General features: G+C 41.3%; 2 protein-coding genes and 2 long non-coding RNA genes across 4 annotated transcripts; 2 read left to right on the forward strand and 2 right to left on the reverse strand.

Annotated features, from left to right (window-relative positions):
- Positions 1-646: 646 nt before the first annotated feature.
- Positions 647-1,664, reverse strand: LOC126356072 (uncharacterized). The gene is made up of 2 exons (XR_007565574.1): positions 1,592-1,664; positions 647-1,185 (listed from the first exon to the last, which is right to left on the reverse strand). It is a non-coding gene; the product is annotated as an uncharacterized LOC126356072 (long non-coding RNA).
- Positions 1,665-21,918: 20,254 nt separating this feature from the next.
- LOC126356070 (glucose-fructose oxidoreductase domain-containing protein 1) lies at positions 21,919-28,858 on the forward strand. Its single transcript, XM_050006773.1, has 2 exons — positions 21,919-23,218; positions 28,587-28,858. Exons 1-2 carry the CDS (start codon positions 22,118-22,120, stop codon positions 28,608-28,610), a joined length of 1,125 nt encoding a protein of 374 aa, XP_049862730.1. The 5' UTR covers positions 21,919-22,117; the 3' UTR covers positions 28,611-28,858.
- A 9,588-nt stretch (positions 28,859-38,446) lies between these two features.
- On the reverse strand, positions 38,447-179,676 carry LOC126356068 (probable tyrosyl-DNA phosphodiesterase). The gene is made up of 11 exons (XM_050006767.1): positions 179,342-179,676; positions 173,159-173,269; positions 160,819-160,953; positions 150,690-151,275; positions 131,105-131,227; positions 112,415-112,510; positions 85,648-85,818; positions 83,522-83,774; positions 77,368-77,483; positions 39,810-40,029; positions 38,447-38,752 (listed from the first exon to the last, which is right to left on the reverse strand). The coding sequence occupies exons 1-11, from the start codon at positions 179,382-179,384 to the stop codon at positions 38,609-38,611; spliced, it is 1,998 nt and encodes a 665-aa protein (XP_049862724.1). The 5' UTR covers positions 179,385-179,676; the 3' UTR covers positions 38,447-38,608.
- A 300-nt stretch (positions 179,677-179,976) lies between these two features.
- On the forward strand, positions 179,977-180,908 carry LOC126356073 (uncharacterized). The gene is made up of 3 exons (XR_007565575.1): positions 179,977-180,259; positions 180,414-180,524; positions 180,703-180,908. It is a non-coding gene; the product is annotated as an uncharacterized LOC126356073 (long non-coding RNA).
- The last annotated feature ends 107,450 nt before the right edge of the window (positions 180,909-288,358 follow it).

Genomic DNA, 288,358 nt, shown 5'->3' on the forward strand with positions numbered 1-288,358 from the left:
TTGTGTATGTGAGTTTCATGCCATATACAGATCTGCAGTATTCTAATATATATGTTAAAGACATGAATGTGGAGCTTAACAAAACAAACACATTCAGCTAGTGAGATTCATCAAATCCAGTTTCCATCAGAATGTATGCTTCTTGTCCATGTCTCACACCCTTACAGTCAAACACCACCAATATGCTGCAGGAAAGTTTGAAAAATACAAATAGGATTTCTGTAGTGCAAGTTCTCCCTCTTGGAAACCCATAAAACTGGGAGTAACTGAAGCTTCTGAATGGCTTCACCAAGTCTCAGACAAACCTTGACAATGGGTTATGCTATGGATCAGTCTGTCACAACCTACTGTCCCAAAAATTAATATAGATATAAAATACATATTGTGAGTTGTGTTCTATTTCTATTTGTATTCATATGCCTTATAATCACTGTTATAGGACGATGTCGGCTAGCTGCATTGGTCAGTACAATTGGCCCTCAAATTTGTCACAAACATTAAAATCTGTATCATGCAAAATGTGATGTTGATTTCAAATGAGGGGGAGGGGACTGTTTTCAAGCTGCCACAATTATATAACTTTAGCTTTGTGCATACAGTGTTCACTATGAAGGGAAAAGTACAAGGAAAGAAACCACTACACACATCCAAGTTAATATTCCTTTAATTACTATGATGACAGCTTCAGTTTACTGCTATTTTACACAAAACACTTCTGAAAACTCTACTTTTCTTCCAAACATGATAGGGAAATTATGCTGAGGTTTGGGTCATCTGATACACTTGACTGCAATTAGTTTCCCAAACATAATAGTTCCGTATTCCTTATTTAATGAAACGTCTTACAGTCACAACCTGAGTATGTCTAATGCACTGCTGGCAATTCCTTCATTAACTTCGATGAAACTGATATTTTGAATAGTATGATATAATGCAACCTATGGAAGTAAAATAAAATTTAATCTTACAGAAATATTATGACTACCCACTCAACTTCGAAATGACTAAGAATTACAAATAAAACATACGAATACAAGTTTTGTGTTAAATACGCCGTTTCACATTTTATTAGTTGACTGCTACAGACAAATACAGGTACTTTTCAATGCCATCTTTTGTTTGGTATTTTACTTCATTGCGTTTCACTTCCGATCAGCAGTCAGAACCGCCTCAAGACATACCGAACTGCAATAAACAAATAAATTATAAGTTGTAGTAGCTACATCAAGTGACGAATTAAATTTTTGGTGTACCAAGAAAGATATCACTGAGTACATGTAGATATAATGTAAGTGGCACAGATCAGTTTGCACTATCCCACAAAATTTAATCAATATATATTTAAAACAAGTACAAGACGCCATCAAGAACTATACACTGTCATAAACGCCCTACACGCATTTCGACACGAAGAATCGATTCCGGGAAAAAAATTAAATTGTATAGCTTACGCCCTCTTATAAAAACAACCCAAATAAAGAAAGCGGCGACGTTTTCTATTACTGCTTCTTTAGCTTTCTTTTTTTCTTCTGGTGATACCTCTCCAGGAACATGAATCATCCGAAACATGATAAAATAGTAATATACGTACACAAAATCAAATTTGCCACGCAAATTTGTATTACCAAAATATATCGAAGTTTAGCCTTCGACCATAGAATACTGTTAGTAAATCGCCAAAGATAAACTAATTGAGAAAGATGTCAAATTGAAATGATTAGATACAAATTTACAAAATGCAACGAACAGTTTACTATAGTCAGCTTGTTTCTGAAAGGTTATTATTTTTATCACGCCAAACATATATGGGACGCACGTCCAAGAAAAGAATTTCTTCTGAGTGCTGAATTTTGTTGCAGTTATTTGAGGTGTTCGGGTAACAATGAGAATTTGCACAACACGTAAAGCAGGCTTTATCAAATAATCGCGACTTATATCTCTGTCGACATCCTTTCACATCGGAAGCGCTAAGTTTTCGAATTTTTTATGAGCTAATCTATTTCTTGGCATGACTGAGGAGGCCTAATGGTTACGATCTGAACGACCCCACAGCACATTTTATTTAAAACAATTGGAAAGGTGTAGGATAGTAATAGATCATGTGCAGAGTAGAACTAACGATGAAATAACATCCAACTGATAGTGTTTAGCAAATATAGGTGAAAACTAAATTATCCCTGAATATAGTGAATAAACACTTATTTGAGTTAAGGCCAACTCACACAAGACGTTAACGAACCGTCACGTAACGTAAGATTGGTTTCACGCTGGACGTCACGTCATTTCGCTGAAGCCCAGTACCAAAGAGTGCAAATGAAATTCTGAGATACCACCTGTGATACAAAAAGTCGGAGTAAAGTATCGTTATTGACAAACTAACAAGGTAAAAGTTATTAAAGGCCAAAACAAACTTCATAATGTGTGATAACATTTAAAATAATCGACATTCATTTGATAGCGAAAATATGCACAAAAAGTTCAACAAGGGGTGCTACTAAGATTAACAGGCCCCTACTGCACTACCCCAAATTATGCTTTGTTAGTAATTCTAGAAATATCTCCACTGGATTCAGAAATTACGAAAAGGGGAGGCTTGTACTGGCTAACGAGTAGTAATCAAATGGAAGTGCGAAGGGTGCTTGGCCAATTAAAAAAAGGTATAAAAGATCGCATATTATAAATTGTGGCAGAATGAATGGGAGACTTCAAGGACAGGCAGATGAACGTACGAATTTATCCTTAACATCAGGGATAGATTAAAAATAAGATTTCTTAACGCATCGCTCCACCCATTGCTACACTGATGTTCTAGGGGTAACGTTTTTGATTATTAATGAAAATGTCTTCAGTTTCAGGTTCGAAACCTACCACCACTTAAACTTTCATTAATAATCAGCGTTGGCGACCGAAGACTCCTGGCATAAAAAGCCACCCTTATCCTGCCGTGGGCCTTGTTGAAGGGGTGGAGAAGTGGACAGGGGCTCAGGGCACTCTCTTGTCCTTGGGGTGCTAAACTGCCCCTAAAGGCGGAAGAATCAGCAATATCAATGGCATGAGGATTCAGAAGGCAATGGAAATCACTGCATTAAAGACACATAATGCATCTTAACAGGACATGTGGCCTGTAATTGAAAGAGTGTCATGATGATCTCTCCACTGGAAAAAGATTCCAGAATAGACCCCTATTCGGATCTCTAGGAGGGGACTGTGAAGGAGGAGGTGACAACGAGAAAAAGATTGAATAATCAACGAAAGGATAGACTTCTACGAGTTGGGGAATGGAATGTCAGAAGCTTGTATATGGTAGGGAAGCTGGAAAACATGAAAAGCAAAATGCAAAGGTTCAAAATTGGTATTGTAGGGGTCAGTGAAGTGAAATCGAAAGAAGACAAGGATTTCTGGTCAAATAAGTATAGAGTAATGTCAACAGAAGCAGAAAATGGTACAATGGCAGTAGGATTTGTTATGAATAGAACAGTTCAGAGATGGGTTCTTCTTGTCAGAATCAACATCAAAGCAACGCCGACAACGATAGTCCAGGAATACATACTGACATCACAAGCTGAAGGTGAAGAGATAGAGAAAGTGTATGAGAATATTTAAAGAGTGACACAGTGCATAAAGGGAGATAAAAATCTAATAGTCATACAGGGCTGCAATGCAGTTGTAGGGGGAGGAGTAGAAAAGAAGGTTACAGGAGAAGATATGCTTGGAACAATAAATGAAAGAGGAGAAAGACGAATTGAGTTCTGTAATACATTTCTATTAATAATAGCGAATACTCTGTTCAAGAACCCCAAAAAGAGGAGGTACACTAAGAAACGACCAGGTGATATTATGAGATTTCAGTTGGATTACGTAATGGTCAGAGAGCATTTCCGAAATTAGATATTGGATTTTGAGGTGTACCTAGGAGCAGATATAGATTCAAATCACAATGTAGTAGTGATGAACTGTAGGCTGAAGTTCAAGAGATTAGTCAGGAAAAACAATGAGCAAAGAAGTGGGATACAGAAGTACTAAGGAATCATGAGATACACTTGAAGTTCTCTAAGGCTATAGATGCGGCAATAAGGAATAGCTCAGTAGCCAGGACAGTTGAAAAGGAATGGGCATCTCTGAAAAGGGCAATCACAAAAGTTGGAAAGAAAAACATAGGTACAAAGAAGGTAACTTCAAAGAAACCATGGGTAACAGAAGAAATACTTCAGTTGATCGATGAAAGAAGGAAGAACAATAATGTTCAGGGGAGTTCAGGAATACAGAGATACACATCGTTGAGGAACGAAACAAATAGGAAGTGCAGGGAAGCTAAGGCAAAATGACTGCATGAAAAATGTGAAGAAATCGAAAAATACATCATTGTCGGAAGGACTGACTCAGCATACAGAAAAGTCAAAACAAATTTTGGTGACATTAAAAGCAAGGGTGGTAATATTAAGAGTGCAATGGGAGTTCCACTGTTAAATGCATAGGAGAGAGTGGATAGGTGGAAAGAGTACATTAAATGGGGCAAAATTTGTCTGATGTATTAGAAGAAGAAACAAGTCTCGATTTAGAAGAGGTAGAGGATCCAGTATTAGAATCAGAAATTAAGAGTGGTTTGGAAGATTTAAGATAAAATAAGGCAGAAGGAATAGATAACATTCCAAAAGAATTGCTGAAATCATTGGGGGAAGGGACAACAAAACGACTTCTCACGTTGGTGTGTAGAATGTATGAGTCCAGTACCATCTCACTTTCAGAAAAATATCATCCACATAATTCTGAAAACTGCAAGTGCTGACAAATGCGAGAATTATCGCACAATCAGCTTAACAACTCATACATCTAAGTTACTGACAAGATTAATATACAGAACAATGGAAAAGTAAACTGAGGATATCCTACATGACAATCAATTTGGCTTTAGAAAAGGTAAATACACCAGAGACGTTTTCTGATGTTGCAGTTGATAAGGGAATCAAGATAAAGAAAAATCAAGGATTTGTGTATGTGAAAAAAGTGTTCAACAATGTAAAATGGTGCAAGATGTTCGAAATTCTGAGAAAAATAGTGTAGGCTATAGGGAGAGACAGGTAATATACAATATGTACAAGAGCCAAGAGGGAATAATAAAAGTGGATGACAAAGAATGAAGCACTCGGATTAAAAGGGGTGTGGGACAGGGATGTAGCATTTTGCCCTTACTGGTCAAGCTGTACATTGAAGCAGTAATGATGGAAATAAAAGAAAGGTTCAGGAGTAGAATTAAAATTTAAGGTGAAAGGATATCAATGATACTATTCGCTGATGACATTGCTATTCTGAGTGAATGTGAAGAAGAATTGCATGATATGCTGAATGGAATGAACAATCTAGTGAGTACAGGGTATGTATTGAGAGTAAATCAAAGAAAGACGAGAAATAGCAGAAATAGAACAGCGAGAAACTTAACATCAGGACTGACGGTCACAAAGTAGATGAATTCTGCTACCTTTGCTGCTTAGTAACCAATGATGGGCAGAGCAAGAAGGACATCAAAAGTAGGCTAGCCCTGTCGAAAATGCCATTCCTGGCCAAGGGAAGTCTACTAGTGTCAAACATTGGCCTTAATTTGAGGAAGAAATTTGTGAGACTGTACATCTAGAGTACAGCATTGTGTGGTAGTGAAACATGGACTGTGTGGAAACCAGAACAGAAGAGAATTGAAGAATTTGAGATGTTGTGCTCAGGCGAATGTTGAAAATTAGGTGGACTGATAAGGTAAGGAATGTGGAGGTTCTGTGTAGAATCGGAGAGTAAAGGAATATGTGTAAAGGACTGACAAGGAGAGGGAAAAAAATGATAGGACACTTATTAAGATATCAGGCAATAACTTCCATGGTACTAGAGGGAGCTCTAGAGGGCATAAATGTTGAGGAAGATGGAGAGTGGAATACATCCAGCAACTAATTGAGGACACAGATTGCAAATTTTACTATGAGATGGAGAGGTTGGCATAGGATAGGAATTTGTGGTGGGTCCCATAAAACCAGTCAGAAGACAGTTGATCCAAAAAAAAGGAAGATCCCTGAAGTGGATTGATACATTACTTGACTGGCCATGGCCCTTATGCCACATATCTATACAAAGTCAGAATACAGATGAATGATAGACGCATCTTCAGAACTGACTGCATTGTAGGTTGCACAATTCCAAGAGTCCACACTTGCTGAGTATGAACTGAGAGAGGGTCACAGCTACCAGCCAGAGTCCCATGTCCTTCACTTAGCAAACAAAGGCCATAAACTCAACCTGCTGGTAGATCTGGAAATTAAGAAACATCTTAAATGACCAGACACAGCTAAAATTCACACAATCCTCTTTATTTTTCATTACTTCCCACTCTGTCTGTTCCTACATACTACCACCTTTTCCTGTATTCATTGAATTCTTTAATTTTATTGAAATTGCCTATGTAATCCACATAGACTGAATTTTCAATTGTTAAAGCTGCCTTTTAAGTGGTACTTTTATTACTTTGCATGTTTAATATCTCTTGCAGTTGTCTCATCGAATATTGATTTTATTTTACTTGCTTCATTTATTTAACGCAAAGAGTTACATATGTTTGAGTATAAAGTTTATGTTTTTTTTTCTTTTTGCTCCTTTAGAATATGTGAATTGTTGAAATCTGTTAATTTTTAATATTCAGTACTACCACAATTTCAAAGATTGCATTTATTTATGTTCCCTCACACTCCTCCATTTTCCTGCATTTATTCATTTCTGCTTATCTTACTGATATGCTTAAGTTCCTTATATAATGTGTAGCTACATTGATAATTGTTTCTTCTTTTAATTGGTTGGTTTGTCACTCTCCAAGTTTTAAACTGTTACGTAGACTTGTTGTTCCTGTTTTGTGTTAAAATTTTTGTTTCCTATTTACTCCGTTTTTATTTATTTACTGTTCAACTTTTTACTTTTGTGCTACCTTCATACTGTCAAAGATGTTCTTTACTGTCCATTACTGCTTCAATCTAGATGTGTAACTTCTCTTCCAATGTTGTTTAGAAACATTGTAACTTGTTTGGTGACAGTAGTCAGTAAATATCTGAAGATGGGCTTGTAAGCCAAAAACCAGTTAACACAATGAAAGTAGTACTGTAAAACAAAACAAAACTAGCGCTTTTCATTTATTAAAAAAATATACATACAAACACATCAATCAACGTTTATAAGGGAAGAAATAGAGTTCATTTACCTTGCACATTATGTATTTATTTCTTACATAACTAATAAACTACCAGCAACTTCGACGTTTATTGCGATTGGTCCTACGAGATAACAGCATACCACAATACGACTACCTGTAAGAGTAGGCTTCCCTATGTAACAAGATATTACATTCACCCACGTTGGAAAATAATTCTGAAAATGAACAGACAAAATCATCTCTCATACAAAATAGATGGCCAAATAGCTTTCCAGTCAACACAGATGCCCCTCAAGACATCAGAAGCTACAGGCTATACATTACAAGCCCCACTAATAAACCCTATTGGGACATTTGCAGTACCTAATGAAGTATCCAATTACACAGTGAAATGTTTTGTCATGATATGACAGCAAGTGTGAACGGACTTTGGACTCCCTGTAGTGTTAGTTACATACATACAAATACTGCAGTCAGAGAGACATATTAACAATATCTGTAGTGGCCACCAATGGAATAAGGAAAGAATTTCCTTGTGTTTTAATTTTAACAGACTCAAATAGTACTCTCCAGATAATAGAAAATTCATATCAGAAGGCGCCCATGCATGTATGGATTATGTACAGAAAACAATGAGTCTGCTTCATACTGCAAGAAAAGATGATAGTGATGTAAACTTCTTGTGGATCAAAGAACATACAGGCATTTTAGGAAATGAAGTAGCTGACAGATGTGGTAAAGAAAGTACAACCGAAGGTTATTTCAGGGAGCTAGACTTCCTTTTAGTGATTTTATGCAGAAAATACACCACCACTCAGAGGAAGAATGGAACAACAGATGTACACTCACCCACAGAAGCATGAAAGATTCTATACTGACATTCAAACCGAACAACTGGAAATACCTTGGTTTAACAAAATCAGAACGAACAAATGGAACTAGAGATCCTTAGTAAGAGTATGATTAGGACATGGATATTATCTCAGTCACCTTATAACTATAATGTCATGAGTTCCCCAATGTTCAGCCAAGACAGTGAAGAGGAAGCTGTCTTTAATCATGTCATTTTAGCATGCTCCAACTACCGATGACAGCAAACGAAATTATATCTAAAGCTGAGCTAGCTGAAGATTCGTTTGCTGACATCCAGTAGAATGTTATTAGGTATGAAAGATATGCAGATTTATCACCTATTTGGAGTATATCTCAGAGACTCAGACATCAATATTTAGTTGCATTTGACCAGAATGGTTATATGTGTATTTGTACATCACATTAATGTATAACTTCGGTTTAGTTATAGAAAACTATATCAGAATATGTAATCTGTAAATCTTATGACATATAAACAAAAATAGATGATTAATAACTGGTTATCAGATAAAAACAAACAAATAAATAACTAATAATGCCATAAAACTGAATTTTTGTCTTACATCAGAACTGACATTTTTACTGTAATGTTCCTGAATGAAAATTCTTTGTGCATTAGTTCTGTTATTGTAAAACGTAAATACTTTTTCGCTTTCAGATATCTAGCATTCCTTATGGAAGAACGCTCAATGGAAAATTTGGAATTTGCCATGAAAACAAAGCAAAATAATAAAATAAAGGTTCAAAAGACACATAGGCACAAAATCCACTACCACAACATGAGTAAACGCATTGAAAATAGATTAACCTCAGATGTTACTAGACGACAACACCCCATAAAACTTTCTTCTCCAGAAAAATGTGAAGTGGCACGGTGGCCCGTTGACAGCATGTATGAACGCCGCCATTTGAAATGTATTGTGGAATGTTTTCACGTGATGTGACATGGCAGCAAGAATCAACTGGCACTTAGTGTCCCTTCAGTGTCAATAACACAAAAAAAAATGTATCTGAGTACTATTGGACTTAACTTCTGAGGTCATCAGTACCCTAGAACGTAGAACTACTTAAACCTAACTAACCTAAGAACATCACACACACTCATACCCAAGGCAGGATTCGAAACTGCAACCATAGCGGTCGCGCGGTTTCAGGCTGCGCTTAGAACCGCTCGACCACTCAGGTCGGCTCAGTAACACACACACAAATACTGCAGTCCCTAACGACCAATGGCGCAACATTTACAAAGCAAACACATTATTTGGAAATTCAATTCCGAGTCTGTCTTCTACATTAAAGATATGCACAATAATAGGAAACACAGAACTCTATAGGATATGTGTTTAAAGGTCAGTTAATTGGTTGTCATGTCACGGCACTGTCACATCACAGTGCATTCACACTGTCCATCATATCAAGTCAGGTCACGTCATGTCACTTTGCTTAGCCCAATTCTGAACTGTGAAAGTGAGGTTTTAAGCTACCATACATCGAAGAGGTACACAGTCAACGTAGAGAGGCTACTTATCATGACCATGCGTTGACAGTGCTGTGGGTGGGTGACTATTAATTTCACTTCGCCCAACTCGCGTGTGACGTAATTGTGATGAGTACATGCAGAATCCAAGAAGATTAGGAGGTTAACTGCTTCGCTCTATCAAAGATGGCAGAAGCCATGCATCGCCTTTTCGGTTTCTGTGATCAGTAGCAATTCCACCAGATGAGTTAAAGGTGGAACTTATTAAATCTTCAATTGCTTTATTGATGCAAATAACATTCCCAAACTCGATGAAGACAGCCTACAGATGCCAGATTGTGAGCGAGTATGTGCATTAGTGTATTTTCACATGTCCAACATCCAGAAACAACACAGTGTTGCTATAGTTCACTTTTCATATCAAAACTTGAAATAAAACGATGTGGATGCTAATATAAATGTTCGTTAGTGGGAGAAAGAAAGGTTTCATCCTGATTTATTTGCTATGAGACATCATAGAGATCAACAGTCACAACATAATGTATAGTCAACTTTTCATTAAGTCACTGTGCCCATAATGGGTACAGAATTGACATTTCTCACCTGACACATATTTTCCACTCATTTTAAAATTTGCGCAGTATATTGTTCGCAGTATTGGAGTATATTCTACATATGTTGTCTGTCAAGTAAAGCAAGATGAAGACAATATACTGCTTGGAAGAATTTTTGTAGTGGTATGTTATGCAGTTCAGTTTCTAAGAGCAGTACTGTTGTGTTCTGCTTCAAACACACATACAAGTCAACAAAACAAACAGTGAATTAAATAACAGTCAAATAAGGTAACACTTTATTGAAGCCAAAAATGTACCTTCCTTTAACTCTCTTCTGCTATTGTTGTGTGAACATACTTGGAATTAATTATGCAAATAAAAGACTTACTGATCAAATATACAATGTACCTTCCTTTAACTCTCTTCTGGTATTGTTGTGTGAACATACTTGGAATTAATTATGCAAATATAAGACTTACTGATCAAATATACAAGAGGCAGTATGCACACTGAACTGCATTAAAATACAATTCTGCAGATAATTTACTCTGAATGTTTTCTGTAGTCACGACGAATACATGCCGTTGAGGGCACTCAACACTCTGTACATGTAAGACTGAATTAGGCTCGCCTGGGCGACAACACTATCCCGTGGAGGCGGAAGAGGAACTTTGACGCATGACTGTACTCAAGACGGAAATGCAGGCACAGCCCGCAGACACAACAGAATAGGACCGGCCGCACTTGGAAGAATGTGATGTAGTGGCAGTGCCATATAACTGTGGGAGGCATGGCTTACTGCTTCTTCCTGATCAGCGCCCAGTGATGCTACTTGGCTGTGCAGCATCTCAGCAGTGACTGACAGTTGATTTGCTGCAGTCCATTACCGGCAACACCAGTATATAGACTATGTTCTGTGTGCCAGGGCAGACTGCATTGCTTACACACATTCTTATTAACCACGACCTAAGTTTTTAGCATTGTGATGAGCATCAAAACTGCATTCATAACACAGAAACAAGTAATTCTGGTGATAACGAAAAAATGGCAAAAGTGCTCAACACCATGGTAATCTTTCATGTGACAGACATTTTGACTTCCTTTTGAATGTAATTTAAAGAAAAATATCGACAACTATGTTAAAAATAACACAATACATAGGCCTACATGAGGAAAAACTATACACACTTTCAATGGAAAGAACTTAGACATAACAGCAACTTAACACTGTTGCCAAATAAATATAGATTTTTACGTAATTTTTTTCCTTGGTGTTTACAAGGCCACTGTAATGAATATTTGTATTAAATATCCAACTCATTTTATTTATAGTTATGGCGAAACATATACCATGACAGTGTACTGTTTTCAGACATCAGAGTCATTAAAATAAATACACTAGAGCACATATTCACTTTGTAGTCCAGTTTCTACAGGGAGTTAAGATATTCCCATTCCCCCCCATGAAACATGGACCTTGCCGTTGGTGGGGAGGCTTGCGTGCCTCAGCGATACAGATGGCCGTACCGTAGGTGCAACCACAACGGAAGGGTATCTGTTGAGAGGCCAGACAAACATGTGGTTCCTGAAGAGGGGCAGCAGCGTTTTCAGTAGTTGCAGGGGCAACAGTCTGGATGATTGACTGATCTGGCCTTGCAACATTAACCAAAACAGCCTTGCTGTGCTGGTACTGCGAAAGGCTGAAAGCAAGGGGAAACTACAGCCGTAATTTTTCCCAAGGACATGCATCTTTACTGTATGATTAAATGATGATGACGACCTCTTGGGTAAAATATTCCGGAGGTAAAATAGTCCCCCATTCGGAGCTCCGGGCGGGGACTACTCAGGAGGATGTCGTTATCAGGAGAAAGAAAACTGGCGTTCTACGAATCGGAGCGTGGAATGTCAGATCCCTTAATCGGGCAGGTAGGTTAGAAAATTTAAAAATGGAAATGGATAGGATATAGTGAGAATTAGTAAAGTTCGGTGGCAGGAGGAACAAGATTTTTGGTCAGGTGAATACAGGGTTATAAATACAAAATCAAATAGGGGTAATGCAGGAGTAGGTTTAATAATGAATAAAAAAATAGGAGTGCGGGTAAGCTACTACAAACAGCGTAGTGAACGCATTATTGTGGCCAAGATAGACACAAAGCCCATGCCTACTACAGTAGTACAAGTTTATATGCCAACTAGCTCCGCAGATGATGATGAAATTGATGAAATGTATGATGAGATAAAAGAAATTATTCAGGTAGTGAAGGGAGACGAAAATTTAATAGTCATGAGTGACTGGAATTCGTCAGTAGGAAAAGGGAGAGAAGGAAACATAGTAGGTGATTATGGATTGGGGCTAAGAAATGAAAGAGGAAGCCGTCTGGTAGAATTTTGCACAGAGCGTATCTTAATCATAGCTAACGCTTGGTTCAAGAATCATAAAAGAAGGTTGTATACATGGAAGAATCCTGGAGATACTAAAAGGTATCAGATAGATTATATAATGGTAAGACAGATTTAGGAATCAGGTTTTAAATTGTAGGACATTTCCAGCGGCATATGTGGACTCTGACCACAATCTATTGGTTATGACCTGTAAGTTAAAACTGAAGAAACTGCAAAAGGTGGGAATTTAAGGACATGGGATCTGGATAAGCTGAAAGAACCAGAGGTTGTACAGAGTTTCAAGAAGAGCATAAGGGAACAATTGGCAGCAATGGGGGAAAGAAACACAGTAGAAGAAGAATGGATAGCTCTGAGGGATGAAGTAGTGAAGGCAGCAGAGGATCAAGTAGGTAAAAAGACGAGGGCTGCAAGAAATCCTTGGGTAACAGAAGAAATATTGAATTTAATTGATGAAAGGAGAAAATATAAAAATGCAGTAAATGAAGCAGGCAAAAAGGAATACAAACGTCTCAAAAATGAGATTGACAGGAAGTGCAAAATGTCTAAGCAGGGATGGCTAGAGGACAAATGTAAGGATGTAGAGGCTTATCTCACTAGGGGTAAGATAGATACTGCCTACAGGAAAATTAAAGAGACCTTTGGAGAGAAGAGAACCACGTGTATGAATATCAAGATCTCAGATGTCAACCCAGTTCTAAGCAAAGATGGGAAGGCAGAAAGGTGGAAGGAGTGTATAGAAGGTTTATACAAGGGCGATGTACTTGAGGACAATATTATGGAAATGGAAGAGGATGTAGATGAAGACGAAATGGGAGGTAATATACTGTGTGAAGAGTTTGACAGAGCACTGAAAGACCTGAGTCGAAACAAGGCCCCCGGAGTAGACAACATTCCATTAGAACTACTGACGGCCTTGGGAGAGCCAGTTATGACAACATTCTACCAGCTGGTGAGCAAGATGTATGAGACAGGTGAAATACCCTCAGACTTCAAGAAGAATACAATAATTCCAATGCCAAAGAAAGCAGGTGCTGACAAATGTGAGAATTACCGAACTATCAGTTTAATAAGTCACAGCTGCAAGATACTAACGCGAATTCTTTACAGACGAATGGAAAAACTGGTAGATGCGGACCTCGGGGAGGATCAGTTTGGATTCCGTAGAAATGTTGGAACACGTGAGGCAATACTGACCTTACGACTTACCTTAGAAGAAAGATTAAGAAAAGGCAAACCTACGTTTCAAATTCTGAAGGTGGCAGGGGTAAAATACAGGGAGCGAAAGGCTATTTACAATTGTTACAGAAACCAGATGGCAGTTATTAGAGTCGAGGGGCATGAAAGGGAAGCAGTGGTTGGGAAAGGAGTGAGACAGGGTTGTAGCCTCTCCCCGATGTTATTCAATCTGTATATTGAGCAAGCAGTAAAGGAAACAAAAGAAAAATTTGGAGTAGGTATTAAAATTCATGGAGAAGAAGTAAAAATTTTGAGGTTCACCGATGACATTGTAATTCTGTCAGAGACGGCAAAGGACTTGGAAGAGCAGTTGAACGGAATGGACAGTGTCTTGAAAGGAGGATATAAGATGAACATCAACAAAAGCAAAACGAGGATAATCGAATGTAGTCAAATTAAATTGGGTGATGCTGAGGGAATTAGATTAGGAAATGAGACACTTAAAGTAGTAAAGGAGTTTTGCTATTTAGGAAGTAAAATAACTGATGATGGTCGAAGTAGAGAGGATATAAAATGTAGACTGGCAATGGCAAGGAAAGCGTTTCTGAAGAAGAGAAATTTGTTAACATCGAATATAGATTTATGTATCAGGAAGTCGTTTCTGAAAGTATTTGTTTGGAGTGTAGCCATGTATGGAAGTGAAACATGGACGATAACTAGTCTGGACAAGAAGAGAATAGAAGCTTTCGAAATGTGGTGCTACAGAAGAATGCTGAAGATTAGATGAGTAGATCACGTAACTAATGAGGAGGTATTGAATAGGATTGGGGAGAAGAGAAGTTTGTGGCACAATTTGACTAGAAGAAGGGATTGGTTGGTGGGACATGCTTTGCGGCATCAAGGGATCACAAATTTAGCATTGGAGGTCAGCGTGGAGGGTAAAAATCGTAGAGGGAGACCAAGAGATGAATACACTAAGCAGATTCAGAAGGATGTAGATTGCAGTAGGTACTGGGAGATGAAGCAGCTTGCACAGGATAGAGTAGCATGGAGAGCTGCATCAAACCAGTCTCAGGGCTGAAGACTACAACAACAACAACAAGGAACTCATATCCAGAAACATCATCCAATGATGCTACAGAGTGTCAGAGTTAAAAGGCGACAACACCTGTCGATGTACGTATATACAGGGTGATCCCGTAATGATGTTACATACTTTCAAGGATCATATCAGTCTGAGGTAAGAGTCTCTGGTTCAGAAACAAACAAGTCGAAATTCACACTCGAAAATCATTCTGATATTTCTAACAGTGGAATATATGTACCAGTACTGTTGCTGCTAAGAAAGGGTTATGCAACTTTCAGAAGTGGGAGCATGGACTGAACAAGAAAAAATGTCTGGTAAACATGGGCTCTAAAGTGCATACCTTAAGAGCTATAAGCGCTCATTCAATAGCAGCTATGTGTTTCACACAAGAGAAGATGAACAGGTGCTTATATATCCTCTGGTATGTACTTTAGAGGGCAAATTACGAGACACGTTTTGTTGTTTTGGTCCATACTACCACCTCTGAAAGTTGCATACCCTACATTCTTAGTAACAACAGTACTGGTACATACACTCCTGGAAATTGAAATAAGAACACTGTGAATTCATTGTCCCAGGAAGGGGAAACTTTATTGACACATTCCTGGGGTCAGATACATCACATGATCACACTGACAGAACCACAGGCACATAGACAAAGGCAACAGAGTATGCACAATGTCGGCACTAGTACAGTGTATATCCACCTTTCGCAGCAATGCAGGCTGCTATTCTCCCATGGAGACGATCATAGAGATGCTGGATGTAGTCCTGTGGAATGGCTTGCCATGCCATTTCCACCTGGCGCCTCAGTTGGACCAGCGTTCGTGCTGGATGTGCAGACCGCGTGAGAAGACGCTTCATCCAGTCCCAAACATGCTCAATGGGGAACAGATCCGGAGATCTTGCTGGCCAGGGTAGTTGACTCACACCTTCTAGAGCACGTTGGGTGGCACGGGATACATGCGGACGTGCATTGTCCTGTTGGAACAGCAAGTTCCCTTGCCAGTCTAGGAATGGTAGAACGATAGGTTTGATGACGGTTTGGATGTACCGTGCACTATTCAGTGTCCCCCTCGACGATCACCATAGGTGTACGGCCAGTGTAGGAGATGCCGGGTGTTGGCCCTGTGTGCCTCGGTCGTATGCAGTCCTGATTGTGGCGCTCACCTGCACGGCGCCAAACACGCATATGACCATCATTGGCACCAAGGCAGAAGCGACTCTCATCGCTGAAGACTACACGTCTCCATTCGTCCCTCCATTCACGCCTGTCGCGACACCACTGGAGGCGGGCTGCACGATGTTGGGGCGTGAGCGGAAGACGGCCTAACGGTGTGCGGGACCGTAGCCCAGCTTCATGGAGACGGTTGCGAATGGTCCTCGCCGATACCCCAGGAGCAACAGTGTCCCTAATTTGCTGGGAAGTGGCGGTGCGGTCCCCTACGGCACTGCGTAGGATCCTACGGTCTTGGCGTGCATCCGTGCGTCGCTGCGGTCCGGTCCCAGGTCGACGGGCACGTGCACCTTCCGCCGACCACTGGCGACAACATCGATGTACTGTGGAGACCTCACGCCCCACGTGTTGAGCAATTCGGCGGTACGTCCACCCGGCCTCCCGCATGCCCACTATACGCCCTCGCTCAAAGTCCGTCAACTGCACATACGGTTCATGTCCACGCTGTCGCGGCATGCTACCAGTGTTAAAGACTGCGATGGAGCTCCGTATGCCACGGCAAACTGGCTGACACTGACGGCGGCGGTGCACAAATGCTGCGCAGCTAGCGCCATTCGACGGCCATCACCGCGGTTCCTGGTGTGTCCGCTGTGCCGTGCGTGTGATCATTGCTTGTACAGCCCTCTCGCAGTGTCCGGAGCAAGTATGGTGGGTCTGACACACCGGTGTCAATGTGTTCTTTTTTCCATTTCCAGGAGTGTATATTCCACTATCAGAGGGATCAGAATGGTTTTCACTTGTAGCTTTTGATGCGTTAGTTTCTGAACCAGGGAACCTTACCTCGAATTGATGCATTTAGTCATCTCCAGCATCTTTGAAAGTTTGTAGCATTATCACAAGCGCCATCACTTATAACTTTGAAGCACATTCGAATCTTTGGATGATGTTTCTGGACTTGGGTTCCGATTCAGAATATTATGAACTCATTTCCCTCCACAAGTCCTACAAATTTGTGATTGGAATTTCCGAACACCCTGCAGAAATCACACTACGAAAGAAGTATGTGCTCTAGCCTATTTATTTTTGTGAGACCAACATCTGAAAACAACACATTGTCACATTATGTTTTTCGCCATAACTATAACTATAAATAAAAACACTGCAGCCTTGCCGCAGTGGATACACCGGTTCCCTTGAGATCAAATTAAGTGCCGTCAGGCGTGGTCGGCGCTGGGATGGGAGACCATCCAGGCCGGCATGTGCTGTTGCCATTTTTTGGGATGCGCTCAGTCTCGTGATGCCAATTGAGGAGCTACTCGACCGAATAGTAGAGGCTTCGGTCAAGAATACCATCGTAACGACCGGGAAAGCAGTGTGATGACCCCACGCCCCTCCTATCTGCAACCTCCACTGAGGATGACATGGCGGTCGGATGGTTCCAGTATGCCACTCGTGGCCTAAAGATGGAGTGAGTGTATATTTAATACATATAATCATTACAAAGGCCTTGTAAACACCAAGGAACACAATTTAGTAAAAACCTGGGTACCCATACGGCAGCCATCACACATGCCCCGGCAACTCAATGAAGACTCGTAGCTTGCATTGACAGTTGCTATGACTACTATTATGTTGCTGATAGACACACTTAAGTATGTTGGCTTTCAGATAAAATACTTTCCTGGATATCATTCTAAACATTCATGGTGGTGTCTGTTTGTACTATATCGTGTCTCCCTACCACTTTCGCGCAACGACGCTCTGAGCGTGTTTTTTAGGGAATTACTTAGTTTGAACCTGGGACCTGTTGCTGGTAAGGAGACGCCAGACCACACATGACATGTAGAATTCAGAAGAGTTCAGTGAGACTAGCGATGATATAACCAAATACTAAATTATCTCAGCGTCAGCTCCACTGCACTCCCTGTAAAAGAATCTTAATACTAATTAAATTTAGTGGAAAGGGTTCAAGGCTTTCCTATTTTTAGTTAGCTGGTAAAATAACGTCGAAAAAGCAGTTAAGTTTACCATTGGAAATTTATTCTAATCACAAAACATCGTTTATAAATTGCACTATTGATATAAGGAAATGTTTTAATACAGGATGGTAAAAACCAACTGCGTTCAACAAAAATGTGAACGAATATTCCCTGAATGGGTTTCCAAGTTCTACAATCGATCGAAGGATGACCTATGCCATATCACATCTATAATCTAGGTTAAATTTAAGTTTCACAAAGGAAAAAAACTATCAAAATGGTCTACAGTGACCCTCAATTATCTTTAATTACCTATCTAACTTGTCGTAAATTACAGTGGCTGATGTGGCTTCTCAATAACTATAGAAAAGAAAAATCATCGCGTTTCAGATCTTTACTTCAAGTGGCAAATGTGAACACCATGAGTTTTAATTAACGATCGACACTAGTATTACGCAAAAAAGGGGGTGTAACAGATGAGACTTCTGTAGTTCTGAGTGAAGCCTTATGCGCTCAAAAATGCGGCATCGCGTGCGTTCATTACCTTGTCGGTGTTTAGGCAGCGTCAGGGCGGCAGCGGCCGGCGCAGCAGCCATCCAGCTCGCCGTCTCGGAACCAACTCTCCTCTTAACTTCCTTACTACAATTTACCGAAGTTGGTTTAAAAAAACTATCTGGCTATGTTTTCATCTGACCAATCAGGGTCTCAATGTTAACCTTAAGCTCCGCCTACAAAAATTCTGTCTATCCAATGAGAAACGTTATACTTTTCGTGGTGGGGCAATGTTTTTTAAAGTTTGCAACGTAACAGAGACGCTAAAAAGTCTCACGCTAAAACGTGCGGGTGGTGTGGTCTTTTTAGCGTTATCGTGAGATCTATACTGTTCTTCTGGAGGGCTCTATCTTTTAACATGGGCTGGAGGATTGTCCTAATGTAACAGACACGCGAAAAAGTCTCACGCTAAAACTTGCGGGTGGTAGTGGCCCTTTTTATGTTATCGTAAGATCTATACTGCTTTTCCGGAGGGCTCTAGCTTTTAACATGGGCTGGGGGTTGTCCTTGACATACCTGAGACGCGAAAAAGCCCCACGCTAAAACGTGCGGGTTGTATAGTCGTACAGGTAGGCTCGCGGCGTAGATGCCCAGCCCCTCCCTTATCGTAGGGCCTTCTAGCTTAACACGGTTCTGCTCTCGGCTTCTGTCCTCGTTTCTCCCCTCGGAACTGCATCTGCCTCACGGTGGGAAGGTACGACATGCATTTAGGCATTCTTGTGTTAGTCTGTGGTATTTCATTTGCTCACTCGTTACTCGTATTACTTTGGTTAATTTAATGTCACGATTTATCCGGAGCTATGTGACATACTACTGGATTTGCTTATCATATCAGGGTGTTCATGTAAGGTGTTGGATTTGCCTGACACCTTACATCATTTATGAACGACATAGTTTGTTGCTTGACAGAAGCCCACACATTTTATTCAGTAAAATGATGACGCTTTAAGTTTTAACACAGACTGGACAGTCATAATCTATTATGGTTTCTATCAGTTGAGGAGGACTGGAGCTTTGCCTAGCTGTTCCTACTGTTACTCTGCAGAATTTTGTAATAATTCCCTATACTATATGAGAAAGCTTTTATATACAGCAGAAGATACAACTTCAAAGTTGCGACACAGGTTGCGTGGGACTCTTAATCGACTTAAAAGTAAAAACAGGCACACTGGAACATTGGACTTTTCATTAAGTTTTATGTTTTAATAGTTTTCACAACTGTATTTAAACACCTATTGTCCCATATGAATTGTCGCTAGTTGCTTTGCTCGACATATTTTATGAATCCTCAGCTTTGTCCAAGGCCCATAGGAAACAAATATGCCAATGAAAAGGTATTCACTGAAGTTTTTCGTGTGTTATCGAGAGTTTGCATGTGTTTTGGTGCAGAATTACGAATTATTATACAGGTTTGAAATAATAACTCGCTCTATGCTGTGAGTCATGAGACCTGCAGGATCATATGCCATGATACATGCCACAGCGCCTGTACATCTCATTTTCCCCACCTCATGCACACATGATAGCAATTTGACGTTACATACAGTATCAAAGACTACAGGAGTGGCTATCTACTTTCGTGATCTTTTAATGTGAACCTCTCTCACACATGGCATACATTTTGCACTGTGCTTTTGTATCACTTATTTCGTTTTGCTTTTCTTTGTTCTCATTTCGTCGTGACTGAGTATTAGAACATAATGAAAGAGGGTGTTAAGGATTTCAGCATTGGATATAAAGACCAATTTTGCGACATTTCCTTAAAGGAGTAGGCTGTTGAGACCCTTTTCACTAGGCTGAAATGTGTCAGGAGGTTGGAATTGTTCTGTAAAACTATCCTGATTTAGGTTTTTTGTACATATAATCGTGTTCATTAACATAAATCAACAGCATAAGGTTATTTTTCAGGAACTGGCCTGTAATTGGAAACAGTGGGTAGCCATTGCTGTTTCAAACGACCAGCGCACTGAGGATCTCTCGAAAACATTTCGGTATTAATGATATACTTAAATGAAAGCATTATTGCCTGGAAATGAAGTGTTCTATAAGAACTAGAGCCTTAGTCTTCCTTTATACATTATAGATAGTTGAGACTAAGTTATCTCTTAATTCTTTTTCAAATGTGTCAGTCGTTCCCGTTCTTTTTATTTTTGGCGTAGTTTGTGTCACCAGATGATCGGCATATTTTGAATACTTACCCGCATTTTCACATTTCATGCCTAGTTTGTAAATTATTGACGGTTCACTGCCAAGAGATGTGTATAACATAGAATATTGCACAACATACTTATGTGAAATTAATAAGGATGTCCCATACATATCTTTTAGAAATGTGAAGATGAAAAAAAATTGATAATGGCAGGACTGACCTCCGCTACTTTACACTTCATAACTTCATACTCATAACCACTACATCACAATGAACTTTCGCAATTGAAAATTTTGTTCTATAACTTAGATCTCATGATATCTTTAACCGCTGATAATTCACATGACTATTATTATAACAAATTGTATGAAGAACGACTTGTTTTTATAAATCTTTACTGTGCCATTGCCACGAATGGCATAGTTTCATAGTATACAAATTACGATGCGAAAACTATCAACTAAAGTATTCAGAATGGCATCTCCTAAGCACCTCACATCAGATGCTAATGGAAATCGACACAAGTTCCTATGTTATTCGATCATTGCTTATGATGTCATAATGAACTAAGTTTTGTGAACAGTAGGTTAACCGAGGTTTGTTTGAGCAGCTGCCATAGGGCTATAAGAATCATTCAAATGAAAACAAGACACATGGAAAACAGCTAAGTTAACTGTTTTTAATTGCAAAAATATTTGCCATGACTGTTAACAGGTTTATCCCACTGTGAGACAAGACAGTCAATGCTTTCTACCCAGATAGGGTAAGCGAATTGACGTAATGTGACGTGACAGACGGCGTGAATATACCCTGGCGTAACAGACAGTGAGTTAAATACATGAATGAAAGAATCAAATAACTTCAAAGGAAGTCATGGAGATTCCTTTGGAAAGGGCATAATCAAATATCTGCTCTGTTCCGTTGTACCCGACCCAAGCTAGGCCATGTAATGACCACAATGTTCATGGGGGCATTAAATGTTAACATTTCTTCAATTAATCAGTTCATTTCTTAGACGTGTTTTTTCTCAGTTGATGGAAAACATTCGCTGTTTCTGTTTATTCTTAATTTTCTCCCGTTGGTAGTTGGTGAAGCTTCGTAGATACTCATTTCGAAAATTTTGGGGAAATACGAGGTTAGCGTATAAGAATGTTACGTCATTTGTTGAAGTTGGACTTCGTGGTTTATATAAATTGTAAAATCTGGTCAAATACTTTCTGATTATTATCAGATTAATAAATCACTATCAAATTCATACAAGAAGAAATATTTTTTAATGTTTCATTGCTGAACAGTTGCTCGTACTTTGTTTTTACGCGAACTATGTTACTTAGAATCTCTGAGATGTTTGTTTATTGACTTGTTCATGATCTGTCAAAGTGTTAATTGTTTAGTTCGGGAAGTTACGATTGTGAGTGCAAGAAGAATCCTGCCATAAATACAGTAAAACATGAGTCCGTCAATGTTTCGCGCAACTTGAGAGGAAGACTGATGAAGTGTACTTGCTTGGAAGATGTTGCCCGGTATTGGAGTATTTGGAACGGGTAACGTTGTGCGAGTTATTGTTCCATTTTTGAGAGAAAAGGGCTTCAAGATAGAAGCAATATGGGGTCGAACACTCACTGCTGCTGAAGAAGTATCTAAGGAACTTGAGATACCGTTTTACACTAACAAAATCGATGATGTGCTGCTGCGAAAGGACGTTGATCTTATATTTATTATGTGTTCACCAAACCTTCATGCACAGATTGCTGTTAAAGCTCTGGGTATTGGGAAACATGTGCTATGTGACAAACCAACCGGGCTATGTCAGAGCGAAGCATTGAAGATGGTACGAGCAGCACAGTATTATCCGTCGCTTATTTCCATTGTTAACCACAGCTTAAGATTTCTTCCCGCATTTTCCCAGATGAAGAGAGCTATTGCTGATGGGTACCTAGGCAGTGAGAATGAAATAACCGTCTGCGACGTACGTGTGCAGATGGGAAGCCTTCTTCACGATGGTTATGATTGGTTATGTGATGATACAATGGGTGGAGGTATATTAACTCTTGTGGGTAGCCACGTAATTGACCTTGTGTCTCATCTGACTGGTCAGAGGGCTTCACGTGTCCATGGCCTTGTTCGAACTTTCACGAAGAACACAGATTATGTGCGTGGCATAAGGCAGATTTCAAGTCCAGACTTCTGTGCCTTTCAGATGGAGATGAGTGGTGGCACACTTGTCACTGCAACACTTAACAATCATCTTCCAGGAACGTTTAGCCAGGAAGTTTTAGTCTGTGGGCGTGAAGGACATTTAATGGTGCGTGGTGGAGACTTGTATGGGTACAAATCTGGTGCAGCTAAGGAAGAAGTCATATATTTGGACGTGGAAGATTTGCAGCGTGGAGGATCTATTAATGCTGCTGCAATAAGTGTGATTCCACGGCCATACATGAAAGGATTATTTAAGATGATTAGTGCTCTTAGAGAAGCATTTCTGCCTGTTGAAGACAAGAGTGGATGGGTGAAGGAACCCGTTGCACTGGCAGCAACATTTGAAGATGGTTTGTATGTGCAAGCGGTCATAGATGCGCTACGGAAATCTAGCGCAAACCGTGAATGGGTAAAGGTGAATGTTATTACAGAGGAACCAGATCCAAACCCGCTATTGAGTGCTGCTGTGCGGCGTAGTGCCATATCCATGTGACATACAGATAACCTGCTGTAAAATAACTTCAGTACTAATGTCTGCTTAGCTAACAGGTTGTGCTATCCTTTGTTCAGTCAGTATTAGATGAGATGTGTCCACTTGATGGAGTATTGTGATAGATTAGTGTTGCTGTAGATGATGCTTTGTCATTAATTACAAGGTTGTGATGAACTTCTCACAGACACTGCACCTCAGTACTTAATTGTGATTTTGTAAATTATTTTTATATTGTGTTTTAGAGAAGTTCTGTGCAGCTACACTAACTATCTGCATGCTGAATATAGAAATAAACTAAACCAGGGTTGACTTTACAGTATTTTTTCCTCCTTTTTAATGGTCACCAGTCTTTGGGTCTAGAGTAAACCATTTCCTGTGGAAGAAGAAGATCAGTAATTTAACGTAACTGGGAGTGTCCCCTCTTCTCACATTTTTAATAATAACCACCATACAGTATTAAAGATCTCATATCAGTTAATCTTGTTTAATACATGTAGTACTGAACTACCTGGAACCAATAGAATGTAGTATTGATTTAATGCAACTGAGAAACATTATGGCACTGTTGATACCTGGGTAGAATAAGGTGCAAGTGAGAGAATCAACTAACCAAATGCAAGGATTAGCAGCAGATTGTTTTAAAGTCTTAACAGTGTGAGTGATTATTAGAACTAGAGACAGAGATAATTAATGAAATGTGATAACTGATACAGATGAGAGTGAAAGAAAAATAAAAAGTGTTTATGATGTTGAAATTGCATTCGGTTAATGGAGACTAACTTTCATTTTGTAGAGCAGTCATATTGTTGCCTTGAATTACATGAATTAAGTAGCTTGTAGTTCATCAGCTGCATTACCTTCAACTGACATTTGACATTCGCAATACCTTGGACATTTTATTGTATGGTAACCATTCAGTCATTACTTTTGGATAATGCAACTTTTATTGCTAGTCTCTGTTGATCCACCATGGATAGGGGACATTGGCTGGTTAAGTAATTGCCAATTTCAATGAAACTCTTCAACAGCCATGTAACTGAGATGTTATTCTATTTTGTTTTGAGGGCTACCATTTTCGGCATTCCGCTGTGCCACCTTCAGGCCCCATATGCATCATTCCAAGTAGCAGTAACATCATGTAGTGATACAAAGCCCTGGACACTATGAATTCAGTCATTTCAGTAGTGCTTCATTTGAAGACTTCCTATCAAGCCTTCGACTGAAGCACAAGTAAAATGATCGAATTCATGACATCGAGGGTTTTATGGCACTATATGACATTATTGTTTATTTGGAGTAATGCATATGGGGCCTGAAGATGGCATAGTGGAATGGCGAAACTGGTAGCCTTCAAAATAAAATAAAATCTCAGTCACATGGCTGTTGCAGAGTTTCATTATACTAAAAAATTTTTGCTATTGGTCATATTTTTATTTTGAGATGCAGCAGCTATATTTCATGGTTGTGACACTGTATCTTAATTTTACAAGAGAAAGTTAAGCAGTAAAAACTTAAATTGTAATTCATTGCAATGTGTATTGTGCAAATCTTTGGTACTGTATGTAGGAAGGACAGATGGAACCAGATCTTTAACTTATGTGCAGTTTATGTACGAGTGATATGTTAGTAATTAGTGACATTACACATTACTTGTGTGTTCCATAGACTAGATGTTATGGTAGTGTTCTCGCTTCCCATTCACGGGGCCCCGGGTTCAATTCCTGGCGGGGTCAGGAATTTTTCCTGCCTCGAGATGACTGGGTGTTGTGTCGTCTGCATTGTCATCATTTGTCCCCATTTTGGTCAGAGGAAGGCAATGGCAAACCACCTCCTCTAGGACCTTGCCGAGTATGGCGGTGTGGGTCTCCAGCACCTTCCCCTGTTCTCCTTGGAGTATGGGACCTCACCATCATCATCATTGGGTAAAGATATCACATGGAGCTTAGTTTTGATTGTCCAATGGTTGACTCACATTGTTCGTTGCATGCTCTTCTTTACAGATTGTTTGATCTGACCTTCTCTGCTGCAGCATGCCCATCTTAAAGACGAAGATTTATGATGGTATTTTGTTGTCCATTGGCCCTGCACGCCTTTGCATTCTTTTACAGAATAGAATTCTCTTTTGTTGGACCACTTAACTGGAGGGGGTGGGATGGATTATGCAAATTATATCAGATTCATTGTACCTAAAGAAGATGCCTTTCTTTAGGCCAAATCCACAGTTTCTACTCCTTTTTTTTTTTGCCTCTGTCGATTACTTCTCATAAACATAAAGTCCATTGTATCCGTGGCATAAGGGTGATATGGACTCCCACATATTCTCTTTTGATGTTCATTATTTACTGCAGTATCAGTATAACCTACAGTTTGTGTTTAAAAGAGCTATTGTAATATCAGGTATTTAAATACTGTACCAGCAGTGTAAAATGATTTAACATGAACAGTCTGTAGATGGAAATTTTGGGCCATATTTTCATCTCAAATTTAAATTTCTTATAAAATATTGTGTAATGCAAATGTATTACAAATATCTGTCAGAGATAATTACTAAATAATCAGAATGAGATTGTATTATGTAAATTTCCTTACCCATTTATGGTCACACAAAGGTTTGCAACAAAATTAAAAGCATGTTAATTGCCCAAGAGAGTTCAACAGCAGATGACAATTTCCAACTGTGATGATATAGTAATTTCATGGAGTTCAGCAACTATCTCACTTCCAAATGCAGACAACAATTGTACAGGTCTACACAACAATATAATTTGATACTGACATCTTGAATCATGACAGGATCAGAGTTATGGGGAACTATGATTAATTGGAAGGAAAACATGCATTGATGCATATCATAATTTACTGTGTTATATGAGTAAACATTAGTGGTCACAGAGTTGACACGCACAGTTTGAGCATAGGAACTATTTTTGTTGTTCATGGTGTTTAATAATTGTTTTGTGATGGCCTTTCTTCAACAGTTCATTAGCATCACAAGTTCATCCAGTACTAATAATGTTTTGTACAGAGTGTAATAGCTGTTGGTAGTGTCATCATGCAAGGGTGTTCATACCTGGGAGCCAGGCTTCCCACCTCATGTTATACATTGCTGAACTGTGTGCGTTTTGTGCATGCATCAGATATGTGGTAACAAGACTGCACTACTCATAGGTAGTGCCCTTGATGGTGAACCTGTTGTTGTTTGGTGGGTTTTGACATGTTGCGGCCTCAGGCATATCCTGTTATTTTCACTAATGGCAGATTGTGGAAAAGTCTGACTTACATACATTACCCAAACCTGTAGCCACTATCAGGGTTCAGGTGGGCATCTCTGTGGATTCTTGAATAATGGGGGCCCTAAGCTGTGTTGCTGAAACCAAAATTATTGTTGAATCATATTCCAGTGAATGTCTGATAGACATCAGTGCTCAGGAAAAGTAGACTTGATTTGATGTGGGATGGCAAACATCATTAGCTGAGATAGCACTTGCAATTGGATAATGCATGGAGTCAAGTCATTTTCACAATATGCTCTCAGTGAAGATAACAAAATGTGCTCAAAACCATTGTGTGCTGCAAGCTGTCAAACAGCTGTGATTTGCATTATCACCATTGATGGTACTCCCTATGGGTAGCATTACAGCTCACTAATAAATCATGTAAGGTGGGCAGCCTGTATGAGTGACTGATGTCCAGTGGTAATTTTGTGTTAGGATGTAGATGATGACTGATCCCAGTCCCAAAACATCTAAAAATAAAATTATGATGATGAATCACCATGACCAATAAAATCTTAGTTGCAGTTGAAGACTTAGTTAATGAAAGAAAAATGAAAATTACATGTATGTTTCAGTGGTACACAGTGTAGCATAGAATAAAACTGCAAAGTGTAACAGTGGCAAACAGAGCAAATTAGCTCATGTGGGGTTTTGGGAACTTGAAACATTTTCTTCAGTTGCCTTTGAAATATCTTTCCATTTTACTTCTGTATGTATACAGCTGTTTTGTTCTTAATGTATTTGTGGCATTTATTGCTCACATTTAATGATCTGATCTTTATGGAAAGAGGAGGTAAATTTGTTTTTGTTGTCATAATTTTCTCTTATTTTTTCGTAATTAAGTAAACAATTTGCAGCCCTTTGCTAGAAGCATAAGAAAACATATTACTTTAATTTATTTATGTGTTTGCATTAACCCTGTTGGAGAGTGACATCACAGGGCATGTTATTAACTTCACCCTGTGCATTACTGCTGAAGGGAGACATGGGGCAAGGAAGTGCCATTTTCCCTACACAGTACTGGCAACTTAACTCAGACAGTGACATTTGCATTTTGTTCTTTGTATGGACCAACTATCATTTTAAAAGTGACCTGCAGATATAACAAACATGTAAATATTTAATGTATAGCTGAAATTTTACAGTACTCACATAAAGCACTATTAAGCAACATACAGAAATTAATGATAAAGACACCAAGGCTGCTATTGCACCTTTGCGTAGTGTAATCACAAGGGCTCAGAATACTCACATCATATACACTTTGTTTCTTGAAGATTTTGTGATGTATGTTAGCTATGACCTAGGGATCCCAGACTTACAAAGATTAAGTCAATCCAAGGCATTGTCAACAGTGACATAATGTTTTTATTAACAGCAACTGAGAAGAGATGCACAATTGCCAAATGTAGTTTTTGTTTGTATAGTGTGATCATAATTTTATTTTCATGGAAGTTTCAGTTAACAAACTTTTATTTGACTGTGACTAACATTAAACTGTTTTGAGCCTGTAGTTGATTTAACTTTAGAAAACTGATTAAAAACTATGTAAACTGTTTTGTTAAGTCACCTTTCTGTTTGAAAATACCTGTCATCTAGACTTTGTACAGTGTTGTTTAGCTTTTATGCAATACTTAAGTCAGTATAATTCTCCGAAGTAGTTGCGACTGTATAAAATAGAGGAACCACACACATTGCCCAAGTATGATACCTGAACCCAGCAAAATTTAAAGTTTCTGAATGATACTTATTAGGGTAGCCTACTACTGAGAAGAAATGTCTTTCTCATGCTTTCTAGATATTTCATTGAAATTATTGCAGATGCCTTGGTTTGACCTACATCTGTATTTCAGCATACTTTGAGTTGTCCTTATCTCCTTATACATTTACTAAACATTTGTATAGTACACATTAATTTTGCAGTTATTACAAGTATTTCAGATTCAGTTAGAAATCTCATAAGCTATAACTCCTTGTATCTGATGAAACAAATATGTGTTTTTTATGTGTTACAGGTTACAGTGCCAAACATTTCTTAAGAAGTACAAAAAAGAACTACATTTTGCTGAGTTATTACTGAATTTGATTTCACCTTCTTTTTTCTCACCCTGTATTGTATTCTGTGCTTCTAAACATAGTTGAAGTTGAAAGAAATTTATGATTTTTTGCCTGTGATGAGAATGACTGCCATTTGTGTAAGGATGTTGTCTATAATGATGAACATTTGGACAGGGTTGTGAAAAATACCTTTGTTAATAAACATAGCGAAAATAAATGCAAGAAAATACTTTTCTTTGTGTATTGAACACCTGAGCACTGACAAATGTTTAAAATTTGATAGCAGATAAGAGCAATGTTTTCCCTTGGCCTCTGCACACACTATAATAATTTAAGAAGTTGGATATTTGAACAGTGCCTTGTAAAAATGCACTGTTTCCATGATTCTTTGATTGCCCTTATATGTGCTTAGCTGTACCAGAAGTGCTATATCTACAACATACAATAAAAAGTCACAGAATGCAAGTTGAGCAAAATTGTACATAACTTGTGACTGTTTTGGTCAGTTAGAATATGCTGTGTTTAGGTAAAAAGCTCTATGTGCTGACACACAGTTCAAAAACTTGGAATATATTAGTGATTAATCTTGGTGTTGTCTCATTGTCAATTTGTAGTGTGTATTAGTCACACTCAGTAAGGCTGGCTGGCTCTCTCTCTTTTAAATAGCAGAAAATGGTAATGGATGTCCAAGTCATGATGATGATATAAAATGATTCATTTTTTTGCAGTATAAAAAGTATGCAAACATAATTTCTGTTTTCCTGATTGAAATCTCGTGTTCCACTCTGCAACATAATATTATCTATGTGTACTTTTTGTTCCATCGACTCGTAGTGAGGAGATTGTCAAGAATGTGGACCTTGTGAAAACAATTACATACAGTTAATTTTTACATTGAAAAGATATGCTAATGTACCTTCTATAGACATCAAATGAAATATTTCACATGGATGTGGGAAAGTAAAGGAAATCTTTAATGTATTTTATTTAAAAGGTAATACAAACTTCTCACCAAAGCTGTAAATGTTCAGTAAGCTGAGGTGCATATAATAATTCTTAGACTGTTGTAGTCATACAACATCAAACAGAAAAATCTGTTACAACAACTGTTTATATTGAATAAGTGGATGCCAAACCCAGTGAGGGCATCCTGTCTTGAGTTGGTTGCTTCACGTATGTTACAGGTAGTGACTCATTCTCTCGCAAGCGTATTGGACAACAAAAATAATCAGTACTGGAAAATATAAACTCGATAGATAAATAATCTATTCATCAAGCAGCAGCATGAAAACACATGAAAGTTAAGGAAATGTGCAAGCTTTCAGAGCCATGGTCTCCTCTGTCTGTCATCTGGATGAAGAAAAAGGACTGGTGAGGTTTAGGAATAGAACAATTACAAAGTTGCCAGAATCCCAGGTCAGAGAGGTGTTAATGGCAGGAGCATAGGATCTGGCCAGGCTATTTTTGAGATTGGGGGAATGACAAAAAGTTATTGTGGGTGTGGTGGACAGAATGGACCTCATTTCAGGGCATGATTTTAGGAAGTCATAACCTTGTTGAAGTGGCTGATTAATACATTACAGATTAGGATAGTAATGAGTGACTAGAAGTATATTCCCTAGTTCTTTTTAGAGGGATAAGCAGTACCAGGATTGGCTGCGGCAGGGAAATCTCCTTTTGAACTAGGATAGTGTGGTTATTACATCCAGTGAAGGCTGAGATGAGAATGGTGGTGTGTTACTGCAAAGGGTCTGCATCTGAAAAAAATACATTTGCCTAGAATACTAAGGCTGATGGGAAGGGACGTTTGACATGGAGAGTACTGTTGCTTGTTAGTGGGTTTCGTGTTAACTGAAGGTATAGCTGACCTTTGGTGAGAATGTCAGCATAGGACCATGTGAAATTTAATTGGGAGAATATATGTAGAGATTCCATTTTTTTTAACAGGTGACCTTGCCCAAGTTCATATGGTAAAGATGTGAGCAATGTATCAAAATCAAACCTGGGGTTGAAGGCTAATGGGTCCCCCCTCTAAGTGACCCATGAAAAGGCTGGTAAAGGAAAGAGCCATTCTGGTTCCCGTGACTGTCCCCCCAGTTTGTTTGTATGTCTACGCCTCAAAGGTAAGACATTTGTTCGTAAATATAAAGTTACATGCTACACAAATTGGAGTGGCATACATTAAACCAAAGACTTTTTCATTACAGCTGGACCTTCTCATGAAATTTGAATCATCAACTTTGTCCTCATAATGCAAAAATATTTTGTTGGCACCAACCTACAGAGGAAGAAATGATCATCATCATAGAATGGGGGAAATCAGAGCTCATATGAAAAGATTTGAGTGTTCATTTTTCCCGTGCACTGATTGAGAGTGGAGTGGGAGAGAAGTAACTTGAAAGTGGTTTGATGAACCCTCTGCCAGGCAGTTAATTGTGAATTGCACAGTAATAATGTAAATATAGATGTTGATTAAGGTAAGCAAGAAGGACATCATAGTTTGGAATCAGATGGATGGTGGTTGAGGTAATGTTCAGCAGCAGACAGGTGATGTACGTGAATAAAATTGGTATAGAGAGAGGTGGTATAATGGTGACAAGCAAGCTGTGTGGTGAGAGTGGGCTGGGCAAGGATTTAAGACCATCTAGGAAATGGTGGGTTTCTTTAATATACGAGGGTAGTCTTGGTACTGGAGGTTGCTGGTGTTGATCAACCAAGGCAAATGTACTTTCAGTTGGTGCTTTGAAGCCAGGAACTATGGGACAACCAGGGTGATTGTGTTTGTGGGCTGTAGGAAGAAAAGAGGTGGGAGTGTATGGTTTTGGTGGGATAGGAAGTTCTGTGGACTGAGGTGTTAATCCTAGTTAGGGGCCCGAGCTTTAAGGACAGACTGCAGGTCAGTTTGTATCACAGAGATGGGATCTTAATGGCAGATGCAGTATGTAAAGTATCAGAAAGCTGGTGTAGACCCTTGTTTACGTACTCCCATCGGCCAAGTACCGCAGTGATAGATCCCTTGTCTGGTAGGAGGATGATGATGGAGTCATCAATTTTAGGGAATGAAGAGCCTGGAGTTCTACAGAGGACAGGTTACGATTGTGTAGGTCCCTACAATATGATCCTAACCTGTTCTCTGAGGTTTTCAAATCTCATCCGGTGCAGTCCCCAACCATCAGTCTTTCCACAGTATTTCCTCAGAGCAACTTTCCGACATCTTTAGGTGGTTTAACCTTGCTGGTGGCTAGGTACGATTGACAGTATCCGCACGCGGGACACCCCATTTCTAGAACGCGCGTAAAGATTGCGCAAGTGCAGAAATCACACATGCGCAATGATATGCATCATATTCATACGCCCTCTGCCAAAAATCGTAGAGTGGCTCTCCTGCTGAAAATTGCAGAGTGGCTCTCCTCCGCTGCACTGTACTGTAATATGTGTTTACTAACAGTGCAACCAGAAGTTACACTCTAAAAACTGTACTAGACCAATGTTATCACGGATCTGTTATCGAAAAATCTTAATTTCTGGTCATGATTTAATAGCAGCCAATGCAGGGTTCCAAGCTATGCTCAGTTGAAATCCCACATCCCTGTTGATGAGATTATTGGCTGTATGGATATTTATTGCTTCCTTAATGATACAATCCCAGAAAGATGATGCCGGGGATAAAACTTCCGTCTTTTCATAAATCATGCCATGGCCTGTATTGAGACAGTGTTCCACAATTGCCGACTCCTCCTGTTGATGAAGGCGTGTATGACACTGGTGTTCATCACAGCGTCCTTGTATTGTGCGATGTGCCTGGCCTATACATGCTGCCCCACATTGACAATGAATCTTGTACACAGCACATTTCCTCAGGCCAAGATCATCCTTAACCTATCCCAACAGGTTTCTCTGTTTTGCTTATGGTTGAAAGACAGACTTAATGTCGTATCTTCTGAGGACTCTTCCGATTCTTGATGACATGGTGCCAAAATACGGCAAAAAGGCCAAAGTGATAGGTGTCTTCATATCTTCATTCTGCTCAATAGATTGAACTCACTGGAGTCTGAATGTATTACATATCTGTCTCTCAGAATAACCATTCTGTTGGAACACTGTCTTCAAATGTTGTATTTCACTTGACAGGTTTTCAGGATCAGATTCCACTTGTTCTCTAAAAACTAACTTACATTGTGCAGAATAATGGCAGCTTGTGGCCTGCACGTCTGTATGCAATGGCTTGCAGTAGACGCTGTGTCCCAAGGTTACATCTGCTTTTCTTTGTACCAAAACATCATTGTTTGTGAAGTTTATATTTGGATTGAGTGAATTCAGATGCTGAAGAAACGTAGGTTGGGTATCAAGTTCATATGGTCACACCACAAACGTATCATCCACATACTGCAGGAAACAAGAGGGACTGAGAGTGAGAACTTGCTTTTTCTTCAAAGTCCACAGTAAAATAATAATTGTCCTCAACAGGAGACATAGGGCTTCCCATTATGATGCTGTCCACTTGTTCAAAATATTGGTCATGAAATAAGTTTGAATGTGGCACCATCTATCTGCAAATCATTGCGCATGCATGATATCCGCACCTGCACATTCTAGAAATGGGGTATCGACATGTGGATACCGTCAGTTGTGCTTAGCGATCAGCAAGGTTGAACCACCTGAAGATGCCAGACAGTTGCTCTGAGGAAATATTATGGAATTTGCGCCATGTCACCCGGCGGCAAACCCATGAAAACTATTTACAACATATCTGCTGGGAAAGCTTGAAGAGTCACAATCAGTCTTTCCTTCTCACCTTGCCTATAAAGTCTCCCCAGACCTGAGATCCTGGGCAGATTTTCTGTAACTGTACCCATTTCCTAAACTTCGCCAGACCTTTACCGTCATCCCTCTTCCTTCCTCTTCAACCCTTTTGCCAGAAGCAACAGCCACTGGCTTTCAAACTTTCGTGTGTTTTCCCCCTGCCACTGCTTGGTGAGTAATTTTTTTTTTAATCAGTCCAATGATATAATATGGACATTCATATTTTCGAATATAAATAAGTTGGTAATTAGGTTTTGCAGTGATATGTAGTATCAGGAATTTCAAATATGGAACTGATGTCGTTATGTTTATTTCTGAGTACCTCTTGGTAATGGAATGTCAACTGCGTGTAAAGGTGCAAGAATTAGCAATCAACAGGGTGGCATCAAAGGCAATTGAAACTATAGAATTTAAAATACAAAATGGTTTCCATCCAGTCTTGCAGTCTCCTAATAGATTCGTGACCATTTCATTCACAGACAAAGGTCTTAGTCTCCCCTCATCCTCAGAATAGGTGGCTCCTCCATCAACATGGCGTCTGACTACACCTCCCCTCCTGTATAAATCTACCTAGCCTATCCTTATTTCCTTTCAGAGGATGGAGCTAACAGTTTATTTATGAAAGGAGCTATAAAAAGAATAGTGAGATATGAGAGAAAAGTGAACAGTTTGCATTTTGGCAAAAAAGTCTCTCTCTCGAGCAGTTCCATTCTCTTGATAGAAGAATATTTTTCTTTTGTCACAGGTTTTGATCCAGGAGGTTTGTGTAGCATTTGGCATTTATATTTTTCATAATTGAATAAGTAAGAAAATTTCTAATGTGAAGTACCCTAGGTGTTGATACCACATCAGAAACTTTGAAATGTTGTAGAGGTCATAATGGTGATGCTGGGCTGTTCCTTATGTATGTGTATGATGAGTCAATTCACAAGGACCAGCAGTCATTGATGAGGGCACAAGAAGTGAATATCTTTCACAGGAAAAGTGGACTAAAATGTGAGAGATGAACATATCCCTTGCAGTACCCCAATGCCCCTTCTCTTCCCGCATAACAAGAAAAGTGATTTAATCAACATTGCTTGCATCTTATTTATACCATTCTGAAATATTTGTCAATTTCTGCTAATGAATAGCTATGTTTGTGCAGTATGTGCTCTTTGTATTTGGGTGTTAGGAGTAACATAATACAAAAAAAGTATCAAATTTTGCTGTCACTATATTCAAAATATCCTGGAGAATTAATACAACACTTTTACTTCGCCCACACCCATCTCAAGCCAAAAGAGGACTACTAATTGAAAAACCTGTTAGTTCAGTCTTTTTTGTACAACAATTGATTGTTTTCTGTGGAAACTTGGCCAGTTAACATCCAGTTTCATAAATACTTCATAACAATAACACAGAGTTCATCTGTTTAATCTTAGATTTTTTTTAATTTACGTATTTCTTACCTAGTCTTCTACATAAAGAGTTACTGCTATTACACACTTCTTTCGACAATGTATTTACCATGTCCATGACTCACAATGCACCCATTATTGAACTTCTTTATTTACATAAAATATTCCATAGCATCTGACTCTTTACAGAAAGTGGTGATGTTTATCAGAAAGAAAGGGGGCTTTGTTCATCTACAAAACAAAATAATTCTGATTTCTTCATGTATCTTATTAGACATAATCATTCACCCAGATGCTCTATACAATTAATTTTTTGTGATATAATTGAATTTTTTGCTAGAAATGACAATTCATATACATTTCATTCATTACTCTTTGTTTAGACTCATGCTTCCAACATCTTTTCATTCTTTTTGTGCTTAGAAACTATGCTATTCAATACAGTGTGTTCACTTCGCGAGTAGTATGCACAAAAAGTTCCAGCTGCTTTAGGAAACAATTTGGCATTTTTGTAAACCTGTCAAGAAATCAGTAGCTTACATCAACTATTGTCAAATTCTACTGTTATCCGTATTTTAGAATATGTACTGTTGAATCATATATTATGACTGTCTTCTGGAAACCAAATTAACCATTGTTTGCAGTGCATGTGGCAGTATGAGTGACTCAAATCTGACTGCTGATAAACCTCAACAGGTATCAGGAGCTATTCTATCTGCAGCACTTCCCACGTCTATTAAAGTGTGTGTGACAGAATTATTAAAGAATGCTATGATTGGTATGTTACCATAGAAAGTCAACTGGGTTACGATATTGGGACCAGAGAAATACTTGCCAATGGCTGCGAATGGTCTGCAGGTAGCTGAACATAACCATTTCCAGTCAATGATTGGTTCAGTTGGTGCAGAGGACTCAGTCAACTCCATGTAAACACAGCTCATCAGCTTGCACAGTGTCTTGTTGGCAGTTTGGGTCCATGGGATCTGTGCCACATTCTAACCCTGCCATCAGCTCTTACCAACTGAAATTGGGACTCATCTGACCAGCAGTTGGTTTTCCAGTCTTCTAGGGTCCAACTGATGTGGTCACGAGACGAGGAGAATTGGTGCAAGCGATATTGTGCTGTTAGCGACCATGTCTTAAATCCTTTGCTAAGCTTTTTCTTGCTTACATGCTTAAAGGCAAATATTTAACATATTAACTCGTTTGTAAAGTACTCAGACACTTGTAGCTGTTTTATACGTGGGGTTCGGGATTTATTGCTAGACGCTACAGCAGGTCATTTAGTTGTTTACATGGAATGACACTTCTAAAAGTCGGAAATATAACATGATCACAGTCTCTTTATATTGAAGGGACATAAAATACACAGAATGTTTGTGGTATTATAGCATGTCAGTTACTGCCAAAATGAGGGTAAATTGTATTGTAATCCAAACTGTCACTGTTGATGAATTTTGGGTTCACTATTATTTAGCCCAAAACAAAAACAAACCAGAGTTACCTTTGAAGGGGAAAACGTTCTTAGTCAACAGATGGCGTCACATTTGTGGTCTTGTACTACATTCTAACAAGAAAACCGTAACCCCTACTATAAGATCTTCAAAAAACTTCATAGCTCCATCCACTGGAAGTGAAAATGACACGACACCAAATGAGTGTTTCTATCGCTCATCACATTGCACTCTTTCCTGCTGTTAACTAGACAAATGAGGTGCTTTAAATTTTTAAATAGGAAAAATGTTCAAACATCATCAATACAATATTGTCCTTTCACAAAGTGATTGCCATCTGTTTGGTCTTTTTAATCATTGCTTCTTGGACAAACATTTTTCCAGTGACACAGCTGTATAAAGAGAAACCTGACTGATTATCATGCCAGTCCGAAGAGTTTTATGCTGCTTGTTTTCAGGACATGATTAACTAGACAGATTCTTAAAATACAGGAAAAGTAATTTGAAAGATACATTTCTCAACAAAGCTTTCTTATTCTTCAAAATTCTGTATCCATTTGTATCTCAGTACTTTCATTTTTGTACTTGCTATGTCACTTCAGTATATTTCAACCACTCAAAAATAAAATTTGATGAACACATCTTTTTCTGAACATTTCCGTATTTTTGAGCTGCTGATTACAAAAGTGGAACTACCATGTGTGAACAGTGTGGTACTGCTTAGCACAATACCTTAAATGCAATGAGAGCTTATCTCCATGCCCAGCGTATTTGCAAATTCAGCCACTACTGTTACTGGAAAAACGTATCTGTGAAAAACAGATGCTCTCGCTACAGGAGAGACACTTGTCTTATTAAAGATTCTGTATTGCAAAAATTAAGTGATGTTGAGAAAGATCTCCACAAATATTAAATATAATACTTTCTGTCAAATCTAACTGAATATTTCTATCTTGCTTGCATGTTTGTTTTAATTTAAACTAAATGAACTGTTGTCACTTATTTTCTTGCACTGTATTATGTCAACTAATGAATATTTCTTGATACCTTCTTGTATACTTTAAATACGATTTCAATTTTACTTAAACCTTCATCTGAAGATGTTTTTGTCATTTATTTGAAATACTGAAAATAAATTGTTAGCAAATATATGAAAACTTATTTAAACATCTCAGTCTTATTAAAATGAAGCAGTGATGAAACAAAGTTATATCTCCGGTTACCTTAAATTTTCTTGTACAGGACATAAGAGCTACATATGGTGTTCTTCAGCAACCTAACAGGTACTGAATAAACTGGTTACTCAAGTTCCGCTCTACGTAAATGTTCTGGCATTTGCTTTTTAAGTTATAAGGGTACCTTTTGCAGTATCCTTATCCTGTGGTTGGTTAGGTTCTTCTTGGCATGCAGATATGACAACAAACTTATGTTCATCTTCATCATCAGCAGCAGCCTGTTCAATCACTTGTCTTGTGGCCTCTTTGAGTCAGTGTGCGTCTCAAATCTCTGTTACATGAATTTAAATTCTGAAATGTTACTGTGGATAACTTCTGCCATTTAATTTGGATGCACCAAATCAACACAAAATAAAAAAAACAAACTGATTTCCTAGTTGCATTTGCACAGTGGCACAAAGTAAGGCAGCAATACATTGTTCAGCCTTCCTGTCCTCAAATTACAACTGTTTAGTGGTCTTTAAGGGGGACTGTAATATACTGAAACTGTACAGAACACCAGTAGTGCATAAAATGCAACAATATACCTATGGGTTAAGCAGGAGATAAAATCCATGTTATTCAGTTAGTTTACTACAATGTTGGTGAGATATGCACTGGTGGTTCCAAGCCAGAGCAAAGACGACTGCAAAGACAATGAACAGCTTGATGTTGTCGAGTTAAGATTCTGTGCAATTCTATGAAATACACTAATTGTTATGGCTAGAAACAGGATGACACTCACTCGCTACTATATGCAGTTATCTTGTATAAGTGCCATCTGACCTCAAGACAGGAATCAGACTACTCCCATTCATGTGTAGCATTCTTAAATTCTGTAGCTGTTAGAAATTTTTTAGGATCACAGAACACCATAATGCAAAAACATTAAATTTTATAAAAGTTACCCCTTAATCTACAATAAGAATACTAATGTAAAAATGCCTAACATATTAACCCAAGATCTTTATTAGTGTTCTTGAAAATTACATATTGGACATTTCTTTTATGAAATTAATGTTTTAATGTTCTTTACAACTGTGCTTCACATAAAGGCACTAATACAAAATGTGACAATACATTAGTGCTTGACACAAAATATTACATATTAAAATTTAACAGTCATATATTCAGTAACCCATGGTTTATCTCTTTCGCCATATGGTGTAGGTGGAACATCGAATGGTAGAGGAAATGAAGGTGCTGAACTATTCCCCAGTGTATTACCAACACGAAACTCTGACTTCCCAATCTGTAAAGTAAATATCAGAATGTTAGAAAGATACAATAAGAAAAAAAAGGATAGTGACAGTACATCTGAAGATACACTACTCATATATTTATTAGTGGGATGCAGAACTGTTCTGAGCCTTTCAATTGTGAAACTATCTTTTAAATTCCTTTTGTATTATTTTTCTTTTATGCACAAGATATATGACATGTCAAGTTGAAAAACAGAAAATGGAAGTAAAAAATGAAAGTGCTTCCCACATTAAATTTAAAGTAGTTGCACTTACTTAAATAACACAGCACAGTAATCTAGATGTTAGTAGATGGTTAGTGTATACAAAGGAAATAATATTCATGTCATCAAATTTTGGAACAGTTCTTGCTTTTGGAACTATGTAAAATGCTAGCTGGCAAAAATTGTGCTGGCTTGTGATCTTTAAATTTCACGATCAATTGTTTACTGGCCCACTCAAGCATGTGCGTACGCACGCACGCACGCACGCACGCACGCACGCACGCACACACACACACACACACACACACACACACACGTATTACTCACATGTACAGATGCCAAAGCAAAAAAACAATACAGATTGGGGGGGGGGGACTGGATGCAGAGGGCAAACTTTTGTGATATGAATCCAGCCCTCTTTCACATATTTATTTTGTAGCATATTTCCGTGAGAAGCAGATAATCTGCAGTTGTTCTCAAAACTTTCCTCAAAAATATGAGCTGTATGGAGCTACACTAAGACACAAGTGGATCACCAGTACTCACCGTCAGGGGCAATAATACAGCATTGCTAATGGACATATTAAAAGTAAAAAATATCTATTCCTAGCATTTGAAACTTATTAGTTCCTCCCTCTTGCAGGCAAGAGGGACAAGATGCTAAATAATGAATTACTAGTTTGGAAGCTAGGAATAATTTTTTTTTACCTTGGAATATGTACTCCTAAGGTAAACACTGGGGAGCTGTTTGTGTGTGTGTGTGTGTGTGTGTGTGTGTGTGTGTGTGTGGGAGGGGGCAGGGAGGAGGGGTTGTAAGAAACGAAAGAGGTGATTCAGCACTAACCAGTAATTGTGGCAGGAACAGTACACCCAGTTCATAGGACATAATGTAGTGCCCAGAACCAGATGTCTTTCCTTTGCTGGCCATACCCCAAGCTGCTTTTGACAAGTTGGCACTGCTCAAATGAAACCAGGCTAGGCTGGTCCAGTCTGGTGATGCTCGGCCATATGTCTTGATATGTGGCATAGCCTCTGAACGATAGCGGCTGTCACTCTTCCACTCACTGTACAGATTGAAAACAAATTTCAGTATTCCTGCTGGCAGACATGTTAGTAAAAAAGACATTGTACAAAACAGCACGACTACTGTTACCAAGTGTGTTTATTCCACAGGTAAAATAGTACATAGAATGTTGTGCGAAGGTGCCAGATAGCTACTGGTGAGATCTACATGCAGGGCCTCCACATTTGCAGTTCTGTGGTGTCTCCATAGCAAAACTACATTCAGTACATGAAAATACTCTTTTTGCTTACACGAGTTCACATTTGCAGCTGTTACTAAAACTATAAAATAAGTAATTCATATGGGAACTGAAAATGTCTCACTTTCATTTTTAGTAAACAACCACTTTAGTAAACAATATGATATTAATTATATCGCACATACAATTTATACGGTCGTTCTTTCATTACTTATTACTAATAAGTCTTCAAGAGCCCACAAATGTTAAAACACTTTTGTATTTAGCAGAAGTCTAAATTTCCGATGCATACTACTTAGTTATTAGTCAATCTGCAACTCCACTAAAGGATCAGTCCAAAAATTTGAACATAAATATACAAAAATTTGAACATAAATATACAATTTATTCTTCTCTTAATATGCAGCAACTCTGTCCTGGACCAAGTTCAACATTTAAGTGATAAAATGAACACCATTACGAAAACATTAATTTAGTTGACTTTATTGTCCATCAGATGTTTGGGTCATAGAAATTCCTTGGAGCAGTGTACAGCATGGTGGTCTCTACACTATTACTTGTAATGATGTAAGGCACGGCTTCACTGCTCTTATTGCCGCATGAAGTTCAAAAGGAATACCTCAGACTGACAAACAGAGCAACAGCATGTGATCTAAAGTAACACTGATCCGAAATAAAGACAATTTTAGTTCTCGAGAATATGATATCATCTAACTTCCAGCCAAATTCCCACTAACACAAAATTCATCATGCTTGTTCATTTATACACAAGTACAGATCAGAAGTTTCCAACTAACTTTAACCAAAATGATTATGAATAAAACCATGGAAAATTTCGTACCCTCTCAAGTCATTTATATTAACTAAACTTATGTATCATCATGAAATGCTCTTGTGTATAGCACCTGCACCAAAATGCTGTTAATTCAAGAATATTTTGTATGCATTGTTATTTCTGTATATATTAAGTTCTTTTAGAAATTTTCTTATTATAATAAATATATATCTAACATCATTGACTACTGAAACATTTGTAAAAGATTATGAAAATGTATGACATAAATGTTTGTTTATTTTCATTAAAATGCTGGCACTGAGACTACATGTAATCAGAGGTATAATCGTTAATGATAGACAACACAAACACAAATACAAACTTACTCACATGAAAGAATATAAATCTTAACGTGAATAGATTATGTTAATGATGCTGTAAATTTAAATCAAAACTGATGAAGTACATTTTATTTTTGGAAAGACTCAATGACTTGGGAGTAACACCTCTTTGATGTATCTTCTTTGGTGTAATGCTTCCAACAATACAAGTTGTAAGTTACACTTCATGTCGTTTGAATGTCCTAAAGAAGTACTACATGAATGTTCGACTAGACAACTACGCAAAAAAAAAAAAAAAAAAAAAAAAAAAAAAAAAAAAAAAAAAAAAGACTACTGATGGACCATCAAGATAAGTAGAAAAAATGTTCAATTTAAAGTAAAATCCATTTCTGTCCACAGATAATCTTATGTCTTTTCACCGTATGAACAAAACCGAATATAAACCAGATCACACAGGAATTTAGTGAGGTTTGCAAAGTATACTAACAATTCTAATCAACATACTGACTGCCATGAGGCTGCTGGTGGCCACATGACTGTCAATGTGTTAAAGAAAGAGTGAATGCACAAAGACAGAAATTCTGTTTGGAAAAGCTTTTGTAACATATCAGATTTAAAGATTTGATAAAACTGCTTACTTCATAAAAAATTTTAACTTTTTCAATGAAGTTCAATATTATTTTAGCAATTCTGGGGAAGACATATACAGCAGATTGAACTGCACCAAATTTCATTCCCAATTCAATGTTGGTAAGAACCACCATGTGTTGGATTTTGAAATACATTCAGTTTGTACATAAACAGTAACTTCAAATTGTAAAAAGCATGTGGCTTTTTGTGCAGTGGAAGAGTAGAGAACAGCCAAACAGAGTTGTAGGAAAAAGCAGAGCTTCGAGTTTTCTACATCAACAACCGTACTCTCTGCAAACAACTGTGAAATGCATAACATTGTGCCAGTTATTAGTTCCCCCCCCCCCCCCCCCCCCCCCCCCCCCCCCCGATTCCATTCATGTGTTTTTCCCGAGGGCATACAGCTATACTGGATGATACAGTTACCTGTAATGAAGAACTGTCTTGAAAAGTATATCAGGCAACAGATAAGGGAAGGATTGGGTTGATTATGTGGATTATTGTTCACAATCAAGCTTCACAACCAGTTACAAACAACTCGCATTAGCGTGTTTCTCGCTAATTTACATGTTTTCTTCAGCAATTTTACCCAATAAAACTGCCACCAAAAGCTCCACACAAATAGCTAGTACTTATTTCACAACTACTGGTGACGTAGCTGCACTGTCGGGTCTCCACCACATTCAGCAGCACTTCCAACTTGATCGGGTGCAAAAGGCAGTGCTCTTGTCTGACTGAAGTTACAAGCGTGGCTGCCTGGTCAATGTCATTTCATCTTGCACTGACCAAAGAGACTCTGCTACCATACATGTCAAGTTGCCTTTGGTTGAGTAGGCCCCCTGTCTTTTGATGGAACTGACTGGAAATTCTAATGCTCTGCAGGCACCAGTGGAATGGCGCCATGTTGATCACATCATATCCTCTCACATCTTAAACATCTCACTGGTCAGGGATTTCCTTGGGTAGGTCTAAGAAAAAATCAGATTTGCCATTCAACGATGTAATTACAATTATGACAAAAATAATCACGGACTAGTGAACAGTTCCAGTAATGCACACTATTTAACAACATTGCTGAAAGGCTCCCCCCCCTCCCTCTCTTTTCACAACTATCTCAACTCAAAATAAGAAGGATTAAGGCACAAGAAGACTAAAATCGAAAAGGTAGTATATGAATTAACAGTCAAAAGTCCCTTCTTTAAATATGAAAAGGTCTCCAAGTACATCAGAAACTACCATTCAGTTCATAAAGGTACATAATTCTGCTAATGTGAGGAAAACAAGTGCAACATACATTTAGTACACATTATAAATAAAATGGCCCCCCATGAACCATGGACCTTGCCATTGGTGGGGTGGATTGCATGCCTCAGCGATACAGATAGCTGTACTGTAGGTGCAACCACAACGGAGGGGTATCTATTGAGAGGCCAGACAAACGTGTGGTTCCTGAAGAAGGGCAGCAGCCTTTTCAGTAGTTGCAGGGGCAACATTCTGGACGATTGACTGATCTGGCCTTATAACACTAACCAAAACAGCCTTGCTGTGCTGGTACAGCAAACGGCTGAAAGTAAGGGGAAACTACAGCCGTAATTTTTCCCAAGGCCATGCAGCTTTACTGTATGGTTAAATGATGATGGTGTCCTCTTGGGTAAGATATTCCAGAGATAAAATAGTCCCCCATTCGGATCTCCAGCGCGGACTACTCAAGAGGACGTCATTATCAAGAGAAAGACTGACATTCTATGGATCGGAGCGTGGAATGTCAGACCACTTAATCGGGCAGGTAGGTTAGAAAATTTAAAAAAGGAAATGGATTGGTTAAAGTTAGATATAGTGGGAATTAGTGAAGTTCGGAGGCAAGAGGAAGAAGACTTTTGGTCAGGTGAATACAGGGTTATAAATACAAAATCAAATAGGGGTAATGCAAGAGTAGGTTTAATAATGAATAAAAAAATAGGAGCAAGGGTAAGCTACTACAAACAGCTCAGTGAAAGCATTATTGTGGCCAAGATAGACACGAAGCCAACACCTACCACACTAGTACAAGTTTATATGCCAACTAGCTCTGCAGATGGCGAAGAAATAGATGAAATGTATGAGGAGATAAAAGAAATTATTCAGGTAGTGAAGGGAGACAAAAGTTTAATAGTCATGGGTGACTGGAATTCGAAAGTAGGAAAAGGGAGAGAAGGAAACATAGTAGGTGAATATGGGTGGGGCTAAGAAATGAAAGAGGAAGCCACCTGGTAGAATTTTGCGCAGAGCATAACTTAATCATAGCGAACACTTGGTTCAAGAATCATAAAAGAAGGTTGTATACATGGAAGAAGCCTGGAGATACTAAAATGTATCAGATAGATTATATAATGGTAAGACAGAGATTTATGAACCAGGTTTTAAGTTGTAAAACATTTCCAGGTGCAGATGTGGACTCTGAACATAATCTATTGGTTATGAAATGTAGATTAAAACTGAAGAAACTGTAAAAAGGTGGGAATTTAGGGTGATGGGACTGGATAAACTGACTAAACAAGAGGTTGTCCAGAGTTTCAGGGAGATCATAAGGGAACAATTGACAGGAAAGGGGGAAAGAAATACAGTAGAAGAAGAATGGGTGGCTTTGAGGGATGAATGGTGAAGGCAGCAGAGGATCAAATTGGTAAAAAGATGAGGGCTAGTAGAAAGCCTTTGGTAACAGTAGGAATATTGAATTTAATTGATGAAAGGAGAAAATATAAAAAATGCAGTAAATGAAGCAGGCAAAAAGGAATACAAACGTCTCAAAAATGAGATTGACAGGAAGTGCAAAATGTCTAAGCAGGGATGGCTAGAGGACAAATGTAAGGATGTAGAGGCTTATCTCACTAGGGGTAAGATAGGTACTGCCTACAGGAAAATTAAAGAGACCTTTGGAGAGAAGAGAACTACGTGTATGAATATCAAGAGCCCAGATGTCAACCCAGTTCTAAGCAAAGATGGGAAGGCAGAAAGGTGGAAGGAGTATATAGAAGGTTTATACAAGGGCGATGTACTTGAGGACAATATTATGGAAATGGAAGAGGATGTAGATGAAGACGAAATGGGAGGTAATATACTGTGTGAAGAGTTTGACAGAGCACTGAAAGACCTGAGTCAAAACAAGGCCCCCGGAGTAGACAACATTGCATTAGAATTACTGACAGGCTTGGGAGAGCCAGTCCTGACAAAACTCTACCATCTGGTGAGCAATATGCATGAGACAGGCGAAATACCCACAGACATTAAGAAGAATATAATAATTCCAATCCCAAAGAAAGCAGGTGTTGACAGATGTGAAAATTACCGAACTATCAGTTTAATAAGTCATAGCTGCAAAATACTAACGCGAATTCCTTACAGGTGAATGGAGAAACTGGTAGATGCGGACCTTGGGGAGGATCAGTTTGGATTCCATAGAAATGTTGGAACACGTGAGGTAATACTGACCTTACGACTTATCTTAGAAGAAAGATTAAGAAAAGGGAAACCTATGTTTCTAGCATTTGTAGACTTGAAGAAAGCTTTTGACAATGTTGACTGGAATACTCTCTTTCAAATTCTGAAGGCGGCAGGGGTAAAGTACAGGGAGTTAAAGGCAGTCATAAGAGTCTAGGGGCATGAAAGGGAAGCAGTGGTTGGGCAGGGAGTGAGACAGGGTTTGTAGCCTCTCCCCGATGTTATTCAATCTATATATTGAGCAAGCAGTAAAGGAATCAAAAGAAAAATTCGGAGTAGGTATTATAATTCATGGAGAAGAAGTAAAAACTTTCAGGTTCGCCGATGACATTGTAATTCTGTCACAGACAGCAAAGGACCTGGAAGAGCAGTTGAACAGAATGGACAGTGTCTTGAAAGGAGGATGTAAGATGAACATCAACAAAAGCAAAATGAGGATAATGGAATGTAGTCAAATTAAATCGGGTGATGATGAGGGAATTAGATTATGAAATGAGACACTTAAAGTAGTAAAGGAGTTTTGCTATTTAGGAAGTAAAATAACTGACGATGGTCGAAGTAGAGAGGATATAAAATGTAGACTGGCAATGACAAGGAAAGCGTTGCTGAAGAAGAGAAATTTGTTAACATCGAGTATAGACTTATGTATCAGGAAGTCGTTTATGAAAGTGTTTGTATGGAGTGTAGCCATGTATGGAAGTGAAATGTGGACGATAAATAGTTTAGACAAGAAGAGAATAGAAGCTTTCAAAATGTGATGCTACAGAAGAATGCTGAAGATTAGATGGGTAGATCACATAACTAATGAAGAGGTATTGAATAGAATTGGGGAGAAGAGGAGCTTGTGGCACAACTTGACTAGAAGAAGGGATCGGTTGGTAGGACAAGTTCTGAGACATCGAGGGATCACCAATTTAGTTTTGGAGGGCAGCGTGGAGGGTAAAAATCGTAGAGGGAGACCAAGAGATGAATATACTAAGCAGATTCAGAAGGATGTAGGCTGCAGTAGATACTGGGAGATGAAGAAGCTTGCACATGATAGATTAGGATGGAGAGCTGCATCAAACCAGTCTCAGGACTGAATACCACAACAACAACAACAACAACAACAACAACATGGAACACATGATGTACGTTTGCTTAAACACATCTGTGTATATTGTAATTAATCTGATCTTGTCTCATATTCCCTACAGGACTGATATGTAGGGGCTGTTTCTAGATTTATCACTGAAAATTGACCTTTCATACTAAACAAGTGGACTTCCACAGAACAGTTTGTATCTCTCTTCAAATGTTTGCCATTTTAGTTTTTTCTGCTTCCCCATGACATTCTCCCATGAGTCAAACAGAACTGTGACCATACATACCACCCTTCTTTGTATACATATGATACTGCCTGTTAGAGCTATTTGGTATAGGCCCCACACCATTGAGCTATATTCTGAGATGGGTTGCAGAAGTGTTTTGTCAGTATTTCCTTTACATACTACTATTCCTTTACAGGCTACTATTCCTTTACAGGCTACTATTCTACCAATTATCCGAAATCTGCTGTGTGCTTTACCTATGACTGAGGCCACATGATCATTCCATTACATATCCCTGCAATTTGTAACAACCATGTATTTGTACGAGTCGACCGATTCCATCTACAACTCATTGACACTGTAGTGTTAGGATATCCCATTTTCTGTTTTGTGAAGTTCAAAATTTTAAATTTTTGAATGTTTATAGTAAGTTGCCAATCTTTGCAGCTATTTACTATCTTATTGCGGTGTGATGGACACAACACCGTTCTCTTAGTGCCAGCATGGCATTTGAATTTCCTGGTGGTTGGGTTGAGCGACACTTCTGCGCCAGATGTATGGCTTGCTTGATTGAAGGCAGCAGGGGACACACACTACAGTGGCAGGGTCTCTTGGACCAGGGCTAGATGGAATGACATCGACCAGGCAGCCAGTCGTAATTGCAGCTGGGTGAGCTGGGTGAGAGCACTGTCTTTGCCAGCTGATCAAGTTGGAAGTGCTATTAAATGAGGCAGTTCCCTGACAACACAGCTATGTCATCAATAGTTGTGAAATGACCACTAGCTACTTGTGTGGGGGTTTCAGGGACAGTTTTCTTATCAGGATAGAGTTGCTGAAGGTAGATCTGTATGTTATTCAAAAGCATGCCAATGTGTGTGTCATTTGTGTAAAAAAAAAAAAAAAAAAAAAAAAAAAAAAAAAAAAAAAAAAAAAAAAAAAATTTGTTATAAAACTTGTTTTTATTTGGGCTTTGGTGCCTGATAATTATGGTGGATTTTTTTTCTAATGACTATTAGGAAAGATAACATACATTATCAACCCAGTGCTTCCACTTGCCTGTGGCTACAATGGGTTATTATTAATTAGTAGTCAAATTGTAGCTAGAAATTTTGGAATGCTTATACTTGTCGAAATTTGGTTATTTCAGGATTGGTGAAAAGAGAGTACCTGGAGTGAGCGACTTCAGAAAGAATGAAATAGAATACGAGCTTGGAATTACGGCTTGCAACGGCTGGCATCCATGAATTCTGTCAGTATTTGTACAAGGAATTGGTACCACCCAATGCACTGCAGGAATTAGTGCAGGAACCCAAACCACAGCAGAGCATGTGTGGAGTATCAGATGCACCAAGGTTGTAAATAATATTCTCGAAGGGATTGGTCCAGATGATAGGTTGAGGTTGTTGCTTGTGTCGATACTACATTCATTTGAATACTTACAAAGTATGCTACGGCAGGTTGAGGCCACTCATGAGGATAAAAAGCGAGACTGGGATGTGTGAATTGAAGATGTCACGAGAGGCACGAAAGGCTTTATAAGAGCAATATAACACCAATTAGGTGTTTTAGCTGTAGGAGCCTTGACAGTTATAAGTGTGATTATCCTGGTTTCCAGCCAAGCAACCCATGAAAATTCTGACTCACTAAGTGTGAGGAATAGAGGCAAGATTAGAGTGGGCAAACCAGTGATATGTAACCAGACATTTGCTTCTTCTACTGTTCCTTTCCATTTACATATCTTTGCATAAATGAGGAAACAGGTCATGCTCGACATGACACACAGAGCTCATTATCATTAATTGGCAAAGAATGGCAACACAAGTACAGATCAGACTGTCAATTTCCCTCATGGAAGACTCGACTCAGGAATTGCACGGCGGTCAAGTCTGTTAAACTAAGCTTGCTGGGAGAATTCATAGTTCAGCTGCAGCTCCAGTGATTCCCGGTTCTGACTTTATCCAACATACAGGCCATGAGAGAGGCAAACAAAAGCACGACAATTTTAGCCACTTAGCTCCCCAGAAGGCCATGCAATTGTGCCATGTATGTCAGTCATGTCCAGATGTGCTTACTGATGAATAAGGGGTCACTTAATTTGGTGGTTACAATGTTGAGCTTACTGATAATAATCTGGTCAGATAAATACTGGCAGACTTTCCCTTCCAAGGATGAAACAACTCAAATTAGTCAATGATGAAATGCTTCAGGACGGTATTATTAGACCATTCCATTCTCCATACTCTTCATCCATTTTATTTGGTTTCTAAATGGGATGCGGGAATTTGATCTGTCTTAGATTATTGTGCAGTGAACAAAAAGATAATTTCCCAGTCCATTTTATAGCCCAATTTACCTTCTTGCTTCTCTGTTTTGTAAGTCTAAATTCTTCACTGCCAGAGATCTCAAATAGGCCTATTGTCAAATTTTAGAGTTTGAAGATGCCATTCCAGTTACAACATTTGCTACTCATAGGAATCCAAATGAACGGTACAGTGTTTTGTTAGGTTTCTCAACTGAAGCAGCAGTCTTGTCCTAGGTTCGATAGTATTTTTCAGATATCAAATTTAAGTTCAATGACTTGGTTACCTTCAATGAAAATTTCACCATGTTGATGTCCTGCCCCAATTGAGAAGACAGGACTCATGGTTGGGCCTTCTAAGGTAAAATTTATACAGTCACTAATGTCATTTTTGGGACACACAGTTTCTCCCCAGGGTATTTATGTTTATCAAAGGCACACCAGGCTATCTGCATCTGTCCACTAGCTATGGGAAGGTTCATCAGAACGATTTTTTTTTAAGCTCGTATCTAACTTTGCTCAAACTGCAAGCCCATTGGATGACTTAAAAAAAGAAGACAAAAGGGGGTTCTTCCCAGTAAACTACCTTTGAGGACCTCGAACCATTTTAGCAACAGCACCCACAATGGTGACTCCCGACTTATCAAAGAAATTGATAGTTCAAACTGATGCATATATGTTCGGTACAGCAGCAGTTACTTCACAGAAACATGTATCAAGGGCATGCCCAATAGGTGATGTCTCTAGCGAACTATTAACATTAGAAGCTAAAACTCAGCTCATAAACTGGAAGCTTGGGCATGATTTCCACACTTGAGAAGTTTTGTATATATCTGCAGCATCATCCATTTACTCTTGAATCAGATGCCCTGGCCCTTTGTTGGATGTTAAGGAAGACTGAGGCGGATGGAACACACTGAGATGGGCAATCAGCATCTCCACGAACCAATTTAGAGTATGTTTCATACAAGTGGTTGATAATGTTATTGCTAACAGTTGTAGTCATATTTTGCGAAAGATGACAGTGAACAACCTAGAGGGACAGACATCTAAAGGAAATTGTCAGCTCGAATACATTAGTGCAGTATTCATCCATCTTCCCATGTTGTTTAGGCACTGCTAAACATCAAGATACTAACATTGGCTTAAGGGAAATTAAAAAGAAGGTAAAGGATGGATAATGTGTTAAGTGCTATTATTAGGTTGGTGCAAAAGTTTGTAATGTTTTTGTTTTGCACGTAGGTATTCCTGTTTGCTACAGGTTTGTTTATTGAATGTGTTTTTGAGTTCCTTTTGGCTATTTGAGTTTACATACTGTCATTTGGAGATGGTGAATAGAGCTGTGGATGCCAGAAAATGGAGTGACAAATGGACAAATTGGAACATTGCCGATATATTCTTCTGTTTGACTTGAACAGAGGGGTGACACAGGCAGAGGCAGCCAGACACATTTACACTGTCCATGGGGATAATGCCATAGGACAGATCGTGGTGAGAAAATGGTTTTCTCGTTTTAAGGAGGACTGTTTCGACATTAGTGACTCTCCACAATCAGAAAGCCCTTCGGGGTCTGATAAAGATCATTTGAACACATTAAGCAATAATGATCCATGTCAGTGTACTTGAAAACTGGCAAATGTGATGAACTGTGATCATTCAGGTATGTGGGTACCATATGCTCTAAGGCAAAATCAGAAAAATTGACAGGTGCATCTTCGTCATCAACTGGATCTTGAATAACAGTGACCATTCTGATCCTGTATTGTTACTGGTGATGAGAAATGGTGTCTGTAGGCTAACACAATGAAAAGAAAGGAATAACTGAGTCCACCTCCCCACACAAAGGCCAGCACGCATCGGCAAAAGATAATCTTATGCACCTGCTGTACAGCAATGGTGAAATGTACTATGAATCGATTCGCCGAAGGGTAACCATCACTGCTGACAGTTACTGTCAACGGCTAAGACACAATACAAGAACACAGACCAGGAAGACTGAAGAAGTGATGCTACTCCACAATAGCTCCTGTCCACATTCTGCTAGACTGAAAAAAATGCTATACAGGGGTTGGGTTGGGAAGTAATTCCACGCCCACTTTATTCACTTGATCTTGTGCCCTCCAATTTTCACCTTTTCTGACCAATTGAATGATCTTCAAGGAAATTCCTTTCCACATGAAAATGTGCTCCGAACATGGCTTTACGAGTTCTTCACCTCAAAACCACAATTTCAACAGTCATGAAATCAAAAAGTTACCTCAGCATTGCAAGACTGTTGTAAATAATTAAGGAGAATGAGTTATTGATGACTAAAGTCTCTGTTTTGTGTATCTGTCTTGTTTATTAAACTTACAGAAAAACACTATGAACTTATGCACCAACCCAATATTTAAACAGAAATTTTCTTCGTTGCCCAGTCAGAGAGAGCAACCAGAGTACGATAGTTTTGCCCGCAGAACCAGTACCCCTTATACATGAACATTACCATGAGTCAGTCATTTGGAGATATTTAAAACCCAGACCAAGATTCTGAGAGATTTTTCCTGGCAAAGGATGGATAAGGAGATCGAGCAGTGGGTCCAGTCTTGTAAGGTCTGTAGAATTATTGTAAGGTCTGTAGAATTAGCAGACCAATGAGTATCCAGTGGTGATTATTAGCTCTCGAACTTGTGACACCATCCATGGAAAGGTTACATGTATATTATGAACACGCCTTCTACAGAAATAGATTCATATTTGTGTGTGTAGATGCCTTTACACACACTTATTGGTTGTTTGTGGCACACAATCCTACTGTACAAGGGACCACTTGTATAGCTGCCAGTGCTTGTTTGGTACCTCTTGGCACTGCCAGTATAATGCCATAGCTTTTACATCCAGATTATTTTGAGATTTCTGTTTTGAAGAGTATTGCACATACTACTACAACACCATATTATCCCACCCCTTTCTTCATGGAATGAATTAACAGCAATTTTCACTTTGCCCTCATAGCCTACTGCCACCAAGACATTCCCAGTGGGATCAGTTCATTAATTGGTCTGCCCTTGCTTTGTTCCTGCTTTATATGAATACTACAAGCTAATGCCTACCAGCCCTATAAGTTGATCAGTCAACCTTTGTCCGAAGCAATCAATGCAGCACAAATTTGCAATAATTGGAAGTTGGCAAGGGCTAATACAAAGTTACAAAACGATAGAAAAGTCAAGGGCTAAAAAAATCTTGGATGACAAGGCCTGAATACACAGCTTCCAGGCAGTGAGTAAAAAAAGGGGAGGGGGAGTCCAGATTCAATCAAAAAGTCAGGACTTTTGCTGGTATGGATTCCAATTAATTTTGTGTACAATTGCAACTTAATTATTAAGACATTAATTCTTCTTCTAAATGACTTTATTAAGGAGATAAACAAAAGGAGGGCAGTTGAAACGGTGCAGATATATATATGAATAGTGCTGTTATTTGGTTTTCTAATGCTTTAATTTTTTCTCTTTTTTTTTCTTTCACAATTTTATTTATGTTCTTGTGGTCTTCAGTCGTGAGATTGGTTTAATGCAGCTCTCCATGCTACTCTATCCTGTGCAAGCTTTTTCATCCCCCAGTACTTACTGCAACCTACATCCTCCTGAATCTGCTTAGTGTATTCATCTCTTGGTCTCCCTCTACGATTTTTACCCTCCACGCTGCCCTCCAATACTAAATTGGTGATCCCTTGATGCCTCAGAACATTTCCTACCAACCGATCCCTTCTTCTAGTCAAGTTGTACCACAAACTCCTCATCTCCCCAGTTTTATTCTATACCTCCTCATTAGTTATGCGATCTACCCTTCTAATCTTCAGCATTCTTCTGTAGCACCACATTTCGAAAGCGTCTATTCTCTTCTTGTCCAAACTATTTATCATCCATGTTTCACTTCCATTCATGGCTACACTCCATACAAATAATTTCAGAAATGACTTCCTGACAATTAAATCTATACTTGATGTAAACGCTTTCCTTGCCACTGCCAATCTACATTTTATATCCTCTCTACTTCATCCATCATCAGTTATTTTGCTCCCCAAATAGCAAAACTCCTATATTTCTTTACATGTCTCATTTCATAATCTAATTCCCTCAGCATCGCCCTACTTAATTCGACTACAATCCATTATCCTAGTTTTGCTTTTGTTGATGTTCATCTTATATTCTCCTTTCAAAACAGAGTCCATTCCGTTCAACTGCTCTTCCAAGTCCTTTGCTGTCTCTGACATAATTACAATGTCAAACCTCAAACTTTTTATTTCTTCTCCATGGATTTTAATACCTACTCTGAATTTTTCTTTTGTTTCCTTTACTGCTTTCTCAATATACAGATTGAATAACATTGGGGAGAGGCTACAACCCTGTCTCACTCTCTTCCCAACCACTGCTTCTCATATAATGTTCTGATGTTGGTTAGCTTTGGTTGTGTTGACACTTATTCTGTGTGTGGTATCTTCCTTGTTTCTCCTGTATGAACCGAGGTATTAAATTTGCTTGCACATTTTTTCTTCCTTGCATTTGTGCCTTGAGAATGGCAGGGTGTGCTCCTGTCAAAATATCAGCGGTGTCCGACGACCTCACCCGGCAGCAAACCCGTAAGTTTTTTGAACAATCAATTCGCCGGGAAAAGTTAAGGTCTCTACAGGGAGGAAATGTATCATTGCCTGCGGAGGTTGGATAAACTTCGCAGCAGTAGAGTAAGGTTAGAATGTGCATTATCGTTTTTATTGAAGTGTCGAAATCCTAGTGTGGTTCCAACATTTGCTAAGTTTGTGCATCATATTAATTCTCCTGCCGCCAATTGCATCAAGCAATGTGCTGGTTTAGCTCTTGTTTGTGAAAGGATCCACTATACTCGCCGTCAATTAGATTTTGTTTCTAAGGAATTATTTCAGCTTCATTTAATGATGGTGTTTAATGTTTCTGAATTTTCTTGCGATTGAGTGGACAGTGCCTCTTGGTTGCAGTCTGACTGGGAATTTATATCTGTAACTGCTTGTCATTAGGCAAAGTTTGAACGTTTCCTTGGCTCAGTGTCCAATTCTAATTCTCGGCGTTCAGTGATCAATCTCACGGAGAAAACGTTTGACGGCGCATCTTTGTCTGTGCTGGGGAAAGGTTTGAACTTCGCACCAACGCCTAAGAGTTTGCCAGTCGTTGATTTCATTAGTTCTATCGAACAGGCTGTTTATAAACTACCTTCCGAGGCTGTGAAAGAGGTTAGCAGGGAAGCATGTCGTGTATTCACTGGGGCCTATCCAATCAAGTGTAACATTACAGCAGCTGAGGTGGCTGCTTTACGTTCACTTAGAATGGATTCTGATATTGGTATTTTACCTGCAGACAAGGGTAACGCCACCGTTTTGTTGAACAAGCACGATTACATTCAAAAGATGGAGTGTCTACTTTCTGATTCGACGTGTTGCAAAATCGGTGCTGACCCTACTAAGAGTGTTGAGAGAAAGACAAATAGCCTCATGAAGAAAAGTTCTCTGTCACAGGAGACTATCAAGAGTATTAATTCTTACTGTGCTGTACCACCTAGATTATATGGCCTCCTTAAGGTCCATAAAGAGGCTGTAGGTTGAGGCATATTGTTTCTAATATTGGTGCTCCAACATATCGTGCAGCTAAACATCTTGCTAGTTTGTTGAGCCCACTAGTAGGTAGAAGTGAACACCACATTAAGAACTCTGCAGATTTCTTACGTCGATTGCAGAGGGATTGCGTTTGATATTTTAGTCAGTTTTGATGTGGTTTCTCTTTTCACTCGTGTTCCTCTCTCTGATTCGTTGCAGCTAATTGAGTATTTCTTCTCTATGGATTTTAATACCTACTCTGAATTTTTCTTTTGTTTCCTTTACTGCTTTCTCACTATACAGGTTGAATAACATTGGGGAGAGGCTACAACCCTGTCTCACTCCCTTCCCAACCACTGCTTCCCATATAATGTTCTGATGTTGGTTAGCTTTGGTTGTGTTGACACTTATCCTGTGTGTGGTATCTTCCTTGTTTCTCCTGTATCAACTGAGGTATTAAATTTGCTTACACATTTTTTCTTCCTTGCATTTGTCCCTTGAGAATGGCAGGATGTGCTCCTGTTGCTCCTGTGCTCCTGTTGAAATATCGGCGGTGTCTGACGTCACCTGGCAGCAAACCCGTAGGTTATTTGAACATTCGATTCGCCGGGAATATCGGCGGTGTCTGACGACGTCACCTGGCAGCAAACCCGTAGGTTATTTGAACATTCGATTCGCCGGGAAAAGTTAAGGTCCCACTTTACAACCTTACATTTGTCCTCTAGCCATCCCTGCTTAGCCATTTTGCTCTTCCTGTCGATCTCATTTTTGAGACATTTATATTCCTTTTTGCCTGCTTCATTTACTGCATTTTTATATTTTCTCCTTACATCAATTAAATTAAATATTTCTTTTGTTACCCAAGGATTTTTACTAGCCCTCGTCTTTTAACTACTTGATCCTCTGCTGCCTTCACTACTTCATCCCTCAGAGCTACCCAGTCTTCTTCTACTGTATTTCTTTCCCGCATTCCTGTCAATTGTTCCATTATGCTCTCCCTGAAACTCTGTACAACCTCTGGTTTAGTCAGTTTATCCAGGTCCCATCTCCTTAAATTCCCACCTTCTTGCAGTTTCTTCAGTTTTAACCTACAGTTCATAACCAATAGAGTGTGGTCAGAGTCCACATCTGCCCCTGGAAATGTTTTACAATTTAAAACCTGGTTCATAAATCTCTGTCTTACCATTATATAATCTCTCACATACCTTCTAGTATCTCGAGGCTTCTTCCATGTATACAACCTTCTTTCATGATTCTTGAACCAAGTGTTAGCCATGATTAAGTTATGCTCTGTGCAAAATTCTACCAGGAGGTTTCCTCTTTCATTTCTTCCCCCCAATCCATATTCATCTACTCGTTTCCTTCTCTCCCTTTTCATACTGTCAAATTACAGTAACCAATGACTATTAAATTTTCATCTCAGTTCACTATCTGAATAATTTCTTTTATCTCATCATACATTTCTTCAATTTCTCCTATTTTTTTATTCATTATTAAACCTACTCTTGCATTACCCCTATTTGATTTTGTATTTATAACCCTGTATTCACCTGACCAAAAGTCTTCTTCCTCTTGCCACCGAACTTCACTAATTCCCACTATATCTAACTTTAACCAATCCATTTCCTTTTTTAAATTTTCTAACCTACCTGCCTGATTAAGTGATCTGACATTCCACGCTCCGATCCATAGAATGTCAGTCTTTCTCTTGATAACGACGTCCTCTTGAGTAGTACCCGCCCGGAGATCCAAATGGGGGACTATTTTACCTCCAGAATATTTTACCCAAGAGGACACCATCATTTAACCATACAGTAAAGCTGCATGGCCTTGGGAAAAATTACGGCTGTAGTTTCCCCTTACTTTCAGCCGTTTGCTGTACCAGCACAGCAAGGCTGTTTTGGTTAGTGTTATAAGGCCAGATCAGTCAATCGTCCAGAATGTTGCCCCTGCAACTACTGAAAAGGCTGCTGTCCCTCTTCAGGAACCACATGTTTTTCTGGCCTCTCAACAGATACCCCTCCGTTGTGATTGCACCTACGGTACGGCTATCTGTATCGCTGAGGCATGCAAGCCACCCCACCAATGGCAAGGTCCATGGTTCATAGGGGAATTTTATTTATAATGTGTAGTAAATGTATGTTGTACATGTTTTCCTCACATGAGCAGAATTACGTACCTTTATGAACTGAATGGTAGTTTCTGATGTACTTGGAGACCTTTTCATATTTAAAGAAGGGACTTTTGACTGTTAATTCATATACTACATTTTCGATTTTAGTCTTCTTAGGCCTTAATCTTTCTTATTTTGAGTTGAGATAGTTGTGAAAAGAGAAGGAGGGGGAGGGGGGGAGCCTTTCAGCAATGTTGGTTGGTTTGTGGGATTAAAGGGACCATACTATTATATTCATCGGTCCCTTGTTCCAAGAAAAAGAACTAAAACCTCCTAAAGAGAAGAAAAACGAACATCAGGAAAGACAGCAGACGACACAGGACAAGAAATACTCAGACAAAGAACAGACAAAACAAAGTAAAACCACACAGTGTGGCAGTGGTTGGCCGACCATAGGGATAAAAAAGGAAAAGCCAACCACCGAGAACACATTAAAAACTCAGTTTAAAATCGTAGGCCAAAGGCCAGAATCAACACAATACAATAAAATGAAACAGAAACACTCAGATTAAACGTTAAAAACCCTCTGACCGAATAAAATGTAAAACTAAGTCAGCCATAGCAGAGTCATCTGTTAAAAGCACAGGGAGCGTGTCAGGCAGTGCGAACGACTGCCTGAGCACAGCTAAAAGTGGACAGTCCAATAAAATGTGGACCACTGTCAAAACGGAGCCACAGCGACATAAAGGTGGGTCCTCACGTCGCAATAGGTGGCCGTGCGTCAGCCATGTGTGCCCAATGCGCAGCCGGCAGAGGACAACAGACTCCTTGCGAGAGGCCCGGAAGGAGGAGCACCACACACCGGTAGCCTCCTTGATGGCCCGAAGTTTGTTTCATGAAGGCAGGGCGCGCCATTCAGTGTCGCAAAGGTCCAGAATTTTGCTGCGTAGGAACACTCGCAAATCTGTCTCGGGAGGCCAATGTCCAGAGATGGTGTACTGGTGGCCTCTTTCGCCAGGCGGTCAACATTCTCATTGCCGGGTATCCCAACATGGCCTGGGGTCCACACGAAGACCACAGAGCGGCCGCAACGCGCAAGAGTATGCAGGGACTCCTGGATAGCCATCACCAAACGAGAACGAGGGAAACACTGGTCGAGAGCTCGTAAACCGCTCAGGGAATCGCTACAGATAACGAAGGAATCACCTGAGCAGGAGCGGATATACTCTAGGGCACGAAAGATGGCGACCAGCTCTGAAGTGTAAACACTGCAGCCAGCCGGCAATGAACGTTATTCAGAATGGTCCCCTAGAGTTAGTGCATAACCGACTAGACCAACAACCATCGAACCATCGGTGTAGACAACGCCAGAGCCCTGATACGTGGCCAGGATGAAATAAAAGCGGCGCCGGAAGGCCTCCGGAGGGACAGAGTCCTTCGGGTTCTGTGCTAAGTCGAGCCGAAGGCAAGGGCGAGGCACACACCACGGGGGTGTACGCAGAAGTGCCTAGAAAAGAGGTGGAACAGGGAAACACCCAAGCCCGCAGAGAAGCTGTTTGACACGTACGGCGATTGGACAACCCGACCAGGGCCGACGTTCTGGCAGATGGACGACTAACTGCGGGAGCAGGACACGATAATTTGGATGCCCGGGCAAGCTAAAAACATGGGCAGCATAAGCAGCCACTAATTGTTGGCGTCGTAACCACAGTGGAGGGACACTTGCCTCCACAAGTATGCTGTCCACAGGGCTGGTCCGGAAGGCACCAGTGGCGAGGCGTATCCAGCTGTGGAGGATTGGATCCAACAGCTGTAACGCAGATGGGGATGCTGAGCCATAAGCCAGACTCCCATAGTCCAGACGGGACTGGATTAACGCCTGGTAAAGCCGTAGGAGAGTAGATCGGTCGGCGCCCCACCTGGTGTGGCTCAGGCATTGCAGAGCATTTAGATGCCGCCAACACGCCTGTTTAAGCTGCCGGATATGAGGCAGCCAAGTCAACCGGGCATCAAAAACCACCCCCAAAAACCTATGTGACTCCACCACTGTAAGAAGCTCACCGTCGAGATAAAGCTGCGGCTCCGGGTAAACAGTGCGTCGCCGGCAGAAATGCATAACGCAGGTCTTGGGTGCCGAAAACTGAAAACCATGAGCTACAACCCAAGACTGCGCCTTGCGGATTGCGCCCTGTAGCTGACATTCAGCAGCTGCAATGCCAATAGAGCTGTAATAAAGGCAGAAGTCGTCAGCATACAGGGAAGCGGAGACAGAATTTCCCACGGCCGCAGCGAGCCCGTTAATGGCTATTAAAAACAGACAGACACTTAGAACAGAACCTGTGGCACACCGTTCTCCTGGACTTGGGAGGAACTATATGAGGCCGCGACGTGCACATGGAAGGTACAATACGACAGAAAATTGTGGATATAGATCGGCAGAGGGCCCCGAAGACCCCATCCATGAAGCGTAGAAAGGATGTGATGACGCCATGTCATATCATACACCTTCCGCATGTCGAAAAAGACAGCGACCAGATGCTGACGGCGGGCAAAGGCAGTACGGATGGCTGACTCCACGCTCACCAGATTGTCGGCGGCGGAGCGGCCTTTACAGAACCCACCCTGAGACGGAGCCAGAAGGCCCCGAGACTCCAGTACCCAATTCAAGCGCCGGCTCACCATCCGTTCAAGCAACTTGCAAAGAACGTTGGTGAGGCTAATGGGACGGTAGCTGTCCACCTCCTAAGGGTTCTTCCCCGGTTTCAGAAAGGGGACAACAAGACTTTCCCGCCATTGCGACGGAAACTCACCCTCGACCCAAATGCGGTTGTAAAGGTCGAGGAGGCGTCGCTGGCAGTCCACTGAAAGGTGTTTCAGCATCTGAGAGTGGATGCTATCTGGCCCAGGAGCAGTATCAGGACAAGCGGCGAGGGCACTGCGAAATTCCCACTCACTGAATGGAACATTGTACAATTCAGGATGGTGGGTGCGAAAAGAAAGACTCCGACATGCTATCCGCTCTTTAATGGAGTGGCAGCCCAAAGGGTAGTTGGCAGAAGCGGAATTCAGGGTGAAATGCTCTGCCAAGCGGTTTGCAATGACGTCGGAGTCAGTACAAACTGCTCCATTCAGTGAGAGCACAGGGACGCTGACAGGGGTCCGATAGCCATAGAGGCGTCGAATCTTGGCCCAGACCTGCGATGGAGTGACATGGAGGCCAATGGTGGACACGTACCGCTCCCAGCACTCCTGCTTGCGTTGGCGGATAATGCGGCGGGCTCGCGCACGTAGCTGTTTGAAGGCGATAAGGTGTTCAATTGACGGATGTCGCTTGTGACGCTGGAGCATCCGCCGGCGAGCTTTATCGCTTCAGTGATCTCAGGCGACCACCAAGGCACAGTCCGCCGCCGAGGGGACCCAGAAAACGGGCAATGGCAGATTCGGCTTCAGTAACGATGCCGGTGGTGACCGATTGAACCACTGCATCAATGTCATCGTTAGAGAGAGGCTCAATAGCGGCAGTGGGGGAGAACAAGTCCCAGTCAGCCGTATTCAGAGCCCATCTGCTAGGGCGCCCACAAGATTGACGCTGTGGCAGTGACAGAAAGATCGGAAAGTAGTCACTACCACACAGGTCGTCATGCACTCTCCATTGGACAGACAGTAAGAGGCTAGGGCTACAGATGGAAAGGTCAATGGCGGAGTATGTGCCATGCACCACACTGAAGTGTGTGAAGGCACCATCATTTAATATCGAGAAATCGAGCTGCGCCAATAAATGCTCAACGATGGCGCCTCGATCTGTTGCCACTGACCCACCCCACAGATGGTTATGGGCGTTAAAGTTGCCCAGTAACAAGAAAGGTGGCGGCAATGGGGCTATCAGAGCAGCCAGGACATGCTGCGCGACATCACCATCTGGTGGAAGGTAAAAACTGCACACGGTAACAGCCTGTGGCGTCCACACCTGAACAGCGACAGCCTCTAAAGGTGTTTGGAGAGGGACAGACTCGCTGTGAAGAGAGTTCAGGACATATATGCAGACGCCACCCGACACCCTTTCATAAGCTGCCCGGTTCTTATTATAACCCCGATAGCCACAGAGGGTGGGGGTTCGCATTGCCGGAAACCAAGTTTCCTGCAAAGCAATGCAGAGGAAAGGGTGAAGGCTGATAAGTTGGCGGAGCTCAGCTAGGTGGTGGAAGAAACCGCTGCAGTTCCACTGGAGGATAGTGTTGTCCATGGCTGAGAAATGCGTGACGGGACAGGGAAGGCAGATTACGCCACTGGGTCACCTGCTGCCTCCGATTGAGCACCTATGATAGTGCCTTCCATGGCGTCTGAGGGACCGGCGAGATCGAGGTCCTCAGCAGACACCAGAATCTCCACCTCATCCTCAGACGCAGAGCTGGAAGGTTGCGGTGGGATGGCTGCCACTGCGAGTTCCTTGGGCTGAGAGCTCTTCTTCTTGGGTTTCTCACGCCGCTCCTTGGGTCGCACTGGCTGGGAGGGCTTCACCGATTCAGTCTCTGGGACGGAGGAGGACCGTGAAGCCCTGCGACGAGCTGATTGTGGGCACTTACGCCACTGTCGGTCGTCAGCCTTCTCGCTGGCGGAAACCTGGGAAGGGAGGCATCCAAGGGACCCCTTGCAAGCATGAGAAGCCGAAGTAGTTGGACACTTCTCCGGCTTAGAAGAGGGGACGGACGTCCCCGATGGGTGGGATGGTGCTGTTCCTGAGGTAGAAGGGCGCAGGAGCAACCACTGGCGAGGGGGCAGGAGGAGTTGTACTACTCGTCGACCTGGTCACAATTTGAGAAACAGATTGGGCTAGCACAGGTGTTGTAGCAGCCGCGTAGGAAGATGTCATTCTCTAAGGAGGCAGTCTGTCGTATTTCCTTTTGGCCTCAGTATAGGTCAGTCGGTCCAGGGTCTTGTATTCCCTGATTTTACACTCTTTCTGGAAAATTCAGCAGTCTGGCGAGCAAGGTGAATGGTGCTCCCCACAGCTGACACAGATGGGAGGCGGGGCAAATGGAGTATTGGGATGTGATGGGCGTCCGCAATCTCGACATGTGAGGCCGGAAGTGCAGTGAGAAGACATATGGCAGAACTTCCAGCACTTAAAGCACCGCATCGGGGGAGGGATATAGGGCTTAACGTCACATCGGTAGACCATCACCTTGACCTTTTCCGGTAATGTATCCCCTTTGAAGGCCAAGATGTAGGCACCGGTAGCAATTTGATTTTCCTTCGGACCCCAATGGACGCGCCGGATGAAATGTACACCTCGGCGCTCTAAATTGGCACGCAGCTCTTCATCAGACTGCAAAAGAAGATCCCTATGGTAAATAACTCCCTGGACCATATTTAAACTCTTATGGGGTGTGATCGTAATGGCAACATCCCCCAACTTGTCACAAGCGAGTAACCGTCGTAACTGGGCAGAGGATGCCGTTTGCATCAGGAATGACCCAGAGTGCATTTTTGACAAGCCCTCCACCTCCCCAAACTTGTCCTCTAAATGCTAGACGAAGAACTGAGGCTTTGTGGAGAGAAAAGACTCCCCATCAACCCTCGTACAAACTAAGAAGCGGGGCGAATAACTGCTACTGCCATCCTGAGACTTACGTTCCTCCCACGGTGTGGCCAGGGAGGGGAACGTTTTCGGATCGTACTTCTGAGCATTAAACTGAGCCCGAGAACACTTAGAGACTGCCGGCGGCTGGCCACCAGCAAGAGACGATGTACCATGCTTCATTGCGGGTCATCCGCTCTGATGCCACCTACTCCGACCAAGGGCCCTCCCCACGGGCACCACCCAGCAACGGCTAGAGCCATCTGGCAGGATGGCCGTTGCCGGGAGTCCCGATACCCTAGGAGGATAAGCATCTACTCCTTGGCATACGTGTGGAATTAACGGCGCAGGCATCAGTAGAGCAATCCCTTTGTTGTCAGGGGGCTACAACCAACAGGGTACATGGCGGCCCCACCACAACGGACTGGCTACCGTGCTGGATGTTAGGTAACATGTGGTCCATGGTTGCTGTTGGTGCAGAAAGAGGCACTGCACAGTGCAAGGTGTAATCTGCACACAGAAACAGAGTCATGCCCAAGAGATAGAGAGCGGACAGGACTGCAATTCAATGGTGTATAAGCTGGCGAAAGGTATGATCGCATGATGGACACAATGTACCAAGTAAGGCGCCCTTCCCCAATCGGCTCACTCTTCGGAAAATTTTGAGAGATGGAGGTCAACAGGGGACCATCAAATAAGGCCAAAAAGTTTGAGACTCCTTTTAGTCGCCTCTTAGGACATGCAGGAATACCGCGGGCCTATTCTAACCCCCGAACCCGCAGGGGGATTCAGCAATGTTGTTAAATAGTGTGCATTACTGGAACTGTTCACTAGTCCGTGATTATTTTTGTCATAATTGTAATTACATCGTTGAATGGCAAAACTGATTTTTTCTTAGACCTACCCAAAGAAATCCCTGACCAGTGAGATGTTTAAGATGTGAGAGGATATGATGTGATCAACATGGCGCCATTCCACTGGTGCCTGCAGAGGATTAGAATTTCCAGGCAGCTCCATCAAAAGACAGGGGGGCTACTCAACCAAAGGCAGCTTGGCATGTGTGGTAGCAGAGTCTCTTTGGTCAGTGCAAGATGAAATGATGTTGACCAGGCAGCCAAGCTTGTAACTTCAGTCAGACAAGAGCACTGCCTTTTGCACCCGATCAAGTTGGAAGTGGTCCTGAATGTGGGTGGAGTCTTGACACTACAGCTACGTCACCAGTAGTTGTGAAATAAGTACTAGCTATTTGCGTGGTGCTTTTGGTGGCAGTTTTATTGGGTAAAATTTCTGAAGAAAACATGTAAATTAGTTAGAAACATGGGCCATGATCCATGAACTTATGGCGGCTCATGGCCCATCGAACATAGGCCAGTGTGAGGTGGAGCGTACACCAGTAAGCACTGTCCGTTCATCTAGTTTCTTAACACTCAACTGTTTCTAGTTATATTAGTTGTCTTTTGTACTCTGGTTATCATTCTTGCTACAACTGCCTCAAGATCACTGACACCAAACCCAATGAGGACATCCTCAAAGAGGTCAGGTCTATTTGTTATTATATTTTATATGTTTTCACCATGAGTGAAATTCTGACCAACCAGTTCTAGGTAGTTTTCACAGAAGGCATCTATATCTGGATCAGAATAACAAAGTGATTGACAGTTACTTGCTTACAGGACAGCTACCACAGCAACAACCAATCAAGGCAGGAGTTTGGTAGCATCTTCTATTCTGTCCACCACTGTCACATCACTTTGCTACATTAGGTGCCATTTGCCACAGTCAGTTGCAGACGACACTTTTCTGACTAGTGATGTAAAACAGTGATTCTTTTCCATATTTTGCACTGTTTCTCAGTGTGGTGTGTTTTCTGTACAACAGAACGCCCTAAACTGGCTGCGAAAGTGCTCAGAAAAGTGATGAGACTATAACCATCAGGCAAAGCAAACCAACATTACACATTAAAAGCAGCATGTGAAAGTATGCAGAACAGAAATGCTCAGCCATTTCTGCTGTAGCCATATTATCTGAGCAGAGATATGTGAACTGGTAACATACCTCCCAGCTCAAATGTCTATCACTTTTATTTTGATCAAGATATAGTAATGTTTTGCAGGATGTCTCTGAAGTACGCCACTAACAAAACGGCAATTATTGCAACAGATTGTTGGATGATTAATTTCTCCTCTGGCAACTGCAGTACAACTAGGGAACTTAATGATTCTAGACTGTACAGAACAGAATCTATTCAAGGAAATGTATACAAGGAGCCAAGGCTGCTGAACTGGACAGCCAACAGCCAGATTCATATGGGGTCCCAAATGGTAATGTAGACAACATAATGCAGTGACAGTCAGAGATGTTGTCTTGCGAGGGCACAAAATAGCAGTGGGGCATATACTTAAGTAAATTTTACCAAATATTGATGCAGGAGCTGATACAATTGCAGTAACTCTTTAAAATGTGTGCCACAAACTATTAAACTGGAGAAAGAGATCATGAACTGTGAAGTATGAATAACGAATGGTAGGTCAGTAATGTGCACACTGAATTGGTGTGGCAAAGTGAGAATAATGAATATCCTGACCAAGAACGATTTTTTGTGATTTCGACATTAATTGCAGCACACCTTGCTGTGAACATATGTGCTGAGGACAACGCACATCTTGTTTCACAATGTCAGTTGTTACAAATTGGTTCTACACTGATCTTAAGTAGTACCACAATGTAAGTATAATTGGTTCAAGATGTTGAAACTGTATTTCATTTTTCTTGCCACTAACACTACTTGGACATTGTCCAAAACGTACTGGCAATGAAAGGTAGGAATTCCAAGTGACACCACCTGCTGTCACTAACGACACTGAGCTGTGAAATCCTGCTAAATGACTGTTCAGTTCCCAGTGAGATCTACTGAGGGAATTAGCTTCTGGAGGAGAACTAGGATTTAGCATCCACAACTACAGATACTTTAACAAACCAGAAATTCACTGACAGTTCATTAATTAAAGCCATTTGCTATTAGTACTGCTACTTGTGAAAGATCTTGACTGCTGGGGTACTTTGTTTTTAGTGTGTTGTATAATACACTGTCCAGTAACATTAAAATGACCACCTGTCAAAGGCCTGAATATTTTGTGATGTGGACAGCTACGAGATATGCAGGAAGAGTGTCAATGAGGTTCTGGAAGGTACCAACAGGGATGTGGAACCATGCCAACTCCATTGCTCTGCCCAGCTGTGCTAAGTTTCTTGGTTGACAATCCTTTGCACATACAGCCTGATCAAGGTGATACCACAGACTCTTGACTGGTTTAAACCTGGGAGGTTATGTTGCCCGGCATGTATGGTAAACTTATACTGGTGCTCTTCAAATCAAGCATATACACTCCAAGCTGAGTGACACGTTGCACTGTCTTTTTGGAAGATGCTGTCATCCCAAGTAAAAACAAACTTCATATAGGACAGATGCATACTTTTGTTGGCCCACTGTCTATTGCAGAATGAACAGATCATCCACAGAATGCCACAAAAACATTCCCCAGACTATAACACTCCCTACTCTGGCCTGGAATCTTCCGAGAATTGTTACAAGGTGTTGTGTTTCAGACGTTTCGCACACTGTTCATGTCAACAGCCATCTGTCATCTGAAAAGGCCACCTGTCATCACTCAGAGAACGTCCAGTTGCAGTAATGGAATGAAAATTCCAGCCTCTGTTGCCAATAAACAGCAGTTGCCTCTGTTGCTAATAAACAGCAGTTGACATGGGTGAAGGAACCACATGGATGCTGAGGTCCATACGCAGCAATATTCATTGAATAGTCACTGAGGAGACACTTATGGTAGCCCCTCAGTTCATCTGGGCAGTATGTTGCCCAACAGTTACACACATATTTGCTGAACATGTCTTCATAGCCGTCATTCACACTTGTCATCTATGGCGCACAATGCATCAAAGTTGCCTCAGCACTGGTTTTGCATAGCACCATTTTACCATGAACGGTATACTTCAACGACGGCAACTGAACAGTTTACAAACTTAGCCATTTAGGAAATGCTTCCATCCTTGGCCATTTTGGACATCTGACGAATCGCTCCATATTCACATCGTTAGTGCTGCCACCTGCCGTCCGTGACTGTTTATTGCATGATGATGTTGAACATAGGTGGTGGTCACATTAATGTGAACAGTCCATGTAGTTTTACATATGTGGGTACAAAAATTCTGAGTTTGAGAATTGATACTTCCGGCCTTATGGACAATAAAGGTGAGTACAAGCTTATGGTGAAGTGTGGTGACAATGCTGTTCATGTACAGCAGATTATTAGGTTTTAAATAGTCAAATAATCCTCGAGAGTCTGTCTTGCTTGCAGGCTGTGTGAATAGGACAGGGAAAGACGACGTGGACAATGCTTGGCTGTGTAAAAGGGGAAATGGTGGCTCATGGAGAGACAGTGAAGGTCAACCATGAAACAGCAGGGGAGCTACCAACAGGACCAGCCTGGCAAGTTGGCCAGATGGCAGACGTGCTCTCCTACTCATGCAAAGTGTAAAAGGGAATTAGCTCAAGTGAACACCAAATGACTAATTGATTGATTCAGTTTATAGCATTTCCCAGTTAGTTCACAACAAAATGCACAGCAGATTAAGAAATCTAATTGGACAGAGCATTGGTCTCTCAGATGAATTTTATTTTCATCAAATGGAGTCAGATTTGCTAGAGACTAATTATACCGCAACTGCGGGGGACATCACTTACCCTTTTTTGAGAACAATGTTCAGATTATGAGCTTCATTGAAACTATGGGCAAAGCTGGTCTTTTTAACCTCCTCTGCCGATTGCTGGAATGATCCAAGTATGAGTCAGAGCCCAGAAAACAGGCATTGCCTGTACTAACAGGCTGCATGATCTGCAGTTGGTGAAACACTGTACCCTCAATAGCTGCCACAAGAGCCTCTTCAACATTATGAATGAAACCCACAAGCATATATACTGAGTGCAAAAAGTGTTCACTCCCAATTTTTGCTGCCATTTCCCTAAGGGCTACCATATTTCACCGCACATTTGAATTGCCAATGGTTAATAGATCCCTACCCTTTTGTGTTTGACTTCCCTTGACGTGGGGCATGGCACATTTCCCAACAGGTGAAATGAATCTCAGTGGTTCAGTTTTACTTTCTGGTGGGGCTAGTTGGTTAGGAGGATTAGTGTACCACCCTGGAGCCTCCTTCCTCTCTGTCTCCCTTGTAGTGGGTGCTTAGATCTACCAGCAACAAGTAGAGAAAACAGGATCCAAAGGAGAAGGTAGTATACCCAGATAAGAATCACAAAGTGACTGACATCTTGCTGTTAACAGGGCTGCTACCATAGCAACAGACAATCAGGGAAAAAAAAAAAAAAAAAAAGGGGGGGGGGGGGTTCAAATGGCTCTGAGCACTATGGGACTTAACTTCTGAGGTCATCAGTCCCCTACAACTTAGAACTACTCTAATCTAAGCCACACTTTTTTTTCCGGTTTTTGTAATCCAAAAAACCGCCTGCAGCTTAGAATCGAGTGCAAAGCAAGCGGAAGCTCTGAAAAATGTTGGTAGGTGCCGCCACATCTAACTTCTGCCCATCGAATATATATGTAACGCTACTCAGGCATGCTTTGTAGGCATGAAGATAAATACTGGCGCCAAAACCTCTGCGTCAGTAAATAAATTTAAAAAAAGGTGGAAGATGAGCCTTTTTTCTCCGCCCCGAGTTTCGACCACTGCATTTTCATACCAACTTTGTTGTATGGGAGCGAAAGCTGGGTGGATTCAGGTTACCTTATCAACAAGGCTGAGGTTATGGATATGAAAGTAGCTACGATGATTGCAGGTACTAGTAGATGGGAACAATGGCAGGAGGGTGTCCACAACAAGGAAATCAAAGAAAACCTGGGAATGAACTCTATAGATATAGCAGTCAGGGCGAACAGGCTTAGATGGTGGGGTCATGTTACACGCATGGGAGAAGCAAGGTTACCCAAGAGATTCATGGGTCCAGCAGTAGAGGGTAGGAGGAGTCGGGGCAGACCAAGGAGAAGGTACCTGGATTCGGTTAAGAATGATTTTGAAGTAATAGGTTTAACATCAGAAGAGGCACCAATGTCAGCACTGAATAGGGGATCGTGGAGGAATTTTATAAGGGGGCTATGCTCCAGACTGAACGCTGAAAGGCATAATCAGTCTTAAATGATGATGATGATCCAATGAAGTAAATACAATTTCCGTAGTGTTCATCTTCGAATGTAGTAGAATTTCAATGTACTACGAAAATCCGACTGGTAAGACTGTTTGGGATGTTTGTCAATGTGGCCAACACTACATTCTGAATTTTTTCCTTCTTGTGACAAGATGTGGTTGCTAATAGGAACCTGATGAAATGTGAATCACATGCAGTATTCTCTTCACCCTAAGAATAATACGAATATAAACATTTTGCCATGTATTCTTTCGTGTTTGCTGCTATCTCATTTGAATCTTGTCTGCCTAATAAACTACGAAACTAGAGAGACAACAGCAAACATGGAAGAATATACGTATCGTGTCATGTTTATATTTGAATTATTCTTATGCCTAATAGTGATACAGTCAGAAATGAAGCACGGCAACTGACTAGATTTTTAAATCTAAGATGACTAATTTATGTGCAGAACTTGATGTACTAAAGAAGCGGCTGCAAAGATTTTCAAACGGAGAAAATTTTTTGCCTAACTCTCTTTCAGAACATGTTCTATCATACAGTGTCTATTATTTGGTTCTTGTTGATCATTATCAAAGAAATCAGCAGTGTAAGTAACAACAAATAGCAGTTGCTTGCCATTGTTTCGCTCATGAGACGATTCCTCTTTTCTTTTCTTTTTTTTTAAAAAAACTTGTAAGCGGCGGTAGCGCGCACAAAAGCAAGCCATGCTGCGAGCGACGACAGGCTGTAAACACGCACAGGCTGTAAACACGACACAGTACAGTAAATCATTGTCAGCTTAGAGTGACGTAAACACCTATAACAAAGAAAATGGCACTTATCAGATCAAAGCAAAATAAGCAATCGATTCAAACAAGATGATGTATGTGAAAAAGGAAGGGTACCCGTATAAATACGGAAGGAGCGCCTGATGCATAGCAATGGCTACCTGGTAAAGCTTAACTGCTAAGCCTACGACTCGAACCAAACTACTGTAGCGGTATCATCATTCATTCGACCTAAATTGTGTCTCATATTACAATGGACCAACCTTGTTTCAATTTGGAGGTGCAGCCTAAAACTTTTCTCTCCCCTTGAATTTTGAGTCTCAAATTTCAGGTGCGGCTTAGATTTGGGAATTTTTTTTCCTTTATTTCGAGTCTCATTTTTCAGGTGCGGCTTAGATTCGAGTAAATACAGTATTTAAACCTAACTAACCTAAGGACATCACAAACATCCATGCCTGAGGCAGGATTCGAACCTGTGACCGTAGTGGTCATGCAGTTCCAGACTGTAGCGCCTAGAACCGCTCGACCACTCCGGCCGGCGAATATTTTGAGAAGGAGAGAGACAATAGTGCAACTCTATTGTCTCTAACAAAGTTAGCTGAAAGAACTACAAGTGCTCTGAAGATACATAAAAATAGTTGTCAAAGATTCTAAAGAGACTATGCAAAAGGGGAAGAACCTGGTTCATCGAAACTATGGACACCCAGTAAAAAAGAAAAAAACTTCCTCCACGGCCAAGGTCGCTAATGCACGTTTCTGCAATGGTGGTCAACCCTGGCGTACGGCTGTTATTGTTATTGTTGTTGTTGTCGGTGGTGGTGGTAGTGGTAGTAGTGGTGGTGGTGGTGGTGGTGGTGGTGGTGGGGGGGGGGGGGGGGGGGGGAAATCAGTGCCAGTAATTGGTCAGCTAGTGGAGAAGAGGTGGTGGTGTAAAGTTCTTGATAACTAGACTTTGCAGAGAGATCTGGTATTTGAGGTAGGACATTTGTGCAGTGTCTCATGAAATGAGGGCTTGCGACAACTGCTGATGGTGATCCATCCATTGGATGGGGACATTAACCTTGATGGTTGATGGCCCCCTTACTGCTATTCGTGGCCCACCACCGCCACCATACAATACAAACGTTACACCACACACACACACTGTGTTATCAATAGCTACAATACCACAACGTAGGTCCACTCTGCTATGTTGGCACTACAAGAGACACCGACGACAGCACCCTCTAGCCGGTGCTGTCGAGGTCTACGAGCTCTGCAACTGCTTCAGCCATTTCATCAGGTGCTGCCAGCCAGGACACTTCGCTTCAACTTCCCACCACCTTGCAAGTTATGTAATGTGTTTGCATATGTTTATCCACTAGTAAAGGCGTTTTAACTGCATTTGCACTACCGAGAGATTAGTACTTTTTCCTGTTCCCGGCCCACGTGCCGCCTCCCAGGTGGGATACAAAAAAAAAAAAGAGAGAGAGAGAGAGAGAGAGAGAGAGAGAGAGAGAGAGAGAGAGAGAGAGAGAGAGAGAAAAAGAAACCCACCCACCCACCCACACACACACACACACACTACATACACATGTAGTATTGCAAATATTGTAGGGCAGCATGTTGTAAACAAATAAATAAAAAAAGTAAATCTGGCCAAAAGAGGACAGAACCACTAGTAACAAACTTGTACTCTTTTCAACAAGATGCTGTTCGCCGCCAAATATAGGGATATTACAAGCAAAAAGAACATTCAACTGTAAAAAAGGACTGCATTACTCTTCAGAAGACACAGTTATTCAGTGTTTGAAGACACTGCGTGGCTTAACACACCCTGGATAAATGCCGGTCATTCTGCCATGAAAGACAGGACAGATCATAGCATATGTGGAAGCTCTGCTGTTCCCGTGGAGTAAGGCACAAGAATTATTGTCTTGCAAGCTGGAACTGCATTTGGTTTCATACCAAACTGTCTCCTTGTTTGCAAATCAAGGAAAATAAGTGACTACCATGAGGAGATGTAACACAATAGATTTCTGAAGTGGTTCAAGGGACAGCTATTGGAAAACTTAAATCAGCTGTCTGTCATTGTAATGAATAATGCGCTATACCTCATAATTATTAAAGGTAGAGCTACCACAAAAAAAGCATTGTTGAATAGCTGAAATGCCACAATGTGAAAATTCAGAACAACTTATGTAAGGTGGAGCTCATGGTAAAAAAGGCCACAGTTTCAATAGTATGTAGTGGACGAGGTAGCTAAAGAATATGGCCACAGGGTTCTTAGGTTTCCCCCATACCACTGTTGCTTCAATGCCATCCAAATGGTTTGTGCACGGATTAAACACTATGTGACAACAAATAACAAAAGCCTCACTGTGGAAGAAATTCAAGGACTGTAAAGAGGAATAATGAAAAGTGAATTTAGTGTAGAAAGTAACACTGAAAATATAATTATTTCCTTGGGGAATATCAGTGACTCTTCCACGGACCAGAGCACAGATAATGACAAGTGTCGACGAAGAAAGTGATTCTGAACTAAGTGGCATTTACCTTTTGCGATAATTCGTCTATATTTTTGTGGTCATGTTTCATATTTTGGACTGAATTTTGTGTACCGCTTATTGAGAAATAATCCTCTGTACAAGTATTATACTCTACATCCACACTACAGTCATTGGTAAGTATTCAGGTGCCGGCTGCTGTGGCTGAACGGTTCTAGGTGCTTCAGTCCGGAACCGCACTGCTGCTACGGTTGCAGGTTCGAATCCTGCCTTGGGCATGGATGTGTGTGATGTCCTTAGGTTAGTTAGGTTTGACTAGTTCTAAGTCTAGGGGACTGATGACCTCATATGTTAAGTCCCATAGTGCTTAGAGCCATTTGAAGTATTCAAGCAGTTCATATTATTTTAATGTTGTTAGTTATTGTACTTATATGAACGATTCAGATCCATTTTAGCACCCGTCTTTTATTGAATATGGCAAATGAACATGATTAGTTCTGATTATTGTAGAAGAAAGTGTGATTCATGTTGATATATACAAATAATAGGAACACTATCATTTTACAGACAGGAGTGTGTTTGTTAAGCTACAAGGATATTCGAGTAAGGAACTAACAGCTGTTGCCGTTACAGCCATACTGTGCATGCACACACCGGTGAACCAGCATCGCTCCCTTCCACAGTCAATTATACTTTGCTGTAAATGACTTTGTTATTCTGATCCAGGTATAACTTATCCACCGCCCGGGAACAGAACACACAGTGAAGCTGCATCTGCAGCTGGAGCAATATTTTACAGAACAGTACACAAATAATTTTAAACTATGCTTGCCAATTCTCTTTTAATTAATGGGCCTGATATGCCACAAGGAATAATAAATCATGATACATATAAGGTCTTGACACACTCAATGAAAGATTATACAAAAATGACGTAAATGGTAAAATATCAGAATCTACAATTTTGAATTACCAGAATGAGATTTTCATTCTGCAGAAGAGCGTGTGATGATATGAAACTTACCAGCAGATTAAAAATGTGTGCTGGACCGAGACTCGAACTCGGGGCCTTTGCCTTTCGTGGGCAAGTGCTCTACCAACTGAGCTACCCAAGCACAATTCATGCCCTGTCCTCACAGCTTTACTTCAGCCAGTACCTCATCTCCTACCTTCCAAACTATTCTGGAAACATCCCCCAGGCTTTGGCTAAGCCATGTCTCCGCAATATCCTTTCTTTCAGGAGTGCTAGTTCTGCAAGGTTCGCAGGAGAGATTCCGTTAAGTTTGGAAGGTATGCGACGAGGTACTGGCAGAAGTAAAGCTGCGAGGACGGGGCATGAGTCTTGCTTGGGTAGCTCCGTTGGTAGAACACTTGCCCATGAAAGGCAAAGGTCCCGAGTTCGAGTCTCAGTCCTGCACACAGTTTTAATCTGCCAGGAAGTTTCAATTTTGAATTTGATCTATCTGGCACAAACGGTCTCAACACAGGAACATTCGGTAGTCAGATAATGTTTGTAAATAAATGTGCAAAATGATTGGAATTCTCAATTGTAGAAACAAGTATGTGTCTCAAATTGAGATGGTAGTAATGGATGATGATGATGAGTTGTCACACCAATGTTAGGGGGATGGGTGAAGCTATCAAACTGGATATTTTGCAGTTGCAAACCTTTACGCAGTGGATGCCCAGTGAATGTTCCCACAGAGCTGTCTTGTCTATTATCAGGATGCTACACTAGTTAATGTAGACTTGATAAAGAATGAGCACCCACAAAGTAGACACTACGTCCTAGTAATATTTGTGCCCAGTATTTTTGTGTTCTGTACTCAAAATTAGTTTGCTGCTGGTATTGACAACCACAATATAATGATAACCAAACACTGGCCTTACAATGTTGCTCTTTTTTTGAAAGATATAATATAGCTGCTCTTGGTTACGAAACAGTCTTTTCATAAATTGTTTCCCAAACAATTATACAAACTAAAATAAAAAAAAAAACAATGGCTTGGAGATATATATTCAATGAATTGTTGTTGTGATCTTCAGTCCTGAGACTGGTTTGATGCAGCTCTCCATGCTACTCTATCCTGTGCAAGCTGCTTCATCTCCCAATATGTACTGCAGCCTACGTCCTTCTGAATCTGTTTAGTGTATTCATCTCTTGGTCTCCCTCTACGATTTTTACCCTCCAAGCTGCCCTCCAATACTAAATTGGCGATCCCTTGATGCCTCAGAATGTGTCCTACCAACCGATCCCTTCTTCTTGTCAAGTTGTGCCACGAAATCCTCATCTCCCCAATCCTATTCAATACTTCCTCATTAGTTACATGATCTACCCATTCATTTAATCTTCAGCATTCTTCTGTAGCACCACATTTCGAAAGCTTCTATTCTCTTCTTGTCTAAACTATTTATTGCACATGTTTCACTTCCATACATGGCTACACTCCATACAAATACTTTCAGAAACGACTTCCTGACACTTAAATCTATACTTAATGTTAACAAATTTCTCTTCTTCAGAAACACTTTTCTTGCCACTGCTAATCCACATTTTATATCCTCTCTACTTCAGCAATCATCAGTTACTTTGTTCCCCAAATAGCAAAACTCCTTTACTACTATTTCCTAATCTAATTCCCTCAGCATCACCCAATTTAATTTGACTATATTCCATTATCCTCACTTTGCTTTTGTTGATGTTCATCTTATATCCTCCTTTCAAGACACTGTCCATTCCGCTCAACTGCTCTTCCAAATCCTTTGCCGTCTCTGACAGAATTACAATGTCATCGGCAAACCTTAAAGTTTTTATTTCTTCTCCATGGATTTTAATACCTACTCCGAATTTTTCTTTTGTTTCCTTTATTGCTTGCTCAATATACAGATTGAATAGCATCGGGGAGAGGCTACAACCCTGTCTCACTCCCTTCCCAACCACTGTGTCCCTTTCGTGTCCCTCGACTCTTATAACTGCTATCTGGTTTCTGTACAAGTTGCAAATAGCCTTTTGTTCCCTGTATTTTTCCCCTGCCACCTTCAGAATTTGAAAGAAAATATTCCAGTCAACATTGTCAAAAGCTTTCTCCAAGTCTACAAATGCTAGAAACATAGGTTTGCCTTTCCTTAATCTTGCTTCGAAGATAAGTTGTAGGGTCAGTATTGCCTCACGTGTTCCCATATTTTTACAGAATCCAAACTGATCTTCCCCAAGGTCAGCTTCTACCAGTTTTTCCATTCGTCTGTACAGAATTCGTGTTAGTATTTTGCAGCCGTGACTTATTAAACTGATAGTTCGGTAATTTTCACATCTGTCAACGTCTGCTTTCTTTGGGATTGGAATTATTATATTCTTCTTGAAGTCTGAGGGTATTTCGCCTGTCTCATACATCTTATTCACCAGATGGTAGAGTTTTGTCAGGACTGGATCTCCCAAGGCTGTCAGTAGTTCTAATGGAATGTTGTCTACTCCCAGGGCTCTGTTTCGACTTAGGTCTTTCAGTGTTCTGTCAAACTCTTCATGCAGTATCGTATCTCCCATTTCATCATCATCTTCTTCCATTTCCATAATATTGTCCTCAAGAATATCCCATTGCATAGGCCCTCTATATACTCATTCCACCTTTCTGCTTTCCCTTCTTTGGTTAGTACTGGGTTTCCACTTGAGCCCTTGATATTCATACAAGTAGTTCTCTTTTCTCCAAAGATCTCTTTAATTTTCCTGTAGCAGTATCTATCTTACCCTCAGTGAGATAAGCCTCTACAGCCTTACATTTCTCATCTAGCTATGCGTGCTTAGCCATTTTGCACTTCCTGTCAATATTATTTTTGAGATGTTTATATTCCTTTTTGCCTGCTTCATTTACTGCATTTTTACATTTTCTACTTACATCTATTAAATTCAGTACTTCTTCTGTCACTGAACGATTTCTACTAGCCCTCGTCTTTTTACCTACTAGATCCTCTGCCGCCTTCACCACTTCATCTCTCAAAGCTACCCATTCTTGTTCTATTGTATTTCTTTCCCCCATTCTCGTCAATTGTTACTTTATGCTCTTCCTGAAACTCTCTACAACCTCTGGTTCTTTCAGTTTATCCAGGTCCAATCTCCTCAAATTCCCACCTTTTTGCAGTTTCTTCAGTTTTAATCTACAACTCATAACCAATAGATTGTGGTCAGAGTCCACATCTGCCCCAGGAGATGTCTAACAGTTTAAAACCTGGTTTCTAAATCTCTGTCTTACCGTTATATAATCTATCTGAAACCTGTTAGTATCTCCAGGATTCTTCCATGTATACAACCTCCTTTTATGATTCTTAACCAAGTGTTAGCTATGATTAAGGTGTGCTCTGTGCAAAATTCTACCAGGCGGCTTCCTCTTTCATTTCTTACCCCCAATCCATATTCACCTACTACATTTCCTTCTCTCCCTTTTCATACTGTCAAATTACAGTAACCAATGACTATTAAATTTTCATCTCCCTTCAGTCTCTGAATAATTTCTTTTATGTCATCATACATTTCTTCAATTTCTTCGTCATCTGCAGAGCTAATTGGCATGAATTGATAATATTCAAAATGTGATCCACCACAAACACTTTTTCCAGTCTTCAAACGATCCCCATAAAGCAGCAACTACAAGGGTGTTCAAGCAACCTTTGAAAGCCTCTTGTACTTCTTCAATTGTCTTCAAATGACTTTTCAGGCTACTTCTACATCTTACAGATCATAACATAAGCAGGTTAGTTTATAACCGAGTTTGATGGCACAATGCTGCTAGGGTGTACACTTCATCTACTCTTGATGTAAGCACTAAACACACTTTCAGTTCACAAATGATCTACACATTGTAGTGGCTTTGGGGCAATTTAACCAAGTTCTCTAACCCATGTGAGATCCCCACACCGTTGGTACCACCCTTAAATACCCCTTCCCTACAGTCAAAAATTCAGTCCCAATAGGAACTGCATATGCACTGTAGTGCAAAGATAACAATGTATGCAGCATTTGGGTTGCACTACACACCTCCTTATTCGTATGTGAGCTTGGTAAGTTGTAACAGGAATATGCACACACAAGTAAATATAGTTAAATATATTAAAAAATAGCAACTTTTGTTAAGTGTAAGGATTTAAATGACTTCTGTCAATGATTTAAAACTAAGGAATTGAATAATTGTTTGCACACATTTCCAATACAATGTAAAAACTCAAACAATCAAGTAATTTACAAGAATTCACACACATTTAATCTGGTGCTTATCAACCTCACATTGCAGTTCAAGTTTAAAATTTACTAATGCTAGAACAATTTGATCTGATGAAATCATTCCAGTCTGAATAAGTAACAGTATTTAGTCCTGCAACTGGCAAATGTACATCAGTAAATAATGCAGTTACTTCTCCTCCAGTTTCTTGCACCACAATAAAAAGTATATATTTTGCATTTGTGCCTCTGACAACAGCTATTCAGTAAATAAAGTTTTAAACGAACAAGAAAAATTAAATCATAATAAAGTAAACTTACTGTAGGTATCCTGTAAACCAAGCCTGCTTCCCATGAGTTCTTATGGAATATGGTAGACAGTCACCACCCAAAAGGCCATGTATACTTTGGGCCACATTACGAAAACAGGGATAGATCTGCAAGAAAATTTTATGGCTATTATATTGGCAACGACACACAATTTAAGAAGACAATTGGCACTATTTACTGTACTAGCCATCTATACAAACATTCTACAAATTAGTCAGGGGTGAATAAATAAAACTAGATATAAAGGAAACTAAATGAGATATTTTAGGTAACATAATGCTTTTCATATTCCACCTGAGATGTTATAGAATCAATCTTTCCAGCAACTGAATGCAATATAAATGCAAAACCTACACAAATGTCACAATTATCTGTAAACCATTTAGCAGAAACTGTCACATACAATTGAGGTGAGACCTAACCAACTGACACTGAACCTTGTTACATAAATGTAGAAGAGGGTTAGAGTTTCAATATCTCATTGATATAGCCCCTAGAGAGGTGTCACAAAATCAGTTGTTCAAGGGAGTTTATCCGAAGTGATGACTTGGGAAAAGAAAAAGAAAAGAAAACTCCGAAGTGATGACTTGGGAAAAGAAAAAGAAAAGAAAACAACAACACCCTACAGAAAGGATATCAGATGGAAATTAAAATGTCATCTCTTTTGAATGAGATTCCAGTGTCTAACGAACCTTCTATCATATTCCATGTATCCCACAGCAAGGAGTCTCTAAAATGTGATATGAAGTCAATTTCATTTAACTAGAAAACAACAGAATGATGAAGTTATGAAATATTATAATATTATGTTGCTAATATGATAAATTATTACTTTAAAGATCCTCTCTGCAGATAGTCTCGAGCTGGGAAAAACAATTTAGCCAGCATAAAGTTATTTATTTGTATCTTAAAAGCCACTGCACTACAAGACATTTAATATGCTTGAAAGTTGGTGAATACATGCTTATAAAATTATGACACAGATTTACTGGCCAGTACTTCAAGAAAAAATGTCAGTACTGGTGTATACAGTTACATGGCATGGCAGCTGCGAATCCTCAATGAAGGATGTTCAGCCGCCTGGTGGAGACTTTCAATTAGATGCCACTTCGGTGGCCTGGGTGCCCCTAATCTACCCCACTAATCCTACCGGGGAAAGGAACGTACAGTTTAGCATGGAATCTGAAACATGCATCATTCTTGGCATATTTTCACATAACTGAGAAGTGAAGGTTAAGGTAAACACAAACAGAAAAATTTCAAACTCTGACCAGCATTTTATCCTGTGACTTTCAGTTTTTAGGCATGTGCTTTACCTTTAGATCACCAGGCTCTTTTGTCAGTGATTCCGATAGAAATGTATAAAAGTACATACACTACTGTAGCTTTTGGAAATAATAGTTCCTTTCTCACGTATAAGAGAGGGAGAGCTCGAAGAAAGGAAAAAGGTAGGTCACACAGATTCTGGATTGAGAGGGATCCAACTGTTGTGAGGATGAGAGGAGAACAAGATGTTCACCAATGTAATTGATCCCTTTCTGTAATTATGTTAGACCCTTTAACTTTCTATAGAAATTGTGTTTGGTCCTAGTATTATAAATAATTCTGTGCATTATATTTCATGTTAAAGGTGAAAGACATTAACAAGGATATACAGGTATACCATGGAACAGTTGTCAAAATACCAACCTTTTTAAAGAAATCACAATAGGATTTTCCAGTATTAAGCCCAGGTATTAATACTGAATGACTTTATAATATTGATCGTACATATACTACCACACTAGCATATACCAACAGCATTGTATTCAACAAGAAAAGTGAGATGCAGCAGCAGTAAACTATTTCTGATAGAAGTCTCACTTTGTCTTGAATCAGCAGTTTATAACCAGACTAAAGCAAAATAAAAAACGAGCAGCCTGAAGCAACACTGTTACTAATATCATATTCTATTCCATACTATACAGATTTTATAATGCTTAGACCTATGACTAATTGCCTTAAACTGAAATTTCAGTGCTGTGAACTTACTTGACTAGCATGATGGCTATCAACCAGGTGACATTGACTGCTAAATTGTTTGCCTACAGGGAGCTTTGCATGTGTTTTATTGATAGCTACAGTAGCAATTTCTTTGTAAGATTCTTTGAGTGCTATCTGTGCTGGCCAATCAGGTGACCTGCCTGTGTCTGATTGATAACCTGCAAGGACGACCACGCTAGAGAAATACTCAGTTAGAACTTAATGTGACATTCCATTTAATTACCATGGAGGGCTTCACAGTAGAATAAAGAAATCACTACTGACCTGGTGGTCTGTACAGGAAAAAACTATGCTTATACGCCATAACAATTCCCAATTATTATAATGAACATTTGCATCAGAAGCAGACATTTCGCCATCACAACTTGTCCCACACTTTACTACACATGATGTCTTCAGCAAACAACAGCTAGCCAATAGCTATATGTACCGAGCAAACTTTCTCCATGTAGTATGGACATTACTGCATTTAGTTATAATGCAATCCTATCATTGTACATCCCCCCCCCCCCCCCCCCCCCCCCCCCCAATGAACCATGGACCTTGCCGTTGGTGGGGAGGCTTGCATGCCTCAGCAATACAGATAGCTGTACTGTAGGTGCAACCACAACGGAGGGGTATCTGTTGAGAGGCCAGACAAACGTGTGGTTCCTGAAGAGGGGCAGCAGCCTTTTCAGTAGTTGCAGGGGCAACAGTCTGGATGATTGACTGATCTGGCCTTGCAACATTAATCAAAACAGCCTTGCTGTGCTGGTACTGCGAACGGCTGAAAGCAAGGGGAAACTACAGCCGTAATTTTTCTCGAGGACGTGCAGCTTTACTGTATGATTAAATGATGGCGTCATCTTGGGTAAAATATTCCGGAGGTAAAATAGTCCCCCATTCGGATCTCCGGGCAGGGACTACTCAGGAGGATGTCGTTATTAGAAGAAAGAAAACTGGTGTTCTACGGATCGGAGTGTGGAATGTCAGATCCCTTAATCGGGCAGGTAGGTTAGAAAATTTAAAAAGGGAAATGGATAGGATATAGTGGGAATTAGTGAAGTTCGTTGGCAGGAGGAACAAGACTTTTGGTCAGGTGAATACAGGGTTATAAATACAAAATCAAATAGGGGTAATGCAGGAGTAGGTTTAATAATGAATAAAAAATAGGAGTGCGGGTAAGCTACTACAAACAGCATAGTGAACGCATTATTGTGGCCAAGATAGACACAAAGCCCATGGCTACTACAGTAGTAAAGTTTATATGCCAACTAGCTCTGCAGATGATGAAGAAATTGATGAAATGTATGATGAGATAAAAGAAATTATTCAGGTGGTGAAGGGAGACGAAAGTTTAATAGTCATGGGTGACTGGAATTCGTTAGAAGGAAAAGGGAGAGATGGAAACATAGTGGGTGAATATGGATTGGGGCTAAGAAATGAAAGAGGAAGCCGTCTGGTAGAATTTTGCACACAGCACACCTTAATCATAGCTAACACTTGGTTCAAGAATCATAAAAGAAGACTGTATACATGGAAGAATCCTGGAGATACTAAAAGGTAGTAAATTGTAGGACACTTCCAGGGGCAGATGTGGACTCTGATCACAATCTATTGGTTATGAGCTGTAGATTAAAACTGAAGAAACTGCAAAAAGGTGGGAATTTAAGGACATGGGATGTGGACAAGCTGAAAGAATCAGAGGTTGTACAGAGTTTCAAGGAGAGCATAAGGGAACAACTGACAGGAACGGAGGAAAGAAACACAGTAGAAGAAGAATGGGTAGCTCTGAGGGATGAAGTAGAGAAGGCAGCAGAGGATCAAGTAGGTAAAAAGACGAGGGCTGCTACAAATCCTTGGGTAACAGAAGAAATATTGAATTTAATTGATGAAAGGAGAAAATATAAAAATGCAGTAAATGAAGCAGGCAAAAAGGAATACAGACGTCTCAAAAATGAGATCGACACGAAGTGCAAAATGGCTAAGCAGGGATGGCTAGAGGACAAATGTAAGGATATAGAAGCTTATCTCACTAGGGGGTAAGATAGATACTGCCTACAGCAAAAGAGAGAAGAGAACCACTTGTATGAATATCAAGAGCTCAGATGTCAACCCAGTTCTAAGCAAAGAAGGGAAAGCAGAAAGTTGGAAGGAGTATTTAGAGGGTTTATACAAGGGCGATGTACTTGAGGACAATATTATGGAAATGGAAGAGGATGTAGATGAAGACGAAATGGGAGGTAAGATACTGCGTGAAGAGTTTGACAGAGCACTGAAAGACCTGAGTCGAAACAAGGCTCCGGGAGTAGACAACATTCCGTTAGAACTACTGACGGCCTTGGGAGAGCCAGTCATGACAAAACTCTACCAGCTGGTGAGCAAGATGTATGAGACAGGCGAAATACCCTCAGACTTCAAGAAGAATATAATAATTCCAATCCCAAAGAAAGCAGGTGCTGACAGATGTGAAAATTACCGAACTATCAGTTTAATAAGTCACAGCTGCAAAATACTAACACGGATTCTTTACAGATGAATGGAAAAACTGGTAGATGCGGACCTCCGGGGGGATCAGTTTGGATTCCATAGAAATGTTGGAACAGGTGAGGCAATACTGACGTTACGACTTATCTTAGAAGAAAGATTAAGAAAAGGGAAACCTATGTTTCTAGCATTTGTAGACTTAGAGAAAGCTTTTGACAATGTTGACTGAAATACTCTCTTTCAAATTCTGAAGGCGGCAGGGGTAAAGTACAGGGAGCAAAAGGCTATTTGCAATTTGTACAGAAACCAGATGGCAGTCATAAGAGTCGAGGGGCATGAAAGGGAAGCAGTGGTTGGGCAGGGAGTGAGACAGGGTTGTAGCCTCTCCTCGATGCTATTCAATCTGTATATTGAGCAAGCAGTAAAGGAAACAAAAGAAAAATTCGGAGTAGGTATTAAAATTCATGGAGAAGAAGTAAAAACTTTGAGGTTCGCCGATGACATTGTAATTCTGTCAGAGACAGCAATGGACCTGGAAGAGCAGTTGAACGGAATGGACAGTGTCTTGAAAGGAGGATGTAAGATGAACATCAACAAAAGCAAAATGTGGATAATGGAATGTAGTCAAATTAAATCGGGTGATGCTGAGGGAATTAGATTAGGAAATGAGACACTTAAAGTAGTAAAGGAGTTTTGCTACTTAGGAAGTAAAATAACTGACGATGGTCGAAGTAGAGAGGATATAAAATGTAGACTGGCAATGGCAAGGAAAACGTTTCCGAAGAAGAGAAATTTGTTAACATCGAGTATAGATTTATGTATCAGGAAGTCGTTTCTGAAAGTATTTGTATGGAGTGTAGCCATGTATGGAAGTGAAACATGGACAATAACTAGTTTGGACAAGAAGAGAATAGAAGCTTTCGAAATGTGGTGTTACAGAAGAATGCTGAAGATAAGGTGGATAGATCACGTAACTAATGAGGAGGTATTGACTAGAATTGGGGAAAAGAGAAGTTTGTGGCACAACTTGACTAGAAGAAGGGATCGGTTGGAAGGACATGTTTTGAGGCATCAAGGGAACACAAATTTAACATTGGAGGGCAGCGTGGAGGGTAAAAATCGTAGAGGGAGACTAAGAGATGAATACACTAAGCAGATTCAGAAGGATGCAGGTTGCAGTAGGTACTGAGAGATGAAGAAGCTTGCACAGGACAGAGTAGCATGGAGAGCTGCATCAAACCAGTCTCAGGACTGAAGACCACAACAACAACAACAACAACATTGTACATGTGACAATGATACATGTATAATTTCATCTTGGAAGATGGTATGCCATTCTGCATTTGTTTGCCTGTTGTCTATGTTTTGTCTTTAGAGATGTTCACATTTAATTACTGGGGAAAAAACAAAGTATTTTACATTCATTAAAAAAGGGAACAATTTTCATAGAATAGTTGTTCTGATGAGGTATTTGAATCGACAACAGCTTCCAAAAAAGCAAATGCATATAGATAAATATTATTACTGGAATTAGAGAAATAAATGGACATGCAAGCAAATTAAAGTAGCACATAAAGGAGCATACATTTTTATGGGAAAGGTGGCAGGAAACAATATCTATAACTTAACAACTTACCACTTTCACTGGTGGCTGCTGTGAGAGGGGCTGCTTGTTGACGGACTGAGCAAGACTAGCTCGAAATTCTCCACACATCCAAGAATCTGGAGTTGCGCCTAAGCTGCCAATAGAGGAACACTGGAAGAATAGAGGCCACGATGTATTTGGAACCTCAGCAAAGCGCTTAAGGTGGGCTGCCATTCGACGGTGACCCCATCTATCTACATCTGCTCCACGATGTGTCCCTGGCACGGAACCCACAAGACAAACTCTGTAAAACAAGATGTTGATAAGAAACAGGATTATTTTTCTGTTGATACTTTGATGTTGATCTAAATGTAAGACAGCGAGTCCTAATTGGGGGAGGAGGGGAACGATTCTCAGTGGAAAGACTTTATTCCATATGCAGTTCTGTGCACGAATTTTCAGTGGTGGTGGTGTGTAAATCATAGACAGTTCGAAGGATTCCTGAATGATCAGCACTGTTTGTTCGCTAAGTCGGGGAAAAATTCTTGACATTTTCTTTGGCATTCTTGAAGAAGTATCTCTTTCTCGATATGAAAGGGGAAGAAATGCATTGTCTCAAAAATCTAAAATGGACACGAGACCTATCATTCTTAGCTGACATAATTATGCGCCTAAATAATGTAAATCTGTTATTGCAGGGCCACCAGTAGCTAACATTTGACATGCAAGACGAAATAAGAGCATTCATGGAAAAGTTATGTTTGTTTGAGAGGCAGATGAGTGATGGTATTTTAGCATTCTTCAATCGTAGAGCTTCTTTAAAACTAGTGGAAGGTACCAGTTTTGGCTATTATTAAGCCGAGATAAAGCAGCTCATCATGTCTTTTGAAACAAGATTCTGAGAGCCAGCCATTTTTGAAACGGAAACGAAATTGTTCAAGCAATCCTTTCTCGGTCAGACCGAATGATTTGACATCATCACTCCAGTTGAAAGTTACTGAGCTGCAAAATTCAACTTTGTTGAAAGACAGATACTACAACATGCTGAATTTGTCATTACAGTGAAAAAACAATTCCTAAGCTCCACAAAAACATCGCACAGATCATGTGCATGTTTAGATCGATGTAGTCTTGTGAGTATCTTTTCTCATACAATGAAAAGAATAAAAACCAAGGAATAAACTTTTCTTCAGGATGCGACAATGAAGGCCACCCCCCTGCATTTGCTACGAACACTTTGCACATGATATTTCTGCTCTTGTTATGAAAAAAATTAGTTTCAATGCCTAATGAACATATGCAATTTCTTTTACAACAGTTATTTCTTATTTATTTCTTTAACTTCTTGTTTTCCAAGGTAGCATGGTGCTATGTCATGGCTGCCAAGGATGTGTGTTGGTGATTATGTAAAATGGGGCAGGCATATCAAAAGCCTTGCCATGTCATATGCTGCCAGCCCTTTTGATTGTTCACAGTGAGTGACAATGCTCTACAGAGCAGGGAGCAGTCCACAGATGAGCACGGAGCTTATGAGCCGGAACAGCCTACCTTAGATTCTGCACACCACAAGATCATTCCCTTCTTCCAATGTCATTCTTCACCTGTTCTATCTTCTTTTAGTTGCAACTACTGAACCACTCAGATATGGTTATTCCACAAAACTTACTTAAACTGTTTTTAATTTTAGCTCATTTTTGGTATTTTATTTCTCTGTTTAATTTCTTTTTATGCACTATCAATTTTCTTGGTCCTTCTGTTTTATTACCATCAATCTTACTCTCAATTTAATTTATCGCTCCATTAATATAACTTCCTCTCACGTCAAAGTGATGACTTACATATAGTGACAGTGACGGTGCACATGTGCAATTCTTTCTATCTGATTCCAATCCTATTTCTTTTGCTTGTTCTTTATCCTTTCAAATTTGAAACTCAGTGTCCCAATTTACTAATGGCAAGGGGAAAAAATTTGCTCAGGCTGGGCAAAGTTACAGGTAAGACCTACAACAACAATTTTTTTTACTCTTCACTGAAGGAGGCTTTGCAAAACTACATGAAGCACACATCAGCATCACTAGCTCATAGTCTGTATAAAAGGCTTCCTTTTTCTGATTAGATGTGATTAAAAAAGCATGTCAATGAAATTATTTGTAATGCTCTGAAAGAAATGAACCTACCTGACTTTGGAGAAATCGGCACAACGTATTCTTGTAATCCATTCCTGCAGAACTGGCATCTGGTAGGCGGATAGATATCGCATCAAGTCAGCGCGGAATTCTGTTATAGAGTCACCTGCTTTAGTGTCTGCATTCAGTGGGATCCTTGGACATCTTGGGCTTACCCATAACCTGAAAATCAAACTGTGTTGATTAAAATTCTTCTGCATGTGTTGAGTTCTGCTGAATTCTTATGACTTCTTTCTCCTGTGCAAGAGTTATTTATGCAACAGCAAACATAATAATTCTAACATATTATTTTGTAATTACCTAATAACTTCTTTTACAATATAATGATCGGTTTGCAATAGTGCTCTTTAATGTGCTCTTTGAAATTCTGGTGGTAGCTGCAATAGACACAGGGAGTGAAAAGTTAGTTAACGTCATCTTCAGAAAACAGACAGCAGTTATAAGAGTTGAAGGACATGAAAGAGAAGCAGTAGCTATGAAGGAAATGAGACAAGATTGTAACTTATCCCCAATGTTATTTAAACCCCACATCAAGTAAGCAGTCAAGGAAACCAAGAAAACTAAATTGAAGTTCTGGGATCAGAAATAAAAACTTTTGAGGTTTGCCAATAACGCACTAATTCTGCCAGCGATGGGAAACAGCTTGGAAGAACAGCTAAACAAAATGGATAGTATCTTGTAAAGCTATTATAAGATGAACAGCAATAAAATTAAAACAACAGTAATGGAATGTAGTCGAATTTTAAGGTGATTCGGAGGGAATTTGATCAGAAAATTAGACAGTACAAGTTGTAGATGAGTTTTGTTATTTGGGGAGTAAAATAACTGATGATGGTAGAAATAACTGATGGCAGCAGAAACAACAGAGAGGATATAAAATGCAGACTGCCAATAGAAAGAAAAGTGTTTCTGAAAAATATACATTAGTTTGCATCAAATACAAATTTAAATATAATAAAATTCTTTTCTGAATGTATCTGTCTGGAGTGTAACCTTGTATGGAAGTGAAACATGCACAATAAACAGTTTGGGCAACAAAAGAACAAATTTTCAAATGTGGTCTACAGAAGACTGCTGAAAATTTGATGGATAGGTCAAATAACTAATAATGAGGTACTGAATTGAACTGGGGGAAAAAAGAAATTTAAGGCACTACTCTATTGGGGAAAAAAGGGGGATCCAAATAAGCACCAATTTAGTAACAGAGGTAAGTGTAGGGGGTAAAAAGCATAGAGAGAGGCCAAGGCTTGAATACAGTAACCACATTCAAACAATTTATGTTGCAGTACTTATGCAGAGAATAGGTTTACACAGGACAGACTAGTGTGGAGAGCTACATCAAACCAGTCTTGGGACTGAAGATGACGACGACGACGACGACGACGACAACAACAACAACAACAAAAACAGTGTGACTGAAAAAAAATATTTACCACAAAGCTGTTCATGAATAGTTATTATCAATTGCGTATCCAAAAATTATATTACAATTATCTAGCCATTTAAGTTACTGTGTTAGTGATAGAAGATTGTCACACAAGTCATTTATGAAAACAGAAGTTGAATTACAGTGTTTGATGTTAATACTATTGATATACAGACAGTATGAACAACTGCAATAGGTGACTAAGTTGAAATTTTGGCACATAAATAGGGCGAGTTATGTGATACATAAAGTGACACTTCCTGCCCACTATGGAGCTATTTGCCATGGTGTATTAGTATACAACAGTTTTTCAACCTTTAATTGCATTCATATACAGTGGACGCTTCTCACCGAAAGTGATCAACTCATGTTAATCAGTCTACTGCAGATGTGTACTTGCACTGATACACAAGAAAATACACTGGTGCTACAGATTTCTTAAATTAACAATTATGCTCTGTTAGGGGTGGTCACTTCCTAAGTAGAACCACTTTGAGCCTGAGCACATATGCCTTCATTTCTTCCACTGCTCAAAACATTTCTATATTGGCTTTTCCATGAAGGGTCTAACTTGTTATGGTCATTGAGCATTGAGTGGCATACGATCAGTTTTATAGTTCTAGTCACACACACACACACGCACACACACACACACACACACACACACACACACACACACACACACACACACACAGAGAGACAGAGAGAGAGAGAGAGAGAGAGAGAGAGAGAGAGAGGGGGGGGGGGGGGACAACAACAACACCCACGTTAACACACCACAACAAATAGTTCCTTAAGAATATGATGAATCCATCTGAACAGTCACATCCCTATACTGTTTTGACCACAAGAATGCATTATTACAAACAGAATTTGTGTATCAAGCATCTGCGACCTTGTATTCAAGAGGGCAAGTAAATATTTTTATGTAATGAGATATGATGAATGTTAACTGATTGAGGATTTCCTTATTGCTGAGAGTGTTAGAAGAATCAGAATACATTGACGAGCAGCAACATTATGGAAGTAGGGATGTTGAACAAAGTAATGTGAACATCTGTGACGAGAGACAGTATTTATTAGTAGACTGATGACTCTCCTTTTCCAAGAATAACAGCTTGTATTCTTAATACAGGTCATGCAATGCAGTCAGAGGAATACACCCTTGTGTGGAATGGACAAATACAGGTCATGAGCCGTGGTCTAGGGGTAGCGTCTTTCATTCATAATCAAAACGTTTTCAGTCCCAGGTTCGATCACCGCCACTGCCTAAATTTTGATAAATAATCAGCATTTGCGGCCGAAGACTTACGGCATAAGAAGTCAGCCTCATTCTGCCAACGGCCTTGTCAAAGAGGGCGGAGGAGCGGATAGAGGTTCAGGGCACTCTCTTGTCCTAGGGGTGGGAAATTGCCCCTAAAGGCGGAAGAATCAGTAATGATCAACGACATGAGGATGCAGAAGGCAATGGAAACCACTGCATTAAAGACACGTAACGTGTATCCACAGGACATGTGGCCTGTAGTTGAAGAAGTGTCGTGATGATCTCTCCATTGGCAAAAGATTCCGGAATAGTCCCCCATTCGGATCTCCGGGAGGGGACTGCCAAGGGGGAGGTTACCATGAGAAAAAGATTGAATAATCAACAAAAGGATAATGTTCTATGAGTCGGGATGTGGAATGTCAGAAGCTTGAACATGGTAGGGAAACTAGAAAATCTGAAAAGGGGAATGCAAAGGCTCAATCTAGATATAGTAGGGGTCAGTGAAGTGAAGTGGAAGGAAGACAAGGATTTCTGGTCAGATGAGTATCGGGTAATATCAACAGCAGCAGAAAATGGTATAACAGGTGTAGGATTCGTTATGAATAGGAAAGTAGGGCAGAGGGTGTGTTACTGTGAACAGTTCAGTGACCGGGTTGTTCTAATCAGAATCGACAGCAGACCAACACCGACAACGATAGTTCAGGTATACATGCCGACGTTCCAAGCTGAAGATGAACAGATAGAGAAAGTGTATGAGGATATTGAAAGGGTAATGCAGTATGTAAAGGGGGACGAAAATCTAATAGTCATGGGCGACTGGAATGCAGTTGTAGGGGAAGGAGTAGAAGAAAAGGTTACAGAAGAATATGGGCTTGGGACAAGGAATGAAAGAGGTGAAAGACTATTTGAGTTCTGTAACAAGTTTCAGCTGGTAATAGCGAATACCCTGTTCAAGAATCACAAGAGGAGGAGGCATACTTCGAAAAGGCCGGGAGATATGGGAAGATTTCAATTAGATTACACCATGGTCAGACAGGGAATCCGAAATCAGATACTGGATTGTAAGGCGTACCCAGGAGCAGATATAGACTCAGATCACAATATAGTAGTGATGAAGAGTAGGCTGAAGTTCAAGACATTAGTCAGGAAGAATCAATACGCAAAGAAGTGGGATACGGAAGTTCTAAGGAATGATGAGATACATTTGAAGTTCTCTAACGCTATAGATACAGCAATAAGGAATAGCGCAGTATGCAGCACAGTTGAAGAGGAATGGACATCTTTAAAAAGGGCCATCACAGAAGTTGGGAAGGAAAATATAGGTACAAAGAAGGTAGCTGCAAACAAACCATGGGTAACAGAAGAAATACTTCAGTTGATTGATGAAAGGAGGAAGTACAAACATGTTCCGGGAAAATCAGGAATACAGAAATACAAGTCACTGAGGAATGAAATAAATAGGAAGTGCAGGGAAGCTAAGACAAAATGGCTGCAGGAAAAATGTGAAGACATCGAAAAAGATATGATTGTCGGAAGGACAGACTCAGCATACAGGAAAGTCAAAACAACCTTTGGTGACATTAAAAGCAACGGTGGTAACATTAAGAGTGCAACGGGAATTCCACTGTTAAATGCAGAGGAGAGAGCAGATAGGTGGAAAGAATACATTGAAAGCCTCTATGAGGGTGAAGATTTGTCTGATGTGATAGAAGAAGAAACAGGAGTCGATTTAGAAGAGATTGGTGTGTAGAATATATGAGTCTGGCGGCATACCATCTGACTTTCGGAAAAGCATCATCCACACAATTCGGAAGACGGCAAGAGCTGACAAGTGCGAGAATAATCGCACAATCAGCATAACAGCTCATGCATCAAAGCTGCTTACAAGAATAATATACAGAAGAATGCAAAAGAAAATTGAGAATGCGCTAGGTGACGATCAGTTTGGCTTTAGGAAAAGTAAAGGCACGAGAGAGGCAATTCTGATGTTATGGCTAATAATGGAAGCAAGGCTAAAGAAAAATCAAGACATGTTCATAGGATTTGTCGACCTGGAAAAAGCGTTCGACAATATAAAATAGTGCAAGCTGTTCGAGATTCTGAAAAAAGTAGGGGTAAGCTATAGGGAGAGACGGGTCATATACAGTATGTACAACAACCAAGAGAGAATAATAAGAGTGGACGATCAAGAACGAAGTGCTCGTATTAACAAGGGTGTAAGACAAGGATGTAGCCTTTCGCCCCTACTCTTCAATCTGTACATCAAGGAAGCAATGATGGAAATAAAAGAAAGGTTCAGGAGTGATATTAAAATACAAGGTGAAAGGATATCAATGATACGATTCGCTGATGACATTGCTATCCTGAGTGAAAGTGAAGAAGAATTAAATGATCTGCTGAATGGAATGAACAGTCTAATGAGTACACAGTATGGTTTGAGAGTAAATCGGAGAAAGACGAAGGTAATGAGAAGTAGTAGAAATGAGAACAGGGAGAAACTTAACATCAGGATTGATGGTCACGAAGTCAATGAAGTTAAGGAATTCTGCTACCTAGGCAGTATAATAACCAAGGATGGACGGAGCAAGGAGGACATCAAAAGCAGACTCGCTATGGCAAAAAAGGCATTTGTGGACAAAAGAAGTCTACTAATATCAAATACTGGCCTTAATTTGAGGAAGAAATTTCTGAGGATGTACTTCTGGAGTACAGCATTGTATGGTACTGAAACATGGACTGTGGGAAAATCGGAACAGAAGAGAATCGAAGCATTTGAGATGTGGTGCTATAGACAAATGTTGAAAATTAGGTGGACTGATAAGGTATGGAATGAGGAGGTTCTACGCAGAATCGGAGAGGAAAGGAATATGTGGAAAACACTGATCAGGAGAAGGGACAGGATGATAGGACGTCTGCTAAGACACGAGGGAATGACTTTCATGGTACTAGAGGGAGCTGTAGAGGGCAAAAACTGTAGAGGAAGACAGAGATTGGAATACGTCAAGCAAATAATTGAGGACGTAGGTTGCAAGTGCTACTCTGAGATGAAGAGGTTAGCACAGGAAAGGAAATCATGGCGGGCCGCATCAAACCAGTCAGTAGACTGATGACCAAGTAGCCCATAAAGATTCAGTTATATTCCAATCAAGGAACAGAGGGGGGCCACCTGAGGTGATGTACCTTTATCATTGTGTTCATTAAGTATCCTTGAACAATACCGAAAGTATAACTGGAAGTGCTATTGCCTTGGTACATGGGTTATTCGCCAGGTGATACAGTGTGCAGCAATGGGTAAAGATAGTACCCAGAATACCAACATAATTACCCCCATGCAGAACAAGTGGGCAAAAACCATGGCCTATCATCACTGAACCACTGCCATGTTTCCCAGTAGGATGCAGCAAGTCAACATTTCCAAACATTGGTCAGGAATAATGTGGATTTCCATATATTTGAGCAGATGCCATTCTCCCACTGTTGTTACATCCAATTTGTATGCTCGCGACACTAATTTTGTTATTTGAATGTACTGCATAGTGTGGCCAATGATTTTGAAATAGCCATTTATAGTGTAAATGTTTTCTGCACTCTGTTCATAATGGATAATTTTTGATGATATAATTTGCTGTAGATGTGCGAACATCTCAGATGTTATGTGGGGTGCTGTTGTCTTGAGCCTTCTGGTCACAGTTTGCTTCAAGGCCTTGTCTCTCTTATCTGTTTTGAAGTTAAGCCATTGTTGTGTATGGTAAATGATGTCTTTCACTATTTGATGAAGGCTCTCAGTACAGTTAGTGTAATACTTCTACTGACACTGAGGGTGGTTGTTTTTGTTAGTATGGCTTCACCAAGATGGGCACCAGCAATGATCTATCTTCTGAACTCTTTACAGATTAGCAACAACAAAGCTTCAAGACCACAATAAATTTCACATCTGACCACTATCTAAGCTAGAAATAGTGTGTAGTGTACACATTCTTGACCATCAGATGGCACACTTCAACACTAGAAGGCAGGAGTATACACCATGTTTCTTTTGAGCTATGTTGTACAGATGTTCATATTATTTTGACCAGTATCTGTACTTCTACAAATGAAATCATACAGCTGCTAAATCAGCTGCCAGAAATTACTTTTCAGGAATAAATATGAATTATTTTGTGTTCAATGATGGCAACATAGTGAGTCACAGCAGTAGTCATCAACAAATGATTCAAATATGTGGATTATTTCAGAATGCTAATAGATTCAGATTAACCAAACACAAATTGAATACAAAAACTCTCATGAGGAGAAATGTTTATACCAAAGCATCTTCCTCTAGACAAGGATGGATCGTAGGCATCTGTCCAGACACACTGTGACCATAATAGCAACGAAGCGGAGGACAATACAAAAACGGTCGAAGAACTTAATATATTTTAAAACTGTTTCAAGAGGAAGATTGCACAGTAGTAGCTCCTTTAAATTTTCAAATGAACAACAAAATGGCTGATATCAAAATAAGTGACCATGAAATAGAAAAGTAACTGAAATCGGTCAACTGAGGGAAGGTCTCTAGACTTGATGAGATACTAATATGATTCTACATAGAATATGTGAAAGAACTTGCTCTTCTTTTAGCAACAGTGTACCACAAGTCTATAGAGGAGTGAAATGTTCCTGTATGAAGGGCTGAAGTGTTCTTGACCGCTGGAAGGAAGCACAGGTCATTCCCGTTTTCTAGAAGGGCCGTCAAACAGATGCATGGAACTATAGGACTATATCTCTGACATCAGTCTGTTGTAGAATTTTGGAACACGTTTTCCGCTTGCATATTATGATATTTCTGGAAACTGAAGATCTGCTTTGTATGAATCAAAATTGGTTCCAAAAAACAACAACCACATGAAACACAGCTCATTCGGTTTGATCATAAGATCCAAAAGGCTGCAGGCCAATTTCCACAAGGTATTCGGTAATTCTGCACTGCCTCCTGATGAACAAAATATGAGCCTACGGGATATCAGACCAACTTTGTGATTGGATTGAAGAGTTTCTAGAAAACAGAACACAGTATGTTATTCTCTATGCAGAGAAGTTTTCACACATAAAAGTGAATTTGGGCACACCCCAAGGGATTTATAGGGCCATTACTTTTCACAATATATACAAATGGCACAGTAGACAACATCGGAAGTTCCATGAGACTTTTCATGGATCATGAGAAGTTGCAATGCTAGAAAACTGTAAAGAAATACGGGGAGACCTGCAGATGGTGAACGCTTAGTGCAGGGAAAGCCAATTTACCCCAAACGTAAGCAAATGAAACAATGTGTATACATGGGCAGACCTATTATTTTACAATTACATAACTGCAGATCAATCAATGGAAGTAGTTACTTCCATAGTGTATCTAGGAGTACTTGTATGGAGCAACTTAAAGTGAAAAAACCACAAACTAATTATAGGAAAGGCATATACAAGGCTGAGATTCATTGGAAGAATCTGGAAATGTACGAGGGCGTGACGGAAAGTTTGCCTGCAAAGTTGTAATTTATTCAACATTGGTTGACATATTACATGTCATGCATATTACTAGATCATTTCCCACCTCCTCTGATGTGAATTGCAACCCTCTGTCACTAGAGGGCTCCGAATTGTAGCGTGTTAACACGGTGGTGTTTAACGCAACTATGTTGGTGCTTGAGAAACAGAACATCAGAAAACTGAAAGCATGAATTCGAATAGTTCATCCACACATGGAGCGCCCTCTCCTTCAGCATGACAATCCAGTGCCTTGGGTTCACTTTCATTGATCGTCCTCCATACATTGCTGACTCACTTTCATTGATCGTCCTCCATACATTGCTGACTTGGCCTCATCTGATTTTTGTCTGTTTCCAAAACTTTAAGAACACCTTTGAGATCTTCACTTTGATACCTATGAAGTGATGAACTCAGATGTGAGGTTGTGGCTCTGTCAACAAAGTCGAAGATCGTACAGTGACGGTAACAACAAACTAGCATTTTTCGCCAGGGAGACTACGTTGAGAAATAAATATGTAGACATAATGAATAAAGATGTAGAATGTTAATAAAGTTTCCATATAAAAACTTTGGAGGAGTTACTTTTCAGCTTGTCCTCATAGTCTATCAACAAAGGAGGTAGACTACAAAATAATCATTTCACCAACACTTAATACTGCTCACCAGCTTGGAATCCAAACCAAACAGGATTGATAGAAGAAATAGTGGAGATCCAAAGAAGTGCAGTATGTTCCGTCACACATTCATTTAGTAAGTACAAAAATATCATGCAGACTGTCACCTGACTATAGTGGCATACACTACAAGAGACATGGTCTGCATTCTATGGTTTTTGAGAGCGTAAATTACTAAAAGAGTCAACAAATGTATAGCTGCTGCCTAAGTCTATCTTGTGAAAATACCATGAAGATAAAATTATAGAGTGATTCAAGCCCACATGAAGGCTTACTAGCAACCATTCTTCCCGCAAACCATTTGTGACTGGAACAGGAAAGGGAGAAGTGACAATAGTATACAAAGTACCCTACACCACACAATGAAAGGTAGGATATGGAGTGTAGACATAGATGTAGAACTTTTCGAACACATTTGCTATGACTGTTCACTGGAAATCGATGTTTAGCTTTGCAAAATGCTTTTAACATATAAAAATGGCTGCACTGATTAACTGATTGATTGACTGAGGGGGGTTATGGGACTAACTGGCGATGCTGACTGTCCTGCAATTACAAAGTTACTTGCGTAATACAGAGGGTCCACTAAACAGGGGTGGATCCAGTCAGAGGAGTCAACCTCTGGTACCGCGCGCTGCAGAATTTGAATCCGCGCCAGATGTCATGGACATTGAAGACCCACAGAGGTCTCTGCACCATCGTGCCGCAAGCAATAGTGGTGCTCGCCTCCTGGCCCGCTTTTAGTGTGGGGCACCACAGTGGAACACATTGTTCCAGTGGCCAACAGCGGCGCCCCCGATCGTGTACTTAAGTGCCGGCCACTTGCTCAGCCAGACGGTCTAATCTCGCTTACATCGGTTTACACCCCATTTTGCGCTAGACTGCTTACTTCCTGGTTTGTGTATGAGTTTGTTTCCTTGCGACTCTGTTTTTCGCTCTTGTTGTATTTGTTCTGTCCGACGTTGGTCGTGTCTGTCCTCTTCCATTGTGTTGTTGTTCGCGGACCTCTCTGCAGGTTCCACTGCGCCTTCCATCAGTGTTACCCCGCGACCGTCTTGGTCGCAGTTACAACATTTTGGCGAAGAGGTAAACGGAGGTCGTTCTTGGTATGGAGGCAAAGTTGGTCTGTCTGCTGGAGCAACAGCAGCAGCAGCTGCTGCTGCTACAGTTAAGACATCTTACAAAAGTCACTGCAGTTGCTAATGGACAAAGTCGATGCTCAGGACATGTTACCGCACCAGCTTCAGGGTCCTTAGGTGTCCGATGCTGTCACGGGTCCGCCGTCATATCCACCCTTTAATGACGCTCAAGAGGACTGGGAAACCTACTTACATAGGCTAAAACAGCATTTCACAGCTTTTCAAGCCACAGATGACTCCTTGCAGCGGTCGTTGTTTTTTCCTTGAGCCTCTCCGGACACGTTCTTTCTTCTCTGCAAGTTGGCACCGTTGTCTGATCCTGTGGCTCTCTCTTTCCAGGAGATCTGCCTTTTGCTGACAAACTATTACTTCCAATGCTACCATGTAGTCGTCTCTCAGCTGGAGTTCCACCAGTTCCATAAACAGCCTGGTCAATCTTATCGTTCCTGGGTCACAGACTTGCAGAGTCTCAGCAGTCGATGCAATTTTACGTGCACCAATCCACAGTCTAAGGCTTCGTATGCGGACTCCCTGATCCGGGATGTGGTGGTTCAGCTGGCTCCCGACCCTGAGGTCCTTACTGCGGCATTGAAACTTGAAAACCCCTCCTTGAATGACATTCTCTGCATTGCCCACTCCTTTGAAATTGCTCAAGTGGCTAACGAGTGTCTTGTGATGCGACAGCACTTGGCAGCGATCGCGGCATTGACATGGCCCGGCCGACAGGGGCCAGTGCCGCCGGGACTCTTCGTGTTCCGATGTCTCTATGGCATCGGCGCCTTCGGTCACCCCTCGTCGCCGGTCATGTGGTCCACTTCCGTCTTGCCCACTCCCACAGTGCTTTACTGCTCATTCGTGGGCCGATTGTCCCCACCACTGGAAAACATGCACGCTGTGTAACAAGGAGGGCCACATCCGATCGGTTTGTCGTTGTCACTCGACTCAATCCAGTCCTGCCCCTCCTGGGCCTCAAGATAACGTCCACGCTCTGCAATCGGTCATCCTACAGGATGACCCATCAGCGCAGAAGCTTTTCCTCACGCTCCACATTTTCACTGAGGATGTCAGTTTTCAGGTCGAGACTGGGGCCACTGTCTCCTTGATTAATATGGCGACATATACACGGCTATGCTGTCCTGCATTGTTGCCTCCCTCTCACTGTTTGGTCGCCTACGGAGACGGTCCCATTTCCCTTCGTCGGCAGTTTGTAGTCCAGGCGACATACAAGCATGTTCCACGTCTCTGTTACCCTCTTTGCCGTCGACCATCTGTCGGCTTTGAATATTTTTGGTCTGGATGTGTTTCAACTGTTTGGCTTTTCAATTTCCAACAAAGTTAAGGTCGTTTCCACAGCTGTTCCCTTTCAGGACTTGGATGACCTGTGCTCCGCTTTTGCATTGTTGTTTGCACCGGATCTCAGATGCGCTTCCAGCTTTCAGGCGCACATCACCCTCCGGCCGGATGCACAGCCTCGCTTTTTCTGGGCCCGGCCCCTTCTGGTGGCCTTAAGGCCACTGGTCAAGCAGGAACTTGCTCAGCTCCAGGTTGCTGGCGTGCTAGAACCTGTAACCTATAGTGCATGGGCGACACCACTGGTGGTCATACGGAAACCCAATGGGTCCCTTCGGCTGTGTGGGGACGTCGGCACTACAGTCAATGCTCAGTCCCTTGTTGACACTTGGCCTATTCCCCGACAGGAACACCTTCTTGCCAAGCTTGCCGGAGAAGAGTATTTTTCCAAGATCGACCTGGCTGAGGCATACCACCAGTTGCCCTTGGATGCCGAATCTCAGAACATCATGGTTATTAACACACCTTTCAGATTGTAAAAGTGCAAGCGCCATCCCTTTGGTGTCTCTTCAGCTCTGACCATTTTCCAGCGATTCCTGGAGCAGCTTATCCAGCCTATCCCTGCATGTGTGAATTATCTGGATGACTTCTTGGTCACTGGGCGTTCCTGCCAGGAACATTTGGAAAACCTCAGTGTCTTATTTCACGCTCTGCAGTCTGCTGGTCTCCGGTGTCGGCTGGACAAGTGTTTTTTTTCAACCGGAAGTGGAATACTTGGGCCACTGGCTTAGCAAAGGTGGCATTCGCCCTTCGGGTTGTAATGTCACAGCCATTGAGGCCCTTCCTCAACCCAAGGACTTATTGGAACTCCAGGTGTTTCTGGGCAAGGTTACTTATTACTTAGTTCTTGCCCCAGGCTGCCTCCGTTGCTCAACCCTTCAATCACTTGTGTCGCAAAGGGGTACCTTTTGTTTGGACTCCTGCCTGTGACCAGGCTTTTCTCCATTTAAAGGCCATGCTGAAGTCCGCCCCTTGCCTTACTCCCTTCTCTCCGGACCGCCCCTCGGTGGTGGCAGCTGATGAGTCGGCATACGGCATTGGGGCCGTCCTCGCGCACCGGGATGCCGATGGCTCTGAACAGCCCATCGCTTATGCCTCTAAGACGTTGACCCTGGCGCAACGGAACTACTCCCAGATTGAAAAGGAGGCCCTGGCGATCGTGTTCACCGTTCAAAATTTCATTCCTATCACTTTGTGGCAAAGTTCACCCTCCTGACGGACCATAAATTTTTGGTTACACTTTTCGGACCCCACTCTCACCTTCCCGAGCGGACGGCTCAACGCCTCCAGTGCTGGGAAATGTTTTTACGTAATTACGCTTACACCATCCGGTATAAGCCCACCGACGCTTACACCATCCAGTATAAGCCCACCGCCCACCATGCTAATGCGGATGCGTTGTCACATCTCTCAGCAGGCCCCGATCTGCCTTTGACCAGCAGCAGGTCCTCTGCTTTCACATTGATTCCGTCCGCTGGGATGCGCTGGACGATCTTCCTCTTATGGCTGCTGACATTGCTGCGGCTACCCGCCGCGACCATGTATTGTGGCAGTTTCTCAACTACGTGGTCCACAAGTGGTCATCGTATGTTACTCGTCGAATCCAGTCCGATTTCAGCCCCTGGTGCCACCTGTCCCACAGGCTCTCTGTGGTCGATGATGTCCTTCTGTTGGCCACAGAGTCAGATGCCCACCGGGTGGTCATCCCTCTGGAATTGCAGCTTTGGGTGCTCAGTTTGTTACACCACGGGCACTGGGGTATGTCCCGTATGAAAGTTTTGGCTTGCCAGCATGTGTATCGATGGCAATACTGAGTGCCCGTTCCGTAGCTGTACTGTCTGTGCGCATCACTAGGCAAGCCCCCGTCAGTCGTTTGCTCCCTGGCCTGTGCCTTGCCGGCCCCAGGATCGCATTCATGTCGATTTTGCGGGCCCGTTTTTGGGGTCCATGTGGTTACTTATCGATGCCTACTCCAAATACCCGTATGTTGTCCGAATGGCATCCACCACCACGGAGGCTACACTCATGGCCCTGGCCCAGGTCCTCGCCATTGAGGGCCTGTCCCACACATTGGTGGTCTCTGATAATGGTCCCCAATTCACAGCATCCTCCTTCCACGACTTCTGTCAGGCCAATGGTATCAAGCACATCCATAGCACCCCTTTCCACCCTTCGTCCAATGGTGCGGCAAAGATGCTTGTCTGCAATTTTAAATACCATTTGACTAAGGCAGCCGCCACATCACCAACCACGTTGGCCCTCACCCTGTTTTTGAGCACCTATTGCACTACGCCAACTGATGGGCACAGTCCGGCAGCACTCTTTCATGGGCGACAGCCGCGGACTCTGCTCCATTTGCTGATGCCGTCCTCCTCCCGCCCCTCACAGTGGTATGTGCCTGGCACGGCCGTGTGGTCCCACGAGTATGGGTGCAAGGCGGGTTGGACACCCATCATGGTCGTCGTGGTCCATGGGTGGCGTGTTACATCGGTGCAGACGTTGAAAGGGTTGGAGCATCGCCATCATAATCAGCTCTGCCCTAGTGCTGCCACGGGACTCGCGCTGCCGCCTCTTTCCCTACCTCCTTCAGGTATAGACGTGGACCTTGAGTCACCGTCCCAGCCCCCGGTTGCTGTCACCCTACGGGCCTGCTACCAGCCCTCTGTGTCTCCAGTTGGATCGGCAGCTCCCTCTCCCGCCCTGGACTCTGGATCAGCTGTCATGGATACCTCGGGCGTCCCTTCCTTTCCGCCGCTAGTGGTTGACACGCTCAGTTCCTCTTCCCACTGCCACCCACCTCGGCACTGCCCGAGGCATTTCCACCACTATGCGTAAGTTTCAGGGGGGAGGGATCTGGTAAGCATGCCGGGGAATTTGAATCCGCGCCATACGTCATGGACGTCGAAGACCCATAGAGGTCTCTGCACCATCGCGCCGCAAGCTATGGCGGCACTCGTCTCCTGTCCCGCTTTTAGTGTGAGGGCGCCACAGTGGACCATGTGGTCCCAGCGGCCAATAGCGGCACCCCCGATAGCGTACTTAAGCGCCAGCTACTCGCTCAGCCAGTCAGTCAGTCTAATGTTGCATATGTTAGTTTTCCGTCCTCTTCCATTGTGTTGTTATGGGCGGGCCTCTCCGCAGGTTCCGCCGCACCTTCTGCCCTGCGACCATCCTGGTCGCAGTTACAACACAAACTATAAAGCAAGGAAGTTAAAGCACAACAGTAAAAGGAATAAAAGGGTAGGCCAAATCTAAAAACTGGAAAAATTGAGGAATAAAAGATGGTCTTTGCTAGGGGTAGTGGTCATCGGTCCCAGATTTAGAAGACACAAAGAGAGTCCTCAACCACAAGCACCCTACCCTGGCTTCAAATAAAAATCATTTTCATGTAGGAAACTGATGGCCAGTCCAACTACCCATGAATCGTCTGCTAATATTAAAGATGAGCCATCTGGAAGGCTATACTTAGTACGCAGGGCCAAAAGAAGGGGACATTCTACCAACATATGGGATACCGTCAGTTTGACTCCATAGCCACGCTGTGGAGGTGGTGCGCTGCACAAGAGAAAAAGAGGTGAGCCTGGTATGATTAATGTATAGACAGCATAAGACAGTGGATTCCTTTCGAGAGGAGTGGAAGGAAGAACGACAAACTGCAGAGGCCTCCTTGATTGTGCGGAGTTCATTATTGAGAGCAGTAACGCACCAGATGTCATTCCACATTTGGGCAAAGAGAGATTTGATGTGTATCCATATATCTGCACCCAGAACCATGAAAGGAAATGGAGAAGGAAGAGGGGCGGTTGTAAGCATCTGGCTCTCTTGCCAAATGTTCAGCCAGTTCATTCCCTGGGATGCCCATATGACTTGGGACACAAAGAAAGACAACCGAGTAGTTGGCATGGCCAAGAGAAGAGAGAAGGTCATGGGTAGCAGAGACCAAAGGGTGATGAGAGTAGCATCGCTCTATAGGCTGCATGCTGCTCATTGAGTTGGTAAATATTAAAATGCTGTGGAGGATTGCCTGACTAATAAAATGGAGGGCCCTGTCTTAAGGCAGCAGCTCTGCTGTGGGCACACTACGTGATTCCAGCAGTAAATAGTGCTTCATGCCAGTAGGAGACGTAAAAGTGTATCCCACCTTATCTATTGTTTTAGAACCATCAGTGTAGAAGATGGCAGCACCTGGAACTCTTCAAGGGTGGAACGTGCAAGATGCCAGAATATCACAGGGGCTAGCCTGTGTCGTCGAGGCAACATCCGGGGTGGGTGGGTGGGGGCAGGAAATACACAGGGCTCTTTCCAGTGACTGGAGATGGAGATCCTGACAGAGGGAAGTGAGACACATTCCAGCCAGCAATCCCACCTGACGGCTGGTATCAGGAGGTAGACAACCCTTGTTTGCAATGAGGACGAGGTACATGGGATGGTTCAGGAATTGTCAAATGGCGACTGTGTAAGAAACCAGGAGTTGGCTCTGTTGTATTTGTAGAGGGGGAATCGCTGATTCTGTGAGGAGAATGTCAACGGCACTAGTGTGAAAGGCACCAATAGCCAGATGCACCCCACTATGGTGAACACAGTCAAGTAGTCGCAAAGTGGAAGTAGCCGCTGAGCCATAAACCCAACAACCATAATCTAGTCTCGACAAAACCAAAGCATGGTAAAGATGGAGATGAGTAGCATGGCCTGCACCCCAAGATGTGTGGGCCAGGAGGAAGAGCATTAAGCTTCTGTATGCAGGTAGTTTTCAGGTGGTGAATATGGGGCAACCATGTCAGCTTTTTATCAAAAATAAGGCCCAAGAAACACGACTGTGCTACAACATCTAGGCGCTAGCCACCTAAATAAATTTCTGGATTGGAGTGTACTGTGGGTCGACAGCAAAAATGCATAACCGGCATTTTCAAGGGAGAAAACTGGAAGTCATGGGAGAGGGCCCATACAGAGACCCGTCGGATGGCACCTTTGAGCTGGCGTTCAGCAAATTCTTCTGAGTAGGAGCTGCACCAGATGCAAAACTCGTTGACATACAATGCCTAGGTAACCAGAGGCCAAACAGAGGTTACAAGCCAATTGATGGTGATGAGGAAGAATGTGACATTTAACACAGAACTCTGTGGGATACTGTTCTCTTCAATCTGAGAAATGCTGAGTGAAGTACCAACTCGAACCCGGAAGAACCAGAGGGATAAAAACTCATGGAAAACAACTGAACAGAGGCCGCGAAAGCCTCAGTCATGGAGGGTGACTCAAATGTAATTGTGCCAAGCTGTATCATATGCCTTAAGTAGGTCGAAGAAGGCCGGGACAAGGTGCTGGCAGTTAGTGAAAGCCTGCTGGACTGCTGTTTCCAATCTGAGTAAATGGTCAGTTGTAGATCGTCCTTCCTGGAAGCCACACTGATATGGGGACAAAACGCCCAAGACTAGAGTATCCAGCATAATTGGATGCTAACGATCCTCTCGAGCAGTTTACAAAGTACACTGGTCAGGCTAATCGGGCAGTAGCTGGCGAAAGACGACGGATTCTTCCTAGACTTAAGGACAGGGATAGCTCTGCTGTCTCACCCTTGTAAGGCGAAAGCACCTATGAGTCAAATGTGTCGAAGACCTTGAGTAGATGTTACCTCTGAGTAACGTCTAAGTGTTGGATCATCCGGTTGTGGATGGAATCCAGGTCTGGGGCCATGCCATGTGAAGAGGTAAGAGCCTGCAAGAATTCCCATTCAGTAAAGGGTTCATTACAGGATTCAGCTTGGTGGGCATTGAAACACAGGGGGCTTTCTCAACTTGTCATTTCCGCTGGAGGAAGGCAGCAGAATAGGAAGAGGACGCTGTTGCAAAGTGTGTTGCAAGGTCTTCTGCAAGGACCGACGGATCAGTACAGAGCACCCTGTAGGATAGCTGATTGTCGCTGGCAGCACAGAAGGCTACGGAGCTAGGACCAAACCTTCGATGAAGAGGCACACGCTCCCAAGGAGGAAACATACCACTCCCATCATTCCTTTTTTACTCTGCTTAATAAGCACAGAGACACTTAAAAATGATAAGGTTTTCTATGAAGGGTGTCATTTAAATTGCTGCAACACCCGCCAGCGGTCCTGGATAGCGATTGCTATGTCCTTGTACTGGTCGACAATGAGGTGAACCTGTGTACAGGGAGATAGCAGTGTCAGTACCATGAAGAAGAGTGGCAGAGACATCTTGCACAACAAAATCGATGTAGTCCGGGCGGGGGGTGTTTAAGTGCACAGCAGACGTATATTAAGACCATTCAGCTGCCCAACTTGGAGGCCCGTTTGACTAGGTAACCAATGTGGGAAAGCCATGAGAGCAGGGTAGGAACTTGAGAGATCAATAGCAGAAAAGGTGCTACGAGTGTTGCTGAGATGGGTAAGGGAACTGTCACTGAGGAGATGTGAATCAAAGTCTGTAATAAGTTGGTCAATTAGAAGACCCCTACCTGGCAAAGCGGTGTGCATTGAAGTCCCTGAGGAGGAAGTACAGGGAGGGAGTTGCCGTATTAATGTAGGCAGGTCAACACAAGAAAGTGGCCTACCTGGATGGAGGTAGACTTGCATATGGTGATTGCTGGGGTCATTTGCACTCCAAGCTAGTATGAAGGAGATCCAGACACTGGTGCAAATCAAAGTTCAGGCCCCTCCAGGTGCTATTAAGTGGTCATTATGGTTCTGAAAGAATGCCCAATAACCAGAAAACATTGGAGAGTGGTCATCACGGAAGTGTGTTTCTTGAAGAGCATGACAGAACGCAGAATAAGAGGAAACAAGTTGTATTTGCAGTACGTGATGGTAATGTCAGTTGCAAATCCACTGGATCATCATGTGGTAAGAGTCCAGGTTAAACATATAAAAGCCAAGTGGAGGTCATACCAGAAGGTCAGTGACAACTGACGAGGATGGGATGACATCCATAAATAACAGGTCAGACTCACAATATTTCTGCTCGCCCGGCTTTGTTTCTAACGTGCTGCTTCCCGTCCCGAATGGTAAGGCATGCCGGTCCCCGGCACGAAGTGTCGAGGTCCAGTGTGCTGGCCAGCTTGTGGATGGTTTTTAAGGCGGTTTTCCATATTCCTCGGTGAATGCGGGCTGGTTCCCCTTATTCTGCCTCTGTTACACTATGTTTGTGACTACTGCGCAAACAGTGTCTCCACATATGAGTACACCATAATTACTCTACCAAGCAAACATTTGGGGTTACACTTATCTGGTATGAGACATTCCTGAACCAGGGAGTTTTTATGCCACTCTGTGGTGTTATAGACTATTGTTATGTGAAACAAGAACAGTTGGAAAAGTACTCTTACAGACTCAACTCAGCCTTGGTAGAGGCAAGACGTATTTTCTGATTCATTTTAAGAAAGTCATGGTAGTCAAGCCAACTTTCTTTTAACTGTAACTCATTTTGTTTCTAATGTTTGATGGTACAAGATACTTACAGAAAGTTGCATATGTATGTTGAAAGTGTGAATTATGTTGTGCATGAAAGTCAAATACATCATTAACTGTCAAAAAGTAAAGTTTGTATGTCTACTTTCACACTTTAAGTCATCAGAACGTTAGAATGTGGCGACCTGTGTGACGGGAACGAAAAACAGGAATTTTCAGTCAAAAACAGGAAAAGAAGCTGTTGTGTTTTGCCACAGCAACGAAACATAGTACGAAAAGAGATTTACTCTGGGACAATGGAATGTGTTGAAGTATCTAATGGAGCAAAATTTGAATGAAAAATGGCAAAGACATGAAAAATTCACAACAATAAAACATCAAAGAAGATTTTGACGTATTTGTCTAAGAAGAAATATGCATAGAACACCTCAACCATGAAGATCCAGTGCAGGAAGTATACAGCTCTCACACATGTTGCAGGGACGCAGACGCGGAAACCGACGTACATCCGCCGCCGCTGGCACCAGCAAGTGCTGACTTGCTTCCATATCTGCTCACTTACGCTATAAGACTTCTACGCTGGGTGAGTGTGAAACAAAACTTCATTACTTTAGTATGAAGTGGTACAAGATACTTTTGAGTAAACTTTATTTGTACAGTTATCATATTTAAAGTTAGTTTTAAATGCTTGCAAAAGCTAAAGAACACAAGAGTATAGAAAATATACAACAGGCTGGAGAGACTCAAGACCCAGCTATGGCCATGAAAATTAGCAAAACAGGGCATGACTGGCCTGAGTTAATAAATTTAATCAAAGTTCAGAGTGCCACTTAAAGTAAAGAACTAGGTTTGGTAAATTCTCAATTAAATGCTCACAGTCTTAAGTTAAACTCGTTGTTGTTGTTGTTGTCTTCAGTCCTGAGACTGGTTTGATGCAGCTCTCCATGCTACTCTGTCCTGTGCAAGCTGCTTCATCTCCCAGTACTTACTGCAACCTACATCCTTCTGAATCTGCTTAATGTATTCATCTCTTGGTCTCCCTCTACGATTTTTACCCTCCTCGCTGCCCTCCAAAGCTAAATTTGTGATCCCTTGATGCCTCAGAACATGTCCTACCAACCGGTCCCTTCTTCTTGTCAAGTTTTGCCACAAACTCCTCTTCACCCCAATTCTAGTCAATACCTTCTCATTAGTTATGTGATCTACCCATCTAATCTTCAGCAATCTTCTGTAGCACCACATTTCGAAAGCTTCTATTCTCTTCTTGTCTAAACTACTTATCGTCCATGTTTCACTTCCATACATGGCTACACTCCATATAAATACTTTCAGAAACGACTTCCTGACACTTAAATCTATACTCGATGTTAACAAATTTCTCTTCTTCAGAAATGCTTTCCTTGCCATTGCCAGTTTACATTTTATATCCTCTCTACTTCGACCATCATCAGTTATTTTGCTCCCCAAATAGCAAAACTCGTTTACTACTTTAAGTGTCTCATTTCCTAATCTAATTCCCTCAGCATCATCCGATTTAATTTGACTACATTCCATTATCCTCGTTTTGCTTTTGTTGATGTTCATCTTATATCCTCTTTCCAAGACACTGTCCATTCCGTTCAACTGCTCTTCCAAGTCCTTTTGTGTCTGACAGAATTACAATGTCATCGGCGAACCTCAAAATTTTTATTTCTTCTCCATGGACTTTAGTACCTACTCTGAATTTTTCTTTTGTTTCCTTTACTGCTTGCTCAATATACAGATTGAACAACATCGGGGACAGGCTACAACCCTGTCTCACTGCCTTCCCAACCACTGCTTCCCTTTCATGTCCCTCGACTCTTATAACTGCCATCTGGTCCTGTACAAATTGTAAATAGCCTTTCGCTCCCAGTATTTTACCCCTGCCACCTTTAGAATTTGAAAGAGAGTATTCCAGTCAACATTGTCAAAAGCTTTCTCCAAGTCTACAAATGCTATAAATGTAGGTTTGCCTTTTCTTAATCTATTTTCTAAGATAAGTCGTAGGGTCAGTATTGCCTCACGTGTTCCAACATTTCTTCGGAATCCAAACTGATCTTCGCCGAGATCGGCTTCTACTAGTTATTGAGTTCTGCTCATTAGATTCGCAGTTAAATATCCAGAGTGAGGCTTTAAATGCCCAGAGGGAAACTCTCAATATTCAAACATCAAATTTAGGTTTGTTAAGTGCCGAATTAGGCTCTCAAAGTAAAGAATTTAGTAATCTATGCAAAGGCATGGGTGCTTTGAAAGTTGAATTTGACACTGTAAGTACTAAAGTAGAAAATTTAAAAATAGATATAAAGAACGAGTTGACAAATTCTTTAACCACTCATATAAATCATATGTTTGCTAACCTTAGTCAGAAACAGAATGACAATTTGCAAGATTTATCAAAAAGGTTAGAACTGGACATTGTGAACAAATGTAACAATGTAGAATCAGTACTTATTGAAAAGTTAGGACCTTTCGAAAATGTGTAAAATATTAAGTATAATGATGTAAGGCATGGATTGTATACTTTGAAAGAGAGTGTAGATAAGCAGAATTAGTTAATGCTGATCATTCATTCACAAATTACAGGTGTCAGTACACAAGTAGATAATGTAGAATGGAATTTCAAAGAGAAAATAGCCAACTATGATATAAATATAATTAGTATGGAGGAACAATTTGGAGAAATTATAGATTGAAAAGTTACCGAGAGAATAACATCCGGGAACATATCACCTCTTCCTTCTTCCAAACTTAATGATACCAGGAGGGGTACAGACGACCTGTGGGAGCAGATTAAGCTTATCCAGGATAAAGTAGAAAAAGGGTATCTTCACCTAATGTTGTATTAAACTGGATATTACCATAATATAGAGACCGACTTAAGAGAATCACAGAAAAGCAGTGATATCTAGATAAAATAAACTAAATAGAGTAATATAATTGTGGAAAACATTATAAGATGTGAAACTTCCTGGCAGATTAAAACTGTGTGCCCGACCGAGACTCGAAGTCGGGACCTTTGCCTTTCGCGGGCAAGTGCTCTACCATCTGAGCTACCCAAGCACGACTCACGCCCGGTACTCACAGCTTTACTTCTGCCAGTATCCGTCTCCTACCTTCCAAACTTTACAGAAGCTCTCCTGCGAACCTTGCAGAACTAGCACTCCTGAAAGAAAGGATCCGCTGCAGAGTGAAAATCTCATTCTGGAAACATCCCCCAGGCTGTGGCTAAGCCATGTCTCCACAATATCCTTTCTTTCAGGAGTGCTAGTTCTGCAAGGTTCGCAGGAGAGCTTCTGTAAAGTTTGGAAGGTAGGAGACGGATACTGGCAGAAGTAAAGCTGTGAGTACCGGGCGTGAGTCGTGCTTCGGTAGCTCAGATGGTAGAGCACTTGCCCGCGAAAGGCAAAGGTCCCGACTTCGAGTCTCGGTCGGGCACACAGTTTTAATCTGCCAGGAAGTTTCATATCAGCGCACACTCCGCTGCAGAGTGAAAATCTCATTCTGGAAACATCCCCCAGGCTGTGGCTAAGCCATGTCTCCGCAATATCCTTTCTTTCAGGAGTGCTAGTTCTGCAAGGTTCGCAGGAGAGCTTCTGTAAAGTTTGGAAGGTAGGAGACGGATACTGGCAGAAGTAAAGCTGTGAGTACCAGGCGTGAGTCGTGCTTCGGTAGCTCAGATGGTAGAGCACTTGCCCGCGAAAGGCAAAGGTCCCGACTTCGAGTCTCGGTTGGGCACACAGTTTTAATCTGCCAGGAAGTTTCATATCAGCGCACACTCCGCTGCAGAGTGAAAATCTCATTCTGGATTATAAGATGTGACCAGCCGAACAACTGTTAGACTGTAGTGTATAGATTTTCTATTTTGTATTGGGTATTTTATACCTTTCGTGAGATGTGATATAGATGAGAGGGTTTGTATAAATTTTGAAAGGGATAAATCATGACTAACACAAACACACATCACACCTTTCAAACAATCCTCACGAACAAGTGTGCCCATTCTTCTTCATTTGCCGTTTCCGTAGGGTTGCTAGGATTTCCTTCGGGTGCCTCAAAGGGTGAAGGTGAGACAAGTCCATTCCGTAGGATACGATTTAACACTAAACCTCCTCCGGTGTCTCACTCAAGTACCAGAGAGATAAGGATCCTGGGGAAGGGGGGTGGGGGGGTGTGGGAAGGGTTTCCTGTCTTTGGGGCTACCTTCTTTCTCTTCTTCAATCCTAGAAACCACTTCTATTTTTTCCTTACTTACTTCTCATCTCGAATCTCGAGGACCTGTCTATCTTTTCCCCCTTTCCTTATTCATAAACTTCTGTCACTGAAGTCCTTCATTATTTCCATGGTTACTAATAACCAACATCTTATATTTAGATAAGAAGGTCGAAGAATCAGACTACACAAACACGCATCCACATATACACAAATATACACTTTTACGCAAACATTAAATTATATAAGACAAAGCCTGTCACGATGTGGAAACCGCTAGGTGTTGTAGGGGAAAAGGTGTGTATACAGGGAATTATGCGCGCATACATGGGGAGTTATGACTGTTCTACATCGAATATACATAAGGAAAGGTGCCCATACATAACGAACAGCTATGAAATAGTAATGAGTAATGGATAAGTAAGAAAAAGCAACGAGCAATGTCAGTGCAATAAAAACTCTGATGAACTGAAGGATAGTGGGACGTAAGTAGTGATTGTGTTGTATAACATAAAGTACAGAAGTTGATATGTAGAGGAGGACTCTAGGGAGTGAATGATATATTAAAGAATGAATGCAAAGTTTAAAATAGATTTATAGCTTTGCCAGAAGATACTTAATTATGGTATAAATCAAAATGTATATTAGGGTAATGAACCATGAGGCCTACTCAGAAAGGATAAGGGGGGCGTACTCGGCATTCACCAAGTATAAAGGGCAGAAATACCTACATGGGGATAGGAGAATCTGTGGCCTAAAAATTAGAGATGTTTTGTAAGGGGCGTATCTACCAGAATGGAAAGAGGAAGTGCTCTCATAAGGTCGACCCACAAGCAAGGGAATAGGTGCTGATCCTTGGAGAAGGGGACAGTATCGTGATGAAAGTCACAAATTTTATAGGAATCATTCTGGAAAGTGTAAATTCTATGAATGACTACAGCATTATTATGTTCTGTGGAAGTAAATGAGTGTCAAAAGAACACTTTCATTTCGCTCACATTTCCTCCAAGCTACAACTAACAAAAGTAGTACATCCTAGGAAAAAGGTAGTACAAAAAGATAAGAATAGAAAATAGATTACTCATGTGTCAAGCACCTGAAGCTTTTGATTGAAATAGGAAAAAGAAAAAGAGTCCTAACAATTTCTAAATATTAGTAAAGCTGACTAAAACTACGAGTAAATGCTCATGTCTTAATAATAAAGTAAAATAAGAAAAGAATAGAGAGACAATAAGTGAAAGATTGTTCCAGAGAGGACATAGGATTTTATGGAAAGGAGGGATATGTAAAGAAAAATGTATACTGTTAAGATATGAAATGTTATTACGAGTTATATTATTTGCATAATGATTATGTATAAAATATCGCGTGGTCGATCTGTGGGAGGCGATATGTAGTGATTCAAGAATTTCTGTGTAAATTCTAGAACCACTCAGCCTTCTACCATCTCTAACACACGATATTCTAGATAATGAGTGTGGGATGGAAAAATTCTACCTAAAGTACTCTTATATACTCTTGACTCAGCCTTCATAGAGGCAAGACGTATTTCTGATTCATTATAAGGAAGTCATGGTAGTCAAGCCAATTTTCTTTTAACTGTAACACATTTTGTTTCTAATATTTGATCGTATGAGGTACTTACAGAAAGTGACATACATATGTTGACAGTGTGAATTATATTGTGCATGAAAGTCAAATACATTAAATGACAAAAAGGAATGTTTGTATGTCAACTCATTTTATAAGTAGAAAGAAGCTTAAAAGTTACTGTGCCTAGCACTATTCGATGGAGAAGTAGTCAAGAGATTTTCCAGCAACCGACTATCCTGTAAAGAAGAGGGGCTGCAAAATTCCAAGTAAGTCACCTCATAAAGAACTGGAAGGTGGTATTGGGAAATAAATCAGTATAACCCACACCAAAACTCACACTATAAGTCGTTAGAATGTTAGAGCACGCATTGTTGACATACCTACCTTACCTCTGAGCAAATGGACTCGCCTGTTGCACGTCACTGGCATGCGCACAATTGAGGGAAACACAGTCACTTGTGAGCAAGCGGTCTAATGTAACGATGTCACTATGTTTTCAAAACAGGAACAATGGAGTTGGATCAAGATTGAATGTGCCAGAAGTCGTACAGCATGACAGTGTCATCAAGGTCTTCAAGAGGCATGCTGGGAATTGGCACTGTCGTACACAACAGAGGCATGTTGGGTAAAAGCCTTCAATGAAGGTCAGCAAACTGTGGCAGACATACATCATGCAGGTCATCCTAGTGTCTCTGAAGAAGTAGTGCATGCTGTTGCCGCGTTAGTGGACAGTGATTGATGCCATACGAGTTGTGAGCTCACCCACGAAACCAAATTAATGCATACGATTGTGCTTTGCATCCTGATGGAACGCCTGGGCATGAAAAAAATTGCATCACGATATGTTCTGCACGACTTGACAGAAATGCAGAAATGGATGAGTTACAACACTGCTCAGACACACTTGAAGTGCTATGAGCATGAAGGAGAGGCTTTCTTACGCCGTATCATAACACTGGATGTGACATGGGCTATATAGTATGAGCCAAAGCTGAAATGCCAATCCAACGAATGACATTGTTATGGGTTGCCGCGAAAGTTGAAAGTGTGCCAGAGTCCCAGTATGGTGATTCTTGTGTATGACTGTGATGGTGTTATCCTAACATATTATGGTCCACCATGGCAGACTGTCAATGCACAGTATTACTGTTCGTTTCTGGATCATCACCTGCGACCAGTTTTGCAAAAGAAGCGACGACATTTACTGCGCAACCCACCCATCATTTTGCACAACAATGCATGGGCGAATACAGCACAAGCTGTGGCTACTCTTTTCGTTTGATGGGACTGGGAAGTACTGTATCATCCACCATACTCTCTGGAATTAAGTAATTGTGACTTTGATTTGATTCTGAAGATGAAGGAACAACTTCCTGGCATTCGCTTCAGAACTGTTCCAGAGATTCGACATGGAGTAGACGGCTCCATTTGCACCAGCAACAGAACAGCCTCTGCTAATGGTATACTATGCCTTCCACATCGCTGGCAACGGGTTCTACACAACGCTGGTGACTACTTTGAAGGACAGTAACAGGTGTAAACATGTAACTCTTGTATCGGTTGTGAACAAATAGTCGCCACTATTTAAGTTCCAACCGTTGTATTTTCTTTCCTACATTATTTTACAGAAAACATCCAAAACTGAAAGCATGAAATATGCTTCTTACTTATCCTCCATAATCTTCACCAAATATCCCACACCTTCTAAGAAATTTTAACCACATTGGAAAATAGCTACAAAGTAACATCACTACCAATGATGATGCCACCAGACACCATATGAATTAGGGAAGAGAGAACAGACTGCTAAACACCTTGTGCTGTGATATACGACTGTTGTGTGAACTGATCAGTTATCTGCAATGTGTCTCTACAACATATTGCAATATAATGTCATGTTTCAGCACTATTTTGATCTTCATATGAATAGAATGCAAATAAAACATATTGTTAAGTTCAAAACAAGATTAAGGTTGATGACTATTCTTGTTTTATTTCCATGCATTTTCCAACTTTTAACTGATTATTTGTGAATTGTTGCATTTCCTTCTAGATAATGTTGGTCAATAAGTAAAGTAAAAATACATGTGTTCATTACCCTTTAGTTCTGTGTAAAGTAAAAATATATGTGTTCATTACCCTTGAGTTCTGTTCTCGAAGTCAGATGCAATGAGGTTAGCTGTACTTATAACAACTCTCACACTGTCATCATCATAACAGAAGATGGACATTTTCCTGCAAAACAATACATACCAAATCTCAGTGCTTATTCTTAAGACAATTAAAGATTCTGCAATAAGCAGGAAGAAATTATGTAGACAGTCTCCAAGCAATGGTATTACACACACTACACACATGCACATTACAAATGAATTTGTAATAAATGAACAAACCAGTTGGTGAAGCAAGTAGTTGGTGTCTCTGGTGTGGGAAGCTAGATTACAGGCATCTGGTTGGAGGTGTTGGTCAATGAAGGCCAAAATTCTTTCAGTGGGGACACAAAACCAGCCACAATTGGATGTCCAGGATTGTTGAATTTGCAGATTTTGGGAAACATGTAGAAGGTGAGTATGTGGGGTATTATAGGGCTGAGGAGGGAAATGGATTCAGCAGAGATGTTCTGGGAAGGGCCTAGGGCTTTAAGCAGGAATTGGAGTTTGTGTTGGACTTCTGGGACAGATCACTCTGGCACAGTTTATAGGTGGAGTAGTCAGATAACTGGCAGAGGCCTTCTGCCAGGTAGTGACTGCAATTTGTAACAGCCGTGGTCCTCCTCAACCAACCACCTTCCTAGACATTGACTGTCTCCTCTCTGATGGCACCATCTGCACCTCTGCCTACATTAAACCCATCAACCACCAACAGTACCTGCATTTTGACAGCTGTAATTCCTTTCACATCAAAAACTCCCTCCCATACAGCCTGGCTACCTGGGGACGATGTATCTGCAGTGACAAAAACTATCTTGCTCAGTATACTGACAGTCCCATCAAGGCCTTCACGGACAGGCACTATTCCCCAGATCTAGCCTGCAAACAGATCTCCTGTGCCATTTCCCCTCACATCCCCAGCCCTCCCATGACTCCCAAGAGCCATACACAAAGGAGCGTCCTCTTCATCACCCAGTACCAACCTGGGCTGGAACAACTGAATCACATCCTTTGGCAGGGCTTTGATTACCTATCATAGTGCCCTGAAATGAGGGGCAGCGTACCTGAGATACTTCCCACTCCTCCTGAAGTGGTGTTCTGATGTCCACCCAACCTCTACAACATCCTAGTCCATCCCTATGGGATGCCTGGTAGCTTATCTAACAGTACACTTTCAAATGTGCCTGTTCACTACTCAGGGCCTCCCCATGAGGTGTGTAATAGACTGACTGGCTGGTTGGTTGGTTTGGAGTGAAAGGGATTAAACTGTAAGGCCATCAGTCTGTTCATTCATTAAGTGGCAAACTAGGAGAGGTTGTCAAAGGAAGGAGGCAAAAGGTGACCTAATGCAATTATAAAAAGAAAAATAAATAAAAATAAAATAAAAATCCCTCACACACAGAGATAAAAGCCCAGAAAAAAGACAGCACAGACAAGCCATTAAAATATCAGTAAAGACAAGACATTAAAATAGAGAAATGAAAAAAGAACAAAAAGAATAAAATGGTGGGAAGGGTAGAGGCCAGGCTGGGCCACCAAAAGACCCCTGGGTGGTTGAGGGGCAGGAGTGGGGTGCCTCACCAGCCCCTCAGGTGGTCGGGGCCAAAAAGCCTTATCTTACAAGGATTAACACAAACCACATTCGCGGGCAAAAGTGACACCAGGTCAGCCACTTTGGCATTGTCTGCTAGCACCAGAGGTAGCGTGTCAAGAAGATTAAGATGCCGCCTCAAAGTAGCTGTATTAGGACAGTCTATGAGTAAGTGCGACACCATCAGGCAGGCTTCAAATCAGCACTGAGGGGGATCCTCAAGTCAGAGAATGTGACTATGGGTCAGCCAAGTATGGCCAATGTGGAGTTGACAGAGAATGGTGGGCTCCCTGCGATAAGCACGCACGGAAGACTGCCACATGGTCATGGTCTCCTTAAGTGTCCTCAGTTTGTTTGGGGAGATCAGGATGGATCATTCCATGTTCCAGATTCGAGCAATCGATGGCAAACAAACAACTGAAAGTCCAGTTTTGGGAACCTCGTTTTCAGAACCAGCTCATTCATTTCCTGAAACCCCAACATCACTGAGGGTTCAAACAAAGACTGCTGGCTGTCCAGTTTGATGGAGGTCAGAGGCAATATCCTGAACAGCCGTAACCAGTGTTTGAGGAGAATAGCACTGGTCTATAGTCTGAAGTCACTACAGATTAGGATACTCTTGCCAGTGCAAGAACATGGCTAAGGGCTAGCAGTGAGTGGACCATGCATATCTGTATGCAAAGCCTGTTTATCATTGACTGTTGAGCCATCGGTGAATAACACTTCTGAACCTATACATGTCTCAAGGATAGCCAAGAAAAGGCAACGAAGAATGGAGGAGTGAATGGAAACTTATGGACTAAAGAAGACTGAGACAAATCCGACGTTAGGGCATAAGCCATGGGGGCACATGATTTGTTTTCCTGACCAGAGGTGACAGTGTAGGAAGTTGCAGTTCTGAACAGAGACACTGGAGGAGTGGAACAATTGTGAACCCAGTCACTGTTGTGGGAGGCAGACTCCCTTCCAGGGACAAGGACATGAGAGTTGGGGTGTTTAGGGGAGCTATGAACATGTGTAGTGTAATTTAGCAGCTATTGTTGGTGCCTGATAGGTAATGAAGGGACTCAGCTTCAAGCAGTATGTTGTTCACAGGGCTAGTTCAGAAGGATTCCGTCGCAAGTCAGACCCCACAATGATGAATGGGCTGTAGTATCCGCTATGCCGAGGGTGATGCTGAACCATATGCAAGACTCCCATAATCAAGATGAGACAGAATCAGGGCTTGTAGAGCCCGCAAAAAGGTAGAGCAATCTGCACCCAGCTAGTGTTAGCGAGGCAGTGAGGAGTATTGAGGTGTTGCCAGCACTTTCAGTTAAGTTGGTGAAAGTGAGGATCCATGTCAGGCGGAATCTAAGACCAGTCCCAAAAAGTGGTGTGTCTAAACTACAAGAAGTAATTGATCATCTAGGTAAAGCTCTAGGTGCTGGTGGGCAGTACAATGGCAACAGAAGTGCATGACACAAGCCTTGGTGGCTGTTAACCAAGAGCCATGTGTGAGAGCCCATGACTGTGCCTTTTGTATGCCACCCTGTAGATGACACTCAGCAATAGCTGTACTAGAAGAGCAATAATACAAGCAAAAATCATTGGCATATAAGGAGGGCAATATCAAAGACATCACAGCTGCCTTAGACCTTTGATGGTCACCAGAAAGAGGGGGGACGCTCAGTAAGGAGCCCTGCGGGACACCATTCTCTTGCGTATGGAGGACACTGAGTGAAGCATTCACTTGAACCTGCAACATACAGTGCAATAAGAAATTCTTGACGAAAATAGAGACACCACTCATGTAATGTAGTAAGGATGTGGTGATACAATGTCATGTCATGCACCTTCAGTAGGTTAAAAAAATATAGGTACTGATGATGTGCAAGGGCTGTCTGGATGGTGGACTTCAGGTGAACCAGATTATCAGCAGTGGTGCGGCCTTTGCAAAAACTACCCTGAGAAGCATCATTCCCAGGATTTTTGCTTCCACCATTTTGAGGTAGTGGATAAGTGCATGGAGCCATTTGCAGGCAATGAAGTACTCCAATGAAGGGTGCCATCTATGGTGTTGGTGAGCAACAGGGGTGGGTTTTTCACCTCGTCATCTAGCCCTGCATTCCTTTCATGGTGTGGCTAGGGAAGGGAATGCATTGGAATTTTACTTTGTTGTATCATACAAGGCCTTTCCATTTGGAGAGATTTCTGGGGCCGTGTGACCACCAGCGGGAGTAAGTTTGAGTTGTTTGTGTGCGAACTATCCACCATCGTACCATCCACTCTGAATGGGGTCCCTCCCCATGGGTGCCCCCCAGCCACAGCAACAGCAACAGCTGCCTTGCCAGTAATCCGTTGCTGGGAGCCCCTGTGCCCCAGCCATGACAGGCACATACTCCATGGCACACATGGAAAGTGTGCATCACAGGCACCAATAGTGCAATCACTGCATGGTCAGCAGGCTACGACTATGCAGGTACTTGATGATCCCCCCATGACGGAATGGCTACCGTGCTGGATTTTGGTCATATTAAGGCAACAGGAAAGAAGGGTGCTAGGGTGGAAGGGCACACAGGGACAGCATACACCACATGGGTGGGGTGATCTCCCTGTACGACATGCACTTCTGTAAAATCTGGAAAAGATGGCAGGTCAAACGCAAGAATGGGGACCATATACTCGTTAATGGAAGGCAAAGATAGTGCCGAAAGTGTGACTGGAAATCAAGACAAAAATTGTGAACCACCACCTTTTTTTTGTTTTGGTTTTGGGGCGCAAAACCGCTATGGTCATTAGCGCCCGGTCTGTGACTTAGGAAACGGTAATAAACGAAAATGGAAACCAGCAGCAAAGGGAATAAAACTCAAAAAATTGGAGAAACTAAAAGCAGAAGGAAAGCTTAAAAATCCACTACAGAAAGGGGTTGACTGTTCCCAAAAGAGCTTCAAATGACTGATGACGTCTCACTGGCACTAATAAACTCGAGAACGCGATCGGCCGAGCGAGTGTCATCTGCTAAAATGGACGATATATCAGGCGACAGCTGTAGACGGGTGCATAACGGAGTAAAATAGGGGCACTCAATTAAAAGGTGTCTTACCGTCCATAGCTGAGAGCAGTGAGGACAGAGTGGGGGAGGATCGCCGCTTAAAAGATGTTGATAGCTAAAAAGACAGTGCCCTATCCGGAGTCTAGTTAAAATTACCTCCTCCCGACGACGCGTTCGGGAGGAAGAGGTCCAAGCACAGGGAAGAGCTTTCATGTCCCGCAATTTATTATTGGGAAGTGTCGACCAATGTGCGTGCCATAAAAGAACAACACGACGCCATAAAACATTCCGTACATTGGCAAAGGGAATCAATCAAATAGCTGGCCGAAGAAGAGAGACTGCAGCCTCGGCCACTATATCGGCCGCCTCATTTCCACAGACACCAACGTGTCCTGGGAGCTAGAGGAACGCCACCGAGATGCCCCCCAAGTGGAGCAAGCGCAGGCAGTCCTGAATCTGGTGGACCAGAGGGTGGACAGGGTAGAGAGCTTGGAGACTGAGGAGAGAGCTGAGAGAATCTGAGCAGATAAGATACTGTATCCGCTGATGGCGGCGGATGTATTGGACAGCCTGGAGAACAGCGTAAAGCTCCACAGTATAAACCGAACACTGGTCGGGAAGCCGAAATCGATTTGGGGTGTCGCCAACAATATAGGCACTCCCTACACCTAACGATGTTTTTGAGCCATCAGTGTAAATAAATGTGGCTTCCTTCATCTGTGCACACAGAGCAGCAAATGCCCGACAATAAACCAGTGAAGGGGTACCATCCTTGGGAAATCGACAAAGGTCACGGAGCAGGCAGATCCGTGGACGGAGACAAGGCGGTGCTGTACCCCAAGTTGTCAAGAAGGTTTTAGGAAAGTGGAAGGAAAGAGAACGGAGCAGTTGACGGAAGCGGACTCCCGGTGGTAGTAGGGAGGAAGGGCAGCCTGCATACCCTACATCCAAGGAGGCGTCAAAAAAAATGTCATGGGCCAGATTAGCAGGCATGGAAGACAGATGGCTAGCATAACGACTCAGAAGGACTGCTCGCTGACTGGACAGCGGAGGTTCAGCAGTCTCAGCATAAAGGCTTTCCACAGGGCTGGTGTAAAAAGCTCCAGACATTAAACGTAACCCACGGTGGTGGATAGAGTCGAGACGCCGAAGAATAGACGGCCGAGCAGAGGAGTAAACTATGCTTCCATAGTCTAAATTCGAGTGCAGTAAGGCGCGATAGAGGCGGAGAAGGACCACTCGGTCCGCTCCCCAGGAGGTCGAGGACACGGAGTGTGTTGAGGGATCGCAGACAGTGAGCCAAAAGATAGGAAACGTGAGAGGGCCAGCACAGTTTTCTGTCAAACATAAGACCCAAGAATATAGCAACGTCCGAAAACAGAAGGTTGACAGGTCCTAGATGTAAGGAGGGTGGAAGAAACTCCTTACGACGCCAAAAATTAACACAAACGGTCTTACTGGGAGAAAAGCGGAAGCCGGTTTCGATGCTCCATGAGTGGAGGCGATTGAGACATCCTTGAAGACGGCATTCGAGGAGGCTGGTCTGTTGAAAGCTGTAGTAGATCGCAAAATCGTCCACAAAGAGGGAGCCTGAGATATCAAAAAGGAGACACAAAAAATATTGCTACTGTTTGGCGTTTCCGGAGAAAATTGTTCAAGGTATATGTGGAGAGAGCAACAAGATGGTCAACTGCAGAACGATGTTTTCAGAAACCATATTGGGCAGGTGTTAAAAGACTACAGCCACCAAGCTAAATGGCAACTCACCATACGTTCCAATACCTTACATACACTACTCATGAGAGAAATGGGGCGATAGCTAGAGGGGAGATGTTTGTCCTTGCCAGGTTTCGGAACAGGAACGACGATAGCTTCCCGCCATCGTCTGGGAAAAGTACTGTTGATCCAAATTCGGTTATATAGACGAAGGAGGTAATGCAGACTACGGGTTGATAAATGCAGCAACATTTGGGTGTGCATACCATCTGGTCCTAGGGTGGAAGAGTGAGAAGAAGAGAGTGCATGTTGGAGCTCGCATATCCACTGCACGTTTCTTCGGGAGAAATGCTGGCGGATAATTTGAAGAGCTCTAAATCTCAGCAAAGTGTTGACCCAAAGAGTTAGAAATGGCGACGGGGTCCACTAACGTATCATGCGCGACAGTGAGCCCAGAGACCAGGGAGAAACTAGGCGCGCCACATAAACATCGAATCCGACTCCAAACTTCCGAGGAGGGAGTGAAGGTGTTAAATAAGCTAGTAAAGAATTTCCAGCTTGCCTTCTTGATATCGCGGATGACGCAACGGCATCGCGCAATGAACTGCTTATAGCAGAAATTTTTTATTTTTTTGGTCATCAGTCTACTGACTGGTTTGATGCGGCCCGCCACAAATTCCTTTCCCGTGTTAACCTCATCATCTCAGAGTAGCACTTGCAACCTTCGTCCTCAATTATTTGCTTGACGTATTCCAATCTCTGTCTTCCTGTACAGTTTTTGCCCTCTACAGCTCCCTCTAGTACCATGGAAATCATTCCCTCATGTCTTAGCAGATGTCCTATCATCCTGTCCCTTCTCCTTAACAGTGTTTTCCACATATTTCTTTCCTCTTCGATTCTGTGTAGAACCTCCTCATTCCTTACCTTAGCAGTCCACCTAATTTGCAATATTCGTCTATAGCATCACATCTCAAATGCTTAGATTCTCTTCTGTTCCGGTTTTCCCACAGTCCATGTTTCACTACCTTACAATGCTGTACTCCAGACGTACATCCTCAGAAATTTCTTTCACAAATTAAGGCCAGTATTTGATATTAGTAGACTTCTCTTGGCCAGAAATGCCTTTTTTGCCATAGCGAGTCTGCTTTTGATGTCCTTGCTCCGTCCGTCATTGGTTATTTTACTGCCTAGGTAGCAGAATTCCTTAACTTCATTGACTTCGTGACCATCAATCCTGATGTTAAGTTTCTCGCTGTTCTCATTTCTACTACTTCTCATTACCTTCGTCTTTCTCCGATTTACTCTCAAACCATACTGTGTACTCATTAGACTGTTCATTCCGTTCAGCAGATCATTTAATTCTTCTTCACTTTCACTCAGGATAGCAATGTCATCAGTGAATCATATCATTGATGTCCTTTCACCATGTATTTTAATTCCACTCCTGAACCTTTCTTTTATTTCCATCATTGCTTGCTCGATGTACAGATTGAAGAGTAGGGGCGAAAGGCTACAGCCTTGTCTTACACCCTTGTTAATACGAGCACTTCGTTCTTGATCGTCCACTCTTATTATTCCCTCTTCGTTGTTGTACCTAATGTATATGACCCGTCTCTCCCTATAGCTTACCCCTACTTTTTTCAGAATCTCGAACAGCTTGCACCATTTTATATTGTCGAACGCTTTTTCCAGGTCGACAAATCCTATGAACATGTCTTGATTTTTCTTTAGCCTTGCTTCCATTATTAGCCGTATGTCAGAATTGCCTCTCTCGTACCTTTACTTTTCCTAAAGCCAAACTGATCGTCACCTAGCGCACTCTCAATTTTCTTTTCCATTCTTCTGTATATTATTCTTGTAAGCAGCTTCGATGCATGAGCTGTTAAGCTGACTGTGCGACAATTCTCGCACTTGTCAGCTCTTGCCATCTTCGGAATTGTGTGGATGATGCTTTTCCGAAAGTCAGATGGTATGTCGCCAGACTCATATATTCTACAAACCAATGTGAATAGTCGTTTTGTTGCCATTTCCCATAATGATTTTAGAAATTCTGATGGAATGTTATCTATCCCTTCAGCCTTATTTGACCGCAAGTCCTCCAAACCTCTTTTAAATTCCAATTGTAATACTGGATCCCCTATCTCTTCTAAATCGACTCCTGTTTCTTCTTCTATCACATCAGACAAATCTTCACCCTCATAGAGGCTTTCAATGTATTCTTTCCACCTATCTGCTCTCTCCTCTGCATTTAACAGTGGAATTCCCGTTGCACTCTTAATGTTACCACCGTTGCCTTTAATGTCACCAAAGGTTGTTTTGACTTTCCTGTATGCTGAGACTGTCCTTCCGACAATCATATCTTTTTCGATGTCTTCACATTTTTCCTGCAGCCATTTCGTCTTAACTTCCCTGCACTACTTATTTATTTCATTCCTCAGCGACTTGTATTTCTGTATTCCTGATTTTCCCGGAATATGTTTGTACTTCCTCCTTTCATCAATCAACTGAAGTATTTCTTCTGTTACCCATGGTTTCTTCGCAGCTACCTTCTTTGTACCTATATTTTCCTTCCCAACTTCTGTGATGGCCCTTTTTAGAGATGTCCACTCCTCTTCAACTGTGCTGCCTACTGCGCTATTCCTTATTGCTGTATCTATAGCGTTAGAAAACTTCAAACGTATCTCATCATTCCTTAGAACTTCCATATCCCACTTCTTTGCGTATTGATTCTTCCTGACCAATGTCTTGAACTTCAGCCTACTCTTCATCACTACTATATTGTGATCCAAGTCTATATCTGCTCCTGGGTATGCCTTACAATCCAGTATCTAATTTCGGAATCTCTGTTTGACCATGATGTAATCTAATTGAAATCTTCCCATATCTCCCGGCCTTTTCCAAGTATACCTCCTCCTCTTGTGATTCTTGAACAGGGTATTCGCTATTACTAACTGAAACTTGTTACAGAACTCAAATAGTCTTTCTCCTCTTTCATTCCTTGTTCCAAGCCCATATTCTCCTGTAACCTTTTCTTCTACTCCTTCCCCTACAACTGCATTCCAGTCGCCCATGACTATTAGATTTTCGTCCCCCTTTACATCCTGCATTACCTTTTAATATCCTCATACACTTTCTCTATCTGTTCATCTTCAGCTTGGAACGTCGGCATGTATACCTGAACTATCGTTGTCGGTGTTGGTCTGCTGTCGATTCTGATTAGAACCACCCCTATCACTGAACTGTTCACAGTAACACACCCTCTGCCCTACCTTCCTGTTCATACCGAATCCTACACCTTTTATACCATTTTCTGTTGCTGTTGATATTACCCGATACTCATCTGACCAGAAATCCTTGTCTTCCTTCCACTTCTCTTCACTGACCCCTACTATATCTAGATTGAGCCTTTGCATTCCCCTTTTCAGATTTTCTAGTTTCCCTACCACATTCAAGCTTCTGACATTCCACACCCCGACTCGTAGAACATTATCCTTTCGTTGATTATTCAGTCTTTTTCTCATGGTAACCTCCCCCTTGGCAGTCCCCTCCCGGAGATCCGAATGGGGGACTATTCCGGAATCTTTTGCCAATGGAGAGATAGATCATCACGACACTTCTTCAATTACAGGCCACATGTCCTGTGGATACACGTTACGTGTCTTTAATGCAGTGGTTTCCATTGCCTTCTGCATCCTCATGTCGTTGATCATTGCTGATTCTTCCACCTTTAGGGGCAATTTCCCACCCCTAGGACAAGAGAGTGCCCTGAACCTCTATCCGCTCCTCCGCCCTCTTTGACAAGGCCGTTGGCAGAATGAGGCTGACTTCTTATGCTGTAAGTCTTCGGCTGCCAATGCTGATTATTTATCAAAATTTAGGCAGTGGCGGGGATCGAACCCGGGACCGAAGACGTTTTGATTATGAATGAAAGACGCTACCCCTAGACCACAGGTACGTCTAGCGGATACAGTTGGCCAAAGTAGGATGGTGGCAGAAAACGCGAAGAGCACGTCGCCGCTCACGTATTGTGTCATGGCACGCCTCGTTCCATCAAGGAACTGGGGGGCGCCAGGGCAATTCAGAGGTTTGTGGTATTGAACGTTCCGCAGCTGTAAGAATAACATCTGTAATAGGTGTGACCTGATGGTCGACGCTAGGAAAGTGACTGTCATCGAATGTCGCTAGAGATGAAAAAAGTGTCCAATCGGCTTGGGCAAACTTCCAGCTTCATGGGTGCATACATGGCAGTTGAGGCTGCCGTCTCTAAGGACACATGGAAAGTGGTTATTCGAGTGTGTATCATCAAGGGCGAACCATTCAAAGCGCTGGGCTAGCGGAACAGTACTGACCGAAAGGTCCAAATGAGAGAAATTTGTCGTGGAGGCAGAGAAAAATGTAGGGTCCCCAGTGTTGAGGCAAACTAGATCCGCTTGGTGGAAGATGTCTAGCAATAGTGAGCCATGCGGACAAGGATGGGGAGGTCCCCGAAGCGGGTGGTGGGCATTGAAGTCCCCAACCAGCAAATAGGGGGGGTGGAAGCTGACCAAGAAGATGGAGATCAGCTCGTGCCATTGGTGTGGACGATGGAATGTATACAGTAAAAAGAGAAACGGTGTACCCAGAAAGGGAAAGACGAAGAGCGACGACTTGGAAGGAAGTGTTTAAGGGGATTGGGTGATAATGGACAGTATCATGGAGAAGAATCATCAGTCCTCCATGTGCTGGAGTTCCTTTAACAGAGGGGAGATCAAATCGGTCGGACTGAAAATGGGGGAGAACAAAGCAGTCATGGGGACGCAGTTTTGTTTTCTGAAGACAGAAAATGACCAGTGAGTAGGATCGTAAGAGGATCGACAATTCATCCCGATTGGCTCGAATGCCGCGGATATTCCAGTGGATAATGGACATAGTGTGCACAGAAAATGGAGGAATGTAACCAAGGTTGCCGTCAACTCAACGATTGCTCAGAGCTTGCGACGAATAGCATGGAGTGGCATTCAGCCGAAGGCAGAAGATCCTGGTCCATAGGTTGTTCAGGAGCAGCTCCTGCCACCAGCGATAGGACGGTTGATCAGCCGCCAGTAGTGCGCCGAGTATGCTCTTTTTTTGAAGTCTTGGTGTCTAACTTTTGGGCTCAAGATTTAGCAGAGCCCGATGAAGGGTGAGCCATAGAGTGAGCAGGCAAAAGTGGGGAGGTTGAACAGGCGATCTTTGTGCTGGCCGATCTGACGACTGTGGCACTAAAGGTGAGATCACAAGTCTGCGTGGCTGCCTCCTTTATTGGCTGAGGAGAGGCAAGGACAGTGCTGTATTTTCCTGTCTGAGGCACAGTGGACTTTTGACTGGCGAATAATTTTCGAGCAGCAAAGGTCAACACCTTTTCCTTCACTCTGATTTCCTGAATGAGCTTTTCGTCTTTAAACATGGGGCAATCTCGAGAGGAAGCAGTGTGTCACCCATACAGTTGATGCAACAACGGGATGGAGGTGGACAAGCACCCTCATGGGCATCCTTGCCACATGTAACACATTTGGCCGGGTTGGAACAGGACTGGCTGGTGTGATTGAACTGCTGACATTGATAGCAACACTTAGGGTTTGGGATGTAAGGGCTAACGGAAATTCTCATAGCCTGCTTTGATTTTCGATGGGAGTTGAACTTTGTCAAATGTCAAGAAGACAGTACAGGTGGGAATGATGTTCGTGCCAACCCTTTTCATGACTCTATGAACAGTCGTTACACCCTGGTCAGACAGGTAGTGTCGAATTTCCTCGTCGGACAATCCGTCGAGGGAGCGTGTATAAATGACGCCACGTGATGAATTTAAAGTGCGGTGCGGTTCCACCCGGACAGAGAAGGTGTGTAGCAATGAAGAATGCAGCAATTTTTGTGCTTGGAGGGCACTGATTGTTTCTAACAACAAGGTGCCATTTCGTAATCTGCAACAAAAGTTTACAGGACCTGCAATTGCATCGACACCTTTCTGAATAATGAAAGGGTTGATTGTGGAGAAGTTGTGACCTTTGTCGGACCGAGAAACAACAAGGAACTGTCGCAACGACGGAAGGACCGTCTGTGGCTGAGACTCATTGAACTTACGCTTGTGAGCAGACATAGTAGAAGAAGAGGAAACCATTGCGAAAGTATCCCCTATTATTACCAGCGTTTCCGATGGCACGCTCCTCACTTGAGGGGGCCCCCTCTGAGGGCACTCCCACATTGTTCACACCTCCCAAGAAACGGATGGAGGGACCAATCGGCACTTTCGGAAGGTATCAGCTTGGGTAAACACCCCTCCCTGGGCCTGGCCGTTACCAAGGGGTAGGTACGTGTCCTACCTGTCTACCCGGGGCGGGGAATTACGCGTTACCCCATCACCGGCTACGCATGGAAACGCGTGGGTCAGCCTTCAGACACACACAAGGAGGAAAAAAGAGAAAGGGAAAAAACAAAGGGAAAGGAAGGAAGAGAGATCTCAAACGCCGCAGTGGAGAAAGGGGCAAAGAGAAGAGGTAAGGAAAAAACAAGAAATGAGGAAAAGAGAAGAGGCAAGGGAAAGAGAAGAGGCAAGGAAAAGAGAAGAGGCAAGGAAAAGAGAAGAGGCAAGGAAAAGAGAAGAGGCAAGGAAAAGAGAAGAGGCAAGGAAAAGAGAAGAGGCAAGGAAAAGAGAAGAGGCAAGGAAAAGAGAAGAGGCAAGGAAAAGAGAAGAGGCAAGGAAAAGAGAAGAGGCAAGGAAAAGAGAAGAGGCAAGGAAAAGAGAAGAGGCAAGGAAAAGAGAAGAGGCAAGGAAAAGAGAAGAGGCAAGGAAAAGAGAAGAGGCAAGGAAAAGAGAAGAGGCAAGGAAAAGAGAAGAGGCAAGGAAAAGAGAAGAGGCAAGGAAAAGAGAAGAGGCAAGGAAAAGAGAAGAGGCAAGGAAAAGAGAAGAGGCAAGGAAAAGAGAAGAGGCAAGGAAAAGAGAAGAGGCAAGGAAAAGAGAAGAGGCAAGGAAAAGAGAAGAGGCAAGGAAAAGAGAAGAGGCAAGGAAAAGAGAAGAGGCAAGGAAAAGAGAAGAGGCAAGGAAAAGAGAAGAGGCAAGGAAAAGAGAAGAGGCAAGGAAAAGAGAAGAGGCAAGGAAAAGAGAAGAGGCAAGGGAAAGAGAAGAGGCAAGGAAAAGAGAAGAGGCAAGGAAAAGAGAAGAGGCAAGGAAAAGAGAAGAGGCAAGGAAAAGAGAAGAGGCAAGGAAAAGAGAAGAGGCAAGGAAAAGAGAAGAGGCAAGGAAAAGAGAAGAGGCAAGGAAAAGACAAGAGGCAAGGAAAAGAGAAGAGGCAAGGAAAAGAGAAGAGGCAAGGAAAAGAGAAGAGGCAAGGAAAAGAGAAGAGGCAAGGAAAAGAGAAGAGGCAAGGAAAAGAGAAGAGGCAAGGAAAAGAGAAGAGGCAAGGAAAGGAGAAGAGGCAAGGAAAAGAGAAGAGGCAAGGAAAGGAGAAGAGGTAAGGAAAGGAGAAGAGGTAAGGAAAGGAGAAGAGGTAAGGAAAGGAGAAGAGGTAAGGAAAGGAGAAGAGGTAAGGAAAGGAGAAGAGGTAAGGAAAGGAGAAGAGGTAAGGAAAGGAGAAGAGGTAAGGAAAGGAGAAGAGGTAAGGAAAGGAGAAGAGGTAAGGAAAAGAGAAGAGGTAAGGAAAAGAGAAGAGGTAAGGAAAAGAGAAGAGGTAAGGAAAAGAGAAGAGGTAAGGAAAAGAGAAGAGGTAAGGAAAAGAGAAGAGGTAAGGAAAAGAGAAGAGGTAAGGAAAAGAGAAGGACGAAGGAAGGACGAAGACTTACAAGTGGAGAAAGCAAAGAATTTGTTACAGTTTTGAGCGTCCGTCTCCGGACGTAGGCACAAAACATACTCCCAGAGGGGAAGAAAGCTCGGGGTCCCGTGCTCACTACGCATGTACCCACAAAAGAGTTGTGGACCCCCTGGGGGGGACCCACGTCCTGCCAGGGTCTGTGCCAAAATGACAATCCAATGGAAAGTCAGAGGTAATAGATAGTTGAAGTGTAGAATGAGATTTTCACTCTGCAGCGGAGTGTGCGCTGATATGAAACTTCCTGGCAGATTAAAACTGTGTGCCCGACCGAGACTCGAACTTGGGACTTTTGCGTTTCGCAGGCAAGTGCTCTACCGTCTGAGCTACCGAAGCACGACTCACGCCCGGTCCTCACAGCTTTATTTCCACCAGTATCTCGTCCCCTACCTACCAAACTTTACAGAAGCTCTTCTGCGAACATTGCAGAACTAGCACTCCTGAAAGAAAGGATACTGCGGAGACATGGCCTGGGGGATGTTTCCAGAATGAGATTTTCACTCTGCACCGGAGAGACTCGGGTCACCATACCAGCCGGGCATGAATCACATGTTCCATCACCTTGCAAATACAGCTGGTGAGAGAGTTGGGGTGATAGCTAGAAGGAAGGTATTTGTCCTTACCAGACGTAGGTATGAGTATGACTGTGGCTTCATGCCAGCGTCTGGGAAACCTGCCCTCTGCCCAGACGCGGCTGTACGTGTTAAGCAGAAAGCACTTGTTCGCAAGAGAAATGTGCTGCAACATCTGAATGTGGACAGCATCTGGCCCTGGGGCAGAGGATTGGGATGAACTGAAAGCATGATCTAGCTCCATCATAGTAAAGGCAGCATTGTAGCACTCACGATTCTGAAAAGAGAAGGGTATTGTCCGAGCCTCTTCTGCTCGTTTTCGGTGGAAGAAGGCAAGGTGATAGTGGGAAGAGCTCAAAATTTCTGCAAAATAGTGGTCCAAGGTGTTGGAGATAGTAACAGGATACACTATGACATTATCTGCTATCCTCAAGATGAAAATTGGGAAATGGACCTTGGTCCCAGAGAGCCGTCAGAGGTTGACAGAAGAGAGAATGAAGCTATTAAAAGAACCAATAAAGGAAAAATAACTAGCTTTTTTTGCTATCTTGAAGAACATGACAACACTGTGCACGCAACTGTTTATAACAAATGCATTTACCATCGTAGGATGATGGTTAAAAACATGGAGAGCATATCACCCCACATAACTTGTGTTATGGCACACCTCAGTTCACCAAGGGACCAGGAAAATACGTGGCAAAGAAGAAGTGCAAGGAATGGAACATTCTGCGGCGGGAAGGATAATGTTTGTAAGTTATCCTACATGGTCATCACAACTGGTGAAATGATGTCCGTTGAAAGCTGCCAGGGAAGAGTAAAGCCTCTAGTCGGCCTTAGAAAGCTGCCATTTGGGTGTGCATATAAATGGTGTAGGAGTCAGCAAATGGATAGCACATGGGACATAGTAGCTCGTGTATGTGTCAGAGAGAGCAGACCACTCGAGATGAGGTCCAAAGGGAAACAGGAATGCATGGAGTCTGAAAGGAATGTGAGTGCTCCCGTGTTAAGGTGGATAAGGTTAAGTTGATTGAGAATGTCTGCCAAGAGGGCACATCTTTTAACAGGTTCTCAGAGAACCCCAAAGAGGGCGGCGGGCATTAAAGTCACCAAGCAGCAGTAACGGGCGAGGGAGTTGCCCAATAAACTGGAGAAAGTCTGTCCTGATGCTACTGAATAACAGATAGATGTAAATGGTATAAAGAGAATAGGTCAAGTGTGGAAGGAAAATGTGGATTGCAACAGCTTGAAGCCAAGAAGTCGGGGAGAGGGGTCGACTATGAATGTCATCCGATCAGCAGCATGACTATCACCAGATGTAATGTCATCCTTGGGGGGGCGGGGGGTCCAAAGTGGTTGTGAGGACAAGGATGCAATTTTGTTTCCTGGAGGCAGGGAACACAAGCAGACGCTGTGATTCCAAGAGCAGCTGTAAGTCATCTTTGTTAGATCAATGCCCGTGAACATTCCATTGGAGAAGAGCCATGATGAGGAAAGGGGAGAGGGGAAAAAGTGAAGGGGTGTAACCTCAACAGCTGCCAAGTGCCAGCCTTTGAAGACTTGTTGCTACAGGGCACGGAGGCATGAGGATCCTGCTCCATGAGGTCTAGAGGCATTGGCATTCTCCTTCTGTTGGTCTCCAGAGTCCAGGGCAGAAAAATGATTGGAAGTGCGCACTGGTGACACGGGGTCAGCTGGACGAGGGTATCACATGGCGACATTGTCAAAGAGAATTTCCGAGTCAGTGAAGGAGAAGACTGTTAGCCTTTGTTTGATTTCTTGGAGCCTTTCTGGTTGCAAGAGGAATACTCAGATGTTTGGTGGCTGGAGGGATGTAAGAAGTCTTCATGGGAGTATTCCTTCTGTCCAATCCAGTCTGCTGGTTGTGTAACAGGTGACTTTGCCCCATGAGGTGAAAGTCTGGTGGCTTGTTGCACAGCTGGAGGAGGAGACGGGGATGCCACCGTGACACTGGCTGATTTTCACAACTAGAACACAGTGTTTCCAATTAGTGAGCGACCGGATAAGGCACTTTTTCCTTTACCCAGATCTCCTGGGCTGCCCACTCATGGAGGTACATGGGAAAATCTCAGGAGGAGGTGGCATGGTCACCACTGCAGTTGAGGAGGTGGACAGTTTCCCTCCTGAGCACCCCTACTATGTGTTATATATTTGGCTGAGTGTCAACAGGAAATTCAAGTGTGGTTGTGATGATGACACTGGTAGCAGGGCACCAGACTCAGAATGTACAGTTGCACTGTGATAACTTCATAGCCTGATTTGATTGTGGACGGTAGAACCACTATCAAAAGTGAGGAAAAAAGTGTGGGTGATGGATGGCAGTGACACCCTGATCAGAGAGGTACGTTTGGATTTCTGCCTCAGTCAGACCATCGAGCAACCTAGTGTAAATAACACCATGGGAAGAATTCAGCATTCAGTGGGCCTCAACACGAACAGGACAGCCATGGAGGAGCGAAGGTGGAAGTAGTGCCTGAGAATTAGAAGTAGTCTCCAAAATCGAGGTCCCATTGTGTAAATGAGAGTAGGATTTCACAGGGCCAACACTTGCATCAACACTTTTCTGAATAATATATGGATTTACCGTAGAAAAGGACTGATTGTCTTCAGTATGTGAAACCATGAGGAACCTTGGTGCAGCTGGGAGGGTCCTTGAATCGTTAGCCTCATTTCGTTTACATTTAGCAGACATTAACTGAGAAAAAGACGATTAGCTCACTGCGAGAAAATCCCCCATGATTGCCAGCATCTCTGATGGCCCGCTCCTTCCAACTGGAGGCCCTCTCAGAGAGAGGTGCACCCCGCTTAGGTGATTATTCACACCAAATGTCACACTTGCCCAATATCTGACAGAGGGACCAATCAGCAATTTGGAAAGGCAGCAGCTCAAGCAATCACCCCTCCTCAGGCCTGGCCTGTACAAGGGGGGACGTGTGAATCCTACCTGTTGACCTGGGGCTGGAAATTATGGGTTAACCAGTCACTTGTTACACATCAGACGCATGGGCTGGCCTTCAGGAACGCACAAGGAGGAATAAGAAACAGAGGAACCCAACTGTCGAGATGGAGGAAGCATAGAATAAGGGGAATGAAAGAAGGAAAAAGGAACAATAAACAGTGGAGACACTGTTCTGATATTGCCTACTGAAAATACATAACACATATCCAAAAACATCCTAGACATGTTCCCCAAGGGGGGAAAAAAGAATAGCAAGCAGATAGTCATGCAGCACTGAAGGGAAAAGATGTTGGAAAGGCTGGGGCCCATGGTAGCCAAGCACGATCCCATCAAAGAGCAGCGAGCCCCCCAGAGGGTATGAAGCTTCTATTTAACAGGATAACTGATAATTTCTTAAGACCGAAACTGTAAAATCGTGCAACAAATGAAGAAAAAAATGGCATCTGCATTACATCAGTTATATAACTGATACCGCTGTGGACCTGATCTCGGCAGATGATAGAAAATCAGAACATTAACTTAGTTGGGAAAGACTGAAGTAAGTGTTCATGGCTAGATTAAGGAACCATCTCAGCAATCACCTGCAGTGATTTAGGGAAATGCCAAAGAATACTAAATGTGGAGGGCCAAACAGGAATTAGGACCATGCACTACTTGAAAGCGAGGTGTTCAAAGTATTGGCTGACAAACCAACTTAGTTGGTATATAATGACTAAATGTTTATTACTGCACTAAAACCTCAACCTAGAATGTATTTAGTACTTGTATATTTCACTGAGATATGTGACTAAATTTTTAACAAAGAATTGTTTTCTAAAATGATTTCATGTAGTTTCATCCCAACTTCTGAATATTTGTACAGGAACACGGACGAATACATAGTTTCATTGAAAAGATAGCTAAACCAGAAGAAAAAAACAAAGTTCCAAATTATTAGCACAAACAAATGCAGTGGAAAATACATACGTGTGATGATGTCCAAATGCATGTCCTGGCTTTACTCGATAACCCTTCACATTATCTGGGATGTTCTTGCACTTTTTGAAATCATCACCATCATCTTCATAAAGAATGAGTAACGGTTTTTTCCTGTAAAAAAAAAAAAAAAAAAAAAACAAACTATTAATGATAATTTTAAGTCCAACTGACAACATTCGTGCTATAAGATCGATACAAGAATAAAATAAAAATCCATTCGCCTGTAGAATAATTTTTTTCACAATCATCAATTCTATAGGGGGCAGTCAAGTGAAAACAACACAGATGCAAAACAAAGTAAGTAAATAGTTTATTATTTCAAAAGTAATCACCATAATTCTAGTACTTTTATCCCACTGAGAGACAAGATGACCAACGGTTTCCTGAAAAAAAAAAATGTTTGTGGTTGGCTATGGATCACAACTGTACGCAGGTGCGCATCTCTTTGACCAAAATAAATTGATAGCCACAAATGTCTTTCTTCAGGATTACAAAAATATGGGAAATGTGTGGGTAGAGATCAGGACTGTATGGAGGATGTGTAAGGGTTTCGCAGTTAAACACCTACAGCACAGGGAAAACAATCTCGGTAATTTTCTGCAAATCTGGCTAAAAGGTGAAGGCATTGCACAACCTAGTGGTTTTTAAAGGCAAGTGTTCCCACAGAATGGCCGACATTTCCTAGTGCCCTCTGGGAAACAAACTCCTGAGAGAGTTGCCAGGCAGCGGAACATTACTGAACTACTGTGAGTGTTAAAAGGAAATGGCCAGCCACTGTGCCTACTTTCTGTTGTGAAGGTTGATTGGGTGAAACGGCTGTGTGTAAAAATAATGTGTGTTGCACAGGAAATCACAAAATCGAGAAGTCAGTTAGTTGTTCTGGTGGGGTATAGTAGGTGAATTTGGAGCCCCAAAGGTGGAGGTGGCATGGTAGCGTATATTTTGGAAGTCAGTCGTCAGGAATCAGTAAAGTTGTTCTCTCAGTGTGGAAAGTTACGAAAGCATTTGGAAGTGCAGTCCCAGGTGCAGACATGAGAAACGTCTTAGTCAACTGCCTGTTTTTGAGATCCATATTTTTGTTTAGATAGTGTACACAAACTATTTAGGAACAGGTCACTTGAAAGGGTATGAGGGCGTTGTATAATGACAGAAGTGTACTCGGTGACAGTAATTACAAGAGAATAAACTGTGTTTTGCTTCAATGGAAATTTGAACAGTGAAGTTCTTGTGTATGTCTTAATGCCCTCTAACTTTAGACTGTGATTCTGTGTTGTGTACAGAGGATATGGTAGAAGCAAATTGGTCATGGTCGGATCTGGGAATCTTTTGAGAGTAGTCAGGTTGCTACAGGGCACTGACTGATTAGTGGTACAGAGGAACTGAATGCTTTAACCCCATTTTGCAAGTTAAAGTCAGATGGCAAGCCTGATTTAGCTTATTGGGTATGTGGAACAGTGGATACGAATTATTCAGGTTCACCAAAAACATTTTGGAAGAGCATTTACAGGGCAATATGACATGATTTGTCTCGCGCATCACATGGTGCTAAGATTTCTTGGACTCTGGCCAGGGCTGCAAAGGGACTTTAACAGACACTACAGATGCTCTGAGATGACAGATGAGAAAGAACGTTTCTAACTGTAGTCTTGTGTTCTCTTGTGCTGAGCTGCTAGATTACAATCACCTCAACCTACAAATATGCAAGTACCTAATATTTAAACCACAAGCATTCTGGATTCTGCACATACAAGAGCACTTTGCAGCCCCAGCAGGCAGTAGTTTAAACACCTGAAGATTAATGTGACAGCTCTAGCATTTCAACTTGATTTACATAGCTTTCAAATGGAGAGGATTTTTATTTGTAAGCATTCCCTCTGCATTGTACAAATATGTATAAATCAATTGTGTTTCATGGTGTTTGTTTTGCATGAATGAAGCAGACAAGGGCTGGGAAGTAAGGGTGTTTGTGGACCTAAACAAAGTTTGAGAGTATGCTGGGTTCTGTTGGGTCAGACCATCATTTGCACTCATAGCTACAAATTTATACATATGAATAGCATCAGTCCAATAAGTTGTTGTTATCCAGAGGGTAATACCTGCAGTTTGAAGTATGAAAAAAATAATGAACTAAAGTTACACTTTGAATGATGAACATAGAAGTCCCTTGAATGAGATTTTCACTCTGCAGCGGAGTGTGCGCTCATATGAAACTTCCTGGCAGATTAAAACTGTGTGCCAGACCGAGATTTGAACTCGGGACCTTTGCCTATCGTGGGCAAGTGCTCTACCAACTGAGCTACCCAAGCATGACTCATGCCCAGTCCTCACAGCTTTACTTCTGCCAGTACCTCGTCTCCTACCTTCCAAACTTAACAGAAGCTCTCCTGCGAACCTTGCAGAACTAGCACTCCTGAAAGAAAGGATATTGCGGAGACACGGTTTAGCCACAGCCTGGGGGATGTTTCCAGAATGAGATTTTCACTCTGCAGTGAGTTCGAGCCTCGGTCCAGCACACAGTTTTAATCTATCAGGAAGTTTGATAGAAGTCCCTAGTTGTTACGGTAAAGTATGTCTCTTCCAGAATTTTTATCAGGTGACGATTTTGGGGATTTCTGTGGTGACATACAAAAGTTGCATTGTCTATTGAGAGAGCAAGTTGCATTTCACTGTATGGGTTCGTCCCCTGTGACTTGTTTATGCATACGAATACAAGCCAAGATGACTAATCTAATTTACTGGGTTATGTTTTTCCTTTTCCTAATGCTTCACGGAACCTCTTCATGAAATGGAGGTACAAACATGTATGTTAACCTACATGTAACGTGCTTCTATATTTCACACTTTTTGCTACTATCATGGGACGATGCAGCATATGTGACTGAACACCCAAATGGTACATTCATTAATTTCTTTATCCTTCTGCTGATGATCGTACACATTTAATACAGGTCTTGAAGTGACTTCTTTATAATCTTTAGGAAAATCCATGTGCATATTTAGAAAATTACAAAAAGATAGTATGGCTGGCCAATATTTAGCTACGGGAGACTAAATTCTAACTACAGCTGAAACAAAAACATATAAGTAGAAAAAATTAGCCTAGCTTTTGGAACTTATTGTCAATACACATTTATATTTATGCTGATGAGGGGTATTATTCATCCACCTTCATTGTCAATACTGTGAAGTATAGCATCAACTGGCCACTCAGCGTTGTCATTTCCCAATGTTTAACATCACTGAGTCTTCCTGATACAATGTAAACCTCATACTTATTTCTCTCTTTGTTCAGGTAACAACTATTTTACATTTGCATACATCTTCTCCTCTATAATATACTGCACATTTTGGTGATTCCTAGGAATTTTCACAAATTTTCCTTTTAAAACTGCTGATATCATAAATCATCATGGGGATTGAAGCATAGATATTTTGACTCTATGGAATTTCATACCCTACATCCGAAAAAACAGTTTCAATTGTTTGAGAGTGGAGTGTAGAAGGCCTTTTACTGTTCTTAATATGCAAACTAAAACAACACTGAACTCTGACCATTGTGAAGGCCAAGTTAAACATTATACTTCCATGCTCATTAAATTAGTCTTGGACATTTCTAAGCCACGTGAAAAGGAGCAGTTCCCAGCCTGAATAAACTCCGTGAAAATGGTAACCTGAACTTGTTTTTTTGACCATACCAGTCACTTTCTTTCAGAGTGACCACAGGATCCACTGAAATCCAAAACACAACTGCCTAAATCATTACAGAAACTATACAAAAATTATGGCAGAAAAAATTTATTCTGGATTGTTTTCTTCCAAGTACTCTTTGCACATAAACACATCCAACAGTAGGAAACAAAGATAGAATATTTGGATGCATCATGTCTCCACTGGTCAGCACATCAGATTTTGCAGTCCTTCCAAAGCTCAAGTCTGTTCTCTATAGTCACCTGATTTATAGTAGTAGTTTCACCACCACAAATGTTTGCTTTATGCAGCTCCCATCACAATGTTTTCACTAACACTTTGTCTGGATGGAAATGATGCTCATATTTACTTTTGTGGCACTGGTTTCTTTATTAGAGATAAGATCCCTTTCTAACATCATCCTATCTCTATTAGAGAGGTTAGCTTTTTTTCCCAGTACCATGTTTATCAGACTAAGTACATTGTCATAATATTAGATTTCGAGGCATCTGCTGTCTCTAATAGGTATATGTTGTAAACTGCTACTAGTGTGTGTGAGTTTGATAAAGAGTGCACTGAGTATAGTGTTGGCATGCGTATGCACTCAAATCAACTGCCAACTTTATCATCAGTGTAGACCGGCCACTAGAGGCCACCCATAGGAAGCATGTACATGGTACAGTCTCTGCCACGGCGTCTACTGGTGACACACACCTATATACATGTGAAGCAGTGCTGATTGACTTACTCTAGGTTCTTCCAGTTTTTATCGCTCACATCACTTGTTCTGTGGTGTTACGAGATGCTTATTTCAATTATTGTTCAGAGGTTTATGAATAAAGCCATATTTGTGTTACTTAGATCGGTTTCGTATATTGCTTGGTTGTACACAACTGGCGACGAGTGTGGAACAGTTTCTGCATGTGCAATCTTTTAAGTGTGGTTTCATCAGGTTTATTCATTACTGACTCCATGACACCAGCTCTTATTAAACAGCTTACTTCAGCTATGAACACTATGTTGGCTTCCATTAACAGACAGGGTACTGTTCCACCAATTCATCCACCCACTTTTCCTCCGATGATGATTCAGCTGAGGATCAGGGAGATTATGAGAAAAGATTCAGACAGCATGTTTTGGTTTACAGTGTGACACACTTGAATTTGTGCAAAGCCTTCCTTCTCTCGTGCATTGCACCTAAGGTGTTTCAATTACTGTCAGCTTACCCCTCTACAAGAACTGGCAGCCCTTACATGAGCATTTTATTGTCCATCGCAAATGCATGCATGTCATACAGGTGCGAGATGAATTCTACTGATGATGCAAGAAACTAAGATAGTCGTACAGGGCCTGGGCAGCTGAACTTCACGGCGTCAGCTGTGTGTCAATTTGTTACTGATGCCCATAGTGACTCTTCAGCAGGCTCTATGATGCACAACACAATTATCTGTTTAGCTCTGGACAAGGAAGTGCACCAGAAACGTTTACTCTATGAGATAACCCCCCCCCCCCCCCCCCCAAGATTCTCCCTGTTGGCAGATGTTTTGCAAATAGCATGATCTTCTGAAGTTTCTCTGGAGGATGACCAAATCTCTGGAGGATGACCGAACTAAAGTGTGGGGTCATGTGGCAGTAGTGTCACAAGATCTGTCCACTAGGATGACAGATGGCTTGCACAAGGAAGTGGCAGGGAGGCAGTAAACACGAAGGCCCTGTGCTGAGCAGATCAAGGCGAGCCCAAGCAGCTATAACAGCCACAGTGCCAGCATCAGCATTCTCTATTTCTGTCTTGTCCTTCCTGTTTTGTCCAGCGTGAACATTTGGTGTACTCTAAGCACTGAGCTACTTCTAATGTTTGCCAGAAGAAAGGTCACATCTCCTCCATGTGTTGTTCGCTGAAGGTTTCTCAGGATATGGACATTGACGTAAACTGTGTAACACTACAGCTTGTGACTTCTCCCAAGTTGTTTATCAAGTTAAGTATTATTCATGAAATGCTGCGGCTACAGGTAAACACAGGTGCTGCAGTGGTATTACTGAATGCTCAAACCTACTTGAGTTTAGGCTTGCTGCCATTGACATCAGTCACGAGGAAGCTATTTACAGCATCTGCCTCTTGCATTGGGATGCACTCGTTTCAGGCATTTGGGTTTTGTATCACTGACACTGTTCACCTTGTGTTCGATCAGGTACCATATTCTCAATTGGAAACACTGTGTAAGGAATTTTCAGTAGGTATTGGGGGCGCTACTTATTTTTCTGCTCATATTTCTTTGAAATCCATCTCTCGGTCTCGTATTTGTCATGTGCATCCCATTCCTTTCACCCTGAATGATAAAGTGAAAACAGAACTGGACAGACTTCAGTCTCTAGGTGTGGTGCAACCTGTTATGGCCAGTGAACGGTTGTCTCTGCTGATTGTATTTCGGAAGCCTTCATGGAAACTTCGCCTCTGTGGTGACTTCAGTACTACGGTCAATGTGCAGTTGATCCTGGATATATAATCCCTGACTCCCCAGCAGGAACTGTTGGTGAAAATGTTGGGTGATCATCCTTTTTCTAAAAATGATTTATTTGAAGCATATTTGCAGGTTATTGCGGATGAAGAGTTGGCGAGTTCTGGTTTTGAAAACTCCTTTTGGTCTCTATCAATACTTGTGTTCCTTTCAGTATGCCTAGTGCCCCTGCTATTTTCCAACAATTTTTAGAGCGTCTGACTATGCCTGTCCCGGGTTGCATTAATTATCTGGATGATATTGTCATCATGGGCTCCTCCATGGCCAATCACTTGAAAACTTTGCAATCTGTTTTCTGCCTCACAGTCTGCAGGATTATGTGTGACCTAATAAAATATCAGTTTTTTTCAACCTTCTATTGTTTATTTGGGGTTTGAGGTCTTTTGGGATAGGGCTCGCCCACTGCTAGACCACAACTCCATTGTTATGTCAATACCTTGCCCCTTGTCTACGAAGGAGCTTCAAGCCTTTATAGGGAAAATAGCGAAGGGCGGTCACATCGGCCCACCTGCTGGACACCTTTCTACACAAAATATACCTTTCTGCTGGAGCGCAGATTGTGAATGTGCTTTTCAAATGTCGCAATCCAAACTACCCTTGCCTCCTTGTTACCTCTCCCGACCAGCACATAGTTTTGGCAACTGATGCCTCACAGTATGGCCTCAGCGATGCTAGCGCATCAACATGCTGACGGCTCTGAATGATCTGTTGTTTTGCTCTAAATCTCTCAGTCTGGCCCAGTAGCATTATTCTCAGGTGGAAAAAAAGGCTCTTGCCAAAATCTATGCTTCCAGAAATTGCATCTTTTTTTGTATGGCTCCCAGTTTCAATTATTATGACCATAAACCTTTGGTTTCCTTACTTAACCCTCACACTTTCTTGCCTGACAATACAGTAAACTGCCTACAATGCTGGGCACTGTTCTTGTCTCGGTACAATTACGAAATCAATTTTTGAACCACATCAAAAAAGGCTAATGCAGACACCTTGTCCTGCTTCCCTATGGGTCCTGATCTCAATTTTGATTATGAATAATTGCTTTGCTTCCATCTTGGTATGGAAATGCAGGCCATGGTCGACATTTTCCCAATTATGGGCTTACGCATAGCGACTACTGTTGTCGCCGACCCAGTTCTCTGCTAGGTGATTTGGTTTGCTCAACAGGGCTGGCCAAGTAAACCACAGGGTCAAGGTTTGGCCCCCTGCACAGCTATTTTTTTACTTACAGCATTACCTCTCTGATTTTTGATGGTGTTTCGCTCCTGTCCACAAAAGACCTCTGCCAGAACAGTCCATCCTGCCATGTTAGGCGCGAGATTCTCCACCTTCTCCACCAGGGTCATTGGGGAGTTTCGTGCACTGAACTGTTAATTAGGAGACATTTTGGCTAGAGATTGATGGCAAAATCGTCCGTTTTCTTGTGGCTTGTGAGCAGTGTGCCCAACAACAAGTATCTCCCAGAGATCTCTTGTCCTCCTGGCACTCTCCACGCCAGCCATCGAAATGCATTCATGTAGACTTTGCAGGTCCCTTCTTGAATTCATCCTGGCTCTTGTTGTGGATGCATTTTCCCGGTTGCCTTACATTCTCTGATGCGCATTGATGTCACCAGATGTCACAATTCATACACTTTTGATGTTTTTTTTTCTGTTGAGGGGCTGACTTGTACTTTATTAGTTTCTAATAATGGGCCCCAGTTCATTTCTCACACCTTTCAATTATTTTATTACCATGACGACATTCGTCATATTATGGCTTTGCCATTCCACCCTCAATCAAATGGTGAGACTAGTGCTTACATTCAAGTCCCAAATGAAAAAGTTTGTTGTGGATCCTTCACCATACTGTGCCCTTCTCCGTTTTCGGACAACCTCTCGCTTCACGCCTACGGGGGAAGGGAGCCCAGCCCAGTTGCTTCACAGCTGGCTGCCACGTGGGCTGCTCCTCCTCCTGTGGCCTGTGCCGTACCTGCGTGGTCAGATTCATCTAGCTGCTTCTTGCTAGCATCGCCAGTGGGGGCAGAGTTTGGTTGCCAGCCGAGGTGGATACCGGCCAGTGTTGTACACTGGCTGGGATGGCATCTTCGTGATGTCTGTATCATCACATGCTGTGGAGGTGCTCCTGTCCCATTGGCTCCAGCCTCATGTGCAGCGCCTTGGGGTTCCAGCTTCCCAACACTGGACACCAGTCCATCTCCAGCCTCAGGTCTGTTGCCGCAGTCTGCTGTTCTAGTTGGGCCACCTCCACCGGTCCCCTCATCATCATCGCGTCAGCTGTCATCCCCAGTGCGTCCAACCCCGTCTCCTCCGCATCATTTGGGACCTGCCAACTCATGGTGACGCAGAGATGGCGATGGCATCCCAGTGCTGTTGTCAGGCGTCACGTGGGCCCACTGACCTTCGGCGTGCCTGTGACCCTCTGTGTTCCATCGCGCGGGTGCCCATTTCGCATGAGGGAGCTGTTTCCTGCTACTAATGTGTGTGTGTGTGTGTGTGTGTGTGTGTGTGTGTGTGTGAGAGAGAGAGAGAGAGAGAGAGAGAGAGAGAGAGAGAGAGAGAGCCAACTGTATCAGTGGAGGCTGGCCCCTGGAGGCCACCTATAGGAAGCGTGCGAATGGCATGGTCTATGCCATGCTATCTACCAGCAACTTACACCTATACATACGTGGAGCAGCACTGAATGACTGTCTCTATGTTCTTCTAGTTTGTAGAGCTCACATCAGTTATCCTGTGTAGTTACGAGAAGCTTATCTCTGCTACTGAACAGAGGTTTATGAATGAAGTCATATTTGTGTTACTTGGATCTGTTTCATGAATTACTGGATCGGTTTCGTGTATTACTTGGTTACTACAGTATAAAGCTGTTCTCACGAACCAATTTGAGAGTGCTGGAAATCTACCAAGTCAGACAATTAATATATTATAACAACAGTGAAAACAATTTCAGAAATACTGTAATACAACAGAGAAAACAGTAGATAAGATCAGTTCTTATAAGTAAGAACACAGTCTCTGAAAATGAGGATCTATATAAGTGTCTTCACATTTTTTTGTTCAACAACTGTATGTAGCACTACAGGTGTCAAACTGACATTACACATGGAAAACAATGAACTACGACATAAAATTATAATATTAAAGCCTTGTGCTCGTGTTTATTCAGTTGACAGTTTATGACTCAGAGCCTTACTGCAATGTAATCAGTGTCATGCCAATTTTCATCCAGTGTAATGAAAAGGCTGGAAGAAAGATTAGGGTTTGAGAAACTGTCCTCTGCCCGTGTAAACCAATACATTACCAAGCACTGGTGAATTTCTCACTGCATGCATTACTTCCCCAACAGAGGAAGCTGATGATGTGGGAAGCATTCACCTAGCTGAAAGCTGTTTTGATTAAGAGTAATGTTTTCTGCCTTGTATAGAAAGTAATTCACTTGAAAAAATTACAAAAACAGAATTGCTGGCCAATATTTAATTTCACAAACTGAAATATCAATAATGTCACATATTTATTTTTAAATGCACCTATCCTAGTTTTCAAACTAATAGTTCCTTCCTCAGAGAGGAGAGAGCGTCGAGTTGAGAAAGGTTTGAAAGAAAGGGTGGGACACACAGACAAACCCACCGGTCTCATCCTAAGTGACCAGCCCTTCAGTGTTAACCTCTTTCAACCAATCCTCTCTCTCCTTTTTGAAGGAGGAGGTATTAGTTCCAAAAGCTAGGGTAGTGTCAGGATTTACTCTGGTAGTTTTATTTCAGTTACCAGCTCTGTTACTTCAGCACCCCTGAACTATTGCTGCAATTCAAGAGGATATAACTAGCAATTCTCTATCTATCTCCTGGAGACCCGTGTCTAGGCTGCTCCAAGCTGCACATTTCTAAGGCAGTTGTGGCATGTTCCCTCCTCAGGACAGCACTGCCATTCACAATGATCAAGCAAATGCATTGGCACAGAACAGAAGCACCTCAGAGGTTGGTGACTTCAACTGATATTTCTCAGTCAATTACAGACAAAGTTTTTTTGAAGGTGATTCTATGTTGAAGGAATGAGAAGTATAGGAAATATACACAAATAATTCTGTCAAAAGTATATTATATAACACTGCATGTCCGAACTCAAGTTGTCAATGCATTTTCAGTATCCATGTGGAGTAATCTGTTCATTGTTGTGTCTTTAAGAACAAATCTTTCCTAGGTTTTTATTCTTTTCACTGCTGAGAAAAGCTGCTCCCAACAGTATATAGACACAAAAATAAATAATTTATTATGCAATTGTGTGTAGCTTGAGATGTGTATCTTTATGTAATGAATGATGCCAATGTGACAAATTTAGATTGTTGAAATATCTGTCCTAAAAGAAAGTTCTATTCTGCAAGTCTATCACTTACAACTTGGCTGATCATAATACAATACATGGTTGAAACTGAAAAAGGAACACTAAATAATTTCCTTTCTCAGATCAAAAAGGAATGTCATGCAGTAACTTATTCTGATTTTGAATTTCAGAAATCCTTTAACAGTCGGGTATCTAAAGGCTGCATAACATAAAATTTAAATATTTCATGACAATTTTCTACTGTTTCTGTACACAGAAATGAACAATGATATTGTCCTTCCAGCATTTACGTTGGAGCTTTATTTTCTAAATGAGAGAAAGTTCTGCTGATGCCAAACCATATGTTGTGCACTGTCTATGGCTACAGAATAGTGTTTCCCACTTGGACAATCATGCTTTCCACTCATTCACAAACAGCTTCAAAACACCTGTAGTGATGTGTAATTGAGCAGTACTACATCCAGTAGTTCCTAAATTACTTGCAGCTCCAAATCACACACAAATACTAAAAATCAGTGCACAGTTGGAAACAACTGCAGTCTGAGCCCCCCCTCCCCCGAGCCCCGTGCATTGCATGGGTTCCAAGTTGGGGCAGTGAGCACAAAAGAGCACTCTGCCTCTGTGAGTTACTATGGGAACAGCCAGGTTGGGACTACTGCAAGACATTACTATTTATCAGCCTGCAACTACACTATGAGATCCTAAGTATCCGGACACCTGGCTGAAAATAACTTACAAATTCGTGGCGCCCTCCGTCGGTAATGCTAGAATCCAATATGGTGTTGCCCCACCCTTAGCACTGACGACAGCCTCCACTCTCACAGGCATACGTTCAATCAGGTGCTGAAAGGTTTCTTGGGCAATGGCAGCCCATTCTTCATGGAATGCTGCATTGAGGACAGGTATTGAGTTGGTCAGTGAGGCGTGGCATGAAGTCGGCAGACCAAAACATCCCAAAAATGTCCTATAGGATTCAGGTCAGGATTCTGTGCAGGCCAGTCGATTACAGGGATGTTATTGTCTTGTAATCACTCCGCCAGAGGCCACGCATTATGAAAAGATGCTCGATCATGTTGACGGATGCAATCGCCATCTCCAAATTGCTCTTCAGCAGTGGGAAGCAAGAAGATGCTCAAAACATCAATGTAGGCCTGTGCTGTGATAGTGCCACTCAGAACAACAAGGGATGCAAGCCCTCTCCATGAAAAACAAAACCACACCAAAACACCACTGCCTCCGAATTTTACTGTTGGTACAACACACGCTGGCAGATTACGTTCACTGGGCATTGGCTATACCCAGACCCTGCCATGGGATCGCCACATCACTCCAAACAACATTTTTCCACTGTTCAATCGTGCAATGTTTATGCTTATTACATCAAGTGAGGAGTCGTTTAGCATTTACCGGTGCAATGTGTGGCTTATGAGCAGCTGCTCGACCATGCAATCCATGTTTTCTTACCTCCTGCCTAACTGTCATAGTACTTGCAGTGGATCCCGATGCAGTTTGGAATTCCTGTGTGATGGTCTGGATAGATGTCTGCCTGTTACACATTAGGACCCTCTTCAACTGTCGGAGGTCTCTGTTAGTCCGCAGACCAGGTCGCCCTGTACGCTTTTGTGCTGTACGTGTCCCTTCATATTTCCATTTCAGTATCACTTTAGAAACAGTGGACCTAGGCATGTTTAGGGGTGTGGAAAACTCGCATACAGACGTATGACACAAATGGCACCCAGTCACGTATGTTTTTGTGGGTGTCTGGATACCTTTGATCACACAGTGTACCTTTCTGTTCAATCTTTACCAAGGCCTTTCTTTTCCTGCTGATTCCCAAATTTCCACAAGGTAACCCAGATATAAGGCCTTCTTTCGTAGGTGTGCTATATGAAGCACTGTGGTCAATACTACAAAATCATGAAACTTGCTATTTCAACAAATCTAATCTGTTGGCAATGCAAAGACATACGGGAAAGATACTACTCTCTTCATGCACAGTGAGGTAATATATTTTAGTACAACGCAGTACACTGCCTTGTTAATGACAAAACTAATGTTTCACATTGGGCATATACGCAGTACACATTTTAGGGTAAACATTAATATGCTGAAATACTCTAACTCACTGAATTTAACACTTTGCTCCACGTTTTAATTCAAGTATTCAGTCTAGAGCACAGAATGAGTAAAGACAAAGTGGAGATGACATTTCTGTTTGCTGGTGAAACATTACTCCCTTTAGTGACCTGACAGAAGTAATCTTCCTGTGTAGGTTGTTTCATTCTGAAATAATGATTTTATTTCATGAGTTAGCAATTAGCTAATTTCACCCCCTTATGTATTATCAAATTACTTGGAACACAGGAAGGGGAGGGGGGAGGGGGAGAAGTAAGCATATAGCATCATAATATTCCATACATCTCTGTGAAGGAAGCACCACGTAGTAGTGTCCTTGATAATGGTTTTGCACAACCATGGTACCTTAATGCAGGTTTTGCCCTTGTACTAGTGTACAACACATTAAAATGTGTTAGTGTAATGTTTAAAATGAAAACACACATGGTGTGGTCAGTTTATCAACATCAGAATCCCGTGTTATGTTTTGTATGGTTGGAATGACATAGGTTATTTTTATATGTTTGGAAATAATAATTTTTAGTGCAATGTTGGCTATAGCTCAATATTCTGTGACAATTAGTCTCGAGGTTTTCCCACATTGTTGTTGAATGTTCTGGGCCAGCAGCTGCAATATTCATTGCATAAATAAGAGATATTACATGATGCAGCTACTAAATATGTTTAATGTCTACCATATGCTCTGTAAGATAGAAGAATAAGGAAAGGAGAAACTGTGACACACCCTTTCAACATTTCGTGCATAGCAGGTGTTGTCAGCTACGAAATACACTTTTCTGTTAACTGCATTGTGTAAGGACTGTAAAAGTCTAATGCAAAATATTTTGCAGTAATAAAAGTTGCATATTTTGCAGCACTAAAACTGAAGCAGTTAAATTAGAAAGCACAATGTAAATTTTTTCTTTCTTATGTTCTCTGTTTTATTAAGAATGGATTTGAAGAAGATTTGTACCAAATGTGGAATAGTTAAACTTCATTTTTGCTAATTGTTTTGATGGTGGACACCCTTATATCAAGTATCATTGTCATCATTCCTGTGCATAAAGGCTACCACCACCAGCCCATGGAAGGGTTACAAGGTTTGCTGGATGTTGCAATTGCCTAGATTGTCTCAACTATATGATCAGCAGCAAATGCTGTTGCTGTTGGTAGATTCTATGAAATGCCAGTTCAACTGACTAGAATGTAAGACTCTTTTATTCCATTTGTTACTGATATGGTTTTGTGTATGTGAGATTTTGCTACTGAGGAAAGAATAACGAATAAAACTTTATTTTTCTTGTGGAATTATTCTCTTGGATTTCGTGTGACTACTATCTGGCAAGTGAATCTGAAAAGGCCAACTAATTCTTCTGTTGTTATACATGCCTGAATAAATAAATATAGGGAAATGCACAACAAAATAAAACTACAATAAGGTTGAGAGAGAAAATTCTACTTACCAACATTTGCACATACAGGTATACACAGCTAGTCCAAAGTCACAAACTTTTGGGAGCAGAGGTTCATTCATCTGGCAAAAGAGGAAAGGAACACAGGGATTAATTAGGAAAGTTCCTCAGGAAAGTGTACCAAAGGCAACAGAGCACAACAAGGTGGCAACAGGCACTTTCCTCGTGCAGTCTACAATGTGACAGTGACAATGACAGTGCAGCACGTTTCATCAAAGCACTTCTGACTAAATACAGCCAATACTGCTTTCTTCAGTGCTTCGCATAACGAACTGATAACCAAGATATCCTGTGGGCCGGCCGCGGTGGTCTCGCGGTTCTGGGCGCGCAGTCCAGAACCGTGCGACTGCTACGGTCGCAGGTTCGAATCCTGCCTCGGGCATGGATGTGTGTGATGTCCTTAGGTTAGTTAGGTTTAAGTAGTTCTAAGTTCTAGGGGACTAATGACCACAGCAGTTGAGTCCCATAGTGCTCAGAGCCATTTGAACCATATCCTGTGGGATACTACACTGGCAATGAATACTCAATCAAATACGCGTTGTAAACTATTTAATTATGGAGGAAGTGTTACTTACATTTCTGGAACAGCAGAATCAACAACACCAGCAGCAAATAACATGGTTTCAAAACTAACATTAAGAGGAAATAACAGTGTAGCAGAAATTTTAACTAAACAAACAGAAACTACTCCAGGAAAAGTGTCAACTGCAGCAACTGTTAGCAGAGTCCATTATACTCCTGGAAGTAGCAACTGGTGGCAGCATAAGATCCATCTCCCCCTGTTTGCAAGTTTCGACAAGCTGAGGAGGAGTTGGAAAGTTCTTTTGTGTATTGTCAAGAAAGAGGCATTGAAGACCCCATTCGCAGATGGCATTGTTGTTGTCTCCTAGTAGTGTTTTGTACAAATTAATTCAAAATTAAAGCCGCCAAAACCTTGTCATTCACTGATATTTGCAGACTATCCGGTTTACACACCAAACGTATGTTGCACCCACTCAATTCCAGCTCAGTTAATGGCACAAAAAGTGGTCTAATCCCATATGGTCTGGGTAGCTGATTTACAAGGCCTCACCTGACAATGAATTTTTAAATGCTGGGCTCATGATTGGTCTATTTGGAATCACTCATACCAGGTAACATTAGATGACAGTATTTAGAAAAGTAGTATTCAGAAGAATAGCTTCCCTAGCATGGTAGTCGCCAATGACAAAATGACAGTAGGAATGTAGATCACTAATGCTCACACACTATTGGTGTGGCAAAAAACTTAAGGTGGTGTCCCTCGACTAAGCTGGTAATAGGCATTCATCGAAGTACACAGTATGCAATGAATTACAGGAATTTTGGCCAGGCTTATCACCTTTAAAGCCATAAGTGATACCAACACTGTGATGGAATGTATTTCACCTGCAACAAAGCCAAACACATGGTAACTGTTTACCTTGTTTTATAGGCACTGATTTCAATTGGCGCACAGCATAATGCCAGTATTTGAGTCAACAGGCAAAACTATGACAAGGTTGATACTCACCCTCCATGCTAATGGACAGGGCTTAGAGTTGTAAGTTGACACGCCATTCCATCATTAATTAATGCTGTCATATATATCATTGGTCCTCCACTGCTCCAGAGAACATAGCAGTGAGTGATGTCCTATGGCAATTCAGCTGTGCTGTAGAGCACTATCATTTCTTGTTGTAACTTTGCCAGTACCAACAAAGGTTTACAGCATAGGCCACCTCTTTAATGCTTGTTTTCCAGATATGGACTGCATTAATGCAATGTGATATAACGTCCCATTTGACAGTTTAGAGACTTTTTTGTGTAACCTATAAGCACATTCTTGGTGATAAATATTTTGTGACCTGCAAACCTCTGAAGCTGTCAGTGCGACCACATTTTTGCGGCGTGGAACCAGTATCATGTGTACAGCAATTAAGGCGAAGTTAGGCAAGCTACAAAACATGCAGTTCATACTGCTGATCTCTTCCAGCTGGTGGGTCGTGGTGGGTCAGTTTGGTGGACACATATTTACAGTTGACACTTGACCAGGAACAAAATAAGTATTATTTCTACATTCAATTGTTTGCAATTTGTGGTCACATGCATTTTGACCATATTTAAAAGGCATCTGGGGTTATTAAATCAAGATATCCCCCAATATGTCAACTACCTTGGTTATATTGAAACAGGCACCATGCGGAACCACAGTTTGTGTAATTTAAAAATGTTACTGAAGCAGTTAGTGACTTTTAGTGCAAGCTGGATAAATACCATTTCTCTGGGCTGACTGTGGACCTCAAACACTTAAGGCAGACAATAAGTAAGGAGAGGCTTATATGCACTTTTCAGCATATTTGGTGCTAACTGAAGGTATTAGGAATTTGGTACCCTTTCCAGATAGCAATGTGGAAATGAAATAATTCAAACTCCTGCTGGGCAGTAATTCTGATAAAGTCAGCAAAAACTGTGTAATGGCTAAGGTGCTCAGATGGTACCTGTCATGCTAGATCACAACAGTGCCATAGGTGATTTAGTAGTATTGTATCTCAATAAGGAACACAAAACATTAGCTCTGGAGAGGAGCATAAGAAATGAGGCTCAAGTTTAGAGGAATAGTTGATAATGTACTTGGTAGATATGTATTTAGTAGAACAGTTATTGATAGTGAGGAGACTATGGCATACAGTCACTGTAAAGAAACTTCTACTGGATAACAGGTGTAAAACAAAGCACAGGGTTTATATACATACAGGCATCACAAATGAAATGCACTTGGCTGTCAAGAAGGAAATGCATGGGTCCTTGAAAGACTATTGTAATGGAATTTTATCACAGGATCTCTCACAAAACTAAAATTCTGGTCATATAAGGTTGTTAGTAGTAAAAAAGATAGTGTCCTAGCACTTATGGACGAAGCAGAGACCGAAATTGAGGGTAGTAAATACAAAGAGGAAACACCTTATTCAGTTTTCAAATGCTTCTTTACAAATGAAAATCCAGTGGTATTGCCCTAATTTAATTCTCACACCTCTGCAAAGATGAGTGATATGTATATTAATGTCAGTGGTGTTTAGGAACAGCTGAAATTGGTGTAGAATCTGAGCTTTATTCAGTTTTAACAAAGTTACAGCTGGGTTAGGCCCTCTTTAAATCCCAATCTACCACAGATCCCACAAACAAAAAAATATACCCCGTAGTTGGAAAAATGCACAGGTCAACCAGTCTTCAAGAAGGGACACAAAAGTCACCCACAAAACTACCCTCAAATATCCTTGACATGCAATTGTTGTACAATCTAACATATTCTGATCTCAAACATAATGAGGTATCGTGAACTGAATGACCTTTTCCACGCAAAGCAGTGCCCATTCCAAAAACATTGACTGTGTGAAATCCAAGTTGCACTTTCCTCAAATGACATTCTCAGAGCCACAGATCAAGACAGTCTGGCAGACGCAGTATTTCTACATTTCTGAAAACATGTGACTCAGTACCACACTTATGCTTAATATTAACAGTTTGAGTGTATGGGGTATTGAGTGAAATTTGAGGCTGCAATGATAATTTCTTGGTAGGGAGGATGGAGCATGTTATCTTGGATGAAGAATCACTGACGGATGTAGAAGTAACTTTGGGTGTGCTCCAGAGAAGTGTGGTGGGACCCCTGATCTCCATGCTGTGTATTAATGACCTTGCAGACAATGTTAATAGTAACATCAGACTTCTAACAGATGATGCAGTTATCTATAATGATTTACTGTCTCAAAAAGTTGAACAAATATTCAGCCAATCTCGACAAGGTTTCAAAGTGTTGCAAAGATTGTAATTTGCTTCAACTGTTCAACAATACAAATTTGTATGCTTCACAAAATGAAAAAAATTGTAGTATCCTATGACTACAGTAGCAATGAGTCACCGCAGAATCAATCAACTCATACAAATATCTGGGTGTAACACTTTGAAGGAATATGAAATGGAACAATCACATAAGGTCAGTCCTAAGTAAAGCAGGTGGCAAACTTCCGTACATTGGTAGAATACTACGGAAACGTGAAGGAGAAGGAGACTGCTTAGAAACCACTCGCCCAACTCCTTTTACAATACTGCTGATGTGTGTGGGATCCACATCAAATAGGAATAACTGGGGGTATTGAATGCATACAGAGGGGGAGAGCATCATGGATGGTCACAGATATGCTGAAGAAACTGAACTGGCAGACACTTGATAGACACAAACTAACCCAGCAGAGAATACTTACAAACTTTCAACAACCAGCTTTATATGATGAATCTATAATTTGGCTTCAGGCTGTTGTGTGTTGGTCTGTGAAGAGCTTAGCACAGTTGCTGGCTTTAGATAACCTTGCCCTAACGGGACTTCAGATTGACAGCTGTACAGCGTTCCCTTCTCTCACATCCATGATAAGCTCACCACAAGATATTAAACCTAGTTTGATGTAGCAAGCATGCTTCTGCACTTTAAATAATTCAATGCTATATCTTTTTCTGCTGCACCTACTTAGCACTTAAGACCGTTCCAGGCAACTAAACTTGAAAAATATCTGTTTCTGGATGCAACTTACTCTCTACCAATGCCTTCTGCATTTGAAAGTATAACACTCTTTCTGTCCCTCCTTCACATCCTGATCTCATATCTTTATCTGTCAATTTGCATGCAGGATTCACATGGAATTTTGATACTTGTTTCCATTTATATTCACTGAATCAACTGCAGGTCTCATCATCAGGCTCCACCTGATATAAATTAGTTATAAACCTTCCTCTGTTTTCTTAACAGTGGTATTCTTTAGCATATCCCACTATGGTCCCTTACACACTTTGATTAAATTCATCTTTCTCCTGGAAACTGAGTGTGGCTATTACATTAAAGGTCATGAATTTGTCTCTACACACTGACAAGCACTTCACTGGTAAGCCCTACTGAATTTAAAGGGTGAGCCACTGGTAAGCAACGCACATCATACATTAGCTGGCATGCAACTGCTGCTAAGCTTCACATGTTGACATGATGTATACAAGGCTGCCAGTAGGGATTAAACATACAGGTAAAACACATTAACTTGTCACAAGGTATTGTCTTCAACAAAACAACTATCACCATTCTGCCTGTGTCACTGAGTAATTTGGGTGCTTTTACTAAACATTGGTAACTCAGAACTTCACGTACAGGAACTTCCACAAATCTAACATCAACTTAACTTCTGCAAACTGCCCTTCCCTCCTTGTCATTACCACAATTTTTCTCTATTTCTCGGTTATAGCCTGCGGTCCTGAATCTTAAACTTTTCTTTCCTGACTACTGCTTCTCCACCACATGTATAAGAATTTCAGATGAATTATCCTTATTTGCAAATACATGTTTTGATGAGGTCGTACTACTATATATGTAGAATTTGATTAATGCGTATAAACATGTGAAACTAACTTGTAGCCATGGGAGTCGTACTGCTCCAACAGCCATTCCAGTTCAACCATAAAATTCACTTGCAATGATGCTTTCAATTCACCAAGCGATGGATGTAGTAAATCAGCAAATGTAATCGATGTCATCTCTGAATGAGTTGGCCTAGAATCGAGAACTGTTGTAAGGAAAAAATTGTACGGCGCACCAGCTGCTAGCTTCTCCAGTACATTGTCACTGACAGGTACCACTGACGAGATGTTGTTCCACTGTTCCCTGATCTTCCTTTTCATCTCCAAGCGGGATTCCTTACTCAGTCTCTCAGCACCTTTATCATGTGTTGCTTGGTTATTTGAATAATTACTTGAAGAGGATGCTTCCGAAACACGTTCTTTCAATTTTTCTGTGGATGTCTTCTGTTGGACATTCCTCTTAGATTCTCTGGAATCTGAACTGGAACTTCTAGATCCAACGGATGTGCTTGGGCTATTTACTGTTGTATGAGGTTGTTTCTTAGGAGCTTGAGATTGCTTGTAGACATCCCTCATAAATGTGCTGGAACTAGCAGCTTCCTGCACTGCAGGTTTATTTTTAGGCTCATTCCCTTTTCCTGAAAAGTAGAAAAACTGATCTAAGTAACATCAATATGAAGATAAAAAATTCAAATATGAAACAAAAGCAAATAATCATCAGATTCAATAAGCAAAAATTTTACAGAATGTATGGAATATGTTTCTCTTCTATTTATTTCATTGTCCACATATGATGCATGGAGAATTTTCTCAAGGGAGAATCAGCCTAGTAGACAAAAAAATTAAGTGACAACACATACTGCATATTAATGAAAACGAGGGAGGTTAAAACTATTACTCTTCATTAGGAAGATTAAATTTTGGTATTTATGGACCAAAACCAATGGAAGACGGAAAAATTAGTGACTTTTTAGAATTACGGATAGGAAAAAGTACAGAAATATGAGCAGACCTTTCAGAGCTTTTTAACCAACTTCCCCCACATGTACTACTTTATTTTTATATTATACATAGTCGATGGATCCTTAGTATGACTATCTCACTTTGATGTGGAATGAATAGAATACAAGATAGCTCTCCAGATGTAATACTGATCACTTAAGGGTGTACACTTATCACTTTGGAGCAGTGCAGATGATATCAAACTGATACCAAAAATACTCTGGCCTTCTACCACTATCATAAAACATGGCAATGAAGTGATGTTTATATTACATTCATTTTATGGAACCATTGCAGTAAGATGGGTTGACATGCAGGCATCAACAAAAGCAAAACGAGGATAATGGAATGTAGTCAAATTAAATCGGGTGATGCTGAGGGAATTAGATTAGGAAATGAGACACTTAAAGTAGTAAAGGAGTTTTGCTATTTAGGGAGTAAAATAACTGATGATGGTCGAAGTAGAGAGTATATAAAAAGTAGACTGGCAATGGCAAGGAAAGCATTTCTGAAGAAGAGAAATTTGATAACATCGAGTATAGATTTAAATGTCAGGAAGTCGTTTTTGAAAGTATTTGTATGGAGTGTAGCCATGTATGGAAGTGAAACATGGACGATAACTAGTTTGGACAAGAAGACAATAGAAGCTTTCGAAATGTGGTGCTACAGAAGAATGTTGAAGATTAGATGGGTAGATCACATAACTAATGAGGAGGTATTGAATAGAATTGGGGAGAAGAGGAGTTTGTGGCACAACTTGACAAAAAGAAGGGACCGGTTGGTAGGACATGTTTTGAGGCATCAAGGGATCACAAATTTAGCATTGGAGGGCAGTGTGGAGGGTAAAAATCATAGAGGGAGACCAAGAGATGAACACACTAAGCAGATTCAGAAGGATGTAGGTTGCAGTAAGTACTAGGAGATGAAGAAGCTTGCACAGGATAGAGTAGGATGGAGAGCTGCATCAAACCAGTCTGAGGACTGAAGACCGCAACAACAACAACAACAACAACAACAGTTATGATCACTACTCTTACAAGTCAAAAGGCTGTATGCTAAGTGGTGGCAAAAAATTTAGTATGAAAGTGATTTCTGCAGATGATCTGCTAAAGAGGCCCAGTAGATCATTTGAGGAGAAAGTGAGATTTGAAGAGTTAGGCAGATGCGCTTCAAATGTAAACCTAACAACAGAGGGGTTTGGATGAGGCTCATCGATATGGCACACACAAAACTGAAATTTCGAAATACCTGTAAAACATTTTGACTGCCTTCTTAATTGTCCAGAACATAATCTTTTTTTTTTGGACATCAGTCTACTGACTGGTTTGATGAGGCCCGCCACCAATTCCTTTCCTGTGCTAACCTCATCATCTCAGAGTAGCACTTGCAACCTACGTCCTCAATTATTTGCTTGACATATTCCAATCTCTGTCTTCCTCTACAGTTTTTGCCCTCTACAGCTCCCTCTAGTACCATGGAAGTCATTCCCTCATGTCTTAGCAGATGTCCTATCATCCTGTCCCTTCTCCTTATCAGTGTTTTCCACATATTCCTTTCCTCTCCGATTCTGCGTAGAATCTCCTCATTCCTTACCTTATCAGTCCACCTAATTTTCAACATTTGTCTATAGCACCACATCTCAAATGCTTCGATTCTCTTCTGTTCCGGTTTTCCCACAGTCCATGTCTCACTACCATACAATGCTGTACTCCAGACGTACATCCTCAGAAATTTCTTCCTCAAATTAAGGCCGGTATTTGTTAGTAGACTTCTCTTGGCCAGAAATACCTTTATTGCCATAGCGAGTCTGTTTTTGATGCCCTCCTTGCTCCGTCAGTCTTTGGTTATTTTACTGCCTAGGTAGCAGAATTCCTTAACTTCATTGACTTTGTGAACATCAATCCTGATGTTAAGTTTCTCGCTGTTCTCATTTCTACTACTTCTCATTACCTTCGTCTTTCTCTGATTTACTCTCAAACCATACTGTGTACTCATTAGACTGTTCATTCCGTTCAACAGATCATTTAATTCTTCTTCACTTTCACTCAGGATTGCAATGTCATCAGCGAATCGTATCATTGATGTCCTTTCACCTTGTATTTTAATTCAACTCCTGAACCTTTCTTTTATTTCCATCATTGCTTCCTCGATGTACAGATTGAAGAGTAGGGGCGAAAGGCTACAGCCTTGTCTTACACCCTTCTTAATACGAGCACTTCGTTCTTGATCGTCCACTCTTATTATTCCCTCTTGGTTGTTGTACATATTGTATATGACCCGTCTCTCCCTATTGCTTCCATTATTAGCCGTAACATCAGAATTGCCTCTCTTATCCCTTTACTTTTCCTAAAGCCAAACTGATTGTCACCTAGCGCATTCTCAATTTTCTTTTCCATTCTTCTGTATATTATTCTTGTAAGCAGCTTCGATGCATGAGCTATTAAGCTGATTGTGCGATAATTCTCGCACTTGTCAGCACTTGCCATCTTCGGAATTGTGTGGATGATGCTTTTCCGAAAGTCAGATGGTATGTCGCCAGACTCATATATTCTACACACCAACATGAATAGTCGTTTTGTTGCCACTTGCCCTAATGATTTTATAAATTCTGATGGAATGTTATCTATCCCTTCAGCCTTATTTGACCGCAAATCCTCCAAAGCTCTTCTAAATTCCGATTCTAATACTGGATCCCCTATCTCTTCTAAATCGACTCCTGTTTCTTCTTCTATCACATCAGACAAATCTTCACCCTCATAGAGGCTTTCAATGTATTCTTTCCACCTATCTGCTCTCTCCTCTGCATTTAACAGTGGAATTCCCGTTGCACTCTTAATGTTACCACCGTTGCTTTTAATGCCACCAAAGGTTGTTTTGACTTTCCTGTATGCTGAGTCTGTCCTTCCGACAATCATATCTTTTTCGATGTCTTCACATTTTTCCTGCAGCCATTTTGTCTTAGCTTCCCTGCACTTCCTATTTATTTCATTCCTCAGTGACTTGTATTTCTGTATTCCTGATTTTCCCGGAACATGTTTGTACTTCCTCCTTTCATCAATCAACTGAAGTATTTCTTCTGTTACCCATGGTTTGTTTGCAGCTACCTTCTTTGTACCTATATTTTCCTTCCCAACTTCTGTGATGGCCCTTTTTAGAGATGTCCATTCCTCTTCAACTGTGCTGCAAACTGCGCTATTCCTTATTGCTGTATCTATAGCGTTAGGGAACTTCAAACATATCTCGTCATTCCTTAGAACTTCCGTATCCCACTTCTTTGCGTATTGATTCTTCCTGACCAATGTCTTGTACTTCAGTCTACTCTTCATCACTACTATATTGTGATCTGAGTCTATATCTGCTCCTGGGTACGCCTTACAATCCAGTATCTGATTTCGGAATCTCTGTCTGACCATGATGTAATCTAACTGAAATCTTCCCGTATATCCCAGCCTTTTCCAAGTATACCACCTCCTCTTGTGATTCTTGAACAGGGTATTCGCTATTACTAGCTGAAACTTGTTACAGAACTCAATTAGTCTTTCTCCTCTTTCACTCCTTGTCCCAAGCCCATATTCTCCTGTAACCTTTTCTTCTACTCCTTCCCCTACAACTGCATTCCAGTCGCCCATGACTATTAGATTTTCGTCCCCCTTTACATCCTGCATTACCCTTTCAATATCCTCATACACTTTCTCTATCTGTTCATCTTCAGCTTGCGATGTCGGCATGTATACCTGAACTATCATTGTCGGTCTTACTCTGCTGTCAATTCTGATTAGAACAACCCGATCACTGAACTGTTCACAGTAACCCACCCTCTGCCCTACCTTCCTATTCATAACGAATCCTACACCTGTTATACCATTTTCTGCTGCTGTTGATATTACCCGATACTCATCTGACCAGAAATCCTTGTCTTCCTTCCACTTCACTTCACTGACCTCTACTATATCTAGATTGAGCCTTTGCATTCCCCCTTTCAGATTTTCTAGTTTCCCTACCACGTTCAAGCTTCTGACATTCCACGTCCTGACTCGTAGAACATTATCCTTTTGTTGATTATTCAATCTTTTTCTCATGGTAACCTCCCCCTTGGCAGTCCCCTCCCGAAGATCTGAATGGGGGACTATTCCAGAATCTTTTGCCAATGGAGAGATCATCATGACAATTCTTCAACTACAGGCCACATGTCCTGTGGATACACGTTACGTGTCTTTAATGCAGTGGTTTCCATTGCCTTCTGCATCCTCATGTCGTTGATCATTGCTGATTCTTCCGCTTTTAGGGGCAATTTCCCACCCCTAGGACAAGAGAGTGCCCTGAACCTCTATCCGCACCTCCGCCCTCTTTGACAAGGCCGTTGGCAGAATGAGGCTGACTTCTTACGCCTACAATTCTCAAGGCTGTCAATTCAACTAAGTACCTGGGTGTTAAAATTACGAACAACTTCAGCTGGAAGGACCACATAGATAATATTGTCGGGAAGGCGAGCCAAAGGTTGCGTTTCATTGGCAGGACACTTAGAAGATGCAACAAGTCCACTAAAGAGACAGCTTACACTACACTCGTTCGTCCTCTGTTAGAATATTGCTGCGCGGTGTGGGATCCTTACCAGGTGGGATTGACGGAGGACATCGAAAGGGTGCAAAAAAGGGCAGCTCGTTTTGTATTATCGTGTTATAGGGGAGAGAGTGTGGCAGATATGATACACGAGTTGGGATGGAAGTCATTACAGCATAGACGTTTTTCGTCGCGGCGAGACCTTTTTACAAAATTTCAGTCACCAACTTTCTCTTCCGAATGCGAAAATATTTTGTTGAGCCCAACCTACATAGGTAGGAATGATCATCAAAATAAAATAAGAGAAATCAGAGCTCGAACAGAAAGGTTTAGGTGTTTGTTTTTCCCGCTCGCTGTTCGGGAGTGGAATAGTAGAGAGATAGTATGATTGTGGTTCGATGAACCCTCTGCCAAGCACTTAAATGTGAATTGCAGAGTAGTCATGTAGATGTAGATGTAGAAGTCTTCGGCCGCCAATGCTGATTATTTATCGAAATTTAGGCAGTGGCGGGGATCGAACCCGGGACCGAAGACGTTTTGATTATGAATCAAAGACGCTACCCCTAGACCACGGTACTGACATAATCTGTAAGTTCTAATACTCAAACAATGGAAGCTCCAGGTTGGAACAACAACAATATAATGAAAAGATAGATTGCTACTTACCGTAAAGGCGACACGTTAAGTTGCAGACACAAACAATTAAGAGACACTTACACATTAGCTTTCGGCCATTGGCTTTCGGCCATTAGCTTTCAGCCACAGCCTTCACCAGAAAATAAAATAAAATAAAAATAGAGAAACATACATCATTAAACACACCAGCAAGCACATCTCATACACAAACGACTGCCAACTCTGACAGAATTCTGATCCAAGCTGCCACAAATGGTGGTCATGTGTGCATGAGGTGTGCTTGCTTGTGTGAGTGAATGGTGTTTGTTTCTTTTTATGACAAAGGCCGGGTATGAAAGCTAATGTGTAAGTGTCTCTTAACTGTGCCTGTTTGCAACTTAACGTGTCATCTTTACAGTAAGTAGCAATCTATCTTTTCCTTACACTGAAGTTCTAACTCAAACAATCATGAAAACCTGAAACATTTACCCCCAGAAATGGAAGATGTTATTAAAGCTTTATAAAGACAGTGGAGAAGATTCAATTTAAACAGAACTTTTGAAATGGTCTCCACTAAAAATTAAAAAAAAAAGAGCTAAAATTAATCTTTGAAAAAACCTGGAAAACATGAAATTTTCCATGAGAGTGGAAGGCAGCCCTGATACACCCATTACATAAGTAAAGCAATAAACAAGATATTAACAACAACAAAGGAATTTCTTTGCAACCAGTTGCATATCAACATAGTTTCCAACAGTACAAACACAAGAGAGTATTTACGTGAATATCAAAGTGGTTTTAGGAATGGCAGATCATGTTCTGAATAAATATTTACTGTGAAGTCGTCATCTGCCACATATTACTGAATTCAAAAGGTCAGTATTTTTCTTTGAAACTGTGTGTAGCATATTGTGCAAGTGTAGAGTATGAGACATTTTAAACTGTTATTCTCATGACACTATCGTGGGTGAGTTGTCTAAGGCACAGACTTGTAATCTGTAGACCCTTTTTCAATTTCTGTCAATACCAACATTTTTTTCCATTTTATTTTATTCCTCATAACGATAAACTAATAATTATGAAATTTAAATATACTTAACATATAGTGGAGATACCGAGTCACAGATAGGCACAACAAAAAGATTTTTAAACTTAAAGCTTTCGGCCAATGGCCTTTGTCAACAATACACACACATACGCCAGCACACACACGACTGCAGTCTCACGCAACTGAAACCAGTGTGGTTACAGTTGCCCGAGACTGCATTCGTGTGTGTGAGAGTTGCGTTTGCATCAGTGTGTGTGCGTATGTGTCTATTGTTGACAAAGGCCATTGGCCGAAAGCTTTAGGTGTGAAAAACTTTTTGTTGTGTCTATCTGCAACTCAGCGTCTCCGCTATAGGGTGAGTAGCAGCAACTTTCCTTCTCATAATATTGTACATTCCGTCATGGAGTTTTCGTTGTTTTATTAAATATACTTAAGCAATTGAGTCTACACACATACAATTAATACATTCAATTTAGATATTATCACTTCTATTTTAAGTCAAAAGGCCAAAGTACCACACCATTGCAGCACAGTGGTATAATTTTGCACAAGCTGCCACTGTTCGGTAGGTCATTGAACTGTGCACAAAAATGAAGTTAGTAACTCAGCTGCATACCTGAAAGCACACTGTATGGCAAATGAAACATAAGGGGCAAATGCACTAAAGTTTTCACCTAAGCAAGTGGCAATTTTTACAGCAGAACTTTATGTTCGATGCTTAAGATGGAACATGAAATCTCTGAATTGCAAATTAACATGTTGCAGTGATAACTGAGGACTGTTTGGGAGAAAACTTATTTTTCAATTTTGCTACATACATTTAAAATTAAGGTACCACATACAGAAGCCTAATTCACAGAATGGCAGAATTTGTAAGTCACTGTGAAAATGAAGTGGGCATGGAAAAGATACTACGCAACTAGAACTGAAAACACTCCATGAGATTAGTGATAACGACACTGAATTACATATGTTATGGACTCATATTGTTGATTATCAGCAACTGCATAATGGGTTAGAGATGATGATGATGATGATGATTGTAAACCTTTGATATTATCATTTATTACAATATTAAGTTTTGAATAACATCAGGGAGAGGCTACAAACCCTGTCTCACTCCCTTCCCAACCACTGCTTCTCTTTCATGTCCCTCGGATATTATAACTGCCATCTGGTTTCCGTACCAATTGTAAATAGCCTTTCACTCCCACCTTCAAATTCTGAAGGCGGCAGCGATAAAATACAGGGAGTGAAAGGCTATTTACAATTTGTACAGAAACCAGATGGCAGTTATAAGACTCCAGGGACATGAAAGGGAAGCAGTGGTTGGGAAGGGACTGAGACAGGGTTGTAATCTATCCCCGATGTTATTCAATCTGTATATTGAGCATGCAGGAACAAAACAAAAGAAAAATTCGGAGTAGGTATTAAAATCCATGGAGAAGAAATAAAAACTTTAAGGTTTGCTGATGGGATTGTAATTCTGTCAGAGACAGCAAAGGACTTGGAAGAGCAGTTGAACGGAATGGTCAGTGTCTTGAAAGGAGAATATAAGATGAACATCAACAAAAGCAAAACGAGGATAATGGAATGTAGTCGAATGAAGTCGGGTGATGCTGAGTGAATTAGATTAGGAAATGAGACACTTAAAGTAGTAAAGGAGTTTCGCTATTTGGGGAGCAAAATAACTGATGATGGTCGAAGTAGAGAGGATATAAAATGTAGACTGGCAATGGCAAGGAAAGAGTTTCTGAAGAAGAGAAATTTGTTAACATCGAGTATATATATAAGTGTCAGGAAGTCATTTCTCAAAGTATTTGTAAAGAGTGTAGCCGACTATGGAAGTGTAACAAGGACAATAAATAGTTTGGACAAGAAGACAATAGAAGCTTTCGAAATGTGGTGCTACAGAAGAATGCTGAAGATTGGATGGGTAGATCACATAACTAATGAGGAGGTATTGAATAGAATTGTGGAGAAGAGTAGTTTGTGGCACAACTGGACTAGAAGAAGGGATCGGTTGGTAGGACATGCTCTGAGGCATCAAGGGATCACCAATTTAGTATTGGAGGGCAGCGTGGAGGGTAAAAATCGTAGAGGGAGACCAAGAGGTGAATACACTAAGCAGATTCAGAAGGATGTAGGCTGCAGTACGTACTGGGAGATGAAGCAGCTTGCACAGAACAGAGTAGCATGGAGAGCTGCATCAAACCAGTCTCTGGACTGAAGACCACAATAGCAACAGCAACAACAAGTTTTGAATTCTGATTAACATAGAAGTTTTCCAGTACTGATTATTTTCTTACACAAACAAGATTACAGAAAGGAAAACAAATTATGATACTTTTGTGGAGGTTTACTTAAGGAAGAGTAAACCATTATTTATGGAGTCATTAGATAATCAAGCAGAATCTGTAAAATTACAGGACCAGAGTCTTCATGTCTGATCCCCAAACTTATACTAATTGGATTAGTGTGAGAATATCAGATCTGCCACTCAGCTTCCAATGCAGACAACAACAATGTTGAACGTGACCAACAACAACTCAGTGCAGAGGTGGCATAGGCATCAGTTCTGAGGGAGCAAGTTGTTTATCCCTCTACACGCTTTGTTTGGCTTGCAGTTCATCTAAGTTTCTGAGCACATAAAAGATATAATCTAGTCATCAATAGCACAAATTTGCACTTGGGGTTGATTTACAGCCAACCTATTTACTTGGTGACTTATGGAATGAGGGAGCAGATTGGCTTAGTACTTTCAGAGTTTCTGGGGGCACCTGAGCTGAGCCTTAATGCCTGCCAATGACATGTGTTACGCTCCACCACTCCACCTAGGAGCCAGTGCTAGTTTAACAGAATAAGTAAGAATACACAAAAATGCTGGTGCAATTAGAAGCTCCTTCTACTAAGAATTTTATGACATATGGACAGAGAGGAAAAACTATAGACTTACCTTTTATTCCATTTTTGGCATTAAGGTCCTGTAGTATCATCAACTGTGCCAAAACAATGGATGGTGTAGTCTTTGGCTTATAATCTGGAGGCAGTTTAGGTTCTGCATCTTCTTGTTGCTCTAGTAGCTTATCCACTGTTGAGATTACCATGAGATAGTAAGGTATCAGCAGCAAAGCAATCAATATACATTTACAGCCAGAAGATTTTGACCAGCCATCTAACAGCATATTAGTACTTCTTCAGAATGCAAGCCTCTTGCAGTTTATCAGGCCACGCATTCTGTAAGTCTTTAGAATACAAACATAGATAATAAGAGATGTCAATGCATAGGTCACACAATTAATGCAGATTAAAAGGTGTTGTTCTCCTACTGCAGTGACAAATAAAATTAATACCTCATGAATCTAGGGGCAGGATTTCAAATGGAATTCATCATCATGCTCCTCAAGCTGTACCAGTTTTGTAGGCTTGTACCCCGAACAATTGCTGTTAGAAGACACTATGTTCGAAGAGGAAGCTATCAGCCATAAAATGATGGGGGTGGTTGGCAACAATTCTCCTTATGCCCTCTACAAAGACCAAAGCTTTGCACGAACATAATTCTGCCTTCATTGTTCTCTTTGTATCCACTGATACTTGTGCCAGACAGACATTGAGGAAGACGGTGTACATTTGCACGAGCATCAGTATAAAATAATATGAAGTACTATTCAGTTTACCAGATAGCTAGTTTGCATCATGTCAAGGTCCAGTTACAATTTCCTCTTGTACACTGGAACTGTAAATGATAATTCCATATTCACAAGAGTATGGTTTGCTGCAGAATCTGATTTTACTCTATTGTCCATTACTCGACAGATTACGATTTTTTGTTTTGTTTTAGAGCACGAGCAAACCACCAATATCAACATTCTTGAATGAGTAACCTCATCATCTTTTAGTGATCTCCGCACTATTCAGCCAATTTCAACCATATTAATGATGGGAACACACGAGTATCTGAAGACTCTTACTTTTTCAGTGATATCTCCTCCTAGATGGCATTTGCCATAGCCATTTGAATGAATAGCTCTTTCCACACACTGCACATGGAGCTGGCTAAACAATTTACACATATTCCCATCAGTTGTTGTAACACTTTGTAGAAAGTTTAGTGCTCTCCACATGACTTGGGCAACCTCATAGTAATGGTGGAGGGCTGGTCATAACTTTCTGACTTATCACATATTAGAACTATTTCAATATAATATCGTCACAAAAGACAAAACATTTTGGTAGGAAGTCTATACATTCAAGACTGAGTTTATATATAAGCAGCAAACACAATAGGTAATATGCCATATCACAAATCATGAAATATATGTTATAGATAGACTGTCCTGAAAAATAAATATCAATGTTCGAACAGAAAGAATAAATGCATCACAGTCTAATGTAACTTATGGCATGTCAGAAATAACATTATTGGAGGGTTCGAGTAAACTAAAATGCAGGTATCTGTATCATTACTAAAATATTTATAGATAACTACGTTTACAATCCACAAACTATGCATCCACAGCTTACTGTCCCTTATTTACAAAAACTCTTCTTGCTCTGATGTTAATGGGATGCTGTGTAACCACATTTTGTGTCACAGTATAGCCTCCAACATGTATCAATTGTAGATGAATCAGCTGATATCTTCCCTTGAATTTCCAAGAGTCGTAGTACCAAGCAAGATGATATCTGCTGTGTTGTCCGAAAAAGACACAGCCTGGGCGAAAGCACCACAGGCACAAAGATGTAAGCTGGTGCCAGTGCCATACAGACTCGCCACTTGTGCGAGTTCCACCAGCGCCATGAGTTGTACTGAGGATGAAGATATCGACTTCACCTTGACCAATCACCAGCCTAGTACAATCCCCAATGACCGGACGACAACGGACAGAAGCCTACTCAGAAGACAGAAGAGCAGCTCTTGCCCATTTGGTTATAGATCATCGTCAAGGGCTGACTTAGACAGGGGATGTCATTTAGTGAACTCTTAGAAGTGAACAGACAGTTGTTGTAAATTGCATTTGCTATGTACTGTGAAGTTTACCTATGATTATTTGCATTTAGTCACTGAGTGCCTTTTTTGTGTTATACTACATGCAGTGTTGAACACTTCATTATTTGACAAGTAAACCTTTTTTAACTCGTTTGTGTGACTGTCACTAAATTGTTGGAGTGCTGAAGAACCTTTGTTCTCCTATCCTGTTACCTGACTGTGGGGCATAGCTGTGTAATAGTGGCAGGGAGAAATTGTCTTAGCGGTGTACTGCACCAGAACATTGCGCGCACAATTACGGTATATGTCAGAATGGGTAAATGAGGTCTCAGTACATAATTCGCAACATGTGATAATACGGCGGCTAATGTGGACAATACAGAAGTAGCAGCCTAGAAGCTCAGGGCTACAGACATTTTCAGACCATTGTCTGTTTCTAAAGGCATGTGTTCCTAAAAAATTTTAGTCCTTAATACCTTTTCAAAGTCTGTCCAACTGTGCCCAATCAGAAGAGCACCATTCCAAGTGACTGGGAGTAAATTGAGGAAATACTAAAGTAATGAGAAGTAGTAGGAATGAGAACAGTGAGAAACTTAACATCAGGATTAATGGTCATGAATTAGATGAAGTTAAGGAATTCCACTACCTAGTCAGCAAAATAACTAATGACGGACAGAGTGAGGAGGGCATCACAAGCAGACTAGCACTGGCAAAAAGGGCATTCCTTGCCAAGAGTATCAAACACATGCCCTAATTTGAGGAAGAAATTTCTGAGAATGTACATCCGGTGCACAGCTTTGCATGTTAGTGAAACATGGACTTAGAGAACCGGAACAGATGAGAATTGAAGCATTTGAGATGTGGTGCGACAGACAAATGTTAAAAATTAGGTGGACTGATAAGGTAAGGAATGAAGTGATTGCACGCAGAATTGGAGAGGAAATGAATATGTGGAAAATACTGGCGAGGGGAAGGGAAAGGATGATAAGACATCCAGGAAATAATTAGGGACGTAGGTTGCAAGTGTTATTCTAAGTTGAAGAGGTTGGCACAGGAGAGGAATTCCTGGTGGGCTGAATCAAACCAGTCAGAAGACTGATGACTAAAAAAAAAAATTGGAAACTGGCTAAGTGAGAGTATTGCTCTCTTGTCAACATAGAAAAAGTGAATACTGCACTAAGAGTCTAGAGAAGAGACTAACCCATTATTTATATGCACTGTTAGCAGCACTGGCTGGGAGGTGGTGTGAGAATGTGAGGGTGTGTGACAACTGCTGGCAGTAAGCATCCAATACAGACAAATCGTGTACTTTGTAGCAATGAGTTGAAGCCATCCAGCCAAACCCTGACAAGAATGTAATGGTGGAATGCACAATGCATTCTTAACAGCACTGACTAATCCAAAAGCTTAAAAGAAACATCTGGAAAAAACAAATCTGTGGCAAATTCATACACCTATAATCATGACCTGAATTATTTGGTAACTTTAATTGAACTCTTCCTCATGGCATCACATTTGTTGCCTTTGCCAACTCACAACCAAACTATAGCCTCTCAATAAACCTAGACTGTATGTTACAGATCAGCATGTTACTACAATCTCCAGTAGAAAAAAAAAAAAAAAAGTGAAAACTGAGGTAGGGGCTATTTGAGGCAACTTACCAGTCAAGTGTGGTCACGAATGTGTTGAAATTAATATCAAATGGTACAAAAATGTTGCTTTTTCTCTCTGTCACTAACTGAAACTTTCCTTCTAATAACTTTGAGAAACAGATGTATTGCCAATCTATGTGCCATAGTGGGAAACTGCCCCGTCACTGACTGTAGCTGAGACACACAAACATCTGCAGAGTATAAGAAAGAAAGAAAGCAAGGAAAGAAGAAAGATCAGGATTTAATGTCTCATCAACACTGAGGTCACTAGAGATAGACTACAATCTTGGAGCGTTTCAAGGATGGGGAAGCAAACTGGCCATGTACTTTCAAAGGAACCATACTGACATTTGCCTGGTGCGATTTTGGAAAATTATAGAAAATCTAAAGAAGCATGGTCAAGCATGGAGTTGAACAGTTGTCCTCTTGAATGCAAATCCACTGTATTAACCACTGTGCCACCTCGCTTCGTTCGAGTACAGCCTGCTTTAATGATATGATGGGTTATGTTAAGTTTCTGTTGTTACTACATACAATGGCAGAAAATGAATGGTTCATGATGGTGTTTTTAATCATCTTCATTTTCACTTTCAGGGATTAGGACTGATGTCTGTTCCACTTTCAAGGGTCAGTTTTATTTATTTCTTTATTCTTCTTGGGTCTTCCATGACTTCTTTTTGACTCAGTGCGCATTTCATGGCTTGCAGCAGTAATTGCCACTTTGACACTTTTTTCACTCGGTCCTTCCACTTATCACTGTATGCATCTATTATTGGTTCAACTTTTAACTCTTTTCTAACATCTTAATTTTTTTCTTTTATCTAATTTTGTACACACTTTAGTATGTCTTAGGTATCGCATTCCAGATGTTAAAATCTTATTTCTAAACCATTTGGTGTCTCACTACAGTAGAGAATAAATTTAATTTTAGTTTCTTTACTCATCTTGTTTTTTTAAAATCCTGTTTACAGTGCCTCACATACAAAGGAAGCTTACAAGTTTTTAGTCTAAATTTTGATCTTCTTCATGACTTATTTGATTGCTAATGTAGAGAAAAGTTTTTATTTCTTCTATTATCTTGTCACAAATAATTTTTCATCTTTTATGTTTGAATTCCTTAAATGTTATTACTTCTGTCTTATCAGTCAGATTTTCATATTATATTATTGGCACAGTAAGCTCAGTTAGTGGACAGCAGTTTGCAGTTCATCTTCATCATCATACATAATTAACTGGTCATCAGAAAATAAACAAATGTTTGCATGTGTTTAAATAGTATTTCAACCCAAAGTGAAACAAAAATTCCTATTTTCTCAAAGTAGAGCAGGCAACAGACTACACTCTCTTCTAACCCTCTGGTTTACTTTGTTTGACAGATATTTCTGTGCCAGTTTTATTATTTATTGTTGTATTTGTATATACATCTTTCAATACAAGTGTCTGCCTTCCTGGTTGACTCCTGTGTGGAGGACCCGGATTTGATTCCTGGTACTGCCAGGGATTTTTCCTTGGCAGGTCAACTGGAACGAGGTGCAGTCAGTCTCAAGACGCCAGCTGAGGAGCACCTGACTGAGTAGTAGCTGTACCATGTCTGCTAACTTGCAGGAGCATGGGATGGCTGTGTGCTGCTTCCAACACTACAAACTGCTTCCACATGACACCATTAGCTGAGGGATGACATGGCAGTTTGTTGCATCTGATTGGTCTCTCTCTGGCCAGCATGGTGGTGCTTATTATTCAATAGAAGTGTGACATGCCTGGCTTATACCTTTTCTTACCTTATGCTGCACAGAAGTTGTCTGCCTATTTGGGGAAACACCTCCACATAGCTTATAAATGTTATACTGGTACCATAATAATACTGTTCCATTAAGTTTTGGATGTGCAGCCACAAGAATTCTCCTTCTTCTTCTAATATTTCGGCCATATAACATTCAGCCACTCCAGTGCTCGCTGCGTCCCTTTATACTGTTGTACCACGCAACTGCGCATGCGGCCACAGATGCAAATACACCAGAGATATTGATCGGTGGCAGAGACGTGCACAATGCACAGTCGATTTGTGTTGGAATGTCGATATATCCTTGTGAGCTGCACTGTGACGGCGTCTTTGTGAGTTTATTACAGCAAGTGCCAGATTCCATGAGTTATCAAGGTTGAAACCACTATCTCTATTAAATAAATTCAACGTCAAGTGAATTTCAATTGCCTCCTTGACTATCGAGTCCCATAAAGATGGTGTAGTTGCCAAAATTTTGACGTTGTCATACAACATACTGTGACCAGTGTCAATACAGTGTTCTGCCACTGCCGACTTAATAAGTTGTAAAAGCTGTGTGTACCTCCGGTGTTCTGTACGTCTTTCTCGAACAGTACGAATTGTTTGCGCCTGCAAGAAGAACTTTCCCACTTACAAAGAATGTTTGATGACAACTCCACACAGCAAATACAGAAGGCAGTGAAAATTAAACTGAAAGAGACCACAAAGAAAGCAAGAGAAGACAAAGAAATCTTTAAATCAATGGCCTTCCTGCCATATGTGGGTAGCCTCATGTGGGTAGCCTCTCATCAAAATAGGACAGATTCTCAGCACAGACAAAGTAAAAGTGATTTTTCGTTCTCCACCCAAGACAGCTGCACTCGTGGACTCCGTCAAAGATGATTTGCCGTTCCAAAAATCTGGAGTTTACAAAATTCCCTGTGAATGTGGCCTTTCTTACATTGGACAAACAACTCACATTGTCCAAGAAAGATGTACAGTACACCAGAGGTACACATGACTTTTACAGCCTACCAAGTCGGCAGTGGCAGAACACTGTATTGACACTGGTCACAGTATGTTGTATGACAACGTCAAGATTTTGGCAACTACATCATCTTTTGGGACTCGATAGTCATGGAGGCAATTGAAATTCGCTTGACATTGAATTTAATTAACAGAGATAGTGGTTTCAAACTTGATAAGTCATGGAATCCGGCACTTGCTGTAATAACTCACAAAGACGCCGTCACAGTGCAGCTCACAATGATATATCGACATGCCAACGTAGATTAACTGAGGAGTCATAGATGTACTCGCGCATTGTGCACGTCTCTGCTGTCAATCAACATCTCTGGCACATTTGCATCTGTGGCCGCATGCGCAGTTTCACAGTACACGAGTATAAAGGGGCACAGCGAGCACTGGAGCAGCAGTCTTGCAGCTCACTCTGAAGACGGCTAAATGTTATACGGTCGAAATATTAGAAGAAGAAGGAGAATTCTTGTGGCTGCACACCCGAAACTTAATGGAACAGTCTTTGTGCTGCCAAAACCTGAAGATTCACATAATCATACTGTCTTCTTTTCTTCTATGAATGGTTTATCACAAACATGATGTCAGCATAATAACCTTTCTTCCTAAAATCATTCTACTACTCAGATAAAGTGCTTAATATCATTAGTTTTACTTCTTTACAGAACATCTTCATAGATATCTTATAAGCTATATCTACGGGACACTTGAGGAAGGGTTAAGAAGTTTGTTACTTTTAAATAAAATAAAATTATTAAAAAAAATTTAGTTACCAACATATATTCCTTTCAGTGCAATACACTTGCCCAACTTGTTTAAATTGTTAAAAAGAAATGATTTCCCAGGCACAGCAAAATACTGATTTTGTTCCTGCCATGGTATCATCAGATGTGAATGTCTTCCCACGGAGGCAGTTTTTCAGGTTTGTGAAGAGAAAGACATTGTTGATTCAAATCTGGAGAATAGGATGGGTGAGTCTGCTGTTCATAGTGTAATTTCACGAATTTTTCCATGTCAATGATATATGTGGGGGTATGCACTGGCCTCATGAAAGAGAACCTTTATTTCACCAAACACGTGTCATTTCTGTTACAACTTCTTGTGAAATCGATCCAGTAGTGCAGCATAATATGAACTGTGATCATTTTACCCCTGTTAGTTAATTTATAAATTTCACAATGGTGGGATACCCTGGCCAGGTGCAAAGACACATTCCAAAACTATTTTTAACAATATAAATTTTCTTGTGCATGTTGTGTCTGATCAACAGAATATTGTGCAATAGGGACCAACCACTAAGGCAGTGTGCTGAAATTGCAAAGACACTGACCTCATACTAAGGAGGACATAATGTTCTCTGTCCAGCCTTTAGGTTTTCTGTGGTTTTCCTAAATTATTTCAGGCAAATGCTGGGATGATTGCTTCAGCAAGGCCACAGCTGACCATCTGTCCTATCCTCGTAAAACATCTTCATAATTCTAGGTGTCAGTATATTTGAACTTTTTATTTTTATTGTTTTATGATGACGTTATTATCAGAAAATCCCTGGATGAATGAACAAATAAGTAAATCAATCACACTTTGGGAATCTCACAGGCCAGCTGCCATGGCTTTCCTGCTGACGAAATGGTCTCTGTTTTGTAATTCTTCATGCATTCCCGGCGATCTGTTGACATCTTGGATATTCGGGAAACCAGCCAGATGTTCGCGTCATTCTCGCACGATATTTCAACAGCATGCCTCGCTGTCTTCTTCAGGTGCTACCTGATACTGGTCCTTGGGTCAATCGAGTCCAGTATTTATGCCTGGGAGGAGCTGGGCATTCCCTAATCGATCCACGCCGAGTTGAGTGTTGCATCTGTGGTCTGCGCCCACCAGACTTGGCTTCAACAGACCCCTCCAGTCGTGGATGTTCCGACTGTGATCGGCACCCGCTTTGGCCGTCCTCAACGGTTGTGGTTGTCATCTGAGGTGTGTCAGACCCGATCTGAGATGTTGGGTACTCTATCTCATGACTGTTATTATGATTTCCACTTCTGTTTCATGCTGGGCTTTCCCTAATCGGCCAGCGCTGTATCATGTGTTCCGTCTGAGGTCCGCAGCCACCAGACGCGGCTACAGTGTCCCTCTCTGGTCACCGGTGTTCCCTCCACCATCTGCGCCCGTCCTGGCTGTCTTCTGAAGTCGAGTACATGATGTGGGGTGTGTCAGATCTGGTCTCTGAAGTCCGACACCTTGTCTCATGGCTATTCTCTCGGTCTAAACTTCCATTTCTTGTAGAATCCCGGAGTGTCCTGGGTTGAGTTTTCACAAGCTCAAGTGCTGGATTCCAGGCAGTACTGATTTGGTATCCCGAGTCACGGTTGATTAGATTGTCTGTGACCTTAATCTCAATGGCTTCTTTAATGACACTGTCCCAAAATCTTGAGGTCTGTGTCACAATCTTGGTGTCATTGTAAGCCATTGAATGACCAAGTTCCAGACAATGCTCTGCTATGGCTGATTTAGTTGCCTGCCTGAGTCTGGTATGTCTCTGGTGTTCTCTACACCTGATGTCCACAGTTCTGGTGGTCTGGCCGATGTATGACATCCCACACTGGCATGGTATGTTGTAAATACCTGGCTTGCGTAGCCCCAGGTCATCTTTTACATTCACCAGCATAGCCCCAATTTTGGTGGATGGGCAAAATATGCTCTTGATGTCATATTTGTGGAGAATCCTGCTGATCTTGGCAGAGATAGGTCCGACGTATGGCAGGTATGCCATCTTCTTTGCCTCTTCTGGTTCTTCTTCTGGATCCTTTGTCTGGTTGGCACATTGAAGTGCCTTCTGGATATCTCTAGAGGAGTACTTATTCCTGCTGAACACTGATTGTAAGTGTTCTATTTCTGTGGCCAGACTATCAGGATCTGACAGAGTTTGTGCTCTGTGGACCAGTGTTTTGAGCATTCCTTTCTTCTGCGCCAGATGGTGGCAACTGCTGGCTTGTAGGTATAGGTCAGTGTGGGTAGGTTTGCGGTACACACTGTGTCCAAATGTGCCCTTTGCCTTTCTCTTCACCAGAACATCCAACAACGGAAGTAGTCCACCCTTCTACATTTCCATTGTGAACTGAATGTTTGGATGGCAGGAGTTCAGATGTAGCAGGAACTCATCTAACTTCTCTCTACCATGGGGCCACATGACAAAGGTATTATCCACATACCTAAAAAAGCACTTGGGTTGATATGTGGTTGAAGAGAGTGCCTCCTCTTCAAACCTTTCCATAAATAGGTTGGCCACCACTGGTGATAGAGCACTGCCCATCGCCACCCCTTCTGTTTGTTCGTAAAATTGACCCCCATATAGGAAGTACGTCGAGGTCAGTACATGCCTGAATAGGTCAAGGAGAGCCCCATCGAACTTCTCTCCAATAAGCTCAAGTGACTCCTTCAGTGGTACTCGTGAGAAGAGAGACACCACATCGAAACTAACCATGATGTCTGTGTCTGTGATGTGTTGCTGGCCCAGTCGTTGCAGGAAATCCTCTGAGTTCCGGATGTGATGTGCACATTTACCCACATGTGGTGTCAACATCATCTTCAGGTATTTCGCAATAGGGTAAGTTGCTGCGCCAATATTGCTGACAATAGGTCGCAGTGGAACCCCATCCTTGTGAACCTTGGGGAGTCCATAAAGTCTAGGTGGTGCTGACACTTTGGGACGCAGCTTCTTGATGACTTGTTCAGGCAGGCCAGTCCCCCTCAACAGCGCCCTGGGCTTTTTGTCCACTTTCTCAGTAGGGTCGCTTGCTATTGATCTGTATGCAGGATCCTACAGAAGTTGTTGCACACTTCTGTCATATTCTGTTTTCTTTAGGATGACTGTGGAGTTCCCCTTGTCTGCGGGCAACACTACAATGCTGTCATCCTCCCGGAGTCGCCTCAGTGCCATCCTTTCATCACCTGAGTTGTTGGATTTGGGTGGCTTGGTCTTGGTGAGCGCCCTGCAGGTCTCTCTTCGGATATCTTCGGCCACACTAGAAGATAGCGTGTTGGCCACTTGCTCAACTGCACTGATGAAGGCTGTGACAGGCATGTTTCTAGTGGTCACTGCAAAACCAGAAGAGGCAAAGGAGATGGCATACCTGTCATACACCGGACCTATCTCTGCCAAGATCAGCAGGATTCTCCAGAAATATGACATCAAGAGCATATTTTGCCCACCCACCAAAATTGGGGCTATGCTGGGGAATGTAAAAGATGGCCTAGGGCTACGCAAGCCAGGTATTTACAACATACCATGCTAGTGTGGGATGTCATACATCAGCCAGACCACCAGAACTGTGGACATCAGGTGTAGAGAACACCAGAGACATACCAGACTCAGGCAGGCAACTAAATCAGCCATAGCAGAGCATTGTGTGGAACTTGGTCATTCAATGGATTACAATGACACCAAGATTGTGACACATACCTCAAGATTTTGGGACAGCGTCATTAAAGAAGCCATTGAGATTAAGGTCACAAACAATCTAATCAACCGTGACTCGGGATACCAAATCAGCACTGGCTGGAATCCAGCGCTTGAGCTTGTTAAAACTCAACCCAGGACACTCCGGGATTCTACAAGAAATAGAAGTGGAGACCGAGAGAACAGCCAGAGACAAGGTGTCAGACTTTAGAGACCAGATCTGACACACCCCAGCTCATGAACTCTACTTCAGATGACGGCCAGGCCTGGTGCGGACGGCGGAGGGAACACGAAACAGAAGTGGAAATCATAGTAACAGTCATGAGATAGAGTACCCAAAATCTCAGACCACTGATGGAACACTCGACTCGGTGCGGACCGATTAGGGAATGCCCAGCTCCTCCCAGGCATAAATACTGGACTTGATTGACCCAAGGACCAGTCTCAGGTAGCACCTGAAGAAGACAGCGAGGCACGCTGTTGAAATATCGTTCGAGAACGATGTGAACATCCAGCTGGTCTCTGTTTTCTTAGGAACATGCCATCAGAGAAAAGTCACTGCTCAAAATGTCTAGTTTCTGGTATAAAGTATACAATTTGTGTTTCATCAACCATAGTATAATTCAGCAAACAGTCATCTGGATTGTACTTTATTACATTCCCATATTGCTGAGAAACCATCACACAATTCCATTTTTATCAACTGTAAGGTTTTGCACCACCCATCTGTCAGATTTTCAATGGTGGTCTTGCATCATATTATTGCGAACTTTTTTCACCTTTTCTTCTTTTGTGAACTCAACTGGGCATTCTGCATGCTCAGCATCTCTCATTGTTGAATGGCCACACTGAAATTCACACTTCGGAAGCACGTCGTGTAACAAAGCAGAGTCCCGACAACATATTCTCAGCTCTTCTTCCATTTTTTTTCTATTACTTCCACACAAAAAAGCTATGAGAAGATGAAATTCTATTTTATCCATTTTTATGAGGCAACACACAATACTAACTTTAGACAACCTCAACAATTATCTAAGAAACACATAACAATGCATTTATCTGATTATACTCAGGACACTTATATAATTTCAGTGCCAATAAGAAACCTGCGATTTGTGTGTAGTGTCTCATCAAATGCCCAGATGGATGAATCAGTCTTAGCATGCAAATTCATATTGCTGTTTACATTTAGTTACATTCCATATTTCCAAATACCTTTACCAAATTTACTGCAATTTTTCATGTGGTTACGAGTATTCTCACCAGTACTGATTCACCAAGGACTTTCATAAATTTCTCTAAAACTCAACAGTACATCCCGAAATCCAGGAAATTACTTACTGCATTCCAGTAAATGACAATGAATTACAGCTACATGATGCAGCAACACAGTAAACAGATACTTACAGTGAGGATGCTCATACTCTGAGAAATGATTTGGATTTCTTCTGTAGCAACTTTCACCAAAAGTACATGTCCGTGACTTCTTTTGTGGCGCTGGGCTTGAACTGGCACTCCCTATGAACATACAAAAAACTCAATAGGCCTAGATTAAACTGCTGTGTGCTGCAGCTGACAAACGCACAAGCACAACTAAAATCTATTACAACATAAATTCCTTTTGTAAAGTAAATAATTTATTGTGTGACTCAGCAATTGTATTTTAATGGAAAGAAGTGGACTGAAGTTACAGAAAGTTTTCAGAAAAGAGATCTTTGGTACTGATGCCATGAACAAAGTTTCTTTTAAACTATTGTTAGCTATCACAACAATAAGTGTAAAGGCTTGCATCAGACTCCGAACTATATAACTTTTTCGTTTTATCCGAAGAAATTCACAAATACATTTACCTAAGTATAAAAAAATATCAGAACGGGTTCATAAGGAAGGTCTATTTTGTTGCTTTCCAGTGAATGAAATGCCTTATTTATGTTTCAAGTATTCATACCGATAACATACCATGTCAGAAGCTCTCTTAACTTCACAGAAATCCACAAGTAGTGTCCAGGAAAGCAACAGTAATACCTTACCTAATGTTTCGCTGACATTCATGAACCAAGCTGTGTGATATGTCCTCATTAGTACTCATTAGTTTGCTTTGCCAACTTCAAACCTTACAAGCTAACCTGTACACTACAGATTAGTCTGTTACTACAGCCTTCATTCCATAAAATCATACAAATGCAAAAAGATGTTGCCAGGGTTCTGTCCTCTTCCTCTTTGTGCACATGTGATGTCACTCAACACATCACCATTAAATCACAGGACAAAGCCAATATAAAGTGTAAGTAAGTTTTAGTTGAAACACATGAAGATAGAGCTACCCAAAAATTAGGAGCTGTTATCAAGTTCAAAACCAAAAAACGCAAGCAAGTTTTTTATAGACTGGTGTGCAGCAATGTGCGCATATTAAATATTGTTACACTAGAATATTTATAACCATTTCTGTGAATGGAACCTAACTGAAAAATGTGTACGACATTCCCGGAAAAAACTGAAATGTTGCTGCATCGCAGAGCAGGTCAGAGACACCAAATAACAATTTATGGTGGTTTCCAAATTGATTTTTGAAGGATACAGAGCAGAAACTGTATTAAAATTGTCATCATTTGTTGTCTGGCAGTAGTTATGGTAGAAAATTTCCTACAAAAATTGTGCAAATGAAAACATTTTTTAATGTCACAACATAATCAATTTATTTAATATTTATGAAATCATTAACGGATAAAATGAGCTTGATACTTAATCAGGGAGGCTATATATTTTTTTGTGGCAAGAAATTCCGAATCTAACTTGCTTGCTGCAAACAATAAGTGGCTACTCAACAGACAGAGAACTTATCTGTATAATTTTATTCCATTGTCTTTGTTTTTTAAACTGTTATGGCCTGATATCTAGTCTACGCTGAGCTGCACCATACAACAGTCCAATTCTCATACTTTTTTATTTTATTATTTAGTATTAGTTCGCCATGTGAAGAGCATGAAATGCTCTGTAAAATTATGTAAATTATGACAGTTTTCTCTGTTTTTCTTCTTTACTTAAGGTACATGTTTTCCATGAACACACTGTGTCCATCATGGTGTTCATCTGACTACCTGTTCATTCCCCCTCTTGTAGAGTCCCGAACATTACAACTTTTTGGGAGGTATTTCGATATTGTATGGCTTTTTATTTCATCTATCTCGAATCATTCACTGTGTCTCTGGGGTGTTAAAAAAACTGAACTCTGTGTTTTAAAATTGCGTCCGTAAATTTATATGCCTGGCACAGGGTTTATTGAACCACCTTCAAGCTGTTGTTGTTGTTGTTGTTGTTGTTGTTGTTGTTGTGGTCTTCAATCCTGAGACAGGTTTGATGCAGCTGTCCATGCAACTCTATCCTGTGCAAGCTTCTTCATCTCCCAGTACCTACTGCAACCTACATCCTTCTGAATCTGCTTGGTGTATTCATCTCTTGGTCTCCCTCTACGATTTTTACCCTCCACACTGCCCTCCAATGCTAAATTTGTGATCCCTTGATGCCTCAGAACATGTCCTACCAACCGGTCCCTTTTTCTTCTCAAGTTGTGCCACAAACTCCTCTTCTCCCAAATCCTATTCAATATCTCCTCATTAGTTATGTGATCTACCCACCTAATCTTCAGTATTCTTCTGTAGCACCACATTTCAAAAGCTTCTATTCTCTTCTTGTCCAAGCTATTTATCGTCCATGTTTCACTTCCATACATGGCTACACTCCCTACAAATACTTTCAGAAACGACTTCCTAACACTTAAATCTATATTCGATATTAACAAATTTCTCTTCTTCAGAAACGCTTTCATCGCCATCGCCAGTCTACATTTTATATCCTCTCTACTTCAACCATCACCAGTTATTTTGCTCCCAAAATAGCAAAACCCCTTTACTACTTTAAGTGTCTCATTTCCTAATCTAATTCCCTCAGCATCACCCGACTTCATTCGACTACATTCCATTATCCTCGTTTTGCTTTTGTTGATGTTCATCTTATATTCTCCTTTCAAGACACTGACCATTCCGTTCAACTGCTCTTCCAAGTCCTTTGTTGTCTCTGACACAATTACAATGTCATCGGCGAACCTCAAAGTTTTTATTTCTTCTCCATGGATTTTAATACCTACTCCGAATTTTTCTTTTGTTTCCTTTACTGCTTGTTCAATATACAGATTGAATAACATCGGGGAGAGGCTACAACCTTGTCTCACTCCCTTCCCAACTACTGCTCTCCTTTCACGCCCCTCAACTCTTATGATTTCCATTTGGTTTCTGTACAAATTGTAAATAGACTTTCGTTCCCTTTATTTTACCCCTGCCACCTTCAGAATCCGAAACAGAGTATTCCAGTCAACATTGTCAAAAGCTTTCTCTAAGTCTACGAATGCTAGAAATGTAGGTTTGCCTTTCCTTAATCTAGCTTCCAAGATAAGTCGTAAGGTCAGTATTGCCTCACATGTTCCAATATTTCTACGGAATCCTAACTGATCTTCCCCGAGGTCGGATCCTACCAGTTTTTCCATTCGTCTGTAAAGAATTCGCATTAGTACTATGCAGCTGTGACTTGTTAAACTGATAGTTCAGTAATTTTCACATCTGTCAACACCTGCTCTCTTTGGGATCGGAAGTATTATATTCTTCTTGAAGTCAGAGGGTATTTCACCTGTCTCATACATCTTACTCACCAGATGGTAGAGTTTTGTCAGGACTGGCTCTCCCAAGGCTGTCAGTAGTTCTAATGGAATGTTATCTACTCCCGGGGTCTTGTTCCGACTCAGGTCTTTCAGTGCTCTGTCAAACTCTTCATGCAGTATCATATCTCCCATTTCATCTTCATATACATCCTCTTACAATTCCATAATATTGTCCTCAAATGCATCACCCTTGTATAGACCCTCTATATACTCCTTCCACATTTCTGCTTTCCCTTCTTTGCTTAGAACTGGGTTGCCATCTGAGCTCTTGATACTCATGCAAGTGGTTCTCTTTTCTCCAAAGGTCTCTTCAATTTTCCTGTAGGCACTATCTATCTTACCCCTAGTAAGATAAGCCTCTACATCCTTACATTTGTCCTCTAGCCATCCCTGCTTAGCCATTTTGCACTTCCTGTCGATCTCATTTTTGAGACATTTGTATTCCTTTTTGCCTGCCTCATTTACTGCATTTTTATATTTTCTCCTTTCATCAATTAAATTCAATATTTCTTCTGTTACCCAAGGATTTCTGCTAGCCCTTGTCTTTTTACCTACTTGATCCTCTGCTGCCTTCACTACATCATCCATCAAACCTACCCATTCTTCTTCTACTGTATTTCTTTCCCCGATGCCTGTCAGTTGTTCCCTTATGCTCTCCCTGAAACTCTGTACAACCTCTGGTTTAGTCAGTTTATCCAGGTCCCATCTCCTTAAATTCCCACCTTTTCACAGTTTTTTCAGTTTTAATCTACCGTTCATAACAAATAGATTGTGGTCCGAGTCCACATCTGCCCCTGGAAATGTCTTACAATTTAAAACCTGGTTCCTAAATCTATATAATCTATCTGAAACCTGTCAGTATCTCCAAGCTTCTTCCATGTATACAACCTTCTTTTATGATTCTTGAACCATGTGTTAGCTATGATTAAGTTGTGCTCTGTGCAAAATTCTACCAGGAGGCTTCCTCTTTCATTTCTTTCCCCCATTGCATATTCACCTACTACGTTTCTGTCTCACCCTTTTCCTACTACTGAATTCCAGGCACCCATGACTATTAAATTTTCGTCTCCCTTCACTATCTGAATAATTTCTTTTATTTCATCATACATTTCTTCAATTTCTTCGTTATGTGCGGAGCTAGTTGGCATATAAACTTGTACTACTGGAGTAGGTGTGGGCTTCGTGTCTACCTTGGCCACAATAATGCGTTCACTATGCTGTTTGTAGTAGCTTACCCGCACTTCTATTTTTTTTTATTCATTATTAAATCTACTCCTGCATTACCCCTATTTGATTTTGTATTTATAAGCCTGTATTCGCCGGACCAAAAGTCTTGTTCCTCCTGCCAACCGAACTTCACTAATTCCCACTATATCTAACTTTAACCTATCCATTTCCCTTTCTAAATTTTCTAACCTACCTGTCCGATTAAGGGATCTGACATTCCACACTTCGATCCGTAGAATGCCAGTTTTCTTTCTCCTGATAACGACGTCCTCTTGAGTAGTCCCCGCGCGGAGATCCGAATGGGGGACTATTTTACCTCTGGAATATTTTACCCAAGAGGACGCCATCATCATTAAACATACAGTAGAGCTGCATGCCCTCAGGAAACATTACAGCTGTAGGTTTCCCCTTGCTTTCAACCGTTTGCAATACTAGCACGGCAAGGCTGTTTTGGTTAGTGTTACAAGGCTAGATCAGTCAATCATCGAGACTGCAACTACTGAAAAGGCTGCTGCCCCTCTTCAGGAACCAAACGTTTGTCTGGCCTCTCAACAGATACCCCTCCCTTGTGGTTGCACCTACGGCACATCTATCTGTATCACTGAGGTATGCAAGCCTCCCCACCAATGGCAAGGTCCATGGTGCATGGGGGTGAGGGGACCTTCAAGCTATTTCCCTATTATTCCACTCTCTAACAGTGCATGGGAAAAATGAACACTTAAATATTTCTGTGTGAGCTCCTCTGGTATATCTGTTTTATGACAATGATTATTCCTCCCTATGTAGCTGGACTGCAACAAAATACTTTTGCATTCGGAGGAGACTATTGGTGATTCATGATAAGATCCTGCTACAATGGAAAGTGCCTTTGTTTTAATGTCTGCCACCCCAATTCACATAGAATATCCGTTGCTCTCTCATCCCTATTTTGCAATATTACAAAATAAGCTGCCCTCCTTTGAAATTTTTTCATGTCCTCCATCAATCATATTTGATATGGATCTTACACCATGCAGCAATACTTCAGAAGATGATGAAAAAGTGTGGTGTAGATCACCCCTTTTATATCCGTGTTGCATTTTCTAAGCATTCTGCCAATAAATCACTGTCTCTGGTTTGCTTTCCCCACATTATCTATGTGATTGTTGTAAATTAAGTTTTTCGTTACTGAAATCCCTAGTTATTTAGTTGAATTCACTACCTTCAGATTTGTGGGATTTATCATGTAACTAATGTATTCAGTTAATAGAAGTTTTGTGAATGCAGCTATTGAGTGGGTTACCAGTTCTGTGGACTGTTGCACGATTCAACTATTGCTCTGACATATGGTCACTTAAGAAACAAATAAATACATAACATTACATGATATCTAACAGAATTTACTATCAGTAAATATTAGGATGTTAAAAATGATCAACAACAATAAGCTCAAGGACAACTGTCAGAAAACTAAACGGTTCTTAAATTCTATGCGGAGCTAGCGGTAGCATTTTGCAAGGTGCATATGCACCGACACAATTTTATAGCAATAGGTCATCATGAACTGAACTGCTGTATGACAATTCAGTAGGCCTACATCATCTGGCAGCAGCTGCCCTTCACAACAAAAAGTATACACAAACACATATATATATATATATATATTATCTTACCACTATCGTATGGGCGTTTTAGTGCAGGACTTGATGAAGACATGTCCAATAACGTGATTACTTGCTGGAACCACAAAATGTTCTGACGACCACCTGAGCAATGTTTATTGTAAACATAATTTTTTGAAGTCGTTTCTCTTACTTCTCACAACACATTTTACAGCTCTGTCCGGATGAATGCACAAAGATCCGTATTGTTTGATGCTTTACTTGAGAGAAACACATCACTTACATTGTATGCTGTTCCATTTGATCAACGTAACCCTACGTCCCAAACCATTAAAACCTGGCGCCTATCATTCAACACGCGTCAAACAGTGTTGACAAACTTTACAGCTTTGGACAGCAGCGCATCTTTGGTTAGCAACCAAGTAAATAATTTCGCTGGAGGTAATTTCCGAAGTTATTTAATATTAAATACAGAATATTGAGGGAATTACAACTGGTATGAGTGTGATTATTGTGTCAAAAGCCAACGTATACATAATCTTATTAGTTAGTGGTACACTAGATATGAACATTGTGTCTATCGGGGCGGGGGGAGGGGGAAGCGAGGTGGTACCTCCCTCGATATACAGTTGCACTTTCACGAGTCACAGGGTGCAGAATAGTGATGGGCTAAACTGCGATTTTCCGATATCAGTGATTTCTGTGACTGCTACTTTTCAGTATCTGCTATTCTTAACTGTGATTTGTCGCAGTTAAGGAATGTAGGTCGCGTATCCCTCCACCACTGCTATTTCTGCTACTTTCGCGATTTCTGTGACTTCTGCGATTTTTGTGACTTGTGCTACTTCTGCGATTTCTGTGACTTCTGCGATTTCTGTGACTTCTGCGATTTATGCGACTTACCACCGTATGAAAAAGCTACATTTGCCCACACAGAAAATTGCATCTCAACAAATCTGTCATTGGCAAGTAAGTTTTACGTTTGTTCTTCCGTTGGCTTTAATTATGTATTAAAGAAACAACTGTGAAAATATTAATAGTGTAATTAATATGTAAGTAGCCACACAGTAGCGTAATAGTTCGTGTTTAGAAAATGAATTCTAACATATTGTTATGTTCACAGGTACCCGAACTACATTTCTGTCACTCAGTAAATTGATAACTCAAAATATCATTGTCAAGAGATCTGGAGAAATTGCCACTGCATCTTTAGACCGTTTTCGTCAGACGAGAGGTTAGTTTCTAAGCGTTTCGATGGACTTAATTACTTCAGTGAGACCGTTCTTGCAAATGTGAAATATACCCCATCGAGTGGCTTTCATTACAGCAAATATTAGCAATCTACTCTGTCAATTGTATTGCTTGTAATTAGTGACAGCGAAAATTGTTTAATAATCCTTGTGATTTTGCAGACACAGTTCTGACTCTTGATTACTGGTTGCTGTACGTATCTATCCATATCATGGCTATTGAGAGAGACTCGTGAAGATTCAAGGCAGCTCTTAGAGGATTTGCAGTTTAAAAGTGACATAATTGTGAAATAAGTGTGCAGATGAGTGATTAAACTGTGTTTTATTGAAGTTGTTATGCGATTTTAAAGGAATAATAAATGTTAAATACAGTGATTGAATAATGAAAATCTCATTTTACACATGTTTAAGCCTTCCTATACCCGTAATTTTCCGCCACATATTTACTGGTAAACACTAGCTGAAGAGTGACATCCCGCCACCGCCGCCCCTCCCCCCTTCTCCACAATCTTGGTGTGACACTGACCTGTAACATAGCCCGAGGTATAGAATATGCATTTTGAGGCTGTTGATATGAAAGTGGGAAGTACAGATCTTCCAGTTAAATCAGGAATAGCTTAAGTGCAGTACCTGAAAGTAACACAGGAAAAGCTTACTTATGTAGTATGTAGTGTCGACTAAAAGTTCGTGTGTGTGAAGCTGCGATGTACAACACCAGGGGCAAAACTTTTATCCCGAGCCTTGAACTGTGCCCGAATAAAAGTGAGGCATTCATATGACTCAATAATGCTGTTTTCATTTCACTACACTTATACCGATGTCTGAGTTCTGCTGTGTTAACATTGCAAAGTCCTGTAGACATGTGGCATATTAACCAAAATTGTCATAGAATGAGATTTTCACTCTGCAGCGGAGTGTGCGCTGATATGAAACTTGCTGGCAGATTAAAACTGTGTGCCCGACCGAGACTCGAACTCGGGACCTTTGCCTTTCGCGGGCAAGTGCTCTACCAACTGAGCTACCGAAGCACGACTCACGTCCGGTACTCACAGCTTTACTTCTGCCAGTATCCGTCTCCTACCTTCCAAACTTTACAGAAGCTCTTCTGCGAAACTTGCAGAACTAGCACTCCTGAAAGAAAGGATACTGCGGAGACATGGCTTAGCCACAGCCTAGGGGATGTTTCCAGAATGAGATTTTCACTCTGCAGCGGAGTGTGCGCTGATATGAAACTTGCTGGCAGATTAAAACTGTGTGCCCGACCGAGACTCGAACTCGGGACCTTTGCCTTTCGCGGGCAAGTGCTCTACCAACTGAGCTACCGAAGCACGACTCACGTCCGGTACTCACAGCTTTACTTCTGCCAGTATCCGTCTCCTACCTTCCAAACTTTACAGAAGCTCTTCTGCGAAACTTGCAGAACTAGCACTCCTGAAAGAAAGGATACTGCGGAGACATGGCTTAGCCACAGCCTAGGGGATGTTTCCAGAATGAGATTTTCACTCTGCAGCGGAGTGTGCGCTGATATGAAATTTGCTGGCAGATTAAAACTGTGTGCCCGACCGAGACTCGAACTCGGGACCTTTGCCTTTCGCGGGCAAGTGCTCTACCAACTGAGCTACCGAAGCACGACTCACGTCCGGTACTCACAGCTTTACTTCTGCCAGTATCCGTCTCCTACCTTCCAAACTTTACAGAAGCTCTTCTGCGAAACTTGCAGAACTAGCACTCCTGAAAGAAAGGATACTGCGGAGACATGGCTTAGCCACAGCCTAGGGGATGTTTCCAGAATGAGATTTTCACTCTGCAGCGGAGTGTGCGCTGATATGAAACTTGCTGGCAGATTAAAACTGTGTGCCCGACCGAGACTCGAACTCGGGACCTTTGCCTTTCGCGGGCAAGTGCTCTACCAACTGAGCTACCGAAGCACGACTCACGTCCGGTACTCACAGCTTTACTTCTGCCAGTATCCGTCTCCTACCTTCCAAACTTTACAGAAGCTCTTCTGCGAAACTTGCAGAACTAGCACTCCTGAAAGAAAGGATACTGCGGAGACATGGCTTAGCCACAGCCTAGGGGATGTTTCCAGAATGAGATTTTCACTCTGCAGCGGAGTGTGCGCTGATATGAAACTTGCTGGCAGATTAAAACTGTGTGCCCGACCGAGACTCGAACTCGGGACCTTTGCCTTTCGCGGGCAAGTGCTCTACCAACTGAGCTACCGAAGCACGACTCACGTCCGGTACTCACAGCTTTACTTCTGCCAGTATCCGTCTCCTACCTTCCAAACTTTACAGAAGCTCTTCTGCGAAACTGGCAGAAGTAAAGCTGTGAGTACCGGACGTGAGTCGTGCTTCGGTAGCTCAGTTGGTAGAGCACTTGCCCGCGAAAGGCAAAGGTCCCGAGTTCGAGTCTCGGTCGGGCACACAGTTTTAATCTGCCAGCAAATTTCATATCAGCGCACACTCCGCTGCAGAGTGAAAATCTCATTCTGGAAACATCCCCTAGGCTGTGGCTAAGCCATGTCTCCGCAGTATCCTTTCTTTCAGGAGTGCTAGTTCTGCATGTTTCGCAGAAGAGCTTCTGTAAAGTTTGGAAGGTAGGAGACGGATACTGGCAGAAGTAAAGCTGTGAGTACCGGACGTGAGTCGTGCTTCGGTAGCTCAGTTGGTAGAGCACTTGCCCGCGAAAGGCAAAGGTCCCGAGTTCGAGTCTCGGTCGGGCACACAGTTTTAATCTGCCAGCAAGTTTCATATCAGCGCACACTCCGCTGCAGAGTGAAAATCTCATTCTGGAAACATCCCCTAGGCTGTGGCTAAGCCATGTCTCCGCAGTATCCTTTCTTTCAGGAGTGCTAGTTCTGCAAGTTTCGCAGAAGAGCTTCTGTAAAGTTTGGAAGGTAGGAGACGGATACTGGCAGAAGTAAAGCTGTGAGTACCGGACGTGAGTCGTGCTTCGGTAGCTCAGTTGGTAGAGCACTTGCCCGCGAAAGGCAAAGGTCCCGAGTTCGAGTCTCGGTCGGGCACACAGTTTTAATCTGCCAGCAAGTTTCATATCAGCGCACACTCCGCTGCAGAGTGAAAATCTCATTCTGGAAACATCCCCTAGGCTGTGGCTAAGCCATGTCTCCGCAGTATCCTTTCTTTCAGGAGTGCTAGTTCTGCAAGTTTCGCAGAAGAGCTTCTGTAAAGTTTGGAAGGTAGGAGACGGATACTGGCAGAAGTAAAGCTGTGAGTACCGGACGTGAGTCGTGCTTCGGTAGCTCAGTTGGTAGAGCACTTGCCCGCGAAAGGCAAAGGTCCCGAGTTCGAGTCTCGGTCGGGCACACAGTTTTAATCTGCCAGCAAATTTCATATCAGCGCACACTCCGCTGCAGAGTGAAAATCTCATTCTGGAAACATCCCCTAGGCTGTGGCTAAGCCATGTCTCCGCAGTATCCTTTCTTTCAGGAGTGCTAGTTCTGCAAGTTTCGCAGAAGAGCTTCTGTAAAGTTTGGAAGGTAGGAGACGGATACTGGCAGAAGTAAAGCTGTGAGTACCGGACGTGAGTCGTGCTTCGGTAGCTCAGTTGGTAGAGCACTTGCCCGCGAAAGGCAAAGGTCCCGAGTTCGAGTCTCGGTCGGGCACACAGTTTTAATCTGCCAGCAAGTTTCATATCAGCGCACACTCCGCTGCAGAGTGAAAATCTCATTCTGGAAACATCCCCTAGGCTGTGGCTAAGCCATGTCTCCGCAGTATCCTTTCTTTCAGGAGTGCTAGTTCTGCAAGTTTCGCAGAAGAGCTTCTGTAAAGTTTGGAAGGTAGGAGACGGATACTGGCAGAAGTAAAGCTGTGAGTACCGGACGTGAGTCGTGCTTCGGTAGCTCAGTTGGTAGAGCACTTGCCCGCGAAAGGCAAAGGTCCCGAGTTCGAGTCTCGGTCGGGCACACAGTTTTAATCTGCCAGCAAGTTTCATATCAGCGCACACTCCGCTGCAGAGTGAAAATCTCATTCTGGAAACATCCCCTAGGCTGTGGCTAAGCCATGTCTCCGCAGTATCCTTTCTTTCAGGAGTGCTAGTTCTGCAAGTTTCGCAGAAGAGCTTCTGTAAAGTTTGGAAGGTAGGAGACGGATACTGGCAGAAGTAAAGCTGTGAGTACCGGACGTGAGTCGTGCTTCGGTAGCTCAGTTGGTAGAGCACTTGCCCGCGAAAGGCAAAGGTCCCGAGTTCGAGTCTCGGTCGGGCACACAGTTTTAATCTGCCAGCAAATTTCATATCAGCGCACACTCCGCTGCAGAGTGAAAATCTCATTCTGGAAACATCCCCTAGGCTGTGGCTAAGCCATGTCTCCGCAGTATCCTTTCTTTCAGGAGTGCTAGTTCTGCAAGTTTCGCAGAAGAGCTTCTGTAAAGTTTGGAAGGTAGGAGACGGATACTGGCAGAAGTAAAGCTGTGAGTACCGGACGTGAGTCGTGCTTCGGTAGCTCAGTTGGTAGAGCACTTGCCCGCGAAAGGCAAAGGTCCCGAGTTCGAGTCTCGGTCGGGCACACAGTTTTAATCTGCCAGCAAGTTTCATATCAGCGCACACTCCGCTGCAGAGTGAAAATCTCATTCTGGAAACATCCCCCAGGCTGTGGCTAAGCCATGTCTCCGCAGTATCCTTTCTTTCAGGAGTGCTAGTTCTGCAAGTTTCGCAGAAGAGCTTCTGTAAAGTTTGGAAGGTAGGAGACGGATACTGGCAGAAGTAAAGCTGTGAGTACCGGACGTGAGTCGTGCTTCGGTAGCTCAGTTGGTAGAGCACTTGCCCGCGAAAGGCAAAGGTCCCGAGTTCGAGTCTCGGTCGGGCACACAGTTTTAATCTGCCAGCAAGTTTCATATCAGCGCACACTCCGCTGCAGAGTGAAAATCTCATTCTGGAAACATCCCCTAGGCTGTGGCTAAGCCATGTCTCCGCAGTATCCTTTCTTTCAGGAGTGCTAGTTCTGCAAGTTTCGCAGAAGAGCTTCTGTAAAGTTTGGAAGGTAGGAGACGGATACTGGCAGAAGTAAAGCTGTGAGTACCGGACGTGAGTCGTGCTTCGGTAGCTCAGTTGGTAGAGCACTTGCCCGCGAAAGGCAAAGGTCCCGAGTTCGAGTCTCGGTCGGGCACACAGTTTTAATCTGCCAGCAAATTTCATATCAGCGCACACTCCGCTGCAGAGTGAAAATCTCATTCTGGAAACATCCCCTAGGCTGTGGCTAAGCCATGTCTCCGCAGTATCCTTTCTTTCAGGAGTGCTAGTTCTGCAAGTTTCGCAGAAGAGCTTCTGTAAAGTTTGGAAGGTAGGAGACGGATACTGGCAGAAGTAAAGCTGTGAGTACCGGACGTGAGTCGTGCTTCGGTAGCTCAGTTGGTAGAGCACTTGCCCGCGAAAGGCAAAGGTCCCGAGTTCGAGTCTCGGTCGGGCACACAGTTTTAATCTGCCAGCAAGTTTCATATCAGCGCACACTCCGCTGCAGAGTGAAAATCTCATTCTGGAAACATCCCCTAGGCTGTGGCTAAGCCATGTCTCCGCAGTATCCTTTCTTTCAGGAGTGCTAGTTCTGCAAGTTTCGCAGAAGAGCTTCTGTAAAGTTTGGAAGGTAGGAGACGGATACTGGCAGAAGTAAAGCTGTGAGTACCGGACGTGAGTCGTGCTTCGGTAGCTCAGTTGGTAGAGCACTTGCCCGCGAAAGGCAAAGGTCCCGAGTTCGAGTCTCGGTCGGGCACACAGTTTTAATCTGCCAGCAAGTTTCAAAATTGTCATATTGGAAGCAGAATCACATTTGTTACGTTACTTGATATTTTCAGGAGAAAAAGGCAATGTTGCTTCTTATTAATATAATACATTTAGAGTCACAGCTGTGTTTGACCAATCATAACTGATGCTGAATGTGCATGTCGTCATATAATGTGAAGGGCTTATTTCAATAGTGGTACAAGTCCATTACCTCCACTTTTCTGTCTATAATGCTTCTGAAATTAATGATCCAAACAAACATTAATAAAGGTTAATTTCTAGCAAGAAGCTAGATGCTTAAATATTTCTGGTATCTCAACTGTAGATTTTTCAGCGCTCATTTAACTTTACGACTCCGTATCTCAAAATGAACAAAAATGGACTTATACCACTAATGAAATAAGTCCTTCATACGCACACACAGCACACCGATCTCGTGAGGCACAAGGCTCTTATAACGAAGTATGTACGTCGTTCAACAGATGACACTAGGAAAAGAATGTTAACTGCGGTTTTTAGTTGCTACTTGTGACTCTTAGTTGCGATTTGTCACGGAAATCGCAGTTTGATTTGGTAGCGAATAGCATAGTATGAGCTTTGCTCAACAGATGGCACTGCTAACTGCGCTTTTTAGTTGCTACTTGCGACTCTTAGTTGCTACTTGTCACAGAAATCGCAGTTAGACTCGATAGCGTGTCGCAGAGATGAGTGTAGTACAAACTTTGCCTAACATATGGCACTGTTGACTGCGCGTTTTAGTTGCTACTTGCGACTCTTAGTTGCGATTTGTCACTGAAATCGCAGAAAGCAGTATAGAATTCGTCCAACAGATGGCTCACGGCGTTTATTGTGAAATGCTACTTGCGACTGCTAACTGTGACTGAAATCGCAGTTAGATTTTGTGAAGTTGTTACTGTGATATCTGTGACTTCTCAATCACTGTGATTTCTTACAGATACGCGATTTCCTGCCCAACTCTAGTACAGAACCTCTTGTGTGCTTGAGTATGGAAGAAGATAAGTCGACAAAATCTGGAGCAAAGCGTACGTTAGAATGGAATGAAGATCTAAAGGAGAATAGACTAGCGACCACCGCTCAACATGACACAAGAAACTAGAGAGGTAACGAACTAGACGTCGTTCAAGCGCAGATATGAGTGGCATTTATCGTTTATTTAAAGATCCATGTTCCCTTTCTCGCACGGAGACGTTAGTGCAGTCGTCGGGTATTAACTCAGCTAGAGAACAACGTTTACTAGGAGAACAGTCTGCACAGAGGCATGCATTCTCACTCGTCCAATTGTAAATACAATCTATGACCAAAAGGTATCAGACTGATGGAGTTCGCTCTTTTTATGTTTTTGTCGAAGAAATAAATGGGAATGCCGCTAAGTACCATCCCCTGGCTCTGGGGAATTGTTCATCTCACACTCCGATTATAAAGATGGAATCATACGTCACTAGGTCGTTAGGGAGAATAGAATTCGAATTGATCTGCCTACAGCAGTGTCCCTCGACAAACATGCATTCTCAAGTTTTCATCACAGTTCTTATTAACCGATCATTTTTCAATATACAATATGTGATGTGCAGTTAAGCCTTTCATTCTACACCTCGTTCATTCTGCTCGTCAAACAGTGTTTATGTTGTCTACGATTTGGTCACTTAAACATTCGGTGCCGACCAGAAGTCCATTGTAATACATGTGTAGGTAACACTGAGGCAACTCTGTGTACAGGCTAAACTATTTGTGTCCATTGCAAAGGAGATCACATGTCAACATATAAATCTCGTCCAATGTACCTGAAACAGCAGGAGGTTAAAAAGACTTCAGCTATCAACAACAATTCTTTCAAGGAAGCTGAGGAATATGTAAATCACAGACAATATGCTACAGTTGCAAGAAATCTCAGTGAGAGCAAACTGGACAGGGAGAAGAAACTTCCTCGCCCCCTAAACCTCTCATCACAGATTCATGACAATTGTTCATCCTAATAGACCAAAACCTTTATAGCCCTTACCATCTCCAATAATCAGACACTTGTGGCGAAGTTCCTGAAGGGGAGGACAAGAACATAGAGTCTATAACATTAAATTTAATAACACAGTTAACCGCTTCTAATAACGACAGTGTAGAGCATGCAGGCATGTGCAATATGGTATTATCAATTTTTATACAGGAAATAGAATATGGACCAGGAACAGACACAAGCATCTTCTCATTTCAAGATGGTCCTTAATATATTACAGTGTAAGAACAGCTATCTCGGACAGGGAAACCCTGGAAAAGGAGCTGAATAACTATATTGTCATTGCGGCTCTTCATGAAACGCAAATTCATTTCAAAGGATTCAATTTATTAAGGTCAAAAGACCAAATGGTAAAGGAGGAGTGGCACTATTAATTAAGGACATCATCAGATAAACTAAATCCACTTAAAGTTTAGCAACCTGGTATTTCAAGTGGCAGGTGCAGAAATAGAAACAACGAATGGCAACTTCTGTATTATGTCCATTTATAAATCACCACCGTCTGTAGCTAGTAGCAGTTCCTGGCACCAATCGTTCACTCAACTCCATCCTCTCCTCCTTATCTGTGGAGATTCTGACTCTCTTCACAGTGCCTGGGGAATGATGTCAGTGACCCAGAAGTCTCTTTAATGCAATGAAAGATCTTGATTTGGTGATTCTGAAGGAAAGATCTACAATAATGTTACCTTCCCCTAAGTCTTGTGTCACCTGATTTCTACACAATTTTGAAGTGGGAGATCTTAAGGTATTCTATGGGAACAGACCATTTCCCCATTAAGATAGTACTGGGCCTAGAAATAAGTATAAGAAGGAGATACTATTCAAACAACCCATGGAAAACAAAGGACCCTTTCTGGGAAAATATCAAAAAACTAGGCAGCAGTTCTCATGAAGCGAAATCAGACATAGGCGAAAGGGAAGCTTATACTGCACTTCTGTCAGCTATAGATCTAGCAGGTAGCATCTCAGTAGCTCAGTGGTAAACAGATTTACTCTGCAAAACATTGTGCTTTCTGATGGGACTCTGAATGTTCCACAGCTGTGACTGAACGAAGTTAGTCTTATCTAAATACTGTAATGAATAGTCATTGCAGCGACTTGTAGAATACTGAAGAATAGATGTGAATATTAGGAGATTCCTGAAGAAAAGAAAAAGAAGGCTTGGATCAACTACTGTAATATACTGAATAAGGTCTCTTAACATTTCAGAGGTCTGGAGGACAATCCCATATCTAAAACATTCTAATGCCGTCTCTTCTTCAATGGTGGATCCTGTGCAGTCAGAGGAATTTGTGTCAAATGTGCTCTGAAATTATCATGGCTATTTCAAAAGAAACAGAATATATATACCTCACCAGGAATTCATTATGCCCACACTGATATGATAAAAATTCTTCCACCAGAAGCTTTGGGACTACTTTTTTATATTCAATGAAATATGGAGAAGAGAGGAACTTATGGAGGAATGGACTACACAAATTATCATGCCTATACTGAAACCATGGATATAGAACTAGTTGCATTATCTTCTTGCACTAAGAAAACTCTTGAAAGACTTACCAAAAATCTTCTTGAGATGTGGCTGGAAACTATTCAACTACTATAACAATCACAATCTGGATTTATTAGAGATAGAGGGACATTGGAAAACATAACAATTTCGTGCAACGACATTCTCTCAGCTCTCCAAGAAAAGAAGTTCTTAACATCACTGTTTTCAAATGTGACATCAGCTCATGATAATGTCCAGGTCTCCATCCTATTAGGAAAATTGAAGCAAATAGATCTTTCTGATCAGTTGGGTGTATAGCATTAGTACTTTTCTCACAAAGAGAACGATTTACATCAAATATCGGAAACAATTTATAGACCCTCTGGTTCTATTCCAAGGCTTAATCTCAAGAAGCCTTCCTAAAACCCTTATTGTTGTTGTTGTTGTGGTGTTCAGTCCTGAGACTGGTTTGATGCAGCTCTCCATGCTACTCTATCCTGTGCAAGCTTCTTCATCTCCCAGTACTTACTGCAACCTACTTCCTTCTCAATCTGCTTAGTGTATTCATCTCTTGGTCTCCCTCTATGGTTTTTACCCTCTACACTGCCCTCCAAAGCTAAATTTGTGATCCCTTGATGCCTCAGAACATGTCCTACCAACCGGTCCCTTTTTCTTCTCAAGTTGTGCCACAAACTCCTCTTCTTCCCAATTCTATTCAATACCTCCTCATTAGTTATGTGATCTACCCATCTAATCTTCAGCATTCTTCTGTAGCACCACATTTCGAAAGCTTATATTCTCTTCTTGTCCAAACTATTTAACGTCCATGTTTCACTTTCATACATGGCTACACTCCACACAAATACCTTTAGAAACTACTTCCTGACACTTAAATCTATACTCGATGTTAACAAATTTCTCTTCTTCAGAAACGCTTTCCTTGCCATTGCCAGTCTACATTTTGTATTGTCTCTACTTCGACCATCATCAGTTATTTTGCTCCCCAAATAGCAAAACTCCTTTACTACTTTAAGTGTCTCATTTCCTAATCTAATTCCCTCAGCATCACCTGACTTAATTCGACTACATTCCATTATCCTCGTTTTGCTTTTGGCGATGTTCATCTTATATCCTTCTTTCAAGACACTGTCCATTCCATTCAACTGCTCTTCCAAGTCCTTTGCTGTCCCTGACAGAATTACAATGTCACCGGCGAACCACAAAGTTTTTATTTCTTCTCCATGGATTTTAATACCTACTTCGAATTTTTCTTTTGTTTTCTTTACTGCTTGCTCAATATACAGATTGAATAACATTGGGGAGAGGCTACAACCCTGTCTCACTCCCTTCACAACCGCTGCTTCCCTTTCATGTCCCTCGACTCTTATAACTGCCATCTTGTTTCTGTACAAATTGTAAATAGCCTTTCACTCCATGTATTTTACCACTGCCACCTTTATAATTTGAGAGTATTCCAGTCAACATTGTCTAAACCTTCCTCTAAGTCTACAAATGCTATTAAGTTAGATTTGCCTTTCCTTAATCTTTCTTCTAAGATAAGTCGTAAGGTCAGTATTGCCTCACGTGTTCCAATATTTCTACGGAATCCAAACTGATCTTCCCCAAGGTTGGCTCCTACTAGTTTTTCCATTCGTCTGTAAAGAATTCGCGTTAGTATTTTGCAGCTGTGGCTTATTAAAGTGATAGTTCATTAATTTTCACATCTGTCAACACCTGCTTTCTTTGAGATTGGAATTATTATATTCTTCTTGAAGTTTGAGGGTATTTCGCCTGTCTCATACATCTTGCTCACCAGATGGTACATAATTATTCTAGTGATTCTGAAGAAATTATTGCTTGAACTGTTCACATACTGCAGTACACTGACAATACATGCTCATATTCATCTGGTTAAATGGAGGATTCTGCAATCGGTAAGCTGATGGGGGCAATAGCAAGAGTAGAGGATTGGTTATATGCAAATGGCCTTGATATTTATGTTTTTAAGTCTTCAGTTATTATATTTTCAAGACGATATTTGCATCATGATGATATTCACTCAAGGAACTATTCATTCCAAGTTAAATCGTCAGCCACATTCTTGGGAATGTGGTTCAGTTCAAGACTCAGTTGGATTCCTAACGTTAATTCCATTGTAAAGTGGCTTTAATTTCGCACCTTACAAGCATTCATCTACATACTTTGTCGTGATCTACAACCACAGTTAGGTATCATTTGATGGGTTGTACATAGCATATATGAATATTTAAAGAAGGCTGACATTGTCACATACACCTTGTAAATATTTTTTAATGCTTTTGCATGAAAGGTACGGAGTTTCTTTATTATAAAAATGGAGTAATGAATGATTGCCTATACTAGTAGAGGTTGGAACGCCAGTGGAGATGAAATGGTAGGCAGAACTCAAGTCCTGGGTGGAAAAAAAGCCCGCACAGGTGTGCTGGTCCTGCGTGACTCAGGAAGTGCCAATACAAACAGCCTGGGCGCGCAAACACAATACAGCGGCGGCTGGCCGGTGTTGTAGATAGGCTGGAAGGATTATACTTTGGAAACTACCAAAATTTTGGACGCAGCTGAGAGGAACAAGGAAGCGTCACCTCGGAAATCACGCAGGCTGGGTTATTTCCGCGGATTTTGACTCAGAAGCGTACCATTGTATGAGTATAGGTATTTCCTTGGAAATATGGGTGGTCGGCTTTTGGAAGATTCTGTAGAGAGGGAGAATATTCCGTGGTTTCGAGAAGAGTTACAAGGGAGGGGGAGCCGAGCTGTGCTAGGAGGCCAGCAGTGTAGAGAAGAGGTCTTCCATTTTTGAGCGCCCGTGTATGATGGTCGCTCAGTATCAGTTTTGTTGGTACAGGCGAACTTGCTGTCTTGTCTCTCAGGGGAGTTTATAGTAAGTCGGTTAGACACTGTACTGTTGCGAACATATACGATTCTGGACTTCGGCTCCATGTTGGAAGTCGGCGTTTAGTATGTAGCATTCAGTAAATGAGAGCACTTCTTCTGCCTGTACTTATGTTGAGACGTTATTTGAACTCCGTCCTTGTTCCTGGGAGTTCGCGTTTCTTGTCTGTAGAACACAGAGAGGAGAAAACAGTATTAAAATATATTAGTCAGAAGACCACCTTCTGCCGTTCTAGTCTTTGAAAGGATTTTATTTTGTGACTGGAGTTCTTCCATCGTCACAGATATGTACGAGAACCATCACTCCGACGAACCAGATGCAGTACATATGGTGATAATTGCTTCGGCTTATTAGGGCTATAAAGCTAAACAACTGTGATCACGCTAGATTGTTTCCACTGAGGTTCCACACCCACGTAGATCATCTTTGAAAGTAGTGTCTTCTAGTGTTTGGTATTTGTGTTAGATTGCGTGGCCATAAAAAGGGGCAGAGTTAGGCAATTGATCAGAAATTTTAGTTAGGAAATATAGAAATTTGTAAGAAAGGGTTGTTTTTAATCTACAATAAATGTGTAATAAGAAACAACATTTATCATTTAATAGTTGCTTTAATCATTCATTTAAGTTCAGGTTGTAATTTATATGTTAAAGATCATCAAGAGATCCTAAGATCTGCTTCAGGGGGTAGTCGGACAGGGCCAAATCATCACTTTAGCATTCAATATTTTTCCATTGAGGACATGCATTTTACACCCGCATGGAGTTGCATCTTGAATATGGCTTACCCTGCCAGGACCTACTTAGAGTCTTCTGATTATAGTCATAAAGTGGTCTGAAACCTTTAAAATTTTCAAAAATTCTATTTTCCCCATTTATAATGTTTAGGTGTTATTGATAGTGATCATCACCTTGTGTGTATAGTTTGCAGTGGTAAAGCCACGTGATAACAGTTAAAATAATATGTGAGTATTTTAATGTATGTCTTTTCAGAGGCGTTGCGCTTCAGCCGGCTGGCTGTAATTTATTGATATTTAGGTTATTTCGTATGTCATTGCGTTTTGCTTGTATTGTAACGACACTGTCCGTTCACGACGTTGCAATTAGTTTAGCTTCTTTGTTGTAGATATTTTATGTTACATGCCCGTTACATAATAAATGTGGGTAGTGCAGACTGTGTACCTTTAAGAAACAACTGTAGCACAACAGAGCACTAGTTGTAACAATATAGAAATGGCAAATACACGGGGTAGTCAAGAAAGCCTATGGGATGAGAAAGGGTTAGCTATGTTAGCAACACAAGGAACTGGTGAGGAGAATAACGATCCAAGGGAATTTTGTGAGGATGATAGACACAGTCAATCCCGTGGTGGGCAATCGCATAGCGAAAATGAGGAACAGAGACACACTGAGGCAATCGTAAAGATATGGGGCTATAATGTAGCGAGTCCAAGTGCACGCAGAACAACTAAGAATTGTGATAGATCGCCATCAGTGACATCGTCACGAGGCAGCGTATCAGGAGCATGTGGTGATGACTTTCTTGAATATCAAGAAATGGAAAGGGAAAAGGGGAAAAGAACACCTAAGAATAGAGGAAGAGAGTCACAATAGGAGAGTGTTGGACATCCTTGCATACCTAAAAGCAATGGGAAGTGAACTGGGAAGGAAAATTCAAAACGTTAGTGATGAAATGCAGAAGATCAGCTCAGAAATGGGAAATAAAATTGAAAAGGTCAGCTCTGAATTAGGACCCCAAATAAAACGGGGGAATGATGAAGTACGCGCTGGATTGGGAGATCAAATAAAAAATGGGAATGATGAAGTACGCTCTGAAATGGGAAGTAAAATTCAAAACGTTAGTGTCGAATTTAAGTCGATAAATCACGAAACGAGGGAAGTGAAAAGTGAGGCAGTGACGCTCCGAACGAAACTAGAACGAGAGATTGCGAAGGTCAGAAGAACCGCAAACGAGGCGCCATTACTAGCGAGGGGCGCAAAGCGGATTGCTCTTGAAACATTAGACAAAGATAGGTAGAGGTGCATTAACGAAGTTGCAGATGCGCGTGAAACAAGTAGAAATAAACGCAGTTGCAAAAGACAGAAAATGCACCAAATAAAGCAATGGCCACGGAGCTCTCCCAATTTAAACAGAACATGGAAAGCAAAATTAAGCAGTTATCTCAGGAAGTCAGGTCGCAACAAGGCAAAAATCATCTCTCAGAAAAGAATTAGGAGGCGATTTGGAAACAACAGAAATCGAAAGAGCCAGTTCAAACTCTACAAGATCATGTCCAAGCCCAGACGATATTAGAATGTGCTCGAATGTAAGAGTTGCTCGTCAAATACAGCCTGAAAGTGTATCTGCACAGCAATGAAATATCGCTAGAGATATGGCCCCGCGTCTATACAGGGAACGACTGGGTCGCAAATTGCGAATACGGAGAACAGCAATGAGATATGTCATATGCATAACTATTACCCGATAATGCGCACCATAGGACCGTTTTCCAGTGATGAAAACGTGGCAGGGAGTAGAAGAGAGGACGCCCAAGGTAACAGTAGATAGGAAACGTTAGCGGCAAGTGAAAATGTGGTAGGCCGAGCGGGAAGAAATTCTAATGAAATTTTCGATTTTAAGCATTTCATCTCCGTGCGAAAATTCCAGCATTACAAAGACGAGGGTAATGTTTTACACCCAAAAACTTTTATCACACAGTTTGATTTATCATTACCTCATCACTGGCCTCTGATGTACAAACTGGACTTCGTCTGTGCACATATCGAGGGAACATCGGCCGAATGCCTGCGGAACACTGAAAATACGTGCACGTCATATGAAGGGCTTCGTGTCGCATTTTTAAACAGATACTGCTCTAAGGCCAGACACTTAAATGTGATTTGCAGAGTATCCATGTAGAAGGAGACACAGGACAGGATCAAACAGGAAATAATGATGAGCAGAGATTTGGAGAGTGCAGGGTTCTGTAGTCCGGTGAAGTATTTCGAAAATTTGACCAAGAAAAATCAATATTGGGACGACCCATGCACATCGGTTGAGATCATGAGATTGTGTTACATGAATTTGCCAATTTCCTACCAGCAAACGCTCGTCGGCCGAAGTGGAAGTGATGTAGAAGGAATCAAGGGTATCCTAAGAGAGTTGGAATTCGCTTTCAACGAGCTGCATGCGTGAGAAAAACGTAATCAGAGAGACATGCAATGTGAAAGAAGGGAGAACGACAGAGGAGTAAGAGAGGCCATAATTGGCAAAACAATGTGAATCGGCAGCTTCACCAAAACATGGACCATAGATATCGTAGTGGGAACAATGTACAATGGAGGAACTATGGCAGAGCATATAGGCAACAAAATGAACGCCGATGGGAGCCTCAAAATAATGGCGCATCGTGGGGCGACAATAGAGAAACTCGTCAACGGTCTAACCAAGGACGGGGTGGAATGAATAACAACAGGAATTGGGAACTATCAATTGAAAGAAGACCACCTAACCATGGGAGAGTACGCCAAAATAACGTGGAAAATGAACAATGACTAGGTCAGACGATGGGCACTAGAGAAAATGCGCCCGTGAACCGTTTCGGAAATAATAGTGTAAATATTATAGAAGACGAGGAATGATGTAGACATTACTTGATGAAAAGGGAACATTACCCAAACAGGATATCTATCAGGCGGTAAAAGTACAAATTGGAGGAATTATGGGCACTGCTGTAATAGATAGTGAAAGCGAACTCTCAGCTATTTCAGATAGGTTGTTCGCTAAATGCAAGGATTCAGTTAATCCACCAATGGCCACAGTGCAAAAAACAAAGATACGAAGTGAATTAGTTGGGAAGGGTATGGAAATATCGCAACAAACACGTCTACATTTGGAATGCCAAGGACACCAGATGATTGCAAAATCTGTTCATAATACTGAAACTAACAGCTGATATAATAATCGCTGTAGATTTTCTTTCAGCGCGGAAAGCTGTCACTGATCTAGGAAGAGGGGAGTTAACGTTACGGAAAGAGAATAAATTAAAAATCAGATTTGATAAGAAGGCAATTAAATCTCAAATTCCGGCGAGCTGCTTAAAACTACAATTCATGGACCAACATGCAGTTCAGAGGGAAGAGTGTAGAAAAATAATGAGAATAGAGCAGAGTTAAAGTCAGAATGTGAGCACATTAATGAAATTAACAGTAAAATTGTTTCGAAACTCGAAAATCTAGAAAACATAGATGAGGACAGGAAAGGGTTGGAGCTTGCACTCAAAAATAACACAGGGATCTTTTTACCTAAAACCGGATGCATTAAAGGGTATCAATATAAGTTTGAAGTAAAGAAATATAGACCCTTTCGGGTGCCTCCTTATGCCATCCCATGGTCATATCGGGAAAGGGTTCCAGGTGAACCACGAAGAATGGAAGACGAAGGTGTAACTGAGGCTGCGAGATCTGAGTATAAAAATCCACTACTCATAGTAGACAAAAAGTTCGGCGGTATTCGGTTGGTGTTAGTGTGGTGTCACCAACACACACCACACTTGCTAGGTGGTAGCCTTTAAATCGGCCGCGGTCTGGTAGTATATGTCGGACCCGCGTGTCGCCACTATCTGATTGTAGACCGAGCGCCGCCACACGGCAGGTCTAGAGAGACTTCCTAGCACTCGCCCCAGTTGTACAGCCGACTCTGCTAGCGATGGTTCACTGACAAATTACGCTCTCATTTGCCGAGACGATAGTTAGCATAGCCTTCAGCTACATTATTTGCTACGACCTAGCAAGGCGCCGGTATCCGTACTATTGATATTGTGAATCATGTACCATAAAGAACGACGTTCTCCATTAATGGATTAAAGCTAAGTATTCCACCAGCTACGTCCGTTTTTCTCAATTCTAATTCCCTTGTCATGTTCCAGACCTCACGCCAGCCTGCGTGAGCTGAGACGCGTGCATTTCGGCCTCCTTTAGCAATACGGTGTTGGCTCTCCTGCCAACCACAACAGTTAGACTCACGCCAAATAAATATCATTATCGTGCCAGAGACGGATCGCCCTGGAAGACTTGAGGAGCTCCTTGAAAGGTTTCACGGGGTTTCGGTGTTTTCCTCACTTGATTTGCGATCGAGCTGTTGGCAGATAGAGCTCGATTCTGAATGCCGAAAATACACGGCCTTTATTGCCTTCGGGAGGTGTTTTCAATGAAACTCCCTTTTGGATTGAATTTATCTTGAGCTGCATTTATCAGGGATTTTAGCAACATGTTGAGTGAAGAGTTAAAAGAGAAGCTCACTTGTTACGTAGACGATATATTGATAGAAGAAAATACGTGGGAGAGACATAATAAACTCTTAGAGAAATTGTTAAGCAGTTTGAAAAGGTATGGGGCGACCGCAAACGTTGATAAATCTTGTTTTGGGAGCATTTGTGTTAGCTTTCTGGGACATGTGATAACAGGAGAAGGGATTAGTCCTGACCCAGAGACGATGACAGCAAATGCAAAGTTTAGCACTCCTACTACCAGAAAACGACTGAGAGGGTTTCTAGGAATCATAAATTTTTATAAAAAGTTTATCTACAGGGTGTTTCAAAAATGACCGGTATATTTAAAAAGGTCAATAAAAACTAAACGAGCAGCGATAGAAATACACCGTTTGTTGCAATATGCTTGGGACAACAGCACATTTTCAGGCGGACAGACTTTCGAAATCACAGTAGTTACAATTTTCAACAACAGATGGCGCTGCAAGTAATGTGAAAGATATAGAAGACGACGCAGTCTGTGGGTGCGCCATTCTGTACGTCGTCTTTCTGCTGCAAGCGTGTGCTGTTCACAACGTGCAAGTGTGCTGTGGACAACATGGTTTATTCCTTAGAACAGAGGATTTTTCTGGTGTTGGAATTCCACCGCCTAGAACACAGTGTTGTTGCAACAAGACGAAGTTTTCAACGGAGGTTTAATGTAACCAAAGGACCGAAAAGCGATACAATAAAGGATCTGTTTGAAAAATTTCAACGGACTGGGAACGTGACGGATGAACGTGCTGGAAAGGCAACCACAGAGCGCAATGCGCAGCTAGTGCAGCAGGTGATCCAACAGCGGTACATCGCACGGCCGACGTCTTTGATTTCCTGAATGAATATTTCGATGATCGTGTGATTGCTTTGGGCTATCCGAAACATACAGGAGGTGGCGTGGATTGGCCTCCCTATTCGCCAGACATGAACCCCTGTGACTTCTTTCTATGGGGACACTTGAAAGACCAGGTGTACCGCCAGAATCCAGAAACAATTGAACAGCTGAAGCAGTACATCTCATCTGCATGTGAAGCCATTCCGCCAGACATGTTGTCAAAGGTTTCGGGTAATTTCATTCAGAGACTACGCCATATTATTGCTACGCATGGTGGATATGTGGAAAATATCATACTATAGAGTTTCCCAGACCGCAGCGCCATCTGTTGTTGAAAATTGTAACTACTGTAATTTCGAAAGTTTGTCCGCCTGAAAATGTACTGTTGTCCCAAGCATATTGCAACAAACGGTGTATTTCTATCGCTGCTCGTTTAGTTTGTATTGCCGTTTCAAATATACCAGTCATTTTTGAAACACCCTGTATGTGGAAACATTAGCATGTCCCCGACTCTGCCAATTGAGAGGAAAAGGAACACCCTGGGTGTGGGGTGATTGTGCAGACCAAGAAGTCAATAATTTGAAGGCGGCATATTTTATCACATCCTGACTTACTTACAGGATTTTTGTATGGCCACTGATAGCGCGAAGACCGGTCTGTGAGTTATGCTGTTTCAGGAGTTTGAACAAGACGCCAAATTAATACATAGAACAATCGCCTTTGGTAGCAGGATACTATCCAAAAGGGAAAGGAATTACTCTGGTACCGAACTCGAAGCCCTTGCAATAGTAGGGGGATTTAAAAAGTTCAAATACTTTCTGTTCGGTAGAGAAACAAAAGTCTATACAGACCATAGGGCCCTAGAAATTCTCCTAACTGCCAAACTTCCGCATAGAAGACTAGCGTGATAGGTAGCTGTGCTTCAGGAATACCAGTTTTCAGCGATGTATGTGCTGGTCCAACAAACGTCATTGCTGACACCTTGTCCCGCTCACCTATTGGTATAACATAAGAGACAGCTGAAGCATTAGATCAAGAGCACTTTTCGTTGTTCTAACTCAAAGGAGTGGCATTTGAAAGCTTCGTTACTGTAACGATGCGGAATATCCATAATGAGCAGGACAAGGACACAGGTTTAATCAAAATAAAAGAAAAATGGAAGGATTGGGCGCATGTCTGCATAAGACAGCACTACCTCTTGAGAAAAGGGGTTTTGTTTTATAGGGCAAACGTTAATGATTCGTTGTGGGTGGTGTGCATACCAAATGAGTTAAAAATAAGCTTATATGGTATATACACCAAAGTTACGCACATTTCAGTCCACGAAAATGTTTTATGAAAATGAGGAGTGTCTGCTATTTTAACAACATGGAGAAACGTATAAGGAAAGTACAAGCCATCTGTAAAAACTGCTAAAAGGCGAAATCCACAATTGTAGGGAACCAGGCTCCTTTACACCCAATTATTCCTGCGAAACTAAGGCATATGGTAGCGACGGATTTAATGGGACCATTACCCAACACATCGAGGGGCAATCAAGATATACTGGTAGTGCTGGAGCTGAAATCCAAATTTGTCACGTTGACACCACTAAAAAGGGCGACTTGTACAACTGTGAGTAGAGCCTTCTGCAGAGACTTCATAAACCAAATGGGAACTGTAGATTGTATTATCTCAGAGAATGGACCTTAATATAAATATGAGGTATGGAAATGAACACTAAGAAAGTACAAAATTATTATTATTTATTGGTAGATTTCATCCGAGTGCGAACCCCGTGGAGAGAACGATAAGATTTGGGTAATTTATGTAGACTATACCGTGTAAATAATCATGCTAGCTGGGATGTATTTCTTAAAGATTTTCAGGATGTGATAAACGGGCTCCCCCACAGTACTACACTGATGTCACCTGTGATGGTTCGAAGAAAACGGACCTTGTAGATAAAATTCGAGGACTGATCGATTTTCCAGAAGGGACGCGCCGAAAACAAAGTCATAGTGGAGGTGGCTTTTTTCCATATTCGGGTCACTGGAGAGAAGTGCAAGGTGTGTGCAGACCAAAAGGTGCACGTAAGGGAATTTGTAGTTGGATAAAAAGTCTTAGTTAAGTCTTATAGGTTCTTCAATAAACAAATGAAGCTATGTGAAAAGTTCTTCAAGAGATACAGCAGCCCTGTACGTATAAGAAGACTAGCACACGCAAATGTGGCTGAAATTGAGTCTGTGACATCAGGAAAATCTTTGAGACTCCATCATGTGAGCCATCTCAAGCCATTTATAGAATAAATCGGAAGAATTAAAGTGAGTTTGTATGGCGAAAGTAAAGTATAATGTATATAGTTAGCAATTAAGTTAAGTTATTATACTGAATGGGTATGTAGATTTATTAATATTTTCTGTGCTATTATCATGTTAAAAGAGGTACTACAGTACATAAAAGGGCAGGATGTCGAGGGTGAGAAAATTACGGTATTTTTCTTTATGTAGATTGTAACTATGTGCACAGCAAGCTAAGCATTCAATTTTAGAAAGTGTTTAGAGTTTAAGATGTTCTACCTGTCCATGAGGAAATAAAGTAAAAATGAGAAACGTGTGGTACTGCAAAATGTTGTAAAGATGTGTGAATAGGTAAGTTTGTTACCCAATTAGCAGAGACCTGGAACTTTTAATGAATCGTGGAGGTTACTTTTCTGTGTAGTGCAAACTACCTTTCTGTCCACAGATATTCCTGATATCCATATCTGAAATAAATACAAGGAAACTTATTTTCTGAATATTTAAGAGTAATCCCCTTAGAGGTTTTTAATCTGCCATTGTAAACCAGCTTAAGAATTTGGCGCCCTTTTTATTACAAACAGTGACATGCATTATTTATAAAGGTGTGTGCTCACCTAAAAAACTGTTATATTCTGAGCTGGAGCGGCAAAAGAGGAAAACTAAGGAACACTTTTCATATTCACACTCTTCACAGATTTACTTACAATTGTTTAAAAGTAATTAACACTGACTAAATGCACTAAACTAAGTCCAGACCAGGTCTATAAAATTATAGACTCATTTTGAAAAAAATCTCTTTTGACATGTTAACAGTGGACATATACATTATTATACTGTTTTATCGCCTGGGCTTTGGCGGGGATGTGGAGGGCAGATGACTCATGAAGGATGTTGCACTTCCACGCTCTTTCTCATTGTTCATCGAATGGTGAGAGCGCTAGAACCCAAGCAAAATAATGAGGTATACATGGAAAAAAATGGCATGTAAAAAGTATTTTAGTGTTGAGCTACTTCTACGTGATGTTGACTTCTAAACCATTTTCTTGAAATGAAAAAACCTGACTACACTATATTTTTTACTTTCCTGAGAGCTAGGAGGGGTCTGCAGGCACCCCTCCTCCCCACCCCGCTCCTCTTGGCACTGGACGTCGGTGCTTTTGAATGACGCAATTATTTTCCTTCATTTTCGGTACTTTTCAAACCAAGGCTGTCTTGGTATGAACGACTGTAAACTTGCATAGCCTTTAGTCTTGTTTTTGACTTTCGTTACATTCTTCCCCACCACGAAAGAGATTTGTTGTTTTATTTTTCAGCAGGTATCCTGTGTACTGATGTTTTATCTCCATGTCCTAATTTCATACTTCATAGACGATTTGTTGTTTCATTGTATTTAATTTGATCCACATGACTTCTATGACTGTTCAGTTTTCTTTGCTTGTCAAGAGACATCTTCCAGGTTCAGGATAGTGGAAGTACCGTCTGATAGCTTTTGTGGACAGAAGAAAGGACATCCAGTGTGATTTTCCTTATCCATTTTTGATCCATCTGTATTTGAGTGTAACGTTCCCACCCACCCTCCATGAACCGTCGACCTTATCATTGGTGGGGAGACTTGCATGCCTCGGCGATACAAATAGCCGTACTGCAAATGTAACCACAGTGGAGGGCTATTTGTCAGGGCCAGACAAACGTGTGGTGCCCGAAGAGGGGCAGCAGCCTTTTCAATAGTCGTAGAGGCAACAGTCTGGATGACTGCTGGCCTTGCTGTGACGGTACAGCGAACGGCTGAAATCAAAGGGAAACAGCAGCTGCAATTTTTCCTGAGAGATGAAGTAGTGAAGGCAGCAGAGGATTAAATAGGTAATAAGACAAGGCGTAGTAGAAATCCTCGGATAACACAAAATATATTGAATTTAATTGATGAAAGGAGAAAATATAAAAATGCAGTAAATGAAGCTGGCGAAAGGGAACACAAATGTCTAAAAAATGAGAGTGACAGGAAAGGCAAAATGGCTAAGAAGGAACGTCTCGGTGGCAAATGTGAGGTTTTAGAAGCAAATTTCACTCTGGGAAAGGTAGATACCGCTTACAGGAAAGTTAAAGGGGTATTTAGAGAAAAGAGAAGCTGTTGCTTGAATATCAAGAGTTCTAAGTAAGGAAGGGAAAGCTGGAAGATGGAAGGAGTATATAGAGCATCTATATATTATAGAAATGAGCGAGGATGTAGATGAAGATGAGATGAGAGATACGACACTGCAAGAAGAATTTGACAGAGCGCTGAAAGACCTAACTCGAAAAAAGGACCAGGGTGTAGACGACATTTTGTTGGAACTGCTGACTGCCTTGGAAAAGACAGCCAAGACAAAACTCTTCCATCTGGTGTGCAAGATGTATGAGGTAGGCGAAATACCCTCTGACTGCAAGAAAAATATAATAATCCCAGTTCCAAAGAAATAGGCTGCTGACAGGGTGAGTCTTGGAGATCCACAGAAGCTTGCAGAGTGCTAGAGGAATAGCCGGCATAGGTCCCTCCTCATAGTTGGGCGTCAATAGATTGAAAATATTTGAGAACATCTGAAAATGAGGCTCTCATTGCGGGGATGTTGTGGGTGGGGACGGTGCTGATTAGTGAGATGAATCCTAGTTGTTGTTGTTGTTGTGGTCTTCAGTCCCGAGACTGGTTTGATGCAGCTCTCCATGCTACTCTATCCTGTGCAAGCTTCTTCATCTTCCAGTACCTACTGCAACCTACATCCTTCTGAATCTGCTTAGTGTATTCATCTCTTGGTCTCCCTCTATGATTTTTACCCTCCACACTGCCCTCCAAAGCTAAATTGGTGATCCCTTGATGCCTCAGAACATGTCCTACCAACCGATCCCTTCTTCTGGTCAAGTTGTGCCACAAACTTCTCTTCTCCCCAATCCTATTCAATACTTCCTCATTAGTTATGTGATCAACCCATTTAATCTTCAGCATTCTTCTGTAGCACCACATTTCGAAAGCTTCTATTCTCTTCTTGTCCAAACTATTTATCGTCCATGTTTCACTTCCATACATGGCTACACTCCATACAAATACTTTCAGAAATGACTTCCTGACACTTAAATCTATACTCGATGACCTGTAGATTAAAACTGAAGAATCTGCAAAAAGGTGGGAATTTAAGGAGATGGGACCTGGATAAACTGAAAGAACCAGTGGTTGTACAGAGTTTCAGGGAGAGTATAAGGGAACTATTGACAGGAATGGGGGTAAGAAATACAGTAGAAGAAAAATGTGCTGGGGGCAGGGTTGAAAATGTAGACTTATTATTGGAGATGTTTATAGACAAATGCGGATGAACCCTCCACAATTGTGACCGAGGAAACTTAAGACTATCAAAAGAAACAGATGTCATAATGACCTCGGTTTATTACAATAAAAGCCATCATTAAACAAGTGGCAACCTGTGGAAACATTAAATCCATGCGTACCCAACATAAGGAATCAGGGAGAAAATAATCATACAAGGAAATTACTTATAATCGTGGAATGCTTAGTGATTGCCATAAGGTCAGTGGAAGTATATAGCACTGCACGAGAAACGTCTCACACCTGTGGGCAAAGATGAAAGCAAATTGTTCATTACTGTAAAAATGCAGCTTTTCAGAGTGAAGCTTGAAGCAGTCGGATTACAAAGAAAAGGTTCTAATTTCCTTACACCTCGTCTCGCGGTTTCGGCATTATCTCACCATAATACAGGTGGTGGCTGAAGTGGTTGCAGAATTGATCAGTGCAGAGACAACAACCTTCGCCAGTGGCTAAGTCCATATTAGCACGAAGGCTTTCTAAGTCCCGAAAGCGTCAGCTCAGGTGGCTCTGCAGTCTGCAGCAGCTCGCAGTGTCAAGGTCTGGCGGCTCAGGTTCCGGATCTTGATCTACATAGTGGCACACATAAAACCGGCCCGAACCGGACTGCGAACGCGCGAGAGTAGCATTACTAGCTTGTCACTTTCTTTGTCACCTTCCAACAGCAGTAGCGAATGAGTAGTTCATATGGAAAGCAGTCGTTATAAACGGTGTACTTCATTGTCATGCCTTACTCCATTGATGAACGTGTGTTCATTGTTGAAGAATATGTGAGGTCTGAATCCATTAAAGTTGTTTGTGACACTTTTCATGAAAAGTTTCCTGAAAGTAATATTCCTGCAAAATCAGTGATTCTGGATCTAGTGAGAAAGTGGCGTTCAACAGGCAGTGTTGTTAATTCAAAGAGAATTACATCGGCTGTATGTACACCTGAAGTTGTTGCAAACGTGACGGCAGACAGTGAAAGAAGTCAACACGACGATTATCACAGCAATGTGGAATATCTCACAGGCCATGTCAATGCGTCATGGCTTAAAAATGTAACCTTACCGTGTGAGTGTTGTTGAGCAAATAAAAGAAGTGGACAATGGTAAGCGTACACATTACTGTAATTGGTTGCTGGAAAATGTCGCTGGGGGACATCTTGATCCGTTCCTCCGTTTTTCGACGGATGAAACTTGGTTTCATCTGTCGGGTTACGTTAATTCACAAAACACAAGACACTGGTCTGCAGAGAATCCTCATGGCATACTGCATAAGCCGTTACACAATTTAAAAATTGGTGTATGGTGTGCTGTATCTGGTAACATAATTATTGGCCAATTATTCTTCAAACGAAACTGTCCACACACATGTTTACTTGCAACTCAACAATGAATTTTTGGCTTTGTTGACTCCAAACGAAAAATGTTGTGCATATTTCCAGCAAGAGGGGGCAACATCTCTTGCATCGGATTTGTCCTTAGCTCGTATGGTTCAAATGGCTCTAAGCACTATGGGACTTAACTCTGAGGTCATCAGTCCCCTAGAACTTAGAACTACTTAAACCTAACTAACCTAAGGACACCACACACATCCATGCCCGAGGGAGGATTCGAACCTGTGAGCGTAGCAGCAGCGCGGTTCCGGACTGAAGCGCCTAAAACCGCTCGCCCACAGCGGCCAGCTTTAGCTCGTATACATACTGATTTTACCATTAGTAATGGCTTGTGGCCACCCTGATCTCCCGACTTGTCACCATGTGACTTTTACTTCTGGGGATTTCTAAACGCTAGAGTCTACCGCAACAATCCCAGAACACTTGACACATTAAAAAAACAACATATGTGAAGAAATCTCGAACATTCCTCGAAGAGTACTGAAAAGAGTTTTCCTTAACATGCTTCGATGAGCACAACTTTGCTTGGATGTTGGTGGAGAACATTTTGAACACAGATTTTAAATTCCTTTCTAAAATATGCCCATCAAACTAATGAAAGTAAATCTGTTACTTAAATTGTTAATTACATAGTTAATAATAAAACTGTACAATAAAAATGTAAGAAGGCGATGATGTACGTTGATTTTCTTCATTCATATTCCTTCAGCGCAGGGCCCGGTTTTATTTGTGCCACTCTGTAGTTCTCCAATCGAAAGTAAATTAACCCTTTCGCTGCTACAGATAGTTCTTTTCATTCTGTGCTGAGGCGAATTTTGCTGTGGCTGTTCTGCTCGCCACATGTTACTGTTTGTGCTGAGAAATGGCGTTTCGGCCGATATGAAATACACTGGTGTCCAAAATTAAAGCAACAAACGGAAAATTTGCAAAGTTGCGTTTATTTTGCTCGAAGCAGTATAAACAGATGATAGTGAAGTAGAAACAATGTAAAGAACAAAAAGCGTAAACAGCTGCAATATTCATAATGGTAGACAAAAATGTTCTTCGTTTTTTCCGAGTTGAGGTATTTGCACACACATTCCGACAGCTGGTTAATGTGCTCAGTACGGGGTGTGAGCACCTCTGGCAGCAATACAGGCCTGACAACGATGGGGCAAGCTTTGAATAATGTCATAAATCTCGTGTTGAGGCAATAATGCCCATTCTTCCAGCAGAGCTGCTTGCAAGCCTAGGAGAGTGGTTGGTGAATACTTACGTGATGAAGCCAGTTTCCCTAGGGCATCCCAGATATTCTCTATGGGTTTCAAATCGGGAGAGAGAGCAGGCCACGCCATGCGTGCAATCTCTGCCGTTTCCAATAAAACATCAACCACCCATGCTCTATGAGTTCGACGATCATCGTCCATCAGTACGTTGTCTGAGCCCATTGCATCCCACAACAAGCGCACCTGAGGTCCCAAGATCTCATCACGATACCTGACAGCATTTAAAACTTGCCGAGTCATCTGTACTATTCCATGAAGAAATGGCCAATATAATCCCTGCCCACACAGTTAGGGATCCTCCTCGATGTCGGTCTCATCCTACAATGTTTGGGTCCCAAAATTGTGTTCCACGTTCCCCCCAGGTGCGAATCCTCCGAGAATCACTTTCCAGACCAAATCGGTACTCATGTGTGAGAACATCCAGGTGGCATGTTGATGACTCCACTCTAGACGTTCCCTTCCGTGAAGACGCGTCAGAGCTAAACATACAGCAGGTTTCCGACAGTAAAGGACACTCTGCCGAAGCGTTCTGTCCGCTGTTTGCCTCTATACAACACGTCCAGTGGATGCTGTGAGGTCAAATATCAGTTTCTGAACAGTGCTAAGGCGGTACCATAGTGTCCTTACAGCCAAATAACGGTCGTCTGTTTCTGCTGTGACTCATAATCGGTCCTACCCTCGTCTTCGGGATACAGTTTCGGTCTCTACAAACTGTCGCCACTGAACGATTCACATTAAGCCATCGGGCCACAAGAGTTTCTTACTGCCCTGCTTCCATTCTTCCTATTGCCCTCCACCGCAGAGGGTCTGGTAGGCATCTTGTCTGTGCCATACTGCAACTTCTGTGACCGTATACATAGCGATTGTGGATGTCAGTCTACCTGGCAAACACTGCCCCGTTTGATAAGTACCATGACGTCATGGTTGGCGTGACTAGTCGTTGACCAGACTGCCGTCTTCCGTGCAGAACACGATCGTACGGACATTTGTTGACAGTTGCATGGTTATATCGCGAATTAGACACTAGACTGGGAAGTAGCAGTTTGTTGCGTTAATTTTTGACACTAGTGTAATTGTTGTTGTTGTGGTCTTCAGTCCTGAGACTGATTTGATGCAGCTCTCCATGTTACCTTATCCTGTGCAAGCTTCTTCATCTCTCAGTATCTACTGCAGCCTACATCCTTCTGAATCTGCTTAGTGTATTCATCTCTTGGTGTCCCTCTATGATTTTTGCCCTCCACGCTGCCCTGCCTCCAGTACTAAATTGGTGATCCCTTGATGCCTCAGAACATGTCCTACCAACCGATCCCTTCTTCTGGTCAAGTTGTGCCACAAACTCTTGTCCCCAATTCTATTCAATACCTCCTCATTAGTTGTGTGATCTAATCTTCAGCATTATTCTGTAGCACCACATTTTGAAAGCTTCTATTCTCTTCTTGTCTAAACTATTGTCCATGTTTCACTACCCTTCATACAACTACTTTCAGAAACGACTTCGTGACACTTAAATCTATACTCGATGTTAACAAATTTCTCTTCTTCAGGAACGCTTTCCTTGCCATTGCCAGTCTACATTTGATATCCTCTCTACTTCGACCATCATCAGTTATTTTTCTACCCAAATAGCAAAACTCCTTGACTACTTTAAGTGTCTCATTTCCTAATCCAATTCCCTCAGCATAAGCTGACTTAATTCGACTACATTCCATTATCGTAGTGTACTTATCATCAGATTTTTTGAAAACTATTAAGTGCTAAAATTTGATTTTTGCGCATCGTACAAACTGATATCTTCACTTGATAAAGCAATGAATTTTCTTTCGTTATCCATAATACTTACTGCACTGCCTTAAATTAAGTAAAACATTGGACGAAATTTAAAGAGTTTGCAGAGGTAAAAACACGTTCTGTAAATATTGCGTATGATTGATTTCAGCTGATACATTACAGCGAATGAAGCATAGATAATACACAGAAATTTTATTTAAAAATTGAGAGCAGAAGGATATCTCATTTCGTACTCGAGCTATTGGGTTTTGTATCCGAAGGACGCTGCCACGCGACACATCCATTCACGTTCTTAAGCATTTCGAATCATGTGGTCATAACAATGGAGGAAAGGAAGATTGGGTTTAACATCCCGTCGACATCGATGTCATTAGAGACGGAGCGCAACCTCGGATTGTGTCAAGGATGGGGAAGGAAATCGGCTGCGCCCTTTCAAAGGGACCATTCCAGCATTTGCTTGGAGTGATTTCGGGAAATCACTGTGCTCGTAGAACACAATTTCTGATATACTGCTTAACTTCCTATCTACTTTTATCCCACCGAAATTTCTCAGCTACACGATCAGTTGTACTTAACCTCCTGTGACTCGCTGATATACGGTCATGCACTTGTCTTACACTTCATCCTTAAAAGCCACAGGTACTATCACATGTCATCTGTACTTTGTCTCCCTCCGCACGAGGCCCTCGTACATCATAAACAGCAGCTATGCCCTAAATACTTGACAGTCAACATCAGCATCCTCTGCTTCTTGGCACCTAGCAAGACTCATTCCCAGCACTTCCACGAGCCCAATATTCCTACTCAAGCAATCATTACTGTGTTTCTTTCCTGGTTTGTCTATGACTTTGTAGCCAAATTCCCTCAGTTTCAGAGACCAGTGCGTTAAACTACTTAATGGATTTTTCTCAGCACGCATTTCAGTGCTGCATGGTGAGTTACAAATTTCAACTTTATCCCATACGAGTAACAATGGAAATTTGTAACAGCCAACATTTCCTTCTCTGTTGCTGAATAATTCTGTTCTGCTTTATTCAACTGTGTCTGTGCATACGCCACCAGGTGTTCCTTGCCATCTATATCCTGACTGAGTACGTTTCCAATCAGTTGACTGGCAGTGTCATACGATAGAATAAATTCCCTCTAGTCGTTAGGAATATCAGTACTGGACTTATTGTCAATGCTTCCTTTAACTTTCCAAATGCTGTCTATAGTGAGTCAATGACTGAAATTTCACACCTTTTTTCAACAAATGCAATATTGGCAAATCCCTTAACGAATTTCGTATAATAATTACAGAATCCTGAAAAAAATCTAACATGCTTTTTTTATTTGTATTGGTAAGAAATCATACACTGCAGAAATGAAATATGGATCAGTTTTCATACTTTCCTGACTAATTATATCTGTTATTACAAAGTGACACTTCTCAGTACTGAGGTTAACAATGCTGAAAGTAGCCTCTTAAAACTTCCTCCACTGATTGCACAGGTCGTTAGTAAATACGATAATGTGACAAAGATAAGCTATAGACTGTCTAGGTTTTAATACACTGAGAACTCCATGCAATAGCCTTGCTGCATTCGTAATACAAAATGGCAACTGACAAAGGGCAGTGAAAACGGTCTTCAGCTGGTCTTCTGGAACCATTTTCAAATGGTGATAACCACTCTTCATTTCACTGTGGAGAAATATTCACAGTGACCTAAGTTGTCTAAAGTCTCCATTACATTTGGTATAGGACACAAGTATCTGTCTGCTATAGTTCTTGCAGTTAGATGACTGTAGTCACAACAAAATCTATGCTGCTTCGTTCTATATGATGTTTGTTTTGGGACAATTACATCAGCAGCTCCCAATGAACTATCACTTACTTCGATAATGCACTAAGCCAACGGTTGAGCCATAAATTATTCCATTTTACACTGTAGGTCCCTAGAGATCCTCTGTGGCTTCTTGTGCCCAAACATGTTGTTATCCATTGTTATCCTTTACTGAGTTATCGGTGGTGCAGGTAATGATTCAACAGGACTGAACATATCAGTGAATCATTTTAACAAAGCTTCCGTAGCTGATTTGTCTCTTCCCATAAAATTCTTTACTGTCTTGTGTGATATAGATTCATTGATGGTCTACTAGTGGCAAGCGTCCACATTCGATCTGTCCAGTTAATTCTCCTCCAGAAAGTCCAAGTTAGCGATCAATAAACCCTTTGGAAGACTCATCTCATCACAGCCAAAGTTGTCTGCACTTACTGGAACTGTACAATACACATCTTCAATGCATGAAACTTTGTGATGTATCCATCTCGTCATTGCGTTTCAGTGGTTCTACACAACACATCTTATCATGTGGACTGAGGTTTAATGCTCGTTGTCTGCAGTTTATCTGGTATCACCTTCATGACTGGTGAACCACTCTATGATGTAATACTCACACTGGTCGTTCCCAGCTGGAATAATGTCCCACCGATTTCGATCATACGAGTATACCGTGAAAAATCAATTTCTGTGTGATTCTTATTCAGGAAATCTAGTCTCATGATCATGCAGCACCCTTCACCAACACTGGCAGTACTTCCACTCATTCCCAGAAATTCCTTGCTCTATCGCTGAAACTGAGCAATGTTCACCCCAGTGACACCAAATCATTGTCTCCTAATCCACGTAACTTGTGCCATGGAGACTCTTCCCACCTCAGATACAGACTAAATGCTGATACATGAGCTCTAGTGTCCACCAAAAACATACGTTCTGCACAATTTTGAAGGACTCTGTTTTATCAGGAATACCGTCCAGCAGTTGAGGAATTCCCGCTCCTGTTAAACGAATGCTTGCTTTGCCTCTTATTCTTGCAGTCTTCTACCTGATGCTCCACACCCCACATTCATAACACTTAGGTTCACTTCCTAATGTGGCCTACACATCCATACTTACAGCATTTCCCTGCTGAGGATAAAACTGTATGCTTATCTTGTCCTTGTGTCGAAATGTCGAGCTCTTACAGTTGTAGACCATCCAGAATAGTGGGGAAATCTCTTGGGTTTTTCATTCTTACTCTGCTTGACATGTCTGCTGGCAATCCCCTCAAAAATACACCTACAGTCCTGTTCTCTGTTTCTTGCAAAATAATTGTATCTGCTTCTACGTTCTGCATAAGCTCCTAAGTGTGAGCAGTTATTTTACTCATTCTGTTCGCGAATGTCTTTACCAACTCTATTCGTTTCTGCGACACCCCACTAAGCTATTCTCTAGAGAACCTTGCGCGGTTCTGCTTGTGGTAACATTGATAAAACCCCTTATAAAGTGTCTCAGATGCCTACGGTTTATTCAGCCCTTGACGATACATGATACCAACCGTACCTTCGTCATGTCCAAGGATGTGTCATCTGACCAGTTATCATCAAATGTGCGTGAAATCTTAAGGGACTTAACTGCTGAGGTCATCAGTCCCTAAGATTACACACTACTTAACCTACACTCCTGGAAATGGAAAAAAGAACACATTGACACCGGTGTGTCAGACCCACCATACTTGCTCCGGACACTGCGAGAGGGCTGTACAAGCAATGATCACATGCACGGCACAGCGGACACACCAGGAACCGCGGTGTTGGCCGTCGAATGGCGCTAGCTGCGCAGCATTTGTGCACCGCCGCCGTCAGTGTCAGCCAGTTTGCCGTGGCATACGGAGCTCCATCGCAGTCTTTAACACTGGTAGCATGCCGCGACAGCGTGGACGTGAACCGTATGTGCAGTTGACGGACTTTGAGCGAGGGCGTATAGTGGGCATGCGGGAGGCCGGGTGGACGTACCGCCGAATTGCTCAACACGTGGGGCGTGAGGTCTCCACAGTACATCGAAGTTGCCGCCAGTGGTCGGCGGAAGGTGCACGTGCCCGTCGACCTGGGACCGGACCGCAGCGACGCAGGGATGCACGCCAAGACCGTAGGATCCTACGCAGTGCCGCAGGGGACCGCACCGCCACTTCCCAGCAAATTAGGGACACTGTTGCTCCTTTGGTATCGGCGAGGACCATTCGCAACCGTCTCCATGAAGCTGGGCTACGGTCCCGCACACCGTTAGGCCGTCTTCTGCTCACGCCCCAACATCGTGCAGCCCGCCTCCAGTGGTGTCGCGACAGGCGTGAATGGAGGGACGAATGGAGACGTGTCGTCTTCAGCGATGAGAGTCGCTTCTGCCTTGGTGCCAATGATGGTCGTATGCGTGTTTGGCGCCGTGCAGGTGAGCGCCACAATCAGGACTGCATACGACCGAGGCACACAGGGCCAACACCCGGCATCATGGTGTGGGGAGCGATCTCCTACACTGGTCGTACACCTCTGGTGATCGTCGAGGGGACACTGAATAGTGCACGGTACATCCAAACCGTCATCGAACCCATCGTTCTACCATTCCTAGACCGGCAAGGGAACTTGCTGTTCCAACAGGACAATGCACGTCCGCATGTATCCCGTGCCACCCAACGTGCTCTAGAAGGTGTAAGTCAACTACCCTGGCCAGCAAGATCTCCGGATCTGTCCCGCATTGAGCATGTTTGGGACTGGATGAAGCGTCGTCTCACGCGGTCTGCACGTCCAGCACGAACGCTGGTCCAACTGAGGAGCCAGGTGGAAATGGCATGGCAAGCCGTTCCACAGGACTACATCCAGCATCTCTACGATCGTCTCCATGGGAGAATAGCAGCCTGCATTGCTGCGAAAGATGGATATACACTGTACTAGTCCCGACATTGTGCATGCTCTGTTGCCTGTGTCTATGTGCTTGTGGTTCTGTCAGTGTGATCATGTGATGTATCTGACCCCAGGAATGTGTCAATAAAGTTTCCCCTTCCTGGGACAATGAATTCACGGTGTTCTTATTTCAATTTCCAGGAGTGTAAATTATCCTAAGGACAAACACACACACACACACACCCATGCCCGAGGGAGGACTCGAACCTCTGCCGGGACCAGCCGCACAGTTCATGACTGCAGTGCCCAAGACCGCTCGGCTAATCCCACGCGGCCCAGTTATCATCAATAAACACTGAAACATCCTCACTTGACCTACTAGAAAAGGAGTCACTAGAGTAGCAGCAATGTGGTCCACAGAAGGGATAGATGAACTAAACAAAGCTTTTGCTTCGTCCACCTTCGCTTGTTTGTGCTCATTCGCGGCCTTTCTTTGTAAAGCTTCAGTTTACTCCTTTATCTCGTCAAACTGCCTTGTGACGACTTCAACCGATTCCTGCCGCTCATTAGTGGTGTTTCTGGCATTTGTGCAACTGATATCTAACACACAATAGAAATATGGGCATTAACCACAACACAGAGACGCGGATGCAAGAACAAACTACACTAATCCTTACTGTGGATCGGATCATAACCCACCGTGCTTCAGAAAGCTGTTGGGCTTTACGGCCTTTCTTTTGGCATGTGCTACATACGCTGCCACTGCTTGCATACATGGTAAGTAGTGCCAAGCCAAATTTACCGATCATAACCAAGATTCACTACAACGGTCCCAAAATTACGACAAATCCACAGGCTCCTGCGGAACTACAAACTTGACTTTAAATTCCGATGCATGCCTTGCTTATTTATCGTGACCAGAAACAAGATTAAAACAAAAAAGATCAGGACAAAAAGCCATTCATCAAAGTCGCGCCGTGAGACTGCATGCTATGGCTGATCCAGCTGCAGATGTGAGTAACTGATTCCGGCACGAGATGCAATGACCGGGTCGGTCGACTGCTGATGTGGGTATCGGTGATGGGTAGATCGAGGTTTGGATATCGATGTGCCACCACAGAGAGCGAGGGTGAACAGGGGTGAGGTGAGTGGGTGGGTGTCTACCCAGGCACCAGATAAACTTAAACAAATAATTCAGAGCACAATAGTAATCGGAGCGTTGCTCCAGACGGCCATCACTAATTTGTCTTTAGGTCGGAAAACGTATGTGGCGAGCCAGGGAATGCTATCGTCAGTGCGTTAGCAGCATTGTCATGGTTGTTGACGCCAGAGGCGGTATAAGCCACTGAGTTGGCACATCGTTCCTCCATATGTCTGCTGCACTACACTGTCATGCCTCCATACTGGGACTTACAGTTTAGTAGAAATTTGTAGACTGCTGTGTACGGCATACAGAAACAGGATTCTCATTATAGCTGGACGCTGGAAGACCGAGCGCTTCTGAGAAGGAGGTTTTGATTTTGGGGATATTTATCAGTCTGCTGGACAGTATGCCTCCAACAACAGCGACAGGTCGTAGTAGCAGGATGTCGGCACTGCCTGGCAATGACTTCACTCATTATGGTCGTTTTGTTTAATTAGCTTCTGAAAGAACCTAGCTGGTGCTGCAATATTGCCTAACTTCAGAGGAGCTGGTAGCTTCTTCCGCTTTGGCGGTTTCCTGAATGAGCGTTCTTGGCCTCCAAAATAGTGTTCTTACTTCACAGTGCGTGGTCACCACGATGATGGCACTTTTCTCCTTGAGATGTCGTTTTGCTACATTGAAGCTAGACGGTTCAGTGACCTACACTAGGGCATTGCTCGACCCCTTTCTTTTCCATGGCTTCTTGCGATACTAGAGAAGACATCTTAATTCTTATGCAGCTATCCAAGTGCATTATTTTATGGCACAACAAAAGTGTAGGAGGATTTAAACCTCTCCTGGATACAAGCTATGTTTTTCAGTCTGTCAGCTTCCTTGATTTCTCCTTGCTGCTTGTATAGATCATTTTAAATGGATTGATAGCTGTTGTGTTCTATCGAGGGAGATGGTCTGAGTCACGTGAGTCACATTTGATTGTTCAAACCATCACATAGTGGAAATAAGCAGTGCTGTAAGTGAATTGTATAGCAGATTGTCTTCTATATGGGTTAGATTTCACACGATAAGAGAGCCATCATTTAGAATTATTAAATTGAAATTTTCTGTAATTTCCGTCAAATCTGTTTCATCTTTGGCATCTGTTTCAGACCCCTGTACTGAGTGGTACCCATCGAAGCCAGCACATATATGAAATGGCGCTGAAATCTAGGCAATAGTTTGAACCAGAGCTAGGAGGCTTATAAGTAATGACGATGGTAAATGGACCTTTAGGAGAGTAAATTACAGCAGCCGCTGTTTGGCAGACTGTTGCCCTAAGAATGATGTAATATGTGACTATGTAGACTTTTCCGGCGTATTAGTATATCATATTTTTGCAACTACTTGCGTCTCATTGTATAGCATCCTGTGTCCCTCTGAAAGGCAATGCTCAGCCACCGCAGGTTTATCTGGTTGTAATAATCACGTATGGGGATGATGTTCAATACACCTGTCGTTGACGGTATGAACAATTTGGCCAATGTAAATTTTCCTACACTCACACGGTATTTTATAAACACCAGACTTCCTCAAACCTAGATTCTCTTTGACTGAGCCAAGAAGTGCTCGAATGTTAGCTGGCGGATGCTGAAAATTTACCACAGGAGCTGCAACATCTTAAGGACGTGTTCAATAATACAGCTACACGAACCGACATACTTTGAAATATCAGCTATTGAATTAACAGGGCTTGATATCACCAAGAAATTAATCATTTTGTGTTTGTATAGCTCTCCCAGTGGTAGTGTGGACACTTTTTTCAATAAGTTAACACAAGTTCTAGATAAAGTCTCAAGTACAAAGGACAACATAATTCTGTGTGGAGGCATTAACATCAACAATAACATCATAAATGAATCCAGCAGCACCGTCATAAATATCCTTCAAAGTTTTGGCATGTCCCTATTGTCCCTGTTGGTCAAAAGTGCAACAAGGGGTACCACAATGACTTCATCAGTAATTGACCACGTGGCCACAAATATGGGCAGGGAAAAATGTGATGTAGCTGTAAAAGATCTTGGACTATCAGATCATCTCTGTCAAATAACAACGGGAAAGTCAGGCATCGAATAATTCCCTAAAATATAAGCCTACAAACAACATTTATCAGAAATTAAAATAAAAGATTTTTCAAAAGAACTAGAAAAAACAAAGCTGGAATGAAGTGTATAAGGAAACCAATGTGAATATGAAATTCTCTAAATTCTGCACATTGTTTAAATTGAACTTTGAAAAGGCATTTCCAAAAGTATGCATGTCTGTGTCAACATCTCACAAAAACAGTGGATAACAGCGGGTATTTAGAGGTCCTCCCACACACTTAAACACCTCATTTCCATGAAAAAGATTTTCAGTGATCCAGAATTCTTAAATTTCTAACGTAGATACATAAAGATCTATAGGAAGATGCTAATTGCTGCAAAAAAGTCATTTAATGACAAAAAATATATAATTCAGACAATAAATGCAGAGCAGTCTGGGATGTTATAAAAAAGAAAATGGGGAGAGGCAAAGAAATGCAGAATAACATACTGTTAGGAGAGGGGGATAAAGTAATAAATGATTCACAGCACTTAGCAAACTATGTAAACGAGCATTTTTCAAGTGTTGCACAGAAGTTACAGCAAAAATTCCCCCAAAGAAATATAACACCTGCAAATAATGTTGCACTAAATACAATGATGTTAGTTCCAACCACAGAGAATGAAGTCAATAAAAAATTAAAAAAAAAAACAAAAAATAAAAAGTTAGTAGAGTTAGATGAAGTACCTATGTGTGTACTGAAACAATGTGTAGGGATTATACAAGGCCCCTAAACAAATATAATAAATGAATCCTTCACATCAGGGACATTTCCAGGGCAGTTAAAACAGGCAGGAGTTGTACCTTTCCTTAAAAAAGGTAATGCAGAAGACATAGAAAATTACTGGACCATTTCCCTGCTGTCAGCATTCTCAGAAATAATAGAAACAATTATGAGAAACAGATTAATGAATTGCCTGAATAAATACAATCTTTTAAGAGAATCACAGTTTGGTTTCCAAAGTGGCAAAAATATGGAGTCAGCCATAGCAGAATTCACAAAAGTTGTACTTAATGCTCTTGATAAAGATGAGTGTGTCACATGCATATTTTTGGATCTTTCAAAGGCGTTTGATACAGTCGACCACAAGATTCTATTAAATAAATTAGAAGCATTAGGAATAAGAGGGATAGCTAATGACTGGTGTCGATCATACCTAACAGGTAGGGTACAAAGAGTAGAGATAACACATACTTCAAATAGACCCAAACATTTAGTAAAACACTTATCAGAACCAAAATACATAAATATAGGGGTTCCACAAGGTAGCATATTAGGATCAACACTGTTACTGATACACGTCAATGATTTTCCCAGTAGCGTTATTCATGGTGAAAAAATCCTCTTCGCTGATGACAGCAATATTATAGTCACCAAGAAAACAAGAGAATTCCTTACCGAGAAAGCAAATGAAACTCTCAAGGAAGTTTATGATTGGTCAATAAGTAATAAAGTGACAATGAACATAAAGAAAACTAATGCCATGAATTTCAGTTTGAAGAGGAAAAATGACAATGTTAAATTAAGTGTAGATGGCACTTCTATAGACTGTAACAAATGCAAAATTTCTAGGAATGAATATTGATTTTCAGTTGAAGTGGTGTACACACAAAGGTACTTGAAAACAGAATGTCATCAGCATTTTATGCCCTTAGAATTCTATCATCAGTGTGTAACAAACAGTGTCTTTTAGTTACATGTTATTCACATGTACACTCAGTTCTTAGCTATGGAATCCTTTTTTGGGGAACAATTGCACAAAATATGAACACAGTTTTCAAACTCCAGATAAGAGCCATAAGAATAATAACCAAAATTACTAGTCGAGCTCATTGTAAAGATCTGTTCAGAACAATGGGGATTTCAACTGCTCTATGAGAATACATTTACCAGTCAGTAACATGGTAATTACTGCACAAACAGCTCTGTCCATGACCATACAACAAGAGATAGACACAACTTATATTTACCAAGAAAAAATAAACATAAAATTCAAAACAGCATTTTTACCAAGGAATAAAACTGTACAATAAATTGCCAAAAGAGATTAAAGAAATTGCCAATTATTTAAAAAAGGCAGCTAAAAAGTACCTGTTATACAATACATTTTATACATTGAAGGATTACTTAACTAAAACAGAGTAGGGATTTCATAAAGAATGTTATACAAATAAATAATAATAATAATGATTATAAAATATCCAACATTCCACGTAACACCTTCACTTTGCTTTTTCCTTCTTTTTTTCCTTTCTAGAAATACTTACCCCCAAGCTATGCATAGCTCAAAAACTCATCATTATGGAAGGATGCTGACTCAGTTTTTGAAGATAGCAAATGAGAAGGTGCGGCACAGAAAATGGCCCAGAGATCACAAGTGTGTGTGTGTGTGTGTGTGTGTGTGTGTGTGTGTATGTAGTGACTGAAGTGTTACGAAACAATGTGTGTATTGTATAGTGTGTGCATTGACTGATGGTGAGATATGAGTGAACAATGTGGCATTACATTATTCAATAAGTTATTAGTAAAAAAGTGTACCAGGAGTAAATCTAATGATTGTCTGTAACTATAAGTCTGTAATTATATGGGTATACGAATTAGCTTATTTTAAATTGATCTAAATTTGTAAATACTTTGAGGCATCCTGTTGTTGTTGTTGCGGTCTTCAGTCCTGAGACTGGCTTGATGCAGCTCTCCATGCTACTTTATCCTGTGCAAGCTCCTTCATCTCCCAGTACCTACTGCAACCTACATCCTTCTGAATCTGCTTAGTGTATTCATCTCTTGGTCTCCCTCTACGATTTTTACCCTCTACACAGCCCTCCAATACCAAATTGGTGATCCCTTGATGCCTCAGAACATGTCCTACCAACCGATCCCTTCTTCTGGTCAGATTGTGCCACAAATTTCTCTTCTCCCCAATCCTATTCAATACTTCCTCATTAGTTATGTGATCAACCCATCTAATCTTCAGCATTCTTCTGTAGCACCACATTTCGAAAGCTTCTATTCTCTTCTTGTCCAAAGTATTTATCGTCCATGTTTCACTTTAATACATGGCTACACTCCACACAAATACCTTTAGAAACTACTTCCTGACACTTAAAACTATACTCGATGTTAACAAATTTCTCTTCTTCAGAAACGCTTTCCTTGCCATCGCCAGTCTACATTTTATATCCTCTCTACTTCGACCATCATCAGTTATTTTGTGCCCCAAATAGCAAAACTCCTTTACTACTTTGTGTGTCTCATTTCCTAATCTAATTCCCTCAGCATCACCCAACTTAATTCGACTACATTCCATTATCCTCATTTTGCTTTTGTTGATGTTCATCTTATATCCTCGTTTCAAGACACTGTCCATTCCATTCAACTGCTCTTCCAAGTCCTTTGCTGTCTCTGACAGAATTACAATGTCATCGGCGAACCTCAAAGTTTTTATTTCTTGTCCGTGTATTTTAATACCTACTCCGAATTTTTCTTTTGTTTCCTTTACTGCTTGCTCAATATACAGATTGAATAACATCGGGGAGAGGCTACAACCCTGTCTCACTCCTTTCCAAACCACTGCTTCCCTTTCATGCCCGTCGACTCTTATGACTGCCATCTGGTTTCTGTACGAATTGTAAATAGCCTTTCGCTCCCTGTATTTTACCCCTGCCACCTTTAGAATTTGAAAAAGAGTATTCCAGTCAACATTGTCAAAAGCTTTCTCTAAGTCTACAAATGCTAGAAACGTAGGTTTGCCTTTCCTTAATCTTTCTTCTAAGATAAGTCGTAGGGTCAGTATTGCCTCATGTGTTCCAGTGTTTCTACGGAATCCAAACTGATCTTCCAAGAGGTTGGCTTCTACTAGTTTTTCCACTCGTCTGTAAAGAATTCACGTTAGTATTTTTCAGCTGTGGCTTATTAAACTGATTGTTCGGTAATTTTCACATCTGTCAACACCTGCTTTCTTTGGGATTGGAATTATTATATTCTTCTTGAAGTCTGAGGGCATTTCGCCTGTTTCATACATCTTGCTCACCAGCTGGTAGAGTTTTATCGGGACTGGCTCTCCCAAGGCCGTCAGTAGTTCCAATGGATTGCTGTCTACTCCGGGGGCCTTGTTTCGACTCAGGTGTTTCAGTGCTCTGTAAAACTCTTCACGCAATATCATATCTCCCATTTCATCTTCATCTACATCCTCTTCCATTTCCATAATATTGTCCTCAAGTGCATCGCCCTTGTATAGACCCTCTATATACTCCTTCCTACCTTTCTGCTTTCCCTTATTTGCTTAGAACTGGGTTTCCATCTGAGCTCTTGATGTTCATACAAGTGGTTCTCTTATCTCCAAAGGTCTCTTTAATTTCCTGTAGGCAGTATCTATCTTACTCCTAGAGAGATAAGCCTCTACATCCTTACATTTGCCATCTAGCCATCCCTGCTTAGCCATTTTGCACTTCCTGTTGATCTCATTTTTGGGATTTTTGTATTCCTTTTTGCCTGCTTCATTTACTGCATTTTTATATTTTCTCCTTTCATCAATTAAATTCATTATTTGTTCTGTTGCCCAAGGATTTCCACTTGCCCTCGTCTTTTTACCTAATTGATCCTCTGCTCCTTCACTACTTCATCCCTCAAACCTAACCATTCTTCTTCTACTGTACTTCTTTTCCCCATTCCTGTCAATTGTTGCCTTATGCTCTCCCTGAAACTCTGTACAACCTCTGGTTCTCTCAGTTTATCCAGGTCCCATCTCTTTAATTTCCCAGATTTTTGCAGTTTCTTCAGTTTTAATCTACAGGTCATAACCAATAGATTGTGGTCCGAGTCCACATATGCCCCTGGAAATGTCTTACAATTTAAAACCTGGTTCCTAAATCTCTGTCTTATCATTATATAATGTATCTGATACCTTTTAGTATCTCCAGGGTTCTTCCATGTATACAACCTTCTTTCATGATTCTTAAAGCAAATGTTAGCTATGATTAAGTTATGCTCTGTGCAAAATTCTACCAGGCGGCATCCTCTTTCATTTCTTAGCCCCAATCCATATTCACCTACTATGTTTCCTTCTCTCCCTTTTCTTACTACTGAATTCCAGTCACCCATGACTATTAAATTTTCGTCTCCCTTCACTATCTGAATAATTTATTTTATTTCATCATACATTTCTTCAATTTCTTCGTTATCTGCAGAGCTAGTTGGCATATAAACTTGTACTACTGTAGTAGGTGTGGTCTTCGTATCTATCTTGGCCACAATAATGTGTTCACTATGCTGTTTGTAGTAGCTTACTGGCATTCCTATTTTCCTATTCATTATTAAACCGATTCCTGCATTACCCCTATTTGATTTTGTGTTAATAACCCTGTAGTCACCTGACCAGAAGTCTTGTTCCTCCTGCCACTGAGCTTCACTAATTCCCACTATATCTAATTTTAACCTATCCATTTCCCTTTTTAAATTTTCTAACTTACCTGCCTGACTAAGGGATCTGACATTCCACGCTCCGATCCGTAGAACACCAGTTTTCTTTCTCCTGATAACGACATCCTCTCGTGTAGTCCCCACCCGGAGATCCGAATGGGGGACTATTTTACCTCCGGAATATTTTACGCAAGAGGACGCCATCATCATTTAATCATACAGTAAACCTGCATGTCCTCGGGAAAAATTACGGCCGTAGTTTCCCCTTGCTTTCAGCCGTTCAGCACAGCAAAGCCGTTTTGGTTATTGTTACAAGGCCAGATCAGTCAATCATCCAGACTGTTGCCCCTGCAACTACTGAAAAGGCTGCTGCCCCTCTTCAGGAACCACACGTTTGTCTGGCCTCTCAACAGATACCCCTCCATTGTGGTTGCACCTACAGTATGGCTATCTGTATCGCTGAGGCACGTAAGCCTCCCCACCAACGGCAAGGTCCATGGTTCATGGGAGGGGGGGGGGTGACACATCCTATATCCTTGTCAAAAGAGATCCATGTGTGAATAAAGCTACTACTACTACTACTACTACTAGAAATGCGACGTGCATGGAATTTGGACCTCTACCTGAACCTTCTGAAGACACCTTTAGGTCTGTGGCTTTTCTTCCATATGCTGGGAATGTGTCGGCCAAGATAGATAGTCTTCTGAAGAAATATGAGATCAGCTGTCTTTTTCGTCCTCCAGCTAAAATTCGAACACTTCTTGGCTCTGTCAAAGATGATCTAGGATTGAGGAAGTCTGGCTTTTACAAAATACCGTGTGAGTGTGGGGAAATTTACATTGGCCAAACTATTCGTACTGTCAACAACAGGTGTACTGAACATCATCGCCATACACGATTATTACAACCAGATAAATCTGCGGTGGCCGAGCATTGCCTTTCAGAGGGACACAGGATGCTATACAATGAGACGCAAGTAGTTGCAAATGCTTCTCGGTATTGGGATTGTGTTTTAAAAGAATTTGTTGAAATCAGACTAGCAGATAATATCATTAATCGTGATAATAGAGACCCGCTAAGTAAAACGTGGAAACCTGTTTTATCAGACATGAAGAAAAAACGATACCTGAATCGGCCGGCTATGAATAATCATTTGTAATGATATATCGTTTTTGACAGCATTCACCACCGGAGGCGCTGCAACTCTTTTTGCGCCAGGGGGTAGCAGGAATGATTGAGCGCGTGTGCACTGTATCTATTGTTCAAATGGTTAAAATGGCTCTGAGCACTATGGGACTCAACTGCTGTGGTCATTAGTCCCCTAGAACGTAGAACTACTTAAACCTAACTAACCTAAGGACATCACACACATCCATGCCCGAGGCAGGATTCGAACCTGCGACCGTAGCAGTCGCTCGGTTCCGGACTGCGCGCCTAGAACCGCGAGACCACCGCGGCCGGCTGTATCTATTGTACTGTATCTGTTGTACTTCTGATGCATACAAAGGTGCAGTCATTTGCGAGTGGAATCATTCCCCTCCACTTTTGCAGCTTAATATCCCCTCCTTTTCCATCCTTTCTGGCCTCTCCCTCAGCAGGTCCCACCTGGCAGTTTTATTCTTCACCGTGTGTGCTCCAAGTGGGTTTTAAGTGTGTTGTTCTGGAGTGTTTTTAATACTGTGGCCTACTTTTAACCTGGGCGTGTGCCTTCAGTGTCTTCTTTATGCTTTAAGAAACGCTAACTGTGTTTTTTTGTTTTATGTCGACTTTTTACATTGTCTCCCCATGAAAGTCTCGATGTCAGTGTATTTTACCTCCATTATCTCCCCTTACTTTGTTTTATGTCCTCCCTTTTTTATCGCCTTATATGTAACATTTTACTCTCGTATTAGTTGGCATGTCACTCGGCTGAAGAGCGGCGGATTGTGCCACTGACAGTCCTTCCCTGCCTATATGGGGCAGGGGAATGATATCACAAAAAAGAAAAAAAAAGAGAGTGGAATCAGTTACCGGCGAGAGCAGCGTAGCTTTTCTCACCTGATGGTGGCGGCCAGGTGGACAGCTGAAATATTGTGCTCAGATGACAGTTTGATCTGGCTGGAAACCCGACAAGAATTTGATAAATGATGTAATATTTTTTAAATTGAATCGTATCTTTAAACAAAATGGATGCCTCTCGTTTTCCATCAGCTCAGTTGTTTGTAATTGTTGCATATCGTTTGCTCATTTGAACTGTATTCGATTAGATGGCTTAAACCAAGTTTCACAGATGCAAGCTACTCATATATGGTTACTTTAAGCTCCATATACACTCCTGGAAATGGAAAAAAGAACACATTGACACCGGTGTGTCAGACCCACCATACTTGCTCCGGACACTGCGAGAGGGCTGTACAAGCAATGATCACATGCACGGCACAGCGGACACACCAGGAACCGCGATGTTGGCCGTCTAATGGCGCTAGCTGCGCAGCATTTGTGCACCGCCGCCGTCAGTGTCAGCCAGTTTGCCGTGGCATACGGAGCTCCATCGCAGTCTTTAACACTGGTAGCATGCCGCGACAGCGTGGACGTGAACCGTATGTGCAGTTGACGGACTTTGAGCGAGGGCGTATAGTGGGCATGCGGGAGGCCGGGTGGACGTACCGCCGAATTGCTCAACACGTGGGGCGTGAGGTCTCCACAGTACATCGAAGTTGTCGCCAGTGGTCGGCGGAAGGTGCACATGCCTGTCGACCTGGGACCGGACAGCAGCGACGAACAGATGCACGCCAAGACCATAGGATCCTACGCAGTGCCGTAGGGAACCGCACCGCCACTTCCCAGCAAATTAGGGACACTGTTGCTCCTGGGGTATCGGCGAGGACCATTCGCAACCGTCTCCATGAAGCTGGGCTACGGTCCCGCACACCGTTAGGCCGTCTTCCGCTCACGCCCCAACATCGTGCAGCCCGCCTCCAGTGGTGTCGCGACAGGCGTGAATGGAGGGACGAATGGAGACGTGTCGTCTTCAGCGATGAGAGTCGCTTCTGCCTTGGTGCCAATGATGGTCGTATGCGTGTTTGGCGCCGTGCAGGTGAGCGCCACAATCAGGACTGCATATGACCGAGACACACAGGGCCAACACCCGGCATCATGGTGTGGGGAGCGATCTCCTACACTGGCCGTACACCTCCGGTGATCGTCGAGGGGACACTGAATAGTGCATGGTACATCCAAACCGTCATCGAACCCATCGTTCTACCATTCCTAGACCGGCAAGGTAACTTGCTGTTCCAACAGGACAATGCACGTCCGCATGTATCCCGTGCCACCCAACGTGCTCTAGAAGGTGTAAGTCAACTACCCAGGACAGCAGATCTGTCCCCCATTGAGCATGTTTGGGACTGGATGAAGCGTCGTCTCACGCGGTCTGCACGTCCAGCACGAACGCTGGTCCAACTGAGGAGCCAGGTGGAAATGGCATGGCAAGCCGTTCCACAGGACTACATCCAGAATCTCTACGATCGTCTCCATGGGAGAATAGCAGCCTGCATTGCTGCGAAAGATGGATATACACTGTACTAGTCCCGACATTGTGCATGCTCTGTTGCCTGTGGTTCTGTCAGTGCGATCATGTGATGTATCTGACCCCAGGAATGTGTCAATAAAGTTTCCCCTTCCTGGGACAATGAATTCACGGTGTTCTTATTTCAATTTCCAGGAGTGTAAAAACTTCCTTTATTTTAGACTGCTTGTCATGTCATTCCACTGGACGATTTTGTAGACCATTGTCAGATTTGTAGAAATATTCGACACCTTTCTGTGTAAGATCCTGTTATGCATGCGTATCTGTTTGATTTTTGAAAGAAAGAAACGTCTGCGCAATTAGTGTACTAAAGCTTCTAATACCAGCTTCTCAGGTGACGTGGTGATAGTGATGTGGACGGGTATGTTTTGTGTAGAATTATTTGGACCTAGAAATTCATATAACGACTCTGAATAACTGCGCTTGTTCGGACTGCGACTGAAAGTTTTATTTTAGTACAGTCTGGGAGCTATAACCGATAATATTGTATGCTTAGATCTCCGCTACAGATGTTTTTCCGCCGTATTCCTACCGACTGTTTTCTTGCTTACTTTAGGCCAGTCTCAAGTAGAGAGCAGTTGTGTCCCAGGAACATCGGCAGCAACCCCTGAAAATGATGTTCGAATTAATTGGGATTTATAGGCAAAAGAATTGCTGCAGGTTTCGCTGCAGTTGGCAGCCACATGCTGCTGATAAATCGGGCAACTACGATCGGTAGCGGCATGGTTTCACTTAAAATGAAAACACCTGAGGTCTCCGCTGCGAGAGTACTGTGAAGCCTCATGTTCTCCTGCATACTTGGCGCAACTAGCACTGCTTTGACATTGTTTACTTAATGGTAATACGTAAGACAATCACTATATTGCAGAACTGGATGGGCGTATGGGGCAGCGCATACCTTACAAATCGACAGTCTTAGACATAAAATGTGGCCTCCGTCCTGCCGCCACGGGGACTACCTCCGAGTCTTTCACTTGCGGCGGACAGTAGAACTGGCTGCCCCTCAGAGTTGCAAGTCCTGCAGTACGTAAGAAGACGCACGACTGTAGGATACAGAAGTGTCTGGAGGAAGTGCTGTTCTCTTCTCGGGTAGTTGTAGCGCTGTATCAGCTTGTGGTGTAGTGGTGAACGTCGCGACTTCGAATCCACCCATTCCTCTATTTCTGAAAAGTGTCTGCTAATGTTATCAGTCTAACGGGTCCTCAAAAATAATTCGCTTTTTCGCAAAACGGAAGGGCATTTCCTCGTTTAAGAAAGTTTGTTCTGGAATGAATGAATGATTTTCCATCTTTTGGAATCCTTTATAACTGAGATGGGAGCGTTCCAGCAGTAATACTGCAAACATTATGAGCAGGCAACATGTCTTCTTTTTCATTGTAGACTTTTAAAATACTTTCCTTAAGAAAGCTGTTATTGATACTATCCCCAAAACAGAGAATCACAAAAGAAAATGAAACAACATAGCACTGATTCCAAAACGTGAGGGGCGGCCGAAGTGGCCGTTCGGTTTTAGGCGCTGCAGTCTCGAACCGCGAGGCCGCTACGGTAGCACGTTCGAATCCCGCCTCAGACATGGATGTGTGTGATGTCCTTAAGTTAATTAGGTTTAACTAGTTCTAAGTTGTAGGAGACTAATGACCTCGGAAGTTGAGTCCCGTAGTGCTCAGAGCCATTTGAACCATTTTGAACCAAAACATGAACACCTACTGAGAGACTTCATAAGCTTCGTGAGCAACATGAAGTTCTGAAAGATGAAGTTACTTTGCATGAAAACCATACGCCATGACCAAAGAAGTGGGCTCAAAAGGAATTGGAGACAACCAAACCAGCTTATATGAAACGAGAAGTGTTGTCAGAACAGAACGCTTAGGCCTACATTACTGTGAAGAATAAGTCATCGTCAGCCAAAACTGTCGCTGCACTGAGTCCATACATACGGAAAGAACAACAAAAATCATCCACCCGTGATGATTACAATTTTACCACTTCTGGTACTTTGTTAATGAAAGCGAAAAGTGTGTATGTTGAAGAACATTTTCGACCTGCAGTACGCGTGAGACAGAGAGTCCTAAGCTGAGCATGGTGCGCAGTCTGCGCAGAGTGTTATTAATTTAGTCCCTGATTGTTTCATTCGACCAACGCCTCTAGGCTACCGCAATATTCCTACGAGAATTATCGAAGGGTAATGCGACAGCTATGACAGTTTGTGGTTTCTTTTCACCATCCTGATTGGAGCAGGAGCAGGACGTTAACACTGGCCTTCAAATTATTTATCCACACGCACCTACTCCCAGCTAAACGGATGTAAATGTCGTGTAGACCGTTCGCCGGGTACAAGTCTTTCAATTTGACGCCACTTCGGCGACTTGCGCCTCGATGGGGATGAAATGATGATGATTAGGACAACACAACTGTTCCCCTGAGCGGAGAAAATCTCCGACCCAGCCGGCAATCGAACCCGGGCCCTTAGGATTGACAGTCTGTCGCGCTGACCACTCAACTACCGGGGGCGGACACCTAAGCGGATGAAGAACTAGAGCAGATCTAACAACAGCAAAAGGTTCCTAAGCACCCTATTTACCCCAGTAAGCGTCCTTCGTTAATACTCACACAGAAGGGAAGTCCACAGAAGATCATCGCTTCATTGGAAAACGTGAACTTTCAACACGAAACCAGAGCGGACAAAAACTGACGAGTTTTCGTATCAAAGAACGTTTATACTGCATGAAAAATGTTTATAAGAGCAATCCGAAAAGGGAGTGGACCTGGAGACGCCTTAACGGCGTGGTTAAGAATGAAATAGATTATATCATTACGTCGAACAACCGAATGTGTCCAGATGTGTCAGTCATAAATCGCTTTAATGCTGGAGGCGACCATTGGCTAGCACTTTTATTTTCACAAGTCCGTCTTCACCACATAGATTTCTTTTCACTTTCTGTCCGGTTTCGGCTTATCGCCATCTTCAGATCGTTAAAATATTCGGATATAAATCAACGTCAACATGTTAACTTGACGATCTAAATCTGCATCTACATCCATACTCCGCAAGCCACCTGACGGTGTGTGGCGGTGGGTACCTTGAGTACCTCTATTGGTTCTCCCTTCTATTCCAGTCTCGTATTGTTCGTGGAAAGAAGGATTGTGGGTATGCCTCTGTGTGCGCTCTAATCTCTCTGATTTTATCCTCATGGTCTCTAAGCGCGAAACACGTATTCTCAGCACATTACACTTATCTACATTGAGATTCAATTGCCATTCCCTGAACCATGCGTCAATTCGCTGCAGATCCTCCTGCATTTCAGTACAATTTTCCATTGTTACAACCTCTCGATATACCACAGCATCATCCGCAAAAAGCCTCAGTGAACTTCCGATGTCATCCACAAGGTCATTTATGTATATTGTGAGTAGCAACGGTCCTCCTCTGCGGCACACCTGAAATCACTCTTACTTCGGAAGACTTCTCTCCATTGAGAATGACATACTGCGTTCTGTTATCTAGGAACTCTTCAATCCAATCACACAATTGGTCTGATAGGCCATATGTTCTTACTTCGTTCATTAAACGACTGTGGGGAACTGTATCGAACGCCTTGCGGAAGTCAAGAAACACGGCATCTACCTGTGAACCCGTGTCTATGGCCCTCTGTGTCTCGTGGACGAATACCGCGAACTGGGTTTCACACGACCATCTTTTTCGAAACCCATGCTGATTCCTACAGAGTAGATTTCTAGTCTCCAGAAAAGTCATTATACTCGAACATAATACGTGTTCCAAAATTCTACAACTGATCGACGTTAGAGATATAGGTCTATAGTTCTGCACGTCTGTTCGACGTCCCTTCTTGAAAGCGGGGATGACCTGTGCCCTTTTCCAGTCCTTTGGAACGCTACGCTCTTCTAGAGACCTACGATACACCGCTGCAAGAATGGGGGCAAGTTCCTTCGCGTACTCTGTGTAAAATCGAACAGGTATCCCATCAGGTCTAGAGGCCTTTCCTCTTTTGAGCGATTTTAATTGTTTCTCTATCCCTCTGTCGTCTATTTCGATATATACCATTTTGTCATCTGTGCGACAATCTAGAGGAGGAACTACAGTGCAGTCTTCCTCTGTGAAACAGCTTTGGAAAAAGACATTCAGTATTTCGACCTTTAGTCTGTCATCCTCTGTTTCAGTACCATTTTGGTCAAAGAGTGTATGGACATTTTGTTTTGTTCCACCTACCGCTTTGACATAAGACCAAAATTTCTTAGGATTTTCTGCCAAGTCAGTACATAGAATTTTACTTTCGAATTCATTGAACGCCTTTCGCATAGCCCTCCTCACACTACATTTCGCTTCGCGTAATTTTTGTTTGTCTGCAAGGCTTTGGCTATGTTTGTGTTTGCTTCCGCAGCAGTTTTCTAACTCTGTTGTTGTACCACGGTGGCTCTTTTCCATCTCTTACGATCATGCTTGGCACATACTCATCTAACGGATATTGTACGATGGTTTTGAACTTTGTCCACTGATCCTCCACACTATCTCTACTTGAGACAAATCTTTTCTGCTGAGCTGTCAGGTACTCTGAAATCTGCTTTTTGCCACTTTTGCTAAACAGAAAAATTTTCCTACCTTTTTTTAATATTTCTATTTACGGCTGAAATCATCGATGCAGTGACCGCTTTATGATCGCTGATTCCCTGTTCTGCGTTAACTGTTTCAAGTAGTTCGGGTCTGTTTGTCACCAGAAGGTCTAATATGTTATCGCCACGAGTCGGTTCTCTGTTTAAGTGCTCAAGGTAATTTTCAGGTAAAGCACTTAAAAAAAGTTTCACTGGATTCTTTGTCCCTGCCACCCGTTATGAACGTTTGAGTCTCCCAGTCTATATCTGGCAAATTAAAATCTCTACCCAGAACTATAACATGGTGGGGAAATCTACTCGAAATATTTTCCAAATTATCCTTCAGGTGCTCAGCCACAACAGTTGCTGAGCCAGGGGACGTATAGAGACATCCAATTACCATGTCTGAGCCTACTTTAACCGTGACCTTCAACCAAATTATTTCACATTTCGGATCTCCGTCAATTTCCTTCGATACTATTGCACTTCTTATCGCTATAAACACGCCTCCCCCTTCACTGTCCATCCTGTCTCTGCGGTATACATTCCAATCTGAGTTAATGATTTCATTACTGTTTACGTCTGGTTTCAGCCAACTTTCTGTCCCTAGTACTATGTGGGCATTGGATCGTTTATTAATGAGAGCAGTTCTGGGACCTTTCTATAGACGCTCCTGCAGTTTACTATTAGCACATTAATATTGTTATTCCCTGTTGCATTTTGCCTACTCCTGCCTTGCCGCGTCTCAGGAGGCGTCTTGTCGGGCATAGGGAGGGAATTCTCTAACCTAAAAAAGCCCCATGTGCACTTCACACGTACTCCGCTACCCTCGTAGCTGCTTCCGACGTGTAGTGCACGCCTGACCTATTCAGGGGGACCCTGCATTTCTCCACCCGGTAGCGGAGGTCGAGAAATTTGCACCCCAGATCTCCGCAGAATCGTCTGAGCCTCTGGTTTAAGCCTTCTACTCGGCTCCAAACCAGAGGACCGCGATCGGTTCTGGGAACGATACTACAAATACACTCCTGGAAATGGAAAAAAGAACACATTGACAGCGGTGTGTCAGACCCACCATACTTGCTCCGGACACTGCGAGAGGGCTGTACAAGCAATGATCACACGCACGGCACAGCGGGAACACCAGGAACCGCGGTGTTGGCCGTCGAATGGCGCTAGCTGCGCAGCATTTGTGCACCGCCGCAGTCAGTGTCAGCCAGTTTGCCGTGGCATACGGAGCTCCATCGCAGTCTTTAACACTGGTAGCACGCCGCGACAGTGTGGACGTGAACCGTATGTGCAGTTGACGGACTTTGAGCGTGGGCGTATAGTGGGCATGCGGGAGGCCGGGTGGACGTACCGCCGAATTGCTCAACACGTGGGGCGTGAGGTCTCCACTGTACATCGATGTTGTCGCCAGTGGTCGGCGGAAGGTGCACGTGCCCGTCGACCTGGGACCGGACCGCAGCGACGCACGGATGCACGCCAAGACCGTAGGATCCTACGCATTGCCGTAGGGGACCGCACCGCCACTTCCCAGCAAATTAGGAACACTGTTGCTCCTGGGGTATCGGCGAGGACCATTCGCAACCGTCTCCATGAAGCTGGGCTACGGTCCCGCACACCGTTAGGCCGTCTTCCGCTCACGCCCCAACATCGTGCAGCCCGCCTCCAGTGGTGTCGCGACAGGCTTGAATGGAGGGACGAATGGAGACGTGTCGTCTTCAGCGATGAGAGTCGCTTCTGCCTTGGTGCCAATGATGGTCGTATGCGTGTTTGGCGCCGTGCAGGTGAGCGCCACAATCAGGACTGCATACGACCGAGGCACACAGGGCCAACACCCGGCATCATGGTGTGGGGAGCGATCTCCTACACTGGCCGTACACCTCTGGTGATCGTCGAGGGGACACTGAATAGTGCACGGTACATCCAAACCGTCATCGAACCCATCGTTCTACCATTCCTAGACCGGCAAGGGAACTTGCTGTTCCAACAGGACAATGCACGTCCGCATGTATCCCGTGCCACCCAACGTGCTCTAGAAGGTGTAAGTCAACTACCCTGGCCAGCAAGATCTCCGGATCTGTCCCCCAATGAGCATGTTTGGGACTGGATGAAGCGTCGTCTCACGCGGTCTGCACGTCCAGCATGAACGCTGGTCCAACTGAGGCGCCAGGTGGAAATGGCTTGGCAAGCCGTTCCACAGGACTACATCCAGCATCTCTACGATCGTCTCCATGGGAGAATAGCAGCCTGCATTGCTGCGAAAGGTGGATATACACTGTACTAGTGCCGACATTGTGCTTGCTCTGTTGCCTGTGTCTATGTGCCTGTGGTTCTGTCAGTGTGATCATGTGATGTATCTGACCCCAGGAATGTGTCAATAAAGTTTCCCCTTCCTGGGACAATGAATTCACGGTGTTCTTATTTCAATTTCCAGGAGTGTAGTTAGCTCAGATTCCACCCCATGAGTGAGGCTTTCCGCCTTCAGAAACTCCGCCAACCGCCTGTGCGAACTGAGGATGACCTCTGAACCCAGACTGCAGGAGTCATTGGTGCCGACATGAGCAAAAATTTCCAGTCGGGTGCACCCAGTGCTCTCTATCGCCGCCGGCAGGGCCTCCTCCACATCTCGGATGAGACCCACCGCCTTCTTCCCCGACCTTTCCGCTATTTCCCTAAGGGGTTCCCGCCTAACGTTGGAGCTCCCAATAACCAATAACCCCCCTCCCCCTCCCCCCCCCCCCCCGTGTGCCTGCTCGGACCTTGCTGAAGGAGCGGCCACATGTCCACTCACAGACAGAGCGGGTGATGCCACACGGCCTGCCTCCACATTGACCCTCCGCCTCGTGCGCCGCGAACGCCGCTGAACCCGCCACTCCCCTTGGGGAGAGGGTGGCCCAACCGCGCCCGATACCCGCGAAGATGTCTCAATAGCAGGGGCAGTGGGTGAAGCCTGTAACACCTGGAGTGTACCATCAACACGTTCAGCTGTTCGCGAACAGTGGCCAGCTCCTCCTGCGTCCGTACACAGCAGTCGCACGTCCTATCAATCCTAAGAAATCAGTTTACTGTAGAGAGTTAATCAACTTTTAACTAGACTGTTAATTCACTAAAGGCGGCTGATAGTTGACTAAACTGTGGTTACTAGACACTTCTTGTAGAAAACAATGAAAATAGCACTACCTGTCTCTGGACTGTATTGAAAACAAACACTAGCACTACTGGCACTATGGCTGACTAAAGGGACTCTCTCTGACTGTATTCAAAATAAACATGAAATCTATGGACCACTACTACTAGCACTCGATCTGAAGATGGTGATAAGCCGAAACCGGTGATAAAGTGTAAAGAAATCTATGTGATCAAGAAGGACTTGTGAAAATAAAAGTGCTGAAAGTAAAATGATGGCGGACTCATATACAGGCTGTATGTCTTCAGTTGATATGACCATAGGCTACTTAGAGCCAGGAGCGGCATTATAGTCGATTCGAGAAATTACTAGCAGTAAATAAATTCTGCGCACTCCAAAGCAGGAAAAAAACGAGTTTCAGCCTTGGAAGCAGAACAACATATCGAAAAATTAGTGAAATACTGAGACCACAATAGTAACGTAAAAAAGCAACTGAAAGAGACCAGTGAATCCAAAACACAAGACTGCTCGAGGATACCATCAAAATCAGTGTGAACATGAGTGTCCGTTGTTATAGTCAATCAAAAGGGCAGGTCATGATCCACAACTGCCAGGATGCCTGACAGAACTTGTTAGTGAAAACGAAAAGTTTATATAAAGTGTCGGGGACTGTAATTGGAAGCTCTCCAGTCAGTCTATGACAAACCAAAGCCTGAATGACGTATCACGGAGATTCGTTATGAATGCGACATCGGGACAACTGGAAGTTGCTGTATCATGTATCAGTACCACACTACAGGCGTCGCAAATGTCCGTCTGATGCTTATTCGGTCGCACGGGATCTGGTGGACCAAATGGTGCTCATCCACTTATCCACGCCTTCAGCGGCTCTGTACCACGCCGCCGTTATGTATGTAGGACGGTTGGAGGCAGCCGCTCAGCCCACTTGCACGTACGGCCTCTTCGCTATGGCACCATCGTTCGTGATTACTACAGGGAGCCCCATCCTTGTTGACACTCTTACAACTGGAGCCTGTTTCTTGCTGCATTTTTTGTAACGAGTCTTCGTATGCTTGGAGAAATACAAGTTAAGTAAATCTTCTGTATGTTGTGTTAGTTAATCATTTATGCTCCTATCCATCTTTCCTACGATGACAGTTGCCGCACCACTTGTAGCCCACGTCTCCGTACCGTTGTACACAACAGAACCTATCGGTAAAAATGAAATGGAAGCAGCTCTGAAACAAATCAACAAGTGTAAACAACTGTAAGGCGCCAGGGGAAGATCAGATCACAAGCGAGATGTTTAAAATTGGACGACAGACGAAGAAGCATTCCCAGTTCTGTTAAATAAACGTATAGAGAAAGAGAAAATATGAGGTGTACCGGTATGAAATGAGCGATAAGATATAAATGTGTTGATAGGGAACATTTGTTGTGAACGATCCTTAATTTTTTTTTGGTTGGTTGGTGTGACATCAGTCAAAGATATTTAGTATACGTCAGTCAAAGATATTTAGTATGCATCGAATTGTTACTGGCGATGAAAAACGGATTTATTTCAAGAATCCTAAACGGGAAAAATCATGCGTTAATCCGAGACAACCATCAACATCTACTGCAAAACCGGATCGATTCGGCAAGAAGACAATGTGTAAGTAGGCTGTGTGGGTTTTTTATTGCTAACGCCACGTAGCGCTCTGTATGAACATCACTGGCTGTGCTGTGTGCAGTCTGTGGCTGGTTTGCATTGTTGTCTGCCGTTGTAGTGTTGGGCAGTTGGCTGTTAGCGGCGCGTAGCGTTGCGCAGTTGGAGGTGAGCCGCCAGCAGTGGTGGATGTGGGGAGAGAAATGGCGGAGTTTTGAAATTTGTAAGACTGGATGTCATGAACTGCTATATATATTATGACTTTTGATGATATTAAGGTAAATAAATTGTTTGTTCTCTATTAAAATCTTTCATTTGCTAACTATCCCTATCAGTAGTTAGTGCCTTCCGTAGTTGGAATCTTTTATTTAGCTGGCAGTAGTGGCGCTCTCTGTATTGCAGTAGTTCGAGTAACGAAGATTTTTGAGAGGTAAGTGATATGTGAAAGGTATAGGTTAATGTTAGTCAGGGCCATTCTTTTGAAGGGATTATTGAAAGTCAAATTTCGTTGTGTCAGTTTAAGCACAGTAAATCATTAATTGTTTAAAGGGACGTTTCAAATGCTCTGTGTTTGGTGGGATCAGAAAGGTGTGATGTATCATGAGCTTCTAAAACCCAGTGAAACTGTGAATACTAATCGCTACTGACAACAAAAGATCAATTTGAACTATGCATTAATTGAAAAAAGATCAGAATGGGCCAGAAGACATGCAAAGTAATTTTTTTACACGACAATGCACCTGCACACGAAGCAAAACTGGTTCAGGATACAATCAAAACACTTGGCTGGGAGCTGCTACCCCACCCGCCGTATTCACCAGACTTGGCCCCTTTCGACTACCATTTGTTTTCATCAATGGGACACGCATTGGCTGAGGAACACTTCGATTCCTACGAAGAAGTCGAAAATTGGGTGTCTGATTGGTTTTCTTCAAAAGACGAACATTGCCATTGGACTGGTGTCCACAAATTGCCAGAAAGGTGGTCAAAATGTATAGAAAGCAATGGTCAAGGTTTAGAGCTGCCTCGGTTGCCATCAATCCTCTCTCCAACTCATAGCGAACAATGTGTTGCAAATGTTACACCTTTTTACTCTTGGGACCCTATTTTGCAGTGTTTAAACAACGTTCACAAGTTTCAAGTATGAAAACTACAATAGATAACTGCAAGATAAACCGTAGAAATTCTAGTAAGAAGATGACCGTTGACAAATACACGTATAACGCCGCACCGCGATCACTTGGTCGGAATTTGTCGGACGTGAGGCGGAGGGTTGCTGGTAGCCGGTGGCCGCTGTAGAGCGAGGGAACTCTCGAGCGTGAACTGTTCTGATCTTCACGCACCCATGAGCTGTTTTGTGGCTGTGTCTCCGGGCGATTTTCCTGTTGCTGGTGGGCTAGAAAGGTAAGCGAATTACCTTTGAGGTTCTATCGGACTAATAACATTAGGAGACAGCCGAAATGCAGTTTAAAAAGTAGAGGAAGGAGTGGACTCAAACTCGAGATTTGCGTCTACATTGTACGACACTTATCACTAGACCACAAGCTCGAGAAGAGGACAACACTTCCTCTACACACTTCCTCATCCTACAGTGTTGCCACATAATGGAAGTGGTCGGTTTTATTGCCTGCCGTAAGTGAATGACTCCTACTTAGTCTCGGCTGCAGCCTGCCAATGGGTGGGTATTATGTCTTCCACAGTACATATTGGGGAAGTTTCTGAGATTTAAATGTTACGATGCATAAACAAGGTAGGTGGACTTCCACTTGTCCAATTTCAGTTGCTTTCTTTATGAGCCTTCTTATATCTTTTAGTAATTATTCAGACTTTGTTGCTGCAAAGATACCTTCTCTACATTATGATGGGTCACCACTGTGAGGAAATCCCCTGCACCTTTGTTAGAAGATTGAGGGTGTAATTTTCCATACTTTTCTCCTGAAAACATCAAGCAGGATTAGTCATCTGAGATGCCGTTGACTATTGATTTTGTAACATATATTTCATTTTACCTTTCTATAAAGACATTAAGACTGGCTGTCTTTTGAAGAGTAATCTTGATGTAGCGAAACTTTTTCTCCCTGTATTTTATTCTCGCCACTTTCAGATTTTCAAGTGTTCTGTAGCTAATATTATCGATAGCTTTCTCTACATATTCAAATGTTACACGTTTAGGCTCACATTTTCTGCCTATCTTCTAAGATAAGTACCGATGTTAGCCGTGCTCTCTTCCACTCTTTCCATTCTTCTGTAAATAATTAGTGTCAGTGTTTAGCAACAATGACTTATTGAACTGATGATTCTGTAATGTTCACATATGTTTCCAAATACGTTCTGTGCATCTGGAATTATTACATTGAACTCTGAGGGCTATGTTGCTTGTCTCATATGTCTTTTACACGAGGCGGAATGATTGTCTCGTGGTTGGTTCTTCCAAGACCCTCAATAGCTTCGAGAATGTACTTTCGGGGACTTGTTTCGACTTAGGTCTTTCAGCGCTCTGTCAAATTCTTCTCACAGTGTCACGTCTCTCATCTCATCTTCATCTACTTCCTCCTCGATTTCTATAACCAACACTTCTAGATTGTTTTACTTGTGTGGGCTATCTGCGTATTCATTTAATCTTTCTTCTTTACTTAGTACTCGAGTTTCATCTTAGCTCTTGTTCTAACGCATTTGTTTCTCTTTTCTCCAAATGTTTCTTAAATTTTCTCATCTAGCCATTCTTGCTTTGCTATTTTGCACTTTCGCACAATCTCATTGTTCTTGGGCTCTGCATTCCCTATTCCCTGCTTCTTTTGTTGCATTTTTATGTTTTCTAATTTTATCAGTTGAATTCATTATTTCGTGTGTTATCCAAAGATGTGCACTGGATATTTTCTTTTTGCTTGTTTGATCCTCAGTAGCCATCACTACGTTGTTTCACAAAGCTACTTAATCATGTTGTGTTGCCCTCCTTTCCTCTGATTCAGCCAACAGTTACGAAATGGTCTCTTTCAATCTGTCGACAGCATCTGGTTCTTTCAGTAAAACTAGATCATTTTTAATGCCTTACCTTCTGCAACTTCTTAAGTTTTAATCTGCAGTTAATAACCAATAAATAATGTCTACAGTAGACGTCTAATCCTGGGAATGATTTATGTTTTAAAAAATGGTACAGAAGTTTCTGTTTTAGCACTACTAGCTTGCAACTTGTCTGGAACCATCCTCTGTCTACAGGAAATTTTGACATTTACATTATTGCAGCAGACTTCGGTTTATTGGTAGAATGCTAGGGAAATGTAATTAATCTACAAAGGAGATTGCTTACAGATCACTCTTTCGACCCATCCCAGAATATTTTTCTAGTATGTACGACATGTACCAAAAAGGACTATCAGGGGATATTGAACGGAAGGGTGGCACTGAGATGTTGAAAGATCGGAACTGACAGACTCTTCATAATAGACGGAAACTACCCTGAGAAAGTCTAATAACAAAGTTTCAAGAACTAGCTTTCAACAATGAGTTTAGGAATATACTATAACTCCCTACATATAACTGCCATAGGAATCGTGAGGACAAGATTACTTACAGTACGCACAAAGGAATTTAAGGAATTATTTTTTCCATACTCCATATGTGCATGGAACCAGGAAAAGCCCTAATAACAGGTAAAGTCGCAGATAGGCGCAAGAAAAAGACTCTCACAATTAAAGCTTTCGGCCATTAAGGCCTTGGTCAACAACAGACACACATAAGCACCCACCCACACACAATCACTAAATCGCATCTCTCTCTCTCTCTCTCTCTCTCTCACACACACACACACACACACACACACATACACACACACACATTAACACACACACACGACTGAAGTCTTATTACATTCCAACCTGGGTTAATACAGTGAGACAGATGTTATGAATTTTAGACTTTATAGATGTTGAATTTGATTTGTACAGCTACAGATGTGGATAGAGTCTGATTATTAGATATAGATAATTAAACAATTCTACCTATAAATACAGAAGTTTGAATCTTAAGTATAACATCAGATGTTTTACATTCAAGTGCAGTACATGCACTAGGAGTTAAATTAGGTGCTACACCTGGACACTCACATGAAGGAACATTTATAATAAACTGTCACAGATTAATCTGTGGTCAATGGTAAGAAAATTTTTGGAGCACCTCACATATACCGTACATGCCAATTGTAATTCAAAACCTTCAGTACTTTTATTCATTAAGTAATTACTTAAGATATTTTTAAGGATTTAGTGAAGATATAACATAAGTATGTCCAACTCAAATAACTAAAAATTTAGTACACCTTGAAGTCAGATGTCTGAAAGTAAATAAGGGTTTCTTAACCAAAAAATAGTAAATTACCACCTGCTCGTGATAGAGAGCTAGAACCTAAATCCCTCAAATATCACCACTCAAATAGTATTATTTATTTATTATCTTTTATACTGTCTTCATTTTCTTCTGGTAGATAAACTTTTTCTCATTCAAACCAAATCTTATTGAAAGAGCAGAAGAAGAAGTAATTGAAAGAAAGAATTGAATCTGAAAATGATAACAAATCTGTTTTTAGCATTTAATCTATCAGCTAATATCTTCAGTTCATCACTAAATTGAATTAAAACATTCTACATCTACTTCTGCATATATACTCTGCACGCCATTGTACGGTTTATCGCAAAGGGCACCTTGTTCCAAACTACAAGTCATTTCCTTTCCTGTTCCACACACCAACAGAGTGAGTGAAAAACGATGTCTGCATGCCTCTGTGTGAGACCTAATTTCTCATATCTTTTCTTTGTGGTCCTTATGCGAAATGTATCTTGGCAGCAGTAAAATCTTTCTGCAGTCAGCTTCAAATGGTGGTTCTCTAACGTTCCCAATGTTGTTCCTGGAAAAGAACATTGCCTTTCCTCCAGCAATTCCTATTTGACTTCCCAAAGCATCTCCATAACACTTATGTGTTGTTTGAATGGCTGCCCCTGAATTGCTTCAGTATCTTTCTTTAATCCAATGTCATGCTGATCCCAAGCACTTGAGTATACACAAGGAAGGTCGCACTAATGTCCTAATGCAATCTACTTTGCAGATGAACCACAATTCCTAAAATTTCATATCGGTTTGCAGCATTAAAACGACATCGATGTGTCTGTCAGGACACTACTAATGCTTTAAACGAACATTTCAGTTACCCACCCAAAATAACTTACATTTTTCTACATTTAGAGCTAGCTGCCATTCATTACACCAAGAAGAAATTTTGTCTAAGTAATTATGAATTCTCCTATAGTCACTCAACTTCAAGAACTTCCTCTACATCACATCAACAGAAAACAGTCACAGGCTGGAACCCACCCTGGCTTCCATATTATTTATGCATACATAAAATAACAGCAGTCCAATCACACTTCCAGGGGGCATCTTACATTTTTCTATATTTAGAGCTAGCTGCCATTCATTACACCAAGAAGAAATTTTGTCTAAGTAATTGTGAATTCTCCTATAGTCACTCAACTTCAAGAACTTCCTCTACATCACATCAACGGAAAACAATCACAGGCTGGAACCCACCCTGGCTTCCAGATTATTTATGCATACAGAAAATAACAGCAGTCCTATCACACTTCCAGGGGCCATACTTATCGGTATCCTAGTCTCTGATGAACACTTGCCATCAAGGAAAATACACTAAGTTCTGTTCTTAAGGTTATTTTTAATCCTTTCTTTATTATGATTAACAATTTCATAAATTAATATTGTATGAAATAAATATGATATGAAATAAACTGAACTTAAATTTGTATAATATTATGGTAGAACCAGAATCATTTAGTGGTATAATATTAATTTTTATTTCAGTTTTCATTATAATATTATTTAACTATTTTATAGGAGTATTCCCATACTTCCCATATTTACCATTTGATTAAGATTTATGTAGTTTCGATGAATGACTCACATCAATCATGTATTTTGTGCATCTGGTGCTACAAGGTACATGCCCTGCATTAATATCACTGAAACAATTAGGAATGTTATTCCTCCATCAATCAGGGTAGCCACAAATATAATTGCAAGGAATTTGTTATTAACACTACTGGGAAACAGAGGACCATCAATAGAAATAAACTTAATTTCATTATTAATTATTGGGCACTTGTTGTTACTACTTATGGGATGATCAGCTGTAATAATTTAAGCTTATGCATTTTCTATTCATGAAAACAACTCACTTAAATCACCATTTCACCTAGTAGATTGTAGGCATTGCCAATTACCAGGAGCAGTTTGAAAAATAGTTTTAGTATCTCCACTAATTAAATGATTTTGTTTATTTAGTAGTAACCTATTTATAATTGGATTCACAATTACATGACTTACAATAAGTTAATAATGTCAAGGTGTAGTATGAGAAGGTACATATAGAGGATTACACACAGGATTTGTTTCGATTGGATTACGAGGGGAAATAATCTCATATATTACTGCTGAAGCTCTTTTCTTTGTATCGTTCTTTTCAATACATATATATCTACAAGACTATTCTGCAATCCATATGTTAGTGCCTCATAAAAGGTTCATCGATCCAGCTTCAGACGATTTCTCTACCATTCCACTCTCTAACAGTGTGCAGGAAAAATCAACTCTTTCAGTTCCATCCGGAAGAAGACTAGCATCAACTACTGAATTAGGAATATTATAACCACCAATAAGAATTCACCCTTTCATCTCTTTACATATTCCATTACTTAATATAGCCATCATTCTTGAGTTAGGATTAACTAAATATGAATACTTCTGAGCACTATAGAATCTAACCAAACACTGCATTACAAGACCTATTTTTCACTGTATTACTTGGATTATGTTTCATTATATTACAAGCCTGTGAATACCGTGAAGCACCTTCCACTATAACTGCTACAGTATACATATCAACATATTTCATTGTCATAGTATTCCATGGACTACCTGTTACTACTGAAACAATCTTCTAATCAATATGTCTACTCTGACATTCAATAAATCAATTCTTGCTAAGGTGCTGCTTGTGAATTGAAACTGCTATATGACACTGACACTTCATCACTGTAGTATGATTATTCCTATACACTTCAGTTTACTGATGATGTGCATATATGTCTTTCTTGTGTAAATTGTACATCTGGATTACAATAAAAAGCTTGATTGAAGAAAACAAATTTAGTTTATCCACAAGAATTTTCATTGGATATTTTGTATAAATAATTGTTATAGTACTTGCAACTGTTCTATGAAAAATAATGAATGATCAAGAAAAAAAAGATCACAATTCAAATTTGGAACTGATTCGAAAATCTTAACTTGAATACTGTTCTCCCTTTGATTATTCTAAATTGCTGTAATTTCCCTAATTTTTAATGTAGAAATTGCATTAATTTTACCAATTGTAGTTATTATAAAAACATTGTACACCATAAGCTGAACAATATCATCAGTATTTTTCATCTTAGTTTTTTTAGGAGGATTTTATCATATATGAAATCCAGGAACTCTTGAATGAGCAAAATAAAGGGCTGTAGTTAACTGTAACATTTGTATTCCATTAAAGAACTATTGGCATTAATCAATCAACCCAATATGATGAATTGTTGGAGTTGGTTTTGACCTGGAAGTTTGCTAAACATAATCATTCTTATTCTATATTAACTGAAGCCAAATAGAGGCATAATACAGCTGAACTTTTAAGTTCCAAGTAAGAGCATTTAAAGCCAGTATGAAACCCACTAATTTTTATTAGAGTGGCAATTATGTTGAAAAATGCCACACTTAAAAAAGTAAAACAAGAAATAAAAAACTGTTAATAGTTGTCTAAAAAACTAATAATGATATGAAGCAGATAAAACCGAACAATATCTACCAGTAAAAAAAAAACCTTGTCTTATTGTAAATATAGTGATGAAAAGGTAAACAGATTTTTCTTTGCTACCCAGTCACTCACTCGTTACAGGAAAAATGTAAATACTACAAAGAAAGTTTTATATAAATCAAATAATTATAACAAACTTATAAATTACTGGTCGTGAATAGCTAACACTAGCAAAACAGGAGTTGGAGAACATTTTCAAACTGAACGAGAATGCCTGAGTACAGTGAACAGTGCTAAATAGGAATGGTTGAACGAAAATGAGGAATGAGTGACTACCCAAGAAAGAACAGTACTAAACAATCGAGAAAAGGGGGGAAGCACTGAGTTGTTCAAATGACTCTGAGCACTATGGGACTTAACATCTTAGGTCATCAGTCCCCTAGAACTTAGAACTACTTAAACCTAAGTAACCTAAGGACATCACACAGATCCATGCCCGAGGCAGGATTCGAACTAGCGACCGTAGCAGTCTCGCGGTTCCGGACTGAGCGCCTAGAACCGCGAGACCACCGCGGCTGGCGAAGCACTGAGTGTATGTTCATTAGAAGTCGTTGCTCGGTCCTTCCTTTCAGTTTAGTTGTCCATTCCTTTGTAACTGCTCACTCACAAACTACCCACCACTGGAAGACTGATGTTAATGTGCACTAAAATAGCCTGGACTTGCCGAACGTATTGGACCATCCTGCCTATGTATTTGCACTTGTCAAAATTTAACTACACTGACGGTGATGAAAAGTAGCATTGGTGTGTAGGGAAACTGAAAGTAAGGTAAGTGCTGGCCCTAGACGGTCAAGTAGGGTCCGACCGACTGCCATGTCATCGTCTTGCAGTGGCATTGTCGGATGAGATACAAAGGTGCATTTGGTCAGCATTGAGCACTCTTGTTTGTTCTCGTGTTTATTGACCTTGGAGGCCCTGTTAATGGTCGAGGAGCTCCTCATGAAGTTGAACGCGTCTCGTACGAGTCCTCCCACTAAGGAAAAATTCCTGGCAGTACCTGGAGCCCAAGTCGTCTGTATGGTGGGCAGCTGCACTGGCCACTCACCTACGGAGCCGGACAAACTGAAGGGACGATGCTGATGTTCTGCTGCTGTATTCACTTTCTATCAGTTTGTGGAGATGGTGACTTGGGACGATGTCTATTTATTATACAGGATGTAACGGGTATTAGTGCAGATACTTTTATGTGTAATTCCTTAATATATACACACGTCAATATGTTGACTGTTTTTTCTCTTTGTCTGATAGTCTTCGTACAAACATGTCACAGACTTTACGACCTGATGTTTTCTGCATGATTGTAGCTGCGCCACTAAGCGGAGAACACTTGTCAGTATAGACTACCCATTTTGCGTAGATCACAGATCACATGCCGTACGCAGGAAAATAAGCATCAACAGCTTGCTCTTGCCACACAGGAGGTACTACCAAGCTAAAAACATACAACTTTAATAGCAATAGCGGTTAATCTGCAAATGACGTAAATACTGACGAAATGTTGTTCAGTACGCTGCTGTTACTCTCCAGTAGAAAGATCTGAACTAAAAACCGAAACAACCCATGTACTTTTCTTTACAGTGATGTATTGCCTCTTTAACTTTTGAGTATCTTGTGAGATTTTATACCCTTTTGCGATTGCTACAGTTTGAATGCTTGAGCTTGCAGAACATTATCTGCAGTAAAGGGGACTATGTCATCACATGCTGGCATCTATTTGAAGAATTGGGAATGTTAAAGATAGAGTTGCAGTACAATTATTCACTCATGGAATTAGTTGCCAACAGTCCCCAATAACAGAGATATTGTATGAAACATTCTCGGTTTGCTTGCTGCATTAAATCTGGGTGAAATCTGGAGAGATTGGCGAAACCCACCATCGACTCCATCACGAACAACTGACTCCCGTGACTGCTTGTGTGGTGACGATTTGTGATTGGTCGGCGTGAGTCATCGTTGAATCATAATGCTAGATACTACGCTCACGTCAGTAGTGTCTGGCATCACCGCTCTTGTAGAAACGTAAAAAATTCAGGGCATTTCTCTGTGTGTACACAATGTCGAGAACTTACTTCTGTGCACCACTAAGATTATATCTGCATCCCAGTTGCAGCTTTTTTCCCACATTCTAATTTATACATCAAATCAGGCTACTAATAATCAGGCAAATCTGAGTTGGTCCAAACATTATTTTAGTTAGCCTGGTGTGATTTTTCTGTTTAGAAAAATTCCTGTAGAGGGCATGTTGGTCCTTTTGGCAGACCACTTACCTTCTGAAACTGTAAGGATGTTTCGTCATGCTTTGACGACCAACTGTTTCTTGTACAGCGGTAAAATTTTTGAAATGACCGACAAAATGTTCATGGGTTCACCATTCTCCCCAGCAGTGCTCAACTTTCTTTATGGGGCATTGTTAGGAATGTGCATTAAATTTGGCTCTCTTTCGCCTGGTCTCGTTTTATCGATATGTTGACATGTTCATGATCTGACAACACGGCGAATCAATCAAACATGGCGGCGAGTGAGTGACGTGCGTTAGCTTGGCTCGCAAGTTTATGTGAAATCTGGAGGTGTTTCAAGCAGTTAGGCTAGTCTACAAATACTAAAGCCGTATATCTACTGCCGAGTGTCGTATTTTACATCACATACTGAGCGCCAATTACACAGAATCGCACTTAAAATGGAAAATCGCCGAACAACGCGCAGTGCAGGCAACGGCCAGGCCGGCGACAGCGCAGGCGTGGAGTCGACACCGGGAGCTGCGGCCGCTCCGCCCGGCATCGCTAACATCGCCGCACTCGTGAAGGCTGAGGTGAGTGCCGCGCTGCAGGCTAAGGAGACGCTCGGGGTCGTTGTTCTAACCATCACTGATGCTGTCACTGCAGCAGTGACGGACAAAATACAGAAAACTCTGGAGGGAAATGCGAGCGAGATCCGTGCACTGGACACATCGTTAAAAGGAAGTGAGGAGAAAGCACGACTGCTCGAACAGAAATTGAACGAGAAGACGGACGAGCTCGAACAATATCAGAGACGCAATAATCTCAGACTGTTGTGTATTCCAGAGAGTAGCAGAGAGAACACAGATGAACTAGTGATAAACCTTGTCCAAGAAAAGCTAGGCGTGCAGGTGACTCTGAGTGACATTGACAGAAGTCATAGAGTGGGTCGTAGGTCGCCAGGTTCTACAATACCGAGACCTATAATAGTGAAATTTATGTCCTATAGGAAAAGATCTGAAATCTTCAGAGCAAAGAAGAATCTCGCGAAGTTGGGTCTGGCAGTGCGCGAGGATCTGCCCTCTGAAAGACTAAACATTTTGAAGAGCGCGATTTCGAAATTTGGGCTACAGAACGTATGGACAAATGACGGCAGGATAATGGTTAAGACCGAAAACGGAAAGAAAACAATTTTCCTTGTTAATGAACTCGAAAGCCTGTGCCTTAGAAGCTAAATCATGTCTAATCTTGATGCCGCTAACCTGTATGTTTATATTGTTTACACTGTCAACCATATCTCAACTAATGTATTATCAAATTGTTCGTTTCTCTACATAACTATTTTTTTTGTCTCTAAATATTTTTCTCGTGTACTTTTTTTTATTATTTGTATTATCAACTTTTCGTTTCTCCACATAACTATTTTCATCAATAATTGTTTTTCTCGTGTAATTTTGTTAATTATTACATAAGGTAGTCTCACTCCATCCTTAATTAGCAACCCACCATCATACTTCAGTTGTTATCCTAATAAGTGCAAATAATATCCCACTCTGTCGTAACGTGCAGATTACTCCCATTGTGTGTAGCGAAATTCCTTCCCCTGCCAGCCCACAACTACTTCCAGAACCGTTGCAGACTCTCTGACCTTGGCCACAGATCCCGTTGCCTTCCCGGGGACCCACCCCCTCCCCCTCCTGGCCGCTTTCACTGCACAGAACTGGGAGGACACTCCCTTACCCCTCTCTCCCTCCTTCACATGCCTTTCCGCATTCCTCATGCCAGACCCTCTTGTCACCGCCAATCACGACCCGCAAACATCGGTCGGCAGCCTCTTCAGGCAATCAACACCCGAATGCACCAAGCTGCATACTGCACATGCAAATGTCCAGTCTCTGCCAGCTCACTTCAACGAGTTCATATATATATTTCAAAATGCTGATATACACGAAATACTTTTGTCAGATACTTGGCTCAAACCAAGTATTCCTATATCTTTCTCAGGCACGACAGATGCAACAGAAGAGGGGGCAGAGTAGGGGCGTACAAACGCTCTGATTTGTCACCTACAGTACTACACACATCCGACAATAATGTAGATAAACAAGAGGAATATACGTTCATAGAGATCAAATCACTTAACAGAAAGTGCTTAAAATGTGTCCTTTACAAAGCTCCTAATGTAGGTGCGTTCGCCTGCTTCGAAACTGCCCTCTCTAGTCTCGAATAGTCACATGAACATGTAATTATAGCAGGTGACACTAACATTAATTTTCTGTGCAATAGTCCTTCCACTTGGAAATTTAAGAGGATGCTTTCTTCCTCAAACATGACACTACTTCAGCTGTCTCCTACTCATCACACGACTGCCAGTCACACTTTCATATATATATATTCGCAACCAGATCTCCAAACAGAATAATCCACAACTCTCAAATATCTGCGCCTGGCATGTCTGCCCATGACATCATTTTCTTGACGAATTCACTAGAATGTCCTAGAAAGAAACAAAAACTGTCTACACACCGAGACCCAAAACGCATAAATTTGCCTGAACTCGAAACTGAGGCACAAGAAATAGTTGGGGGGATGACTTCTACTCCCCTCATGGACATAAACGACAAACTCCAGGGTTTTACTAACAAAATTACTCAACTATATGACAAATATGCTCCAATAAAGACCAGAAAAGTAAAAAGGCAACCTGCACCTTGGCTGACTGATGAACTAAAACAGCTCATGAATCTCAGAGACACTGCACATCGAGCATACAAGATACACCCTACTCCTGAAAATCATACTGTATACAAGCAGAAACGAAACAAAGTCAGTCAATTGGTGAGAAACGCTTAGCTCAGACATGCCTGTACATTAGCTGACAATAGATGTAGACCAGCTATCCTGTGGAAAAATCTCCGTAGTCTTGGTTTAGGCAAAATAAAAGTTGCAGAAAATCCCATGGTCCCAGCTGAAGAACTAAACCGATTCTTCACATTACCTACAACCGAAATTGAACCGCAAAAAAACAGAGAATCATTGATTACTTCATGAGGATGAACGACTGTAGCAAAGAAAAACTCTATCTACAGCACGTCACTTGCAGTACTGTCAAGAAAGCCATAATGTGGATTAGATCAGCATCTACTGGACATGATGGCGTCACTGTCCAGGTGGTAAAACTTGTTATTGACCCACTACCGCCCTCGATAATAGACATTTTCAACGATTCATTAATCACAAGTGTTTTCCCTGAGGGCTGGAAACTGGGACAAATTAAGCCACTGCCTAAAAAGGACATCGCCATAGCACCCTCTGACAACCGCCCCCATCTGCCTTCTTCCTGCACTATCAAAGGCCTTAGAATATATAGTTCATGACCAGCTCACCAACTACCTAACTACTAACAACCTACTAGACGAATACCAATCAGGTTTCTGTAAACATCGAAACACAACATCCGCACTGATAAAGGCGACAGATGACCTGAAACTTGCCATGGACAGACAAGAAGTGACTATCATTTGCTTCTTAGATTTCAGCAAAGCATATGATACTGTCGACTTCCACATCATACTAGCCAAACTTAGCGGTCTAAATTTCTCACCAAGTGCAGTGCAATGGTTTCGCTCATACATGACGTCTCGTCAGCAACGCGTCCTACCTGGGAATATAAAATCACAATGGCGGCAGGTAGTGTCAGACATTTCCCAAGGCTCAATATTAGGTCCTATACTCTTCTCTCTGTATGTCAATGATGTGTTATCGGTTCTGACCTATCGCAAATACCATATGTATGCTGATGACCTTCAGTTGTATCTAAGTGCGAAACCAAGCAATCTCAAGAAAGCTATTGAAAATTTCAATATTGACCTCGATGCACTGTCAAAATGGGCACAGGACACAGGTCTAAAACTAAACCCATCTGAAACCCAAGCGGTACTTGTTGGTCACTCTAAGCTCAGCCCAAAACATCGCGAATCCGTACCACCTCTTATCCTGAATGGAACAAATATTAACCTCTCTCCCTCAGCAAAGAGCTTGGGAGTAATAATAGATGAAAATCTAAATTGGACAGAGCACGTAACTTCAGTGTGCAAAAAAGCATCAGCATCCCTTCATGTCCTACAAAAATATAAAAAATTCTTCCCTTTCGATCTGAAAAAGAAATTAGTACAAACGCTTATACTCCCAATCATTGACTACAGCGATATTATCCTACAAGGCCTCTCTCAAGAAAATCGCGACGTCTAGAACTGATCATAAATGCCTGCGTCCTATATATCTGTGACGTTCGACTTTTTGATCACATTTCACCAGCATATGCAAAATTGTCCTGGCTGCGTGCAGAGAAACGCAGAGATTTCCATACACTCTGTCTGATCTACTGCCTTATAAATATACACTGTCCCTCATATCTCTCCTCGTCCCTAACGCTCATGTCGGAACAACATGACAGAAACACACGTTCCTATTATAATAAAATCCTCTCCGTTCCACTGCATCGCTCAGTCACCTTCTCCAAGTCCTTTACAGTAGCGGGAACCCGACTCTGGAATAACCTCCCTCGTTAGGATAGAGAACTTAAAAACATGTCCGGCTTCAAAAAACAGTTAATGACGTATCTACTTAAGCAACAGTAATGCCTTCCTCTGTACATGAATGCACTTCACATCATTACTTCCCTCTTTCCCCCTCCTTAAATCTCCCTTCGCCAAAACTCGCTATACTAGTAAACATCTACTTTACACACCAAGATATTAATGTACATCTGCACAAAACCTTCATTACTATTGCCAATTTTTCTCATGTTTCTCATTAGTATTTGACTTTTTTTACTGTTATTATTATTGTTTTTATCATAATCTGTATGTATAGCACCTGTTGTAAAAATACAGCCAGCATTTACTTTATTAGGTCTTAGTCATGTTTATCATTATTATTTGACTTTTTTACTGTTATCATTATTGCTTTTATCATAATCTGCATGTATAGCACCTGTTGTAAAAATACTGCCGCATTTACTTTATTAGGTCTTAGTCACTACTCTTTACTCATATTGTCACTAGAATAATCTAATTTTCTCATTTAAACTATGGTCATGATGTAACTCTGATGTGTGAAATGCTGCATCTGTGGAACACTGGTCCGATGTAAGAGAGGGCCTGATGGCCCTAATCTGATCAGGTTAAATAAATAAATAAGTAAATAATAGCAACACGAAATCACTTTGACCTTTAGCGTTAGAAATACGATGTACTTGGCATTGTATGTGAAGCAGGCGCTAGTAAACGCCTTATTATGACGACTGCACACTGAGTGGAGGAAACGTACATCATGTTAACAGCGACGAAAACGACGTTGCAGTAATGACGTACGGTATTAAGAGCTGAAGCTGTTCCCATTGATCTGGCAGCAGTGAGATCAGCTGCTGTTGATTCCGCTGCACGAGTCGCTGCTCCCGCTATTGCTTTCGAGGTAGTTGTTTATGCTAAAAAAGCTGTAGTCGACCTGACGGCTGGTTTGAACAGCACAGTGCCTTACTAGGCGTGGTACTGTTGGAGGCGGTATGCTGTGCCTTCTGCTGACTTTTGAGCAGACTCACCCAGTCAGTTTCAGGAGGATCTACAGTTTAATGCGAACTGCGAACCACGGTGCAACTCGTGATTTTTCACACCCACAAACCCTGCCTGAGGTGAAAGAAGGTGGTAGGCGATAAAGTAAAAATTCTTGGTGCTGAGTGGAGGAACGAACTTTAGACATCTGGATCTGTAGTCTGACACTGGCACACCAAGCCACATTTCTTATTGATACAACTCCGTAAAAGAGTGAATTTGTATTGAACGTAACTGTTCTAACATCAACTTCAAGTTTACTGACTCGTCGGTAGTTTAGTATCGAGCATGACACCACCCTTATAAATGTCATGAACGCAGCGAACAGAACCCTACTGAGAAGATATAGCTATGCGTGGAGCAGGGAGTGGTAAGGTGAAACGTCCCCTTTGAACAATTATACAAGACTGTGCTTAAACTGAAACACAATATTTTTGGCGCAACGCAATCTGACTTCCAAAAATCCCTACGAAAGAATGGCCCTGACTAACATTAACCTATACGTTTCACAAATCACTTACCTCACAAAAATCTTCGTTACTCAAGCTACTGCAATACAGCAAGTGCCACTACTGCCAGCTAAATAAAAGATTCAAGCTACTGAAGGCACTAACTACTGATAGGCATAGTTAGCAAGTGAAAGATTTTAATACAGAACAAACAATGTATTTACCTTAATAGTCATAATATATATATCAGTTCATGACACCAATTCTTACAAATTTCAAAACTCCACCATCTCTCTCCCCACGTCCACCACTGCTGGCGGCTCACCTCCAACTGCGCAACGCTACGCGCTGTTAGCATCCAGTTGCCGCTGCCCAACACTACAATGGCAGACAACAATGCAAACCAGCCACAGACTGCACATGGCACAGCCAGTGATTTTCATACAGAGCGCTACGTGGCGGCGGCGTTACCAATAAAAAAACTTAAACAGCCTACTTACATAGCCCCCATGCTCCCCACAAAAAAATTTACAAATTGTTTTGGGCAGTGGCCAATACAGATTTGAAATTTTTTTTCATAATTACAATGACAAAGAAATGTAATGCACACACTTATCGATACAATGTTGGTCAAAAGCTAAAATTTTCTCACAGTCCATAAAGACAGTCCTGATCATTCATCAAAGTAAAATTGCAATGTTTTTCTCAAAGTCTGAGTAGTAAAAGAAAATGCACACGGAAGTAGTGGATTTCCATGCAGTCTTGAAGAAGTAGTGTTGTCCTTTCATCGGAAAGACAGTGCTGACTCTTGACATGCAGACAGGTAATGGGCCACAACAGAGCAAACCCACAGCAGAGTCAGTCGAAGTTTTGAAGAATATCGGTAGGTAGGTCGTCACAGAGTAGACCCATTGTAGTCCTGGTAGAGATTACGGTATTGGTGGGCCACCAGAGGTGCAGACCCACTGCAGTCCTTGTAGAAATAATGGTATTGGTGGGTCATCAAAGGTGTAGACCCACTGTAGTCCTTGTAGAGATGGCCAGCATCCATCTGTTTGACTGTGTAGGTGCACAATCACCATTGAAGAGTCTTGCAGATAATATAGCAAGTCCATAACCACCACTTGTGCACTCTCAAAAACTGTTTTTGAAATGTCCTTAGAACCAGCAATGCTGTTATCCAGTCCCTTACTGAATTATTAACACACATGCAAACACTATCAGTCCCTACTTCTCACATATTGTCCATATACTATGACCAACAGAAATGTGTGCAGTGAAATGTAATTTACAAGTTACTTAATTTGATGAACTGGTGTCAATTACAATTTTATAACATAAGAATACAATAACAAAGGTACAAAATACATCTTTAAAGAACATAACAATACAGATAACATTTGTAGTAGTACAGGCTTTACAAAAGAATCGAAATAGCAAATACATCAGTGTTACCAAAATTACGACATAAGTACATACATAAAAGATCAGAACAACTTTTGAAACATCAACTTCACACATGAGCATTAGAACAAAACAGAATAAATAATGTGTAAATAACATGTTATTAATGCAAATTGTATTTGAGGATAACAGTATTCCTCATCATAGTGAATGTAGCTTAGTATTAGAAAAATTCTGCAACATAAGTCTTATCAGATAAACATATAAAGACAGGAAGAACATAAATACACAAGGGTACACAAACACATAGTGGGATAACACAAGGAAAGGGCAGGGTTTGTTTTACTGCAGTATTTTGCAAACAAAACTTTCTTTACTTCTTGGAGATCTCCCTTCGTTCTTCATTATTTCCAAAAAGTCCTGTCTATACCTGCTTTCTGTACTTTTCTCATATAACCTCTCAGTGCATTTCTTCAAATCCATCGCAACTCATTCTCTTATATAGGCTACCCCCTCTTAAGCTAACTTAAATCTACTGAGCTCAGATGCATAACTAAGGGACGAGGCAATGCAGCAGCACAAAACAATTAATACAAACAGCAATGAAAAAAAAGGTGCAGGTAAGCAAAGCAAGCAGCAATAAATGTAATAACTTATATCTAAACATGACAAACCCAAAAGCAGAAAAAATAGTACACTGAAGACAACAACGCAGATAAGGGAAATGTATATTCACATCTTAATGTCTATGTAATTAAAATGGTGCACCACTACTTATTCAATGAAATAAATTACCAAGTACTTGAAAAGAAAATTATGTATGCAGTTCCTGTGAAGGGAAATGTTTTTTTGTGCTCCCTCATTTTTTTTGGAAGTATATCACATTATTATTATATACTGGATCTGTAGACAGAAAATATTTATATTAGTGCATCTATAAAATTTTATTTTAACCAATTCTGCAGTGCAGCTAGAAATTAGATATTAAACAAAATAGGCAAAGCAAGGCGTGAAACGTCATTCTCTAGCCATAAGGTATTTCATAATGCAGTAAACAATCTTCCAAATAGTAAGCCAATAGACATGAAACGTTTCTCATCATTTCATTTCAGTAAATATCATAAATTAAGAGGTTCATAGTATAATCATATGTTTTCAAGTTTGAGTGTGTCGTATTTACGATGCTTTCCACAAAGGAATGAATGTCAATAGCGAGGATAATGGCCTCTTTTTTTTTTTTTACCTAATGGCTTTCTTTTGTCAGACGACTACCTTTCAGCTGGGCGCCCAAAACGCATTACGTCAAGGTCACTTACCTTTCTTACTGAAATATTTATGACAGCTGTTTCCGCTACAGTGACAGTCTCATATACAAATATTTTCACAGGTTGAGAATTGGCGTTACAAATGTATAGAAAATAAAATCCTATAAATATAACAGTGTCCAAAAGAGTTCCGTCGCCATTGTAATATATTCACGCATTTACATACATTTCATAACTCTTAAAGTACGATTCTTGGTTTCCAACAACCTTTTTCACAAATCAGAGTCCCTAACCACTACTCATTATTCCTTACCATATTATACATATACATATTCGTTGACACTTCTTCCATATTTCATCATAAGAAATACGTAGCACAATCAAATTCCTCATATATGGTAGCATAATCTTATTGATCATAAACATACCTCAACAGCAAAATACACATCGTCGTCGTAAAAATAACATCATAACACCTCAGTCAAATCTCTAAAACACCGTAGCTTTCTGCAATAATGTCAAAACCTAAAAAATTCTCTGCTCATTTCAATATTGTCATCTACCTCAAAAGTACTTTAAAAATCATGATCCCATACCAAATATGTCATTCAAAGCTCTCATAGTATCACAATGGTTGAGAAAAAATATGAACAGTTCACGAAGTACAGACAAAATACAATTTCATAAGTGTGAAGTTATCCAACGGTGTAAATATGTAAACGTCTGTCACTGATGTAGTAAAATAAATGTTTGTCTCTTTGTTGGCGCGCGCCGTTATTGGGATTAGGAGACCTAACATCTACAAATTCACCTTGCCGAGAGGGCCCTGTCCTGTAGGAATCCCGCCAGTTCTGATGCAATTCAGGTCTGTCATTTTGTCGGTAGATTCCATAGTTTGTTTCTTGTCGGCCACGTGGTGGAGAATTTCTCCCTGAATCATAACTGCTCGCTGGACCGTTGCGTCTGAAGTTATTCTGTCTCCCGTGATAATAATAATAGTTCTGGTTGCCATATTGTCTGTTTCTATGATTGTCTCTGTCATTTTCATTACTACGGAAATACGATCTTTCTCTGTAACTATTACTCTGCCAGTGGTTGTCATACGGGTTGTGTCTGTTTTGGTCACGATTTGTGTTGTGAGAATAGCCTTGTCGTGTCCAGTTGTTATTTCTTTCATCGCGGAATTGCGACGGATATGACCTGTAATTGTTGTGCTTCTGTTTTCAGGTTCCGCGATTGTCAGTGTCAATTTCCAGTTCTTGTAAGAGTCGCTGAAAAGCTTCAATGTCGTCTTTGCACCGTCCTGCCAAAATAATATGTCGTAAATGTTCAGGAAATTTCATTAAGCAAATGTGGATGAGTTCTGTGGGGCTGTATGGGTTTGAAAGATATTGATTCTTATGTAACATGTCTTCAAAATATTTGACAAGACTGGAAAATTCAGATTGTTCGAAATGTTTCATCATTATGATGCCATGTTTTACTCGGTCTTGTGTAGGTTGAGACCAATATGCTGAGAGGAAGGCATGGTAAAATTCTCCTTCACTATGACAATCGTGAATGACCGATCGCATTCTTACAGATGGTTCATTCTCCAAGTAGCCACACGTAAATTCTAATCTGTGCTCTAATGACCAGTTGGGAGGAAAACAATGAGAGAATTGATGGAGCCACGCTTGTGGATGAATGTCGTTGCCAGAATTCTTAAATGTTTTGAATTTACGTGTAGTAATGACAAGCTTATAGTCAGAATCATCGTGTCGGCGGGTAGCATATCGTTCATTGTTACGTCGTGTCGGCAGTTCCATCTCAAAATTCGGTGCACCTTGCCAATTTCTTTCACAATTTCCCAAATGCCCTGTGTTATTATTTTGTGGCTTTTCCGTATTTCTAAGTCCCTCTTTCCGTGTTGGAGCGCGAGTGTCCTCTGAAATACGTAATTCTTGTATTACCTGTGTCAGCTGATCTTGCACTTCCCGGATTTCTCTTTGGTGTTGTGTATTAATTTGATTCTGATTTTGTTTGAATTTCCTAATTTGTTCGCACTCTTCTGTATCATTCAGATCATCATCTATCTTCGTAGATAAGTTAGTGAACTGATCTGAAAGTTCGGGTACTTTCTTCGATAGTGAACACATTTCCTCAGTGTGTTTTTCTGGACCAAGTTTCAGAGTATCCATTTGTGTTGAAATTGAATCTACTGTGACCTTTAAGTTTTCCTGAGTTCTTGCAAGTTGCGTAACCGAATCGGTGGATGCAACTGAGTCCATTTTAGCTTGCAAGGTGTCGTGATTTTCACGAACAATAGTTTGCAGTTCTTTTATGGCTGCTTCATGATTCTGTAATGCATTTTCATGCCGCGAAAAAATAGGTTTAAAATGCTCACAAATTTGTGTTTTTACGTCATTACAGATTTTTTGGCATTTCGATTCAATGTTATGTAACTCAGTTGTTAAATCGTCACGTGTTTGTTCAAGTGTGCTGTCTAACTTCCGAAGATTTTGTTCCATTGTGTCTTACTGTTGCTGTGTTTGTCTCTGGTGTTGTTCCATTGTGTCTAACTGTTGCTGTGTTTGTCTCTGGTGTTGTTCCATTGTGTCCAACTTTTGAAGGTTTTGTTCCATTGTGTCTAACTTTTGAAGATTTTGTCCCATTTGTTTCTGATTTTGTTCAAGCGTTGTGTCTAACTTTTGTAGCCTTTGTCCCATTTGTTGCATTAACTGTAATAACAGTGCACTGGTGTATGCAACATGTTCCTCAGTGCTTTTCGGCAGTGCATTTGAACCGGCAATATTCGCATTTTGAAAAGCAGAAAATGTGTCTTGATTTATTTGAGAAAACGGTGAGGACGCAAAATCTGAATCTACAGTATTTGCAAGATTGTGTCCTGTCATTTAGGAATCCTGAGGCGAACTGTTGCCGACCGATCGATCGATAATGCTTCCCTGTTCACTAATTGTTTCACTGCCAACACCATTATTTGCAGCCCGCTCCATTTCCCTATGTACAATTACCAAATTACTACTTTGAACGTTAGTGAATTCATTACATGGTGACGCTAACACACTGCTTTCGTCTTCACTGTAATTTCTCAGTATACTTTGGAGCCTAGTGTTACGTTTTTCACACGCCGTTATTGTCACAATAATTCACACGACAACACAGAAAAACACAATTTGAAGAACAAAAATAAGAGAACACATTAACATAGCACTGAAAATAATATCTAGTTAATTGCAAGCGCAGCTACGAAATACTTCGTGCAAAACTACATGCATGCCACAACTATTTTACTGTACAACTACAAAGGAAATTCTCTCTATGATTACGCGCTAGCAATAAACAAAAGCTACACTACTTACACAAACTACAAGGAAAAAATCAGAAGATTCCAGTGAGGTATCCTTCGCTAAGGGTCGACATATGAAACGTCCCCTTAGAAAAATTATACAAGACTGTGCTTAAACTGAAACACAATATTTTTGGCGCAACGCAATCTGACTTGCAAAAAGCCCTACGAAAGAATGGCCCTGACCAACATTAACCTATACGTTTCACAAATCACTTACCTCACAAAAATCTTCGTTACTCAAGCTACTGCAATACAGCAAGCGCCACTACTGCCAGCTAAATAAAAGATTCAAACTACTGAAGGCACTAACCACTGATAGGCATAGTTAGCAAATGAAAGATTTTAATAGAGAACAAACAATGTATTTACCTTAATATCATCAAAAGTCATAATATATATATCAGTTCATGACACCAATTCTTACAAATTTCAAAACTCCGTCATCTCTCTCCCCACGTCCAACACTGCTGGCGGCTCACCTCCAACTGCACAACGCTACGCGCTGTTAGCATCCAGCTGCCGCTGCCCAACACTACAATGGCGAGTATTACAACAATGCCAACCAGCCACAGAGTGCACACGGCACAGCCAGTGATTTTCATACAGAGCGCTACATGGCGGCGGCGTTACCAATAAAAAAAAACTTAAACAGCCTACTTACAAAGGGACTGGGCTTCAGAAAGTAAACTTCTTACAGATCAAATTTAGTTTTTTTACCAGAGGTGTCCACAAAGTAAATTTGTCACAATTTAAAAATACAACCGTCATGTAAGCCTTAATACGGGTTAAAAAATTGCAGTCAGGAATCAGTTACACTTATCAACGATTACAACACTCTTCAGAGAAAATTTACCACAGTTGAAATACGCAGTTTTCAAATAAACTATTCACAGTTGCGAAAGCAGTTAAGGATTTTTAAACATGTTTAACTAAAAGTTAGGGTTACTTCACCATTTGTAAGCTTAACAGACACAATAAAAAGTTCAATGATTAAAAGTAATAAAAGAATCGTTATCTGCTTATGTGTAGTAAACACTCTGATTCAGCACATCAGTCTATGTCGGCCTCGTACAACAGACCGCGTGGCTATACAAATTACGAAAGCAGGTCGCGCTGCTCAGCCACTTTGCTACAACAGAAGGAAAGCAGTGTTATGTACATGGCTTGTATGAAATCGTAGAGAACACAATGTAACCAGCTGTTAAATTTGGTTGTTCATCTAAAAGATCCTTGAATATTTGTTTAGCAATGAAATCTCGTGTACAAGAGTTTGTTGCCTTTCATCGCTCTGAGCTTCAATTCGTCTAATTCTGCAATCTTAGGAAGGAAGAGAACATTCTTTGATGAATGCTTTTTCATCAAATTCTTTTCTTCCTAGTCTTACATTTATAACTGCTTTTGTTGTTTATGCACATGAGCAAATGAGAAGGAAAAGCATTCCTGTAATGTTAGAATACAGTGTTGGAGCTGTACTGCTTGACACAGTAATGTCGAGGAAATATCTAGTCCTAACGTCGCGTAGCGAAATGATATGGAATGATCACGTAACGTCGGTTTTAGGGAAGGAGAATTTTAAGAGCGTGCAGCTGATCAACAAAGGAGACTGCGTGCAGAACACTTTTGACACCCATTCTTGAGTACTGTTTAAGTGCTTCGGCTCTCCAGCAGTTCGGGTTAAAGGGAGATTTCGAAGTAATTCAAAGGCGTGCAACTTGTTACCGGCAGGTTCAATCAAAACGTGAACTCAAATGAGAATCGGCTGAGGGAATATGACGTTTCTTTCGCCAAATAATAGTGACAAAGTTTAGAGAACCGTCACTAGCGACGGACTGCAGCACTTTCCTACTGTCAAGAACACACACTACCCTATCAAAAGTATCGGGACTCCCCGATGTAATGCGGAAATGATTGCTAGATGTCACTAGACGCGGACCCACCAACACGAAAGGAGGCGCGGAGTGTTATGTCGTCAACAAACGCGATGATTGGTCAGAAGCCGTAGCACACGTACATTGGTATCGTTACGCTCTTGGAAGTAGGTCCTACTTATGTATTAGATATTTAATTACAAAGTTACGTTAAATGAAACTTAAAGATATTCTAATGCATTAACAACCATCTAGTTTTACTTCATCGCGCTTTAACTTTGTAGTTTTTATTTCAAAAATCGTGTACTGCCGCAGTCTCTGTACTGTTGTGCTCTGATTGTCGCGCTGTTAATACGCAGTAAGAAAATGGCTGGGACTGCTACCGGCTCCGTAGTGAAATACGGGTGTGGAACACGGTTAAAAAGTGCCAAAAATGGATTGATCTTAATGTTATTCATAAATTTACAGAAAAAAATCGGCTTAGAAGTTTTCCGAGGGACCATCTTTGATAGAGTTTAAATACAAATAGACATTGAATGTATAACAGAATCCGTTGCATGGTAGACTGATAATCCGGTGCAGTTCATGGTTTGCTGGTTCACGCCTCGTCTGGTTCGTCCTTTTTTTCGTTCTGTTTGAAATAACTATCGTTAAAGTCATCATCATTTTGTATGAATAATGAGCGCCTTCTTGTTTCTAATTACATATTGTACGCGAAATTCCTGTTGTCATTTCAAAGCCTATAAACGACATCTATCAGAAATCAAAATAAAAGATTTTTCAAAAGAACTAGAAAAAACAAAGCTGGGATGAAGTGTATAAGGAAACCAATGTGAATATGAAATTCTCCAAATTCTCCACATTGTTTAAATTGAACTTTGAAACAGCATTTCCAAAAGTATGCATGACTGTATCAACATCTCACAAAAACAGATGGATAACAGCAGGTATTAAGAAGTCCTCCCAAACACTTTAACACCTCAGTTCCATGAAAAAGATTCACAATGATCCAGAATTCTTAAATTTCTATCATAGATACAAAAAGATTTATAGGAAGGTGCTGATTGCTGCAAAAAAGTCATTTAATGACAAAATAATATATAATGCAGAGAATAAAAGCAAAGCAGTCTGGGATGTCATAAAAAAGGAAATGGGGAGAGGCAAACAAATGCAGAATAACATACTGCTAAGGGAGGGGGATAAGGTAATAAATGATCCACAACACTTAGCAAACTATGTAAACGAGCATTTTTCAAGTATTGCAGAGAAGTTACAGCAAAAATTCCCCAAAACAAATATAACACCTGCAAAAAATGTTGCACTAGATACAATGATGTTACTTCCAACCACAGAGAATGAAGTCAATAAAACTGTTCAAAAGCTAAAAAATAAAAAGTCAGAAGGCTTAGATGATGTACCAATGTGTGTACTGAAACAATGCATAGGGATTATACAAGGCCCATTAACAAATATAATAAATGAATCCTTCACATCAGGGACATTTCCAGAGCAGCTAAAACAGGCAATAGTTGTACCTTTGCTTAAGAAAGGTAATGCAGAAGACATAGAAAATTACCGGCCCATTTCCCTGCTGTCAGCATTCTCAAAAATAATAGAAGCAATTATGAAAGACAGATTAATGAATTATCTGAATAAATACAATCTTTTAAGCAAATCACAGTTTGGTTTTCGAAGTGGCAAAAATACGGAGTCAGCCATAGTAGAATTCACAAAAGTTGTACTTAATGCTCTTGATAAAGATGAGTGTGTCACAGGCATATTTTTGGATCTTTCTAAGGCTTTTGATACAGTCGACCACAAGATTCTATTAAATAAATTAGAAGCATTAGGAATAAGAGGGGTAGCTAATGACTGGTTTCGATCATACCTAACAGATAGGGTACAAAGAGTAGAGATAACACATACTTCAAATAGATCTAAACATTTAGTAAAATACTTATCAGAACCAAAACATATTAATATAGGGGTTCCACAAGATAGCATATTAGGACCAATACTATTCCTGATATACATCAATGACTTTCCCAGTAGTGTTACTCATGGTGAGAAAATTCTCTTCGCTGATGACAGCAATATTATAGTCACTGAGAGAACAAGAGAACTCCTTACCGAGAAAGCAAATGAAACTCTCAAGGAAGTTTACGATTGGTCAATAAGCAACAAATTGACATTAAACATAAAGAAAACTAATGCCATGAACTTCAGTTTGAAGAGGAAAAATGACAATGTTAAATTAAATGTAGATGGCACCTCTATAGACTGTGTAACAAATGCAAAATTTCTAGGAATGAATATTGACTCTCAGCTGAAGTGGTGCGAACACACGAAGGTACTTGCAAACAGAATGTCATCAGCATGTTATGCCCTTAGAATTCTATCATCTGTGTGTAACATGCAGTGTCTTTTAGTTACATATTATTCATATGTACACTCAATTCTTAGCTATGGCATTCTTTTTTGGGGAACAAATCCACAAAATATGAACACAATTTTCAAACTCCAGAAAAGAGCCATAAGAATAATAACCAGAAATAGTAGTCGAGCTCATTGTAAAGATCTGTTCAAAACACTGGGAATTTTAACTGCTCCATGTGAACACATTTACCAGTCAGTTGTACACATCAAAAGTAACATTTGCAATTACTGCACAAACAGCTCTGTCCATGACCATGCAACAAGAGATAGACTCAACTTACATTTACCAAGAAAAAATAAACATAAAACTCAAAACAGCATTTTCTACCAAGGAATAAAACTGTACAATAAATTACCAAAAGAGATTAAAGAAATTTCAAAAATACACTTATTTAAGAAGGCAGCTAAAAAGTACCTGTTATGCAATACATTTTATACATTGAAGGATTACTTAGATAAAGCAGAGTAGGGGTTTGATAAAAAAATGTTATACAAACAAATAATAATAATAATGATGATTATAAAACATCCAATATTCCACATAACACCTTCACTTTATTATTTTTCTTCTTTTTTCCTTTCTAGAGACACTCTCCCCTCAAGCTATGCATAGCACAATACTAACACCTCTTCCTCTTTCTGAGCTAAACATCTCACTCATTATGAAGGGATGCTGACTCAGTTTTTCAGGATAGCAAATGGGAACTTGCAGTACAGAAAATGGCCCAAGGATCACCTGTGTGTGTGTGTGTGTGTGTGTGTGTGTGTGTGTGTGTGTGTGTGTGTGTGTGTGTGTGTGTGTGTATTTAGTGAGTGAAGTGTTATGAAACAATGTGTGTATAGTGTGTGCAGTGACTGATAGTGAAATATGAGTGAATAGTGTGGCATTACATTATTTAATGAGTTATTTGTAAATAAATTATTGTATACCAGGAGTAAAATCTAATGATTGTCTCTAACTAGAAGTCTGTAAATATATGTGTATACGAATTAGCTTATTGTAAATTGATCTAAGCTTGTAAATACTTTGACATGTCCTATATCCTTGTAAAAAGAGATCTACAGATGAATAAAACTACTACTACTACTACTACTAAATATATATTCTTAATTATAGATATTTTATGAAAGATTGTTAATAAAGATTGTTTAAGTTAAGAAAACCAAGTCTGATTTTTTGGACAAAAATGAAAAACCAAATACTCTTTGTTTGTACTGTTGTACATTATTTTATTCCTCAGATGTAGTCTTACACGAACGAGAGTGATAACTGCCGTAAAAAAAAGAGAAACAATCATTTTCATAGCATCGAGAACACGAAGCAAATGCTGCATTTTTACATTTGCCACTGTACCAATACAATATCAACCTAACAGAACTGATCTGGAACCAAGTTAAGGGAGTTGTCGTGAGAAATAACAAGAGTGCTAAGCTGCCAAACGTGCTGGAACTAACGCACGCATCTTTTCCACATGTCACTGCCGGACGCTGGTGGGCACGTCACACAAGAAGAGGAAGAAATGCAGCTCCTGGGTGGGTGCGTGGATGCTGTTGTTGATCGACTCGTATAACGTAGAGGATGACTTCCAGAATTGAAATGTGTTTCTCGGATTCGGATAAGGAAGGAGCTAAGAGATTACTAGACGACTGACTGTAATTAATGCCTTCAAAGGCTTCAGTATTCAACAATACGGTGAAATCCCTGCAGTATGCTTTTACGTCACACATAGCTCGTTCAGAAAAATTACCCTGTGTTTAAGTCAGTAATTTTCATCACTCTTGTTTGTAATTACAAGACAAGTATTTTATGTTTTCCGTCTGGTCACCTAAGAAGCGTGCGGTAGTGCTGGGATTTTGCCGAATATTATTTTATTCTCTTTAAAAATCTAAGTTATATTGTTGCTCTGCTCGTCTCGTCTTACGTCTGAACTGCTCACATTATTGCTGGTTAGTTGGACCAGATGGCTGGCCGGTGCTGTCCAAGTTAAATGCACCGGTAAAGCTATTGTCCCCGCATTATCGCTCGGTATATGTGCGTGTAAGAGAGCATGAAAGGTATCCATAGGATCGTACTTGACTGTGCTGGATGCAGACTGGTTTCCGCTGCATGCGAAACGAAATCCAACGCGATTCAAGCAAACGCGGAAGAATAGATGGTGTAATGCTTACATCAGGTTTATTCTTATCATGAACACAGTATAGTCATTGGATGTCACCTGAGCAATAAACCTAACAGGGGTCACTTTAACCCTTTTAAAGTTTCCCAAGTCAAATGACGGTGGTGTGATTGCGAAATGGAAACGCGAAGGAACAACCACAGCTGAAGCAAGAGCAGGCACACGTCATATACTGACAGAGAGGGACCGTAGAGCAGTGAGGAAGTTGCCTGTAAAAAAAAAAGAAAATAGCATAGGATCAGCGGAAGGAGTCATTCTTGAGATCCAAAATGCTACCAACAGTCCAGATATACAATGTCTGTGCGTAGGGAGTTAGAATGAATGGGGGAACACTGGTGGGGCAACTCCTGATGAGCCAAACATTTCTGTGGTCAGTGCTTTGTGAGCCTTGAAGAGGTGGAAAGAGAGAAACCACTGGACAGGGGATCACTGGAAAAGATTGATTTGGAATGATGAATCGCGCTATACACTGTGGCTGTCCGATGGAAGGGTTTGAGTTTGGCGAGTGCCTAGAGGACATTACCTGCCATCATGTGTAGTGGCAACAGTGAAATATGGAAGAGATGGTGTTACGATGTGTAGATGTTTTTTGCGATTAGCGTATGGTCTCCTTATTGTGCTCAAGAAAATGCTAAACGCGGAAGTACGTGAACACATTTTACAGCATGTCTGCATGCAGTAGAGAAACTGCATGCAGACAATGCTGGTGCATCAGCATGACAATGCACCCTGTGTAAAAGCAGCGTCTGTGAGAGGTAGTTTGTAGACAGCAATAGTCCTGAAATGAGCCTGCTCAGAGTCCCGATCTGAAGCCAATGGAATACCTTTGGATGAGTTAGAATATCGACATCGCTCCAGACCCCAACGCCCGACATCACTACCTTTTCTGCTTTCGAGTCTTGAGGAAGACTAGGCTGCTACTTGTCCACGGACATTCAGACACCTCCTTGAAAGTGTCCCCAACAGAGTTCAAGCCGCCATAAAGACGAACGTTAGACACACCCCATATTAATGTCCATTAATAGGTGTCCAGGTAGTTTTGATTACATAGTGAACATCTTTCCTAAGTACCACGAAGACGTATGAGACATCAGGGAAGTACAGAACCATATAAACGGTCGTTTTCGCCTCCTCTCCATTTGCTAGTGGAACAGGTAAAGGAATGACTAGCAGTTGTACTAGGTTCGTTCAAATGGCTCTGAGCACTACGGGACTTAACATCTGTCATCAGTCCCCTAGAACTAGGAACTACTTAAACCTAACTAACCTAAGGACATCACACACATCCATGTCCGAGACAGGATTCGAACCTGTGACCTTAGCGGTCGCGCGGTTCCAGACTGAAGCGAATAGAACCGCTCGGCCACAGCGGCCGGCTAGCAGTTGGCCTAGTTCCCCTTCGTCGTGCACTGTGTGGTGGCTTGCGGATCACGTATACAGAGTAGATGTAGATTTCAAAATCGTGACCAATTCTGAACAGTAAATTTCTTAGGAGATATAGTTGAGGCTCACCATCTGCTTCTGTGCAGTTACACAGTCAAACAGTGCCCGAACTCTTACGGGAATCGCAAAAAGCCGCGAGTAATGAGTGTAATGGGCAGGGGCACCATGAATATAGTGCGGGACAATAAGTGGGGAATGTCGGTCTCACGGGAGGCGCGCCAGAGAAAAGTCCCTGCAGTCGCACTATCCTCTGTGTCCTCTGTGGCTCAGATGGATACCGGCACGGTAGCTCAGCGTGTTCGGTCAGAGGACTGGTTGGCCTCTGTAACCAAAAAATTGAGCGAAAGGATCAACAACGAACTTCAACGAATGTTATGTGACGTCCGCAACGGCCAAATACAAAGATCAGCCACAATAAAAAAAAAAAGGATGAGTAGAGCGTCTTCCATGTAAGCAGGAGATCCCGGGTTCGAGTCTTGTTCGGGGCACACAATTTCAACTGTCCCCGTTGACATATCAACGCGTATATGCAGCTAGGGGTATTCATTTCATTGTAATTTCATTATTCTATACGACATCAGTAAACGTAAGTACGCGAAGTAAACCGATTTTTTGGTACTTCAGCCAGAAAATAATCAATTAGACGCCTAGAAGTTTACAGTTTTTTTAAAGAGCTTACCTCAGATCATTTGTGAAGAAGGGTGCGAATACTGGGTACAGCCGAGAATTTTTGTATGTGCGCAGTACCTGATCACCTGCCCATTGTTCTCTTGTTTCGCCAGTAATCTATTTGAAAGCTGCATCTTTGTGTTTATCTCCGCAAGTTAGCTCACAGTGTGCGGCACATGTCTTTGCTCCCTTCTCTGTTACGCTCGTGTATACTGCGTGAGAATAACGACCATCGATAAACCTCGTAAGTAACGTAAATTCTCTGGCTTCCTTGTCGAGGCTACTTCGCGAAACGTATGTGGCATGTAACATGCTCCCCGACTCTTCTTAGAACGTGAGCTCTCGGAATTTCAACAGTTAAGCTCTTTGTGATCCAGAATGACACTCTTGTACATTCTGCCGCTGCAATTTCGAGAGCGTCCCCCTAAACGCTTTCGACCTTCCTAAACAACCGAAGCTGCTCTCCGTTGGGTCTTCTCTCTCCCTTGTGTCAAACTAACCCATTTGGGTCGCAAGCTGATGAGCAGAACTCAAGACTCGGCCTTGCAAAGTATTTTTACGCCACTCTTTTCGTGGATGGATTGTACAGTATTTCTTTAAGATTATTGCGATGAATAGCAACCTGCCATCTGCTTTTCCCACAATTAGGTTTATGCAGTCATTCTGCTGGAGACCACTTACTCCTAGGTATTTTACAGCTGTTAATGTTTCTACTGATTTACTGCGAACAACGTAATAGAGCACTAACGGACATCTTCACCTATTTAGGCACAATAGTTACGTTTGACGTCGGCTGATAGTGCCCATCCTCCTTCCTGCATTTTGGACGTCTTCTGACTTGGGGCCTTCCTATAGATAACAGTGTCTTCTGTGAACTACCTCATGATGATTCCAAGGTCACGCACTAGATCACTGATGAATGCTGCCAATAATGACGACCCCGTAACATTGCTTTGGAGTACTCCCGAAAAATTGCTTGCGAGTGGAAATGTTAAATGATTTGGGGACGCATAAAGTGATAAACAAACAGTCAACAGATTTGAAGTGCGAGCCTTTTTGCCTCAGAGGATTTGATTTAATGTCTTTCATTTCGAATACGGATTTTTTTTTCGTTTAGCAATTCTTACTACGATCATGTCTTCCTGAGTCCACCGACTTCTGAGATGGCGACATTCAACAATTACAGTCTGTTGTATGCAAGATTTTTCTGACCTTAATTTCAGTCTGACCGAGTTTCCCTTTGTGGTTCAAACCTTCCAGTCTCTCCCTGCGCGACACAAAAATTCAGCTATGATGGACCTGACTCTCGTGGCATGTGGTGGCTGTAGCCCACTCGGTGACTCCTGCCGAAATGTAGAGTTTACCTGCACGCTGAGCTCCTCATGTGGGACAGTGATGGTGAAAGCTTCAGTGTTCACCTATCTTTTCTACCACCTCTAACAAGCGAAAACTTTCCGTTCTTTGGTCTCTCTCTAGTTCGTCAGTTACCGTTGTAAGGAGTGTGTCAAAGCTGCCCACTACAGTGAAAACAATATAGCCAACTCTGCATTGTGTAAGCCGGCCGCAGTGACCGAGCTGTTCTCGGCGCTTCAGTCTGGAACCGCGCGACCGCTACGTTCGCAGGTTCGAATCCTGCCTCGGGCATGGATGTGTGTAATGTCCTGAGGTTAGCTAGGTTTAAGTAGTTCTAAGTCCTAGGGGACTGATGAACTCAGATGTTAAGTCCCATAGTGCTCAGAGTCTTTTTTTTTTGCATTGTTAAGCACTCAGAAATCGATAGTAACAATCTGATGGCGAAACGTGGGAGTGCGATTCTAAGCATTGTCGACAGACGAGGTCTGTCTGCGAGAATGGAAGTAGTAGTGTCGGTCGAGAGCTAGGAGACAGAAGACGTGTCACTCTGCCTTCACCTCTGTGATGGCAGATGTTTTCACACTCAAAACCTGATTTCATTTGTATAGCCAAGAGAGATTTACATGGCTTAACTACACTTGAAGATGGAATTCAAGGTAAAATTCGCAAGCATAGTGGAAAAGAAATTACAGGGTTAGGCTCGTGATTGTTAGTATGAGTTTGCAATAATCCCATGTTTTTCTTGTCAGTTAAAGGAGCTTCCTTATGCCCCAAAAATAATAATTACTCTCCAAATCTAATTAATAAATATGCTGTGGTTATTAAACATTAATGTAACTTTGAAATTGAAAGAACTTGTTAATCTGGCACTCAGTCACTATTGATACCTATGTCATTTTTATTGTCATTGTATATTATTGGTTATGGGTTATGATTATTCTGAAGTTTTAAATAGACTTCCTTTATGAAATCCCTTCTCACAAGTTATTTAGTAGTTAACAGGACCCAAGCAAACTCCTTTTTATTAAATTCATTCTTAGTAACAATAAAGCCGCTGTTGCTACATGCTGCTGCGAATTGCTGCAAACCACATAGAAAAAGGCAGTCATCTAAAGAGGTGAGTGAAAAACTTAGAGCATAGCAGAGGCACTGATACCGGAACACGTCCAGTAAATTCCGTTACATAAGCCAGATCCTGTATGACTTGTAAATTCTTATTCAAAAATGCAGTCAGATAGCTTAGGTATTGATTGTTAAAGATTAATTTGTTCCTGTAGTTTTTCATATTCAAATATGCAGTGAGAAAGCTTATCCAAATGTTAGTTTTAAGTTTTTCATGTGACGATCTGTTGAGGGCTTAAAGGACAGTGAAGCTGACACTCATACAACAAGCACACAGTGTTATGCAGGTGAGATTCCGTTTGCTGATGGCTCAGGTTGGTTATCGAGGCCGATTTCCACAGACGAAAATAGGAAATATTGGTTGTAACTATGTCACATATAGGTTTCATAAACGTTACACCGTGTGTGGAGTTATGAATCGGTTTCGGAGTCTGACCGTCTCCTCCCAGACTTTTACCATGACTGCTACTGTCACTGACTCCATGATTACCTCCGTGGTAAGATCTACTGTGTCGTGGTTTTGCAGGATTGCAATTGTACCTAGTACGGGATGAACTAGATATCAGGCAGCAAGGTATTCACTTACTGGGGTCGCGTTCGTGAGACGCTTGGCTTATTCGCAAGTGACGTCATAATGACGTGTACGTATCCACCACCACATTTAGAGTGAACCAAGCATGGCGCAGACATCAGTCTCTCGCTTGGGTGAGAGTATTCTCGGAAATCTCAACTTATTGGCAGAAAAAGTTAAACATTTGTGAAAATCAAGAATATAAATATCATTGGTGCTCGTTTCACTTGCAGCAATTTAGGCTGTTCTGTTAGGTTCCCGCCTAACCCTCAGAAATCGCAACATATTAGAAAATAAATAGTCAAATATTCCTACCAGGTGTAGAAGTATGAAACCGGAATTTGGTTGCAATAATTACACGACTGTTGTTGAAACTGATAAACAATACTTTATTCAAAATAATCTCCATTGCTATTTATACATTTCTTCCACCTCTCCGGCACGCTATGAATAACACGTCAAAAAAACTTCTTTTGAAGCGAACCAGTCAGCGAGCTATTTTCGTATATTTTCATACGAATTGAAGCGTTGTTCAGCGAGAGCGTGTCCCAGTGATGCAAATAGATGAGTATCGGACGCAGCCAAGTCTGCAGAATAAGCCGCATGCCCTAGTATTTCCCAACTGAACGCCTCGATCGTTTACCTGAACTATTTTGCTGTGTGTAATGGGTCGTTATCGTGGAGCAATATGACTTTGTGTTGCCTTTTTACACATTCCGGTCGTTTTCCACGTAATGCACGATTTAAATCGATCATTTGCTGTTGGTGGCGATCACTGTTAACGGTTTCACCAGGTTTCAGCAGCTCATAATAGATTACACCCTTCTCATAAAACCAAACACAGAGCATTGTCTTCTTTCCAAAGCGATGCGGTCTTGAAGTGGATGTCGATGGTTTGCCTGGATTCATCCACGATTTACGATACTTAGGATTCTCAAAATATACCCATTTTTCATCACCTGCCACTCACTGTTCGATGGAGAAACGACACTCCTTTGTATCTGGCGAGCAGCATTTCAAAAGTGGTCTTTCGATTTGCTTGCTGTCTTTCATTCAGTTCATGCGGAACCCAGTTTCCTACTTTCTGCACTTCTCCCGTAGCTTTCAACTGAAGAGAAGCGGTTTTCTGCGTCACATTCATTTGTCCGCGAGTTCCTGTTGAGTTTGAGCAACGTCTTAATCCAATAAGGCCTGCAATTCGTTGTCTTCGAACTTTTTCGATAATTTCCCGCGCGCGTCGTTTCTCACGACAAAATCACCAATTTTGAATTTTCTGAACCACTCGAAACACTGTGTTTTCCCAGCAGTATGGTTGGTTGGTTGGTTTGGGGAAGGAGACCAGACAGCGTGGTCATCGGTCTCATCGGATTAGGGTAGGGTGGGGAAGGAAGTCGGCCGTGCCCTTTCAGAGGAACCATCCCGGCATTTGCCTGGAGTGATTCAGGGAAATCACCCAGCAGTATGTTCGCTGAAAGCTTCGACAAGCATTCGATGCGATTCTGCAGCAGCTTTCTTCGAATGATAACAGAAAACCAATGCTGTCAGCAAATCGTAGTTCGTAGGCACAAAAGTCGACATGTTTACGGGTTTGAAACACACGCCAATGTACGGAACTTAAGTTACTGTATGTTGACACTTGTCGTCAGCCGTTAAAGGAAGCAGTTGGCGTTGCAGACGCGGTCTCACGGGCCCTACACTGACGACTAGATAAATTCCGGTTTCATAGTTTTACACCTGGTATATGTGTCATTGTTACGGAGATTTGCGGCAATTTCATCCTTCGTATTTTAATCGGACAGAAGTCGAAAAATCGAAGAAACTCATTCCTGCCAGAGTGCGCCAACATGAGTAAATAACATTGGATACAGCAAAAAAAAAAAAAAAAAAAAAAAAAAAAAAAAAAAAAAAAAAAAAAAAAAAAAAAAAAAAAAAAAAAGAAAAGAAAAGGTTCAAATAGCTCTGAGCACTATGGGACTTAACATCTATGGTCATCAGTCCCCTAGAGCTTAGAACTACTTAAACTTAACTAGCCTAAGGACATCACACAACACCCAGTCATCAAGAGACAGAGAAAATCCCTGACCCCGCCGGGAATCGAACCCGGGAATGGGATATCGCAGAAAATACTTATTAATAAAGGCCCCGAAACTGTTGCAAATGCAAAGATGAAAAGAAAAACATTAATATATAGCAGCACACAAATCTACTTGCTTTATCTCCATAACTCCACGTCTACAGTCACTTGACCACAGTGAATATTACAACTCTCAACAGCGTTATCGTTTCCTGAAGGATTTTACCACTGATGTATCAATCGCTAACATGTAATAAGAGATACGTGATAAATGCAAGATAAGTAATTGAACTCTTTAAGTTGTTTCTCTACACTAGGGATGCCTATTTCTATGTCCTACATGCAGGGGCCTGTACGGTAGGCAAACGACTGTATGAAACTTCCTGGCAGATTAAAACTGTGTGCCGGACCGAGAATCGAACTCGGGACCTTTGCATTTCGTGGGCAAGTGCTCTACCAATTGAGCTACCCAAGCACGACTCACGCCCCGTCCTCACAGCTTTAATTCCTCCAGTACCCCGTCTCCTACCTTCCAGACTTCACAGAAGCTCTCCTGCGAACCTTGCAGAACTAGCATTCTTGAAAGAAAAGATGTTGTAGAGACATGGCTTAGCCACAGCCTAAAACGACTGTAAGTTTATAAGATTTTCCTGCTTGAATGATTTTTTAAACGAGAATTTTAAAACCACAGCTTTTCTTTTGCTGTTTTCTACTGACACCCCAGACTGGTCTGAGAGTGACTTGATAGAAGCCTAAGACGTGCTTGGTGATTTTACATACGGCCAGAATTTCCTGGGGTTGCGACAAGATCCTCAGCTATTGTTTGATGGTCGAAGTTACTGTATACTTTGTACATTGATTTCTTAGAGACGCACGAGTTACTGCTATGCCTGTCAGAATTTGCGCGTTCTTTTTTTTTGACCGAGAGTGCAACAGTCTCCGTTTCAAACCACGGAGCGCCCTTTCCATGCTTAACCCACTTACTTGGCACATACGTCCCCAGAGCGTGATTTACAGGCAGCTAAACTTTGCTCATAAATGCATCATACTGGAGCTAGGGGATTTCCATTCATTGTCTAAGTGGGATGGTAAAAACTACTTATCTGACTTTTTAGCAGAGATGCTTGACGGATTTATTAACTTTAGTAATCATCGTCGCTATGATGACATCAAGGTCATTAATCCCTGTCTCTATACTGACACTCTCGATAAGGTCAGGCCTGTTCCTAGCTGCACAGTCTAAAATACTTCCATTGCGTGTTTGTTGTCTAAGTAGTCGCTGAAGGTAGTTTTCGGAAAATATGTTCAAAAGTACTTTACAAGACTGCCTGTCCGTACCACCTGCATTCAATCTATAGGCGAACCAGTCTATACTCGTTAGATTAAAGTCGCCTCCAACAAGTACTGCATGATCTGGGTAATTCCGCGTTACGAAAGTGGACTTAACTTGCAGGTTTCTACAACTACTGCGGCGGAATCAGCTAGCTAATAAAACATTCGATAATTGAGTTCACCTAGGCCTGCTACTCATGTCCAGATAACTTCACAGTCAGACTCAATTTCGATATCGATAGGCATGTAATGAGCACTCTATCTTTCCGATATATGTTTTATGCCTTGATGAATATTTCGGAGTTTTCTACTCTGGGTTTCATCCAGCTCCGGTTATGAGAATAAATGGAATAGGTTCAGGAAGTTTGCTACGAATACTTAAACAATTTACTGTTAAAATTTAGACATTCGAAATATCTCTACTTTGTACGCGATCTGATTTCGCTCTCTGCGTATCGATTGGTGAGCGTTATGGAAGGACGTCAAACTACCGATAAATTTTATAAAAAAACCACATTGCGTGCTCCACAAGTACTCTGCTAACCGAGTAGACCTACCGCTTCTTTTGTGTTGTGCATCCCTGACCTATTAATGGGAAATCTGCAACTGTCCACTCAATAACGCAGATCCAGAAATTTGCAGCTATGGCCGTCACAGAATCGACGGAGCCTCTATTTGAGACCCTCCACTTCGCTCCAAACCAACGATTCGCAATCGACTCTGGGTACGACGCTGCAGATTAAGAGCTCTGCTTGCAACCCGTAACTGGTATTCGGTATAACAAAATGATCATTCGGGATAATGGAAGATCATAACATTTGTAAAAGAGAAAATTTTCCTTACGTGTAATAGAGAGTGACTCTTGATCACCATTCAAAGAGTATTTGACAAAGATACAAAATTTTCTATCTCCTTCAAGTGGACAACCATGATGACAAATTTACATAATACTTATAGGGAAGAATAACACGGGCTCAAAATGTTCATACAACATTCTGAATTTAACTAAGTGCACTTAATATGATAAACCACAGGATTCTTGTTTGTGGTGGTGGTGGTTAGTGTTTAATGTCCCGTCGACAACGAGGTCATTAGAGACGGAGCGCAAACTCGGGTTAGGGAAGGATTGAGAAGGAAATCGGCCGTGCCCTTTCAAAGGAACCATCCCGGCATTTGCCTGAAACGAGTTAGGGAAATCACGGAAAACCTAAATCAGGATGGCTGGAGACGGGAGTGAACCGTCGTCCTCCCAAATGCGAGTCCAGTGTGCTAACCACTGCGCCACCTCGCTCGGTCTTATTTGTGGTCATCATCGTTCCATGGAACTAGTTTATCTCTTCTTCACAAGCTCTCTTTTCCTTCAACACCCTACAATGCTATCCTTCACAGTATGCCCAGTTCAAAAATTTGCATACTACATCCTCTTCACATTGCACTCAACCTCCTACAGACAGACTTCCAAGCAGTTAAATCAAGTAAGTGTTCAGTTAATGAGACACAACAAAAACAGATGTAAATACTCATTCACAGCCACTGCAATAATATCAGGATTGGAACAGCTTCCACTAGAAGAAAGTCCTGTGCCTTATCTGAAATGGATGAAGAACACTGTTATATGTACAACTCCTCCAGCCATTACTTCTTTGTTATTTCCTTTACAAAAGAAATGATCATAGCTCTTGTCAAATGCATTTAAATGAATACAACATTCACATAAAGGAAAAAATATATATATAAATACACAGATATTTTTAGTTCTATTATGTGTAGGATAGTATTTTAGTTACCCTTTGTCTCAAATTGCATTGAAGATTGATGCCTTACCATGAATTGACACCTCTGATACGTTTTACTGTTTCCCTGTTGGTATAGAACCATTCCAAACAAAATGTTTTTAGCGCTTTCTGGTAGCCTTTACTCGTTGGAGGTTCGATGCTGCATTCAGCAATCATTAAGACACACACAGAAAGATTAGATTAGATTAGATTAGTACTTGTTCCATAGATCATGAATACGACACTTCATAATGATGTGGAACGTGTCAGGTTAATAAAATAGAAAATAGATGTATTCAGTTGATGCAGTCAAGGCCATAATTGATCTGTAATCATAGTATATAGTGAAAACATAATGGCATAAGCATTCATATTTGCAGCAACCATATCTCAAATTATCTATGACATTTTAACTTTCGAAATGCCCTGACACTGAATACGTGATGTGCTACTCAAGACCTCTAGGTCCTAAATGTCACCACTTCTGAAGCATTCTGATACACCAATCATCTTACCTGGAATAGTCCCACATAGGCCGAGAAGAACTTGTGAATTACTGAATGTCTTTTGCAGGGTAGCTTGTAGGACTTCACCAGAAACTTTTTGCCCCATGGTGAATGATCTCACTGCCCTCTTATGCTTATGATACCTCTGATGCTTAACAGCAACCTTCCTAATTTTAGTCAAAGCCTGTTTTACCACATAACTGTACTGCAGTTTTGATAAGGCTGGGAGCGGGACGAGTTCTCTAATTTTGTCTAGTGGAAAGTGATTATTCAGCACCAAACTAGCAGTAATGACATAGAAACATTTGGCAGATTATTTACGATTTTATAAAATTTTTGAAAGTACGAGTCCCTAGATCTATGACAGTAGAGTTGACACAAATTTCCAAGCTCTTTCATAGCCCACCCTGGTGGGTTTGAAGTGAAATGATATGACAAAATGTAAATTGTTCTCATTATCTGAAACGACTTTCTCAATATGATCAACTATGGTAATAAAATGTTTAAGAAAAGTATAAATGACAGAAATACTGGTGGCTCTCTTTTATGGTGTGAGTGACACATACTTCATCTTCAATACTACATCTACAAATGGTTCTTGGCAATGGACCGAATAAATCTACTGCAGCATGCTCCCTTAAATTTGAAGGAATGATTGTAACAGTGGAAAATAATGAGACACCATTAGTGGTTTCGCTTCCTAACAAGATTTGCATCAAGCTAACACTTCACAGATTATTTTATCTTTGTGAATGAATTAACATACGTCACAAAGCTTATTATAACATTTTTTGGTCTTTCACGGGCATAACGCAAGTGAGTATGTCAAATCAGCTTGTTAACCAACTCTTCTGGAATGCACACAACCCAGGATGTAATATTACCTAATTGCAGCGTTGGAATGGTCCTTCCACTTTAACTTTACCTCCTTCCATATAGGATCCTTATCCTGTTCAGCCCCAATATCTACAGAAATTTTCGAAGGCACCTTTTAAATACAAGACGCTGGAATTTTCCTCCTTGGTCTTATTATTAAAACCCAGAGGAGATCTTGAACGACCATCAACAGTCATATTATCATAACGAGAACTGTAAAGAACAGTGAAATTAAATTTTTATAAATATAGCACAGAAAAGTCAGCAGTAGCAGAGCACAACTTCGAGGAAGACCACACTTTTATTCAGAATACAAATGCGCTTTGCAAAGCAACTAGCTATTGGGACAGTGTGATAAAAGAATCCACTGAAATATGGATTCATGACATTCTTGTCAAGAGATATGGAAGGATACCAATTAAGCGCCGCGTGGAATCCATTGATATACATCAAATATCAACTTTAATATAGACTCATTGTTTCTTAAACTTACTTCACCACAACCGAAGTGTGCCACTGCTTGGTGCATCGACAAAAAATCTATTCACAAAACTGCATCAATGACCAAACTTAACATAATCAAAAAATTCATATGTAATTTTTAATCCTGACATAGAAACACAGTACACCAGATTTCCTGTATATGGCACACAAATCAAAGCAACTCCATTCACATATCTTCTTAGTACTAGACTCACCAATGACTTTACATTTCTCGATTTGTCATTCAGTAGCAATGCCTTCACATTTTCAAAATCCAGCACATTCATTGCTCAATAGTCTCATCTACACTTTTGCAGCACTTCTGTTAGCTTCTCACAGCAATTGTCATTTTCTTTGTAGAGGGTGCTCCCTGTGACATGAATCAGCTGATCATACCTCAGTTATTCAGTATCTACTTTCCCATCTACTATTTTGTCACTATTACCTCTACTACCATGACTGTGACCAAACTTCCTACTATTTCAGTTACTTCTTCCTTTCCTGGAATTGCTACTTTCTTTGAAATCTGTGAAATTTTCCCTTTGCTTCCATCTGTCAGTGCTATATCTATACCACCACAAATCATGCCACCCTTGATAATAATTTCTGTTTCTCTGTGGACTGGGATCAGGATATGCATGATTGTTCTCTTCTGAACTGTTATACTCTAACTTTTGAAGTAGATACTCTAAGCCTACCAGATCATCTTTCAATGCCCAGCAAGAATAATCTATCATAAATGAGGAGATAGTTTCATTATGCAGACTTGAATCTACTCTACAGGTATGCACAGAGATTCGAAGAACCATTTTTACCCACACACCTTCAAAGAACTATGCAGGACTTGTGAAATGTGACTGATCAAGATTTTAATTTATAAGTATTCCATATTTTACTTGAACTAGACCTGCTGGTGACCAGTTTCCACGTAAGGACTAACGACGAAACTCTTTGTACTGGTCAGTCACCAGCTTATGTACACATGTGCTTAGTAGATGCACCTTGCGAGTAACCATTCACAAACTCGATTTTGCGGTTAGCAGGCCAAGTGAGGGGAAGTGAATAATCAAACTGTTCACAATATACATAAATGACCTTGTGGATGACATCTGAAGTTCACTGAGGCTTTTTGCGGATGATGCTGTGGTATATCGAGAGGTTGTAACAATGGAAAATTGTACTGAAATACAGGAGGATCTGCAGCGTATTGACGCATGGTGCAGGGAATGGCAATTGAATCTCAATGTAGACAAGTGTATTGTGCTGCGAATACACAGAAAGAAAGATCCCTTATCATTTAGCTACAAAATAGCAGATCAGCAACTGGAAGCAGTTAATTCCATAAATTATCTGGGAGTACGCATTAGGACTGATTTAAAATGGAATGATCATAAAAAGTTAATCGTTGATTGGTTGGTTGTTTGGGGAAGAAGACCAGAGAGCGTGGTCATCGGTCGCATCGGATTAGGGAAGGATGGGGAAGGAAGTCGACAGTGCCCTTTCAGAGGAACCATCCCAACATTTGCCTGGAGTGATATAGGGAAATCACGGAAAACCTAAATCAGGATGGCCGGACGCGGGATTGAACCGTCGTCCTCCCGAATGCGAGTCCAGTGTCTAACCACTGCGCCACCTCGCTCGGTTAATCGTTGGCAAAGCAGATGCCAGACTGAGATTCATTGGAAGAATCCTAAGGAAATACAATTCGAAAACAAAGGAAGTAGGTTACAGTACGCTTGTCCGCCCACTGCTTGAATACTGCTCAGCAGGGGGGGTCCGCACCAAATAGGGTTGATAGAAGAGATAGAGAAGATCCAACGGAGAGCAGCGCGCTTCGTTACAGGATCATTTAGTAATCGCGAAAGCGTTACGGAGATGATAGATAAACTCCAGTGGAAGACTGCAGGAGAGACGCTCAGTAGCTCGGTATGGGCTTTTCTTGAAGTTTCGAGAACATACCTTCACCGAAGTCAAGCAGTATGTTGCTCCCTCCTACGTCAGGTGTCTTGCGGAGTATGGATGTAGATGTAGATGTAGATGTAGCAACTGTTCTATCCAATCAAGAGGGTGAATACTATTTGTCTTATTTCTAACTGGTTAAAATTTACAAATTGACAGGAAATGGGTGTAATCAAACTCAGGCACTACTGCACAGTTTGCAGCTTCATGATTATACTGACTTCTACTCCAGTGAATATGTCTCCTCTCATAATGAGGTTCAGTAAGAGGTTTATTTTCATGACCGATATAAACTTCTTCATGAGGCACATGAGTTCTATAATAGCAGTGACTCACAGATACACCCTCAGCTAATTTTCCTTCAATTTTAGACACCCTCTCTTGTAATTCCTGACCCAGCTCTCTCCTTCTCCTCTTAATTTTCATTTGACCTCATTATATCTTAGTAGTGACCTCACTTCTTTCAAATCAGCAACACGTAATTGCACTATGCTATTTGAACTTTGGTCAGAATTAGAAAATAACTGGGATACAGTAGTAGAGAGTTCATCAACCTTCTGAACAGACTTTTGCATCTTCTCTTCATTCTACGAAATTTCTTTTCCTGAACAAACCTTATATCTTCAGCCCCTTGATCTAGACCTTATGACACTTTAGTATAATTTGACAACTGGTCCTGTATTCGAGTCACTAACTCCTGACTTGGAAGAGCATCCAGCCTCTCTTGACAAATTTGCCGTATCCCACCCACATTTCTATCTGAAAACACGCACTTCTCCCTGTAATGGGAGGTTCTCAGCTGTAACCTCTTTCAGTTTCATTTGTCGGTCTACTGGATCAACTCAGTCCTCCATAGCAGTAATCATCTCACCACATGCTACAAGTAATTCTCCTCTCACATGATTTCTGCATGCATTAAGCCTACCTGAAACATCTTCATCAATGGACTCAAATTTTTGTTCCAAATTTGGATCTGAGCTTTTAATGCTCTAGCTTCAGTTTTTTCCGCTATAGCTGCTGAGACATTTATAAAATTCTGATCAAAGGCGTTTTTTGGAACCATGTTAACATTTTCCTGTTCCACTTGAACATGGGAGACACCAGGAACAGCACAATAAATTGATAAAACATCACAACTACTATTGGTCTTAAGTGGCAATACCACCTAAGAACCAGCTGCACCTCCATTCACATAAACATCGCTGACCTCCTATGTCACAAAACCAGCATCACTAACCTCAACACTCTCTAGGTGACTCTCCCACATCCCGCTTGAATCACCAGCATGTGTTCGTTATCCTGAGTAGCAACAGAAAACATAGTCTCAGCTAGAACTGGACTGCACCATAAACCTACACTCCTCGCCTCTATCTAAACTTATTCACAGTCAGCTGATTTTTGTTTCTGTTTGATTTGCTACAATATTTTCCATTTGGTAATGAATGTTAAAAGACCTAAGATAAAAATTAACCTTCCTCAGAATGTTACATTAATCAGCACATGTTCAATAATCACAAATCAAACAGCTAATAATGAAGGGTAATGTCCCACAGCACTACTAAATATTCTACGTAGCATCACAAGATAAACAATGTAAGATAGCATGGTTAAAATTCCTCCTCAATTACTAATACTACATTCAAAATACAAGACTGAATCAAGACCACAATCAAAAAGTAGGTTCAAAGTTCTCTGCAGATATACATAAAAATGAGGTAATCAGTTCGCAAAATATTAAGATTAATAATAAGAAATAGATAATGAATATAGAAGCATGAAATGTTTCAAATATCAACAGTCCCAGTTCAACACCCTGGCATATGAGCACATATCACAAAAAAATTTGAGCTGAAGAGGTCCTTTTCACGAATAAATGTATTTATAAAAGTTATGAAAATTGCGTAAATTATGAAGGTTTTATTTAACTCCCTTAACACATCTCAAAAGGATTCTGCACTCAACTATAATAGAAGTCATACTCAGATGTGTCATGGGGTAGTTCGAAGAAATTGTCACTTTTCACTCCAAGCTAACATTTCTCACCATAAGTAGAAACGCTGAACAGCTAAGCAAATTCATTCCAAACGTTCAACTGTAACAAAATTACTTTTTGGAACACATAAAAGGTGCTCCAGTAAAGAATCACATTTAACCTGTTAGTTACTAATTGGCAAAATGTAAACAGCAAATCAGCAAGAATACTCTACTGCACAAATACAACTCAAATCAACTAATAATAAAACTCTGTACTTAAGTAAGACAATTACATGCATTTCATACACAGCAATGTTTCATGTCAATGTAGAATAAAGAAAACGTTATACAGTGCCACCCTTGAGATACCACTAACTGGCAGGAAATATACCGTACGAATAGGCTCCAGGGGCAGTGGGATATGTAGGTGAAAAGCAACGTCGGACAATGTAGCTCACTTCCGTAATACTACAATAAGTTGTACTGACAAGACTTGGTCTAACACAACGACGCCATGTAAGATTTGATATTCAGTTTCTTACGCTATAATTCACACTACAGCTTGGCACATCATTTTTCTTACGCTATAATTCCCACTGCAGCTTGCTACGACATCACTATGTACAAAAGGAGGGACACAGCGACACTTTTCGTGGTATAATGGGGTCAGTGGTAGCTATCTGGATATTAATTACAACAACACATATGACTATCACGTTCACTCGGTTCGAAACATAAACTACCATCATAGTCACTAGAAAAATACTAAATGCGAGGGTCTATAGGGAGTAGGAATGACATATTTACTTTACCAATAACAGCAACCTATACCTAAGCTTTCTCTGTGTACTCTGACAACACAGCCAAACACTTTCTTAACAACATGGGTACCAGAAACAATAGCTGTCGTATATAACTGATAAATACATTATATAGATCTGTTGCCTGGTATAGTTGCTCATCTTTTAAAGCTTCAATGTATAATCGTATATACAGGCAATCAGTATGAACGTTACATATTTTACGTAAATTGGCGATTATGTTAACAAGCAAAGATATAATTTAATATTGGTTATCTTTTGTTGTCAATGAAACCTCTATAAGTAGCGCTCTATTACAACAATATCCTTGACTCTTCTGATTTTTGTCGTAATAAACTGTTTCGTCAGTCTTAACATTTCAGAATTAAATGGAATGACTTTTCATTTATTATTAATCACTTTTCAATAATATGTAAACTTGCGTTCCCTGTCGAAATAAAGATTAATTATCATTTTTTCGTTGCAAATTATTAACTGAGAAATACTATTCCTTCTCTTTGAGGTTTTAATTTCTTTGAGCCTTGCTTTTACCAATATGCCAGTCTTACTTTATTGGTTTTTGGCTTTACTTCGATATGAAAAGGTATGTTCGAGATATTAGTCTTCTTTGAAATAAACTTTTGAATATTTTTCTTGTAATAGTTCGAGGATTAACGACAAGTATGGCAGTGACTTTTTCAGTTTAAAACAGTTAATCCTTTATTTCCTGCCGTTAATTCGTTTACAGGTACAAGTCAGCGTTTTACTTTACCAGTGCTGATTCCATTCAAAACCTCACAAAGCGGAAATGAAGTGAAAAAAATAAAACAAGAAACCTAAATTTCACCGCAAATTTTCAACTATATCAACTTTAAATAATGAAACAAAGCTGAACCACTTCAGACATTGACTTCCCTAATATTTAAAAGTCAAAACACAGCACTCAGTGATCTCTTTTAAAGAAATTAGCGTGTTCTCTAGTAAATGGTTCCTGATTTTTCGATTAACTATCAAATTCTCAATGAACTTCCGATTGTTTCTCAATAAATAACTATTATGTAGGACGTCCATTCTATTTAATATAGGCTACTCATTCGTGCATCCAACGAGATTTCCGGAATTTACTATTTTACGACGCTCCCGCCGAAGTTACGCAACAAATCCTAACCAAATATCGCTAAGACACTATTCCTCAGTGCTTGCGTACACTAATGGAATGCAAAACTATTACCTCTTAGTGCGTGCTTTAATCCTCAACTGCAAAATAACCAAACGACTTAGCGTGAACACGTCTGTTCACACGCACCATCCAGAGGAAGATCTCCCAAAAAAGTTGATCACGGTCCGCCTACCAACGCGTGGCTAAGCAGTACAATGCACCATCAATCAAAAATAAGGGAAACTAATTTTAAACTTCAATAAATCTAAGTTTTTCTTATACATCGTGAGTCTACATTCCACCAAAATTGGCGAAATAATCACTTTCTGCACAAGCCGATAATCTTTTCAAAATGTCTTTCTAAACTACTTAGAACTGCCTTGAACACACTTGAGCTCTATCCCCGTTGCAGACTAATTCACACATAGTACGCGCTCTTGAGATAATCTCTGTCAGGGTTCACTACTCGCACAATATTCGGATAGTCAACTCAAAATCTGAAAGCACAAGCCAAGAACCATTCTCTGTGAACAAACGTATCACGCTAATTTCCTCTTTAACAACAAGTGATTCTTCTCTGCAGTCGCCGACGAAGGTTTCTAGTGGCCAGCTGCTCCGTAGTTGTCATCTTTGCAGCGTTGCAAACTCGCTGACTTGACAGGACACAGCTTTTCTCGAACATTAGACGTCACATATCTACAACATTTGAACACAGAAAATTATAAGTAAACTTTAGAAACCTCTCAACAAATTCTTCATGCACTGACAACACTGAAGTCGATAATAAGTTGAAGCGATACGAGCAAGTGATGCGCTTTTTCGAGCTGAAGGCATTTGGCGCATTATAACGCACGTGGAGAATACCTGTACAGAAACTTCAGTATACTTCCAAGCAGTAAAATCACTTCTCACTGACACAAGTGAAAACCAAAGAAGAAGAACATTTCACTGTACAATAAGCTAATACTAATGTCGCCTGGTTAGAAAGCATGCCCTAAACATTTGCACAGAGAAAGAAAATTAATCACAAAAACCATCAGAGTTCCCATATACCTATCCACACAACAATATTACAGTAAATTCTAACAACAAATGTCAAGTGACTCTTTGTTCAAAAATGTTTCTCTCTTAATACTCATTCATCAGTGCTATTTAAGTTCATGAAGTAATGAAAGGCCACCACATACCTACAGAAACTCTAATCTACCCTTAAACACGTAATTCAGTGGCAAATTCCCTCCATAATATGACATAAGCTGAAGAGAAAAATTACAACACCAAAAAATAATTAATGTAGAGTAATGAATTTTCGAGTCTCTCAGGCTGTGCACAAGTCTAAAAACCATCGAGTCCCTGGGGAAGACAGCGTAATTGCTGAATTAATAAAAACTGGAACTGCATACATTAATATCAGATATATGGGAAACAGAAACTCTGCCAGATAATTGAAAAATTGGAATAATAATCCCAATTTATAAGAAAGGGGACAGAACAGCATGTGAAAACGATAGAGGTGTAACACTCCTAAGTACAGCTTATAAGATCTTCACAAGGATATTAAACGAAAGGATATAGAAGTGTGCAGAAAGCATACTAGGGGAATATCAGTGTGGCTTTCGACCAGACAGAGGAACAAATGATCAAATATTTGTGATAAGACAAATGATGGATAAGTTCTATGAATATGATATAGATCTGCATTTCCTATTCATCTACTTCAAAAAAGCCTTTGACAGCATAAATCGGCAAGAACTATACAGAGTACTGGAAGAAGTTGGTATATGTGCTAAATTAATAAGACTAATCAGAATGACAATGACAGAGACAAGAGCAAAAGTAAAGGTCCTTAGCAGAACAAGTGAAAGCTTTGACTTAAATAAAGGTGTGAAGCAAGGGGATAGTCCTTCCACTGTCCTATTCAGTATAGCCCTGCATAGTGTAGTAAATAAAATCAACAAAAGAGGCATAATATTTGTGATAACTAGCCAGATATTTGCATACGCTGATGACATTGCTATAGTAGGAAGAAATATCAATACATTCCTAGAAACAGAAGCTTTAAAAAATTGGCCTCATAATGAATGAAAACAAAACAAAATATATGGCAATGTCACAATCTGAGGCCAGAAGAACCCCTAAAAACCTAAACATCAATGGAGAGTCCTCTTTTATCTACTTGGGAGCCTTAATAACAAATGACAACAGGATTGGAAAGGCTATAAGGGAAAGAATACGAGCAGGAAACAGAGCTTACTTTGCAAATATGCAACTTTTCAAAACTAGCCTTGTTACAAAAAAAACTAAGCTCCAAATAAATAATTCCCTAGTCCGCCCAGTTATCACATACAGCTCAGAGGTATGGACTTTGACAGAACACGATATTAATGCACTAAGAACCATTGAGCGGAAAATACTACGCAAAATCTATGGGCCAATAAGGGAGGAGGAAGGCTGGAGAATACGCTACAATGCCGAATTACAAGAGTTAATACAAGGCAGGAACATAGTAAAATTTGTGGAATCACAGCAAATACGATGGCTAGGACACTTGGAGAGAATGGCAGAGGATAGAATTCCAAAGAAAATCATGAAAGGTATGATCCATTCAGTTAGGCCAAAAGGGAGACATAGAAGAATATGGATCGATGAGGTAATATTGGATATCACCAGTATGGAAGTCCGGAGGTGGAAAAGAGCAGAAAATAACCGAGAAGTGTGGAGGAAGATTGTTGAAGAAGCCACGGCTCACCAAGGGCTGTAGCGCTATTGAAGAAGAAGAATGAAATTTCGGGAATACAGTTTTCTAGGTGACCTATTTAAATGACAAACCTTTCAAGATTACAGGTTAATGTGAGCGTGAGATAAGCCACTGTAAATGTGAAATCACGGTATATTAACAACTTGTGTACTACAAGCAGGCAAACACGCATGCCTTTTGTTTTACAGGTGCTGGATGTCAGTTTCTGGGATGGAGTTCCATGACTGTGGCACTTGGTCGGTCAGTACAAGCACTATAAATGACGCTGGAGATTTTCGATGATGTTCCATTTGTGCTCAGTTGGAGACAGGTCTGGTGATCCAGTACGCAGAGGACGCAAGTCGACACTGTGTAGAGCATGCTGGTTTACAACAGAGGTATGTGGGAGAGCGTTATGCTGTTGGAAAATACCCTTTATGAACGACAGCACAACGAATCGAATCACCAGATTTATATAAAAATTTGTAGTCAGCTCCACTGTTATGCGACTGGCGTGAAATGTGAATAGGCATCACATTTAGGATATACAAACATGCATACCAACTTTCGATAATGTCGCACAGCTTCGTTTTCTCCGTCAGTGTAGATTAACTCTTAACTCAAATTTAAGCAGGATAACAAAGCAAAGAAATGTTTCAGTACACTCCAAACATTACAGCGGTTTACTCCCAAACCTGGCTTCACTAAACTGTTCCGTATTTGAACAACAAATTCTTACAGGTAGCACAGGCAAGGACCAAAGATGTAGAGAACTATATTGTTTAATATGTGAAAAAGTGTAGTACAAGAAACAACTTTTAGGCTTAGTAATTGTAAGAAAATTTAATACACACAAATTTGACTCATGTTCACTGAAATCTGTGTTTAAAGTGCAAACATTGTTTTTAAGCAATTCAAAATTCGGCAGTAATTGGGAAACCAGACATAGAGGGCAGGCATACAGCTTCAATATAGCACACAAGGCTTGTTAATTTTTCCAGCACGTGACTAAATTTTCTCAGTTTATACTATTTTTTGTTTCAGAAGTCTACTTTCTTAATACAACTCAGATACTCACTCCAACACTCAAACAAAAAATAAAATAAAAGGAACAACGAATACTTCACCCCCCCCCCTCCCCAACAATGAAAAACAGAAATAATTTCAGCCATATAATCGCTTGAATAGTTCCCACATTTTTATAAATCTGCGCAACAAAATCTTAACTTTCCCATAAAGTAACAAAGAGTGAAAAAGCTCGCAAACAGTCAAATAGTGCAGGGGAATAGCATAAGCTTTGATACACAGCAAATGACTGCAATGCAGACAAATCGAACAGGTGAGCTCCATATGCATTAAAAGTCTGGTTATACTGATCTCAAAGTGTATAAACTGCAGTTCAAGTTCTATACTGTTTCCCATAGAAAACAGACAAGCTGGAAAAGCAAAATCAATCGCTCCATGAATGAGATAAATTATTGTAGTATCAATTAAGTGATCAAAAGCAGCAAGATTTATAACCGCAAAATAGGATAAGAAATGAAATAAATATCAATCAGCTACGAATCAGAAGATTCGCAAGCATTAAATCCTGGCTAAAGGTCTGACATATGTAAAACTTATAACTGAGAAAGTTTGTATCACATGTATAATCAGCAATACGAATAATTGTATTTCTAGCATGGTAGGCCAGATTTTAGGTCCTACTAGGTTTTGAAAATGGATTACTGGTGAAAGTAATTCCGAATATGCCATAAATTAAAAGGTATGCATTCTCATTTAGAATATTAAGGCTCATGATTCAAACTAGTAATGCGATATGACTGCAAATAGGCTGAAGAAAATTACCTAGTTAGTGCATCCTTACGTTTTCCGCAATGATCTGTAAATGGCATAGCAAAAGGAAACTGAATTTACATGAACTAGAATAGTTGTGATAAGCGTCTCACCAAGCGTGAAAAATATGTGAAGCAACGTGGCATACAGCTAGGCACAGTGCTGCGGGCATGTGAAAGCAGTCCAATGTTATAGCTCACGTTTACAAGACATCAGATAATCAAACTTTGTGTAGGATTAAGGACAGCAGCTCTGCCTGCTGTGTCAACATTAAAACTAATTTTTTCTGCTGAAAGATCATACTGAGAACACAGAGCATGGTATTTTCGGTAATTGATTCTAGTTTCGAAACTGATGGCAGTAACTAACCATAAAATTACAATAATATATGAAAACAAGTAGTATGTTTCGCATCGAATGTCACTGCTGAATGAAGTCGCCGTAAACTTCTCTCAAAAGGAAAATTGTCAAGGAAAAATTGAGTGGAAAGAATGATTGAATGTAAATCAATATAACTGACTCTAAAAAGAAATTAATTCAAAATACCAATTTTTTAGTCGTCAGTCTTCTGGCTGGGTTGATGTGGCCAGGCGCTATGTCTTCAATTATTTGCTGGATGTATTCCCATGTCCGTCTTCATCTATAGTTTTTACCCTCTACAACTCCCTCCAGTATCATGGAAGGCATTCCTTGATGTTTTAACAGATGTCTCGCCACCCTTTCCCTTTTTGTCAATGTTTTCCATATATTCCTTTCTTCGTCGATTTTGGGGAGGACCTCTTCATTGCTTACCTTATCAGACCACCAAATTTGCAACACTCTTCTGAAGCATCACATCTCAAATGCTTATATTCTTTTCTGGTTTTCTCACAGTCCATGTTTCACTACCATACAATTCTGTGCTCCAAACGTTCATTCTCAGAAATTTCTTCCTCAAATTGAGACATATTTTTGATACTAGTTGACTTCTCTTGCTCATTGCTAGTCTGGTTTTGATGTCCTCCTTGCTCCGTCCGTCATGGAATATTTTGATGCCTAGATATCAGAATTCTTTTAACATCACCTACCACGTGATCAGAGATACAGATGTTAAGTTTCTCGCTACACTCATTTCTGATACTTCTCATTACTTTCGTCTTTCTTCTATTTACTCTCAAACCATATTCATCCTGTGATTCTTTTTCACTTTCACTAATGTCAGCAATGTCATCAGCGAATCTGATCATTGGTATCCTTTCACCTTGAATTTTAATTCCACTCTTGAACCTTTCATTTATATTGAACAATAGGGATCAAAGACTACATCCCTCTCATACACCCTTTTAAATCCGAGTACATCGTTATCGGTCTTCCACACTTATTGTTCCTTCGTATTATTTATTACCCGTATTTCCCAATAGATTACACCTATTTTTCTCAGAATTTCGAACATACTGCACCATTTTAGATTGTTGAAAACTTTTTTCCAGGTTGACAAATCCTATGAAAGTGTCTTGATTTTCCTTTAGTCTTGCTTCCATTATCAACCGCAAGGTTAGAATTCCCTCTCTGGTTCGTTTACCTATTCCTAAAGTCAAACTGATCGTCATCTAACATATCCTCAATTTGCTTTTCCGTTTTTATGTATATTGCTCTTGTCAACAACGCGGATGAATGAGCTGTTAAGTTGAGTGTGCGATAATTCTCACACTTGTCAGCACTTGCAAACTTTGGCATTGTGTGGATGATGTTTTTCCGAAAGC

Source organism: Schistocerca gregaria, chromosome 3, assembly GCF_023897955.1.
Source record: "Schistocerca gregaria isolate iqSchGreg1 chromosome 3, iqSchGreg1.2, whole genome shotgun sequence".
NCBI lineage: Eukaryota > Metazoa > Arthropoda > Insecta > Orthoptera > Acrididae > Schistocerca > Schistocerca gregaria.

What these genes read in the sequence shown, in the direction of transcription:
- LOC126356068 (XM_050006767.1), bottom strand. Translation starts at nt 179,384, where the DNA reads ATGTCTTCATCAAGTCCTGCACTAAAACGCCCATACGATAGTG. An exon ending in AAAACGCCCATACGATAGTG is followed by an intron (nt 173,270 to 179,341) that starts GTAAGATAATAT and finishes GTATGTTCATAG; the next exon opens with GGAGTGCCAGTTCAAGCCCA. An exon ending in AGAGTATGAGCATCCTCACT is followed by an intron (nt 160,954 to 173,158) that starts GTAAGTATCTGT and finishes TAATCTCAACAG; the next exon opens with TGGATAAGCTACTAGAGCAA.
- LOC126356070 (XM_050006773.1), top strand. Translation starts at nt 22,118, where the DNA reads ATGTTGCCCGGTATTGGAGTATTTGGAACGGGTAACGTTGTGCGAGTT. An exon ending in CAAACCGTGAATGGGTAAAG is followed by an intron (nt 23,219 to 28,586) that starts GTGAATGTTATT and finishes TATGTGTTACAG; the next exon opens with GTTACAGTGCCAAACATTTC.